This window comes from Mesocricetus auratus, unplaced genomic scaffold (assembly GCF_017639785.1).
Source record: "Mesocricetus auratus isolate SY011 unplaced genomic scaffold, BCM_Maur_2.0 Super-Scaffold_100004, whole genome shotgun sequence".
NCBI lineage: Eukaryota > Metazoa > Chordata > Mammalia > Rodentia > Cricetidae > Mesocricetus > Mesocricetus auratus.
This window is the reverse complement of record NW_024429189.1, coordinates 69,677,480-69,965,837: the sequence shown is the minus strand read 5'-3', so window position 1 is coordinate 69,965,837 and position 288,358 is coordinate 69,677,480. Positions and strand designations below refer to the sequence as shown.

Here is a 288,358-nt window from a genome sequence, read left to right as displayed (position 1 = left end):
ATCTTCTAAAATAGAACTCCTAAGAGAACAAGGCTTCCTCACAGACAGAATATTACATCCTTTTAGACAGTAGTGCGAAGGAGATAGGGTGGGCTTGTTTAAAGTTTAAATAATGTTGAAATCAAACAAAAGAGTCAAACAGCGGTTTGTCCTGCTTTGATTACTTTTGTCCTGTTTAAGTGAATTGGAAGATTTCCAGTGCAGGCAGCATTTGGAGGTACGTCAGAGTTACCCCCTCACACTAGTTACATCTGGGGCATAAACAAGACCAGTCTCAGTTTCTCAGTGGGAGGAAAGGCCAGCTTAGGGATGTACTGATTCCAGTACCTACTCTGGAGCAATAAATCTGAAAGCTATAAAATGAGAGACATCCAAGTCCACATCTTAAGCCGATCCAGGAGTCATCTTACCAGACAGAACATCCTTTGTGATTACAGGTCAGGGCTCTGAAAGGCTTCCTACTGGTCTTAGGGTACAAGTCAATTAATTGGACCAGGGAGGGACGTGTCTCGTTTGCCTTATAAGCCCAAGTAAAAAGTGAGGCTCTGTTCCCATTTGCATGGAGGAAATACCATGTTCCTGGCTTGCTGCCTCAGCTGTTTTAATTACAAGTTGGTGTCCTTTTATTCCTCTTATCCCTTCTCCCCATTTCCTGGGACTGTTTCAAAGCATTTGAAACAGTTTTTTGGTGGCAGGATTCTGAATCATATGTCTCAAAGCACACTTCTGGGATCACTCAGATATATTAATTTTTCCTGTTGTATCCATTTTTTTCCAAAACGTCATCAAGAGGTCTTCCAACAGAGAGACTGGGGAAAATGGTTTGTGAAGCATGGAAACAGTCCCTCTTCTACTGAGCAGGCCTTATGTTTACATCCTCCATATCCACACATACTCAACTAATCCAAACGAGGACTTGAGAACTCCAGTGACTTCCCTTGCTGACAGACGGGACACTCTGGCGTTGCTTTTTGGCTCCCACTTGAGAGGCCCTAGGATGTTGCTAATAACAATGTCCAATACTTGAGATCCTTCCTATGATTAATGGCATGCATTGAAGCCAGAGGTCTGGGGCACATTCCTCTCTGATACCAGCCTCTGTGTCCATCAAGAAGAGCCTGTCAGCCATTCTCAGTTTTGCATGTTTGGTATTGTGGCCCTGTTTGGGGTGGTTTGGAATGTTCAGGAGGTAAGGCTTAAGTGGATATAGGACAGTTGGATGGACCTTGAGGCTTTTAGCCTTCATTCCACTTCTGACCTCATCTCTGCCTTCTGATTGGCACTGTGAGAAGGCAGTCTCACCAGCTCCCTCTGTCATGAACAGACCTGTTCCAGTGTCCATCTTTTCCCCACCACAATAGACTGTGTCTCCTTAAACCCTGAGCCAACACAACCTTTCTTCCTTAGGTGTTTAGTTACAGCAATGTGAAAAGGATATAGCTGGAGTCTTCCTTCAGTACAATGAGGCACAGTAGTATTTAATGGGCAGTTCCTGGACATTGGATTTTTTTCCCCTTGTGTCCATTATGGCAAAAAAAAAAAAAGACTTAATTCTTGGAATGTGAGTCTTGCCCACTGCCTTTTAAGAAAGGGAAACTCCACATGTAGGCAAAAGCCACATTTTAAGTGAAAATTAAAAACGTATTTTTCTCCCTGTAATACAGAATAAGGAGGAAGGAAATGGGTCTAATATTTGAGGCTTTGCTGAGATAACTCAAGCATTTGAATTTGATTTAAATGCCAGCATATACTCCCAATATCTCTTCAGGATTTGTCTTTTCTTTTAAAGTTACTAGGATAATGGGTTTCAAAAGAAAAATAGTAATAATTTTTGAAATAGCTTAATAACAAATTTACAAGAGCATTAGAAAATTTAAAACATTATGTTATAATTAGAGAAATATTTTAGCAAAACTGAATTTCTGAGTAGAATGGTGTATTTACAGCTTTGAATATATGTAAAGAAAAAACTTCCAGTGTCAAACATCATTACTTCTTTTCTTTCTTTCTTTCTTTTTTTTTCTTTTTTTGAGACAGGGTTTCTCTATGTAGCTTTGGAGTCTGTCCTGGCACTTGCTCTGTAGCCCAGGCTGGCCTCGAAATCACAGAGATCCGCCTGCCTCTGCCTCCCCAGTGCTGGGATTAAAGGCATGTACCACCAACACCTGGCCATTATTTCTTCTCAAGACAGATGTCTAGTATGGAGGCTTCTCATCTGTAGCATGTGATGTAAGAGTTAATAATTCGTATGCATAAAGTGAGCTTGAAAACCATCCAGGGAAGGATGAGTACCCACAAAGGAAAATGAGCTGGCTCACACATGCCTCAAGAGGGAAGAGATGGGGAGAAATAAAAAGATGTTTTCTCTCATCTGTAATCAAATACATGCAAATTTGCTGAGTAGTTTCCCCACCAATAAGATCGGCATCCATCAAAGCAACACAGACTCTGGTGAGTGGGTGGGGAAAGACATTGTCTCAAACACATTAAATTCTGGACTTTCTGAAATGTTAACTGGTGATGCATTTCAAAACTACCTGTTTGCACCCCTTGACTCAGCAAGTCCAGGTCTAGAATGCATCCTGAGGGGATCATCGGGGAGCCAGGCAGAGCCCTGTTTAATGGGCAGGCTTTAGATTTGCACCTCTGCACATGCAGTGCAGTACAGTAGGTATATTATTAGTATCTCATTTTTTTAAGTGCTGGAGTGCTTTGTCCACATGGATGTCTGGTACCTAGGGAAGCAAAAGAGGGTTCTGGATCCCCTGGAACTGGAGTTATGGGTGGCTGTGAGCTGCCATTTGGGTGCTGGAAACCAAACCCAGGTGCAAGAGCAGCAAGCACTCTTCACTGCTAAACTACCTTTCCAGCATTTTTTTAATAACCTGTATACTATAATGAAGTTCACAAAAATAGCAGCAAAGATCTATATTAATAGACAAGATTTTCAGGATCTCTTGACCCATGGAAAAAAATAGGTTTCTAGAGCAGCATCTATGCATCATAAGCAAAAATAAGAAAAGGAAGATTTATAAGTATAAAGGTTATTGCATACTGTTATTAGCTGAAGAAATACTTGTCTGGTGAGGTTCTTGGTCTTCCTCAAAATTTTCTTCTCCATCTGAACTTTATCGCTATTGAGACATCCCATATTTATGATCAAATAAAAAAATAAAAGTAAATAAGGTTGGTTTTTATTTAGGGGGAATGGTTTACATTTTCTCTGAAGAGAAGCATTTTCATGGATACAAATATTTATCTACAGGGAATTTAAAGCATAAGGAAGTAAAAGGGAAATTTTGAAGTGTTTCCCTTCATCTCAGGAAAACATGATGCTGAATGTGGTTCCCAGTATTGTGCACATTTCAGCCTTTTCTGTAAGCTCATTCTATTCATAATGAATGCTCCTGGCTTGCAATATGCAAATATAATTTGGCTTCCCAGCCGGCTGTTGGGTCACATGAGGCAACTTTGACAGCCTGAATAGGGCCTGGATCCTCCAGCCATGCTGTGTCGTTGAGTGGGGACCTCACAGCAGGAGCTGGAGGTCACAGGCTCATCAGCTGGACCTGATGGCCTTCCACTCTGGGTTTCCGCATTTGCTGGGCTCTGAGTTGCCTGTTTCATGATCTTGGGCTCAGTTTTGTGGCACAAAGACAGACATTAGAAGTAAAGCATCAAATTCAGTATGGAAAAGTAAAACTTTCAGTCTTTGAAATTCTGCAATTGTAGATATTTTTGTTTTTTTTCTTTTTAGCTTGTTTTGTTCTGTTTTGGTTAACATTGGTCCAAGATTAGATTTAAAAAATTATTTCTTTGTTGCCTATATTTGAGGTCCTTAGTGATTTCCTCGGCACTGGAAATAGATAATGAAGCAGGAGCTGACTTTCTATCATGATCACATTATTTAAGCAGGCTTTGAGGGGGGAAATTTAGGGCAGAATTGTCCCTTAAGAGGTTTATACTAAAGTCAGCGAATTAGCTGGTTTCTGCTCGCTGAAAAATAAAATCACCATTTACCCTTAAGAATTGTTTTTCCTAGTGCTGGCAAGACAGCTCCGCAGTGTACGGAGGTCCTGGGTTCAATTCTCAGCACCCACATCAGGACAGCCAACAACTGCTTGAAACTCCCTCTGCTGGCCTTTGAGGGCACCAGGCACGTATGGAGAGCCCATACACACATGCAGTCACTCACACGCACACATAACATAAATATAGATACATCTTTTTCAAAGTAAGTTGATTCTTCGTCTTTTGAAAAAATATTGGTGAAAACCTCAATAGATTTTTTTTAAATAATAACACTTCCTAAACTATAGGTGGTATGTTAAGTGAACAACATCATGCTACAACCTCTGAGTAATATTGAATACTACATTGCATTAATGCTTCGGGGAGTGTGCTAGGCATGCAAATTCACACCATGCAACCAACTAAACATTTAATATGAGGATGTGTTTCTAGTCCAGTTGCTGATCAGCCACATGGCTAACCAGAAGCTACAGCATTGCCCAGGACAAGCCAAAAGTTCAAAACGTTAACCTTCTAGAAAATATCTTCATATGATGTGAAAGCTGTTCTCACTGACTTTAGGGAAGATTTGGGGAAACAGGAAGTGGCAAACACAACAAGAGAACCAGCATGGAGAAAGGTGGTTTCTCCTGCTCTCTACCTGGAAGCTGTTCCCAGGGCGGTGATCCAGGCTTGGAAAATACCAGCAAAAAAGGAGAATGGGTTTTTTCTGGTCACTACAAAGTAGATCAAGGGGAGAAAGATGCCCCCATGGATGATGAGACCCACGATCACAGTGATCATGTACATCCCCAGTTGCCTAGCAACCACTTCTAAATCCTTGATGGCGATGATCTTCCCACAGATCAGGCAGGCGATACCCAGCGGGGAGTACCTGAAAAAGACAAAAGAAAACAATAGCATTGAACAGATCACTAACCAAGAGATTCAAAACCTAAATCCCACCTGAGAACTGCACCCGTGTTTTGCTGAGAATGAGAACAAGATTCAGTACTTTGAATTGACCGGCTTAACTGTTTTATGGTCATAGTGACGCATGTTCTGACAATTTAAGTTCAAAGGCAAACTTTATTGCTAAGGTGAGTTTTGGGAATAAAGGGGATGGACGTGCCTTGTCATCTTTTAGCTTATCTTTCTGTAAACACTGAGTTAAAGGCTGAGACATGAATTGTGTCTCTGGAATCTTGTTTGACATCTTTGTTCTTCAATTCCTTCCTAGAATTTGGGGACTAACTTGAGGAACCTTCTGGAAATGTATAAACTGGGATTTGTAAATGTCCTTTTTTTGTTGTTTGAATCTTGGATGTTAGGGAATATACTTAAAATGATGGGGAGAACAGAAAAAAGAGCAGGGAAGGAATGAGAGAGGGGCCTGCCAAAATAAAAGCACCTGAGCCAAGGAGAGCACTGAAACTAATGTTGTTTGGTGACTTTTAAGCCTGAAAGGCTTTCTCCCTATATAAGAGCAATGATGCTGGCACAGTTCATTGTGTTTCAAGCACTACAGCAGGGCCTGCATACTCAGAACCTCACTTAACCTGACCACAACCCTAAAAGCTGCCTGTCAGTATTACCACTCAGTAATTAAGGAAACCGTCCTTTGGAAAAGTTCAGTCACTAGTCCAAGCCCACAAAGCCATAAGGAGAACCATCCCCACTTTGGGAAAACCCAGAAGTGGGAGTTTTTCTTACCAAGCGGAACTCCTTCCCTTTAGCACATGGGTCCAGTTCCTTGTAAGTAGGCATACAATCACCATATACCAATTTACCCCACATTGACGTTTTATGCTGCCGTTATCTTATAGAGTGCTTGGAAACTGGTCTTGACTTAGTTTTTGCTAGTCTGGGACCATTCTTTATTATAATTAATTATGACAATTTAGAGGTGTTGTCAGACATGAATTTGTTCACATTCTGATGGTATCTGACTGAAATAAGATATTTGTAGGAAGTTTTATACCTCATTAATAATTACAGACATATTTTTGAGAATACCTAAGAAGAAAATAAAATCCCCAAATAAGACTCCCAACAAGGGGGTGGGGGTGGGAAAGGACTTTCTAAGCAGACTCTTCCTTCTTCTCTCCCCTCTATATCTCTCCCTCCCTCCCTCCCTCCCTCCCTCCCTCCCTCCCTCCTTCCCTCCCTCCTGGCAATGAGTCCTGGCCCCAGTCCTTTCCTAAGTGAAAGAAAGGCAATGGAGAGCAGACACAAGTCCTTAAAGGTAGAAACCTTGGACTCTGTTCAGCCCTTCACTCGGTGACATATTCTCATTTTTCCAGTGTGGGCATTGGGGTTAGAGGGGTTAACTCCAACATCGCCAAGTAGCTGTGAAGCTTAAATGTGAATGAACACTTGTGTGCACTGCTCATACGTGAGTGCACATCTGTGTGCACTGCTCATACGTGAGTGTGCATACATGAGTGCACATCTGTGGGCACTGCTCATACGTGAGTGTGCATCTGTGTGCACTGCTCATACGTGAGTGTGCATACGTGAGTGTGCATCTGTGTGCACTGGTCTTACGTGAGTGCACATCTGTGTGCACTGCTCATACGTGAGTGCACATCTGTGTGCACTGCTCATACGTGAGTGTGCATACATGAGTGCGCATCTGTGTGCACTGCTCATGCATGAGTGTGCATACGTGAGTGCACATCTGTGGGCACTGCTCATACGTGAGTGTGCATCTGTGTGCACTGCTCATACGTGAGTGTGCATACGTGAGTGTGCATCTGTGTGCACTGGTCTTACGTGAGTGCACATCTGTGTGCACTGCTCATACGTGAGTGCACATCTGTGTGCACTGCTCATACGTGAGTGCACATCTGTGTGCACTGCTCATACGTGAGTGTGCATACATGAGTGCACATCTGTGGGCACTGCTCATACGTGAGTGTGCATCTGTGTGCACTGCTCATACGTGAGTGTGCATACGTGAGTGTGCATCTGTGTGCACTGGTCTTACGTGAGTGCACATCTGTGTGCACTGCTCATACGTGAGTGCACATCTGTGTGCACTGCTCATACGTGAGTGTGCATACATGAGTGCGCATCTGTGTGCACTGCTCATGCATGAGTGTGCATACGTGAGTGCACATCTGTGGGCACTGCTCATACGTGAGTGTGCATCTGTGTGCACTGCTCATACGTGAGTGTGCATACGTGAGTGTGCATCTGTGTGCACTGGTCTTACGTGAGTGCACATCTGTGTGCACTGCTCATACGTGAGTGCGCATCTGTGTGCACTGGTCTTACATGAGTGCACATCTGTGTGCACTGCTCATACGTGAGTGTGCATACGTGAGTGTGCATCTGTGTGCACTGGTCTTACGTGAGTGTGCATCTGTGGGCACTGCTCATACGTGAGTGCATATCTATGGGCACTGCTCATACGTGAGTGTGCATCTGTGGGCACTGCTCTTACGTGAGTGTGCATCTGTGTGCACTGGTCTTACGTGAGTGTGCATCTGTGGGCACTGCTCATACGTGAGTGTGCATCTGTGGGCACTGCTCTTACATGAGTGTGCATCTCTCCTCACTTGCTTTTCTCTGGGCTGCAGGCTGGCCATGGTTGAGAACAGCTTCTCTGGACATTAATAGGAGTGTGAAACAAGCCTTCTGTCATGACATTTAACCCTCATGTTTCTTGCCATTTGATATTCTTCTGGTGTGCCCATAATCACAACGTCTCATAAATCAGCTATGGTGCCCCAGGGGTCAGCACTTTGTCGCTGTGACTTAAATAATGTAAAAGAATGCCTTTCTATGAAGCCTTGAAGGGGTTTATCTTCATAAACCAAGAGGTTAATTCTTTTCCAAACACCAATCACCCTTTAAAGTTGTCCAGAGAAACACAGATATGAGCTATTTAGGATACTATTCAATTCTCTGTCATTCTCCATGCCTCTCCACAGGTCAAGTAATTTGTAGAATAGAGGAAACATGTTTTCAAGGCATTTTGCCAAGGAAGACCAGCTACGAAGTTCCCCAGGCCCAGTACAGTTGAGCCAGAGCCCGATGGACTAGAAAGAGGCACCGGTGGGGCTTGGGCAGTGGGGATAGGCACCAACTCCCATTGTAGATAGAGAATGTTAACCAAATGCCACAAGGTGAAGCAGAAGAGTGGGGGAATATGGAATGTAGGAGCCTTTGCTACTCCAAACACTTGGCCGCCCAAACTGAATGAGTATTAATGGGGTATAAAAGAGCCTTTGCCCTTGGTCTTCACTGTTATTTCCCTACACCTGACTTGAGCTGTATTCCTGGGCTTTCATATTACTGAATGAGCTCCTTGGAGATGAGATTCCATGGAAAAGAAAGGGGGAAATGCCCAAAGTCCAAAGCTCAAAACTCATGAGCTGAAACAAACAAGACCATAATTAAGTACAAACAGAGGCTTAAGGCTCCACCCAACAGTTCTGAAACTAAGCAGTTCTTGGATCCATTTCCAGTTCAGGACACAGTCATTGGGATAGAAGGAGAGAATATTTCCATGATGCCCACAGGTGGGTTGTAATTCTCAGCTCTGTATCCTGTTTACAAGGTCACTGCCCGCCCCCCCAGCTTCCGGTCACAAATCCATGAAATCCAACCCATGAGTGACCCACAGAGCCCTGGAGACTCTGAGTGTTGTCTGTCTCTCCGCCTTCGCTCTTCTGACCATCTTAACCCTTCTCACCCCGGTGGCTTCTGATCCTCAGAAGCCTTCCCCTCCCTGCGGCCTCTCTCTGGGACCCTCCTGTAGGTTCCCCTTGCTGTCAGGTGTGTACCATGCCTTGTTCCTACACAGCTCACCTGGCCACTGGACCTACTTCCTTCACTCTCTACTCCACACTCTGCTTTTGTTGTCTGAATCCACATTTGCTTCCTCTGTCTTTCTTCCCTTCCCTTCTTTCACTAGCATGTGAGACCCATGAAGGCCAGAACCCTCCCTCTGAGGCACTCATCATTATACCACATCACTGTCAGTTTAGAAGGCCTTACTTATTGAGCAAAAGAACAAATGGATTGAAAAAACAAATTCTTTGCGTTAACAAACTTCAGTTAGATCCCTCCATCTTTAGGCTCCGTTTTTCTCCTTCCTTTAAAGCACTGCTTCAACAGGGAATTCCATTGAGTCAGTTTAGCAAAGCATCCCCATCCTCTGATAGGGTTCCTCATGGTCCACCATCCCCCAAGCAGTATTCCGGCCAACCTGGCCTAACTTCAACAAGAATTCTGCTAGGTCCTTAGCAGGATTCCTCTGACTCTTGGTGTGCCCCCGCCCCATTGGTTATAAATTCCCACCTTCCGATATTTTGGGCTCTGAGCCTAGCCTCTCTCCATCACTATAAAAGCACATTGCTGAGGTCCCTATCCCCTTTGAGGCAGCCCTGCAGAAAGCCATCCTTCCCAGCTTTAACAAGCTCCATTGAATGCTTCTTCCTTTAATAGTATGGATGGTGGAGGACCAGTAGTCAGGTGGTAGAAACAAAGAGAGGGCATGATCCCTCTTTTTTCTAGTAGAGGGAGACTATGGGAAGTTTTGCTTCCTATTGAGTTTTTCAGGGTTTGGAAAAAATTTGAAGAATTTTCAAAAAATGAGGTTATAGAACTTTTAATAAAATCATGGGGTTTTCAGACTTCTTAAAGACTGATACACACAGAGATGCAGGAATAAGGGTTGGATTGATAGTCATAATGGTCAAACAGAATAACCACAGGCTTATTCACAGAAATGCTATGTTCCTTCTGGGAATAAAATAGTTTCAATGACTGGGGTCACCATTTCACCTAATTCTCGAAGCAACTTCATGATATGGATTTTACAATTATTTTCTCTTACTAATCAGAATATTAGGATTTAAATGGGTCTAACTTGCCTAAGGTCACATGGCTTGCAGCTAGAAGTTCTTAGGTTTCATCTACTTCGAACTCCGAAAGAAACTGAGTTAGGACAATACAGCTTTGCAACCCTGGGCAACTCAACCTTTGTGCTTAGAGTGATCAGCAGAAAACAGGCTTCTGAAAGATCTGTTTTGCTAGGTATTATTAGAATTAAAAAATGTGACCATGGAAAGTTAACAAATTAATACCAAGCATATTTAAAAAATGGTCTTAGTTATGACTTAATGATAATTTCTTTAATAGATGAGTTAATTTAATAATATAATAATTGAAGGTTGAGAACATAACAAGATAAAAATCATTCCAATTTACATTTTAATGATTATAACTTTTAAACCAGACGTGAGGTGCTTACCAATGCTCAGAGGGAGGATCAAGTCAAGGTCTTTCTTGACTAATAGCATATTTCGGCTAGCTGGGGCTACATGAGAGTGTATCTCAAAATAATTTAAAAAAAATGAAACTAACAACACAAATTACATTATCTTCACGATGCTAGATTTTGCTTTTTTTTTTTTCTATCTATTCTCACCTCTACATAAGGAATATGATTGCACTGGCTGGTTGTGTGTGTCAACTTGACACCAGCTAGAGTCATCAGAGGAAGGAGCCTCAGCTGAGGAAATGCCTCCATGAGATCCAGCTGTAAGGAATTTTCTAATTTAGTGATCAATGGGGGAGGGCCCAGCCCATGGTGGGTGGTGCTCTCCCTGAGTAAGTGGTTCTGGGTTCTATAAGAAGTTGGGTTGAACAAGGCATGGGAAGCAAGCCAGTAAAAGAAAGTCCTTTCCATGGCCTCTGTATCAGTTCCTGCTTCTGGGATCCTGCTCTGTTTTGAGTTCCTGTCCTGACAGCAATGCTGAAGTGTAAGCCTAATATAACAAACTCTTTCCTCCCCGAAATGAAACGTGCTCTTTGGTCATAGTGTTTTGTCACAGCAATAGAAGTCCTAAGACAATGGTGATATCTGCTTTGAGTGGTCAGCTAACAGTGCTACCTATTTTACCCTGAACCTTCCCACAGGCTTCGTGTTATCAAATGGTAATGCTGATGAGGCACCCAAAGAATGTTAGGAATGGACCGCTAGTAATAAACACCTGTTTACCTTCCTGGATGGGGTAATAGAAACCTATAAGGAACCTTCTGCAGGCCTGACTCACAGCCCTCTTTAAACCCAGGTACAAGTTGCTAAACCTTTACAGGTGAAGGTTTCACCAAGTGGGAAGTTCCCAATCCACACTCTCCATTCCAAAGCTTTATCAGCTTTCCTCGAAGAACCTAATTCCCTCAAGGACTCTGTGGAAATGACTGGGTGTGAAGGTCATCTGCATCTTTACTGCAAGGATGTGCATACTGCTGGAAACTCTAGGCAACAAGGACAGGAAATACTGTTCAAGCAACAGGCTGGTGCTGCTTTGGGTCATTATCTACCAAGCCAGTAGAAGACTCGGGTGGACCTAAAGGACACAGCATCCCAAGTTAGCTTAAGCTTATACAAAATAAACACTCAAACACGTAGCATCGCCTGAGGAGCTGAAAACCCAGCACCATTACAAAAGGAACACTGCATTTTACCAGCATAACTTTATCCCTTTTTATTTTAAAAGTTCAATGAGATGATGGGGTGAACATGCCAAAACTAATATTTAGTTACCTTATTGAACTGAAACCTCAAAGCCTCCCGTTGGCCTCTCATTCCTAGAGTTTTAATAAGAATCAACCACAAACACATCACCACATTTGGTTCTGTGGAGATAATGTGGATTTCTTCTAATTCTCACATTATGGAATGTTATTATCCTATTGATTTTCTTTTTCCTCATTTTATTGGCCATTTTGATGAACTGAATATAGTGCTTCCACCCTATTTAAAATTTTAAGTTCTAATACTGGGTGTGTAGAAGTGTGGCTTTTGGAGGTGATTAGGTCACACTCAAATGAATGAGACTAGTGTCTACTAAAGTTTAAAGGGTTCTGTCCCCCAAATTCCTATGTGTTGAGTAATAACCTCAGAACAGTGGTTTAGCAGATGGGCCACTTGGAGGTGAGCCCTCTTAAATGAGATTAGTGTTTTAACAGAAGAGCCTTGGTGAAGTCTATTCATTCCTTCCACCACGTGAGGACACACATAAAGATTCATCGGCAAGGATAAGGTCCTCACCAGATACCAAGTCTGCTAATGACTGATTTTGTACTTCCCAGTCTCCCAACCTGTGATTTTCAAAATTCCTCTCTTTTTAATTGTACCTAGCTTGCAGTATGGTGTTACAGCAACAGCAATAGACTAAAACTATGCTCTAGGGAAAGAACCTGCAATGTCCTTTACCTCTTTTTCCCCTGGGTTGTTTCTTCTATAACTCAGATAAATGTGCTAGAGTTGGTCATACAGACACCTTGATTTCGGACTTCCAGCTTTCTGAATTCGGAGAAATATCTGGAGTGAGCAAGTCACTTAGTGTATAGCACTTCCTTATAGAAGCCTGAGCTGGGATGGACATGGGAAATGATAAAATCCATCCTCAAGTCAAAGGACAAACAGAATTAGGTGACACATCAGATCTGGGCGGATAATCCCCATTGTGGGGAAAGGGAAGCCAGAGGGAAAGGAGGAGAATGTCTACCACCTTCTCCACCCCCCCTGGTCCACACACATTCTTTTCATACTGTGGGACTCCACTGTCCTCTGGGGACCCCAAGGCTTTACATGGCACCATTACAATTATGTCAGACAAAGTAAACTTACCACATGATCATGATCACTAGCTTCATGACGATCTCATTCAGGATGTTGAAGAACTCCACCATCAGTTTGGCCTGCTCACCCATCTTCCCCATGGCAATCCCGAAAGCAATGAAGAACCCTATCAGACCTGTGAACAAGAACTTTACTCAGGACAAATGATCAAGTGTGTGCTTCTTTTCCCTCACTCTTCAGCATGACTGATGTATGGGGCCAATTCTGCCTGCCAGTCACCCTTGGATAAATTAGGAATTAGAAGAAAAAAAAAAAAGCATTACATTTCACACTGAAAGCCATCCCCCATCCTATAACTGTTGCTTTTCTTGACATTTTTCACATGTGCAGGCTAAATTCTAAGCAGTTCAGGTGTGAATTCCTTGAAGAAAAGGAAGTCATTTTCATTCCAAAATGAAAGGTGCAGTCTTATCTTCCTCCTCACTTAGCAAATCACGTGTGAACAGCTCCCATTATCACACAGATTAACAGAGAGGAGCCTGTCGGGACTCGGGGATTGTCATGCAAACTTTGGAGCCACTATTGGAACAGCAGAGACTAACTAGTCCATAAAGCTCTTGCTAGAGAAATGTCTAGACCATTTTGGTATTGTTCTGAGATAACACAGGGCAGGTACACTTCACCCTGGGACTACCCTCCAGCTACATAGCAAATGTGGAAGGAAGAAGAAATGACAAAACAGGAAAGAACAAGAAATCCAAACTAGCTAGGAAACCCCTATTAATCACCCTTTCTAAAATTCAACTTGTCATTTTTTTCTTAATCTTTTTCAGGATAACCAAGCCAGAAGGTAGAGTTAATTGTTAGATCTTGCCAATTCCTACCCCCTCAGCCATCTTCTCTCTTTTCTTGACTTCCTAGTTCAATCACACATCAGCCTCCAGGATCCATCCTAATGCAAGGCAGGAAGGATTTGGGGAGCTCACTCCCCACCCTCTCGGTGGCAGCCTAATTTTACTTCATCCTGAAGCAAATCTAACATTCAACCCCAGGTCTTTTGCCTCATCACCTGTCTAAGAACCTGGTGACACTCCCTTGATTTTTAGTTCCTCAAAAACCAAGCCTGGTATCACTTGCCAGAGATTCACTACCCCACCCCACCCGTTCCCCACCTCATGCTCACCTCAACACACCCAGGGACTGGGTACACTCTGTGGCTAACAGTAGTCCCAGTATTGCCTCGGGACTATAAGTCATGGTTTTGCCCTTAACCCATCCCTAGTCTTGGTGACCTAATCCTGACTGCGTACATGGAGTGTAAGTTACGGTTACTCTCCCAGCTACAGAACACTGCTTGTCCATTTGGTTTATCCTCTGATTCTGAAGAACTAGCCATCTTCCAATTCTCTCCCCACCCTCTTCCCTACCCTACCTTGCCTCAGATTAGCAGGCCTCATTTCCAGTCTTCTCCTATTATAGCCAGTTAAGCATCACGGCATTGTAGTTTGATTCTCTTAGACATAAATTCCTTCTCTCTGAGCCTCTGACTTCTTTTTACCCTTTTTTCACATCCCCCAAAGCCACCCTTCTTCTCTATACCAAACATTTATGAACCTAGTTAACTATACTTGGTAGGATCCCATCTCTCTTAAGAGAAATAAGGCAGCCCTTGTATTTAATTGTTAGTATTTGGAATTTAATATCTCTCGTCCTTGGTTCTTGACCTGAGGGATTGATTAGTGACTTCACAATTGAGTTGCTGACCCAAGGAAGACGGGGCTCAGTGAAGACTGGATATGGGGTAGAATGAACTAATTTTCAATTATATGGAAAGTTGGGTCCCAATTCTTCCTCTACCCTTCTTTCAAACTCTGGAGGGCAGTTTGTTGGGTATGATGACAAAGACTTCATCTGTGAAAACTCAAGATGAGAAGTCCAGTTGTTGCTTGGTTAATACTAATTGATGATGTACAAAGTCTTAAGGTCCCAAATAATTAGAATGAAGACTCCCCTCAGAGATGGCAGACACTTGAGTATCTATGAGTTTACAAAAACAAAAAAAAACAAAAAACAAAACAAACAAAAAAAGATTTTTAAAGGAGCAATTGGTTTGGGAGTTCATCTGTTTGGCTGGTTTCTGAGACCAGTCTTGATTTACACTCAAGGTGGTCTTTGACTGGTCCTGCCTCGGCCTTCTAAGTGCTGGAATCTTAGGAGTGCTGCACTACACACTGTAGCTCTCTAGGTTTCCTAGGGGGAAAACATGTCCTTGAAGAAGTGGAAGGCAGAACCTGGGCTGTATCTTCCTGTATTGCAATGCCTAGTCCTTGGGACTTTCCAAAAATCAAAGAACAGAAATACAGAAAAACAAAACAAAAAACAAAGCTACTAACTCTGTCCTTGCAAGACCATGGAAAGAACCTTATTTCAGCTGTGATTGGCAAATGGGAAGTTTCTCAACAATCTAACTTCCCTTGGCTTCACAGTGCCTTGTTGTGTACTTGGATGGAACACCAGATTCAGCCTGCCATTTCCCTGGGTAAACATTGCCTAATTGAAACTGCTCACTGGAACAGGGGTGTTTCATTTGAACAAAGCCCTCTTAGACTGGTCTTTGGGGTTGAGCGAGTTGCCAGTGTTTTGAAACTCCCAGGCACTGCCAAAGGTCATGTGACTTTCTAGAATTCATCAAGACTCTGGAAAAGATTAGGACTGTCTGAATGATTTACTTCAAAGTATTGACCTTCTGAAGAGGAGGGGTTCCAAGGAGGTGGGATCTAAAGTCATGACCCACCAGAAGGGGCCTGGGGAGCTGAGAACTCAAAAGGGCTGTAGATATCTTTGCAGTGAAGAGCGAGGCTGCTGGCCTGGCTGCAAAGCCTCTTTCTCAGGACTCTCACACTTCCTCCTCCTTCCTGCAACCACCTCTGGCCTTTCAGGGATTGTCACCTGTGTTTACTGATCACTTGTTGCCTGGCAATCCACTGGGCTTATCTCCTCCCTCACCTTCCCTTATCTTATCCAACTTGCTTTTTTCCAGTCCAAACAAAAAAGATGGGCTTCAGCCCTATGACTACAGGCCTGCCTGCTCCTCTCCCTCCCTCTCTACAGTATGCCTGTCCATTGAGAAGGACCACATGCACAGAATAACCAATCAAACAGGACTCCCATTCACATTCTGAATTCCAGATACACAGGAACTCTTTTTTTTCCCCTTCGTTTTAGAATAGTCCAGGCACTTGGGACAGACTTATGCTAAATACCTGTTATTTGTTATTGACCTAAAATTCAAGTTTATCCCATAACAGTCCAAGGAGGCAAGGGCACTTGTTCTCTGAGATGACAAAAGGACAGGAGTTCTCACCTGAGTCCTTAGAAACCTTGCTTGGGAGGCCTTGCTTACAAATTCAAATTTTTCCAGTTCTTTCCATCTTATGAACAAATGTCCCATTTTTCTTGACATCATAATACTGGTGAGTGGTGGAATTTGAGGTGTGTAGGCCCACCCTGAAACCCTAAGATGGGAGGGTGGGTGGTAAAACTGGGCAAATTTAGAGCCAATCCCATGAGGGAAACCTCACCCCCTCACTTTGTGAGATGTTTTTGGGTTGAGTTCCTCGTCTACTTTTAATAATAGTCAGAGCTTGTCTGAACAGAACTCGGGGCATGTGCTAGTATGCTTTATATGCACAGCCCCATTTCATAGTTACAACGGTCTGTCTGTGAAACCTATGCCAATCCCATGTCAACTTTCCTGCTGAGACTTGGGGAAGAGAAACAACTTGCCCAGGGGTAGACAACTAGTGAATGCTGAAACCCACATCTGTCCAGCTGACCAGAACTGTTGGATGGAGTGGGGAGAAGGCACCAAGCTTGAGAAGAGAGGTCCCTGAAATCCTAGAAAGTTAAACATAGGCTCTACAGTACCCCTTTGTTCCCCAACTAATGCTGGCCAATACTGGTAGCTCTGTTTTTATTATAGACTGGAAGCTAGGATGGGGCAACCAGCAAGGTGTTCCTGCACAGTGACATCTGAAAAAAAAAATGCTTAACAAATGAAAGATAAGGATATCTTATTTCATAAAATGGTTAGTTAGATAAGGTGACCTGATAACATTAGACAGAGTCAAGTAATGTGCCTGACAAGTGTCAGTCCCTTCCTCTTTTCCCATCCCTGATCTCCAGCTGACATATCCCTTTGGGGTCTCCCTTCTGCCAATCCTTCTACCCCTCTTCCTTCATGGCTCAGCTCTGAATCTCAGTGACCCTCATATTGTTCCCCAGAGAGAGCCTCCTGCGCCACCTAGAGGCCAGTAGAGTTATTGGGTTTTGTTTTGTTTTGTTTTTTGAAGAAAGCTTGGGAAAATCAGAATTGAATGAAGAAGGCAGTTTTTTGAAATGTTGGTCACTGTAGGAACAGAGGTGATGGACACTAACAACCAGTTCGCCTACCTAAGACATTCATCCCGTCTTTGAACTCCAGGCCCTTCTTTATAATGATCTTAGTTTCTTCAGGGGCCTCATTCATGGTCTCATTCAACATGGAGATGACGGCCTTGGTTGTATTGACCTCCTCAGCCTGAGGTTCCACGAGAACTTTCTTTGTCACTGTCTGAATCTAATGGAGCAGGAAAGAAAAAGTATAAATATGAGGCGTGGTCTAAAAGGTCAACAACCCAGCAAACCGCATAGTTTAAGGTTCCCAGGATGTTAACTGCAAAATAACAAAATGGGCTAATTTAAAATGGGAATTAGTTTGTGCTTGTGCTCAACAGCATGTTATCTCATTGTATAAGTAGTAGGGTGCAACTGTCCTACTGACGAGATTATTACAAAACGTATGAAATTCATTCATACCCTAAGCACTCTGAACAGTGCCGTTGCTGAAGCTGGGGACATGTGTGCACTTTTCCTCCCCATGATAACACCCCTGGTTGGGGAATTATGACATATGTCCAACTTTGATGCTCTTCCAAACAGTGATACCTAGCTAGATATTCCTTCTACTACACAGAGTCACCCGAAGCCTGTCCTAAGTCTTGGGTCCTTCCAAAAGCAGGCTCTGTTGGAATCTGGGCACCAGGGGTGACAGCTGCCAATAGGCATCTTTCCAGGATCATCTGATTCTTATGTAAAGTGGGAAAATATCCCTTTCTTTCAGGCAGCGAAGCCAGCTAACCCTTGCCTAACAATCCCCAACTATGTTTCAGGCTATTCCTCGACATCCGTGGAAGTGGTTCTAATTTTAAAAGTGTCAGGCATCCTGCATGCAAAAATTCACATCATAGCCTCAAAAAATACCACTTTCAAGGGCATTAAAATAGAAATCATTCAAAATCCTAGAATGTGGGTGCTGGCACATAGAAGGTGACAGATGGCTGAACCTTGAATAGATACAGACTAGGATGCATGGAGAAGTCAGCTGACTTTTCAGACGTCACACTTACTGGCAGAATTGCCACTTGAACTCAGATGGCCTGACCATCATTGAGTTCTTCCCACCATCGCCTGTACCATAGGCTAAGTTATGCTGCCTTGATCCTTCTGTGGCTGAGTGACAGCAACGCAGAACTGAGATGACAGGAGCAGGAGAGAAGGACGGGCAGGCGTCTCCCATGTTAATCTGGCCACATGCACTTGTGCAGGATAAGAGGAAACCCATGCCTGGCTACAAGGAGAGGATGCCTCAAGCTCTGGGCAACAGCAACATGAAGAGAGAACACGAAAGTGACCGGATGGGACACTTCTGGATGCAGTTGCCAGGCTCTAAGCAGCAAAGGTGATGACTCATCTCGAGAGTGGTAAAGATGCCAAAGCTTGGATTAATCTGAAGAGGTTATCATGGACCTTGGTAAATGGTGACAGACAGGACCAGGTAGGAGGCAGGGAGCCAATGCCTTGCATCTAATGTCCTATAACTAACCCAAGGCCCTGATTGTTAGCTAGTCAGTGAATCCAGATTCAACAAGAATCATAGTTGACTTCAAAAATCTAGCTTCCAAACAGCACAGGAAGGGGTTCCAGTTGAACCTGAGGAGACAAGGACACTGGCACATTGGTCAGGTCTTCTGTCTGAGGTCTCATAGAGCCTGTTGTGGTTGAACCATGTGAATACCCGCTGTAGTACCTGAGTCCAACTTACCAGCACCCCTTACCTGAAAACTGGCAAATGTCTCCTAGTTCACCTCCACACCTTTCTTCCTGCCAGACTCCCACCTTCAGCTACTTGTAGCTTTGTCTATATCTGTAGCTGTCATGCTGGTTATTTTTCAATAGAAAACCAGTCATTCCCCTGACTAAGGAGTTCTGCCTTCCTCCATGTTACAGAAAACATGTGGAAGCTTATGTCCTCTCAGCCAGTCCTAAATCACAGACAGGAGGATGCCTTGCTTTTGCCCGTACAGGGTCTTTCTTGAGCTAGCCAGGATGACTGACAGCTGCCTCCAATCTAGGAATAGTTCTCCTTCTTCTTTACGCATGTTTCTAATTCTGGTCAGGAATGCCCCTTCACTCAAGACAGGCAATTTTAAAACACCCCTGCCAGACCACAGGGACACAGAAAGGACTCTGATGACACCCCTCCTCCTCCATCTCTGCCAATGTTGTGTTACTCTGTAAGAATGGCCCCTCTGGTCAAGGCCCTTGGAACCAGAGTGACCATCTATACCCATTTTCACCTCAAAATAGAGGGCTGTACACTATTATTCCTCATAGGACCCTGGCCTTAGCTGGGGAAACCAAAGCTAAGTGTCCCTAAGAAGAGGTAGGATCATGGCAGGGGAGGACTAGATCCTGATATAGTATTCTATCCCCTAGCGTCCTGACAGTGCTCTTTGCCATCATCTTCCAGGGAAGACCCCAAATGTGAATATGGCCAACACTACAGAAGCTGACTCCGACAAGATCAGAGCAGAAACTCCGAGTCCCAGGGCTTTCTGGTCTTGTTTTCCAGGCTGAACTGAAGGGATCTGAGGTGTGACCAGGCACAGGAAGGAGATCAAATCTCTCATGACTCCCCACCTACTTTTTCTTAGCCAATTTCCCAGGATCCAAAACACACATTTCAAAATGTTCAAAATAGACTCAGCAGCCACTTGTGTCTACCACTCCAAAGCAAGCAACTTCCTCCTCCTAGGCAAGTCTAGCAAGCAGATGAAGAGGGGGACCTCAGTAAGATTCCTTTCTCCAGCTTCCGGTCACTCTACATCCTACTTTCCCTGTATGGAATGGTGTTCTTTAACATGAGCCCACATTGACTTAATTACACATATCTATGGTGTGTAACGGAAGAGTTCCATACATGAATACATGTTTACGGGTTATTTTCATACATGCAGACACTGACGATGATCAAATCGAGGTGATGAGTAGATCTCTCATTTTAAATGTTCATCAGCTCTTTATCAAGTGACATTCAAAGATTAGAGAAACCCATCCCAGTCTGGTGTGATATGGGCTCAGCGGGAGCTGGCACTACACTGAGGACTGGAAATCCAGATCCTTCTTCTAAGCTGCCTGTGTCATTCTTCTGTGGCTCCCTGAGAAGGGCTGAAGCAGACTCACGGGCTCCAGTTTAGTCTTTGCATGAGCTAATGGGGATTGAGAGGTGTACCAACCTAAGCTGGCCCTGCAGAAAGAAAACATGGCGGAGACTGTAGCCTTGGCTGGTGACTCGGTGGTCTCTGAAGAATTATCTATTTTTGAAAGTTGTAAGTGGTGTGTGTGTGTGTGTGTGTGTGTGTTTGACAGTGCATGTGGAGGCCAATGGCTGATATCACAGCCTCCCTTGGTCTTTCTCCCTCTTACATTTTGAGACAGAGTCTCCCAGTGAACCAGGAACTTGCAGATTCAATTACACTGTCTGGTCAGAAACCTCAGGGAGCCTCCTGTCTTTGCCTCACCAGGGTTAGGATTATACATGTATGCTGTTTTCACAACTAAAAAATTATTCTCAATCCCCTGTTTCATCTTGACAATGGATTACAGACTCTCATTTTGTTGGTTGGATTACGTCGGTATATTTTTTACTACATAAAGTTTTGAGACAGTGTTGAGAACCACTAGACAGTTTGGAGGGTTGTGAACAAAAATGTGCTCACAGACAGGAACAAAAAGGAAACAGGAAAAGGTGAGTCTCAGAGTGACAAGGTATTAAGGGGTCAGGCAACAACAATTCTAGAAATCAAGCCTAGAATCCTTCCCCAGAGCACTTTGCCCAACACTTGGGCCTGGACGGGATACATGAATATTAAGAAAATTGCTATTTGGAGTTGAAACTGTCTCTATGCTCTCAAGGATTAGGTGGGAGATTGGACAGAGATGACACGGGGGGGGGAGGGGCTTTGAGTTACCTGTTGGAAACAGGCTTGCACCAGGTTCTCCGGGAAGAGATTTCTAATGAGATCCAGGAAGGCATCCAGGCTAGACACCTCGTCGTTTTTCTTCCCAGGCCCCAGCTGCTTCTTGAGTTTGGGATTGCCTGGGTGGATAGCCAACACCAGGATGACCCCCAGCACAGCGGCAATGATGGTCGTGGACATGTAATACACCATGGCTCTCGTGCCTAGGCGGCCGCTGGCTTTAGCATCCAAGCCTGACAACCCTGGGTTTAAAAGAAATCCAGAAAGATCAGTACTGTTCTTTTCTACCCATGTCCTTATCTCTACATAACTGCAACCCCTGGTTTCCTATCACTCAGACACATTAGTGGCCAGCTAGCACTCTTCCTACTAAATAGGTAACCAATTCTACATGTCACATTTCTGTTTTCTAAAGGTGTGTTTTGAGAAGTTTTCCCCAGGACAGGGTTTCTCTGTGTATCTTTGGCTGTCTTAGAACTTGCTCTATAGACCAGGCTGGCTTTGAACTCACAGAAATACACCTGCCTCTGCCTCCCATGTGCTGGGTTTAAATGTGCCACCACCATCCAGCACTTCCTGAGATTCTTGAGATCTGAGGAAAGTTGGTGACAATTGACCATAGTTTACAGATGACTATATGAGTTACATACCGTCAGTCACTATCACATACGTGAAAATAGCATTGAAGAGTTTTCCCTTTTTAATTCCAAAATAATGTCCTTTCCATTTTTGTGACCTTAAATTATCTTCTCTGAAGTAATGGTCTAGCTGAGGCTAATGTTTCACTTGAATGTTACCATTACTATTTATTGTCCTTATTTAGAAGAATCCAAAGCCAGGGCATGGAGGGCATGCTCAAATGTCTCATTACTAGAGACGTAAGTGGAGAGTCAGCATGGCCCAGCCATCTCTTTGTGTTGAAACATGGCGGTCCTCATGTCTAACCTCTCGTGGCTGTCTGAGAACATGTGTAAGAGGCAGCTGCCAGCAGCGTGTACAGCATCTGCACTGAGGGGGGTGAGAGGAAACTCCAAGTTAAGTCACACAGACCTCAGCCTCCCGTGGGTTTTTTCTCCAGATGTTTTTTTTCAGTGTGCCCACTTCCTGGTTTCAGTTCTACCTTTGCTGAACAGAGGGACTGAAGCCCTTTCTGGGGATCTGCCCTTCTTCACGTGGGGGAGGAAGTTGGTGTGAATTTCTCTGAATCAATCTGACCCATGTATGACCCACTTCTCTCTCCAACCCAAAGTCTAATTCTGGCCCGAGGAAGCCAGGTCTCTCCCAGCTGGCCTGCAGAAGATCTGCTGAGCAGGCCAGGCCAGGAGAACATTTTATCTGGATTGGAGAGAAGCGCAAAGTCACTCAACCCAGGGCTTAATGATGGCAAACTCACTAGGTCCCTGACACTTGAATCTGAAACCCAGTGTTTCTGATGGGAGGCTGTGGGGCAACTGGCCCAGCATCTGCATCAGCTGGAGGTGCTGAGTCCCACATCCACAAGGGGGCCAGTGTCGAGGACAGCACTCAAAGTCACCTGGCTACGAACCAGCTTGGCACCTCCCACCCTTAACTCCAAAGTAGTCACTAAGCAACACATCATACTCTGTTTCAATAATGTTGTCTGGTAAGAAGAAAATTACCAATATGAGGTTAAACATAGGAAAGACTAAAATTAATTAATTCTTTTAGCCAAAAGTATAAGAAAGCATGCTATCACATATTAAGAATATTATTCTTTTAAAAATGCCCTCAGCTTTCATGCCTAGCATTTAATCTCTTTTCAATTCACATCTTCCCATCTGTCTAAGTAAATAATAAAGGCAGTATACATTTTCAGTTCCTATATTGGTTTCTGAATAAAACACATTTTTGAAAATACTAAAAATGAAATAACAAGATACCATCAATTTTAATACATAGCTGCTCCTTTTGACTGTTAAAAGGAAAGGCAGAGTGAATGTTCTTTTTTCTTTTTGTAGGACCAGTGATTGATCTTAGAAACAGGACTAGGCTCAGAAATGCAACAATACAGTCACATCCACGGACTCAGCCAAACAGAAATTCTACTCTGTACCCAACAGCCAGGGCAGGACTCTGCTGCACGTTGGGCCAGCACCATGAAGGAGCTCTCACCTGTGATTAAACTGGAGATGATGAGAGGGAGGATGAGCATCTTTAGCATCCTCATGAGTATGTCCCCTGGGAAGGCTATCAACATGACCACATCAGGATGGATGGGAGAGGCCAAGCGAAGCAGCCCGCCACATACTGCCCCCAGGATGACACCTGTCCAAGAACGGAGAGAGCAAATCTAAAATCAGGTTTTGTCCTAGTCAAATGGATAGCTCCAAGGCCTCCTATCACCAATTACCATCTTTTTCCTGTGTCTGCCTAATGGACTATGAATACCACAAAATAAAGACATTACATACGGGAAACTGATTTTGACAACTAGCAAGATACCTTTCTGTAACAATTCCAACTATTCTAACACTAGAGGAGCCCAGAGAACATTTTTAACACTCCAGGGGGAAAAATAAAGACTTGACTCCAAAATCTTTTGAGATATTGATTGCTCGTAGCACCACAAATTCTCAGAAGAACCAACTCCCAGCAGGCAGTATCTTTTCTTCTCTCAGTCAGATCTGGCATCGGGACCTGCTGTTCAGTGTGTGTGTTCCTTTTTAACTGGAGGTTACAGGCATAGGACAGGGTCTATTGGTGTATAATTTGGGAGGAGGCACATTGAGCGAAGACGCTAGCAGAGAGGCTGTTTGCTTCACAGACTCCTACATTCCACCAGAAAAGCCCTAGACTGTTGAAAATGGGAGGCCAACATAAGCCACAAAAGACTACAATCTAGGCCACAGCCCCCTTGGTGATGGGGAAGGAGCTGCCAGTCACATGGGTCATGGAGTTAAGTCTAGAGATGTACAAGGAGGGACATAGCTGAAAGACAGACCCCTTTCCTGCCTCTACAGGTTAAAAAATTTTTCTATGATGAGAGAGATTTGATTACACAGTGGATAGTTCTTAAAAAGCCCAGGCTCGTCTGTGGTTCCCCGTTTCTAAGCGAACTCAGGCAATCCCCAGTTTTGATTCTAGTCTACTGGCAGCTGAGATGGCACAGGGGATGGGTGAATGGGTGGGTGTGAATGATAGCAAGGCGGTGGGAGGATGAACTGCAGTTGCATCTCTGTGTAGCCTAAGAAGAGCCGAGAGCAAGGAGAGAACTGAGAAGAGAAACTGCGTGGTTGTCATTACAAGAAACTGCCATTTACTCTGTTTTCAATACACCCTGTAGAAAACCCAAGACTGGGGTTGTATTGACAGCTCAGAACAGAGAATCACCCCAGAATGAGGCCTGAAGCAGGAAGGCAGACCTCCAACGTGCCTGGGAACATATCTGAGCATCAGATGGGCCTCTTCCATACTCCCCTCCTCAACTTAATCGCTTAGTCAAAGTCAATGATGTTTCTGGCAAAGGTCTGATCCTGTGGTCCCTTTTAGAGGGGTTTCCTGGCCCTGTTTGTCCTTATCTTGATGCAAGTATTTCTCTAAATGTGATCTACTGCCTGCCTGCTGGGAGTCACTTAGAAGGTTTGCAGCATTGCCGATTCCTTGGCCTCTCTCCCGGCAGCTCAAAACAGTCTTCACAAGTGAGGCTGGGAACCCGCGTGTTCACACTCACGGGACATATATATGCACGTGTTATTGAGAACCACAGATTCCAGAGTAGAGCAGATGGTTAGAGTTGGTTTCGGGGTAGATTTAGTCACTGAGGCAACAGTGCCTGATAGGGCCGTGGCAGGGCTAGCTCCCCGCACAAATCAGGAGATCCCGGAAGAAAGGGATGGGTGACTCGGGAGAAAGGGGAGGAGAGACCCCGGGCACCCACCGAACACCGTCAGGGAGAGCAGGAGGTTCTTCCCCAGCTTGTCGCACATGCGCAGGCCCAGGTTTCGGTGCTTCGGCTCCTCAGAGCTGAGGTGGCTGTCGTGCATGCGAACTTCCACCTGCTTGGGCATATTGTTGGCACTGCAACAGAAAAGAAGCTCTCGATTAGTGATTCCCTGGGCTGAGATAACAGAGGTCTCCTGTAGGCAAAGTAGAGGAACAAAATAGGAGTGATGAAGGCACAACTAAATTCCAGCTAACCTGTAGAACATCCGCATGCTTTTGCCCCCCATTACCCTGGATCCCCATAGTAAGAAAAAGAAGCACCATGAAAAACAGTAAGGTTTCCCAAAAGTGACTCTCATGATGATTCTGACTGGTATAGGCTTTAAAATCTATAGAACATTAAGTTTCAAACCCAGATACATCAAGTTACAAAATTTGAGCTCTTTCATTTCCTTAATGACAGGGGGGGGGCATTTTTCAGGAAGGTCGTGGCCTGAATTACACCAGAATTAGAATGCCCCCGAGTTCAATTCTCCCACATCCCACACAGGTGAAAGTCACACCTGGTAGTAAGCTTCAAGCCTCCCCTCTGCTCTGGAAAAGCCACTCTATACAGCTAAAAGAAAGTTCAGTCGATTGTGGTTTTAAAATGTCACTTGTAAAATCAGAGCTCTGCTGTACTGCCCGTGAGTGAAGGCCACTCCTAGTCAAAGCAGTATGGCAGCATTTTGATCTCTGTCATCTTCAGATGCAACTCGGCCATTTTCCAGATGACCCACCCCAAGTGAACACAAGGTATCTTGAAGGCCTGCTCTGTAGAACCCCTGTTTGGGAAGTAAGAGAACCTTGCGGTCCTCCCATACTCTATCACTTCCTAGGTCAGTAAGATTCTTAGAATGAAGCACGCACGTCTTCCCTTTGATAAGCCGAGGCAGGAGGAACAGACTCATCAAGCCCCTGGCTTAGATGCCAATGAGTGAAAGGACCTATCCGGTTGCCCCAGCATTCCAACAAGACATTGTGAATTTAGCCCAGAGCTAAAACTTTGGGCCTAAGGGCAATGGCTAATTTTTCATAACAAGCTCTCTCCTGTATTTGCTATCAAAATGTGCTAAAAATCAGGAATATTACTTTATAGCCTGGCAGGATACTCAGATGAAAATCAGTATCCAAAACCCCAAAGCTTCTTAGTGGCCCCTATATTCTACTTACTAAATTGCTATTGCAGCAACCTCTGACCTCCTGCCACATGTGGGCACACAGGGTCACTCTGACAACCTACAAAAAGAAGCGGTATGACTGCTCCCCATGTTCACAAGGTCCAGCGAGCAAGCAGGGCCACTTCCTTCACCGCCATGTGAAACAGACAGCAAGGGCTTCATGCAGCAAGCAGGAGAAACTTATCGAATGATCTCCTTAACATGGACAGACCATATTTCTAGGTGTACACTGGGCTCTTTTCCCATTTCTACACAATTCTCCAGACAGGACTGTAGAGTAAAATGAAGCTCAAAACTTAGAGAATGACCAGTGAGGAATAGAGGCGGTATGTGTTCTGAAGTGAGGAATGTGTTCTGAGGTAGTGAGCACACTCCCTCAGCCAGTCCCTCCCCAAACTCTGACACACACCCCCAAGATCATCCACCCCCTTGCCTTCTCCTTAACTTGTACCCTACTGCCATCGAAATTAGAATCAGACTCATTCTCCCTATTACAATGAGGCTAGCAAGCATGGAAAGCAACCATTCTGGCAAGTTCCACATGGCGTCACGAAAACGTTAGGCATCAAAACAGCTACGGCAAAATGGAAACACACAGATATTAGAAGGTGCTGGGTGCCTGTTGTACACATTTCTTTGCTATACAAAACTGCTGCTGCTTGCTTAATAGTTTGCTTTATCGGCTGTGACAAAAACGTCCCGGAAGCCTTAAATCAAAACAGCCACATCAAAGTGGCAGCATCAAGATGTCAAGAATCCACAAGCACTTACTTAGAAGGTCTCTAACTTGTTTTCTTAGAATTAAACAGATGTTCTGGGCACATGGAAAATAAGTCTTAACATATAACTTTATTATTATTTATTACTGTTTATTATTATTATTATGGGAGGGGCATCGGGGCACGAGTGTGGAAGTTGGGGACACCTGTCAGGGATCAGTTCTCGCCTTCCACTATGGGTTCTGGCCTTGAACGACAAGCCTTTTTACTCAGTGAGCCATCTTGCCAACACAGAGAATAATTTCTAAAGTAAATCAGAGCCTCAGTTGCAATCAGGGGTGCAGGGAGCTCCCCAAACTATCTGCAAAAATTCTTCAGTCAATTGTTGCATTTCTCAGACCACCAGGGGAGCCTATAACGAAGAAGATTCTAGAATATTACTATGAAATATTAGTAGCAACAATGATTATATACCATGGTGCAGAGCTGCTTCAGAGCCTACATACTTATAGAACATATGCATATGCTAGTTACTTAGCAAGCAGCATTAATGTCAAGTACCATGCATGGATTCATTGACTATTCTTCATGTTCTGACACTATGACCCATGGCGAGTGCCTTTGCCTAGAAAGGGGAGGAAGTGGGTTGGACCATAATTATCTGCTCTACATCTGTGCTATGATCAAGCCTACATGGGTTGCTACTGGGAATCACAAGAACTATGTTAATCCAGGTTGGAAAGGTATAAGGGGTATTCAGGAAAGGTCTCTTGACCTGAATCTTAAATCCCTACATCCTTTACCAGCCTATGAGCCGTGAGAGAGCAGGCCTGTACACTTGCTAAAACAAATTGGGAAATGAAAGGATGCCCTGCTTTCTCCTAGGAAGGAAGACGCTCTGTAGACATCGGCAACATGTTGTTTCAGAATGCTCTTACTATTCTTGCCTTTAGTCCTTGAATTTCTTCTGGGATCACAGTATAGCCCCCACTCTGTAAGAGCTACTGAAAATGGTATGGTAAAGAAAACAAACCCGGACCAAAATGCTCTTGCTCTTGTGGTGTGGAAATGTAGCCAGAGAGGGGACAAGGGGTGATGGCACTGGGCAGAAGTAAAGACAATAGAAATATATGGCTTTGTATCAAGTGGCCAGGGCAGGCATCATGATTAGGGGGCATGTGAACATCAGTCTGGAGGAAATGAGGAGCCTCTTTGAATTCATTCTGATATTTGTTTACAGCTTAGCAAGTAAGTAGAATAAATACGATATGGCTACCTGTACAGCTACCCTAGAACCTAAAATTCCCACTAGATGTAAACACTTATGTGTAAACGTTAGATTTTACCATGGGCACCAACTCAGATGGATGCCAAATAAGGAATGCTGGGGCCTATTACCATCATGCAAGTGGCAGGGTTTCAGTGACTGTCCCAGCTCCTACTGAGATGTATGACTACTAGAAGGAGAGAAGATGTACAGACAGAAAGCCCAAGATCTCAACAGTATAAGTTTGCTTCCAGGGCAACAAACCGAGAAGGCAAAACCTGATCTATGTAGTTAGCCTGGATCAACACAGTCATTTCAAGCGTGCAGTCTCATCTTTTTGTTAATGTCCACTCACTGTGAAAAGAGAGCAGGACAATAAAGAGTTCAAACACTAAGGCAGGGAATTGGGGCGCACTAACTCCACAGAGACAAATGTTCTTCACCACTCCTACCCCAACCCCTGAGCTGCAGCTACACAGACTTGTTAGTCACCTGTGTTCCTACTTGGGTACATCCTGGATGAAGGAGCCACTCAACAAAGTAAGGCCAATGAGACAAGAAAGCTGGAGGTGGGGGGGGGGGAGAAGTGACTCAACCTTCACAGTGAGCTTACAATTTCTCTCAAACTTAGTTTCTCCGCTGCATTATTTAAACAGCTGCTGCTTTTGCAATTGTTACCCAGCTCCTTCTCACACATATGCACGCAAGTCCTGTTTCAACGGAAAATTCAGCTTATCTTGTAAATTGTGCTCTGTGTCTCAAAGGGAATGCATAATGGAGCCATGTTAAGTTTTCTCTGTACCTGCTTTTCGTTAGCGCTCAATTTTCCTCGTTCTGCCAAGAGCCTCTAATAACAGGCTCATTAGATGTGGTGCTGGATTCCTATTTCCTACTGCACACTCTCCTGTCACCTCATCCGGCATCAATTCTTTTTTCCTTCCTCACCCTCTCAATGAGGTGACAGGGGAGCATTCTCCCCAGAAGCCGGAATCAGCTGGTGTATTTTGCCTGGAGTTTGTGAGGCCTGCGATGCATCCTTCATCTGCCCTCCACTGCCCAAGTTCAATGCTAAGTTTTAATAAGCTCATTTGAATAGAAAGTGATGCTTATGATTTTTTTAACTGTTTCCGCAGTCTTTAACATGGAATGACCAGACAACCTCCGGAGGAACATCAGAAAAAACCATTTGTCCTAGCTTTTGCAGTGATAAATGGTGACCTAAAGGAACACGGGAAGGAAAGGGTTTATTTCATTTACACTTCCAGGTCACAGTCCATCACTGAGGGAAGTCAGAGCAGGAACTCAAGCAGGAAGCCAGAGGCAGGAACTGATGTAGAGACTATGGGAAAATGTGGCTTACTGGTTTGCGGCTTGCTATGGTGCTCAACCTGCTTTGTTATACCATCCAGGACCACCTGCCCCGAGTGGCAACACCATCTGGGCCTCTCACATCAACCATCAAAAGAAACTGCCCTACAGACTTACAAACAGGCCAATCCTATCAACGCGCTTTTCTCAGCTCACAGTCCTTTTCCCCAAACAACCCTATCTTGTGTCAAGTTGGCATAAAACAAGCCAGCACAATAACAAAACCTCTATACTTCTGAGAACTCCTCTCCAGGAGACACACTTAAGGTTTTCTTGACCTCACAAATTTGTCATTTCCATAAAGACTTACTCACCAAGACACAGTTAGTTTCTACTGTGAGGGCTGGGTTGAGTGTGTAACCATTCCAAATTGGGAATCACTTCTAAAAATAAAGATGATGCCATGGCCTGGAAACGTACTGATCAGCCCAGTCCGCAAAAGTACACTTCCAGAGTAATTGCTACCCACCTTTGGTTCATGGTAAATGAGAATATATCTGAAAACTTCACATAGCTCCAACAAAGTAGAGATCAGAGGGCATGTACCAAGCCACAGGGTACTTGGCCCCATTTCCAGAGGAATAAAGGTCACGTGACTTTCAGCAAACCAACGCCTCTTTTCATCACTCCATCCAGCCCAGCCTTCTTAAGCTAACATGCACTTCACTTTCAAAACCCAGGCATGCTTTCATCCAAAGGCATTCACTGAGTCCCAAGTTCGAGTTTTCGATCCTCCCTCTGCAAGTTGCTCCATCACTCATGCTTTCAAGGCCTCTCTCACAGTTTGTGGCTTGTTCTCCCCGCAAGAAGATAAATGCTAGAATAAGATTCTCTTATATATTAGCTCTCTCCCCACATGTAGCATGATTTCTGGAAAAAATGTTTAATAACTGTATGTTGGACAGATTGATGGATGGGTGATTAGATAAAGATTATAATCCAGTCACAAGTTCTGTGTGATACTCGGCTTTGAGAAACAGTGGCCTAGGAGTCTGAGAAAGGGAGACAAATGAGAGAAGAGGGAACAGAAACGGCAAGCAGTAAAGTCCTATCCTACAAGAAGCAAGGACTGTCTGCATTAGAAACACCAGCAGCTAGCACGAAGCGCCAAGTCAGTGCTCACTTGTCTTACTTATCTGCTGGTAGCTTTGGTTCAGCTGTCCAGGAAGCTAATATAGTGTTTCTCCCATATCTTGTTTGCTGTTTTCCAGAAACATTGAGAGTTCCCCTGTCAATACTCACTCATCTGCTTCTTCAAGAATTCTATTCAGAGAGACAGAACGTCCACCAAACTGTGACTTCTCAGCATCCGTACTGAGATGCCAGCAGAAACCTTCTACATCAGTATTTCTTTACTTTCCTCTTTGAGAAATGCCAATCTGGATGAGCACAGACTAAAACAACCCGATTCCTCTTCCTTCCAGGGACTGTTTAAAAGGCTGGGAAACAGGCTGCCTTTAAGTAGCTTTCATTGCCCAAGCAAGCATTGCATTCTTCCCAGAGGATTGGTGCCGTTTCTTACTGTTTCTTATTAGCTATTAAATTGGTGGTTATTGATTGGTTGCTAAATTTTAGTCCTTGCTGATTCCAACTTTTACTGTCTACATACTTAGGTCTCAATTAATTTGGTTTGCTAATGTTTCTGTGAATAAGATGCTACTAAGAGAGTTTCTTCTACAGAGGAAAAAGTTATTTCTCACACCCATAGCTTGAGAGTGCATGTTTATGAGGTGCATGGTTACAATTGTTTGAGAGAGTACTGATTTGGGGTATTAGAGTGGTTCATGTCTATGTGATCTGGGAGACAACTATGGAAGAATGCAAGGGAAGGAATGGACCTTCCATGGTCAACCACTGAGTAAGAGGTTCCTCTTATGACATGGCTTCATAAATACGACACATAAATAAGGCATGAGAAAAGATGTCTGAAGTTCCCCATCCTACAAGCACAACAGGACTCCCAGCTAGCATCGTTTTAGGATGTTGCCAAAGGCAACAAGAGCTTTCAAAGTGTAGCAGAAGGCCACGGTACCAATTTGTAAGCACATCCTAAAGTTATTCTAACATAGCCACACACCAACAGCTTTGAAGTAGTTAAAAACAGAAAGACACCATGCTGGATCAGCAACTTTTGACTCCTAAGCATCCCAGTTAAAAGGCTTTAATTCCAAGTGTCCTGAAAGAAATATTTTCTCCTGGTCAATTTATAAAACCTTCTATAAGGAGTGTGGCACTGTTTCTTCATGTATCAATGGCTTACCTGGTTGGCTCCTAAATTATGATACCCAAACTAAGATCACATCTGTCTTTGTTGAATCTTCTATATTATGGCATGCACAGTGTCAGGCATCTATTGGATGTCGAGTAAAACTGGAAAATTGAATTAAACATTAGGACAGAATATGGTAATGGAGTTAGATGAGGTCTACAGAATTTCTTGGAAGGAGAATTCTGGTCTCAAATACATAGCAGGGCTTTGAGTTAAGACTGAAATGTCAGACTTTTTGTGCCCTGTGCACCCTTTCCTTCTTCCTCCACCCCCACTCTCTCGATCTTTCTGAGGCTACATTTAGCACACACGGAGCCTATTGTACCTTATTTGGGAACAGACCCCAACTCTATTGCCCATTAATAAGAGACTGATATTGTCTTAATGGGGAGAAAGAGAAGAGGTTTAAGTCAGACACTACCCAGAAAACTTATGTGGTAAGTTTTCATTTGGAGCACTTTGGTTCTTTCCTTAGCCCATTGTGCCAACAAATCTTAAGCATTTATCTGGAAGCGGTAAAGGGTGTGCCATGTTGGTCACTGGGTCATCAACATTTGGCTCCTGAGCAACCAGGTTAAAGGCCTTCCATTCTGAGTGTTCTGGAAGAATGTTTTGCTCATGCTCAACTTATAAATCTCCAATTTGAAGTTCGGCAAGGTTTTGCCTTGAATCAATGACTTACCTGTTTGTTCCCAGGCTGTGGCTTTTATATCTGAATTAGCAACATACAAAGGCAGGTTGATTTCATTTCAAAAATACAGATTTTACCTCTCTTAAAATATGAGAAACAGAACCATTCTGTAACACACCCCTGAGTGGCAGCTATCAGTCAGAAGTGAATAAGGGTCCACTACAACAATCCCCTGCCCCAGTCCCCATTGCCTTCTTGATAAAAACACCAAGCATCAATTAACAGTTATCAACAAGCACCCTGTACTGTTTTCCTAAATGAAGATAAGTTGACTCCCACCTGCCTCCTCTGAAGCTAGGGGCTCTTTCCCCCATTGAGTTCTACCATTGTATGGACAAGGCCATCCTCTTCAAGCCGAAACAGAATTCCCACATACAAAGTGACTATGTATTCAGCAGAAGACAAATGCTATAACTGTGAATCATTGTGATTTTTACAAGAATGGCACACAATTTTTAACTCTGAGTAGCTTCCCTGGGGACAAATGTGAAAAATAACAAAGGTGATCTCACCTTCAAGGCAATGCAGAAAGGCCAATATGTGACTGGCAAGTTATAGGGAACAGAGGGGTTTTCATCTTTTTCTCTGCCTGTCTCCTCATTATCAATGGTCCAAAATTAGTTCTCTCTTGAGTAATGACTCAGTGTGTGCTAAGACACCCAGCCATGATGTCAGTCTTTTCTTTACAAGTCTACAGTGGGGGTAGGTACTACAGACTGTGGGCTGGATTCACAGTCTATAAGGGCTGGCTTGACAGTAGGAGTTTCCAAAATCTCTTAAAACAGTGTACTAGGAGGAATGACTGTTAGTCATTTCATTAAAGAGGAAGCAGTGTTGACTAGCTTACTTGTTGTCAAGTAGCTGAGAAAGGATAGAGCTAGAAATGTCTCCACCCAACCCCAATTCTCTTTACTGTAGTAAGGTGGCTACAAGAACCTAGAACTTTAAGGTGAGAATACTATTCAAAGATGTTGCTTTAGTTACTGGATCACAGACCAGAGCTCAATTATCCGTGTGTGTGTGTGTGTGTGTGTGTGTGTGTGTGTGTGTGTGTGTGTGTGTGTGTAAGAACTGCTTTGTTATTTTACTGCTCAAGCAAACTTCTCATTGTCTGGTCTTACTAAGACACCCAGACTCAAGCTCACACCATAAACATCCACAAAGTTTACTTAGGAAAAGCAACATGCCTTCCTCCCAGGATGATTGCCACTTAGGTAGCTCCAGGGCAAGTATTTTAAATGTAGGCACAGCAACTGTGTTTGCACAGCTAGTACAGTTAGATGAGGTCACTGGGACAGACCGAGGGGCCAGGGCTACTCTGAGCTTTAATCACCCCTCATTTTTCATTCTCAGGTGATGCTGAAGAGTTTGCTTTCAAGCATGACATTCAGCTTAATCCTTGCTAAGAGAAATTTTTAGAGGCTGGGTTTGAAAATGCTATTTGCCACTGAATGATCGAGACACCATGTTTGGAGAAAGGATGACAACTCACCATAACTTAGTCCCAGCATTCATTCTATAGCCGTGCAAAGCAAAATCCCATCCATTCCTTTCAGCCCTTTCTGAAAGATGCTGATAACAGATTTCTTGATACTCTCAGCACAGATCTCTCTGAAGGAGACCCAGATAGATCATCTCATTAACATGTGATCTTTTATTTAAATTTATTTCTAACAAGATATATAAATACATAAAAGTATACAAATTGCCATGTAATATTTGACTATGTGAACATATTGTGAAATGTATAGATTGAGTTAAACATGCCTTTCTTCTCAAATATTGGTCATTTCTCTTTGGGGGAAAGTACTTAAAAATCTTTCTTATAGATTTTTAAAACATATTGTACATTATTATTTTTTTCTTGTGAATAGTTTTTCTCACCCAGCAGGTTAAGAGGTACTGATGATGCTATTGACATCTAAGAGCTTTGGGAGACAGTGACTATTTTCTGCTTCATCTTCATAACAGCAGCTCTATGGGCTGGCAGGGCAGGAGTGCGCCTCATTATTATAATCCTCAACTTATAAAGAAGAAACTGATAACATTTAACTTACCTAAAATCATCTACTAAACAGCAGAATCATGGAGAAACCTAGATTTCTCCAATTTCAAATGCTCAGGGTTTAGCCAAGTGGTAATGGCACACGCCTTTGATTCTAGCACTCAGGAGGCAGAGGCAAGCAGATCTCTGTGAGTTTGAGGCCAATGTGGTCTACAGAGCAAGTTCCAGGAAAGGCTCCAAAGCTACAGAGCAATCCTTTCTCAAAAAAACAAAAACCAAAGTTCAGGTTTTGACTATAATGAAATAACCGGGTAGCAGACTCCAATACTCCTCCATCCTCTGGTCCTGTGTTTAAACCTTCTGATTACCTTGGCAGGAGTTGGAAATCAAGGCTCAGCATGGATATGTGTGCTGGAGCCTGGCTTGGAGGAGTGCCAAATCAAATCTCCAATGCTGCCTACTTCTCCATAGTACTCAGAGACCAGAAGATTCTAAAGCTTGTTTTCCTGATTCATGAAGATCACTCTTTGTAATGGATTGTAAGTGGATCTCAGCGATGACAGTAGCAATAAACTTGAAGAGGAGGAGGAAGGAATGAGAGCATAAAAGTTACCCAGTGCCTACAATCACCGCAGAACACCTGGTTAACCAAAATCCAAAGAGCTTTCCAGAGTTGTGGAGAATTTGATGAGTAAATCTTGGGGCACACAAAAGTTCCCACAGGCATCTCTCTGGCCGTGGGGAACTTGAGGGGATCCTCACACCAGGATGCAACCAACCTGAAGACTAGCAGTTTAGGCAGTTCCTGCCTGATAAGCCAATTCAAACAGCAGCAAACCAGGGAAGTCAGCAAGGCAATGATTACACATCCATTCAGTTCTTTGTTTTCAAATGCATTGAGGGGCATCCCATAGTTTTCATGCGAGATCAACATCTGAGTCATGTTAGTAGCAAGGAGTTCCCCTGAGTCATGTAACGCCCACAAGTCCCAGACAAGCTCTCTCCACTAACTAGCTCGAGGACATGCCAAGACTCTTACCAACACTCTCACATTTCCAAGTCTGGATCCAGACATCAAAGACTATCCATCTGTGTTCACTTGTGTCCTGAAATACACTATGCATACCAGATCCTGGAAGGTGGAGTTCTTCAAGCCTGGAAAATGGCTGGAGGAAACACATACCCAAAGCCCCCATGCCCACCAGCTTTTTATGTGATCTTGTGCATGTGACTCTTTGTCTGAGCCTTGGGCTCATCTAGTTCTGGAGGTGGGGTGGGGTGCAGGCCTGTATGTGCTCATGTACAGGCCAGGGAAGGATGTGGAGTATCCTGCTCTATCTCTGTTCACTTGGTTCTCGTGTCTCTCACTGAACCTGAATTTTATCATTTTTGTTCAGCTAAGCTGTTTGGTTAGTGATCGCTAGTGATCTTTCTGTCTCCCCTTTTACCCTGTGCTGTGCTTACAGACTGGCGTGGATATTGGAGATCTGAACGTGGGTCCTCATGTTCGCACAGCAAGCACTCTTACCACACTGAGCCATCCCCCAGCTCTTAGGGCTCAGCTACAAGTACAGTGCTGGTGTAGCCCACCTGGGCACTGACTGTCAGTTCATGAGTTTATGGAGAGGAAACTCAAGCACCAATAAAAGAGCATCCTAGCACACATTACTGACATATGACTCACACTTCATTGTGACTAGCTGTTCAGTTAGTGCCGCTGGAATTTCCACCAAAGTTACTATGGCATAAATAATGTTGATAGCCAGAATCTACTGAATATTCTTTACATGCCAGATGTAATTTGTTGAGGTTTCCATATTATATGGGAGAAAAAGATTCTATGCATTTCATAGACCAAAGATCAGTATATGTATACGTATAGTCATGGGAAAATCGCAGCCCAGTGATTGTTTCCATAAACGAGGTTGTATTAAAACACACTCAAGACCAGTGCTTAGCTATTGCCTGTGGATTTTTTTTAATACCATGAGCATAATTGTGTAGTTGAGACAGCAATGTTAAGGTATGTGTGACCTGTCCCTTTACAGAAAATACTTTGGCTTCCTATTACAAACCTACTGCTTAGACCTGATGATCCTCCTTTATTTCTAGATTCTTTGCCCTCCTTCTTCAACTCCTGTCCTTGTGGCTTGGGAGTTGCTGAGCTTCTATCCATCTCAGTCTGGGTACATCAGGATGTTCCATTCATGACCATGAAGATGCACAGGTAATGCCATACATAGCTAGAGTTACTATTGCCATGATGAAACACCATAACCAAAATCAATTGGCTTATTTAACTCACAACCTTCATATAACAGTTCATAATGAAAAGCAGTGAGAACAGGAACTCACTCAGGGTCAGAACCCAGAGGCAGGAGCTAATGCAAAGGCCATGGAGGGACCAGTGTCCAGAACTCTCCAGAACCTGACAAATGGGGGCAGTGCCCAGAGCTCTCTGGAAAATCTGGCTAGGATCAGGGACAGACAGAACAGGGCATTTTTATGCATTTGCAGAGGGAGCCTTTCAAAAACACAGAATTACTCTCCCCAGCATTCGTACTAGCTTCTCGTGGGGGGCAATTTGGAATAAGCTATAATAAAGAGTATGGTCAGACATCTTTCAGCTCTTCGCTCTTGCCAGTCAACTGGGAAAACATTGCTGGGACAAAGATGACTGCCTTCTGGTAGAGTGTTTGGTTATCCAGCAAGCTATATGTAATCTGGCTATTTCCCTAAGGAGATCAACATTGTAAACTGATACCCTTTTGTGGTAATGAATGAGTTAGGGAAGACTTCCTGAAGCCCAGTTCCGTGGACTTACACCCAGCTGGAACTATCCTTGCCAAAGGGTAGCATCTTATATGTTACTTTGAAGGAGACAGGATCCAGGAGATGACCATTGGAGTTTATGTAAACAAAGCCATCAGAGACATCTTTGGTGTATGGGTCTAGGTTATTACTTCTCCAGCTGAATGACTTTATTATGATGTCTGGGTCCCAAACAGGTATCACAGGAACCCACAAGGCCCTCTGTTAGGAGTGTACTGGTCCTAACACAACCCCCCAAACAAGAGATTAAATTCAAGCATTTTTGTATACTTTCAAACACAAAGAGTTAGGCTTAAGAGGCATGAATAGTAGACTGACAGGCTATTTGTTTGGATGGATTCAAAAGAGATAGATTATGGGTAAACATAAATACATTTACTGTACATAGAAAGATTACAACCAATACTTCTGGGACAATCATAATAGAGTTGATGGTGCCTCCCAGAGAGAATTTGGGGAGGGGCATGTGAGGAGAGGGTTTCACCGATCACTACCTTCAAGTCCTTCTAACATTTTACCATGTAGGTTTATTATTTTGTAATGACATGACTAAAAATTCAGAGGAAATTATCATGAATTTATTTAATGACACACTCTCTTCTCTCAATGTTTCAAAATGTTAAATAACCATAGAAACATTGTCTCAGACTATCTGGGTAGGTTTTTTTTTCTGCTATTGTACACACTCACATTGATGAGAGCTCTCTACTCACGTGTCATTTCCCAAGCAGAGAATAGGTACCACTGGACCAGCTCATGCCAGGCACACGTTACATGTGACCTGCTATTTTGGAAAAGACCCCGGCTCAGTGCCAAGTAACAGCAAATGAAAGAAAAACGACATAAGGGAGTTCAAAAGTCCAGGAACAAAGACCCCCGCTCCCAGTCCATCTGGGCACAGCAGGGCCAGGACAGAGATCCTTGGCACAGAGATCAAAGCACTGGCCACAGTCATGCCTTTAGTGTACCTGTCCTCCTCAGAAAGGCCCAAGTTCCATGCCTGCCTTGCTGAAGACAGTGGGCAAAGGTTAGGCTTCAAGAGAATGGAACAAGAAACTTGCTGGTTATATAGTCTTCAGGAAAATTATTCTAATCCCCAAGAGCCCATTTCCTTATCCACCCTAGGGATGGGGGAGTCTGTCGGGAGAGTGTGTAATTGGGCAAGTGTGTGTGGCAGTAGTCATCAGCACCATCCTTCCTTCTGTCCTCTCCATCGACATCTCTGAGTTAAGGGGATTTTCCTTGAACAGTCACTGACTGAAAGAGACAACATAAAACTCAGTTCAAAGGAATGCTTGGATTCCCTAGAAAATACCACCAACACTGAAGTGGTACTCTGGACTTTTACAAAGCAGGTGACCTAAGGATTATCTCTGTGTCCTTGTGCCTTCTTGAAGTACAGTGTGACACCTAAGGTCAGAAGGAAATTATACAAGCACAGTTCTAGAACATTAGCAAACACAGAAGAGAGCAGTTCGAGCAACCAGTGAAAAAAAGACTACAGTGAATGGCTTAGAAGCCAGGAACCATTAGTGAGATGCACACTGAATATCTGATGGAGAGATGGAGAGGGGATTATGGGAATAATTTTGAATTGAAATGACACCAGATTGCCAAATTTTCTGGACAGAGATTGGGTTCGTTCTAGGACAGGGCCTTGCAGGTCCTCTGAAATGCTGTACATTAGCCCTCGACAGCAGTTCAGAGGAGGTCTGCAAGGCCAGGTCATAGAAGTAGAGACCAGGTTAGAGACACTGAGCCTTGAAGTAGACTAGGAGGGGCAGAGGTGAGCCTTGGGATGGAGATTTCATTGGCAAGTTGACTATTAATTACGAGCCCCAATAAATGAAAGTATGCTGGGACTGCTATCCACATGCCAGCCCTGGAGGAGAGACACTTCTGGGATAGTCCTACTAATGTTTGGAATGACACTGAAAAATCCACCAGTACAGTAGCACAAACAACACACAGAAACTTCCATCACATTAGAACTCAGGGACCAGCAAGTGCAAACACCAACGTTTGCATATTCATTTGACAAAACATTTTCAAAAGCTGATAATGGGAGATGGGGACATGAGAAAAATGGGAGGGGTAAGAGTGTTTGATATGTAAGCATGAGGTCCTGAGTTTGAATCCCTAGCACCCATGCCAAAAGCTTGGCATGGCTGTGGTATCTGTAACTCCCACATTGGTGGGAGCAGGGACAAACAGATCCAGAGTTTAATTAACTCAGTGAACTTCTACTTCTCTGAGAGACTCTGTCTCAAGACAATAATGTAGAGAGAGATAGAAGGAGTAATTTATGCATGGACCCATTTACTCATACAGTCATATTCATGCACCACACATACACACCATAGACACACAAACACCACACACACACACACCCAGAGAGAGAGAGATGGAGCGATGGAGAGAGAGAGGGAGAGAAAGAGGGGGTGATAATGTCAGGGCTGGTGATGTTTCAGCAGATTAAGTGAATGCCATACAAGGCAAGGATTTGGATTCACAGACTGAAAGTCTGAGCGTGGTGGCACACATCTGTAACCAGTGTGGGGAGAGTTGGGCAGATCACTGAAGCTTGTTGGACAGCCAGCCTTGCTGAACTGATGAGCGTCTAGTTCAAGGAGAGATCCTGCCTCAAAAACAAAAAACAAACAAACAACAAACAAAGACAAAGACAAGGGTGGAGGGAAATGGCGGAAAGCTATCTGGCCTACCTCTGGATTTCACACACAGGCACACACATGTACAACCACTCATGCACATACCTATACTAACAAGCGCACGCAACACACAAATACATGAGTGTATACACACAGATGAGAACATCTATTATGAGAAAAAATCTAGATGTTAGTGTGGAAGTCCAAACAGGACAGGGGCTGGAGAGCTTTCAGAGTTTCTGTTGAAACATGAATTATGTGTTTGGTATACAAAAATACTCACCTTACAATTTTAGAGAAATGTGTGTGTTCATAATGTGTCTATTCTTTGAAGAAATATTTCTATGATAAAAACTGGGCAATAAGCTAAAGTTGGACAGTATGGATGGTTGAATACATTCTATATATGTTGATGAGGCAAAGACTAAGGGTCCCTTAAAAAGATCACCAGTGAGCTGTCATGGGAAAGTGTCCAAGATGCACTCTACATGGACATTGAAATCTCTCTGTGTGTGAATAATTGTATACGTGGCAAAGAAATTCTGGAAAGGAAGATTAAAACTCTTGGTAGGGCTGCCTCTGAGAGTGAGAGATGATTCTGGAAGAAGATATGTAAAGAGAATTATGGCACATTTCCCGGGGTTTTAAGTAGACTTGTATTATGTTTCTCTTTGCTTAGTTTTCAGACAGGGCCTTGCTATGTAACACTGGACATTCTGGTCCTCACGATGTGGACCTGTTTGGCTTCAGCCATCCTCCCGCCTCTGCTTTCTGAGGGCTGAGATTTCAGGTGTTCACCACCACACCCAGCTGGGCTTTTTCTTTTGAGACAATGTTGTTTCTGTACTTGTTCAGCATCTTTAAGACTTTGTTAAGGAATCATTTAGAATGGAAGAGGACTTCCGCTTTGAAAAAGATGAGTCTAAGAAGCAGCCTGTACAATGGCAGAGGCTTGTGAACCCTGGCTGATGGATGTCCTCCTCCCTCTGGCTCACTAGGTACAGATTTTGACAACAGATAACCTTCTGCCCCAACAACTCAGAGTTTATTTCTTGAGAGTCAAAGCAAACAATGTGTCTAGGAGAGGCAGAGGATATACAGCATATACAGAAGGTGCCTCTTGGCAGAGTGAGCAACCTCTTGATTCTCTGCTTTCAGCAGGAAACATGACAGGCACTTTTCTTTTATTGACTCCTTTTAAATTAGGAAACTGCAAAATTGTTTCTTTGCCTTAATTCCACTGCTCCTTATTCAATAGCAGAGCTGGCAACAGTCATTTGTACAGGAGTTCCAACATCAAAGGACAATTGCCCCAGGCTGGTCCTGTACATGTATGTCCAACCATGGCACAATTTCTGAACAGAATAATAATGGTTCTAGAGTGTGATTGGAGGTCACAAGTTGAACTCCTATCTGTGTCCTGCTCTGTACTAGTCGTGTAACCTTAGACAAGTCACCCAAACCACCATGTCCATCATGCCCATATATCTGTGTTATCTTCAGGACCTGACCCTCCATTTCTACACACACACACACACACACACACACACACACACACATGGATGGAGCATGGGGGAGAGCATTCCAAGTTATCTTGTGTATTAAGGACTGATGAAATTCACAAACATTGTGAAATCTCTCTTTCACTGTTGCTGTGCACAGAGAAAATGGTTTAGCTGAGGATACCAGGGATTTAGCTGAGAGGTAGTCCTGATGAGAATTCAGACCTTCTCTTTCAATCCATAAAAAAAGAGTCTGAGATCCAAATATGATGAAAATTGTGTGAAACAACGTCATAACAATTTCTTTATTTATGGACCCACTCAACAGATATCACTGGGTATCTGCTATGAGTCTGGCCCGGTTCTGCATGCCAGCAGCAAACACCAGAGACACACATATTAAGGGTAGATAATGAGCAATGAACATCTGTGTGCGTAAATATCACAATGAACAATGAATGGATAGTAAGTAAAGCCAATAGTTATGGGAGTATAAGGAGGCTGGGGTGACATTTAATACATGACATGAAGCAACCAGCTGGCATCATGGAGAGAAAATAACAGGAAATTCAAAGACCTCAAAGTGGGAGCAAGCTTGGAAAGTTCTGTAATGGCCAGGAAGACCTCAAGTCAATGGGAAGACTTCTTGCTAAGTTTCTTGGTCCATCCCTCATGGTGCCAAAGCAAAACAAAAGGAAAATACCAAATTCCTTCTGCAGACAAACTGGGAGAATCCCCCAAACATGAGATCCTTGCTGCTGCCTTGACTAGAGGCTAACCCAGGGTAGTGAAGACCCCAATCCTAGGTCAGCTCACATCTCTCTCTGTAGCAGGAGAAGTGTCTGGAGCTCTGAGCACTGTGACAACAGGAACAGGTTCCACTGCACTGAGATGCAAGTGACCTGGAGTCATTCGTTGTCACTAGGAGGAAATAGGAGAATTGGACCACAACATTATGCTTAGTGGCTCTGCTTCAGAGAGCAAATAAATGACCTATAATTTTACTTTGTCTCTAAGTGCAGTGAATAATGCAAGAGTAATGTTGATGATGAGGATGTCATTTTAAGTATCATGCATAAGCTCCTTTAAGCATCATACTGAATTTAAGGACATGCGCGCGCACGCGCGCGCGCGCGCACACACACACACACACACACACACACACACACACAGGTGACGTACAGCAGTTCTTCATGCCAGTGTCGCACACAAGTCTACTCCAGGATGCTTGGTGGTAAGCCTATCCCACCTCATAACTCTCACTAAATCCCAGGGTTCCAACTACAGTTTCACTGTAAAACACCCCATAAACAGTGCACGCCTTACTATTACTGTTCTTGCACACACTGCCATGTTTCCCTCTCTACTCCTTCTAAGTCAACCACAACATTATTCGGGGGGGTCGGAGCCGCCACTGGCATGACAGAGGCAGGGATGCAGAGGGCCAGGAGTAAAGACTTCCTCCCTAGCTAAGTACACCTGAAACACAACAACGGGCAAAAAAAATACTGAAGCTGGTAGGGTCAAAAATACACCCCTTACCAAGGATACTCTTCAGAACAAGAAAATAATTGTTCACCATTTGGTCTTCCAATTTTACGAACAATGTGCCTTTTTCCCCTACAGAAACTGCACAAGTGGAAGTGAATATCAGTACTCAATCCCTTAGCCAGGAAAATTTAAGCCATGGTCAATGTTTGCACCAAGGAGTTATAATGTTTTGTACTCATTTAAATTCTTTTATGCCTTTAAATCTCACAACCATTGTATAAGGCCAGGGTTATCTTGAGACCCACTTTCCAGATGAGATCACCAAGATGCAGATAATGTAAAGCTCCCAGAAGAGGAGCTGAAGCATAAATCCACACCGTGTACTTAATACACCTTAGCTCCCTGCTTTGTGCTTGAGGTATCCATACCCCACCCCAGCTCTGCTGCCACAGGCCCAGCATTGCAAAGAGAACCTTAGGCTCCTTGGTTGGTCCCTACGGCCAGCCGTCCAGCTTCAGGGAGCCTTTCTAAGAACAAGGTACTATAGAATGAATAGCTGTCCAGACAGGAAGAGCCACTTTCCAGTCAACTTCAGGAATATATACATAGAACCGAGGGCATTGGATGATGTGGATCCAGCCCTGACCACAATGGGTCTGGTGTGGAGGCAAAGACACGCACTTAAACAAGACAGTAACAGAAGATGTGGCCAAACTCTTGCCTCCGCTAGGGCCTTACTGTCTCATTGCCACCAAGGCTCATAGATGCACTTCCTAACCATCGAGTGACGATGAGAGAGTAAGAACCAGGCTTAGTGGCATGTGTCCCCTTCAAAAAGCATAAAGGGGATCGGAGTGGTTTCCTCAGTGAATGGCAATGGGACTCATGGGCTAGTTGTGACTATACCAAATAGAGAAAAGATAGTGACGGGATTACTCCAGTGGCCATTAGCTGTCACCATGCTGCTTGGTGAATGAGGCCATGTGCTTTAAGCAGGCTGAGGACAGAGCTGTGAAGGTAAGTAGGTGATCCAGCCCTAGAGGAAGGAGTTTTGACTTTGGAAACTCGGTTGCCGGATCTGGACAGGGGAGTGAGCGCCACTGGGCCCTCATTAAAAAGATGGAACAGGCTGGGCGGTGGTGGCTCACGCCTTTAATCCCAGCACTCGGGAGGCAGAGGCAGGCGGATCTCTGTGAGTTCGAGGCCGGGCTGGACCGATAGCCTCCAAAACAATACAGAGAAACCCTGTCTCGTAAAAACCAAAAAACAAAACAAAACAAAAGGATGGCAGGTGGGGAAGCATTCAGTTTTCTTTAAGGGGCTGGCTACTGGGAGTTTGAAAATGCTCCAGTGAGTGTACGGGCAACACAAATTGGACTTGCATTCTTTTCCTTCTTTGTGAAGGGAGGAGTCACAGGGTGGGGGTGTAAATGAGGGAGTATTAGGGATCAAGTATGGTTGGGGTACATTATGTGAAATACCCAAATAATCAATAAAAATATTATGTTGGGGAAAAATGCTGAACAAACATTCCTGCTCTCCAATGGGGAGAAGGAAAGGGGGAAAAAAAGACCTTAAGACTGGCAAGGTCTAAATCAAACAGCAATTTCTGAAGGCAAAACCCACAACAGTCAGGCAAAAGGGAACCAAGAAAGCTAAAGCACTGGGGTGTCCCACAGACCAGCCTCCTCTGGCTTTTGAACACACCACTGAGGGATTCTCCTCATCTGCCCTGACCAGACTGAGGAACTTTGCACACAGTCGTTTGGGCAGGCCCACAAACCTATCTCAGTGGCCTTTATATTCCTTATAGACAAAAATGGATTAGAAGCAGATTTTTCCTCAGGGGCAAAGTCCAGTTCATTAATAGTGGCTGCCTTGAGCAGTGCGTTGAGAGGATCCTGAGGAGGGCTTCTGACTCACTGTGAATGGGGCCTGTGATTGATTAGGCATGGTTGCCATACATACAACCTTGAAGCACATCTACAGGTGTGCCCATGTTGGCCACGCTTGCTTTGTGGAGAGGGGCAGACCCTTCTTTTGTTCTTGGCCATTCAGTCTAGCTTTCCTAGTGAGTGCTAGGCTACTGAGAAACTCTATTCCAAAACAAAACGAGGTTCCCGAGGATCAGCACTTGCAGAACTATAGCAGAGGTTTCCTCTGGTCTTCACTTGCATGTACATACATGTGCACACTCAGAAACACACATGTGTACACACAGAGTATCCTCCTTATCAGACATCTGGCCAGATGTTTCTACTCTCAACACGTGTCTCTGTGGTCTATTTGCTGTGGTTTGGGAGGAGACGGAGAAGAGATGACAGTCTTGGGGCTCAGGAAACTTGGAAGTGACCATATAAAAAGGTCAGTCCTGTCCATTTCGTATTTATCTTTTCCAGCCAGTGTCAGAAATCAGACATTGTTTGGAGTGGTTGCAAATATGAACTTCAGAACAGTTATTGTACAAATCCTAGCTCTACCACTGAACAGAACTGTGAGTGAGCTGTCCCGTGTCTCCTTCTCTGTTTTCCATTCTATGGAATGAGAGCACTGGATGGGGTCATCTACACCAAGGACTGAGTTCCAAGCTTCATGCCTCAAGTGCCTCAAAAACAATGTCTAGGATGAACCAGGAAATCCTGACCACTCACTTCCATTTTTCATCACGGCAGACGGATGGTCTAATCACCAGAGAACATGCCCAGACCCTAAAGGCCGAGCAAACCTCTGCATTTAACTCTTAATTTAATTTTTCACAAATGAAGAACCTAAAAGACTCTCCTGCCTGCCTTGCTCTATCTTGTACGAGTGGGAGACAGACAGAGGTGTCACCTTCGTTGACTGTCCCAGCAATGGTGGATGCAATGTGCTTCCCAGCCTTTCTTTAAGTCCTCACAATAACCTCAAGATTCATATTTTAATTGAGGTTAACTGTGAAACTCATTCAAGGTCATATAGCTAATAAATTACAGAACTGAGTTGCAGTCCTAGGACTCTCAGGACTGCTGTCCTGTGCTCTGTCCCAGCTTCTGATTTGAGCGAGACCTGAGCCTCAAGCACCTGGGGATCTTGGCAGAGATACACACTGTGATAAGATTGCACAACTCAAAAAGCTTGGCTTAGGCAGCAAGTCCTTTGATGATTTACTCCAATTGACTTGGATGACTGGTCAAGCCTGATTACAAGATGCCTGGGACTTCTCTTGCACCTGGACCTACCAGCCACTGAAGGCCCCCTCAGCTCTCAGCCAGTAAGTATTAAATAAGGAATGGAAGATTCCATTATTTCAGCCACACTAATCTTAAACCTCACACCCCTCTGAGCATAGACCCAAACCAGCTAACAGGGTTATGTTTTTGTTTCTTTAGGATTCAAAGAATAATTTCAACGTCACTTAATTAATTCTTTAAAAATTTCATACGTGCATTGAATGTATTTTAATTGTATTCGCCCTCCTACTCTTTCCCATAACTCTTACCAGATCTATCCACTCAGTGTGTTCCCATACCCCAATTTCATCTGCCCAATCAATGCTGCCTATATACTCACGGATGTGAAACCATTCACTGGAGCATGGTCCACGTCACCGTAAGTAAAACTGACTTTCCTCCCCTGGAAGCCATCAACTGCCAATAGCTCTTCTTCTAATGGTGGCAGCTCATGAGCCCCTCTCCCTCAGCCAGCTGACATTTTACATCTCTTTAAGTGTGTATCTTAACAGTGGACAGACTTTCCCACTGTTCTAATACAACTAAAAGCAACAGCATGTTAGTGACAGCTAATACTTATGTGGATCTGGCATTACCTCCAATAACTCAATAAAGTAGTTCCTGTCACTAGTGCCATTTCACACTAGACAAGACCACTGAGGCTCAGAAAATGGATCAGGTTACTCATGATCAGTTAACTAGTGAGGGACAGAAACAGAATCATTCCAACTACCCTGTCAGGGGAGCTGGTGCTCCACAGTCTGCAAGGTGTCATCACTAGGGAGGTTGGAGGGTGTTCCCATTCCTTCTCTATGTCCTAGAGTGGTCAGGGTGCTCTTAATGTAGCTTGTGGGACCTCAGTTTCTCCAGAAACTGTGGAGTCTCTTTGGAAGACATGCTGGACCACAGAATTTTGAGAACAGTATGAATTTGTGCTCCCCTGGTCTCTGTAATCTACTCAGCCTTGGTTCCAAGCAAATTTTAAGCTAAAAGTTGTCCGATATGCAAACAATACTTAGTGAGCCCACGAAATAGAGTGCCTTTGGGACGATGTTAACTGTACTTTTAAAAGGCAAGATAGAATATTTTATATGCCCTATGAAAAGAGGCTTAAAGGACTATAGAAACTAGGCCTTGGCAGACATTTGGAATTAGGGCTTGCTGTGTACAGTAACTTGAATTTTAACTGTGTTGTTTTGTTTGTTTGTTTGTTTTATCATCTAACACTTCTGAAACTTTAGTTCATATAGATTCAAACACTATACTCATCTACGATGGCAATTCTCTTTATTACACAAAAATATATTCAATTTCAAGTGCATCGTACACTCTAGGCAGTGAAGCCTACAGTAGGCGCGGCTGCTGAAGAGCCTCTGACCAGCAGGTGAGCAGCCTCCTTGACTTTTTCTTTCCTGTCATCTCGATGATTCAGGTAGCACTGCTACAGATATTCATATAAATGATGGAAAGCAGTGCACCACACTCTCCCTTCTCCAGGCAGGCCCTGTTCATCTTTCTCCCCAGGGGTCCAGAACCACCTCCTCTTAGAAGCCCCCCTGACCTGACTGTAGGTCTGACTCCTCTGTCTCTGTGACTGGCTCCCACTGTCCCTGATAAACTACACTCCCCATGAGGATAAACTTAGATCACCCTCATTGTCACACAGAGCTATAAAACAAGTATTTGATTCCCACCTCGAATGACCAGAAGTTTTTTTTTCAGTAGCCTCAGCAAACATCAAATAGAGGGCCGAGAGACAAATCCATTATTAGATGTTGCACACCTTTAATACAGGCACTAGGGAGGTAGAGGCAGGTGGATCTCAAAGAGTTCAAGGCCAGCCTGATCTACAAAGTGAGTTCCAGGACAACTAGGGCTGTTACATGGAGAAACCCTGTCTCAAACCTTTCCAGAAGTTTCTCTTCTGCCCTGAAGCTGGCTCTCATCAAGGTGCAGTTTTGTAACTAATGTAGGTATTATAGGCTGTCTCAACTAGGGGAAGAGATGCTCTGGTGCTTACCATCCAGGAATACTGCAGCTAATCATCGTTGCCCCACAAATGAGACTATTTGGGCCCACAGGCAAATAATGCCAAGCAGAAGGATCTCACTGGGGCAGAAATGAGGAGAGACAGAAAGCATAATGAGCCCTACAGACTTGCCACCCTCCCCATCTCGCCACTGACTCCCAGTAACACATCTACAACTGTGCACCATCTACTGAGGTACTTGCCATCTCCAACATGCACACAACGTGTGCCATAAGACAGGTCTGGTCCCACTGGAAACACCACACATTCCCAGAGAATGATTTTCTATACATAAGATACATACTTTTCTCTCATTTAAACATTTCTAAAAACAGAATGTGTCTTATAATTTATGTGATCTTCCTAAAAAGAACTGCTGGTATGCAACTTTTGGAAATTCTTATAAATGGTTACACATTAGAATCCAAGAAACATGGTTGTTTAAGACACACTGACGTAGAAATAAACACATGATAGAGTGTGACATAACACTTCCAAGAATCAAACAAACACAAGGCTTGGTTCAAAGAATGGTTCCCTCTGTTGGCTGCTTTGGCCTGTGTGGGTTCACATTCTTATACTCGGTTGGTAGAAAGACTTAAAGGCAAGACTTTGCCTTTGGGATGAGAGACCTATGACCAGGGGTCTGTGAATGACACTGACCACGATAGGCTTGCTTCCAGGACTGCAGCACCATGAAGCCCTGATCTCTCCACTCCTACATCCCCACTCCAGACACCCCAAGCCTCCTTTGTCTGTTTCCTCCCATAACTAGCACAAATCCAGGTGATCCGCCCATGAGGGCATAATAAGAGATGCTGGAAGACACGCACCCATGAGTTCTGTCCGCCAGCTTTTTCCTGCACTGCAAACAGCAGGGGTCCAGACTCAGCTTCAGAGTGAGGTTGGTAACAGGTACAGCTGATTGTTTCCTTGGGCAAGTAGGTCACAGTGGGAAGTCATTGTCTCGGGTAGAAAGTGGAAGCATTGCCCACTATGGGGTGTGTGTTTGTTTGTAACATAGTGTAATTTTCTTTTACTAAAAAATAATAAGCATTACTTAATTTCTTAGCAAACTTAATAAACATTCAAATCCAACTAACTTACTTTCTGGTCCCCAATAAGACAGCAAATCAACGGAAAGTGACATAAACCATTCAAGAGTGTAACATATGATCCTATGGGTAGCAAGTCTAACTGGACTTGCACTCTCTGGAAATTGGCAGGAAATATTTCAAATTGTATTCATGGGCCTAGTAACACAAGGCTTGTTTTGTAAATGTGGTGAATGGAATTATCTCTAAGAAAATAAATGGCATACAAACAAAGACAATCATTTTTCATGCTAGTTATGAATCACGAAGACCAAGCATATCCCAGTTTAATCACTGAGGAAATGTTAAGCAAGTGACATGGCAAGTGTTAAGTACAGAACCATAAAAGACAGAATTTGTTATTCTCGTTCCCATGTGGCAACTCCAGTGTGTTTAAAAATCTAAGTACGGAGCACTACTAGTACACTGTCTACTCCATATAAGAGTGGTCAGAAGAATAATGCCCAAGACTAGAATGCAGTCTAGGATAAGATTATATAGCAAAGTGGTCTAAGTTCATTTTGCTTAAAATAAAAAAAATGAGACAACCTTAAAAGCTTGCATGAGAGCAAAACTGCACAAGATGGTTCCAAATGTTTCCTTGTGTACTATGACTGGAAGGGGATGCATTTGGAGGTTTTGAATTGCATCACCTCCATCCAAAGCAACAAGAAAACCTTGCTCAGAATCCACGTGGTTCTTTTTGGCTTCCTGAGCCACTGCTATCAGTAGTTTCCGTCTCATCAACTCCTTTTTCAAAAACCACCTTCTTGGACTTCTGAAGCTATAAACCAACATGTAAAAAGAATGAAGTGTGGGAACATTGCCCTAATTACAGAGACCCCCTAAAACTGTGCCAAGAACCTCGTAAAGATGTGTGGCAGAACTAGGGAGGCCCAGCTATTTTCTTTCTTCATGTGGAAAAGGAGGGGTAACTTGAAGAGGAAGTTAGCTGAGGGACTAAGGTGGGCAGCTGATCCTTGGAACATCCATCCACACTGTGTTGTAGGCAAGAAAAGCCACACGTTCAACAAGGTTCCAAAGATAACATCAGACCAGATGTCATGGATTTGGCAATGCTAGGAAAATACTTTTCACCATCAAAACCAAGATAGCTGATTTTTGCAAGAACAGGGAGTCCCTTAACCTTGGCAATCATCGTTGGCCTGCATTGTGTTCAGCAAGGTTAACTGACAATAAAATGTCAGTAACATCACTTGTTTTACCCTGTCCTTACAAGCAGAAATAGAGTTATCACAAGACAGACAGACAAGACAGCAGAGCTGGCATGCATAGATTTGCATATGGACCAGTTTTTCAGTAGTTATTGCTGAAGATGCCTACCTTCTAATCTATACAAAGAACCATGGTTCTACTCAGCACACGTCACCGCACTTCTGCAAGCTGAAGTGTTATATGAGAAAGTCATGGGTGGTGGTTTGGTCAAAGATCCACCTTTCCCAACTCATCACTGAGCATCACAGATATTCTTTAGGAGTCATTTAAAGGGGGAACTCCAAGTGGAAAGGTGAGCATTGGCAGACAAGTTTCAGACTCAACAGACACATGTTCATTGAGAAATTATGTCGTGAGACGCCTAGCCCATGATTGCCCACAAAGGTTTGGGGACTTACATATCTGAAACACCATCCAGAAACATTTTGGAAGTACCTCATCTTTTTACTACAGAGCCTCTGCATTTCTAAGAAGGTTTGCGATGCTGGAAAGGCAGATGTTGCCAAATGCCAACACTGGCTCTCACATATGTTTAATAAACTACCCTCCCTCCCATCCATCTTGCTTCCCCTTCCTCCCATCCACATTCCCTTCCAACCTTCCTTCTTGTCATTTCTGCTCCTTTCCGGGTATATTGTCCTTCCTCTCTTCTCACTGCCCCCCACAGCCCACCCACCCCAATGTCCCACCCCAGCTGTCTGACCTGACAGCTGCAGATCGCTGGCTTCCAAGTTCTGGGATGAGCTCAACTGTACATCCCCAATGTGAAGTTGGGTATTTTAAATCTTACCCAGCCAGTGCTTTGATGTCTAAGAAGTCACATCCTGTCCTATTGATGGCTGTCATTTGGCTACAGCCCACAAGGTTGCTAGGTGTTTGTTTGTACATTGCATAACATACAGGGATTGAAGGCCTCATTGGGACCATTTGGGGCCTTTGATGTCCCTCTCCTCTCTGTGAGCTATCTACTTCATAGACCCTGTGAGTTTCCATGGGCTAGCCCACAGTTCAGCAGCCAGCTCCTGAGTCCAGCAAAGTCACCTAAGCCCTAGCCATGTCACCACATGCTTCATTTAACATTCTTCTTCCGAGTGTCATCATGAACTATGTAATCCCCCATTGCTTGCTTAACTTTCACCTCTGACTTGGAATCTCAACTAGTCCTGACTTGGTGCCCAGGACTAGTCCAGCATGTAAGCCTCCCTCTAGGCTTTCATTTTCAATGACCCGTGGCTTCGTTTATTCAGTGGATTTTGCCCGAAGAGCTCTGCTTTGCCTCCTAAGCACCTTCCACGATCTCCTCTAAGAGCATCTTTTCCCAGACTTTCCCACCTAGGACTACCAGCACCTTCAAGTGTCCCTTGATCTAAAGGAGAAGGAGGCTCTGAAAGGCGGGAAAGAGATGTGTACCCTGGGCGATAATGTGAAGCTGAGGACTAAACGTTCCAAAAAGATCCACTGTGAAGAAACTCATCCAGGAGCTGGGGAGGTGGCCCAGTGGTGACCCACTTGCCACACAAGTGCAGGGGTCTGAGATTAGATCTCCTGTACCCATGCAGAGCGTGGTGCAATGGTGCCTGTCTCAGTCACAGTGCTCCTACGGGGAAATGGGGGTGGAGACAGTAGAGTCCCCAGAAGTTCTAGGGCTTGCTAGCTGGTGAAGTCAGTGGCAAACAAGAGACCTTGCCTCAAACAAGGAGAAGGGGCCTCCATATGGTGACAGTGCTGTATTAGTGTATATATTCATACACAAAAATAATAAAGAAAGAGAGGGAAGGGACAAGGAAAAGAATGGAGAGAATGAGGGGGGAAGGGGGAAAAAGGAGAGATAGAAGAAGGGAGGGAAGGACAGAAAGGGGAAGGAGGAAGATGAAAGGGAGAGAGGAAAGAAGAGAGGGAGAGAGACAGAAACAGAGAGAGGGCAGAGAGACTCGTTCAACGTCACTTCATTTGATTGCCAAGGTCATGGAGACCCAGAGTCTGTCTACTTTCTTTATGGAAGCACCACACACATCCTATGCATAGTGGTCCGATGAGCACACTCTCTAACATGGCACATGGCTGGCCTCCTGAACTTCAACAGACACCTCTTGGCATTGCTCCCATATCTCTGGCAAGCACCCCACACTATTCTGGGGCAATGTTCCAGGGTCAGAGAGGAGCAACTGCAGAGAGCTGCATAGCTGGATGTAGTCTTTATAACACAGAAGATACTGGTAGGAGTCCACCTGCCACATGGAACTGTGTGACTTTGATGTGGTGTGGAGAGCAGAGCCTCTATTTTCATCCAGCTACACCCACACTGGAGATATCTGACCCAGAATATGGGCAGCATGAACATTTCATAGATGAGCTGATGTGTCTGCTCCCCAGCCCAGGTTAAGCCTCCACAGGGTCCCCTAAGCCCTCATCTCCCAGCTAGTCCTCACATATGTGTGGCTGTTTCATAGACATGTCTGGCCTCACTGCAGGCCGTTTCAGTCCCAATCCAAAAATTTCACAGTAAACAGTGTGTCTGAGAAAGAAACGTACCTAGTTTGGCTGCTAATCACAGCTATAAATAGACATGGAAGGACAAGCTGAATTAGTGCACATGGTGACGTTTGCTGGAGTGCCACCCAACACTCATTCTACTCTCCCTTCGGCACTTATGACATGAATGACCTTGGCCAAATCATCTTAACAACACCGAATCCCAAACACAAGGAGCAATAATGATACATGGGACCGGGCTGGAGAGATGGCTCAGAGGTTAAGAGCACTGACTATTCTTCCAAAGGTCCTGAGTTCAATTCCCAGCAACTACCTGGTGACTTATAACCACCTTGAATGAGCTCTGATGCCCTCTGCTGGCATGCAGGCAGAAGGTTGTATACATAATAAATGAATAAAATATTTTAAAAAATGATACATGAGACCGTGGTAAAAATATAATCAGCTGGCATACACAGAAATGTCTGGAAGAGAACATGGGGGCACACTGTGACTACTACACCACCACTAGTATGTATCTGATCATTTCATGAATATTTCTTGGGCAAGGATATTGTCATTCTATTCTGAGACTTTAGTTCCCATTAAGCATTTGATTCTGAGGATTGCTGTTGGAATCGCAGCAGAGGCATGGCTGGCTGGGTTTTCTGCTCCAGGCCTCTTGGAAGCTTGACTCCATCCACAGCTAGTCACAACCTCTGCATCCTCTTTGGTGGCATTTATCACTTTGGGTCATTGATGCTAGGTGACCGTTATGAAAGGCTTTCTGTGTGCTAGACACATTGGGAAAACTTTTCAGGTATTTGACTTCTTGAAGTCTTTCCATACCTGCAAGTGGGGACTACTGTATTCCCATTCATAGAAAAGAAGAAAAAGTTCAGAGAGGTTTGTAACTCTCCTCAGTTTGTACCGCAGGCAGATGGTGACTCTGAATCCGACTGTTGAGCTTGTGTTGAGCTGGTATATACCTTCTCTTATTGGGAAGGTGTGCTGCCTCCCCAGGCAAGGGTGCCCATGCAGCATGAGCAAGGATAGAATGTGGAGAGGAGAGAGTGGGATAGGTGAGGGATGGAATAGAAATCCTCTCTGGGAATGTGTAAGGAAGACAGCTGGATTACCCAAACAGAGCCGAACATCACTCAGATTCTGCCATAGAGGACAGAGCCTGCCTGCCTCCCACCATGCAGGTCTGAGTGGGATGTGGCCAGCATCCAGCAGCCTGACTGTGAGGGAAGTGATGGGGACAGGAAACACTGGAACTTGGGGTATCACTAAGAGCAACCCACTCACGACAAAGGGGTCTGTACTGTGCATAGTTCATCAGGGATACTCTTGAGATTGGGAGACAGAGGATGGACCTCTCCACGGGATAAGCTCCTAGGATACAGGTTCCTCAGGGATACTGCTAACCAATCTGGTCATCTGGGAATCATGGACAGGACTGACCCTGAAAGCATGCTTTATAGGAGTTGCTCACAATGCACAGAAAGAAAGGGACTTGCCCCAAACACACGTTGCTCGTTTCAAGTCAAGGGTGCAGCTGAAACATATATGTTGTTGAGCAAATGTCCCCACTTGTCATTTATTCATCCCTGCTCATTTCCAGCTGCGGAAGAAGCAGGGCTGCGAGGCTGCACAAGGCCAGCAAGTCCATGGTGCCTATGAGCTGTTTCTCTCCTTTCAAAGAAGAAATTCTCCAAGACCGAAGCTTAACAAAGGACAGGTCAGCAGGAGGGCATCTTTAGCCAAAGGACCTTGTGCGGCTTGTCTCTGCAATTCTTACAGTCGCTACACTGGTTTTGATACTAACACTTTGACATTCTTTTAGAATGAGTGGAAATTTTGGGCATCTCACAATCCAGGCACAGGAGACAGTCACTGGGTCCTAGTGCCATTCACTAGCCAGGGATTTGGACAAGTGGCCAGATTCATTCATGCCTCCGTTTCTTCTGTGTAAAATGGAGAGCACTGTGAACACCTCTTATACACTTGAATTGGTACACTCGGATCCCAGGACAGCACCTGGCACACTGTTATCTGCCCTCCACACAGGGTCTAGTTCCATGGCTATCATTATTTCTCTTTCTTTCACTGTGAGAGTATCTGTCTGTCTCTGTCTCTGTTTCTCTCTCTCTCCCTTCTTCACGGGGCAAAGACATGCCTGGTCTCTTGTTCTGGGATTTGCTGTATCATTCTGGCAGATCCAAACTCCAAGCACCCCAAAGTCCTGGGCATTGTGCCTAGTGTAGCAAGTTTAAGGATACCCCCATTAAGGCAGCACACCTCACACCAATCGCTGTAGCATCCCAAGTCTCCAGTCACCAAAGATTGCATTCAAATTCCCAGTGTGCTCTCGCTCATCTGGACAATGCCCTTTAACCTTCAAACTCTTGTTCAGGTGTCATTATCTTTAGGATCCACTTGGCCATTCCAGCCCCTAAGAGAACTGAGGGTCCCCACTCTTAAACAGTTTCTATTTCACTGTGAAATTCTGAACATACTGAAGATGGCTGCACTGCTGAGTGGCTGCCACTATAGTTCACACATCTATTGCCTTGTTTCTCCTATTATGCCATGACCTCATCCAGCCAGGCAACTCCTTGAGAACTAGCAGCAGACAGATGGTCTGCACCACTAGTTTGCAAGAGGGTGAATTCCTTGCCCTAGGGAGGCACTTGGCAATATCTGGGCATTTTGGTTGTCAGAGAGAGAAGTATTCAACAGTATTTTCATGGAGGCAAGGGATATCACTAAGAGCCATACATAGCACAGATGAGCCCCATACCTGAGTCGACATGGCCACTAAAGAGCTCTCAGCTCTCAATACCTCAGAGTTCACACTACCGGAAGAAACTGCCTCCATTTCATATGTTTTCTGTATCTCCATGGAAGGATTGCATGTCCCCAAAAAACATGTTTTGCTAATGAAATGTCTGCAATCTCATGCCCTCAGTGTTTCTGCCATATTTTCCCAATGACTTCAGGTCAGCAGCCGCCTGCTGACATCTCTGACTGCCCCTAGGACCTATCCAAATTAGAAGGCCAGTCAGCCTGTGTTCACACAAGCTGATGTACTGGAGAACTGACCTCCCCAAAACAGCCCTCAACACCAATCAGCAAGCCTAGGTTTGTCAACACACTAGCCCTGGACAGTCCAGAGCTCCCTGATCCATCTGACCCAGCTGCTGGTCCTTCCCTGACTCACTTCCCACTTCATTGCTGGGGTTTCCTGCAAATAAACTAAATGAACTCAGATCCCTGCCCTAGAACCTTCTCCTAGGACCTCAAATAAACACAGAGGAGAAGCCACACCTGTCTACTTCCAAGCAGACACATTAAGAATCTTCTCATAGGTCTGTCATCTCTTTTGTCCTCTGCTATAAGAGGCACCCATGAAGGATCTGCTTCTGGGTATGGATCCCATTCCTAGCGTACATAGTCAAAACCTGAAGTTCCCATTTCAGTTGTTGTGAGTCAATGAGGTTGGGGAATGTTTGTTACTGCAGCATAACCCTATGAAAGCTGACCAATGCAGGACGTCTTACTTTTTCAGAACCTTTATAGTTGGCTGTTGTAGACTCAGGCTGCTTATTTTCCAAGTGGCACTCTTTACAGGAAATATCAGATAGCACAATCCTGTTAGAAACTGGAGTTTGGAGACGACTATCTCTCCTTTCCTTGGTGGAGTCTCTCTGTAATTCGTGGAGTTCTATGAAATGGTCAGGAACTGGGGAAATGCCTGCAACCTTTGAGCTGGCAAGTTCTACCATGACTCAGTTTATACTTCATGACTTGGTATGCGGTCCTGTTGCTGCTACGGGAAGAGACTAACAATGCTGGGGCTGGGGTGGACAGGAGCAAAAGAAGCCACACCAAAGCTGCTCTCAGCACAGCCACCACAGGCAAGATCCTACCTCCTCACAGTTACGACGCAGACTCTGACCCATCCCATCTGCATGACTCAGTTTCTATGGTTCAATGAAGACAGAAATGGATGTCCACTTTTCATGTCCCTGCTTAAGCCACCGGCTCTCAGCACAAGCTTGAGTAACACCCACAGTTTCAGGGAAACAATTAGTTTGTCTAACCCACAAATGTCTCACGGTTTTTTGTTTCTTTGTTTGTTTGTTTGGTTTGGCTTGGTTTTGGTTTTGGTTTTCGAGACAGGGTTTCTTTTCATAGCTTTCAACTTTCAAGCCTGTCCTAGAACTAGCTCTTGTAGACAAGGCTGGTCTTAAACTCACAGAGATCTGCCTGCCTCTGCCTCCCGAGTGCTGGGATTCAAAGTACACACCACCACTGCCCAGCTTCAAATGCCTCACTTCTTTTCTTAACAAATGAGAAGTGAGAGTGGCATTCTTCACTCCCCATGGTCTTGACACGGGTTGAGTGTGAACCACAGACTCTACACCAACTGGAAGCCTACCAAAGGCCATGTTCACACAACAGTCACCCTTTCTCAACCTCCATTAGGTCCACAGTGTGGCAGTGCCACCTCAGCTACTATTACCTCTAGAGGGAATAGTACAATTGTATAAACTAGTGCATAGCACAAACTGCATTTGAAGAGAAAGTTTTACATTGCCTCTATCATGAAAAGCCAGTATCTCCTGCTACGACTTCAACCTGAAAATAAAGAGAACAGTGAACATTTGCATTCAGACTGGCTAGGTATTCTTATGTGTTGCAGCCTCTGACACCCTGCCCTGTATCTGAAAAGGGAGGCTGGAAAATAACATGGCGGTGTAAAGACACGGCAGCACGGCAGCAGGGTTTGATCTTTGTCGTAATCAGAAAGATCAAAGGAAACAAAAAGCAAGTTCTCTCAGCACGCTGTATGCCCCTGAGAGTTCCTCCCTGGGGCACCTCAACTTTCGTGTTCTTCTGACATCAGACGTCATTCACCAGGGCAGCCCTTTCACACTCAGGATGCTGGTATCATTTCCTTAGATCCTTACAAAAGGATGGCTGGGTTACCGGCAGCACCATCCTTGTAGCCAGCCTGTCCTCTGCAAACTTCATCCTGTTCTACCTCCCACCTGGGTGACTTTGGCAAAGTCACTAAGCCTCTCTGAGCGCTTTGTTCACCTGCATGCACAACAGGGATAACTGTGGTGCCTAGTGAAGGCCTTCAGAAAATTCTTGGCCAACAGTCACATTCAGTCAGTTATGGCTGTCATTATTTAGTATCACCAAATACGTTTTTTGTGTGTATGTGTCTTCCTGTGTGTGTGTGTGTGTGTGTGTGTGTGTGTGTGTGTGTGTGTGTGTGTTTGCATGTGCCTACTCTGAGCCTACAGATTACTAACTGGCTAGACTAGCTAGCTACTGGGCCCCAGGAATCCTTTTGCCTCTGCCGGATCTGCACTGGGATTACAAGGGTGCATTGCCTTACTAGGACTTTTACATGGGTGCTGGAAATCCAAACTCATGTCCTCACGCTTGTGTGGTAAGAACCTCACCACGGAGCCATCTCATCAGCCCCATGGCAGGTGTTATGACTCCCATCCTATAGCAGACCAATGAAAAGCCCAACTAAGCAATCTGCCCAAATCACATCGACTCACTTCTCCCACTCCACCGTGTTACTTCCTTAAGTGATAGCAAAGGTTGTCACCCACAATGTAAGTTGCGTATTTTCATTCCAGTCCTGCATCTTTCCTGACTCTGTGGGCCTACTTCATTGTGCTACATTATAACACAAAGGATACTGGTGCATGTCTGCAGGCAAGCCACGTGGGCAGGTTCAGCTGCAGTTGGGATGCATGTGCTATGCCTTTCGTCCCATCGTGTGCAGTTTGCCCTGTAAATCGCAGACCCGTGGAGGAAGTGAGAGAGGGCAGTGGTCCCGGAACACTTGGAGGAGGACTGGAGCCCCACTGTGCATCCCATGGTAGAATGGATGCAAACAGTGTCAGTCCTGCATGCTTTTATTTTTAATGGGCCATTTATACTTTTCCCACCTGTGGCTCGTCAGCTGCAACAAACACATTAAAAATAACAGCCCAGCATGTGGCATCTATGACTTACATTCTTTTTAGTGTTCCCTTTCCAAAGTGGGGGAGCAACCTTTGACTTTACACCATGACTCTGCCATTTGCAAAGTTCACACTAAAGAACCACACAGTTGCATTAGAACAAGAAAATAATGGTTAAAAAAAACAAACAAAACCCCATAATGTTTTAAGTCCATTTACCATTTTACGTGGGGCTGCGTTCATAGTTATCCTGGGGTGAGTGTGGTAAACAGGCTACAGGTGGGCCACACCAACAACGGGTGTGCTCTGGGCTGGAAGTTCCTGACCAGAAGTGTCAGTGAGAAGTTTACTGCTTGGTTTTGCTTAGCGGGCAGCCATGGGGTTAGTCCAAGACCTTTCAATGTCCACAGGAGATGATATTGGAAAAAAGCTGGGTCAGGGGTTGGGGAGATGGCTCGGTGTAGGAGAAGGAGATGGATTTGTTACACAGTATAAGGGCATGAGTGGAGAACCACAGGACCCATGTAAAAGCTAACTTCTGCACTAGAGGTCAGTGGTCAGGGATAGGCAGATCCTACAAGCAACCAGACATAACCTAAGTGAGCTTCAGGTTCTGAGAGATTCTCTCTCTCTCTCTCTCTCTCTCTCTCTCTCTCTCTCTCTCTCTCTCTCTCTCTCTCTCTCTCTCTTATACACACACACACAAACACACACACATGGAGCACCACAAAGGGAGACATCCAACATACACGCAGCCAGATTAGGAAAAAAATGGCAGTTCTTCGGTGTGTCTAAAATTATCTCAAAATAAAAATAATTAGGTGTTTAAAAACAGAGATGCCAAATGACAGCAAGAGCCAAACCACTGTTGTTGTCAGTTTATGAACTAACATGTTTATCTTTGAAAATATAATCAAATCATATTGCTTCCACTTACATAAGTGCTCGTCTTGATTTAACTTTGAGTCTGTTTCAATCTGAGAATAATTTTTTGGGAAGCTTGCAACACTTGCACTGAGCCAGCTGGGGCTGCCTCAGCAGGACAGAGTCCTCTCGTGTGCTCCCTACTGTGGTTCTGTGTCTGTCCCTCCTTTGGATCACCCTTTCAGCAATCTATGTAACTGCTGCCGTTTGATTGAGCTGTTAGGAAAGGCAGGAGAAAGGTCGCTTTAAGCAGAAAGAGGCCTCAAGAAACGCAGCATAGTATAAACACTTGAATTAGGTGAACAGAGATGCCAGTGTCCTCATGGGGACCAGGAAAGCTGAGAGGCAGAAGGCTAAGGTAGTGAAGGAGGCATCGGTGTTTACACTGATGGGACTTGAGACAGGCCCCAGGAGGCAGTTAGTTCATTGGCTCATCCATATGACAGCCCTAGGAGAAAGGGGCCATCCTCATCATTCTTACGGCACATAGCAGACCACATAACAAGTCAGCAACAGAGCCCGGATACAGCACAGATATTGTGTCTTTCTTCTTTAACTATCCTTTTTGCTTTTATTCAATCAACATTAGACTCAATACCTCTGTCACTCATCCTCTGAGATGCCTTCAAGGCTGAGAGTGGGTTGGGAGTAAAAGAGACTGGTGCCACAGAGCACACAGTAGGTGTTAGACAGAGCACACAGTGGGTATCAGAGTACACAGTGGGTGTCAGACAGAGAGCATAGTGAGTGTGAGACAGAGCACATAGTGGGTGTCAGACAGAGCACATAGTGGGTGTGAGACAGAAAACATAGTGGGCGTCAGACAGAGCACATAGTGGGTGTCAGACAGAGCACATAGTAGGTGTCAGGTGCTCAGTGTGCACCGGATCATGACAAAGAGGGAGTGAAGCGATGAGCATGAAGTACCTGAGGCTCACAAAGGCCAGGTGCTCCTCTAGTACTGCAGTCACTGAGAAGGAGGCAGAATTTAGCACTCCTGATGACAACTATCTGTGTGCTTCCCCCAGCAGGGGCAGAATCACAAGCTAAGCAGATCATCACACAGAACCTGAACCTCCAACAGCCCTTGGGGAGGAAACCTCCAAGGAAGGCCTTGTGGGCACACAGATGTACGGATTTGACTTTTACCCTGGTCATGATGCCTGCCCAGTTTGTCAAATCCAATCCGTTCAGACCATCAGCAAGCAGAAGACCTTTCTTATTTGGATCTACTTGGACCCTGAGTCACCTATTTGAGATACCTACATGTTCTAACTTCCCTGAAAAAAAAACACTCATTCTAGTGTGAGTTTTCTTTAAGAACTAAGATCTCCAACACGTTTTGGCAGGCGGCCACTGGTAAATTTGAGAACATGCGCATGTGCACGCGGCAGACAAAGAACACTGTACAGAGTGTGGAAGCTCGCTTACAAGTTTTAGACAGATTGAAGTCACACAGAACCAGGCAAGTGCCTGTCAATTCAAATTCAAGCTTTCTACTGATTGCTTATTTGGAGACCAGTAACACCACAGCCTCCCATTCCAGGAGCCCAACATCAACTCAGAACTCCAAATTCTAAAGAGTAACACAATGCACAAAAGCTCTAGGAAAAGGCAGAACCCAGGCCCTATGAGGCAGGCTCGTGCCTCTGGCTGGATGCCTCCACAAGGCTTCCCCTTAGGGACCCATTACTCTGGAACGTTGTTTGGGTGATAGCTTCTGAGCCAACAGGGGACCTTGGCTCCTGGGAAGCTACTCACACTAGAACAGCCCACTGCTGCTCCACCAGAGACAGAGGAGAGACCAGAGAACGTGGCTGCAGGCCTTTCCACCCATCAGCAACCAGGCTTGAGTCACTAAAACCTACACCTGCCAGAGAGCTCTCCCTTTGCGTACACGTCAGCAGTCCGGGTCTATGAGAAATTGAGCAGTCAGCACTCCTCCTTCTCATGAACGCCGAGAACAAGCAACACAAAGCTCAAGCATGTCTAAAACTCACTGACCCAAGGGTGAGAGGGGTAGGACGGGTCTTTAACGTATAACAGAATCTCTCAAATGAGTTCAACCCTCATAGCCATGGCATCACAGAGAAGAGCAAAAGAAGAGGGTGTCTCCAAACATAGAACCCACAACTGTCTTCAATTAAACTATTAAAAGTTCAGTCTGGAAGAACACAGTTGAAGCTGGAAAGGGTACTCAGTCCCCTACCTGATTTTAACTCAGAGAAGAAAGGGAAACAAAATACTGAATCGGAAACCCACTGTCTGTGTATTAAATGCACCCAAATGCACACCACACTGAAAAGTAACTTGGCACACAGAAAGTGCTTTGAAAAGGTTAGACCCTTTCCTTGCTGTTGCTGTCTCTGTTGTGATGAAGTAAAGGCTAGACCCTGCTGTTGCTGTTGCTGTCACTGTTGTGATGAAGTAAAGTCTAGGCTCTGCTGTTGCTGTTGCTGTCACTGTTATGATGCAGTTAACCTAATTCACAAAACTTCTAAATTCTTTATCACATTTAGGCAATTCAGATTAAATAGACAATATACTGCTTTTTTTCCTTTTTCTTTTTCTTTTTTTGAGCAGTCATAAACTCCCAAGAAAGAGAACTCCCACCCACAAAGAGACACGCACCCCTGACTTGTCATACTCCCTGGGAGTGACCACCTCGCAATTTGGAAGTTCAGATGACTTCACTTGAGGCTTGAGAAGATGCCAAAGACTCTCCATGAGAACCAGCCTGGAGAGACAGACATTCAACCGAGTTTTCCAATGAGAAGCATATGTTCAGAGTACACACATATTTCTTCCCCTTACATATGGAAAGAAACAATGTGAAGTATATTTTGTCCCAAGAACTGTCTCATGCTTATCCTTAACTTTTTTCACTTGAATCTCAGGATCCTGCCATAAACAGGCCAATGGAAAGATTGTTCTGAGAACAACTTCTGAGCCATCTATTAATCCAGTGGCAATTACCAATGAAAAACACGCAAGTTTGGCAAAGCCCAGACATCCACAGAATTGGTAAGAAGTCATTGCCTCTGTTTCCCTTTCTATGACCATCTCTGTAGCAACATCAAATCGCTTCCATCCCATCAGCCAAAGCTGTGACCTGATGCTCTCATCAAGTAGGGTTCATTATATTGTTAAACAGACACAAGATGATTCCAGACAGTCTATGAAAGGTCAGATCTGTTATGAGTCACATATTTCCATAACTTGTCTGATCATATCATGTAATCCCTTGGCTAGCTTTTGAAAACCCCAAGAGCTCGCTGGCTTGATAAGGCAACCCACAGCAAGCAGGCTCCCTAACTGTAGCCGTTCAGCATGGGATACCAATACTTGGACCTCTTCAGACACAGAAGAGAGGCACGTGCTTGAATTATGAAGATCCTGGCTCCCTGTGTGGTTCAGCAATACGGGTTCCACAGAAAGGTTCTGGAGTCTTTCTGTCTTTGAGGAATTATAATGACCTTGGGTTGTGGCCCTGGCCGGCATGCACACTAACCTTCTCTGAATGCTGTGGTCCTTGGGCCTCTTCATGAACACATGCAGGAGGGTTAGTCTAGGTGGTTTCTTAGTAAGGAGTTTTAGTTTAAATCCCAGCTAATCTGCGCTGCTGCGGGGACCGCTCTGATCTCTTGACACATCTTAGTTCAAGTCTGCAGAGAGCAGCAAAGTTAGGGCAAACAGTGATCAGTGTCCCTCGTTTGCTATCTTCCACTCAGTTCTCTTTCACCAGCAGCCTCCTTGACTGCTGTATCAACAGAGTCTTAGCAGAATCCAGAAACCAACCTGGGAAGGAGGTGGACAAGTCAGTGGCTGTCCCTGCAGAGCCAGGGCTAAAGCAGCTTAGTGGCTGGGTGTCCGCCCCATGCCGGCACGCCCTGCTTGTTTTCAGTGCTCTGGGTATTTTTAGCATCTGTAGGGAAAAGCTAAGCCACACAAGGTGGCTGTTATGCTACTAATGACACCCTGAGCTCCAAGAAGCAGCAGTCACTGCAAGTGTTGAGGCTTCAGGTGTGAGAAAACAACACTTCGCTGAAGAATCACACCCACGTGGAGGTGGAGGAGGGATTAAGCTGGAACGATATATTACAGAGCTCTGGTGTGAGTTACTTAACTATGAGAATTTTTGAGATTGTCACAGATGCATGTTTCTCCTCTTCTTCTCTTGTTTCTTTCCATCCATCCCTCTCCCTTCCCTTCCCTTTTGACTTCTTAGCACCTCTTTGGAGAATTTCTCATCTCTATGGGCTCCACAAAAGTACATGCAATAACCCATATCAAGCAAATCAAACTTTTCCTCACTGGTCACACCAGGAATGAATGGAACTGGAGTTGACCAATCAGACTCTTCCCTGGGGTCCTTCCCGGAAGCATCAGGCTGTCTTCATTGCTGGGATTAACTGTGAAGACACCATATGCTTTGAGCAGTTAGGACACATCATCGCCTGAAGAAAGATAACTCAGAAGCAAGCCCAGCTAACAGTTAGTAAAGCCTATCAGCCCTTGGTCCTACTGTTTCTAATCCTACAGAATCCCTCCCTGGTCCCCTTGGTCATGTCAGCTGATAAGGTTCCCTCCTCTTTCCATTTAGAGTGTCACCAAGAATACATGAAGGAATCTGTACACACGACTGTCATTAAGTGTCAATTTTTTAAAAAACTTTAGACCAGAGAAACTACAAGTAACCCACAAGCCTGTTCACTGATACCAACTGTGCTGGTTCAGAGGCCCCTAAATTGCTTTATCTCCCACAGGAAGTAGGAGACCCTAAACCCTCCTCCTTTGCACTTCCAGCAAATAACAGGCCCCACAGCACCTGTTCATTACTGTGTTTCCAAGAAAAGCTAAACATCCCCAGTGGCCCTCAGGTTGTACGCACAGTGAGTGAACATAGGACTCTTAGCACACAGTCCCTTCATGGAGGGGAGGCGATTATGATGATGAGCATTACAATGCAACTGATGACGGTGGCCTGCACACATCAGCTAACAAACTCACATTCTCTTAAGGTTGAATCCTCACCTCGACCATATGAAGCATGTATCTTCATGGGCCCATTTGACAGATGGAGACACTGGCACTCAGGACTAATCACCTTGTGCAAAATCACACAGCAGAGCACCACAGAGCAGGTGCTCAGCCACTGCGCTTATTTCTCTACCAAGCCGCCCGCTGATTGTAGATCTTCATTGCAGTCATTTCACACTGCCCACCTGCCCTTGCCACAACAGAGAACCAACTTCTCATGAAAGATGTACTTACTATTTGTGAAAGTGCAAGTCACACATCTTAACATTTATCCTAAAGCACAGATGGCGACTCAGATTGCCTCAAACACTTGAGACACTTGTTTCTGGTGATACAGTAGTGAAAGAACCCTGAAGGGTTTTGTTCAGGGAGTTGGATTCAGAACATCCTAGGGTAAGCACTCACTCTTCCATCCAGCTATACCCCAAGTCCATCAGTGTTCCCTCTGAACCTCAGCCTTCAGTCTGATTCAGCTTTTGATGCCAGGACACCATATAAACTAAAGATCTACAGCTAAGGAAGCCATCAAACACATAGAGGAAAATTGTGTACTAAGAGATTCATCAGTGTTGTGTGTTATGATGAAATCTTAGAAATAATATAAATGCCCAACAATAGGCGACTTGCTAATTCAATTTCATGGTGTAGCTATGATTAAAAGTATATAAATGACTGAGTCGTAGCACTTACATTAAGGGAAAATGTAGTAGGAAAGATATCTGATGTGTTCCTAAACAAAAATAGCACACTTCAAACAGAAAGCATAGGTTTTTGCTGTTTTATTTTGGTTTGGTTTGGTGACACCTCACTGGGATGTTCAAGCTTGCCTAGAGCTTACTATTGCAGTTGCGATGGTTAGTTTTAATTTTTTTTGGTAATATAGCACAAGCTAGAGTCATCTGAAAAAGGGGAAGTACAGTTGAGTAGCATGGCCATATTTTGTGGCAGCCAGCCCCAGTCCACCAGGACAGACAGGAGTCATCCTCCATCCCATGTAGGCATACTGTGAATGCTACCCACTTTGTGTCACTCCGTAGCAACTCAGACAGCAGTAGATTATGGTCATGGAACCCCACAGCTTTTGTTTAAATAATCTGTATTCTACATAATAATGGCCTGAGGTTGAGAGCAGTGAGGCTGGGTAATGTGCTATTATGGTCTATTATTAAATATCATCAGACATTGTTGGTCTCTTACAAGCCAACTTGGTAAAGTATTTTCACAGGAACACATATGTAGGAGGGCACACAGTTTATCTAGGGTTTGGTACTGTCAACCATTTTGGGTATCCACTGGGGGGTGGTGTCTTGGAACACATTCCCTCACAGCCAGGGAAGGGTGAGGGATGGAACAGTACTGCCCAAAGGGTGTTCTGGAGATCACAGGAACCAACATATTTAATGCATTTAAACAATCCCTGGCTCAGACAGAGCTCTGCTTAAATCATGGCTACCACCCTGTTACAAACTACTCAAGATGAGCACAATCAGTTGCTTGACTCTGAATTTCCATCGCCTACCAACAGATTTGACCATCAGTAGGGGTCTAATCAATGTCTGTGGTTTGGTACCCAGTGGACTACATAGGGTAATGCTGATGTTATAAGGAGCAGCCACCATCTCCTCAGCACATGCACTACACACGTCTCCCGCCAGATCCTGTCTGTAGGCTCTCTGGTGCTGAAGGGACAACAATGTCCTCCTGACATATGTGGAGCCTTGACAGTTGAGGAGATGAAAGGGGCCACTGACAAACTCCACAAGACAGCAGAGTTCAGAAGAGGCCTGTCCTTTCCTCCTGTCTTCTCTTCAGTTCTCCGCGCAGCTGCCTGAAGAAGAAGCACACACCACAGAAGAGGAGTGCGGTGTTGCTGAGCATAGCTGTCTCATGGGATCCTAGGACATGAAACAAAATAGGAACAGAAGCTCACTTGTCCAATGTGATTTGCATCCGTGGTTGGGTTATAATCAACAAAGCCAGATAGATCTGAGAATAATTTTTTACATGATACCATAATTTTATAGATATTTGAGCTGCAAAGTAAAAAACAAAAAACAAAAAAAGCAATCATGTGCCAAACTGTGGATGAGCTTGGATGTCACAGGAGACACAAAAAATAAACACCCTCTTGGCTGATCTGAGTTCTGATCTCATCCTAGAGCCCCTTGAATCTCTGTGAAGGAATGTATAGGTAATGAATATGTGTCTCCACCCTCCTGAATAAGAAAGAGTCACTCAGAGGACATCTGCCCAACACATGTCCATAAATCAGAATAGCAAACACACATCGGACTCAAGAGTCCTAAAGGAGTCTCAGAGCGACAGCTTTCTGGCTTGTGGAATAAGAGTATCAGCTTATCAAGCCATAGAAGACTCTTGTTGGCTGACTGGAGAGCCCCCCCCCCCTTGCTCAAGTGGCACCTTCATCACCACCCGCTTTTCCAAGTCTCCAGAAAAGGAAGAAATACCATCATAGAAGTTTGGCCCCTTTTATATTTACTTCCCTTTCAGGCAGTGAATTGGAGAACTTAAGAGAATTTTAGAAATCTGAGTCCGACCCTCCCGCTCCAAAGCCTAGAAGAGAGGAGGAGGAATTTCTTGTTGGCGGTGGTGGCGATGGTGGTGGTGATAGTGGTGATGGTGGTAAGAAGGTGAGATAGAAATCTCCTTGTTACTAAGTTGAAAATTAGAAAGATCAGTCAATCTCCCAATCGAATTGGGGAAACTGGCAGCTTTCCCAAGAGATAGAAGGAATTGGGAAGGTATTGCCAACCTCAGATTCTGTAACATGACAAGTCCATGTCATGTGAGTTCCCATTTCATCCTCCAGACAACCCTGCAAGGAAAGCCTGTATTGTTTACTTCTTCCATTTGGGCAAATGGAGGCTCAGAAAAGTCAAAAGGTTGAGCAGTTTACCCAAGGTTCAGCTCTTGCCTCAACCCCTGCCTCAAAAGACAGATATGTCATAAAAGCTGTCAGGAGCTGACACCAGAGGAATGCTGAAGAATGGTCCAGGGATAAATCATCTTTACGACAGTGACTGGTACATGGGGGAGCTTAAGGGCATTGATCCTTAAAGTTCCTCACCACTGAAACCCATCTTATACATGTGAAAACTGAGGCTTGGAAAGCTTAAGTATATTGTCTTAAAATTCTCTTGTCTGAGAAACTTACCCTTCACTGAACTCCAACTCTTCCTATGGTTAAATAAGGGACAAGAATGTGTGATTCAATCCATTGTAAAAATACAGCTGCTTTCTTCTTCCATTGTGTTTCACAATTAGTTTTTGAACTTGCTTCTGATCTGCTAATTACTGGAGATGATGGCCTTAATCTATGGGAGAGAGTTATCTAAGCAGGGGTGAATCAAGTCTTTCCAAAGGACACAGGAAAGCAGGGGGAAGTGGGGTGGTTTAAACATTCTACTTCTGGAACCATTCGAGGACCAACCTTTTATGCAACTCCCAAATGCTAGGAGACAGAGTCCTTAACCAGTGAAGAGGACCCAAAGAGAATGGCTGGCCCCTGTAGACTTTTCCCCATTAGATGGAACAGTAAGGAACAATGCCCACTTTCCTGAACAGTGACCTCATTTTATCTCATCCTTAAAACACTGAGTGTGCTTATTAATTGTATGCTGGGCACAGCCCATTAATAATTCACTTTAGGATGGTTGACAGGAGAGTGCTTGGCTGCCATGGTAACAACAGCAAGGTCTGTTTGTTTGCTTGCTTGCTTTAAAAGAACTGTGTGGTGTTTCTGGGATGTTTTGCCATTAATGCTGACTTCCTGGAGAAACTTAGTGTGTATGAGTGAGTGTGGTAAGTGCAGAAGAGATATCTCTAAAATGCAGCTTGTGAGCTACTAAATTGCAGGACATTACAAGGAAGACAAAATGTCTTTCTCAGCTTCATACTGCACCCTTCTGGAAGGAAAAGGAAATAACAGAAATGCATCATATTACTGAATTATTATGAAACTTTAACCATATCAAAAATTCTATGTAAACTTAACCTTTTTCTTTAATCACTTAATATTTATTTACTTGTTTTCAATGATATAAATGCGTGTGTGTCTGTGTGTAGGTATGTGTACATAAGCACCGCTGCCCAGAGACACCAGTGGCATCAGATGCCCTGGAGCTGGAGTTACGGGCAGTTGTGAATCTCCTGACAATGGTGCTGGGAAATGAACTGAATGTGTTCTAGGCATTTCTGACTTTACCTTTTATGGACCTACAAGACGACATGCAAAGCTTGTCTTTGCATCACTCTGGGTCCCTCTGACCTCCGTCTATAGAAACACAAATGCCTTCTTCAAGAGAGCTGATAGCGCATGGACCTGTGTCTCCCTGTCTATGCTTCCCAGCGCTCCCAAGCCTGACACTCAGCATGTGTTTCTCCAAAGATGCTCAGAAATGTTTGTGGTAGAGTCAGTGAGATAATCTGGGCAAAGCTGTACCTCTTCAGCCTTCCTCTGTTCAAACACTTCAAGCTTGCTGTGCAAGCATGAGGACCTGACTTTGGGTCCCCAGAATCCACAGAAAAGACAGTAGGTGTAGGGACCATCCTGTATCCCCAGCTCTGGAGGAAGAGATGGGGTACTCCCACAGCAGGAGCAATCACTGGCCAGACTATCCAAAACAGTAGCCCCACATTCAGGAAGAGGAGCACACAAGCCTCTACACGTGGACACTTGCACACATGTTTGCTGAAGCACAAGAGGACACTCATACACATGCATATACTGCATCAAAAAGTAAAACAAGTAAAAAATGAAAACTAAAACATCGTTAATGGTTTTTCATATTTGCTGCATGTTGGAGCAACAGAGGTTTCTGTTCCCTGAGATAAACAAAATACACTTTTAGAATTAAGTTCATCTCTTTCTTTGATCTTTATTACTGTGGTTATAAAAAGTCAATATCCTGTATATGATTCAGTTATATTTCTATTGGACAAGAATAATGTCTTAAATTTTCTTTTTGTATATTTTATGCACATAGTCATGGTTCACATAATGACATTTTCATGCACATATTTATTTTATGTTGAATATATTCCCTCCATAGGCCCTTCTGTCCCTTTCTCATCCCTACCCCTCCTGTTAGTTCCCTGGGTAATTTTATTTCTATTTTCATGTTATACATGCAGACATGGTTTGTGTATCTATAAAAAAAGCTAGGAACCAACCACACTTGAGAGAAAACACTGTATCTGTCCTTCTGAGACTGATTTAGCTTTCTTAGCATGATTATCTCTAGTTGCATCCACAGTATCAGCCTATAATGACCCACTGGTCCAAATATAGCCTGTCGACTATTTATGCAAATAGTTTTACTGAAACACACTACACACATTCCTCTGCATATTGTCCATGGCTGTCCTCCATGCTTCAATGGCAGAGTTGAATGGCAACAGCATGAATGGTACTGCCATTCACAAACCCTAAAATATTCACCAGCTCTTTATGGGGAAAATTTAGCCCCTGAACAGAACACACTGGCTCTGCAGGGCACTGGCTCCAGGATCTCCTGTGGATGCCACAGTCTGCAAATGATCAAATCCCTCGTATGCAATGGTGAGCGCAGCATTTTCACATAACCCGTGCACATATCCCTGTGAGATTTAAACCTGATGCCGATAACACCCACCGTAGTGTGGATGCTGGGCTAGTATGCCATTCATTTATGCTAGTTACTATGTTGTATTGCTTGGAGGATAGTGTAACACTAGTTCTAATAGGTCTTAGTAATAAAAGCCTGGAGTCAGATATAGGAGGAAATGCTGAAAGATCAGAGAGACGAAGGAGCAAACCACAGCCACATCTTACCTACTCATCTTCCCAACTGAAAAGAGACTGAGCTCCCGTCTCCTCCTGCCTTATCATTTCCTCTCTCTGCCCGTGGTTAACTAGTGGCTAGCTCTGCCCCCTGATCTTCAGGCAAGCTTTATTTGTTAGTGCATAAACAAGATATCACACATTTCCCCTTTTTTGTCTAAAAAGAAAAAAAGAAGAAAAACATCCGTACAAGTTCAGGGCACATACAAACAATAGATGTGTTTGGTGGAATCCATGCTCGTGGGAAACCCACAGACTCAGAGGGATGACCGTGCCACTGGCTCAATGCTGACCACCATCCTGCGAAAGAAGTTTTACCAGGACACATCACAAATGATGCATGCGCTCAACTTACCCGAGGTCACCCAGCTGGGTAGCAGGCAACACAACCAGAATCTGAACCTTCATGGATCTTACAGCAAGGCCAGAGCCACCATTTCTACCTCGTGCACACTTTGCCAAACCGCCAGAAGCTCACCCTGTCTAGATCTCGCTGCAAATTGTAAGCTACCACCCACCTGAGCACCAACCACCCCAGAAGGAAAGGGAAACAGGTCTGGGTGGCTCCAGTCATCTTCCAGAGAACTGAAGGGTTTAAATCGCACGTCCATTTCAGGCAAAAGTTCTTACCTTCTCGCCAGCGTGCCAGGAAATGCCGCCATTCATGGCACGCTTACGATGGTCAAAGTGGAAGGTGTCTCCACTTGTTCACACACATACCAGGGATTTTCCTTGAGAGACCGTTTTCCTGTTCAGCCCGCAGGTCTTGGGCTTTGACCTCAGATATCTCAGTTACCCAAGGTCAGTCTGAAAACGGATGGGAAAGGTGTCCTGGGCTCTTTTTAAGGGAAAAAATGTAAATAATGAAACTGTTTGCAGAGTGATATCTCAGTAATCAAATAACAATCACTCATAACCATACTAGTGTGTGTGTGTGTGTGTGTGTGCGTGCGCGTGCGCACGTGTGTACCTACACATGTATGTATTGAACTGCACATGTATGTATTGAGCACAATTCTCAAAGGGAGAATGGGATTCTTTTTGCTTACATCTACTTTAAAATTTGCCTATTGTGAAAAGTCAATTGCTTGTGTAAGTTTCTGTTCCTAGTTGAAAAGAGCCCATTTGTCTGTGCGGGATTTTGAGCACATTGCTAGTCTCCCACTGACTTCTATAGGAAGGACACACAACATGACCTCAGGCTAGTACAGAGGAAAACCCTGGGTGGTTTTAGGGGTCAGATGGAGGGGACCAACAGCCAGCTTTGAGCAAAAGAGAGGCTGCAGCGCCCCCCTGTGTCCAGGCAGTGGAAGTCCCAGGCAGAAGCAGAAGAAGCCTGCTTCTTTGCATCTCAGAAAGCAGGTCCTGTGGGACAATCCTGTGCAGACTGGGATTTCCAGAGCCAAGAAACAGTTGAAGCCTTCTTGAGTTTGCTGTTCATATTTCTTCTTGCCGGATCAGACATCCAAAAGGCCCAAGGCCAGTCCTTAGGCTGCTCAGAGACAGCCCAGCACGCCCACACTTATTTCTTCCAAGGGAAGCAGAGGGTCTTGGGAAAGCCTACTGAGAGGCTGTCCTGGTCCCTTCGGTGTCTGGCCAGCCTTGACATCCTCAAAACATTATTTTTCTGGAAAATTCAGGATCAGTGAGTTCACGAATGCTTGGAGAGGAGGATAATAAATGTGTTGTGTATACATGTTGAAGGATGTTTACTTTAGAGAGCCCAATTTTGTGTGTCCGGGAAAATGGGCTTAAGTGGTAATAGGTGATAAGTTAAATCAGTCACCTTTTCCAAGCACTTGTGTGTTCCAGCGCAAGTCGAAATGACAGGAGACTGTTATTTCATCCCCCAGGGCAACTGTGGTTATACCTAGTCTATAGTAATATTGGAAGAAGTCTATAGTAATATTGGAAGAAGAGCCTAAGTTTCCAAAAAGCCGAACCACATGTCCAGGAAACAGCCTGCACTGGATTCAAGCATCTTGAGGTTCCCCACTGGTGTCAAGTGTCTCATACTAAGATTTGGGCCAGAGTGTCATATCATGGGGCAGAAAACCCAGGACTCATTTTCTGAGCACACAGGCCGCTACGCTCTGTGTGGCTGCCAGATGGTGAGTGGCTGACTGCAGTCCAGAAGGCCTTCCTGGCACCTAGCAGAGGGCCGGCAGATCTACAAGCATCTGTTGAATGACTGGCTGGTGCCACATTTCTTTGCCACCTGAGTGATCTGTATTACAATCCAGGAGGGCTCTCTGTGCTTACAGCCCCCACATTTGAGGCATGGGCAGTTCCCGATCTCCCTCCAATGTTAACAGTGTGGCTCCTTTCCTGGTCACTTCAAAGGCAGATGGCTGAATGTGGCCCAGCATGCACAGCCTATTCAAGGGCTCTGACAGCCTACCACATCCAGTCCTTTCTGATGCCCCAATGTTACAAGTCAGGTTGGTAAATCAACTCCAAAACTTGAGTTCATTACGAAGTCTTGAATTATATTGGGATTTGGCAATAAGCAATAAGCATTTAGACAACACGTGAAGTACAATTTCCTTCACCCACCATTCTCCTCCCAGTTTGTGTCTCTTACAGAAAAAAATAACCAAATGAAATATATAAATAAAATAATAAAGACAATAAAGATGCTCTATGACTTATAGTGGAGCTATTGCCCAATTTACCCTCAGTAAAATAAAAGAAAAAAACTGTCATTTGAATGCTCACTTAATGTATCTGACACCTGCACATTGCAGCTTAGATAAACCTATTGTGAATGTGCTAAGAATTTTACATTGGCCTACAGCTGGAAAAACTCATCTGAAATAAGACCTATTCTAAAATAGTGTTGAATATCTTACACAATTACTGCCTACTGTATTGAAGAGGAATAGCAGAACCCATGTATGAGTGTTATTGCACAATCATGATGTCAAAACTTCCCAGTCAAGGCATCCTAAGTCAGGGACTACCTGTCTGCCTAAGACGGACCACGCACCCTCCCGGTCACTTGAATGTGAACCTGCGGTGAGTGCCCCTCCCTTGGTACCATTCTAACAACTCTCTTTTTAGTACCTCTTCTTGCCCCATGCAACAAGTCTCACACTCCAAGACCAAAATCTTCTCCCTGCTCAGGTCGTTCTGTTGTGCTGGCTTTCTTGGGACATTGCAGCTCACATGCGAGATAGACACCCTGTTCCTGATATGACATCAGCTGGGCATAAAGGGACCAAAGACATTTAGGTCTCCAAAGCCTCCATCTGCTGTGCAGGTACCACAAGGGACAGATTTCTTGTTGTCAGCATCCATAAGCTTTGTCCTATAGATGGTGGATATGCAGATAGGAAAGCTAGAACTTGAACATACTGGGAGTGAAAAAGGTATCTTGCAAAGTCATGAAAATTCAAATAACTAATTGAAGTCTCCAGATTGGGAACAACAGCAACAAGAACTAGCCTCAGTTCAAAGAGTGTGAACTTTGTCCTATTAAAAATGTCTGGATGATCCAGCAATAACTGACCAGATGGGCAGATACCCGCTTATCTCTGGAGGGTTCATTCTGTTGTCTCGCCTTCCCTTAATTCCACAGATGCTGCGAGGTTGCCAATCCATTGGCTGAGAGCAGTATGGAAACCCAAGTAAATTGAAAGCTGGAGATTGTGTCATTCTCTAGGAGTTACCAGAGCCACCTGTTGCCCCTGGGGCTTGGAGAGACCCAGTACTGCCTTTAAGTCCTGTTACACAAGAAGCCATTCGTAAAGGAGGAAAGGGCTTTGACCAAAAGCATGGGTCCTCTTTATGATGCCTGAGTAACTCGGATGCAAGCTACACTCTCTGAGAGAAGTGTTTCTTCCCCTAGTGAGCTTGGAGGATACCCAGCTCCTGAGGACCACGGACTGCCCTGGGCATCATGTGGCAAGTGATGGTTCCAGAGAGCCTGTGAGAGGAAAGCTCTCACAGGAACCAGGGACGGCCTGTGCTTCTGACTGAATCCGTCACAGTGATTAGCTCTGACTTCACAACAGCCTAAACTGAACAAGCATAGGCTGTTCCTGAGCCGTTACGGTGCTGAGGATCATGTCACAGATCATGGCAGCTCCTATCAGAAAAACCAGGAGAGAGGGGTGCCCTGTGAGGGGGACAGAGCTCAAGTGAGTCACCCAGACTGAGTTATCCCTTTCTTGGGAGATTCCCACAGAATGTTTCTAAGGTATTTTTTAAAACATTGAAAACAGTTACTTTTATCATTGCAATCATTTTATTTTATTTGTCTTTAGTAGGATCTGTCCATTGGCACCATCCCTATGTGCCTGAGGCTGGGAAACAAAGGGCCAAGGAAGCAAAGCAAACGTGAACTTTTCCAACTCACTTTTGTCAGTGAGACACTCAGAAGAGCAGGTGTCCAGGCTAGGGAGAGGCCCCAGCCCCACCCTCACAGAGAAGAGGTGGCCCAAGGTGAAGCAAGGACACAAAGCAGTCAGGTAAGGGATCTTCAAAAACGTGTATTCTGGGCAGAAAGAGGGAAGGCGCCAGGCTACCTGAACCATGGTTGGGAGCTTTGGGCACAATACTGTGATCTTGTGTATACGTCCCTCCAGAGGCTACATGTTGAAACTCTAATTGCCAAAGAGATAGTATTAGGTCGTGGGCCATTGACGGGACACCTGCCTCCATCTTGGCCTTGGACTTCCCAGCCTCCAGAAGCACAGAAAAGAAATTTCTATTGTTCATGAGCCACTTGTTTTAGGGGAGTACATGAAAGCAGCCCAAACAAATTAAGATATGCAGGAACCTAATTTTCTTCCTTTCACCAGTTTTTAAAACTCAGAAGGCAGACTGTGAGAAAGATTGGAACTCTTTTGGGTCCAGCATCCAGTGAGATCTAGGATCAAAACACTGGCTTTTCCACTAACATTGACTGTGAGCTTCAGGGTAATGAAGAGGCAGGTCAAATGTTCTGAACCATTCTGAGTGCACGTTGCCAACCTTTAGAAACACTTTATTATCTGTAACAGTGTATAGATAAATTTGGCATCTGCTTCCAACTTTCACATGCACTGAGCACTCTTAGTTTTGAGAAGTTGAAACGAGATGGTACGCTGCTCCAAGGAAACACAACCTAAACTCAAAATGCCATCCACAGCAAGCATTCCATTCCCAAAGGCCTACTGCTAAGTCGGCAGCAGCATTGTTCTGCTGCTAACTACAGGCTGCTCCAGCAACTTGTCAGTTTCTCCAGCTTAACTTGTATTACTGAATCATCCCACTGTCTGACTATACCGGGGAGGGGATGTGAGTTACCTAATCGCTCTGTGTGCATTGTGTGAACATCCACTTTATTTAGTAAGATGTGATCGCTCTCACTGTCCTGGTACTCAGCAGATAGGTTAGCATAGTCCACAAACCTTTGGGATCTACATGACTCTGCCTCTCTGGCTTCAGGGTTACACACATGGACTACCACCCCTGGCTCTTAACAAGGGTGCTAAATCCTTCTGCAAGGCTGGCACTTTTCTAACTGAGTCATCTCCTTACCTCTGTCTCATCTTAGGAGTGCTGGGTTGAGGCAAAGTCTTCCCCTACACAGCAGCAGACTTAGGCCACTTTTCTCATCTCTCATCTCTGTGAGTTTAAGAAGAGGGCTTTCAGAAGAGCCACCCAGCAGCCTCATGGGTGGGAGGGACACCTGCCTAGCCCTGCGGTATCTGTCTGTACCTGAGCCACCTAGTTCTAGGAGACACACCATTTAGGCAAGTGTATTTCCATCAGTCTAGAAGTTGCTTCCAAAATAAAAATGGTTGGCTTGCAATCTGTTCCTACAGTGTGGAAAGGGCAGGCCTACCCACATTTGCCTTTAACGTGTCCTTATGTTTTCTCTTGTCCTCATCTTGCCATCTGACCAGCTTAGTCTCCCATTATCCCTAAGGAAGTCAACAGTTAACATTTAACAAACACAGGCTTCCTACAAATACTTCCTAAATCATAAGGGAAACTAAGTAAGTACTTTTAATTATTCAGTCCAATTACCTTGCTTTTGACCTATCAGACTATTAAACCAAACTGGACTCTTTCCTTTGTTTATTCTGAAGAAATTTTATCAAGCCTTCACCTGACTTTGTTATGTAGATGTCACTACCAAAGACTCTGGTACAAAATCTGGATGGCCATCGCAGGAGGCAGTGGGGTGTCTGTGTAGGGGCTGAACTAGGTCTTAAAACATGATGGCTCTGGTTAGGTGATGGTGACTATACCTTGGAGGGCACAGTTCCTTCAGCAGCATATTACTACTCATAAGGATGAAAGAATGGATGGATGGAAGGAAGGAAGGAAGGATGGATGGATGAATAGATGTGGAGTGGGGAACTTGCTTGAAGAGATTCTGATATTAAAGGGAAACTATATAATAAAAACAAATAAATAGTCGGTCTTTGTCTCAGGTTCCTGGCACTCAGTACCAATCATTAGAATTCCATTGGAGTTCTAAGGGTGTTTCTACTTTAGATCCACTAGGTATCTGCGTATGCTAATGAGATACCTACTGGCTGAGGGGTCCCTAGATAACTTCAGGTAGGACTGTTCACTGGGAAGAGTCAGGATTGGAACTTTCAGTGCCACCCCAAGTTCCCCAGGGGGAGTCTGGAGGTTAGTCACAAAGGGTCAATGATACCTTCAGTCAGTGGTACCTACACAGCTAAACCTCCATAAGAGGGGATGAAAGGGACTTTTATGTTGATGAACACAGTAAGTTGTGGGAGAGTGTACCTGGGAAGGCAGGGGACTCTAAATCCTACTCCAGTGCCCACCGTAGGTATCTTTCTGTGACTGTTCAGAGTTGTATCCTTCACTACAAGCCAATAATGTGAATTCTGTTCATCCTCTGCCCTGTTCTAGTTATGGACCATAAGGCAGGGCCTTGGGGTCCACCTAGATTTACAGCATTTAGTGGTGGACCCTTAACTTTGCATATATGGTGTTAGGAAAGACACTGTGCATTTGAAATAAGATGCATAGTAAGTAAAACAAGTAAAAAGTTAAAAACATAGAGAAGGGGGGAAATCTTCCAGCAGCCTACAAGTGTAAACATGCCACTCACACCATCAAAGACACCTGGGCTACTTTTCTAATCTTATCACCAATGGCTTTATGGGAAAGACTTAGCAAATGCGCTTGTGGGTGCATATCACATGTACCATGCAGTCTGCAAAGTCAGGAGGCTGATGGAAAATGCACACTGAGCTCATTAGGCTGCAGGTAACCAGAGTTACAATTCCAAGAACAATGGCAGTTACCTTTACTGAGAGTCCTCCATATCCCAGGCACTGTGCCCAGGGTACTCCACATATACCTTGTCTGCCAAACCCTGTTGAGTAGGTGGCATTGTCCCTACTTTAAAAAAGATGAGCCTTAAGGAGGCTTATTAACTTTCCTGAAGTCTTAAGCTAATGATGAAGAGATAGATAGGGGGTTTTTCTTGGGTTTAAGCAAGGATTCAAACTTCTTCGTAACTGTGCAACACTGGCTCCTAGAAGCTCTTTTATCCAAACAGTTTCATTGATTACTGTAGCATACAGCAAAATACCAAGTATCCAAGGGGTCTACTCTCTGTCACTATGAGGATCTTTTCATATAAACTTGTTCCTGAATGGCTCTCTGTTACAACAGGCCACATAATTTGTAGGGTACAGTACAACTAACAAGTTGAAGCCACTTGCTACTAAAAAGTTCCACCAAGCACTACACCACATGCTTGGGAAGCTGGCTGTCCCTGCCTCTCTGTTTCTGTTTGTTCCCAAGCAATCCGAGATGCTCTTGATGGAGAATCAGAAGTTCCTGTGATAACGACTGCTCCAATAAGCTCCCCCTCCAGAGACTCTCACTCATTCAGCCATTCAACAAACATCCCATGAGCCAATGGCAGAAGAATCCCAAGACTTCACTTAAAATGCCCTCGGTGAGACATTAAAGCCACAAATGGGCAGAACAATTGTTTTCCTGCTTTCAGAAAATGTAGGCAAATTGTTCCCTCACTGGTTTGCCTCTGTAGCTTAGCCACGGGCAAAGGGGAAGACCTTTAGGGAACATATGGACCTGGGATCAATCTTGAACTCCTAAAGGAGTGTTTCCTTTAACTAAAACAGCTTTTCCATGCCTGCTTTGATTTTGTTGCCAACTGGCTTGAAACACAAGCTAGCCCTCTGGGGTGCCGAGTTAGTCATTTTGAAAAGAATATCGGCTTTCATGCCTCCATTCATGAACTGTTTATTCTGGGATCTCTCCAACTGTCCAAACATTCTCTTTATTTCCTCAGGTAGTTTGTCAATAACCCAGACAGAAACCATTTGCACATACCTGAATGGGAAAACAGGGATCTTTCTCGAACTTCGCTAAGGAGAATCCAGGAGGATGAGGACAGGGTGATAAAGAGGTTTCCAGGGCCAGGGCAGGTAACAAAGACCAAGATTGCCAACTCCCTCACATCCCCAAGGCTATTGGTTGTAGCCCCTAAAGAACTACAGATATCTGGCTGATTGGACAACTCAGGGTGATTTGGAATGTACAAAATCAAAGTACCAGGGCTTCCTTTCTTTAAAATCTGGGCAACAGCTGGTTCTGGCCTTGGAAAGGATGATTTGCCCTCTGGCTTGCTTCAGAGTGGCAGGAAAATCCCCAATGCCCAGGCTGTGGCCAAACAGTTCCACTGCGCCCCCTGCTGGGAGAAATGGCCTGGCCTCTTTGGAGAACAATGGTGCAAGCATTGGGCATTGATATCTGGCGCTGACAAGAAATGTATGAAGAGTCTTCTGACAGGAGTAAGACAGCAAATGGGTAAGAGCCTGGTTCTCAGAACTCACAATGACTTCTGTAGAACAGGAAACAAGAAAATGTAGAATTTATGCTTTGATTCTATTTTCACTTCAAAATCTGCAGCCTTGGATCTGAATCTAGCAGTAGTCACCCTACCAATGACAGAGGATGGCTGCAGCTAAGAACTGCCCTGGGAGGCTCATAGCTAGCTTATTGTCCCGTTAAAGGTTCCTGGAATGGTTTTCAACCTCTTATTCCAACAGAACACAAAGACCACAAAGCACAGAGAATTACCAGAAAACAGAAGCAAAGGATTCCATTCCTGGGTGTGTCGAGGGGATATGTACATATGTATGTATGTATGTATGTATGTATGTATGTATGTATAAACATTCTTGTTCAGGTTAGCAGCAAACACACACGCTAAAGATGTCATTTCTCTACCAGCAGGAAGTCACAATAAGGGAACTTCATTGGGAATGATTAAATGTTCTGAGATGTTCCTTAGCAATCAAAAGCAACAATTTAGCCACAACACTGGCAGCTTCTGGTAACTGTTCTTCTTCTAAATCAGCTTTATAAGCAGTTAAACTGTCAAGCACCAAGTTTTATTCACTGATGTGATTTAAATACCAACTTGGCCTCAGCTCTCTTCCTTGTATCTGAATGCCCACACCATTCCAGCTTCTCATTTCCATTTTCAAAGAACAACAAAAGAGAATAGACAAGATTCTGAAGGGAGGCAGGTGATGTCAGGAACCATGGGGCCTCAAAGATGATCATCTGACTAGTGCTCACTGTGTTCTGAAAGCGGTGCAGAGAGAGGAGACTGTAGTCTTTTCTGGGCAGCAGAGCAGGGACACCATGGTAAATCCATTTTTGGCTTCAGGTGATGAGCTGCTGCCCAAATGGTGGCTTTTGTAACTACTTGAACCCTGCTAAGTCTTAGCAGTCAAAAGGCTGGTTATTGACTACTGTGTAGGGATATTCCATTTACCAGCACCCTATAAAGATGACCACCTCCAGAGGAGCAAAAAGACATCTCTTCAAAACCCTGGTCCTATTGCTGGCTTAAGTCTGTTTCTTTTCTCCTCTCTATGCCCTTGTGAGTTTCTTTCCCAAAGCAGACAATTCAATTACACCAGCACTTACTGGAATGAAGATAGCAAGTGGAGGCAAAAATAAATGAAGATAGTCCCGATGCTCTGAGAGATTTGGGAGACAGTGAGCAGGCAGAACAGAAAAGGCTTGGCACAATCTGGTCTAATGGAGTGCTGAGAAGTCTGGACAAAGCAGAGTGGGACAGCCTCCCTGGAGGAAGCTCAACGCAAATGTCACCCCTTTTAAGATTCTATCCCTATTTTCCCCTTTACTCACGGGATGCATTCACGATGTTAGGATCTAGAATGCTGCAAAAATCAACTGGTCCTCAATATCCTTAACCCTCCATGAGAGCCAAACAAAGAAGGGGATAAATGAGCCTTTGAAAGCTATAATTGCTGCCGTGAAGGAAGAAAACCGAGGACTGAGGTAGTGCTAGGAAGGGATAGTCATTCTTGATGGCGTAGGGAGGGACAGAGAAGGCACCTCTAGGAAATGGCATTAAAGATGATCACCAAAGAATGCTCTAGAAGAAGGCACTAGCCAGCATTGGAATGGTGGGAGAACAATGCAAAGAAATGGTCTAGGAAGGAAAATGGGTATGCAAGATGCAGGTACAGGAAGATACAAATGGCTGGAAGCTATGCAGCTTCCGAGAAAGCAAAGGCAGTTGCCTGCGTTTTTAGCGATACCTGTGGCTATGGAGAGAAAGGGCCAGAATTAAGAAAACTGTTGGAGAGAAGGACATAGGTAAGCGTGCATATTAGAGCCAACAGAAGAGAAGAAGCCAGGGACAAAGCTAGTATTAATGACGTCAGTGCCTAGATGTGTGGCCCCACTGTTGGCTGACGTGGGGGGGACTTGAAAGGGAGTAGGTGTGAGTCTGCAAAGTAAAATGTCAGCAGTTCCATTGTAGTACACTCATCCCCATGCACCCGTGCCTTACACAAACAGGAACATCAAATAGGCCGAGATCTGTCAGTCTTGGGGTAGAAAGAGGCCTGAAATAGTAATGTTCTTCTGAAGGCATCCAGAGGGTAGTGGTACACAAATGTTCCAGAAAGGATTCAAAGAGAATGAAGAGCCCCCCAAAAAATATGACTGAAGTAATATTGAATTCAAGGGGTGTAGAGATAGCTCAGTAGTTAAACTACTCACTACACAAGCATGAGGAACAAAGATCAGAACTCCAGCACCCACATAAACAATCAAGTGTAGCAGCATATCTGTAGCCCTTGACTTAGACGAGCAGGGAAGAAGAGACAGGAGGATCCTGGGACTTGTCAGACAGGCAATCTAGCAAATTGGTGAGCTTTGGGTTCAATGAGAGACTCTGCCTCCGAAAATAAGGTGGAAAGTGGCTGAGAAAGATGTCCAGTGACAATTTCTGGCCTCCACATGCATATATATGGATATGAGCATTCACACATATGCTATGTCTCTCTCTCTCTCCCTCTCTCTCTCTCACACACACACACTACATAGTGACCTGGGTTTTCCTGAGAAAAAGGACAGCTCCAGATAAGGAACATAAGAAGACTTATAAAAGGTGGATGTAGAGAGAGGAAAGTGGCAACCATACCCAGTAATGGTGCCCTACCCCATCCTTCTTCTACAGAGGCAGGATGAACCGGCTGCCCACATCTTCAGACCATTGTGATTGACGATGGGGATGTGCCCATCTGGGCAGGTAGTGTTTTCCTTCTTCTCCACTGTGAGTCATTTTCCCTATGTGTGCTGGCTAGCCTTATGTCAACTTCACACCAACTAGAGTTATCTGAAAGGATTGAATTTCAATAGATAAACCCATTAGATCCAGCAGTGAGTCATTTAGTTATTGATGAGGGAGCAACCCATTGTAGATGGTACCATCCCTGGGCTGCTGGTCCTGGGTTCTATAAGAAAGCAAACTGAGCAAGCCATGGGGAGCAAGCCAGTAAACAGCATCCCTCCATGGCCTCTGCATCAGCTCCTGCCTCCAGGTTTCTGCCCTGTTTGAGCTCCTATTCTGGCAAATTCTTTGTTCTCCAAGTTGCTTTTTGGCAATGGTGCTTTGTGACAGCAATAGAAACCCTAAGACACTTTGCCATTGGTTAAACATGGATTGGTTAAACATGCCGTGGGAAGTCTCAACCAAGAATTCCCAGAGACACCCTACTTTTCCCTACAGGAAGCCCAAAGCAAGCAATGAGCTGATTCCAGCTCTGATTCTTGTCTTTGATACAATCTTCCACAAAGATTAGTCTGAATGCTTTCACAGTAACAGCCAGAATATTCACCCCATGCCCTCATTCTCCCCACTGTCCCTTAACTCCCCTTAACTTGTCCACCCAAATTATCCCCGTTATCTTCTCATTGGTCTCGACGGCCATGCCTCGCGCTTCTGCTCACTCAGCGCCGCCGTTATTATAATAATAAGAGCTCAGCAATAACCCACATGTCTAAAAGAGACTGGTTACATTGATTATTATATAGCCATTCTGTGATCTATTATTAGGTTTTGAAATACATGTTTTATATGTAGTATGTATCAAACATAAGTGCACCTATACATACATACCTCCACAAACTTATACAACCAAAATTATTGGGTGCATAGACAACCAGCTATAATAATTTTTATGGGATGTTCCAATTTGCCTTAATATTAAGATGTTTACATATGCATAGAAAAATGCTTCAAATGTGAAGAAGATTCCTAGGGGACAGGATCGGAATGAGAAATATGTTTTGCCTTTATGCCCTCCTATAATACGTGAAATTTATATGTTTGTATTTAATTTGTCTTATGTGAGGGAATGGTAACATTTTTGTAAAAACATTTTTGACCATGGCTACCAAGTCCTTCAGACCTATATGTTATTTCTATATGCAAAATATACTAAGTGTAGATTGAATCTAATCCATGACCTCTCTACAGAAATACTATAAATATGCACCATATCTATCTTCCATGGCAAATAGAGGGCATTTATTTGAAAGAGGTGTGAAAAAAAGGAAAGTGATTTGCTGTGCCCCATTGAACTGAGTTGTACTGCTGAAAATACAAACATAGTGATCACCAGTGTCCTAGACTCAGCACATAGCTGAGGGACATGAGAAAATGAAGGGATAACCACAGAGACGTCATTCCTATCTCAGGACACAGAGATGTCATTCCTATCTCAGGACACACGTAACTATTCACCAACAGAACAGAGGTAAGAATGCACACACAGCTCTGCAGTTGCTGACGAACTGCCCAGCTTGGTCACTAGAACAGCATAGCAGATATTCCAGAAGGGGCTCCCCCGTTTATTGCTCACTTCCCTCAGGGTGAGGATTCCAGGGAAAATGCTAGTAGGAAGAGAAAAACAGCTGCTGTCAACCCTGTAAGTGTCAACAGCGGTTATAGTCCGGCCTTACAATTTATTGTTGTTTCTGGCCCACCTCATTAAACTCACCATTCCAGACAGGAGTCAGACAAATGGAAATAGAGTTGATTTCTCTCTCCAGGACATTTCAGATAGCATCTTCCCACTGGGACAGGCTTCCTCAGAAGGACTTGAGCTCATGGCTGTGTGGGTCAGAGCTAAAACTAAGGAGGATGACAACTTCTAATATTCCCTATTTTCTCCATAGGGGTTCACTTACCCTTTCATTTTCCGCCCCCACCACCCTGCTTTTAAGGCATAGTTTGATGAATTAATTGAACTACTTTTAATTGTAATTGACAAATAGCTTTATATACTTGTGGCATACAATGATGTTTCATTATTAAATTATTAACTCAATTTAATTAGTGCACTTATTACCTTGCATGGCTTGTTTTTGAAGTAACAACACTTAGACTATAGTCCTAGAAAAATTTAAATATACAACACATTGTTATTAGCTGTTGTACCTGTGTTGTGATTGGGAACTTGGGATAGGGAGATGGCTTGGCAAGTAAAGTGCTTACCACATACTCATGGGGTGTTGGGGAAGTCCTGTGTATTTGTCAATAAAGCACTGTTGGCCAATAGCGAACTAAGATAGGTGGGACTAGGAGTCCAGAAGGACTCTGGGAAGGAGAAACACAGAGAGTCAAGATGTAACGCCATGGGGTAGGAAGCCAGGAAACCTCTCCAGTAAGAGAAATACTTAGTTTAGCAATTATGGGATAAATACTTAAGTCAGAGCTAGCCAGTAAGAAACAAGCAAGGCCAACAGCTTCATAATTAATATAGCCTCCTGTGTGTTTATTTGGGACTGATGCGGCTCTAGAACCAGGCTGGCGGAAGGCTTCTCTCAAGGAAAAGGCTTCCCTTTACAATGGGGTCATGAGTCTGGACCCATAGCACACACAAAAATACAGAGCAGACCAGGTGTGGGAGCTGTTTGTAATTCCAGCCCTTGGTGGGCTGAGACAGGGGATCCTTGCAGTAAACTGGCTATCTAGTCAAATTGGTGAGTTCTGGGTTCAAGTGAGAGACACTGTTTCAGTATATAAGGTGAAAAACAATGAGAAAGACACCCAAATCAACCTTGGGACAGTACACACATGTAAACACTCACATACACATGCACACACACACACACACACACACACACACACACACACCTTTGAATTTGTTTATCCTACCTCTCTTAACTTTTAGAAATTTTATATTCATTAACTGACATACCATATCCTTTTGCTACAGCATTGGGGAGACTGTCATCTACTTCAATAGACAGACTGAGGGAAGATGAAATTGTTGTTTCCCAAACACTTGTATAAGAAGGGAAATGGCGACTGCAGTACACTACCCAGATGCCCAGACCTTTAACTTCAGACATGAAGGATTCATTGACTTAGCTGCTAGGAGGATTAAACTGATAACTGTTGACTGTGGCTCTTTCCAAATCCTTGCATTCTACCCATAAAGCCAAGGCTCCGCCCTATCACGGCTCCACTGAATGACTGGTTAATGCAGGGGCAGAAAACAAGTATCCTTCCTCAATCAGAGAGCACTCACAAGTGCTCCGGACCATCTCATGGCCTGGACCATCTGCCCATCCCTGCTTCGTTTACTCCATCTAGGGGATTTTAGCCAACTCCACAGACTTCCAATAAACTGCACATCATCAGCCTCCATCTCAGACTCTGCTCCCTCCAAACCACCACCACCAATATTCCAAACCCAACATGTCAAGACCTATGAAAAAGAACCCAAACCTAAATAGGTTAGCTGGGATAAACTCCTGCCATAATCAATTTTTCATTTGGAATGTTTCCAATTGATCTATGGCTATAGCACCTGATCTCATCTGAAATGTTTATGGCCATGATCTTAAAACCGATGGTTGGCTCAATGCTATGATTCCATGATAATTTCAAAATTTTGGCTAATGGATGACTTTGAATTCCAGGAAAACACTGGCAATTACATTCTGTCTATAATTCCTTCACTCTCAAATCCATTCTGAGAAGTTAGTACAATTTTTATTCTTGACATTTGTTTTCTAGACCACGTGCCGCATATAAAAATAAACAAGAGCTGAGCTAAAGCCATCTCCAGTGACACCATCCGTCCCTATGGAACATCTGGGATGTATCCTGTCAGTTGATACCCATCCATTTCGGGCCTAAGTAAGTGCTTCACTCAGAATACCTCCCCACACACACACACATTTTCTGTATAATCTGGCCATCAAATCCCAACTGTCCATTTAAGTAAAGACTGAGATAAAAACAAGCAAACACCAAGGTTTGGGAGGCTGACTTCCACTGGTGCTTAATAGGGGTGCTGTCCTTCCTTCCTAGGCCATTTTCCCTTATCTCCCCTCAGCACTGCTACCCCTGTTTGAAATTCCTCTGATTTGATGTCTACAAACTGGGATGTGACAATAGTTCACCATTACCTAAGCTTCCTTTTACGTCGTTTTACAGTGCCATTTTCTCCAAAGCATCCTCATTCAGAGATAAGCTCATTTCTTTCCTTCTTGTGCATAACCTATGACATTTGTCATAATCTTGTTTCTTCAGGGGTCCTTGCTTTCTCCTACCAAAGTGACTGGAGACACATACTCACAAATATGTGGAGAAAAAGAAAAGGAAGGAAGGTTTATTGAAGTTGGAGGAAATGTGGGGTAATTGTGAAATGTTGGAAATGCTCCAATAGATGAAAAGGGGGAAGGGGGCTAGGAACCAGTAACAGCATTTAATCAAGACTTCTCTAAGTTTCAGTATCTCTCTACATAAACCGAGCATAATATTATGAGCTTTTCAAGGATTAAATTAAGTCACAGACATGCAGTCACATGAAGTTGGAATAAAACTAAATTAACGCCCCTGCTTAAATCTGTCTAGGGTGACATCTTCCACCACTTCAATATATGACAACTTTCTCATTACTATCAGATTGTGTGTGTGGTGGAGAAACTCTGTTTAATGGATGGAAGTGGGGTGCTGTGCTGTGGGACCTGGGGTTTCCTAAGGGTTGGGGAGCAAGGGACTAGAGAGATGGCAGAGTGGGTAAGACTACTTGCTGTCCTTCCAGAGTACCAGAGTTCAGATCCTAGCACCCACACTGGGTGGCTCACAACAGCTTAACTCCATCTCCAGGGACTCCAATGTCCTCTTCTGACCTTCTCTGGCAGGGGCACACATGTGACACATACCCAGTCACACACAGATGCAGATAAATAAAAATAAATCTTAAAAACATGTCACATAGATCAAGCCTCTGAATTCTGGCCAAGTCCTGGGGGGCTTCACTATTTGCACTGGGCAAAATGAATGACATCAAGAAACTGAGTAAGTTAAGTCACTGTCTTTAGCAGCCACATTTGATGACTGCTCAGGTACACTTTCCACAAAGAAGCAAAGGCATAGCCTAGCAATTGGCCCACATGATCATCCCAGGGCTGTGTGAAGGCACTGTATAGAGATGAGGCAATGCCATTAGCTTTGTAGAAATCAATAATTATGGAGGAACCCTATTAAGAGCTGCTCAGGGCAAAGTTAAAGGGAATAACAAGATGTGGTTAGGGGAAGGAGTGGCTAGGGGTTTAAAAAAAAGAAAGAAAGAAGTTGGAGGCTGAGGAGATGGCATAGAGGTTTCTGTTGTTGCAGTGAACCCGAGTTCTGTTCCCAGAACCTACATGATGGCTCACACCATCTCTATTTCAAGTTCCAGGGTATCCAATGACCTCTTCTGACTTCTGTGGGCACCAAGCACACATCACACACACACACACACACACACACACACACACACACACATGCTTGCAGGCAGACCTTCATACACATAAAACAACAATAAACAAATCATTTAAAGTGTCTTGAATTACATAGCATTGTGACAGTCTTCCAAGATCAAACTGTAAAAGCACTTAGGCATGGTAAATGTGTATGTATATATATATATATGTATATATATATGTATATATATATGAATATATACAATAGTATATGGTAACAGTGTGGGTTCCAAGCTTGCACTCTCAGTTGCTGCCCCCAGAGAGGTAAGGGATTGTGCATCGAATATGAGTGACAAGGCCTCCCAACAACAGTGTCCAACCCGAATGGCACATGCTCTGTCTTGTCTCATCTTCAGCTAATCACTGCCATGGAGAGGAAGGAATGTGGCCCACTAGGTGAAGGCATGGCTCCATAACCCAGGATCTGAGACTGAATTTAAGGTCTGAGAAATCTGGGGCAACAATGAATTATTTTATGTTATAGTTGCTATTAGTTGAGAAAACAAGATGAATAATAAATGCGGGCTATATCATATTATAAGAATTAAGTAAGCCGGGCGTTGGTGGTGCACGCCTTTAATCCCAGCACTCAGGAAGCAGAGGCAAATGGATCTCTGTGAGTTCGAGGCCAGCCTGGTCTACAGAGTGAGTGCCAGGACAGCCTCCAAAACAATACAGAGAAACTCTGTCTCAAAAAACAGGAAAAAAAAAGAATTAAATAAATCTGTAGATGCAAAGTGTTTTAAAAATTGTTAAAGCTGTGGGGCTTGCTGGATGTCACAGTCCTGGAATCGCAGCTTCTAGAGAAGCTAAGGAGGGCAATTCTAAGACTTTCCTGGGCTTTAAGTGTGTTCAAGACTAGCCTGAAGAACTTAGTGAAAATCTGTCTCAAAATGGGGCGGGGGAACAAGGTGGAAAGAGAATAGAATATAGCTCAAAGGTAGAATGTTTGCCTATCATGTTCAATCTCTAGTGCTAAACACACACGTGTACATGCAGGAATACAAACATATACACCTACAAGCACACACACACGCAGGAATCTGGCATATAATCACACAATACATGTATTAAGACAGAAAAGCAAGTTCTTTGTTAACATATTTCCAATTTTCTAGAGAAATTAAAGTCAGGAATTTGGAACTGGAGACACAGCTCAACATTTAAGAATTCTGGCTCCTCTTCCAAAGGACCCAGGTTCGATTCCAAGCACTCACAGGGCAACTCACAACCACCTGTCACTACAGTTCCAAGGGATCTGACACTCTCTTCTGGTCTCCATGGCCACCAGGCATGCATGTAGCTCACAGACATACCTGCAAGCCAAACACCCAAATACATAAAACAAAAAGAAAAATTCAAAATTAGGAATTATTTTTCAAGCAGACAAATAATGAGAACGTTTTCAAAATCCATCAAGAGCAGAAAAGAGAACACACTTCTGGGCCACACCTGGTCTGTACTGTCCAGTACCTCACATTTAAAGCAACGCAAAAAAGCAAAGCCAAGGCAAATAGAGGTTCTGGGTCTGTTTCCAGTTCTATGATCCTGAGGGAAAGCAGAGGCTGGGGAGGAGTGGAAGCATGTGATTCAAAGTCCAGTGCCAGATTAGGAACAGCAAATGACAGATGGTCGTCCTGACCAATGTAACAAAAGAAAGTCCCACCTGCCGTTTAAATGAATCCTTTAATATACATGACACACAGGGACAATATCTACCTCTTTGTCCTCAAGGACCTCATACAGGATCTTTATCGTCATCCATCCTAGAGGGGACTGGGGTTGACACAGATCAAGTCCAGCTGCCCAAGTGCAGTTCATTCCCTTCATTCTCATTTCAAAGGCCAGCCCTCGCTCAGTGAGTCTATAATCCAAGGCAGCTGGCCACATTGCCAAAAACTCCCGCTGACATTTCATCAGACAGTGAACACATCTGCATGTCTAAGTGAGACATTAAATAAGCAAATGAAAGAAAATACCAGTGCCATTGGGAAACAATCTTGAAAATGCAACAAAACTATGAAAAAAAAGGTATACCCTTTAAAAGGTTAAGACTGCTTTCAGTCACTATCAATATAGCTGGGGCCCATTGTCTTCTCTGGTGTTATTTGAAGCTAATCAGACAGGTTTGTAGTGAGATATCACTTGTTTTCTCCTCTGCTGACAAACATGCAGCCCATCTGCCTCCCATCAATAACAGAGCACGTGGAGATGGAACTATGAGATATTTTTAAACACTCCCCCTAATTAATTCATTCCAAGGACTTGGCGCTGCGGGGTGAGGGAGGGGCAGAGGGAGGGGAGAGCAGTCCCACAGCCCTGATAAAGAAAGAGATTTGCTGTAATCTGGATTCCAAACCCTTTCTACGAAGCATGCCTCCTGCCCCACAACAGGCTGTTAAAGGCAGGGAAGGGGTGAGTGTGGGCAAGCCAGCACTGTGAGGTGTATTGTTCAAACCCTGAGGACAAGTTCTTGAAATGCAAACCTAGCTAAGACTTTTTATCCTGCGATCTATGCTTCTGCCTACTAATGCTAGAGGATTTTAAGTTACCTGTGCTTTGTTACATTAAAATAATGATGGCAGGCAATTGAAATGGAGATTCAGTTCTTTCCAAGAGACAAGGGAATCCAGTGAGGGAGACAATTCACTATAGAAAACAATTTAGCTTGCCTTTAAAGGAAGGAAATTCAGACATCTTTATAACTGAAACAGCCATGGGAGCAGGTGCACAGGGAATTGTCAAGAAATTAACCTGTGTGTGAGCTTCGAACTATGAAGAAGCCAGGCGTATCTGGAATTGGAAGATCTACAGCACACTGACCAGGAGTGCTATGTGAATATGGCTTGTCTCATCTATGAAGGACTTGGCCGGGTCTGGCACATCACTAAGTGCAGAAGTCAAAGGAGAGGATACCTCATCGTACAACAGAAAGGGGAAACAACATGACCGTTGGGTCAGAGGCTCAGACCTACAGTTTGGTTTGTAATAAGCTGCCATTTCTACTTTGCAAGTCTCATTTAGATTTAGAAATTATTTCTGGAGAATTAAGCTTTCAACGGCTCACAAGAGATTGCCTTGGCAAACATGGAATGGCTTTATCATAGCTCCACTCATATCCATTTTACCCAAGGAAGGCATTCTCTATAGTCTTAAAACTGAGAAATGAATTCCAGTGGAGCCTGAGGCATACAATATGCAGCCCTTCTAGACCCCACCTCCCCTTCCCTCCACTCACCCAGTGATAAGCACACTCTGTGAGCTCATCTTCCTGCTCCCTTCAATTTCATTTTCAAGGGTGGGGGGGAGTAAGGCAATTGCTATGTTTAGCATCGTGCACTGGGAATCATAAATTCAGGGGTCTCCCTTGACAGGGCTTTTTTGCTGTCAGCAGTTTTCTGTTTCACTTGCTCTCTGAGTCAGAATGACACCCAAGCCCTACTGATTGGTTCAACCCTGACCCCTTGGCTCCTGGGAGCTGATCACAAGATGGATTGCCAGCAGTCTCTGATATATGTGGAGACCTGGCCATCCCTGGCCCTTAGAACCATATTTCTAAAATGTTGTCTCTTCAGCATCTGGCCACTCCACTCTGACCCAGTCAATAACAGACACCAGCCTGCCTGTCACCAGCGACTTATAATCTCTTTCCAATTTGGGTCAGGAACCTAAAAGCCATCTCAGTAATTCCGGCCATGCCTAGGACTCAGGAACAACAACAACAAAGGACATGCAGCTGCCAAATTGAACCTTGCTTTTATAGCAATACACTTATCAGAACCTGGACTGCTGAATTTTACAAAAGCCATACTGATATTCCCAGGGCAACATAGTCAGAAACTTCACACACCCAAACAGTAGTGGGTATGGTCTGGAAAAAGAAAAGAACCAAATGCATAAAATATAAAAATATTGGCAAGGATGCATACAAAGATTCTAGAGGAAGGTGACAAAAGCACCAGTCCTGCCTCACAAGCTCTTACTGATAACTGACATTTCCTGATAATTCTATAGAAAGTAGTAATTAGCACATGCTATTGATGGCAACTTGATTACCAAATAAGCATTCACCAGATCAATTGGTTTAATATGCTACCCCACTCCCCCAGCAATCTGGAGTACAGTTGAGCTGAGCATGTATAGACTGAAAGCATGTAATTACAGTGCTATTTTGGCATCCTTCTGAGCAATGTATATTTCAGAAAATCAGCTTTAATATTGTTAGAAGACAAAGACTAACAAAAGAGACCAGCTTGGGCACTCTTCCTGAATTTCATTATCAAGGTGCATTACCCAGATATATCCGAAGGGGCAAACGGATCTCACCAACCCACGACAGCAATCTAGTAATGAAAGTCCTCCCCTGAGAAAGCTTTCTGGGAGTCATCTCTGAGGCTATTTGTGTCTCTCCATCTCCACCAGGTGTGTTCTACCCAACAGAGATTCTGCAAAGGCTTCTGGGAGAAAAGGATGGTTTCAAGAATGTCTCCAGCTGACAATTACTGCTCTTAAATAATAAAATAGTTTTCTACATTTCTTTCCCAGTGTTCAAATTTTTCTGAATTCTTTCATCTCTTAAATACATGTTCCTTTGACCATAGGTTCCCTAACCTTGCACAATGTACCAAGATGGTAGTAATTGGACTAGAGCTGGTCTTCAGTCCTGAAAGATCGCATGTGTTTACTTTAAATGTCAAACCATTTGGCAGCCCTCACTTAAGATGGAGGGAAAGCAGCACATTTGAGGGGTTTTGTTGTGGTCTCTCTACCTTCTCCTCTCTGGCCATCGGAATAGAGGGGGAGTTGGATGCAGCGGTTGGAAGACAGTATTTTTCAAAGAGGTTTTCCAACTGAGACTCTGAAGGCTGGAGTAATTCTAGAAGGCCTTTAGGTAGCCAGAAATACCTTTATACCTGCTCTAAGATGAGCACCTTTTAAATCCAACACAGAGGAGTGCTGATGTTAAGCCATGTGGGCTCTTAATATTTAACTCTAGAGACATGTTTGAACACAAGATATCCCTCTTCCTTGCATACAGGTACCAACCTGGAACATCTCTTTGGATAAGTAATTGTTTCAAAGGTCCACACTGGTAAATAGGCCATGTGAAAAAATCTCAGGCTAGACAAGATGCCAGGCACCTCTGGAAGGACTCCGGGGAAGACAGAAATGGATGGATGGATGGGTTCTTTCTCTTGGATACAGTTTTAAAAGTATTTTCCTTGTCTGAGGTTGGAATCTACAAGTCTGGCTTTGAACACCATCCCTCCATTCCTGCTTAGAGATCCACCACCCACCACCTCACTGAAAGTTGGTGATTTCTATTAAAACTGCTCCAAAAAATACAAGAACCAAGATCTCGTTGTTGAGTCCTGGGAAGCACCCATACTTGCTTTGGAAATCACATGTGGGTCCAGTGATCTCTTGTCAACAGCTAGTGTCATTTTGTGAAATAACCTAAAAGTTGGGGTCCCCAATTGTTCTTTTGATTTCCTCCCAGGCTCTGGAAAGCCTGAAAAGTTTGTTTGTTTGATTGATTTTTGAGACAAGACCAGGATGCCTTGGAGTGAGTACTCAAGGAACTCTGTTGTCCTTGCATATCCCCCCCTCCCCACGTCCCCTTGGCTAAATACAGTTGTCCTTCTATATCACAGAAGCGATCACCATGCCAACTGCAGCCTCAAGAGACAAGAGGCAACTCCAAGGCCACAGGCAAAATAAGGAAGCCCATGGTGTTCCCAATAGAGTCTGGAAACTCTTGCCCTGCTTCAAGCTACAGGTTTTCTCCCCTCCTCTCGGGAAGCACCCAAATCTCTTCCACCCTTCCTTGCTGCTGGCCAGGGAGATTCCGACGGACAAGGGGAAAGATCTCTTGGGCCGGGGGCTCGCCCCATCCCCCCACCCGCGCCCGAAGCTAGCGTTCAAGGCCGCGCGCTGCTCCTTGCCCCGCCCGGGCTCTGGTCCTGGCTCATTCATTTCAACCGGTCCCCACCTTACAGCCCAGACAGTGTCTCCTGGCACCACAATCTTTTATTGCCTTTAAATCTCTGAAATAACCTCCAGAGGATTTCTTTTCACACTTTTTCACACCCCCATGGTACTTCGCCCGGTTCATTAGAACCAATCCTCTGTCTCTGGCTTCTCTAAGGACAGCTAATCCACCAAAGAAATCGGTCCCTTTTCCCACCACCTCCAGCCTGGCTGTCGCTCTGCCATGGTTTCAGAGGTAGGTCCGGAGTCACAGTTCTCTGGCCCCATCTGGGATAGGGCAGCACCACCCCGCGCGCGGCTCCCTCTTCCTCGCAGGTACCCAGAAAACCCCTCTCACCCTTCCGTTGATGCCATGGCGCGGGGAACGCCCCCTCCTCCTGGGCACGATCTGGCAACGGTGGCAGCGAGCTGGGTGAGCCCGGAGTGCGGCGGGGAGCGGTATTTAACGGGCAGCCTCTCCCCGCCCTCGCACCCCCCTCCTGGGTAAGCCCTTTAGCGCCTCGGCGCGCGCGGGAGGCTGCTGCGGGCGCTAATCCACGTCCCGGCTATCCACGGCGCGCGGTCCGCGTTCCCGTGCGCGGCTCGCGGCCAGCGCTCCGATGGGGCACTGCGGGGATCCCACACTGGCTCCTGTGAGATCGCTCTGACCGCAGGGCTGCAGGAACGCGCTCCCCACGTCCCAGCCGCCACCTGTGTGTGCTTTAACACGCGGGGCAAACGGGTGCGGCGAGTGGCCCGCAACGAGGGGCACCGGGAAAGACGGGGAGTGCGAGTGCGGGGGAGTGTGTGCGTGCGTGCGCGTGTGCTGGTGTGTGCGCGCCGGGGGAGGTGGTGGAAGCCGATGCGCCCTGGCTCGGCGCCGGCCCGGGAGGGATTGCAAGGTTTAGCCCCGCCGGAGCTGGGGATTTGCAGGCGATCCCTCTCTATTTTTGTCCAGAGCTGACATCACCCGCGCCGCAGCCCCGGGCGACTTCTTTAACCGTCGCCCCTGCCCCCCATCTTCAGACGTTGTCCCTCCTCTGTCGTTCCTCCCCCCCCCCCACCAGCTTCCAGCCATAAATTAGAAAAAAAAAAAAAAAAAAAAAAAAAAAAGGCCCTCCGGTAGTCCGGGAAAGCTTTGGACAGCCGGTGGCAGGAGCCCAGGATCTAAGGAGTCTCTATTGTTTCCTCTCGAGTCTGAGTGGCCCCGGGTCACCCTTCGCTGGGCCAAGCTCTGAGTCCTGGGATGCCCCTCTGTCCCCAATCCTTGGAGAAGCCTTGGCACTCCCCATCACTCCCTGGACACCTGCTCGGGTTCACATCGCGCAGGCGGGCACACCCACCCTTGCGGTACCACTTCTGGGATAGGGAGTACCACAGAATCCTAGCCGCAGGAACCCTCAGGTGGCCGAAAAGAACTGCGACCCAGCTGCGGGTCCTCCTTCGATTATTCATCTAGATTAACATTAATGTGATTCCCCCGGGGCGGGCGGGGTGTAAGAGAGGCAATAATTTCGGGGGAGGGAGCGGTGTTTTTTAATCAGAAAGAGGTCTGCCTGGAGGGCACAGGCTAGGAAGGCTCAGAGAAACTGTCACGGCCAAGCGCTGGGGACGCATCTCCACCCACACGCAGGCCTCTGAGTCTAGGGGGCGGCGCGAAAAGACAGATGGGCTCCTGCAAGGGAGAGTCCAAGCCTTCTGCCCAGCTTTGCATAATAATGACACACTCCGCGCAGCTTTTATTATCTTGGCGACTGAGACACAGAAGACACCTACAGCTCCGCCACATGCTGACCCTGTGACCACCTGGAAGGCAAAGCCTTCCTTTCTTCTGAGGGACAATGGAACTCAAAACAACCTCGTTTGCGGAGCCGTGATAAGAATTAAACACACTGTTTTGAGAGGTTTGCAAAGTGTAAATAAAGATGTCAAAAGGTGTGAGCCCGTCTCTTGGGGCTTGTCAGGCTCTTCTGAGCAGGATCTCAGAACCTCATTTCTTTTTCCTTGGGGTCCCCTCCAGAATCCTAGCCCGGAGGAGCTCTTTTTTCTTCCACCTTCGCTTCTTTCCATCAGAGGCAAACTGGAGGTGTCACCTTCAGTCTCACCGTGCCATGAGAAGTACCTGGGACGAAAGACATTTAAAAAAACGCTCGGCTAAACCAGGCATGGTGATGTGTGGCTGTAATCCCAGACAGCGCTCAGCAGGTTTAGGTGGCAAGTTCTCAGGTTTGACACCAATCTGTGCTACAGAAACCAAAAGAAAGTAAGGTTCGTTTAATTTTAAGGTCTGTAAAAGATTGTTTCTTGGACAAAAGATTCAAGGAAAACTAGGTGGACGAGAGAAATAAGGAAAAAAAGCTCCCCTCTCCTGTTTTGTGCCTGCCAAGTACGTTGACTAGATCTGTGTTCTATTCTGACTCCGGTTTGGAGAGATGGCTCTTGCTAGATTCCTAACACCCACAGCAAGCAGCTCATAACTGTCTGTAACTTCCAATCCTGGCGCTCTGACACCCTCTTCCAGCCTCCACAGGTTCCTACGTGCTCGTAGGGCACATACGCATAACACATAAAAATTAAACTTTTTGATGAATCACAATTATTTTAACTTGTATTTTCTTTAAAGAATAAACTCTTTGATTGTCTCTACAGACTTGGGCTTTTAATTTTAATTTAAAAAACCTAATAAAAACCCGTGTGTGTAAAACTGGCATCTTAAAACTTGGTAGTACGCTTGACATTGCCTTCTCAGAAGCCCTGTGGACTGTGACTTTGCATTTAAGGTTGTCATTTACTATTTAGGGATTTTCCTTGTTTTTCTGCTGGAGAACACATCCACAGGATCTCTCCCAGGCAGGATATTAAGAACTCCCCTACCTCCTATCCAAACACAGCTCTATCACCAGCATCCCCTTTAAGCAGAGCCTTAAATGAACTGCTATACAATGGTTACCGGCAGCATCCACATAGCCCCAGAGGGCTCAGCTGGCCACTCACCAGCACTGCCATCAGCAGGCTTCTGGTGCTCCCAAACACAGAGCAAGTTAAAAGATGGGGAGAGGAAAGCAATCAGATTGTTTCTATTAAACAAAAAAGAAGCTAACCTCATTGAAAACCATTCTTTATTATGTTTTCCATGTTGAGGACCTTAGAGGATTCAGGTGAATGAATGAATCATTCGGCATGCAGGATTAGATAGGCATAGTTATTCTGGTTGGCCACTTTCCCTGTAAATAGCTATGTCTGCGTGCCTCGACATCACCTCCTGAGTTAGAGAAACTTTTGCATTCATCTGCCTAGGGGAAGGTCTATTAATCTTGTGGACTATGCCACAGATGATTCTGCCTCAGAAGAAACTGGTTCCCTGTCAATGCCCCCCCCCAAGGACCTGTTGAACATTCAGTATGATTCCAACACTGGGTGTGAAATCAAATATTCTGGTAGAGATTTAATTTGGTTTGGTTTGGTTTGAACTAGTAATATTCGGGCTGCTTTCTTGAGATTTTGGTTCTGTTAGTCTAGAAATGATTTGATAGTCCCCCAACCCCAGGTAAAAACTGAATATTCACATTGTAAGAGTAAATCTGGATCTCTATCACCACTTCATCCAAACCCACTCAAAATGGACCAGAGACATTTAGTGCAAAACCTGAACGTGTGAAATTGCCTGGGAAAACACTTCAAGATCTCAGCATCTGTACCTTCTCAGAAAAAGACCCCAGCATCTCAGGAAGTAACAGGCCCTGGCAGATAGGACTGCATGAAATCAAAAAGCTTCACAAAGTGGAGAAAAACCTACAGAGTGGAAGGAAATCTTTGCCAACAACACATCTGGCAAGGGAACATCTAGAATCTATAAAGAACTAAAAAATTAAATGCCAAAAATCATTTAAGTAAACTGCATAGTTTTCGAAAGAAGTACAGATAGTCAATAAATATGTGAAAAGATGTTTGACATCTTGCCCAATAGGAAAACTCAAAACTACATTAAACTCCATCCACATCATCCTACTCAGAATGGCTATCACAAAAAAAAAAAGATAATCAATGCTGCTAGAGTTGCAGGAGGAGAGAATAACTTATACACTACTAAAGTGAATGCAAATTAGTATAATCACTATAGAGATCAGTGTGAAAGTTTCTCAAAAAAGTAAAAATAGAAAAACCACATGATTCTATGTCTTGGATACACACACGCACATGAGCACATACATACATGCAAAGAAATTTTAAGACAGCATACCACAGAGATAATACATGCCCATGTGTAATGATACACCATTCAAAATAGCCAATGTATGGAGGCCGCATAGATGTCCATCAACAGATGAATGGATAAAAAATGTGGCATATATTAACAATAGAATTTTATTCAGTCATAAAAAGAATGAAATTGCATAGTTTTCAGAAAATGATATAACTGGAGATCATCATGCAAAGCAAAATAAGCCAGACTCAGAAAGATAAATATTGGATGATTTCTTTCATATACAAAATGAAGAATACATATGTGAATTAAGCATGGGTATAATCTTCTCAGACTCTACTGTGTGACGGCTCCATGGTCTCCACGGCAAGGGACTTTGTATTGAAAAACATAAACCCATGAGAAACATTTAGATTCAAACCACAGCAGCAACAATGGCCATCTCAGGGTTGTCATGAGGGTTAGATAGAATAACACATAGGATGTCCTCAGCCTCGTCCACAAAGTCTCCCAGACACACTCACACAGGTGCACATACTAAATTGTATTTACTATTTTTAGCTCACCTGTGAAGTCAGCTTACCTAATCCAAAGTATAGCCTGCTGTCTACTTTAACCCTCACAGCAATCCCTGAGTCCCCAGGGAGCAGTAGGTAGATGGAACCTTGGTTCGGAGAACAGAACAAGGTCACCCCTAGAGATACTGGGGACATTTTTTAGTGTTGCTTCATCTGTCTCCTCGGGGGTCCAACTACAGAGGTGGTAGAATGCTCTGACATTTGCACATAGATTTCTCTTCTTACGTCAAGCTCATGTAGTCTCCGATATCAATGTAAAAACTATTCTCAGAACAGAATAAAAAATCAACTGTATGCTCTCTGATAGGTGACTTGATGGATTTTTAAGGGATTTTTTTTGCTTCTTGTTTTATTGATTTGTGACTTAAAACTTAACCCAAGCTGAAGGAAGTGACTTAGAGTTGCATTAAGGTAGTGTTTGAACATCTCCCTGCTAGTCATAGCAATTACCATAGCATTTACTGAGGGCTTACAATGCTCAGAAAGGGCCTTATATTCAAAGCTTTGCTTTATTCTCAAGATAACCTTCTACAGAAGACATTAAAGCTGTGCCCAGTTCACAGAACAAAAAACTGAGGCCAAGAAGATCAAGGGAGTTGCTTAAGGTTACAAAATTGTTGGTTGTCTCAGTATGAATCCTAGCTAAAGAATGATAATATATTCAAATTACATAAACAAGGTAGAGATTAGCCAAGAGAGCATTTTGAAGAGTGCACAGAAGAGTGTGGAGAAACTCTCCAGCTGAAGACAGATCTGTGCTAGCAACAGTGTGGCACCATTATTCATTCAGAGCCTGAAAGGAGGTTACCTGTAGCAAGCTTTCTTGTCAAACTTTCTTGGACTGCCAGCCTGCAAATAATGACCTTGACACTTTTTATTAATTATGAAACCTTGGCCCTTATCTTAGACTTTCCCCCAACTAGCTCTGATAACTTTATTGACCCATAGTTTTTAATCTACATTCTGCCACATGGCTTGGTTTCCACTTCTTAGGACTACACATTCAAAAACCACATGCCAAATTCCTCCTGCTTGTTTTTCTCTCTCTGCCTCAAAATCCTACCTATTCTCTCTTCTTGCCTAGCTACTGGCCATGTAGCTCTTTATTAAACCAATCAGAAGGTGCCTTAGGCCAGGACATATCTTTACAGTGTAAACAAATACTCTGCAACAGTCACCTACCAGTTACTAAGACCCCAAAGAACATCCAGTGTGGAGAAGGCCACCTGACAGAGGCCTTGTGGCTGTGGCAACCCACTGGAAGGGACACAGGGCTGAACATTCCCAACAAACTTCCTTTCCATCCTTCAATCCCCACAGGGCTCCTTCGTGACCGGTATTTGGAGGGTGAGGTCTGGAAACAAATCCTTGTATTTCGTCTTCACAGAAAACGAGGGAGGAAGAGACCAATGCAGTGGGATCTCCATGGCAACAGAAGAGGCTGGAGTTTGAGTGCCAGGTATCTTCTTGCAGAGCCCTGTTTTGTCTCCTCTCTGCTGTGATGTTCATTATGGGCAACAATGTCATTCATGGTGGGGCAGGCTGTCCCTATAAACATGCAAGGACACTCCAGATTTCTGGCAGAAAAACTGGTTTGGTCAGATCAGTTTTAGAGATCAGAACAAAACGTATGTATGCCTGCATCATAGGAGTCACCAAACAGCCCCGAGGGCCCAAGCCTAAGTTTCATAGTTCTCTGAGGTCTTCTCTTGTGATTACAGGAGTTTAGTTGAGTCGATGAAGAGACAGACTCATCTCCCTATTCTATCTTCTGAAGAGTCTATTCCTCTCTTGCTTTACTCCTAAGCATTTGAGACTAGTTTTTACATCTCCAAGTAGGGTCAAGAGAGGTGGCTCTCCTAATATAAGAAAGGAAAAGGTCTTAGGCAACTTTCCCATAAAGACTGATGATTTAGACCATTCTCCGTCGTGGTACCAGTAGAGAAGAAATGTTTTAAACTTCAGATTTCATCAGGAGAAAGCGACCTAAAGAAAGAAGTATAAGCCAGCGATCCCAAGTTTACCCATTATAGAAAGAATGCAGACGCTTCCCCCACACTCACATTTACATACTGACTTGGTCTCTGGCTACTGGTGCTCTCAGGGAAGGTTGTAGAACCTTCACAGGGGGAGAGGCAGAACTAGAAGAAGTAGGTAGTGGGGTGGCCTTTGAGGGTTATAGCTTTTTCTGCTTAGCTTCTCTGCTTCCTGAACAGTACCACCTTGTGCCAGGCAGTTACACCTCTCACAGGCAGTTACAGAGCCTCTCACATCATTCCCCTTCTAATGGATTCTACTCACCTGAACTGAGATTTCAAACATATCCCTCCTTTCTTAATACCTGCTTCTGCCAAGCATTTAGCCACAGCAATGAGAAATGTAACCAATACACCCTCTCACATGCCATTGTCATTTTTAATGTCTGAGGAAATAAGCATTCAATTCTTCCCCCAATGTAATTATTGTTGTATCTGCCCTGTTCTTTCTGATGACTGACACTCTCCAGAACTTAGTAATGAGAAAACCGCCCACCATTAGGAAAAACAACTGTGTTTGTGGTTCTTTGAAAAGTCAGAACTACCAGAGATCAAATTTATTCTTTCCAAGTGTCTAGGCAGGTGTTATGTTATTGAAAAGAAAGACTGTGTTGTGGAGGGAAGCCATCCTGTTTTTGAATCCCAACACCTTCACAGATAACACCAAACATGACATAGAATGTATCATCCAATCCCTTTGACTCTAAGTTCCTCTTCCACTTTTGTAAAATAGAAATAATTCTTATAGCTTTAAGTTTTTATGCATAAAACAGCTACCATAGGATCTGGCATATATTGTAAACCCAACACATGTCTGTGCTCTGACCTTTATGCATACTTGAGGAATTGTAAGCTATGTGTCAGTATTCTCTTTAAAACGTTGATCCAAGGAGATGGTGCTGGAGGCTTTGGCTGCCTTAAGATCATGCTCCAGGCTCTTAGCAGGTGCTGTGGTGGCTGTAGCCTCTGTCAGGGACTTGATCGCTCCCTAGAGTGAGTGCTTTCCTGCCTCTCCTCCCACCTGGTGAGAAAGGTCCATGAACCACTAACCCTGGTGCTGAGGATACAGGAGAACTGGTGAGCTGACCAACTCAGCTACCACCCAGGTCCAGATCCAGGGCTATGTCCATATCCCAACATCTACCTCATCAATGAATTGCTGGAGCATGTGAAGGGGCTGGTCTTTAGATTCAAAGATGCAGGATCTTCATGACAGAGGACAACAATAGGATAATCAAGAGGAGCCCCAGTAAGGATCCAGTATTGATAGTGTAGCAGAATCCAGAGGCCTGGAATAAGAATAATGACTCATTGTAGTGAACATTTGTCAGTGAAGGTGTATGAACCACAGGGTATATGGTGTGACTCACAGTGACACCCTTCAGCTCCCACAAGAAGACTTTATTTTATTTTACTTTGGAGGAGAGGTTGCAAGGGCAGATATGAAGGGATGAAGAGATGAATGGGATTGGGGTGTATGATGTGAAACCCACAAAGAATCAATAAAGAGTTAAAAAAAACTTGATCCAAGATAAGTAGGGTGGCACACCCATGTAATCTCAGCACTCAGGAGGCTGAGGCAGGAGGGTTGCTAGAATGAGTCATGTAGCGAGATTCTCATATCAAAGCAGCCAAAAACTGAAAACTAATCTACCAATCACTAAATCTGTAAGTCTAAACATTTGAAGGTTTTCAAAAATTAATAAAACGTAAGTTACTTTCATAAATGAATAGAAGTATAAAGATCAGCGTAGAGTTTCTATTTTTGAGGCAGGATATGTTAAAAAAAAAAACTGTTCTCCAAATCATCTCAGAAGCCAAGAGCACTAAGACAGGAACTAGAGATGGCTGAAACTAAAAGGTCTTAGGAAGAGAAGGGAGGTTGGAGTAATAAAAATCAAGAGGGGGTTTCCACTGGGGTGCCCACTCACTCCAAGAATGAGCATGAAAAGAATGGCACTGAAGCTATGAAATCATCTTCAGAATTCAAGCAGCTGGGGAACCATCCATCCCAAGCTTGTTTGGAGCCCTGAAAGATTCAAGTTGATTTCATCATCTTCTCTTTCCATTTTAAATGACTGTAAGTCACTTAATCCTTTGGCCATCCGTGAGTGTAGTCATGAATGGGATCTGTCACACAAAGCCCTTGGCACAGCTCCAGGCACATGGCAGTAACAATTATCACCTTTTATTATGCCAGCTTCCTGGCTGTCACTTGTTTGTCACTGGGAAAGTCAGTAGTATAGCTTTGAATTGAGCCACACAGTACCACTAGCAATGAGCCCTCCTGCAGTCTTGTCTTTCCTCTGTGGCTATCGAATAGAAAAGCAGTTATCCTGTCATGGATGTGTGGGAACTTCAAGACACAATTTGCGTTCATTCTCTTTTTCCTGTGAGCACACATTAGCAAACGACAAATGAAGAAGTTCTATTTTTGTCTCACTCTCTAAGCTAATGAGAAAAGAGATGTTTCTTCACCGTAGCTTCAATTCAGACTGATAGCTTGGTCTAAATATAATCTCTGCAGGCATAAACCCTCTCATTAAGTACCCAGAAGGTTGAAACATTCCACAGTTATGCCTATTGTCTAATGAATTCTAATAGAAAGAGTGAATTCATTCTTTCTTAGTATAGATGAGGTTGTGAGAAGACAATGCAAAAGGGGGGAATTGTGAGGTCTCTGCCTACCGTGCCCAAATCAATATGTCTAGCACAAGATCCCTTGGGCACAGTGTCAAGGTTAGCTCAGATTCATTTGAATGTGCCATAAAAACCACAGTGCTTTAAATTAGAGCGACTGTCTCCTTGGTTGGTTGATAGGGTGTAAAGTGGGGAGACTTTGAGAGTGATACTGGAGTTTCTATACCCAGATTCTCTCCAATCTTGGCAAAAGTGGCCTCTTTCTTTTTCTGGGACGCTATAATCTTCAATAGCGATGTCCTCCCAAACAGCAAAAGGAGAAAGAGTAATTTATTGTCTTCCATGGAATTTCTGTGCTTTATAGCAGTTCATTATAGTTAAATGCTATGTCAACCAAGAGAAGGACAAGACCAAGCGTCTTGGCCTGGTTCTGGTGCTCCCAGAAAACCCAAAGATGTTCTGCTTTCTCTACTTAATTCTTAGAAAATTGCTTAATAATGAGAGATGCTGTGTAACAAATCCTAAAACATGTTTTCTTAAAAAATGGCCTCCACTAAAGAGGGAACTAGGTTTCCAGTATGAGTCTAGATTCACAGATGATGCTTTCTCACTAAAGACCTACATTACGCCTTGGCACACTCCAGAGAGCCGGGGCTTCCCCCAGCTCACTTCAAAACTCCATCCTTCCCACCTGGAGACTGTTTTGTTTGTGACACCATTTCCCCTCAACTGCAAATACACTTCCTGAGCCCAATTAATAGTATTCTTCTCCCTTGCCTGTGTTAAAGCTCATTCCTAGAAACCTTAAGTAAAAGAACATAACTGGGTGTTTGTTTTCCTCAAAGATTGAAATCTGGAATTTTATTCCTCATCTGAGAACATTGTTCCCCAATGTGATGTACTGGTTTTGTTTGCTTGGTTGACAAAGGTCGCTCTCCCAAGCCTAGACCAAGCCTCTGGATAAACACTGAGTGAATGGGGTTACAAATGTGAAGTGAGCTCTTAAAAATGCAACCATTGAGACTATCTTCTTAAAATGCTGGGCCTCAACTGCACATCCGGGCTGAGCCCTGCCAGGGAAAGCAAGGACCGCTGCCAACAAAAGCAGAGAGAGACCGCAATTTGCTACCAAACCACTCCCAAATGTTCCCCTCTCTCCAACAGTGCAGAAAACAGAAGCTTCCCCCAAGCCCCATGAATACAAAGTATTTCAATCAGAATTATGACAGGATTCCAAAGGAGAGTCAGGCGAGAGTGACAGTGCCTTGCTCTTCTCACCTATCTCGGCTGTCTGCTTTCCCTTTGAACTCGTCTGTCTCGTGAAAGATAATTCTGTTAGGACCATGCAGAGTTGTGGCAGTGCTAAGTCGTAAGGTCTTCATTTGCACCCAGGCTAAACAATAGAAAAATGCAAAGTCAAAGCCAAGGGATATACGTGATCTAAGGCCTCTTGACTAACTCCCAGTGACATCCTAGGAATTCATAGGCATCGATGGATGGGTACAGTGCAGCCTGGCAGCACACTCCCTCTGATATCCCTAGCTTCCAGCACTGCTCCATGCAATGTGACTCTACCTCCAGCCTTACTTACACCCATCACTCTACTTGCCATACTTTCTTATGAAGCCTTACTGGTTTTTTGCCCTACAAGTATGCCGGGAGCCCACCTCAGGATCTCTGCAGGCTTTCCCTCCTTCTGAATCTCTTCCTCACTTCCCTTCTTCGTTCTAGTACTTACATCCTCAACTCAGCTTCAACAAGGTAAGGCTTCCTCAGCCCTTCTAGATTAAATAAGGATCCCCTCAACCACAAACTACACACCCTTCAAACATGCTGCCTCCCCCAGTACTGACCATGCTCGTTCATTCTCTCTCTCTCTCTCTCTCTCTCTCTCTCTCTCTCTCTCTCTCTCTCTCTCTCTCATATTTGTTGACTTAAAATTTTTCAGACAATATATTTTCATCCTGCTCTTTCTCTTCTCCCAGCTTCTACAAGATCATCCCCACCTCTCTAGATACTCAATTTCATGTTTTTTCTCTTTGAAAATAAAAAAAAAACAAGCACCCCCCCAAAAAGCACATTAAATAAAAAGAAAGCAAGAAATAGAAAAGCACACAAAGGTAAGGAGTCCTCTTTTTATTGGCCAAATACCTATGTGCATTTGGCTGCCCTGGAGTGTGGTTGGTATACCCAGTGTCACTACATTGGAGAAAACGGATTTTCCCTCTCCCAACAGGTATAAATTGTAAATAGCTTCTTTGTTAGGTGTGGGACTTTATGCCCACTTTCCCTTCTCTGTGCTGGGATTTCTGTCTGGCTTGAACTTCTGTAGGCCTTGTGCATGTTGCCACAGTCTCTGTGAGTTCATATATGACACACTTTCTATTTCTACATGTGCATGTCAGTTGATATGCATTTTGTTCCACCGTAAGTGCTGCACCAGTTCATGCCATGTAGAAAGCATGCAATAGATTTTGGTTGAGGAATGAATTGCAGACAGGGAGAAAATAAATTGACTCATAATCGTTGGTTGAATTCAAGATGGAAGAGATTATATGGAGTAAAATCTTGATATGAACAGTAAATGTACAAAGTCCATTGAGTTTTAGCAGGTGATTTGATAACATGAAAATTCTTAAATTCCCAAACTGTGAAGATTCATATTAAAGGCCTGTTTTCAAGACTCCAGGGGATATTGAGTATTGTATTGCAATGAAGAGGGTTTGGTGACAGTGAGCCTAGTCCCTTTTCACAAGTCCAGCATACCCCACTCTTCTCCTACCCCACATCTGCACAGAGAGGAATGTATTTTAAAAGTCCATTCAAGCCCTGGCTCCTTGCCTCAGAAATTTGTCCAGATGACTTTTACCTGCTAAGGTCTTTTGGCCCTTGACCTCATAGGTTTCTACTCATCCTTTATCATGATGAACCCCACTCCAAACTTACTTCCATATGCTCAGGCATCAACCACATTCTAAAACTTCCTTTTCTCTGCACCCCTCTCCCACCACCTTTTTTACATTTCTCATAAATGGTTTCTTGAACTCTACTCTTTTCCTCTTGGGAAACAGAAACAAAAAAACCACCACTTTAACAGCAGAGAATTTTTCAGAGTGCAATAGGACAGGTACTGCTCATATCCTTAGCCCTTAGATGCATCATCTCTCTGAGTTAATGTTTCTTGCATTTACAGAGGAGATACTGCTGTGTGCTAAATAGAGATTGTACCCTACTCAAGGTCACATTATGTCAATGACAGAGCTGAGCCTTGAGCTCTGGCTGGGTCTTCTAACCTCCATCTACTAACACCTTTTCAGGGTATTGCTTCCATCTTTTTACTTCCCTGACAATATGAAATGACTGTACACTAGGAATATGAAGCACATTGTTGGGGGAGACGGACCAGTGAATAAAGTATCCACCTCGGAAGTAGAGAGACCCAAGTTCACATCATCCTAGAGTCCACCTCAAAAGCTGAGCAGAATGTTATGTGCTGGGGAGGTAGAGTAAGGAGAATACCTAGAGCTCACTAGCCAGCTAGTTTTTCTGCCCTGTGAGCTCTAGACTAAGTCAGAAACCTTGTATGTATCAAAACACAAGATGGATGGGGAAGCTGGAAGGGGTGGCACATGGCTTTAATTCCAGGTGGGTCTCTATGAGTTTGAGGCCAACCTACTCTATCTCCCCAAGATATCCTCAGTTGAGAGCTACCTGCTCAACAGTAGCATTCCATGACTTGTCATGGCTTTATACCATGTCAGCCTAAGGAAAGTGGAACTATGTTGCAGAGTTCCTTGCCCTGTATGGGTCTGGGTTAGAGTGGGCTTAAGAGAAACACGAGCTCTAAAAAGAAAAAAGTGAGGGCAATCTTTGCACTCTGAAAGTTGAAACAGTCAAAGGACACTGTGGCAGTTCACGCCCCTTGTCATTTTAAGTTCACCTTGCAGCCATCTATGGGAAAGTACCCAGGCCCCAGATCCTCCAGACCCTATGGTAAACCTTGCAGGTTCTGTGAATTCTGAACCATGTGAGAAGGCCTGGATTCTCCAGCAGAACACACTCTAGAGGCCAGGGTCAGCAGAATACAAGCAGGGTTTTCATTTGTCTCCGTAAAATCCAGTATATCTTTATTCTGCCAACTTCATTTTCCATATGGCCATCACGATCCCTCATGTTAGACGATGCTCAAGAGTTTTGGTTCTTAGAAAAGCCTCTGATGGGTGAAAACTCCAAATTTCCACCATACAGAAAACCTCTAATCCTTGGAGTTCTATTGGAGAATTCCACACCAGAGATGGAGAACATTCCAAAGCTGTCAGATATGGCCAAGAAACAGGCTTGTATCTGAGTCTCACTTCCTGACTTGGGTCTTAGTGTTATGGACACAGAGACATAGTTGGTACCTCAAAGAGTGTAAGAGATTGTTTATTCTTAAGTCAAATATGAGTGAATGTTGCTGTTCTACATCTTCTTTTATGAAAGTTATTATGAGGTATTTTATTACTTATAGAACAAGAAAGTTATAAGTCAAGGCGCTTCCCAAGTACATTGATGGGGTTCACCAATGGGTGGGTCAGAGCAAAGCAGGGAAACTCTGCTACAGGTTTCAGATGCCATCTAATGACATTCTTAGTTTTTGGATTGGTAGAAGATAGTTGTTTGCTAAGAATACATTCTAAAGGTTATGCTAGTCACAATAATGTCAGGTCAAACACAGAGGTGGACAATAAATGGCTTTTGAAGGGACTAAAAATAGCCCCAAATCATTGACTCTTTGGCCTGAAACAGTTTAACTCTATAATTGTGGTTTTCACTCATTTGGCCTTGTAGAATATTTAATTATATTTTTTTCTGGAAACTTCAGTTTACAATGTGAATGACTACTTAAGCCTCCTCAGTGCTAGGTACAGAGATTTATGAGCAAGCAGTGCTGGAAAAAGCCTGTGGCCATGAAACTATGAATCAAGCACCTTGGAGTAGAATTGTGTGACTTCATAGAAAGATATGAACTAGAGTCTAGTCACCTCAGATAAGAATACTGATAACAAACAAAAGAAACTGTTCCACCAAGTCTAGCCTAGTGAACCACTGAGTTTACTGGGTCTACTTACAGGAGCATGGGTAAGGGGCGTAGGTGACTGTCGGGGTCTAAATATGATATAGGTATAGGTATAGGCCTCGGCTCAATTCCTGGGGCTGGAATCTCTTATTGTCTTTTATATGTCAGCTAAGACTTCCCTGATCCACACTCCCCGACACAGGCTTGGACCCAGGGCTGTTTGGCTGGTTCTGAACACAGCCCCAAAGACATCAGTCCAGGATAGATGGCTCTTGCAGTGTAGGACTGATACTGGCCGGACCCCGGTAGATGACTAACAGGAACATAGTTAGTTCATGGCAGCTGCATTTACAGAAACCCCACCCTAATGCTGGTGGTGATTCAGGGAAGCTGTGTCTCTGGAACTCTAAGGACAACTTATAGGAGGTTCTGTGGGTCACAGATTTCCCCTCCCTAGCAATTGCTGCTGCTTTTACAACCTGAGGTGGTGGGAGAGAGGGGTGCATTCCACATCTTGTAAATTTCAGGAGCTTTCTGGGCCTTGTAAGTTTCATTTACTTCCTAAACCCTGTAAAAGACACTATGCAGTAAAGAGGGGACAGAGAAAGTGTGGAAAATGATGGTCTAAGGTTGGTTGGAGTAGGGGAGGTCAGGTCAGGAATCAACAGAGATATGGAATAGACATGTTAGAGTGGGTACTCATGTGAAATTCCAGGTGAGGCAGACTTGGAAGCCTTGTGAAGCTGCATACAGAAGAACAACTGGCCCTGCCCAGTATTGGGTACCAAACAATATGACATCTGTTTAGTCAGCTTTCCTCTGCTGTGTCAACATACCTGAGATGCATAACTTGGAATAATTACTTATTTTACCTCATGGTTCCAGAGGGTTCAATTCATGGTCATTTGGTCCTGTTGCTTTGAGCCTGTAGTGGTACAGTACATCATAGAAGGAGCACATGTTGGGGAATAAAATGCCCCATCATGATGGAGGCTGGAGATAGAAGGGGGAGGGTGATGGAGAGGGAGAGGGAGAGGAGGGAGAGAGAGAGAGAGACATTCATATAGCTCCTTCAGTGTAAATCCTTCAACAACCTAATTTGTATTAGACTCTATGAGCTAAAGGTTGTACCACCTGTCACTAGCACCACAGGCTAACTAACAAGCTTTTAACACTTACACTATAGGGAGAACAATTAAGAACCAAACCATGCGTGATTTCAGTGCTTTATACAACTCAGTTGTCACAGATCACAAAAGCATCTCATGGTCTTATGACCACTTAACACATGCCAAGCTGATGCAGAAAAGACAAGTGATTTGCTCAGTACCAATCAAAAAGAAATGGAAAGACAGGAACTTGAGTCCAGAGCTCCTTGACCTAACTCCCACCATACTTTTTGAGGTCCTAGCTTTCTTAAAACACTACTTTTTCATAACTTCATAACTATTTGAAGAATTGATTCTCCAGTCTAAACAAGGCTAGTGGAAACTCCTACCTCAGATTGAACCACTCTCCAGTTGCCAACCTACCCGAATTGTATAAGAATAAATAAAATGGGTCTTCTTTTAAATTACCAAATGTTGGGCAACTTGCAGTAATTAATTCATTGCCCCTTGATTAAGCCCTGAGGACAGGAAGAAGGGCTGCGTGAAAAGAGGAGGAAACGACTCATGGAACGCCCCAGGAATGTATGATAAAAAGAAAATAGATACAATTCTCTTCCGGCTCAGAGAATTGTATAAAGGTACACAGGTAAGAAAGAAAACTGGATGACAAACATATTACCTCCCGTCTTATGGCTGAAGTCATCATGGTAAAGTTCTCTGACACATGAAGCAGGAGAATATAGTTCCTGTTTGCATGGATAAGAAGCTAATGTCTTTCAGGACGGTCTGTAACAGACTTGGGTTCTCCTCTTACATGGGACAGAAAAGACTTAGCATTCCCCATGAGCTTAGAAAGTAAGAAGAGGGTATCACTGGGAACGTGACTTGGCAGACTCTAGAGAAGCTGTCACTGTGGCCAGTAAGTTGAGTGACCCAGACCAGGGTCAAATAATAGTCATCACTAGATATAAGAATGCCAGTCTCCACAAGAGCTGAGGAGAAGCCTGGTCAACAGGAAGGACCATAGAGCCACGTGGAAACCAGACAGACCCTACACTAAACATTAGGAAAACACCGAGGTATTGGAAAGACCCATTACACACACCCAAGAAACAGCATGAACTCAGGAGTTCCTCCCATTGTTTTATTGCCCATAAGGCACTAGCTTAAGGGCAAGAAAACGTGTAATAAGAAAAGAGGGGAAAATATTAGAGGTGTTTGTCAAGCCCAAGAGATAATGTACTAGAAAGATCATGGAAGGCATTTACCAGATTGAATTTGATTTTTCCTCCATTCTACTGGGAAGTGAGAAGGGGCATCCAAGGACACTCACATACACGGTAAGAAACCTCAAAGCCTTGGGTTCTTTGGCAGATCAAGTCTGGTGTAAGCAAACATGTGACTGTAATTCAGCTGAGTTGGAAACATAGACCTGTGGAGGTACAGACGGGTCACATGGCTCAGTAAGTACCCGAACTTGCCACTGTGCCTGATGATTTGAATTTGATTCCTGGGTCCACATGGTGAGAGGAAGAAACTAACCCTGAAAACTGTCTCTGACCTCCGTACCTACATGATGGCACAAGCACTCTTTACACACACCCACACACACCCACACCCACACCCACACACACACACACCCACACACACCCACCCACACACACACACACACACACACCCACACACACACACACACACCATACATAGCTGTAATTTTTAAAAGATTTGTGGGAGCTCAAGGCAGTTTTACACCGAGACTGGAACATAGAATCAGGGAGACACTTGGAATCAGTTACCCCACATGGTGGAGGGGAACGGCTTCAGTCATGGCAGCCAGGAAGGAGAGAGAAAATACCTGCATTGGATGGCTTTCTCCTTCTTCCCCTTTATTTCACCCGAGCCCCCAGCTAACAGGATGGAATGTGGAAAGCTTCTCTTCTTGAGTAGTGCTCCCTGGAAACAGCCCTGCAGATACCTAAACCGTGCTTTACTCTCCTGGGCACCTCTGCACCCAACCAAGCATGCTGTCAAGATCAACCAGCACATGGCTCATACTGTCTTCTCTGTCTTGTTTGACTTGCCTGCCTGCCCCTTCCTCCAAACTCCAACGACTGGTATAGAAAAGACAGACTTTGACAGACACTTTAGAAAATTATATCGCTTGCCTCTATGTTAAAGAGCCCTCACCAAATTATTGGCCCAAATCCTTGTAACTTATAAAAGCAGCATGCAAAAACGAGAGCAGCACTTTTATTTTGAAGGTCAGAAGCCAACCCTTGTTTTATTGAATTGTGTACAGAAGATGGGACAGGAAAAGAATCAGAAAATCTTGTGACGATGTACACTGGATCGGGCGCCTCACCCAAGCTCCTTTGCCCTGGGATGTCATGCAGGCCGTTCTTTGGGACTTTTACTGACGCTTGGTGCAGCCCAGAGTTTCAACCCTTTCAACCAGAACTGACTATGCCACTCACATCACTGTGAGACGGACAAAGTCTGGAAGTTCTTCTTTTCTACTCACATGGTTTTCTCTGGTGAAATCCAGTTCTTGCAAGTCCTGGCATCTTTTAGATGCTTTCCAAGCAGGCAGGAAGACAGTTCCCTGCCAGAGAGCAAACACTATTCACCCTCTACTGAGGTATATCCCTGAAACCAGAAACCTTTCTATAGCTAAGGTAGGTCATGGGCAAAATCATGCTTCAGGTCCACACTGAGCCATATACCATATGTACAGATGGATGTTGGGAAAGGCATCTCAGTGGCCTTGCAGCTGGTTCATTTCATGTTTCTCTCAATCCAGTCTTTGAAAGGCAACACTTTGGTGAAGGCTGTGGATAGGCCATTGTTGCATGTCTTATCATAGCTCCAGCTGACCAATCCCACCAGATGCCAGCGTGGCTCAGGGGATGCTCGGCCTGGGAAGGACAAAGTAGCGATGCCCCCTGTCTCTGCAGTGCAGATGTCAGGAGTGCTGGGGTCTTGGCTGGCACAAAACATGTTGTCAGTGACACTAACTGGAATGCCATGGTCTTCATGTTGTTCTTCACAGAGCAGTGAATCTACCACTCTGACCATTCCAGAATGGAGTGTGTCATTCTTAAAACCAGGACTCCTCACATCTGCCAGGATGTTCCATCCAGCCACAGTGATGTGGGACTCCTGAAAGGAGGTGCTGAGGTCCCGAGTGGTAGCCAAGCAGATAGGTTGGACACGGGTACTGATGCGGGCCTTGTCTAGGAGCTTCAGAATGGCGATGTCAGCGTCAAGCAGGATAGGGTCGTAGTTGGGATGAGGAATGATAGCAGAAATCTACAAATGCAAGGAAGAGATAACAGAGGTAAATAGCCAGCTCCAGTATAGACAAGAAGAGGCCAGTTAGGGGTCAAAGTATTGAAAGAAATTGTCTTAAGTGACAGCTACAATTATTTGAAGATATTTTGATCAAGGAATCATAAAAAATAATCATTGTATTTTCAGAGTTGTCAACTCAAATGCCCACTGGGACTTGGAATGTGGTATTAAATAAGTGAAGTCTACAGATAAAGCCATAGAATTGGGTGTTTATGTCCCATCTAAAGTGGGCAGATGATGTTTTGTTCTGGATAATCACTGCTGTACAAAAAGATGTGATAAGCATTCTGAATTTTACCAGAGAATGGACCCCAAGTCCTTCTTTGAAACACCTCAATCACTTAATGGTCAATCAACTGATTAAGAGCATGTATGCTAGCACCATCCATGTATAAGCCCTACATGTTAGCACTATCCATGTATAAGCCCTACATGTTCGCATTATCCATGTATAAGCTCTACTTGTTAGCACTATCCATGTATAAGCCCTACATGTTAGCATTATCCATGTATAAGCCCTACATGTTAGCACTATCCATGTATAAGCCCTACATGTTCGCATTATCCATGTATAAGCTCTACTTGTTAGCACTATCCATGTATAAGCCCTACATGTTAGCATTATCCATGTATAAGTCCTACATGTTAGCACTATCCATGTATAAGACCTACATGTTAGCATTATCCATGTATAAGTCCTACATGTTAGCACTATCTATGAGTATGCCCTATGTGTTATCACTATCTATGTATAAGCTCTACATGTTAGCACTAGCCATGTATAAGCCCTACAAGTTACTGGTTTACAATCTCTGACCCACTGTAAGCATTTCATGTACCTTCAAGCTAGTAAGATAGAGTTATGTTTCCTAAGAGCAGTCCCTAAGACTGTCCATAAGAATGCTCTCAGAATACTCTATAAAACCTTTCCATAGCATACACATTTCCTAAGTATTTTATACCTTGCTAGTCAGTGTTTTTGATAGGAGTGTCTAAAAACTCATATTCCTATTTTTTATTTTAAATTTATAATGCCATTACTTGATCCTGTTTCCCTGGGGACTTCTCTTATGAAATACTGCTCATGACGTACTGGTCTGTCCCTTCCATTAGACTAGGGAAAATAGTCATGTTTGATTCTTCTCTCTCTATTTTCCATGGATAGTAGGGGCTCAATAATGAACAGATAGATGGACAAACTGAGACACAGTTAGAATGATGGGTAGGAGAATGTATGGACAGGTGAAAAGGATAGACTAGGACAGATGAACAGATGGATGAACGGAAGGAAGGTACAGAACAAGTGAGACGTATTGCAGTTAAGAGCATCCTGGATAAAACCTGTGTCCTCAAGGCCTGTTTGTGATAATTCTCAAATCCAAATATGATAGAAAATTAGTTCTCTTGTTTTATTCAAGAAATAACCATTGATCTATATTGATCTGTATAGTTGAGACACAGCAACAAGTCACAACATCCTGGAACAAATCATTTTAAACAAAGATATGCATAAAACAAATAGCTTCATCAATGTTTCATATATTCTGATTTATACAGTAAAAGCTACTAGATTAAAGTCCATGTATATTTTACTGTAATGTGAATGACTTTCGAGGACAACAGTAATAGGTGATACCTGGTTCTACCTTGTTTTCAAAGCAAGCAAAGATGCGGAGAACAACTGAATGGTTTGCTAGCTTTCCCTGTCTAGAGTCTGTCAATATGAAACTCTGAGTCCCTGTTGCATGCTAGGCTTTGGGACAGGTACTGGCAAGCTGAAGTGATGGGGCTGACACAGGTCCTGCTCTCCTGTGCTCACAGCTGGTTAAGCCAAAGCTCCAAGAAGGCCCTCTCTCACCCGTAAGTTCTGGATGGTCTTCTCATCCCGCTCATCATCCCTGTAGAATTTTCCCAAGACAACCTTGAGGTCTGCTGTCTTGATGATGGTGACCTTGCCCAGGTCAGTCACACAGTGGGCAGCCACAACCACGGTACGCTCATTCACCAGGGCACCGCTACAGACCAGGAACCACGCCCCTTTGTGCAGCCCACCATCATGCACACCACTGGTCCTCCGGTAGATGGCTGCCTGCCATGGCCAGCGGGTTCCTTGGGTCTTTGGAGAAGCAGCACTCTCGATTTTTCCACAGACTGTGGAGAAAGCATCAGTTTAACAGGATTAACTCGGACCAGTCTCATCTGAAGGCAAATACTCAAACATGACCGCATAAATCTGAAAGGGGAGACCCGATGCAGGTGAGAACCACTAAGTAAACTAACCTGATTTTCTCTTCCTATTCATTTAATTTAATGTATTTCTATATTTGTACATATGGATTTATGTGTGTGTATATATATATGTGTGTGTGTGTGTGTGTGTGTGTTAGCACACAGACACATGGGTGCATATATATGTGAAGATCAGTTGTGAATGCCAAGTATTAATGCCTTCTTGATTTCCTTCCACATTATTCTTTGAGACAAGAGCTCTCCCTGAACCTGAACCTCAGCAATTTGGCCCAGCTGGCTAGCCAGAAAACCCCAGGGATCCTTTTGTCTTTGTTACTCAGAACTGAGATCACAGGTACATGACACTGTGCCCAGCCAAACTCATGTCCCTAATTCTTTTACAGATATTGCTTACCTATCTCCCCAGCACCCCTCTCTTTGGTATTGATTAACTATCTGACATGTAGTTGGTTATAAAAATCTAGAGTTAAAAGTGGAACCTTTGTAGTTCAATGAAACAATAGGACTTTGAACAAATTCTTAGCCCCTTAGATCCTTGGTTTCTTTGCCTAGAAAATATGCAGAGAAATAACCATGACTTTAGGGGCTTTTTGAGAAGACTGAAAGGGATGATGTAACAGAAAAAAATCCCTTGACTGTCTCCATAAGCATGACCACAACAAACTCAGTCATACTATTCTCTTTCCACAAAGAGGATGAAGGTGGTAGGTGAGAATGTGTAAGCCTCTAATCTAGAACTTCCATATGTTATCTCCCTTATTTACTATCGCCTCATCATTTGATTAATGGCAATTCCTTACAATCATTGGATAATGAGTGTAAAAGTGGAGCCTTAGCAAGATAGCCATGATGACATAGGCAGAGGCCTTCTCACAGCTTTAACTCTACCCCCACTTGGTATTTAATGGTGGCTCTTTCCTTTTTCTAGATATGATAAACTCTCTACAAGAAAATATTCCTCTAAGGGTTAATAAGTCAATTTCTCCTGGATAGCAAATTCAGGTCAAAAAGAGTGAGCTCTTGTTGTGAAACTCTGGAGGTCCCCAAAGGAGGGAAAGCAATAGAAGACCATGCCCTGTTAAACTTTCCATAAAAGCCTTTAACAATTTTTCACAAGTGGTGTTTGAAAGGAAAGAGGCTAAAACTCAGATGAGCCTGACTCACTTGGGATACAGGATGGGGCACGCCCACTCCACTTCCCAGTTCTCAGACATGTCCTCCTGCTGCTTCCCAGGCGTCGGTAGAAGGGTGAGATGCACTCATACTGGAGCTGGGTATGCAAATGTTGGTACCCAGGGGGCAGGTCTCCAAACGGAAGGACTGGCTTCTTGGTAGAGGCGTCCTGCAGTTTCTGCTTGCTGAAGGCTGAGGAGTAAAGCTGGTGTAATGGTGTCTCCCTGGACCAAGGCACACAGGACCAGGGAAAGAAAAGCAAAACTTTAGCATCCAGTCCTATGCTGCTATGGGTTAGAAGAGGAAAAAACCCCTCCCATTTCCCATTTTCTGCCTCTGTCCTTTTCCCCCATTTTTGTCTACCCACTCTTCCCTCCTGTTCTTCTCCCACTCTCCTTCTCTCCCTTCTTCCCTTCCTTCCTCACTCTCCTTTTGCTACTGAATACACTCTCTTATGTCACTAGACACTATATTCCTTTGTTTCTGGCATGCTTCCAAGTACCTAGGGTTTTAATCAGAATAAAGCCTGACATAATATTGCTATCCAAAGGCACACTGTGTGTGTGTGTGTTTGTGTGTGTGTGTGTGTGTGTGTGTGTGTGTAGAGAAATAGAGAGGGAGAGAGAGAACACATTTAATTGCAAAATTAAATAGGAAAAGGAGTTAATTTGAATGAGGGAAAGCCAGGCACATTCTTTTCTCTAAACATTATCATAATGGGGCAATTTTAGGAATTGACTTGAACTAAACTGTGTTGATACAGTAGCTTGATTTGGCAATTAGCAAATGTAATTAGTTCACCTCAGAGACTTGAACTTTCTCTCAGGCAACACTGCTTGGGAGAAATATAAAAACTTGCATGTAAATGTAAAAGGGGGCATTAAATGAGCCCTAAAGTTGAATCCCTTAGAGATGTTCTTTGGGGAGATATGCACATGTCCTGCAGCTTGGGATTTTTTTACACTGGTGCATAATGGCTGTCAGTCTGCAAACTGAGATTCCTTCAAACTGATGTCTTCATCCCTGTGTAATAATGAATAGGAAATGAAGCTCAGAGAGCTACTTGGGGGAAGGGGTGCTTTTGGGTTGCAGTAAAGGAATATGACACCCAAGATAGTATTTAGCAGTCACCATTTCCACCTTTAAGTCTCTACCATAGTAATCTGATGTTTAAAATGAAATTTATTTCTTGTATCTCTATGGTGTATGGCTCAGGAAACATTCAGTCCACACTGACTTCATTCAGCAAATATCCATGCTATGTTTACAGCCAGGTCTGGGAGCTTCTGAATGTGAAGTGTGTCTACCTTCTGGTAGTGAAGCTACTATTTGTTTCAGGAGGCCTCTGAACATAAGAATACCCCCACTTCAGCAGCTATCTTCCAAAAAGACACTTAACTACATTTCAGGCTTGCTTTCTCAATTACAGGAGTCACCTAGCACCTTGCTACCTAATCTCCCATGAAAACTGCTGTAACATTAGGAAGCCTTATTGTCTCTTTCTGTAGCTCAGGATCCCAGTACGCATCATCACCTAAGCAGGGTGCCTTCTTGGGGGCCAGTGGATTGCACTTAGCAGAGAGCCCACCCAAGGGAAACCAGGGAAAGGTGAGAAATAAGGCAGTCTGTATTCTACTGCCTTTGTTCCCAAGGGAATGCCTTGCCTGGAGGAAGACAAATATGGATGCAAGCCTGAGCGCGGTGAGCTGTGAATGGTGATCTTCACAGGAGGACAATCCAAGTAGTTTTGCTTGGAAGAGGCTTCTTGTTCAAGCCTTGGAGGTAGTTACTTAGCTTCTTGGAACCTCAGTTCCCACATATGCAAGGACATGTTAAAAATGTGCAAGTAATAATAAAAAGTGCCCAGCTTTAGAGGTTATCATGAGGACTAAAAAAACTAACCTATGGAAAGTGATAGGAGTAACATCTGGCACACAGCAAATGTACCGTCAGTGTCATCTGTCAGTGTTGTTTTAACCCTTAGAGAAATCCTCCAGGACCATTATTAATAACTCTTGCTTTCAAATGAGAAAATGAAGGCCTAGTAACTTCAGGGAGTTGCTTAAACATAACTAGGGTTAAAGAGAGGCAGAGGTAGATTTTGAACCTTTGACTGTCAATCACATTTATCTTTTAAAGAACTATATCCTGAATGGTTTCTATTTGGCAGAGGTAGAATCAAGCAAGCAAGCTTTAGCATGAACAAAGCAAGCAATATTCCTTTACTTGAAAGTTGTACATTTGAGTTGGAAGCAGGGAAAGGAGATGGGGGGGAGGGAGGGAGAGAGACAGATGGGGACAGAGAGATAGAGAGATAGACAGAGAGAGAGAGAGAGAGAGAGAGAGAGAGAGAGAGAGAGAGAGCTGCCAAAATGAAATCAAAATAATTGTGAAGGCCAGAGAATACCAGGTAATGGAAGAAGCAGCCTGAGGTGGTATCAGGACACATATGTCATTGTTAGTTTTGTTTGAATGACAGCTGGGTGTTGGGGATGCAGAAGTAAAGTGTTTATCTAGCATGTATTAGGCACTGGGTTAATTCCTCAATACCATAGAATATTTTTTTTAAATAATCATGAACAAGCAGTCAGAGATGATCTCTTTTCTGGGTGAGAAAAAGAGCAGAAAATTGAAAAGGGGGTGCTAAGACTCCATGAGATCAACAGAAGCAGTTTCCAGACTGAACAAGCCATAATTCTGAAACAGAATTATGCTTGGACTGGTAGAAGAAAACCAAAGATGTCTTTGCAACTTCAGGAGAGAGAGAGAGTAAGGAAGAGGATGCAGAACGAGAGTAGAAATGGTCTTTCTCACCACAAGGTGAGCTTCATCTGTCTTCCCGAGAGAAGCATTGGGTATGCACAAGAGTTTGTGTCCTTCATCAGGATTGGTCATTTATCTCTAGTTCCTGGACTCCACCAGTATGTCTCGTTTGGTTGGTCACCATCAAGACAGTCTTCCTAAACCCTAGCTGGCTACCGTGTTTGGCAGGATTGCCAGCTCCTAGAAGCTGCCATAATAAAGAAGCAGTCATTTCCAGAAGACTAAAGTACTAAGCTCCAACTCTTCAAAGATCATCAGGGAAGCCTCGCTTCTTCTCATCGGCCATCTGCTTTCCCACGATCCAGTAAAACTTGTACCTCTTCCAGTAGTAGCTACCTCTTGGCCAAAAGCAGCTGGCTAATGAGACTCCATCTAACAAGCCCCATTCTTTCATGACCCGCTAGCACTAAATGTCCCTAAGAAATGCCAGGCTGTCTTTGGCCTAATGCAAGTGGAGAAGGGAGATATTATCCCTGAAAGGGGCTTGCTCTCACCTTGACTGAACCTGCATCGAGAGGACTTTCCGTCTCACCAGGTCTGAGATCTTTGGTTCCCGGCAGGCTAGAAACACATAAATCATGCTGTATGATCCTTTCCCAACTTCACTGTTCACAAGGCACCACACTGGTCCCCACCCTTCCAGATACTGTGCATTCATTGCCTAGTCTCAGAGGCTGAGTGCTCTGAGTGAACTTAGCAAGATGTCAGGTGCTTTTCACCCAACCTGGCAGCTCCTGGCAGCTGCCTCTGGAGAATCCAGTAGTTCCTTCTGGGAAAGAAAGAAAGAAAGAAAGAAAGAAAGAGAGAGAGAGAGAGAGAGAGAGAGAGAGAGAGAGAGAGAGAGAGAGAGAAGGAAGAGAGAGAAAGAAAGGAAGAGAGAGAAAGAAAAACTGTTCTGCCAAGGTGAATTGGGAGAGTAGCACTTCATAGATTAGGGCCATCTGTTCATGGGAATGGTGTTAGCAAACTAGATCATAATGGGATAAAACTCAAAGTGAAGGTTCCAAAATATAGCCTACAGAGGGAATTAAGAAGTCCTTGTTTAAAACCAGACCACAGGGCCAATTATAAATAAGTCCCAAGTAACCAACCATTCCTTGTCCTGTCTCTGCAATGAAGGTCCCTTGCAGTCACCAAAGGACAACTCGGAGCCCAGTTTCAATTCACTGAAATCTTTCTTTTTTTTCTTCCAGGGAAAACGAATCCTTCCCATCTCGCTTTCCCAATCTAGCAGCCAACATTTGTCTAATTAGCAACTTAGAGTACTTTGGTTGTATTAATTTGTAAGAGAAAAGTTGACAAAAAAACCTCCAAGGACATATGCAACACCATTCCCATACTTAATGAAATAAGCATCAGGCCCTGTGATGGGAGGATGAAAGTCGCTTCTGGCGACAGTCTAAAGTGATTTAGCCCTTTCACATTTCTCCCTTTTCCTCTTCTACTCCCTTCCCCATGATTCGGGTTGTTGACAAACACCCAGCAGAGAGAGTGGAGGGTGGGGCAATGATCTTAACAATTTAGGACACCAACACGCTTTTCTTTTCAGTTAAGGCTGTGTCAGCCCCAAACAAACTGGTAAAGTCAGGGAGAAACTGCATCTCCACTGGGGTGGGGGGCTCCAGCCTTGCTTCACAACAGTCCAGGGTTCTCTGTTCCCAACCTATATTTTAGACGATGCTTTCTAGACTGGCTTGCTTTGAGCTTGCCATAAGATAGATGCTTACACTGCCGTTTCCACACCACTTCTCTTGTTCTTCCTCAGGGAATACCATCCCAGCTCCTCCTAGCATCCTAAACCCCTCCTGACCGCTAGGGATCCTAAACCTCACACCATTTCCTCTATTTCAGGAATACCGCTCTCTCTCTCTCTCTCTCTCTCTCTCTCTCTCTCTCTCTCTCTCTCTCTCTCTCTCTCTCTCTCTCTCTCTCTCTCATCTGTCTGTCTGTCTCACCCATTAGATGCTTTTTTCAACCCTCTACATCTGCTGCCTCTCCTTAGAGGTGGCCGGGAACATGTGCTTATTGACTCTTTTATTAGAGGCTTGACAAAAGCAGCGAGGCAAGGGCCTGCAAACTCTATCTTTGGATTTACTTATCTAAAACCCAAACTGTTCTCCATCACCTGAGAGAAGATGAGAGTGGGATCTTCTTGGGGTCCAGAAAAAAAGAAGCGAAAGTTTTAAAAGATACCCTCCAAGACAAGAGTCACAAATGGTTTAAGGGTGAGCCTACAAGAAAACATTATTCCAGGGACTTAAAAGCAGGCATGGGAGCAGTCAAAGAATTACGACAACTCTATGCACATCTACGGACTCTAGTAACATCCCTGGGTTACCTTTTACACAGATGGGCTGCTTCCCTGACCACTCGCCATCCTGCTGGCAAGTTCTCTTCTCATTGCCACTGAGAACGTATGAGCCATTACAAAAGAATGACACAACTGTGCCAAGTTTTACATGGTGATCATTGAGAAGCCCTGGACCTCCTGTGATTTTCTTGTACCCATTGACTGGGTTACCAAGGCCTGAGCAGTTTCTTTCTTCAAGTACTAGAAGTGGAAGAAGAAGAAAGAACTGTTAAAAGTCTGAGTCATCCAATTTCAGAATAGCCTCTTCTCACATTTCATTGAATTAAAAATACAGCGACAGAAGGCTAACAGCAGTGCTTAGAAGAAAGCCTGAGAGGAACTTCATCATATAGGAGCATGTGGTAAGTGTGTCTTCACCTTGCTTTATGACTTAAATCGAGAAATCATCCATTCTAAACATATATCAGTTGGACACTAAATCTGAGCCTTAATGATACTGTTCATTTCTTTCTCAAACTACAGAAACTGGGAAAGCCTGAACAATGGAAATAATTCACTTAAAATTTTCAACTAATACATCGCAGTTTTATTTTTTGTGACATTGTTTGTTTCATTTTCTACCAGGCAATTAAACCAAATGCTACTGATTTCCTACTTATGTTGTGAACTCAGAAAGTAGAATTGAGTTCAAACAAGAGTGCATTTCTAAAATGGACTTAGACTTCAGTTTTCATCCCCAGGAAGAAAACAGTATGCTGAAACTTTTAGTTAAAAAAAATAAAGTGGTGTTAGGGGAGCAACTGGGAGCACCAACTGTTCTTCCAGAAGACTGGGGTTCAATTCCCAGCATCCACATAGTAGCTCACAACTATCTATAACCCCATTTCCAGGAGGGTCTAACTCCCTCTTCTGGGCCTCAGGCATCAGTGTAAGTGATTCACATATGTAGGCAAGACACCCATACACACAATAAAACAAAAATAGAACTATATACTATAATTGTAGATCTAGCAGACTTCCCTGATCTCCAAATAGAACTTTCCATCTGCACAGTTAACATTCATTACAAAAAAGTCTATTCTTTCATTTCTGTAGGACACAGACTTAAAGTCAAAATGGCATCAACAGCTACTCTGGGCATTTCAGTCATGGCCTGGAAATACTCTATCGGGTACATAGCATTATTGTCTGAAACTAGAGAAAGACAGTGAGTCTCCTGAAGAGTTCCACCTTTAATAATTGAATATGGGACCAATGGCTTCTCTTGGTTCTTTTTTTAATAATTATTTTATTTTATATGTATATGTGTTTGCATGCATTTGTGTGTGTGTGTGTGTGTGTGTGTGTGTACTATGTGTGTGCCTGATGCCTACAGAGATCAGAAGAAGGGGAGGAGGATAAGATTCCTTGAACTGGATTGTTGGGACCACCATGTGGGTGCTGGGAATGGAACCTGGGGTCTCCATAAGAGCAGCAAGTGAGCCATCTCTCCAGTGCCTATCCCTGATTTCTTTTCAGTCATTTCTTCCAAAGCATACACTCGTTCCTCTGGAACAGTGCCCAAGTTACACAATTGTACATTCTACAGGCCTTTCTTCCTATAAATGGTCCAATTACTTTCTCAGCAATTTATTTACTTGCCTCCAGGCAAGAAGAGAATTTCCATTCAGATAATATCTCTAAAATACTCAAAAATTAAAAATAAATGAACATTGTTTTTAATGTGCCACTTGGGAAGATTGCTAGAACCAGCCAAATGAGTGGTTTGCTTCTACGTGGCGACTGTCCAGGCCATATGGCAATAGATCAATCATAATCTGTGTGCCTTGGGGTTATGTAATATAAACAGCTCCTCTTGTGAGTGAATCCTAAGCTCCGATTTTAACTGTAAGAAAAGAGACCTCACTGAGCAAGCTGTTCAAAAATACTCAGATGGCATAACAAGGCACTCCACCTCAAATGGACTCAGAAAACCTCAGTGCTGCTTTCAGGAATGACTCTGGTGTGGGAGAAACAGGCAGAGGAAACAGCCAGGGCTATCGCCTTTATCTAGTACAGACACATTCAATTCTGAACACACAGTCAAAAGGCCACTGCTGGAAGCCGGAGACTATAATAACAAGCAATGTATCCCACCTGCATGTTTAAAACTGTGGAATTAGTCACGATACAGTAATTGGGAGATTTTAAGTCAAGTTATCAGCCTTTCATGAGATTCAGGACTGAAATACCTGGGTCTATGCTCCCATATAGTAACAATCAACTGGAATTTGAGGTTAGATAAGTAGCACTTTACCTACATTGGGCAGAGTTATTCACTTGGCCATAGCACTTTACCTACATGGGGCAGAGTTATTCACTTGGCCATGACCCCCAACTTGACTACCTAGCTCTGGCTTTTACTTAACTCTGTGGCCAATTAGTCAATCTGAGAGCTGAAGTTTGTATAATACAAGTGTTGTTCTTCAGCCATGTTGCGCTTTGCTCATGGCTGTGAGAGACTGGGTGGTATGGAAGGCCAATCTGAAACAGGGAGAACTAAAGAGCTAAGCTGCGGCCACATCCGCTTCAGCAGAAGGGAAAGAAATCCTTTCTCCCACGGGTTTGGACAGGTGAACCTGAGAGCTGGGTTTTCTTTCCTTAGAAGGAGGCACTCTCATAGTATGATAGACTCCCACACTAAGACTTAGCTAGACCTTCAGGGATCATACATCTACTACATATACTGTGGGTTTGAACACTGAGCTCTTGACCCTTCAAGCCATTCATTTCTTTCGCTGGGAAGGCTTTAAAATAAGAAGGAAAGAGAAGCTAATTTGGAATATATCAACATCTCTACCCAAGCTGTAAGGATATGATTCAATTTTCATGATTCTTCAATGTGTACATTTTACAACATGACGTTTGTCAAATCAGGTCATATGTAAACTTTTCATAATAACACATTTTACTTCTGAGCTATGAAAAGTCAGTTAAATCAACAGAGCAGCTGAAACTTGGTGAGAACTCGGGACAGAGAGTTCTGAGAACACTTAGTAGTTTTAATTTATTGCATATATAATGTCATCAGGATAGGTACAAGCATACTTCCAAGAAAGGATCCAATGGAATATTCAGTGGAGTGTTACTGTGTCTCCCTCACATGCCCTGTGTTGAAATCCTAGCTACTTCCAATAGTGTGGCATTCAAAGGTAGAATATTTGTGAAATAATTAAATCATGAAGATAGAGCCCTCATGAACGATATTACTGTAGTTTTGTGATACCACTATAAAAAGTAGCTATGCTGAATATACTCAAGAAACCAAAGACAAGATTGATAACTTTAGCAGGAAACTGTAAGCCTTGAAATATAACCATAGGAAAAATCTAAAATGGAAAAGTACGACCATAAAATAAAAAATTCAGTGGATAATTTAATAGGAAATCTAACGAGGCTGAAGAGCATGAATTAGCTGAAAGAACACTTACAAGAAAAGAATCATAACTAAGCCTAAATGACCAAAGGTGAAAATGTATAAGATAAATACATATAGAAAAATGGACAAATATGTATGTAAACTGGTGCTCCTGGATGAGAGAGAGGGAGAATGGAAGAGAAGCAATGTGCTCAGGAGAGTAGCATATAAATGTACATATGTTTACAATGCAGTGAGGGGGTGTCGAATGAGGAAAATATACTTTAAAATAGTCATTATCTATGGTATGTAACACTGAGAATAGCTTTTGCCCCTTTATATATTTTTTTCAAATTTTGCAGTCATAAAATGTCAACAGACAAAGGTTTCTTGTTTAGCATTTTTTTAGGCTTTCCTATTGTTAGGCTCTCAAGGACCAGGCCAGACAGCCTGGATCTTCTCTGTTAAGTATCTAATGTCAACATCTGCTGTTCTGTGCCTTTTGTTAAATGTTCCACAGGCTATACATGCCAGGAAAAATCTCTTCAACATCTTGCATAGTCATTGATCTGTACAAGTTTTACTGTGAAATCTCTTCAGCCACTGGGCACTGGTAGAAAATGGTGACCTTCTAGCATGAGAGTTCAAATAATCACAATTCACCAAAGAGGTGAATTGATTCTGCTAAATGAAAAACAATTGGAAATTAATGTCTCCAAACCTTATTTTTCTTGTGTGTAAACAGGACTATGGAGTGTATGTGCTTGGGCTGAAAATGTAAAAAAATAAAAATAAGTAAAAAGTTTTATTTTCCCATGTTTGCATTTGTTTACAAAGTAGTCATCTACTTTTAAAAACCAGTTTCCCAAAGTTAGAACACATTATAGAACATCCCAAAGAGAAGCCTTAAAGGGCCATTATCAGAACTATTAGAGCAATGCTCTCCACCTGTGGGTTGTGGCCCCTCAGTCTCTAAAATTATTTGCATTACAGTTCACAACAGTAACAAAATCACAGTTATTAACTAGTAAGGAAAATAATTTTATAGCCACAACATGAGAAACTGCATTAAAGCGTCGCAGCATTAGGAAGGTTAGAACCACTGCTCTAGAGCATAATGTAGTATTCCTCTCCATATTCTGAACTTCGGGTAGTTTGCCAATGATGAGCTTCCAAATTCAAGTTCACTCAGACTTTTGGGTACCGAGTGCAGTGTCTGTACTTTGGCATTTTTAGTCCTACATAGGAAAACCTTAAAACCTTACTCATATAGCTAATAGTCCCTGGGCATTATTGTCTCTTCTCTCCTATTCCCTGTATCTTCTGAAGCTTCATCCTGACTTACAATGATGTTGACAGGAAGCCTAAGTCTTGGTCTACCCACCATTGCTTCTCCTCGCTTAGACATCTCCCTGGTAGATGTACAGACCATCCTCATCTCATCAGAGGTCCTACCCACAGGCTTCAAAGCAATCCCCAGCCCTCCATGTGTTCTCTTTTTAGAAACCTTTATATCTCAACATTGGACAGATTCATGATTCTTTTCTGTTTGATTTTTTTCAGGGCTTTATGTCTCATTTCACCTCAGTGGGATGGATATTTCAGACACAGCCAATAGAGAATTTAAAATATCTCTATATCTGGCTTAAAGGAGCTAGAGCCTCTGCTTCACTAAGTAGAACATCCCATGATTAATAATAAATAGTCTTGTTCCTTTTGATACTCAGCCTGGGGACACAAGCACATTAAATTCAGCATGCCTTTATATGCTAGTGCATGAACAAAATAGTCACCAGAAAGGTATTTTTCTGGAATATTGTTTCAGGTGAACAGTTAAAGGCCTTCTATATCCTTAGTCCCTCCCTCCCTGAAGGGCACTACATGAGGTGGTTCATTATGATTCCATTTTATAGGCACACATATGATGACTTTAGCTGTTCTTATCCTGAATTCTACAGGAGCCCCATATCCCTATACCAACAAAAGAGCTGTCCTCTACTTCTCGAGGCGTGTCTTGCTGCTCAGAGCTGGGACCTCCATCTTTCAGAGGACTGTCTGAGGTTATGAAAACTAGCTTGTCCTACCTTCGTTTTGTCTCACTCTTTCTCCAGCCAAGGGTTGCCAATGCAGTGGGCATGTTGTATGAGCTGTAATTTATACTCCAGAACTCTGTGGAATCAGGCTGCATTTAGGAATTCAGAAGAAAACACTCTTAACTGATTTCCTCCTCTTTCTTGTCTTCTCCAGTTCCTTTACTGTCTGATCCTAGGAGTGCTTGCTTTAACAAAAACCTGATCCCAAATGTTTGATACAGGAGAAACTAACCTAAGATAGCTCTATTGTTTTCTTAGCCCGAGGCTCCAGAACCTCTCATACCTTCCCTTCTTGATTCTGCAGACAATGTTGGGAACCTAGTGAGATAAGTATCACAGAGCCATCAGCATGGCTGGGTGATGAGCTCTTGGAGGAAGGTGAACAGGAAATCAGAGGATAAGCCCTCCAGAAGGGCTCCCAGCTTCCATACACACTCTCATGCTCCAAGGCAGATCAATTCTAGCCAAGCTATTGTACCCAATGTGGTCAGGGAGTGTAGACAATGGGACTTCTCAAGATGAAAACAAAGACTTGCTCAGGATTCTCCTTGATGATGCTGTCTACTTAGTATGACTCTATACAGCCTGTGGCATGAAGAAGGCCCCTACAATGACCAATACTGAATTCCTAATTATAGATATGAGAGCTGGATCTTAGTTGATTTAGAGCAAATAAAGTTATATTGTTTTTCTTCTGATTGATACAATAAAAATCACTAGTGATAGCTGAGATGACCAAGGTCATAGATCTATAAGAAATTGTCATGAATGGCAGCACTGTACAATATGTCAGGACCTTGTGACATTGTCTTCAAGAAGAGTGGTTTATTGGTGCACACTAATAACATAACTTTCTGGCATCAAAATAATTAACATTGACTATCCCAGAAGGAAGTTCATACTGGAGCTGCCTCACCATTCCTAATCGTTAGCAGGTCCTGGGGCAGAGCCCAGCCATGGAAAAATAACCTGCTCCCTCTTCCCTATCTCCCTACCACTACCTTATATCATTTCCATATAATATTCCTGTCCACAAAAGAAATATATGTTATGAATGAATTTACAATTTTAATGATATACAAATCATCTATGAATATTTATCTTTTTTTTTTTTTTGCTTAGATCTCCAGGCTCTAAATTCAGATTTGTAGACAAGACTGGTTAAAAAGCTTTCTGTGAACAAAGAACCAATTTACTTTGTCTTTCCAAAATCTATCAGGTTACTTGTTGGAGGACTGAGGAGATACTGATCGATCACTACATATTTAACAAGTGACCCTCACCCATGCCAAGCAGAAAAAGGCATTGACAGATATTTTTCTGTATCTTTTAAAAACAATTTTGTTGTTTGAGGAATACATACATGAATATAATGCATTTTGATCCAGTCTACTCCCTAACCCTTCCCTATCTCCTTACCACTACCTTCTAACTTTATGCTCTCTCTCTCTCTCTCTCTCTCTCTCTCTCTCTCTCTCTCTCTCTCTCTCTCTCTCTCTCTCTCTCTCTCTCTCTCTCTCTCTCTCTCTCTCTCTCTCTCTCTCTCTCTCTCTCTCTCAGAGCTGGTTAGTGCCACCTGTATGTGCATGGGTATGGACCATCTTCAGAGACTGCATCCCTGAAGAAAACTTATTCTCCTTCCTCCTAGCAGCCATCAATTGCCAATTGGTTTTCAGTTAGGGGTGGAACTTCATGAACCCCTCCCTTATCTATGCTGGAACTGGCTGGCTTGGTTTTATGCAAGTCTTGTGCAGCTGCTGTAAGTTCATATATGCAGACAGAGTGGTTTTTCTATATCAAAACCAGAATCACAAGTGATGTTAGTTCTGGCTTATTCTACTAAGACGCTTGTGTGCCCAGCCTCTCCTCAGCCTCACTTAAGCACTTACAAATGAAAAGGACTCATGTCATTCCATCAAGTTATTTATTCTTTGGCTCTGATTTTTACCAAGCAAAATCTTTCTCAATGAAGAAAACTTTAACCAGGCCTGGTATCACAGACCTGTTATCCCAGGGACTCAGGAAGCTGAGTAGGCAACTGCTACAAGTTCAAGGCCAGCTTAGACGACAGAGTGGGTTCAATGTCAGCCCAACTTAGTCAGACCCTGTCCCAAAATAAAATGGGGGAAGAGGTCTGGGGATATGGCTTAGTAGCAGGGTGCTTCCCAAGCACGTGTGACATCCTACGTTCAGCCTCCAGCCCTACAAAAATGAAGAAAAAGAAATTCTTAGTTCAACTAGATTTTTTTTCAAGGGCTGTCACTGTAAGAAACTTGGTTTAATGTCTTTTTTTTGTTGTTGTTGTTTTTACGAGACAGGGTTTCTCTGTATTGTTTTGGAGGCTATTGGTCTAGCCTGGCCTCGAACTCAGAGATCCGCCTGCCTCTGCCTCCCGAGTGCTGGGATTAAAGGCGTGCGACACCAAAGCCCGGCTTGGTTTAATGTCTTTAGACTGACACAATTCATTCTGATAGAGAAAAAGAAGACACAACAAGTAAGGGTGTGGGGATAAATATACACATTTCTTCCATTAGCATCAGCTTGCCTGTGACCAATGCCTTTATTCTAAAATCACATCAAAAGATAACATGCTGTCTGTCTATCTTTCTATTTATCCATTTATCTACCTACCTATCTTATCTGTGTGTGCACACATATGCACATGTGTATGTACACTCACACAAAACATAACTTCTCAAGCTTAACAGTTTATAAATCAACAATACAAATGTTTCATATTTTGACTACCCTTCAAATAATGAAACCCTAAAATGCATGCCACTTGACATTGATTGAAACCTTATCCAATATTTTAAAGGTGGATGATGATCTAATTGACTAGTCATCATAAGCCCATCCCTTGTCAACTTGATACCCAAACACACCACTTTTAAAACATACCATGCCAATCCTGCGACCTACAATGTTCTTGTCCATCTCATAATGCAAAATGAATTCAGTTCAGTCCTTAAGTCCCAGTAATCTTCATATTCTCACTATTGCTCAAACACTCAAAGGATTTTCTTTTTGAGACTCAAGACAAACTCTGAGACGTATGAGCCACTGTGAAATAATTTTTTAAAAAGCCTCCATACTTCCAGTATTGGCACAGAGTAAATATTCCCATAAAAAGAGAGATGAGACCAAAGCAAGCCCAAAATGCAGCACAGAAAAAGTCAAACACTTGTAGTTTCACGCCCAGCATCTGGAGAAAATGCTGTCTTTCAGATCTCCAAGAAGTTTGGGAAGCCCTGGCCTGTAGCCTTCTGTCTCACAGCTCACATGGCTACATCACTGGCTCTCTGACCTTCAGACTCTATCACTGTATTTTCTGGGTCAATATTTTACAGACAGCAGATGGTGGAGCTTCTTAGGCTCATAGTCATATAATTGTTTGTGTGCCTGTATGTATATGCATGTATATATACACACAAACACATACACATGCACACACACAAGCACACACATACATACATAGGATATAGAGAAGAAAGTAAGCCGGGTCAGAATTAAATAAATGCTTATAACCCTAGATAAACTGGTGGTGACCTTTGTCTAATCTCCTCAACACCTTCTGTTTTTTATTGTTCGTATTCATCTTTTTATTACTTTAAATTAATTATTGTTATTTATATCCTTCTTGATTTCACAAAATGGTCTATAGTGAATCACAAAATGATGAATGAAGAAGCATATTTGCTTTTTGGCAAATTTTAGTCATGAAATATTTGTGAAAGCTGAATTACCCACTGAGTGAAAGTTGGGGTTGGCATTCTCTCTCTATGAGAGTTTCTGAGCATTATAACGAAGGACACAGGCCTGATGTCAATACAAGTCATCATCCTATGCTGTAGCTGTGGAGTGGAGCCTGTTAGTTTCAATTCCTAGCTACTCTTCACATCCACCCACCCTCACTCATCACCAAAATCCAGGAAAGGGCTGTGTTTGGACAAGGCACTAGCCTCCTCGCTGAGGTTTTGTGATTCTAAAACCTGACTCAGCTCAAAGCCAATGCTAAGAGACAAGAGGATGGTGGCCTCTTTCTCTTCCATGCTTTTTCGTGTTGGGTTCATGCTTGAATTTGGGGCTTCTGGACTAATGAAGCCCACTAATGAAATAATGACACCAGCTAATGATATAACCTTCACCAAAATCTCTTTTTATCTCTTTCCAGCCAGTAGAATTCTGCTTCCCTGATGTTTTCCAGCCCTCTGTGGGTGTGAATGAGGTGCTACCCATGTGAAGTTGGCTTGGATGGCACACACTGCTATTTATTCATTCAGCAGCAATTTGGAGATTGGGCCTTAATTGGCTATTTGATCTTAATCAGTATTGTCTTGGGCCTCTAGTACACTGTGTCTTTCAAACACCACTTTCCGGTGCTTGGATGGCCTATTTAAAACTGCCTGTGTCCAAGAGACAGTCAACGTGGACAATTTTTTTCAGAAAGTCTTAGTTGTTTAATTTTTTTGTTCAAAGTCAACCTGGCGTATTACTGTGGTAGGGTTAAGTGGGTCATTTACGTGATATAAGAAGCTAGATGGGTATAATAGTCTCCTTTGATTTTCTCCAAATTTCGGGAGTTTTTTGAGTAATCATCAAGATGGATATATGACTGGAGAGACAGTTCAGGAAGTAGTGTTTGCCATTCAAGCCAGAGGACCTGAGGTCAAGCCCCAGCACCCACATGGAAAAAATATATGGCACATGCTTCTAATTGCAGCACTGGAGAAGAAGGGACAGGAGGAACTCTGAGGCTTTCTAACTAGTCAGGCTAGCTGAATGGGGAAACTCCAGGTCAGGGAGAGACACTTTCTGAATAATTAGATGGCCCCCAAGAAAGATGCCTAACGTTGGCTCTGGCTTCCACGTGCACGTCTGGACATGTGTATATGTGCACAGACACACAAATGCACACACACACACACACACACACAGGATAGGAACTGGACACAGCAGTGGATGCCTGGAATCTCAGGACTTGGAAATTGAGGCAGGAGGATTGCACACTTGAGGTCAGCCTACATGACATAGTGAGACCCTGTCTCAAGAAAAAAAATAAAAACAAAAACTTGTTGTTTAGCACATGGATGCCAACAAGAATGCCTTGGAATTTACAAAAAGGACATTTTCACCTTTTGAAGCTGGTATAGACCAGGTAAAGAATGGTCTCCAAGGCAAGTCTTTAAGAAAAACAGGAGTTTTGTGGCCTATGTCTGGGGCTAGAGTCCCTCTGGGGCTGTGGCCACAGGAATGCTTGTTTCCATTTCAGGTTAGTTCTTGCTTCTTTGTTCATTTGTTTGCTTTTTCTCTGTGTAACAGTCCTGGCTTACCTTGGGACTTGCTTTGTAGACCAGACTGGCCTTGAACTCACTGAGATCCACCTGCCTCTGGTTCTTGATTAAAGTCTTATGCCACCACCACATGGCCCATTTCAGGTTAACTCTTTGGTGCCCCCAGTCTCCGTGAGCACACATACCATTCCAACTCTAATGGATTACCTCTTAACCCAGGACCTACATAAAATCTGCCCCTGTGTTAAGCCCTGACTCAGTGACCTCATCTGCCAAAACAAAAGCCAAGAGGACCAGGACAAGGAGAAAGCATACAGACACAGAGCCTGAGCAGCCCTACAGCAGGTGACCCTTACCACATGGTCAGCTCCATCACATGTTTGTGGGAGCAGTTCAGCTAGGGGGTAATTTCTAGTTCTTCACCTATTTCCCCATTATTTGGGGGAACTCACTATTTGTTAATCTCTGAGAAAAACTCTTTCCCCCATTATATACCCTACATGAAACAAAAAACAGAGGGAGGAGGAAAAGAGGTGAAGAGTAGATGAGCATGATCAATGAATGCTATATGCATGTATAGAAATATCACATAAAGGTCCATTAATTGTATATTAAGAGGGAGGAGTGAAGGGAGGGGAAACTGTGGTTGGGATGTTTTGCATGAGTGAAGGATCTATTTTCAATAAAAAATTTTTTAAAATCTTTATGTCAGAAGAAAAATGGATTTAAAACTTAGATTATTTTAAGAATGAAGTTAGATTATTATAAAATGAAATGAAAAAAGAAATAAAAATATAGTAAATTTTTCTTTCATATACCACATCTTAGTGAGATTCTATCCTAATCCATCATTTACATCATGTCAGTAGTCATTATTATAAATAATATGGAATATTTAGTGATTTATTCACTAAAACTTTATAATAAATTTTAAATGGCATTTTATTTAAAAGGGGACATTTATAATCATAAAACAATAGCTCCTAATACTCAACTCTGTCTCACATGTATCACAAAACTTCATCCCCACCATGAGAACTACCTAGTATTATTTTTCTGAAATTTCTAACAAGGAAAATGGAGGCCCATACATGCTAAATCACTCATTCAAAGCTGACTGGCTGGGAAATGCAGACTCACAGGCAACCCAAAGTCATCCAGCCTTGAATTCTAGGACCTTCACCCTGGTTTGCATCTCCTCCCACGAGACATAGACGTAACCCATCTCCCATATGTTCAGGATGAGAGACGCCTTTGGAAGTGAGAAAAACAGCAGTGAGTCCACTTTTAAAAATGCCTCACCTGCGGGATCTCAGGACAACCTACATCAACCCCACTACATTTCATTCACCTATCTATGATGAGACATGGCTGCTGCCCACTAGGGATCTCCTGCATTCTCTTCGCATCAGCATTCATGTTTCCATGGGCTCTCCCAAAGTTCCCAATGGCTCACTGGGATGAGAAACTCGGGCTGCTACTTTGAAGCTCAAGAATAAAGTGTACCTCTCATCCTGCTCTTTCTCCTGGTCCTTGGGACAGACCAGTGGGAAACCTTTGGGGACTCCAAAACCCCAGTGTGTCCAGAGTCACCGTGTTACTTTAATTGGTGAGGACTGATTTGTTTTGTTCCAAGGAGCGTCAGAGCCTGCAGTGTGAACATTGTGGCTGAAGATTTAGCCCGTTTCATCGGCCTTCATTAGGATGCAGAGGGAAAGCCCAGCTTTGTCAACTGGGCCAGAGGAACAAAGGCAACATGGAAATTGGAGCAGGCGATGAATCTCTCACTCTCCACTCTTTGAAAACAAGATTCGGACCATTTACTAGAAGACTTGCTTTGTCTTTGTGTTCTGTGCAATGAAACAGGAACCCTCAGAGGAAAGAAAGGGCCCCGTTTTCTCACATGGTGGCCCGGGGATCCTGGAGGTCGCTGAGGGTGTTGGCAGAAGCCAAGCTGAGTCTAAGGACTAAGGAGGGGCCATTTCCCTGAGTTAGGGTTCTGAGAAGGTCACTCAAGAGCAGAGAAAAGATTTCCACCTTGGGAAAGGACTCAGGGAAGGTAGGCTGAGAGCTAACATCTACATGCCATTCTGTCAGGGGCCCTGACATCCTCCTGACCACTGGAAGGAAGGCAAACACTCTAACCAGGAACTCTCCACTCAGACTGATGAGTTCCTTTGAGTAGAAATCCATTTCCAGTTTGATGAGAATAGGCCCTAGTTTCTGAAATACAGGCCCCAGTTCTTATTTTGAAGAAGGTGGTTATATTGGATCATCCTGTAGATTCGGCACAACCGTGGTAAAGGCTCATTAAAGGAAAACCGGTGCCATACGGTCAAGGCAACGAAATCTCAGGCCAGGTGGAGCCCTACCATTCCAAGCCACCCCAAGCATAAAGGAATTAATCCAGATGGACCAGCAGCTCAATCACCTGGCCAAGGGACCATCCTTCTGTAAGATAGGAGCACTCCTAGAGGCAGGAACTTTAAACCATGCTGAAGGCACAGGCAGAACAATTACCCCTTCAGTGAGCATTAATGCTTTCCCTCCCAGAATTCCTGCCCAGCACACTCTGTTAAGGAGCGAAGTTTATCTACTTTCCTGAATCACACAGAAAAGTCCAACTTTTTCTTTTCTTCTATGCTTTCTCCAACCATGCTTTCCCCAAGGCGCAGAACTTCATTCTTTCTCTAAAAGCCACGCCCCCAACATGTGTCTGCCTCTACAAGACTGCCCTCCACGATGGCCTAATTCAATGGTATGGTTTCCCCGCCCCCCCATACATCCTCCTCTGCACAGCTGCTGAGATTTACAGCTTGCCTGACCCAGAATTTTTTCTTTTAAACTCTAATAAAATCGTCCTCTTTGAATAAACATTGACTTTAATGACTTTCAAACCCTTCTTGCCTTTTTAACCCTTTAATCAACAGAGAAAACAAACCCAATCCTGCAAACCGTAGATGGTACTAGATAGGTTAAAAATATATCTTCCAGCACCCTTTCTGCAATGGCTCTCAAAAATATAATCATGTATGCCCCCCTGAACAATCAATACAGCATCTGGGAATTCAGTTGACATGTGAACAACAAAATAATGTAAGGATACTGATTACAGCCCTCTTCATAATAGCAAAAAATTTAAAGCAACAAGTCTGTCTTAAGGAATTAAGTGAGTACATATTTTCACATTCACCATAGATTTTTCAGCAATCATTTTATCTGGGAGAAAAAGTTTGTGCCATGGACGTTGACCATACATTGAAAATTTGTAAGTGTGCTTTAGTCTACTTTTTACAAAGTCTCCCACCTTGTTACTGCTTACACTAGGGCTGGATAGCAGCAGGGGAGCCTGTGTCTTAAAGGATGTTCAGCAGCATCCCTCAGTCCACAGGATGCACCATCACTCAATTTCCATCCAAATCATCTTCCAGTGCTGCCAAATGCCTTCTACATGGGGGGTTGGAGGGCAAAGCCACCTCAGTTGAGAATCACTGGTTTAGAGGATTATTTAGATAATTAACTTTACTTATCTTAGAAAAAGTCTGGACCTAGAGTTCCTCAAAGTGGTTCCTCTGAGAACAAAGACGGGACAGAAAAAAATAATAATTTTACTTTTATTTGATACATCTGATACCGCTCGACTTCTAAAAATAATCATGTGTGATGTATGTATGTGTATGAACATTTGTGTATGTTAATGTTGGCATGCACAGGTCATGGCACATGTGGAAAACAGAGGACAACCTCCAGTATTGGTTCTTGCCTTCCATCTTTGAAGCAGGGATTTTCCAGCCCTGCTCACACACACACACACACACACACACACACACACACACACACACACACACACACACTGCATACACCAGCACCACCAGCTTCCAGGCATTCTTCTGTCTCTACCTCCCATTTTCCCTTAGATCATGGAGATTACAGATGTGCACAGTGATGCACCTGGCTTTATGCAAGTTCTGTGGGTTTGACCTAAAGTCTTCATACTTGTGTGGCAAACATTTTACCCATGGGGTGACCTTCCAAACCCCTACTTGACTCCTTGTTTAAGTATATGTTTCTTTAGGAATTAAGTGAAAAAAACCCTAATCCTATTCCACTCCCATTCATGGGTATGAGAAATGAGGAGAACATCTAATGTCAAGGTCTATGTTTAGAACAGAGGGGCAGATGAACCTTACTTGGGGGAACAGACTCAAACACAGAGTTGATTGAGGTCACCAATTGACTGGACTCTCACCACACTGCATGATAAGATCTGCATCTGAGATACCACAAACTATGTGATAAATGCATGACTCCTGGCTTTGAATTTGTTGCAGACCAGGTTTAAAGGCACCTCAATAAAGGACAGGGCTCTCAGTCATGCTGGCCTTGAAGTTGCTTTTAAGAACAAGTGCCAGGTCCAATTTGGGTATTTTGGAGTTTGGAGATTCTCCAAATGCTCCTTTGCATTTCTTGCTAATTTTGAGAGAATTCCCTGGGGATATTGCTCCAGCCCATTGATATCCTCAGAAGGAAAACATGAGTGCACACACACACACACATACACACACACACACACACACACACACACACACACCTGCTCAATTTTACTCTCCTCATGAACAGTGGCTAGGATCTCTTGAGAAATAACAAGGTAAACTATAGCTAAATTTTTGAGATGTCTTGCCAACTAAGTGAGTTAGAATTCACCCTGAATTTAAGACATGGATTAGGGGAGTGCAGCCTACAATCCCATTGCCAGTGAGTCTGGGAAACAAGGAGGTTCCCAAGAGAGATATGCATGATACCCCAGAGAAGGGGAATAAGGCAAGATCTCCAGAGCAGATTGGGAGCATGGGGGGAAGGGGAGAGGGAACTGGGGCAGGGAGGGGGAGAAGAGGAGGGGAAAGGAAGACATGGGGGAGCAGGAAGGTTGAGTCAGGGGAAGAATAGAGGAGAGCAGGATGAGAGACACCATAATAAAGGGAGTCATTATAGGTTTGAGGAGAGATCTGACCCTAGTGGGATTTCCAGAGATCTACAAGGATGGTACCATCTGGATAACTAAGCAATAGTAGAGAGACTACCTTAATTGCCCCTCCCTGATAATGAGATTGATGACTACCTTATATGCCATCCTAGAACCTTCATCCAGTCACTGATGGAAGTAGAGGCAGATATCCGCAGTTAAACACTGAACTGAACTCTTAGAACCCAGTGACAGAGGAGGAGTGATGAGCAAAGGGGTCAAGACCATGCTGGTAAAACCCACAGAGACAGCTGACTGACCTGACAAATGGGAGCTCTTGGACCCCAGACTGATGGCTGGGACTAATCCATACCCCCTGAATGTAGTGTCAGTGAGGAGGCCTCGGCAATCTCTGGGGCTTTGGGGAGTAGACCAGTGTTTACCATGGCATACAAATGAATTTTGGGAGGTCATTCCACATGGAGAGATACTCTCTCAGCCTGGACACATGGGGGAGGGCCTAGGCAGACTCTGGAGATACCCCACGGAGGGCTTCACCCTCCCTGAGGAATGGTGTGGTGATTGGGTCGGGGCCTGGAGGGACTAGTGGAGGGGCAAGGGAGGAGGGGTGGGAGAGGGAGCTGGGATTGACATGTGAAGCAAGCATGTTTCTAATTTAAATAAAACATTCACCCTGAACTTCCTACCAAGAAAAATAGACCTGGATCTTATAAAAAATAATAAAAAATTAATTTCCCAGACTGGTGTTAGCAAATGACAGATGAGATGTTCATATTCAACTCTTCACCCAGCTGCAACCACACAGTACTGGGGATTGCACTTTCTGAACTGTAGTTTGAAAGCTGGAAATGGAAAATTACTCCCTTGACCAACTCCCTAGGATATCATGGTGGTCCTTTGGCTGCTTGTTTTTGTTTGTGACTTTTTTGTTGTTTTCAGTACTAGGAATCCATGCCCAGGCCTTGCATGTGCTGTGCAAACACTCCATCACAAAATCACATCCCAACCTCGCCTGGTATTAAAAATGATTTGAGGCCATTTATCAATCAAGAAACAATGCACATACTACATTCCTTTTTCACGATGCTTGTTTTCCTTCTGACAGAATACCTTTACAGAATAACCCTCTTGACTTACAACCCATCCATGCATGGTTTAGTTATTGTGTCTGGAGCAATTTACTTTCCTCTCCTGATTTGAAAAAGTTCTTAAAGGTGTCTGGCTTTATATGGTCATGGTTTACATTTTTCTAGTGTCACCTCTGTTTATCAAAACTGTAGCTGGTCATTCAGAAATGCATTTTCCCACCTGGAACTCAGAGTCTGCCATTGTTGTTACTCTAGATCATTTACACAGAGCCTTGAAACAAGGAAGAAACAACACTGTTCTCATCTGCCTTACACATAACACAGAAGCCTCAACTAAGGGAGGGTCCATGAATCCCTGCATCATCTTCTAAACCTGTTACACAGTGACACTCAGTCCAGCTTTGTCAAACCAGGGATGTTAGCAGAACCCAGTGGCATAGTCAGGGTCCCATTGTTGAAACTACTCTGCTTGTAAAAAATGCTAGTAAACATTCTCCTGAAAAAGCAGTCAACTTCCCGGAGGGCTTTCAGACAGCAGAGGATCACAGAACATGTGTCTGCTGGTCAGGAGCACCTGGAGAAGACACAGCTGGTGCTCTGCCCCTGAAGCCCATCCTCTTCCTGCTCCTATGCTCTCCTTCTCGTCCCCCATTGAACTGTGTGACCTGTATGAATTCAGGAAATTGATCCTCACTCAGTTCCTGGAACCACAGTGAGCATCTGCTCAGGAAGCTAGGCATATGCTCTCCTTTCCTTTCTGTTGCTGAGATAAAAACACTCTGACCCAAAATAACTTGGGGAGGAAAGGGTTTATCTTTCTTCCACTTCCGGGTCACAGTGCATCATTGAGGAGAGTCAAGAACAGGACTCAAGTCAGGAACCTGACAGCAGGGCCACTTGCTGTCCCACACAGCGTTACCACCAAGCAGGGAACTCACTCCTAGCCAAGAAAGTGCATCAGAGTCCATGGAAGACGGTTACTCGCTGGCCCATTTTCAGGCTCATGCTTAGCTTAGCCAGCTTTCTTATACAGCCCAGGAGCACAAGCCCAGAGAATGGTGCCAAGCTGGGCTCTGCTATTATCAATTAACAAAGAAGACAGTGTCCCACAGCCATGCCCATAGGCCTGTCTACTCTGGGCAACTCCTCAACTGAGACGCCCTTCTCAGGTGATTCTAGGTGGTATCAGGTTGATAGTTAAGCTAACTAACACAGCATGACTGAGTTCACATTTCCCTTCTCCCCTAGGGCATCCCATCCTTGGCTAGCGACTAACTGTTCTGTGGTTAGCGGAACCCGGTACCCTTGCCTGCACTTCAATGGCATTTCACATTTCACTACTGCCAAGCAGGGGGCCTGGGATTTTTCTTGAAATTGCTTTTTGTTTGACCTTTTTCCATTTCTAGGTCCGTTCTCCCAAGCCATGGGAGCGCCTCTGGGGAGACTGTCCTTACTTACAGCCTTACTTATACACACCCCATGTCTGGATCTATTTTGAGGAACCCTGCTCAGGACATTGTCTTCCTCCACCATTCCTCAAACTTTATTCTTGCTCTGCACATCTTGTTCTGCACATTTCATTGTAGAGCGATAGCTGTAGACAGTGGCACTAATTTTAGGTCTCCAGTTTCTGCTAGGACACACATTGTACATAGGATCCTGGTTACCAGACACCATAATAAATGATTTCTGGTCCTAACAGTGAAGTTCCTCTTTGCCAGTGGCAAGGTCCTTCCAGCAGAGCTGGAAGTTGTGGTGCCATGGCACACATACTTCCCAAGGCCAAAGAATATGCTCTGCTGCCGGGCGGTAGTGGCGCACGCCTTTAATCCCAGCACTCGGGAGGCAGAGACAGGCGGATCTCTGTGAGTTCGAGGCCGGGCTGGACCGATAGCCTCCGAAACAATACAGAGAAACCCTGTCTCGTAAAAACCAAAAAAAAAAAAAAAAAAAAAAGAATATGCTCTATTATATGCAAGCTTAGATTTGGTGGGTTCAAATCCCCCCGCCCCCACAAAAGCTGGAATCTAGAATCAAAAGAGAATCACATACTGCCTTTTTTTCAAGGACCTAATTTAGAAAGACCTGCTGCTTTGGTGTGGATCGTTTGTTTGACTTGGTTTCTCCTGGTTTCCAGTTTTTCGAGGGCCCCAGAGGGCTGTTACTGCTTTGTTTCTGACTGTCCACAAGAGCTGGCGATTTAATGGTATCGTCAATCCATGACACCAGGACTAAAGCTGTAGCTCAGTGGAAATGCATGTGTTTAGTATAAATGAATACGGTTTAGGGGGCTGGGGAGACACTCCAGTGAGTAAACTGCTTGTTGTAAAGGCAAGATGGCCTAAGATTAGATTCCTAGCATCCACTTATTTAAAATCCATTATGACAGTGCACATCTGTTGTCTCAGCATGGTGAGAAGCAAACAGGAAAGTAGCCTTGCTGTCCCGACAGACTAGCCAGCCAATGAGGAGAAAACTAAGGAGGAGGGAGATGGAGGCAAACACCCAACACCTGACTCTGGCCTCCATAAGCACACGCAGATGTGCACGTATGTGGATGAGTGTGAGCTCATGCACGTGCATACCACGATGACAACAATGATGGCAACAAGTATGACTCAGGTGCCCGTATGATGTGCCATCTCAGACCACTGAAGATGCCAGGAAACCAGAGTGCTGTGAGCCCCCAAACCCCTTTGCATACCCCACTAACACCTTAAACCCCACCAGGAGGCATACTCACGGTTTTCACAGCGATGCCCAGTGTAGCCAGCCAGGCAGGCACACTTGTAAGACCCCGCTGAGTCAAGGAGGCATGTGCCATCATGGAAACAAGGGGATGAGGAACACGCTGAAAGAGACAGGCATCTGTCAGTGTCACCACCAATACTGAATCCACCTCCCCAAGCCTGTAATCTGAACCAATGTGTTTTCCCCAACTTCTTACAATGCTATTGTTCATTTTACTGAATTCATGATGCTGTGATTCGAGAATGCAGAAAACACATCGATATTAACTGTCAAATGGTGTGGATGCTGTTTAACATGTTTGAAGCACCTAAAAGTATGCTCAAGGTACCCACACACAGAAGGCAAACACACAGAGATATTATACTAATTAAAACAGCATCGTGCAGTATCTATAAGGACCCAGCAGGTTCTTCCTCCAGATTATATAGCCAGAAAAGGAGAACCTTTAGTGGGGTAGCTGCCTGCAAATTGCACAGGCAACTCCAGTGACGCAGCATATAACCATGCTGGGAAATGCTTCCTGTGTGGCACAGATCCTGTAAGGAACCCCTCACCCACGTTTCTGCAAGAAACCCTACATAAATGCACTGCTTCCTTAAGCCAGCATTGGATGGGTTGGTTTTAGACCCCACAAGAAGTGACACTCAGCGGGAAATGGATCAGATCTCTTTAATGCAGAACTTCTTAGTTCAGTGGCCTGATATGCATGCGAAGTTCCAAGAACACACAGAACATTCAGTCTTTTCAAATCTTACTGACACTCAGAACCTGTGGCTTACTGAGCATCTTTATTTTTCCTGCAAAGGCCAATGGGAAACATTAGTGTATGTGTTCGCCCTCATTCCTAGATTCACATATGCTTATGTAGAAGAACTATATCCCCTCCTTGGCTCAGTTCAGTGAAACAGTCGTGCGGGCCTTGGAGAGACGCAGACACACAGGACTTCCTATTTACTAGATCCAGGCTATGTAAGAGAGCATACAACTACAGCCTGAAGCATAATGTAGTTAGTTTACAGTGGACAAAAGAAGTGCTACAGCGTGGTTAACAAAAGGGCAAAGTCACAGCTCAGTGGGGAAAGGAAAAGGTAGCAAAGCGGGAAGAGCTGACCATGGGGCCTGCGGGACAGATTTCCAAGCACAGGCTTGGGGCATGTGGCCTTGGCCAGAGAGAATAGCTCAAGGGTAAGCTGACAGTTGGAGTGCTTGAGCGACAAGGGGCTGTTGGCCGGTGCTCCTCGGAGGGGAAGGATGCTTCTTCCGTCACAGGTCTACCAGCTAATGATCTGCCACTGTCCACCATGGCTACCTTGATAGCCAGCTCTGGCTGCATGTTCCAAAAATCTGCCAGAGCTTCTCAATACATCTCCTCGGTCTATTCTGCAGGGTGTCGTTATGGAATGAGGAGCTGGCTCCTTCCCGGAGACTCTCATACTACACCTTCCTCCCACAGCCTTCTGATAACCAGATCACCTTTGCTCTTTTCTTCATTATACCTCCCTGCTTTTGTGTCTTTCTTGGTTTTGATTGTTTGTTTTTGTGACCCACTGAGTTTAATTAGCATTGCTTGCCTGAACACAGTGGGAGTTACGTCTGGAGCATGAGCTCATACTTAAGACTTGCAGTACATATTTACAGACGCCTGGCTTAGGCAGTGCTGAGGACTTGGATGGCGCCAGCTTCTTCTTTAAGGATCAGCCCATCTTTTCTTCCTTTTATCATTTCTTAGAAAACAGAGGCTCAGAAAGGCAGAAGAATTTTTCTGAAGTCAAACAGCTTGGTCTCAAAGCTAGTACTCTTAACCATGAGCAGCCTCTTCCCATGACAGCTGAGTCAAAATCTTGGATAGAAATCCTGCCCTCAGACCTGTGTGACCCTCAACACATAACACAGCCCCTGTGGGCGCCAGCCACCTCCTCTGGATGAGGGAGACACAATTAATTCCTTGCTCCAATTTTGGGTGAGCTCTGCTGAAAGGAAAAAAAGAAAAACAAATGTCCTCATCTCTCCTTTTTTCTCCTCTCATTATGTAGGCTGCTTCTGAGAGCTGGGCAACCTAACGTTGACTAAAGATGAACAAGGAGGCCTAAAAAGGTGCTTTTATGGAGCATGCCAGTCTCTGCTACATTTGCCATTGTGCTTTTTACCTGTGATCTCCTCAAAGACAGCATGGAATCCATCGAAGTTCTTGGAGCCATCAGAGCGGAAAAGCACATGGAGTGAAGAACCTGTACTCCTGATAGGAGCTGGCCGCTCGTTGCCACAGAAACGCTTGATGATGGGGCTGTCACTGTTGTCCCCATCACGAACCTCAACATAGTCATACTGGCACATGTAGTCAAACTCCAGGCTCAACATGCCAAACCTGTGTGGGGAGAGGGCGACAGAAGAAGCCATGGGCCCAGGTCTAGCTTGAGATCCTAGGGGTGAACTCAAGGTCAAATGATGACTTCATGAAGATAAACTCTAATATAGAAAATAGATTTAAAAATGAGACTCATACAGGTGCGAATAACCATGCGGAAGTAGAAATGAACTCAAATGAGTAAAAACATGACTACTGTCAAGTAGGACCTCTCTGAGAGCCTAATGTCTAAGCCAAGATTTAAGTGATGCAATGGAGTCAGGCTTGTGAATGTGAAAGTCGTGGGTAACAGCGGTCTAGGGAGGAGAATCTGCAAGGGCAGAAGTCCTGGTGGCAGTAATGAGTGTGGCATGTATGAGGACCTGAAAGGAAGTCAAAGCTACTGCAAGGCTGTAAGTGAAGGAGGGGCAGAGCAGTGAGAGCCAGGCTGTGAGGAACAGTGAGAGCTAGGCTGTGAGGAACAGTGAGAGCTAGGCTGTGAGGAACAGGAACAGTGAGAGCTAGGCTGTGAGGAACAGTGAGAGCTAGACTGTGAGGAACAGTGAGAGCTAGGCTGTGAGGAACAGTGAGAGCTAGGCTGTGAGGAACAGTGAGAGCTAGGCTGTGAGGAACAGTGAGAGCTAGGCTGTGAGGAACAGGAACAGTGACAGCTAGGCTGTGAGGAAAAGTGAGAGCTAGACTGTGAGGAACAGTGAGAGCTATGCTGTGAGGAACAGTGAGAGCTAGGCTGTGAGGAACAGTGAGAGCTAGGCTGTGAGGAACAGTGAGAGCTAGGCTGTGAGGAACAGTGAGAGCTAGGCTGTGAGGAACAGTGAGAGCCAAACTGTGAGGAACAGTGAGAGCTAGGCTGTGAGGAACAGGAACAGTGAGAGCTAGGCTGTGAGGAACAGGAACAGTGAGAGCTAGGCTGTGAGGAACAGTGAGAGTCATGCTGTGAGGAACAGTGAGAGCTAGGCTGTGAGGTAAAGTGAGAGCCAGGCTGTGAGGAACAGTGAGGCTGAGTAAAGGGAGGAACATGAGAACTAAGGCCAACAAGGAGAGCCAGAGTTTTATCCTGGACTCTAAGGAGTTCAGAATTCACTTTAAATCCAGTAGATGGCCAGTGGCAGGTTTCAACAAGGGGGTGATGGTTACAAAGTCACTGTAGTCACTCTAAGGGAGGTCACAGTGGAGGGAGGATCCAACACCCGTCTCTGGGGGAATGGGTGATACTTGTAGTAAAATCTGACAGTGGGTAAAAGGGGATGTGGATGGCCTTGGGATTATTTATTTTACAGGCAGAGAGAAAGATTTGCACAGCAGCGTGCGTGTGGTAAGTGCTGCAAATGAAGCTGTAAATGGGGAACACTACTGAACTTTGTGCGAAACATTCTGCATATGCCTTCAAACGTCCCCACCATTTCCGTTGTCCCTGGCCGGGAGGCCCATATTTAAACAAGTAGAACGAAATCCTATGTTTCTGTTCTTCTCTGGGACTCTTAAATAGCTGACGTGTTTCTCCCATTTTATTTTAGGAGAGGTTTATTTTTGTGCCCCGAATCTTGCAGACACTCTCAGAGGCTCTGAAGTAACCATTTGTCTTGGTCCCTGCACTACTGAAATATTAACTTGTAACATTTAACACCTGCTTTCTCATCCCCACAGACCCAGCTCAGAGTCCATTAAGCGAAAGACTGGATGGCCCCTCACCGGCTCCTTGGATCAGCTCTCCTCTGGGAAAGCCAAACACTGTGTCTAGGTCCCAAGCCCAGGGCTCGGGTTGTGGGCACAGCAGATATCAAAACCAGTTTGGATAAGGAGTACTTAGAAAGGGGTCTGGTTTGCTTCTCCCTGTCAGTTTTGGTGCCATGTTGCTCCTTTTGAAGGACAGGAAGCCATTTATGAAGCCAGATGGCATGTGGCAACGTTGGCATGAATTGGTTCACCCAGAAAATACCAGGGGTTTTAATATCCTCCCTGTCACCACTAGTTAGAGAAGACCGCTATGACCAGAAATCCTATGACTGATGGAAAAGGAGAAGTGCTTCGAGGAGGTGAAACCACTGGAGGGAAGAACGGTGTGAATGTTTCATCCCTGGTCGCCAAGACACAGGACCTTCAGCCCATCTCAGTTTCTTTACAGCCTCTGACTCCTTATTTCTGGACCCAGCCCCTTACCTCAGCTGGATGATAAACCCAGGTGTGGCGTGAATGGTCCATTCACAGTGAGCATTTAAGGGATAGCTCTCCAACAGAATCTGACCCTTTGAAGCTCGAAGAACCTGGCCACAGCCTGGAAAGAGAAGAAAAGTTCAAGACACAGACAATGGGGTCGGCAGAAGAGACACAGAGAAATTCTGACAGGGCCTTTGGGCTTTAGCCACACCCCCAAGACCAAAATGAAAGCGGAAAAGGAAGAATGATTCAAGGGAATTTTCGTAATTTAATTCTTTTATTCCACCCAGTCACATGGGACAGAGTGGTGCCGTCCCAGTTTTCCTGTCTTGTCTCTAAAAGGGTAAGGCTGACCGGTGCCTGACGTAATGTCCATGACACCCATCATCTGCCTCTCTATGACTTCATTTATCCTCCTGCAGAAGGCTCAGACTCTCTGGCATCGCTTCTCCCACCCGTTTAGACAGTGTATGTGTTACTCTGTTCTGCGATCAGTTGCGGGATTTGCTCTGTTACAAACTATGTAATAAATGCTTTCCTAAGGTACGATACTAGAAAAGACAAATGATCTTCCATGGGGTGAGCTGGATTAATGGTTTGTTCTTTTTGTCCTATCCCCAAGCTCTCTTATTCAAGTTCTCATTAGGTCTGTCAACTAAAAATGCAAAACATGGGTAAAAGACAAGTTCCTGGCTGAAGCAGAAGCAAGAGCCGGAAGCATTCCAATCCCTAATTCGCTGGTCTCATAAACTGTCTCCAGTGATAACCCCAAGACTTGGAAGTCTTTGAATTGTATATTCACTCATGGTAATGTACACCCTATTTTTGTAAAAAGGTTTGTGGTGAAACATTTTCAGGTGATTTTATAGAAAGAAATTCATTTGAATAATGTAAATAAATGTTTTTCTTTACATGATCTTGGCAAATTGGAGCCTATTCCCTGTTGTTATAAATGAAGCTTCACTGGGCTGGATGTGGTGATGCACCCAGCACCCAGGAAGGCTGAGGGAGGAGGAGTATAAGGTTAGGGATAGCCCAGGTTACAGAGCCAGACATTATTAAACAAGAACAACAACAAAGTTTCCTTGCCCACAGCTGTACCTATCCACTAGGACACTGTCTTTGGCTCTTCAGCACAAGGTAGCAGAACTGAGAAGTCACAGAGACAGTTTGATCTCAGCAAATGAAGAGATTTACTATCTAGAGCATCATAGTGGAAACTGATCTACTCTGGTTCTATACAGAAATAAATATATCATAAATTTCAGATATATAGTAGCTCCATCCCAGAGCCAGCCCTCAGAAAGGATAATCCCAAAGCTAAGAAGAAAAATAGTAGTATCAGTAAGTGTTCATCCATGACAATAGAAACATGGATATGGTCTTAGGAAAACAATCTAAACCCTGCTTTTGCCAAGGCGAGACCCAAGGCTTTTGTGTCTGATTAAGACATCTACTTTGTCTCTTCACTGAGATGTGTGGCTGCTGCCCTAGTCCCCCATGAGAAGTGTCATCTGCTGCTGTTCACCGTGGACCCGTGTGATGGCCCAGCCTCCTCCAAGCTGTTCTGCATACATCCTTAACACCAATATCCTCTTCTCCACGCAGATCCCAGACCTGGCCTTATTTATCTTAAATGAATAAATAAATCAGATAGTTCCACTCTCGTTTTAAGCCCACCAAATGTCACCCCTGTGTGAGCATCTTCCCATGTGTGGTATAGTTATTTCCTCTGCATTAAAACACTCCTTACAGAAAGCAGAGGAAACTAATAAAGTAAAGGAAGCTTGTAATATGAAAGAAGTTAATGAAACCCACAAGACTGAGGATGATCCACAATCTTACAAGGCTCATGAGGTCCCTGATGTTTTAAAAGTAGTACCAAATAGAGACTCTCTGGTGGGTTAAGTGGCCTGTAATGCAATGCATGGTCACCTATTCTAGGAAATGTATTTGTTTGTTTATTGTGATGCAGCTGTCTCTGAAACATTTACACCCCTATAAATAACCCTACACATGTGCTCCTCCTGCAAATAACCCAGGTAAAATGAAAAACAACAACAACAACAAAAATAACCCAGGTAAACTCAGTGACTCACCAAGCTAGACATCAATGTCCCATCTGGAGTGGACAGACACCCATTCACATCTCCCCAGGGGAAGTCACACAACACAGTGACATTCACAGCCTTGCCCTGTTGATCATGTGACATCATCTCTTAATCTCCTTCTTGATCCCACCATCTGCCTGCCCACTCTGCTCCAGCCACACTTATCTTCCTAACACCAGACTTTGAACTTGCTCCTCCTTCAACCTTGGAAACTCATCATCTTCCTTCCTCTGCTGCCACTTATTCAAAGACCCTTCCTCAAGCGTCTGTGGAAATGCCTGTCCCCATTTCTCAAGCATCCACGGAAGTCCACCCTCCCCCCACTCTACAGTCTAACTTCATCATGTTTCGTCTTCTTTATAACACGCACGAGCGCGTACACACACACACAAAATTAAAATCATTTGACTTTACTTCCTTACCTATTTGGTAGAGCTGGGACCTTAGCTAACTTGTACAGCTAGAACAGCACCTGGAATGTTTGTTGAATGAAGGAAGTAAGGAAAGAAAGAATGATAAGTAGTCAGGCTCTGGCTAGAGGCTGTACCAGGCTTATGTCATGATAAACCTGGGGGAGATAATGCTCATCTTCCCATTGCCTGGATGCTGAACACTAAGAATGGCCAACAGAAGACCCCCACAAGACTCTGAGCATCATTGCATTAGGACAGGAATATCAACGTCTAACTGTCCTCAGAAGCCCAGCTTCAGGCTCTCTAGCTGTAAACCTCCATCAACCTCAGTCACATGTGAATAAAGCAGCCCCTAGTTAACATGGTTTCAGAAGCTGCAAACAGATTGCGTTTGGAAGTGGTAACAGAAAAATCAGTGAGAATCAGCTGTTGCTTCAGGAATATGCATGTGGATCTGTCCAGTCAGGCGGGGGTCTTGGGTGATACCTTACACTGCCTCAGTGACTTTCTGATCTAACCCTCTCCCACTGAATTGGGAAGCAGCCGGAGTTCTCTTTCAGCACACCTTCCCACCGGAAGCACACATTCTTTCTTCCTGCACACACCACTCTTCTCCTCGCCCACATCTGCTGCAAGGCTAAGGAAGTGCTACGTGCTACACTGGGTGTGAGAGACAGAAAAAGAAGCCTCCCTGCAAGCCTCAGCTCTCCAGAGCCTGGCATCTTCCCAGCCTGCAAGGTGTTAAATCCCAGCTCCCCCCACAAAGCTCCTGCTGGGAGCCCCAAGTTAGAAGCAGCTTGAAGGTTGCCAGCCTACTTCCGGTTCCTTCCTGTCTCTCCCTGTGAACGCTGGAATCAGACAGCCTGTGTCTGTTGGCACCTCCTCATTCCAGTCTCCCTGGTGAAGCTAGGACAGCTCCTGGGTTTCATGCAGCCTTTAGAGGGCTTGGAGCTCCCAGCCGCACACAGGGTAGGCTGGGCCATTTATCCTGCCTTAGAGCTATCCCCAGAGGTAGCCAGACTTGCAAGACATATATGCAGGAGCTGGGCTCTCCATCATGTTGTTCCCTCTCACTTTGAAGGGGAGGGAATATTTGGCTCCAAGAGGAGGAACAGCTTCCAGCCAACCAAAGACAAAGAGGCCACTTTCTGAAAATGGCTTGTAGAGGGGGCACTGGGTAGGAAGGAAGATCAGGGACTCTACTCCCTCCCACATCAGGGGCTCCCTCAGCTCCCTTCCCACTCTCCTCTGGAGTGGGCTGATCTGGGTGCAGAAACTAGCTAATACACCTCCCTGTCCAGGACAGAACAGTGAATACAGCCAGATTTCCTGCCAAGGAAGTACCACTGGCCAACCAGGCAGGTGGTCCTGAGTTAAAAAACCAGAGCAGGCCGGTGCCCAGAAGACATGATCGGGTTCCCTAATGATGTCTTACTATGCACAAACGTGCGTGCTGCGTGCGTGCATGCGTGCGTGCGTGAGTGAGTGTGTGTGTGTGTGTGTGTGTGTGTGTGTGTGTCTGTCCAGACCATCCACAAGGCTTCCAAACCTATTCTTACCCACTGCTACAGCTCAACATGGATGGGCTAGGTGGACAGAACTGCTTCTATTTTACAGAACTGAAAAGAAGTCTTCCTTAATTTCCAAAGTAGCAAGAGAACTGGAAGGTTGCCCACAGGAAGGAACACCTCCAACATTCACAAAAGTCTCATCCTCTCCAGCATTAGGTGTAGGGAGCAAGTGGCAGGAGAGACACACAGCATACTTCCGAAAAGTAGTTTTCTTTTGTTTTCCTTTAATCTTCCCTCTTAAGGAAAAAAAGGACTTGAAGAAACCATCCAGTCAGTGAGGAACTGGTATTATCTCTTCCAAGATAACTCAGTCCATGAAAACAACTAGGGTTTGAACCCTAGGTAAGTTCACTATTGTCTGAGGTGAGAATAATAGTAGTATCTGTCATCATAACTTTTCTTATTGCCTTGTTGGATTAAATCTGATGTTTTTTCTTGAGACATCATTTCATGTAGTCCATGCTGGTGTTGAACTTGTCATCTGAGGTTGAGGCAGGCCTTGAACTTATGATCCTTCTCTTTCCACCTGCCAAGTGAGAGCATTCCACAGGTACACCCCAATGCCTATTTTATGTCCAGCTGGGGATCAAACCTAGGTCTACTTGTGCTGGACTGGTACTCTACCAACTGAGCTCCAACTCCCAGCCCTGGTTTTCAACACTGTAGCTGATTCCTAAAAACGTTCTGTAAATGGCATTTTATTCTTTCTATTGAGTCCTGTCTGGACCGGAGATACTCTCTTAGCATAAGATTCCCAGAGAGAACTCAGGTTATGCCCTGTACTCTAGATTTCATGAGAGCCACATGGTGACACTGGCTAGAACCCAGCAGAAACACAGCTGGCAGAGCTGAGGCCTAATGGTGGCCTGTTAACCTGCCGGTGAACCAGGGTCAGAAAGGAAGCTTGAACCTCATGTGTAACTCCAGTCATTCCACCGCCATCTCAGCTGCCCTGGTCCTACACCAGTGGTTCAGTGGGAACCTACTGGAAACATCTGCCCCAGTTCTTCAGGAGTGGTTCAGTGGAAAAGAGGGGGCAGGCACTGGTGCCAAGTTTCCAGGTTCATATCTTGGCCCAGGCACTTACAGCTATTGACAATAGGCCCCCTACTCGCTGCCTTCCCTGATAGAGTGCATTAGTGTCCTTATCTATAAAATAGCTCTGATGAGGGCTGCAGTGGAGGCTAAAGGAATCTGTGCATGAGAGTGTTTAGAACAATGCCTAGCTCACAGTAAGTGCTAGGCAAAGGCTTTGCTTTGATAGGGACTCTTGTCTTCATCAGGAACACTAGGGGGCCCAAAGAGACTTTCCAAGCTGTGATTTGGCCTAAGACCCCACTCAGCCTGGCACTTTATGAAGACTGCTGATTGAATTATTTTTTGTACTTAATAGCACAGTTGTGCGAGAGCAGGGACATTGTCTTGTTCACCTCTTTGTAAGTATCAAGCTGGTGCCCAAAGAATTGTTAATCAAATGGCTGACCATACCAAATAATTCAACAGCTCCCTACCTAATCAAAGCATTTCAAAGCCTCTTCTCCCTGGACTGCATGTGTTACGCCTTCTGTTGAAATGACTGTTTAGCATCAAAAATATGTACCACCCTGAGGCAGGAGAGATTTCCTCCCCAAGCTGCCTGGATCTTTTCACAAAAACGCATGTTTAATCACCTTGCCAATCCAGCAAAAAAGATAGGAACTGGAGGAGGGTGGGAAAGAAACTGGATCGATTGTATTCTGACCCCCATTACTCTCCTTTGTGCTCCAACCAGTCCTTCCCCCAACCCACTTCTTGCATGTACAAAATATCACAATGAAAACCAGGGTTTTATACAACTACTATACACTAATAAAAATAATAACATTGAGGACTTTGTGTGTCTCCCTCTGAGAAGCAGTTTGATTGATTTTTGTTTTCCTATCTTTGATTCTTCCTCCTCCTTGGTTCCCTCCAACTGATGTTTTCGTTGTTGTTTATTTCAAATACTCTATCTATAATTTTTGGATGCTCACTTTGTTCTTTATTTTTCTAGATCTCACCTGACATTTCTCATATGTTAGTCCATAAGAGACGTATTTTCCTACACATCCTTTAATTTAGTTTATTTTAAAGTTAATCAAGGTTCTTGTCTGAAAGGTCCACTATTTTGATCATCTAAATACTTTTATTTTTTATTTTTGCTAATTGCTCTCTTTACTGCAGTTACATCTTCCTTTCTTTCTTTCTCCCTTTCTTTCTTCCTTTCTTTCTTTCTCTCTTCCTGACAGGGAATGGCACATTACTTCTTATGACTAGGAATGTGCCCTCCTCTCCTAGGCATGTGAGACAAAGACTGGTCAGTTTGACTCAATGAAATCAGGAGTTAGTAAATGGGACATCGCCTTAGTTTTTCAAGTCCTCTTCCTTCCAACTTCTACTACTTTTCAGGCTACAAGGCTAAGACCCTCTGAGCCCATGAGGCCCTGAGACCACATGTTTATGAATCTGTAATGATACCCCTGCAAGGATCTGCTGTCTAACCTTGCCCTGATCATTAACAAAACTTGGTCTCAGAAAATTCTAGGTGGAGATTGTCTTTGCTTTAGGTTTCTGCTCAAACAGGCTGGCTCATAGGACCACCAAAAACCTGGCTTCTGCTTTTCCTCGACAGGCACAGCCTTCATCTGAACCCACCTTCTACCTGCTTCAGCAACCAGTCCCAGGGACCAGCATCCTAGATTCTTGTTTGTCTGGGAAAGAAACCCTTCCTCTGGATGTTGAAGTCATTCAGGTTCTATATTCACAGATACCTGATGGTCATAAAGAAAATTCTGGTTGCATTTTTTCTAACCTAGTTATTTCTTACTGTTTGAGAAGAAGAGGTCTTTCCAGCCTTCTCCTCTCCTAACACTGAGTTACAGCTGATGGCTCTTTGACAGCTGTCTGCAGCAGTCCAAACATTAACTACCTGGTGTCCAGAAACTTCTCAGACAGGAAGCATGCAATGCTATTTACCAAATAACACTTACCCTGCCTGGCATGACTACTTCCTCCTTCTTTTCCTCTCAGGAATTTTTCTATTATACTTCTTTTATATTAATTTCTGTCCATGTCCTTCCTCCTTCACTTTGACTACACTCCAGGAGCTTGGCTCAGTGATTAGCTATGAATCTCTGTATCTGCTTCCATCAGTTACTGCACTATGATGACAATTAGGGTGGTCATCAATCTGATTACGGGGAAGGCCAGATCAGGCACCCTCTCCTCTATTGCTATGAGTGTTAGCTGGGATCATCCTTGTGGATTCCTGGGAGTTTCTCTAGTACCAGATTTCTCCTTAACCCCATGATGGCTCCCTCTATCAGGATTTCTCTTTCATTGTTCTCCCTCACTGTCCCTCTCCCAACTTCCATTCCCTCGTTTCTCTTCTCCTCCTCCCTTCACCCCCCCAATGTTCCCATCTTACTCAGGAGATCATATCTATTTCCCCTTCCCAGGGACATCCAGGAATGTTTCTCTTAGGAGCTCCCTTTTTGCCTAGCTTCTCTGGGGTTGAGGATTTTAGCCTGGTCATCCTTTGCTTTACATCTAATATTCACTTATGAGCGAATACATACTGCGTTTGTCTTTCTGGGTCTGGGTTACCTCACTCAGGATTTTTTTTCTAGTTCCATCCATTTGCCTGCAAATTTCAAGATGTCATTTTTTTTTGTATTGCTAAGCAGTTCTCCATCGTGTAAATGTACCACATTTTCTTTATTCATTCTTCAGATTAGGACATCTAGGTTGTTTCTAGGTTTTGGCTACTAGGAATAATGCTCTATAAACATAGTTGCAAATGTCCTTGTGGTATGAATGTGAATTCTTTGGGTATGTGCCCAAGAGTGGGTCTTTGCTGGGTCTTGAAGTATATTGATTCCCAGTTTTATGAGAAACTGCCACACTGATTTCCAAAGTGGCTGTACAAGTACCAGCAGTGGAAGAGTGTTCCCTTAATTCCACATTCTCTCCAGCATAGGCTGTCATCGGTGTTTTTGATCTTAGGCATTCTGACAAGTGCAAGATGGTATCTCAGAGTATTTTTGATTTGCTTTCCCTCATGGCTAAGGATGCTGAGAAATTCCTTAAATGTCTTTCATCCATTTGAATTTCTCATGTTGAGAATTCTGTTTAGAACTGTATCCCATTTTTTAAATTGGATTATTTGGTATTTTTATGCCTAGTGTCCTGAGTTCTTTATATATATTGGAGATCAACCCTCTGTCAGATGTGGAGTTGGTGAAGATCTTTTCCCATTATATAGACTGCTGTTTTGTCTTGTTGATTGTGTCCTTAGCCTTGCAGAAGCTTCTCAGTTTCAGGAGGTCCCATTTATTAATTGTCAATCTTAGTGTCTGTGCTACTGGTGTTATATTCAGGAAGAAGTCTCCTGTGCCAATGTGTTCAAAGCTATTTCATACTTTCTCTTCTATCAGGTTCCATGTAACTAGATTTATGTTGAGGTCTTTGATCCATTTGGATTTGAGTTTTGTGCATGGGGATAGATGTATATGGATCTATTTGCAATCTTCTGCATGTTACATCCAGTTATGCAGCCATTTGTTGAAGATGCTTTGTTTTTTCCATTGTAAGGTTTTGGTTTCTTTGTCAAAAATCAGGTGTTAACAGGTGTGTGGTTTAATGTCAAGGTCTTTGGTTGATCCACATGTCTGTTTTTATGCAAATACCAAGCTGTTTGCAGGACTATAGCTCTATAGTAGAACTTGAAGTCAGGGATGGTAATGTCTCTAGAGGTTCCTTTATTGTTCAGGATTGCTTTAGTTATCCTGGGTTTTTTGTTTTTTCCTTATGAAGTTGATATTTATTCTTTCAAAGTCTGTGAAGAATTATGCTGGGATTTTGGTGAGGATTACACTGAATCTGTAGATTGCTTTTGGCAAGATTGCCATTTTTATTATGTTGCTCCTACCTACCCAAGAGAATGGAGATCTTTCCATTTTCTGATATCTTCTTCAATTCCTTTCTTCAGAGACTTAAATTTTTTTATCATACTGGTCTTTCACTTGTTTGGCTAGAGTTATATTTTATATTGTAAAGAGTGATGTTTCCCTGATTTCTTTCTTAGTCCATTTATCATTTATGTAAAAGAGGAATACTCATTTGTCTGTTTGTTTGTTTAGTAATCTTATATCCTGCCACTTTGCTGAAGGTGTTTATCAGCTTTAGGAGTTCCTTGGTAGAATTTTTGGGGTCATTTATGTATAATATCATATTATCTACAAATGGCAAAAGTTTGGCTTCTTCCTTTCCAATCACATACCCTTGATCTCCTTGTGTTGTCTTATTGCTCTAGCTAGAACTTCAAGTACTATATTGAATAGATATGGAGAGAGAGGACAACCTTGTGTTGTTCCTGATTTAAGTGGAATCACTTTGAGTGTCTCTCCATTTAATTTTATGTTGCTGTCAGCTTGATGTTTATTGCCTTTATTATGTCTAGGTATGTTTCTTGTATTCCTAACCTCTCCAGGACCTTTAGATGATCTGGTTTTCAATGACTGATCTCAGTTTTCCCCTCTCTGTCCCTGTTCTTCACCCCACCCCTCCTTCTTCCTCTAATCTTTCCCCTCTCAAATTTTCTCTTAATCAGTTCTGGGTATAGTCTGCACAAATCATCTCACATTTCCTTGGAGGCATGGCTCACACCAGTTCCTCTGCTCCTCTGCCTCTGCCCAAAACATAAACAAGAAGATAAATGTATTAGGGGGCTGAAATCCCTCCCCATAAATCCTCTCACCTGGGTTGCTTTTCTAACCTTCTTATTTCTCCGATATCCTTCAGGGATTGAATTATTGGAGTCACTAGATATTAGCTACAAGTGTAACCAGGGGGAATCCAGGTCCCCTTGCTGCTCAAAGGTGGGTGAACAAGAAGCAGCCAGAGGGTCAAGTTACATAAACACCATTCTAAAATAAAACTAGATACCTAGCTCTCATCCTGTGTAAAAATCAACTCCAAGTGGATCTAAGATAATAATATAAGGCCTGAAACTCTGAACAAATTAATGAAAGTAGGGAAATGATAAGAGATAAGGAATAAGAGATAAGAAACAGGCAAAAGACTTTCTGAGTAAGCATTAAGGCACTCAGGAAATAATGACAACAATTGGCAAACAGGATCTTGTGAAATTAAAAGTTTCTGCACAGCAAATGAAATAGTTATTCAAGTGGGGAAAAGTTACAAAAATGGTAGGAAAGTCTTAACTAGCTATATGTCTGAGATAGGATTAATATCTAGAATATACAAAGAACTCAAAAAACTAAACAGTAAGAAATCAAACAACCCAATCAATAAATGGGCTAATAAGATTAACAATTTTCAGAAGATAAATCACAAACAACCAATAAACACATGAAAAATTCAAGCTTATTGATCATCAGAGAAATATAAATTAAAACTATGTTAGGATTCTATCACACTCCAGTTAGAATGGCAGCCACTAAGAAAATGAATCACAATAAATACTGACAAGGATATGGACAAAAGGGATGGAAATAGGCCCATTTACTATGAAGTTTTCTCAAGAAAACTAAAGTAGAATGCATGGCCAAGCTCTGTCACTCCTGGGGATTCACCTGAAGGACTCCAAGCCAACACAACATTCCGGACACCCACGTACACTGACACTTATTGCCACATTATTCACACTGTCTGATTATGGAACCAACCTAAGTGTCCAACAACATGGCAATGGATAAAGAAACAAGGCCTATATATACATGGAACTTTTCAGCCATAAAGAATAACAAAGTTGTCATTTGCAAGAAAATGGATACAACTAGAGATGCTCATATTAAGCAAATTAGGCCCGTCTAGGAAATACAAATATCATATACTTTCTCCAAAACGTGGTTCCTACATTTTATTAAAAAAATATGTAGTTCGAGGCCGGGCTGGACCGATAGCCTCCAAAACAATACAGAGAAACCCTGTCTCATAAAAACAAAAAAAATGTAAAAATCATGCGTGTATACATGAAATGGAAGTAGAAGTGAAAGGGGTGGGGCTACAAAGGGGGTGGAGCTATGGAAACGATATGTTCAGTGTACAATACACATTGTACAAAATTGTCCTTAGGTAACATAGTACCATGTACAATGAATATATGCAATGAAAACTAAATTTAAAAAAGAACAAAACATCCCATCTTCCTCCCCAAACACACAAATAAATAAATCCCATTTTAGAATCCATCCCTGGAGGTCAGCAGGTGGTTCCACTCAAGAAGCCAACTTTCCAGCCTAAGGATCCCTGAAGACAGCCTTACTCTTAACTTTCGATACTAGCACCTCAACTAGTCAGCACTTAGTGACAACTGCTCCCCACTGAAACGAACCAGAGTCACAGAAAAATGGCAGGTCTCAGGGCCCAGGAGAGACATACCAGTGAACTTGAAATGCTTCTGAGGACTGAAAAGGGGAGGGGTGCTCAAAAACCAACACGTGGGATGATCGAAAAGGTCTTCACTGGCCAGAGTGAGGCTCAGGAGGAAGAATTAGTTAGGCATCGTGAAATACAGCTGTCACTCCAGCACATGGAAGGATGGCACGGGAAGACAGAGACTTCCAGGCCATCCTGTGCTACCTCCTCAGACCCTGTCTCCAAAAGAAAAAGAAGGAAAGGAAGGTTATGCCAGCATAAGACACAGAATGGTAAAGTTTATAGTATGGAAGAAGGGAAATAATGTAGACTTATTTATTTTAAATTATTCTAATTTAAAAGATGGGAGAAAGAGCAAAGAAGTAGATCTTTCCTTTAGTTTTACAGCACCCTGGCTCCTAGCATGGATGGTTGGAGATCACCCAAATCTTTCTTACACAGGAAGGTGAAATGAGTAAGCTCTGGGCCCTGGACTCAAGCACTCTTCCTGGAGGCTAGAATATGACTGTAGCAATGGATGAAATAATCACATTCTAAGTTCTAAGACCGTTAGGAGGTGGGCTAATAGGATGTGTCATCAGTATGGACAGTTAACAAATCAAGGTGCTATTTCGTCTCTCCAGGATCGAGTGCGCTAAAGCTTTATTATAACCCGATACCTTTCAGTGTCGACCGGCTTCCCCCTTTCCTGCTAAGGCTGTGCATGGTACTCAGGGAGGGAGGCTGCTGGAGCCCTCCAGGTGCCCTCCTCCTTCAAGTTAAAAACCGATGGAAAGGATTGTTTGGGCGCCATCTACTGGGAAGATTCTGGTACTGACTTGTAGCTCCTGTATCGTGCCCCAGACATGACAGGGACACCCAAGTATCCAGTCCCCTCATCACAGAAGGCGGCTTAATGCCCAGCTCCAGACAGGCATTCAGCAGACAGCCATATGAATCACTTCTTCCCCTGGATTTGCTTCAAATTTATGCAGTGACACAATGAAGAATCTAATAACATAAAACTGATGTCTTCTTGGGGTTGACCTTTTTTCACAGATGGAATTCACCTTCCTTGAGGGCTCACTGTATTCTAAGATGACCACCCAGATTTCCGTAATAAATGCTCCATTTGCTCTTGCAGCTGTGATGACATACCCTGTGTGTAGAACGAGACTCAGAACAGGCAGAATGCAATCATGCCATCCCATGTGTCCAAGACAGAATCAGATGCAGAGAGGAATCTGGCCCTTATTCTGTGTGTTTACTCCACAGAGTAAACTTCTTTCCATGTTTGTTTTTATTCCTTGTTGTTGTCTTTACTTCCCTTTGCTGATTGGTGGCTCTACCACAACAGAAGAAATCGTGTCTGTTTGCTTGTCGTCCTGTGTCCAGCACCCGGGGTACATTCTTTTGAATGAATCTGCAAACTGATGAATAACATCACAAGTTCCCTGCTTGATCTGTCTAGGAGGATCACGTCCTGCCCTAAGCTGGCTCTGCTGTCTTTCAGAGAGCCTGGCTCCTAGAATGTTACCATCAGTAGCCCAACCAATCAGGCTTCACAGGCTCAACTGACAGAGACTTTAGGAAGGGCCATGTGCGGGAGATATCTCTGGATACCTGCTAATCTGTACCCGTGCCTTATTGATTTCCCGAGTGCAAATATTCTTTCCCTCCCCACTACCCCAAACGTACTCACTCACATGACGTAAGTGGAGTGCATTTCCCCTTGGCACAAAGTACTGATTTGTAACTTTGCTGTGTGGCTTATTTTTGGCTGGTGGGATGTTAGTGAATCAATGTGAGCAGGAAGCTTAAATGTGTCTCTGTGCCTGAATGAGGCGGAAAAAGAGCAGGGAGGGTGTATGTGAGGGTTTGGAGGGAGAACGTAACTAAATCATGATTTTAAAAAAGTGCCCTTTAGGACTCTGTGTGTCTGTAACAATCGTTCACTTAACTGTGTTCTCAGAGCACTTAGTGCAACCTGAGTTCATATCTCATCCTTAGCTTCCCACCACACCTGAAGAGCATGTAAACTCTTTACCTAACTTACCCACAGGGCCACATGTGGTTGACTCTATTTGGCATTTCACCCCTCACGCAGACCCAGTGTAACCTAAAGTGAAAACCCTAAAGTTATCTTATTTACAAAAAGTTCCGACAAGAAATCTAAAGTCATGCATTATAATAATGTTTCTTTCTTTTTGTGGGTGTCCATGCTCTCTCTCTCTCTCTCTCTCTCTCTCTCTCTCTCTCTCTCTCTCTCTCTCTCTCTCTCTCTCTGTGTGTGGGGGGGTTGTGTGTGTGTGGTGTGTGTGTATGTGTGTGTGTGTTTGCATGTGTGTGTGTGTGTGTGTATGTGTGTGTGTGTTTGCATGTGTGTGGAGACCAGAGGATCTCAGGTGTCATTTCTTTTTTTTTTCTTTTTTATCTCTGGCTGACCTGACACTCACCAAGTTGATTAAGCTTGGGCTTGGCCATCTTTAATCTCCAATGATCCACTTGTCTCCACCTCCCCAATTCCACCTGCCAGATTTTTATATAGGTGCTAGAGATCAAACTTCAGTTTTCGTACTTACAAGGCAAGCACTTCATTGACTGAGCTTTCTTTCCAGGACTTGGTGTCTTTCCTACTCTGTTACTGAAAGTAGTTTAGTGTTTGGACTTCTTCTGGTCTTATTGATTAGAGGCATATGGAAAACATCCAATACATCATACATTTAACTGGCATTGGGCTTTCACTATCTCTAAAAAACTAAATGCTTCACATGTATTTATCTTATTTAATCAGCTCCACAAGGTAGACAGCATTTTCCCCTATTTTATTTTTGTTTTATTTTGTTTTTTGTTTGTTTTTGGTTTTTGAGACAGGATATTTTTTATGTAACAGCCCTGGCTGTCCAGAAACTCACTTTGTAGGCCAGGCTGGCCTCAAACTCACAGAGATATGCCTGCCTCTGCCTCTCGAGTGCTGGCATTAAAGGCATGTACCACCACTGCCTGGCTCTTCCCTATTTTAAAGAGAAGACAGCAACTATCATCAAGGCTTAATGACTTGCTCAAAGTCATATGTAGTTCCAGGCAATCATTACTTCAGCCTGGGTCTGTGTATCCTGATCTTTGTCCTACCACACTATCTCATAGGATAGCTGCTAAGGTGAAGAGTGGGTTGTATCCCACAGCTGGCCTATCTGGAAAAAAATCTACAAACCCCAAATTGAATTTCCTAGAACCCAATTAAAGTGGCATGGAATCTCTAGCAGAGACCAGCACTTCAAATTTTGCCCACCTTCTAGAACTGTTAGATTCACCGTGAAATACAGACAAGCCCCTCTCCTGCCCTGGCTGTAGTGGAGCCTCAAAACTACAAGGGTGTGGCTCTACTGGGTCCAATGATTGGGTCAACATCACTCCAAAGCATCTTTGTAGCCTGTGAATGTTGTTTATAGAAGTGAAGGTGGTCGTCCTGACTGCTTTCGTTTCCACTACAGAGCAAATAAAGCAGAGTAGCTGAAATCGCAGTGTGGGCATTGCTTCGGATGCAGGCTCACACAGGACATCCAAGGCCCGTGGTGAGGCATGGCCTGGCCTGAGAGAGGTGCTGGATTTCTATTCTACTTTCAAAGAACTTTGAAGCTCAGAGAAGAATAACAAAGACTGATCCTCCCAGATCAAGGGCTTTGCAGAAGAATTCCCTTCCTGGGTAAAGTGGTGTGCTGGCAGTTTGCTGTGGTTTCAAGAATGTAATCCAGGAGTTAAAAAAATTATCAAAGAAATTCCATGCATTGACAGCACACTCCTTTAATCCCAACACTCAGGAGGCAGAAGCAGGCAGATCTCTGTGAGTTGGAAACCAGCCTGGTCTGCAGAGCGAGTTCCAGGACAGGCTCCAAAGCAATACAGAAAAACCCTGTCTCGAAAAACCAAAAGGAAGGAAGGAAGGAAGGAAGACGATTTTAAAATGCACTACAGACAACAGTGAAACCTACTTCACTGCCTACTGACCAAAGCCACCTCTCAAGTTCTCCTGGCATGGACACCGGAGTGTCATGTGTGGAACAGTTCAGCTTCACTTGAGCAAAAGGCAAACTTGAAGACCAGATAAAAAAGCTCCTAAAAGCAACAATCCCAAATGTATGTCTCCATAGATGAAAACACATCTTTTTTTTTTGACAGCCCTACCTACAAAGCTCACTAGCTACACGCTTTCCAGAACTCAGACTCTAACAAGATAAACTTGAGTTGTGTTGTAAGCTGAGCCAGATGAGGATGGAGCTTCTGCGAGCGTGCAGGGCATCTACTTACGCATACAGTCTCCTCCATACCAGCCTGCTCTGCACTCTGCGCAGTAGAATCCCTTCACGTAGAAGTCATCCAGGGTTCCGCCCCAAGAGCCGTTCCGGCAGCTCTTGCAGTTTTCAAAGATGGTACAACCTGAAACATCCCAAATTGTTAGTTTGCTGGTAAATACCTTTCTATGAAATATCTACCATCTATGTCATGCACTTTTATAACAAAAGTACAGCATGAAATAAGTCCCAATGACTAGCCACAGTCTTGCCCTGGAAAGGTCAGAGAGGCAGCAAAGCACATCAGAGAGAGCCGAGTGTTGTTCAGGTGTGGTTTGCTTCAAAAGCAAGGTCTCTTGAAGGGTTGAGAGAGGATGAGAAAAGGAAGAAATAATTTCTTCTCATTTATCAAAACACAGACTTAAGCCTTGCCCTAATGCCGTGGCCTCTCAAAATGTGATTAAATTGTATCTACTTCTCAGAATTGTTTAAAAGTGCATTAACATATGTAAAGTGTTTGACACATAGTAGTAAGTGCTCTCAGATTTTGAACTATTATAAAGCTGCTTTCCCATAATTCCACCTGGCTCATCCTTACCATTGTATACTCCATACCTGATGTTACCTGCTCATTGCCATTCTCCTATAACAGAATCAATCAAAGGGATGTATCTCAATCTTCACTAAATCCCCCGAACCCAGTTCAGTGATAAATAAAAATTATCTCAGAGAAAGAATGACTAATGAACTCCTGAAGATGGCCCCTGTTGGATTGACAACATGGTTCTTTGCCGAGAGAGAGAGAGACAGAGAGAGAGAGAGAGAGAGACAGACAGACAGACAGAGACAGAGAGAGAGACAGAGAGAGAGATAGAGAGAGAGACAGACAGACAGAGAGAGAGAGAGAGAGAGAGAGAGAGAGAGAGAGTATGTATGTGTTGGGGGGTGTTCTGTAGCCGTGGGACTCACAGTCCTCTTCCCATTTCCTCCTGACTTTCCTTTCCCTCCTACAAGAGAAGCTGAGTTGCTGATATGATTAATGTGGTTGGCCCATTCTGTGGATGCCAGTAGGATGCCTTCCAAAGACCAACCTCACTCATATCACTGAGGAGGCAAATGGACTCACAACCTGTCCTCAACAGCCCTGCTAACTCTGTTCCTTGGCACAGCCACACATTAGGGTCCTTAGGTTCCAGTCACAAAACCCATCTTAGAAATGAAGGTGAGCCAGGCTCTGTAGAAAACACTGGGATGCTCACAGGTTGCCAAAGCAGCTATTGCAGAGCTGGAAGCCTAAAATCAAAGGAATCCACACTGGCACATCCAGAATCCAGGTTCAACTGGATGCCACTGAAGGCTATCATGGACATCTTTGACAATGATGTCCCCAGATCTGACCTATACCTCTTACAACAGCAAAGAGATGATTGTTTAAAAGGAAAAAAAGGTGCAGGCTGACCTCAAACTTCCTATGTAGCTTAAGATGACCCTGAACTTCTAATCCCATTTGCTTTTACTTCCAAAGTTGAATAATAGGGCACCGCACCAAGTTTATGTAGTACTGGCGGTCAAATCCAGGGTCTGCACTCAACCAATTTAGCTATATCCACAGGCCCTCAAAACTAAGACCATCACTTTCTTTCATGACAGAAATGTAATCTGAAGCCATAATGGGATTGATATAATTCAGATGACATACCCTCATATACCCTCAGCATGAATGCTAAATACATAGCAAACAAAATAGGCAAAAGCTAGAAAACAGCACATTGCCTTCCTTTGACCCATAATCTCTCTTCTAGGAATCTACCTCAAAGATAAACTGCAATTATACTAATTAATGTATGTTTAAGAGTATTCACTATAGTGTGTTGGAACAGGTTGGACATCCATAATCTGAGATTTTTTAAATTCAAAATATGATTTGTGTGAGTGTACAAGCATGTCACCTCAAGTAAAAAGTTCCATAGGCAGATAATATACAAAACAAATGGTATATTAAAAATACTGTATTAAATTACCTCAAATTATGGATACAAGTTGTATAAGAAATAAGGGAATTAAATATTCAACTTATAATAGCTAAGGGCTGGCAGCAGCCCAATGCCAACAAGCAATAGTAATTCACACAATGCAGTCATATGCAACCTTAAAAAGAAATGAAGAACATGCATCTATCTGATATGAAACATCTCCAGCACATATTGGTACAGAAAAAATAGTGAGTAATGTTTATGGTGTGCTTTCTTTTTGTGGCATATGGAAAGAGAAATGAATGCATGTGTCTATTCCCTTGAATTTTCAAACACAGAAAACAATTAACCTATCTAGATAGTAGACAGGTGGCATAACACCAAAAAGAAGCCACATCCATTGGTTTTACAGTATAGCATTTTTATTATACACATCTACCAACATGTATTCTAAAGTCAAAAGTAACCATAAAGAATCATAACTACATGCAGTGGGATTATTGGTGGTACAGATAATGCTATTCTTATTTTTGCACTTTTATAGTATGCTACAAGATGGGGCAAATAAGGAATTACATTAGCATTATAGGAAATGGTTTTTCATCATGAGAGAAAAATCAAAGAAATGAATAATTGTGTACTGTTATACATGGACTTGAGTGTTTGCATGCATTCTTTTTTCTCTAAAAGAGTAGGTGTAGATGAAATAATAAAAGAATGAGAGATGATAGGTAGATAGATAGATAGATAGATAGATAGATAAAAACAGCCCGAGTTACATAGAGTGATCCTGTCAACTGTCTTAAAAGTATCAGGGTCTGGCCATGTAGCACAATGGTAACATGCCAGACACCCTGAGCTTGAGTCCCATCACTACAAGCGTGTGTGTGTGTGTGTGTGTGTGTGTGTGTGTGTGTATGTGTTTGTGTGTGTGTGTGTGTATGTGTGTGCTTTAACAAGTACCACACAAAGAAAGAAACTAAAATATTATTATCAATTGTTTTAGTTAGGCAGATCCTGGGCGATGCCTGTCTGTAGGCTATACCTTTCTTGACTGTCACATGACTGACTGATCCCCACTTTACTTTACGATAGCCGTGGTTACCCAACAGTAAACACAGGTCTTCCCCAAACTACTCAAAATCATACAGACCACAGTGTCCCAATAATAAGGCATTGTTAAGTCATTACAGACGCCTCTTGCGAGATAGGGAATTGGGGTGCCAAGTTTCCTTTCTGAAATCAAATATGCAGTTTTACTGAAGCTAGTCCGGTTTTTGTTTCCAAAGCTACTCTGTTTTTAAAAGAAAGGGAAACACAAAAATGAAAGAAATTCCACCAGCACAGGTTTGAGCTTTCATTCTTCAGCCTTTAGAAAGCTCACTGGGCAATCTCAGTGTCCCCTATCTGACCTGTCCTAGAGGGACAAGATGAGCCTCCTAAGGGGTGGGAGACAGAGTGGAAGGCAGCAAGATTCCTTTGCTTTTCACGCTGGAAAATGTTCAGTGCCAGCCACAACGGAAACACGGTGAGAGGCTCAGCGTCCATTGTCCTTGATTTCTGCTATTCTTGACCAATTCCAAACCATGGCCAATTCCACTTTCTGATGACTCTCAGCCCTTTACCTACCTCTATCTACCAGACTCTGACCTTCATTTCAGTCCCCATTAATTCCCTCCTGCCCCACATCCTGCCCTACTCCAGGTCCTTTCCCCTCTATAGCTAAAGAGAAATTGCTTTTAACCTTACCAATAGCCTGAATCCTATAGCAGGGCTTTGGAAAAGGCTCTTTCCAATTTGGCTCCTGCTCCTTCTTTCAGATTGCTCTCCCTTATTATCTTCTTTCTGTATTCCTTTCCTCAAGTCTTACAGCACAAACTTGCTTTTATTTTTTGTCAAAGTGAGCTCCTTGGTATTCTCAAAACCTCATGCTTCCTCTTGACATGGGTCCCTTGTACATTCTGTCAACAGCTGAATCCCTCTGATCCCCCAGATCCTCTCAAGTCGGCTGCTTCCATCTTCAGCATACACATCGCATCACCTTACTTAATAAGTCTTCATGGATCTTCCCTCTGCCTTACCCCATTCCCATCCCCGTTACCATGGTACCCTGTGCATCTCTACCACAGTACTTACATAGCACCAGTCATAGCTCCCTGTTCCTCACCTTCCCTACCAGACTATAAGCTCTGGAAATGTTGGCAATGTGTCTTTAAACAAAATGGCCCGAGAGATGTTTTAGTGGTTAATAATGTGTTATGCTCTTCTGAGTTCAGTTTTAGCATCCATGTCAATGGAAACACGGTGAGAGGCTCTGATGGATACGACACCCTCTTCTGACCTCTGTGCAAACATGCATGAACACATGCACAGGTGCACACACACACACACACATAAATAAATAAATAAAATTTAAAATCTAAAAAACAAAAACAACAACAAAACCGTCACACTGTCCTCTCCCTAACTGCCTAAGTGCTACTCGGTCTGCTTGCTAAGTGAATGGATGAGTGGACAAAGTCTCAGATTTACAACTTGATCACTGAAAAGAATACTAATTCTTCTGATTCCTTTTCCTGCAGTCAGACTTAACTGAGTGTGTCATTCTTAATAACCATGACACCACAGCCCTGGATGAATGGCTGCCTGCTAGAATCCAGACATTCACTCTGTGCCTGTTCATTACCCCAGATAATGTGAAGACAACTTGGGGTACCCCATTGCCCACTCACCCGGGTGAATCAAGCAGGAGTCGCATTCATTGTCCTCATTCCTGCAACATGGGATGGTATAACCCACAACTTCCTTTTTTCCCGGGCAGATGCACTCAATTTGATCATATTCACAACACTCCCTACACATGATGTTCCACTCAGCTCCAGGACAGGCTTCATTAATGACTGTGTATTCTGCAATGGAAAACAAGCAGGTGAGGTTAGGACCTAGCAGGCATGGGAAAACCCACAAACATTCCACCATTAGGAAACAACCTTACCCTACCAGAGTGTCATCTTGTCTAAATGAGAGGCCAGTGTCTCCAAGTGAGGTGACCTACCCCAAGGGGTATTCAAAGCCCCTCATTGGTGTACAGATGAAATCTGTTCTGTTTTTCATCCTATATTTTTAATATTTAAAGAATCATGCATCAGGGGCCATGGATGTAACTCACTTGGTAGACTACTTTGCCTATCTAGTATTCCTGAAGCCATGATTTTGATCCCCAGCACCACAAAACATGGGCGTGGTGGTACATGCATGTAATCTCCAGTGTTTGGGATGTGGAGGCAGGAGGGCTATGAATTCAGGGCCAGCCTGAACACCAGGGACTTTTTCTCAAATAAATAAATAAATAAATTTTAAAAGCTTGCTACAGCAAATGCAAGCAGACAAGCCACAGGATGTCTTTATAACCAATACATCAACACAAATCCCCTAGGTTCTGAATTTGCTTATTTTAGCTGTATTGGAGATTGAAGCCAAAGCACTCATTGCCAAGCTGCAGCCCCTCCTCAGTTCTTATTTCTATTTTTCTTGAGATATGTCTGGCCACTGTTTGTAGCTGATGTGCTGTTCACTGCACAACACCAAGAGAGACCATTCAACCACAGGGTGACATAGGACAGCCTGGCCATGGGGCTCATCAGAAAAGCCCAGAGACCACTTTCCAGATGGAACCATTCAAATGTAAGGTTGGTAGCCAAGTGGGGACTGTGTCATGACTTCCAAACCTAGTTCTTCAATGTTGCAGTTATAGTATCTTCAAATATAAAACCAACAGAGAAGACAACAAGTACCTTCATTAGAATGTTTGGGGAAATGTCAAGGGTGAACTCATTAACCCAACTCAGTACAATCGAGCATTCTTTCCCAGCAGAAAAAGTATTTGTTTGTGGGTGGGATATTTTCTTTTCTTTTTTTATATGCAAAAATATACCTTAAGTAAAAAAAAAAAGAAAACCATCTGGCCAGATCTATAAGAGGGATCAGCGGGAAGCCACAGAGAGAAACTCAGGCTGAAAAAGAGGCCTGCTAGCTCCCATTTAGTCTTCTTGTTTTTCTTTTTCCCCAATTTCCATTTCCAAAAATGTTTCATAAGATGACGAAAGCAGAAGTGGGTCAAGTATTTCAGGAAGAAAGTGTGTCTGTCTGGGCAAGGTCCCATGAAGTCTTCCCTAGAAACTCTCTGCAGGGATCCCCAGCATGCATTGAGCCTAGCATCTTCGATGGCCTCAAGAAACCTGAGTCTCATAGTTTAGCTTTCTGGTTTTCTCCCCCATGTTTGAAAACTCCACCACAAGACTGACCACTGTGAATTTACCAAATAGAGCCATAAAGAAAAAAAATCACCAGCTACTCTCAGGCTCAAGTTCATGGAGCATTAAAAAATTTTGCTTGCACATTTATGGGCTACTTCATTAAACTGAGTAAGTTTAGTGTTATGAAAGACTGGCTTTCTTTCATCCTTTTGTGCTAATAGCTATGGATCGGCAATGGCCCTCGCCTTGGCATTAGAGTGACATGAGGTTTTGTTTCGGGAGCTCTGTGCTCTGCTCAGCTGTGCGGCCATGCTTTGACCCTAACTTCTAACATCTAGGTGGGAAGGAAAGAATGAATACAGAACAATACATGGGGCAAATCACGTGACTCTGAATCACCAATGAACTTTTATTTTTTATCATTAGTTTTTATTCTTTAAGGATTGCATACTATATATTTTATCATGTTCTTTCCTGTCCCTCATCTACTCCCAGGTCCCCCCATCTATACACATCCAGCTTCACATCCTTTATCCTCTTAAAAAAGAAAAGAGCCACTAAAAAAAGAACATGGATCCTGATTTATGCTGGCTTGTACTGAAGTGTGGTTGATTTACCCACTGTCACTCCCCGGGAGAAAACTGACTTTCACTTTCCCAACAGGTACTTGCAAGTAGCTTCTTGGCTGGGGTGGGACTCTGTACCTACATCCCCTCCCTTCCTGCTGGGATTGTGTCCGGCTTAAACGTGTGCAGGTCTTCTGCACAATGCCAGTCTCTGTACACTCGTGTACACCTGCCCTGTTGTGCCCAGGAAATGTTATTTTCGTAACACCATCTACCACCTCTGGTTCTTACAGTCATTCTGACCTCTGTTTCAATGGATCCCTGAGCACGGAGTGGAGGGGAATGATAAAGACACCACATTCAGGGGTGAGCCCTCCAAAGTCTCTCGCTGTCCGTACATTGTCCATCTGTGGGTCTCTGTGTTAATTTACCATCTGCTGCAAGGAAAAAAACCTCTCTGGTGAGGGTTGAAGAATGCACTGATCTATAAGTTGGGTAATATGTCATTGGGAGTTTTTTTTAATAAAATAACTATTATTTACACAAATTTTATATACAGAATATAACTGCTTTCTTTAGAATAAGACAATGTACAGATGATGTATATTGCTATTATTTTGTCAAAAACTTTAAGCAAGAAGTTAGTCACTTGCATTTATTAGAATAATATGGTGGTAAATAGTAGATATTAATATTTTTATCTGTGCCTTAATAGTTTATCAACAATTACCCTTTTGAACCATGATTGTCCACCTTCTAAGATGTAAGTGATCAGGATGTAAAAATTAAGAAAAAGAAAGACCTATAATCACATCTTCTTGAAGATTTATAAAATAGGTTATTTGCAACATAAAATACATCTTTCCACCTTCTAAGCTAAGTACACCAATTATGTTTCTTTCTTCCCAATATCAGTTTTGAAACTATAATGGTAGGACAATTTGCTGACTAATTTGATTCTCTGTACAATGAATGCCCCTGTATTCTTTATACAATAAATTATATCATCCATAAAATTACTTTATTACAGAAGAATAAGAGACATAGATGAAAGAAATAAATACTATACAGTAATGTAACCCAAGTAACATTAAGGAAAAAAACTTTTAGAACACATTTTTTTAAATTTATTTAAAGAAAGGCATTGAAGTTGCAATTTAAATTACTCCCATGATTTTGTGACATTACTCAATGAAATAGATGCATACTTTTGAGAATTTCCATATAATTTATGGGTCTTCTTTCATAACAAAGGCACTAAACCATAAATTTTACTCTAAGCCACAGAATAAAAAATGCACTCATAGCAAATCTCAGTGAATTAACATCACTCTTAGACTCACTGAGTCCTACCCTCCTTTTCTTAGGAACTTGAAAACTGGCCACCACTTTATCAATGTACGAAGATGAAAATTGCCTAGATGTAAAAATATTTTTCCAACTGAAATACATTCAAAGTGGTAAGATGAAAGTTCATACCACTAAGCACCTACATTAAAGAGAGGGAGAGGGACAGGGACAGGGAGAGAGAGAGAGAGAGAGAGAGAGAGAGAGAGAGAGAGAGAGAGAGAGAGAGAGAGAGAGAGACAGAGAGACAGAGAGAGACAGAGAGAGAGAGAGACAGAGAGAGAGAGAGACAGAGAGAGAGAGACAGAGAGAGCTCACTAGCAACTTAACAGAACACCTGAAATCTCCATAACAAAAAGAAGCAAGCACACCAAAGAGGAGTAAACTGCAGGAAATAATCAAACTGAGAACTGAAATAAATAAAATAGTAACAAAGAGAATAATACAAAGAATCAATCAAACAAAGAGTTGGTTCTTTGACAAAATTAACAAGATAGACAAACTCTTTTTTTTTTTTTTTTTTTTTTTTTTTGGTTTTTCGAGACAGGGTTTCTCTATGGCTTTGGAGGCTGTCCTGGAACTAGCTCTTAGACCAGGCTGGCCTCGAACTCCCTAGTGCTGGGATTAAAGGCGTGTGCCACCAACGCCCGGCTGATAGACAAACTCTTATTCAAACTAAAAGACAGACAGACAGAAAGACTCCAAAATAACACAATCAGAATGGAATGGGGAACATAACATCAGGCATTAAAGAAACCCACAGAATCAGGACACACTTAAAAAAAAACTGTACTCTACAAAATTGGAATATCTAAAAGAAATGGACAATTTTCTTTATAGTAATCCTTACCAAAGTTAAATCAAGATCAGAGAAGCAATTTTAATAGACCTATAACTCCTAGTGAAATAGAAGCAGTCATTAAAAATATCCTAACCAGAAAACAAAAAACAAAACAGAAAAAAAAAATCCAGGGTCGGTTTTAGCACAGAATTCTACAAGACTTCCAAAGAAGAGTTAACAACAATACTCCTCAAATTATTCCACAAAATAGAAAAGAAGGAACATTGCCAAATTCATTTTATGAGGCAACAGTTACCCTGATAGCCAAACCACATAAACACCCAACAAAGAAAGATTATTACAGATCAATTTCTCTTACGAGCATAGATACAAAAATATTCAATAAAATGCTTGCAAACTGAATCTAAGAACACATGAAGAAGATCTCAACCATGATCAAGTAGGCTTCATCCCAGAGATGTAGGAATGGTTTAAAATTTGAAAATCAGTAAATGTAATTCACCATATAAACAAACAAAGAAAAAAACATGATTATCTCATTAGAAGTGAAAGGGCCTTTGACAAAATCCAACATCCCTTCATGATAGATGTCATGGAAAGTTTAAGGATATAAGAGACATAGTAAGGTGGTTTACAGCAAGCCTATAGCCAACATCAAATTAAAGAGAGAGAAACTCGAAGCAATTCCACTAAAATCAGAAACAAGACAAGGCTATCCATTCTTTCCAAACCTATCCAATATAGTAGTTGAAATTCTAGCTAGAACAATAAGACAACTAAAGGAGATCAAGGAAATACAAATTGGAAAGGAAGAAGTCAAAGTATCTTAATTTTCATATGATAGTATACATAAGTGACCTTAATATTTTAACCAGGGAAGTCCTATAGCTAATAAACCCTCTCAGCAAAGTAGCTGGATACAAGATTAACTAAGAAAAAAATCAGTAGCCCTCCTATATACAAATGACAAATGAATTGAGAAAGAAATAAGGGAAAAACAACACCTTTCACAATAGCCTCAAATACTATAAAATATCTTGGGGTAACTCCAACCAAATGAAAGACTTGAATGATAAAGACTTCAACTCTTTGAAGAAAGTAATTGAAGAAGATATCAGAAGAAAGAAAGATTCCCCCAGGCTCATGAATCAGTAGGATTAACATAGTAAACATGGCAATCTTACCAAAAGCAATCTACAGATTTCATGCAATCCCTATCAAAAAATTCCAAAACCATTCTTTACAAACCTTAAAAGGACAATTTTCAACTTCACATTGAAAAACAAAAATCCAGGATAGCTAAAACAATCCTGAACAATAAAAGGACTGCTGGAGGTATCACCATCCCTGATACAGAGCTATAGTAATAAAACCCACATTGGCATAAAAACAGACATATTGCTCAATTAAATCAACTTGAAGACCCAGACATAAATCCAAACACATATGGACATACGATTTTTTATAAAGAAGCCAGAAATGCACACTGGGAAACAGCATCATCAACAAATGCTGCTGGTCAAACGAGATGACTGCATGTAGAAGAATGTAAATACATCCATATTTATCACCCTGCACAAAACTCAAGTCCAAGTGGAACAATAACCTCAAAATAAAACCAAATACACCGAACCTAATAGAAGAGAAAGTGTGAATAGCCTTGAACAAATTGGCATAGGAGACAACTTCCTGAACAGAACACTGATAGAACAGGCACTAAAATTGACAATTAACAAATGGAACCTCGTGAAACTGAAACACTTCTGTACAGCAAAGGACACCATCATTCAGACAAAGCAATAGCCTTCAGAATAGGAAGAGATTTTTACCAGCTCCACATCCAATAGAGGACTATTAATCAAAATATATAAAGAACTCAAGAAAGAAGATATCAAAATATCAAAAAACCCAATTACAAATGGTATACAGACCTAAACATAGAATTTGCAATAAAGGAATATCAAATAGCTGAGAAGCACTTAAAGAAATGCTCATCATGGAAACTGCAAATCAAAAGTACTTTAAGATTTCATCTTACATCTGTCAGAATGACTAAAATCAGTTGCAGAAGTAAGTGACAGCTCATGCTGGCAAGGATGTGGAGTGAGATAAATAAATCATCCATTCCTGGTGGGAGTACAAACTTGTACAGCCACTATGGAAATCAATATGGCAGTTCCTCAGAATATTGGAAATTGATCTCCCTCAAGACTCACTTGACCACTCTTGGGCATATACCTAAAGGATATTTCATCCTACCACCAGGATACTTGCTCAACCATTGCTGTTCATTGCTGCTCTATTCATAATAGTCAGAAGTTGGGAACAAGCTAGTTGCTCCTCAACAAAAGAATGGATAAAAAAATATGGTACAATTTGCAATGTAGTATCACTCTGTTTTTTTAATTACATCATGAAAATTTCAGGTAAATGAATGGAACTAGAAAAAACATTCTGGGTGAGGTAACCCAGACCCAGAAAGATAAATATGGTATTATTCACTTACATGTGGATATTGGCTGTAAAGTAAATGATAACCAACATACAATCTGTAGACCCAGAGATGTTAGGTATAGAAGAAGGGATTGAGGTGGGGGAACACATGGATCTCCTTGGGAGGGGGAAATAAATTAGATATTGAAGGTGAAGTGGGAACAGGCAGGGCGAGAACAGGAAACTAAGGTGAGTGGGGAGGGAAGGTAGGGTTGAGAGAGGGAATTTGGGGGGAGTCAGTCAGAACTGAGGGTCATTTGAAGGATGATGTGGAAACCTAGTGCCTAAACAATACGAAGGGGATCCCAGTGAGTTATTCTAATAATGGGGGATGTGGAGTCCCAACTGACCAGCTCTTGTCACCAAATGAGGCTTCTAGCACCACGACTGGGTTGCATTCAGTTTAGTTGTCAGCCAAGGTAGTGCCACGGAAATCTCCTAATAACTGAGGCAAAAACAGTGGAAAACTGAAGCAGGGCTGCTTTTCCAAGGACAACACTCACATGATTCATTGAACATGGACAGGTAGAATTGGTGCCTACATGGAGACTTCACCCCCACACTCTAATGTCTTAGGTGTGGGAAGGCACTCTGCAGGCTACCAAAAGAGAAACATAAACATGAACCCAGTCACAAAACCTTTGACCTGCAGTCCATCCTGCCTGAAAGATATGCTAGGACAGTGGTGGTGCGGAGCTTGTGGGAGTAGACAACCAATGTCCCATTAATCCTACTTGAGGCCTACTCCACAAGATGCAACCCGTACCCAACACTGCTTGGGTGGCCAAGAACTAGAGACAAGATAGCCCAAAGACCTAATGTAAAATCAAATACTACCAGTCTTTTTAAAAGTATCAATAAAATTACTACTAATGATATTCTGCTGTACTAGATCAGAGCCTTATTCACTTATCATTAGAGCATCTTCCTCCGGCTGCAGATGGGAACAGGCAAAGAGACCCACAGCCACACAGAGAGAGTGAGTCCACAGAACACACAGATCTAAGTAGAATGTCTCCATCTAATCACTCTCTTCAGAACTCAGAGAACCCTGCTGACGATGAGGCAGAAAGAGGGCAAGAGCCAGAGGGGATGGAAGACACCGGGAGAACAAGAACCTCTTGTATTATTTGTGCAAAGTGCATACAAACTCTCAGAAACTAAAGCAGTGAACACAGGACCCACACCGGTCTGCATCACGTCCTCTGCATATATATTGTAGCTTTCAGCCTAGTATCTTCACGGGATTCCTGAGTGCAAGTGGATCTCTGACTCTTTTGCCAGCTCTTGGGACTCTTTTATTCATGTTGATTTTCCTTTTCCAGCTTTAATATGATGGCTTTTTTAAATGTTATTTTATTTTGTCAGGTTTGGTTGTTATCTCTTAGAAGCCTGTTACTTTCTAATGAGAGACAGAAAGGGAGTGGATCTGCAAGGGACGGGAAGTGGGAAGAGGGAGGGGAAACTGTAGTCAGCATATATTGTATGAGAAAATAATCTATTTTCATAAAAAGGAAAAATAAAAAGAAATACAAATAATGGTCAAGAAGGCAACACAACTGTGATTCACAGAACTGTGAAGAGCCTGGTTCCTCCTCCACCCCCTTCCCCTCACCCTCCCCGACTCTCTGTTTACCTTGCTTTCTGTCCTTGGCCACTGTTTCTCATCTTCTCTCAGTTTTTCTGAACCTTCCTCCCCAGGCTCTTGTCCACTCTTCCTCTGTATTTTCCTATGGCCTCCATCCCAGCTCTGTATCACACCTGGTCAGGGAGGGCCTCTCTGGCCTTCTCCTCAGAGGCCATTCCATACACTTCCCGCTAAGGTGCCTGCACCACACACTTCCTGCTAAGGTGCCTGCACATACACTTCCTGCTAAGGTGCCTGCATACACACTTCCCGCTAAGGTGCCTGCACACACACTTCCCGCTAAGGTGCCAGCACATACACTTCCCGATAAGGTGCCTGCACCACACACTTCCCGCTAAGGTGTCTCCACCACACACTTCCCGCTAAGGTGCCTGCACACACACTTCCCGCTAAGGTGCCTGCACACACACTTCCCGCTAAGGTGCCTCCACCACACACTTCCCGCTAAGGTGCCTCCACACACACTTCCCACTAAGGTGCCTCCGCCACTCACCATCACTGCATCCTACTGGTTGTCTTACTCAGAGCTGCCTTTACTCTTCCTGGTTTGATTTCAGACAGCCCTCCTTATCTATGGGCTTGTCACCTTCAGATTCAAACAGCTTCTAGTCAAATTTTATAAACCAAATTTCCCTACATGAAACATGTATAGACTTTTTTAAATTGGGTTTTGCTGTGCTCCATTGAGGGTGCCATTTTAATTTTTCTTCATTCCTTTCTTGATAAATGAATTCTGTAATGTGGATCCGGAATGTTAGAGTTTGATGAAGCCATAGCAGTCAGGCTGCCAAGCAGGGTTAGTCTTTTGTCTTTTCAAATGATTTTCCTGTTAAAAACAAATGGGGGAAATCTCATAAAAAGGGATAAAATCGTTATCTAAACAACATGTCAACTATTTATGGGATGTTATACCGTAAGTCGGATAAGCTAGAAATGTTCTAAAGTATACAGGAAAATGTGCTGGGTGCTACACAGAGACTGATTCTACATGAGAGACTGGAGTATACATGGACTTTGCATAACCACAGGGGTGCTGATGGATATCTCGGTGGGGCCACTGTCCTTGCTTATTTCCTGTCTCCTTTATATGACCCAACTGCAGCTAACTCAGTCACAGCTGCCAGGAAGGTTGGACCCGGAAGTGCAGAGTAAGTAAGCATTGATTGACTCTCATCAAACTCTTAGAGAAAGCTTCCCCTCGCCCTTCAATTTCACAGAATCCATCCTGCATCTCTGAGCCAGGAGAGTCAGCTTTGCCCCGCTGAGTGGTATCAAAACTGGAACATGCTCTTCCCCTTGAGGGAGTGCCTAGAGCACCTGGCTCACGTTACTTGCACTATGGGTCTGTCTTCCTCCAACATAGCTCCTGCCTTGTCAGACTGCATGTTTTTTGCCCCCTGAACAGGAAATGCTCACTTTCTGAACAGCAAGGTATGACGTGAATAATAAAAAGCCACTGCTTCAAGCTGAAGATCAGGAAAGCAAAGCAGCCGATCGACCACTAGCTCTTACCTCTACCTGAGACTTAAATGGCAATCCTGGCTCCACGAATCCTCAGAGCGCAGTGCATACGGCACTACTCTCCACCAAGCCTTAGACTGCAATTCTCATAGATCCTGTCTCCTCCTGTCTTATATTCCTCTCTCTGCCCAGCCGTATCACTCCTGTCTCCATCTCCCTAGTGCTGGGATTAAAGGCTTGTGATCCCAAGTGCTGAGACCACCTTTGTGTGAGCTCTGTTTCTCTTTTAGACAGGATCAAGTTCATGTACCTTAGTGTGGCCTTGAACTAACAGAAATCCATCCACCTCTGTCTCCAAAGTTCTGAGATTAAAGGTATGTACCACCACTGCCTAGCATCTATGGCTAACTTGTATGGCTGCTGGAATTTAAGGTGTGTACCACCACTGCCTGGCTCTATGGCTTGGCTAGATTTGCATTCTGATCTCCAGTGGCTTTAAAAAATCACAAACAATATATATAATCACAACAAGGTGTGGCGTCATGTCTTAACACCCTCCATCTCTCCCCCCTAGGTCATCATCCCCTCCCGGGTTTCCTAAAATTTCTAGATCCTGGTAACTTCTTGAAGCAGGCCACTACACAGATGACATTCATTTGCGATTTTTAAACATTACTTCTAAGACTCCTTATTTTGACATGGAAGGCCAAATGAGGTTTGTTCTACTTTGGTAGCTGCCACACTCTGTTCACCAAGCAGCAGATTGGTTCACGTTCAGCCTGGGTGCCTTCATTTTATCCAAGAATTAATTCCCTGAAGTAATTCCACTAGCAAGTCTCCACTTCAGTGAGCAAGCCCAGCTCTGCCCTGCTAGCCTGTTCTATTAATAGAGCCATCTCAGTCCCAGATAATGACCTCAGGGGAATTTGGCAGAAGGAATTTTGCAGATGCAACTTATTAAAGAATCTGGGAAGGGAAAAGGATGCTGGATTATCCTGATGTGACCAGTGGAACCACAAGGAGGGTATAAGAAGAAAGTAGGAGGGTGACAGCAAAGGAGTAGAGTTTGGAGGAGCAATGAAAATGGAGGAGGGGTCAGGTGGTGAGTGAGAGAAAGGATGTCTAGAAACTAGAATGGAGAACTCAGTGGGTCTAAAATTCTGATTTTGCCTGTAAGATTCATTTCAGATTTGGCTGTCTTCCAAAGTAGAAGATGATCAATGTGGGTTATTTGAAGTCATTACATTTTTAGTACTAGACTAGAAAATCAATAACAGATTAACACACTGGGTCCACTCAGAGACAGGCTAACCCACAGTAAGTCACATGATCATCTTATGCCTTGTTTCCTCTCTAGGTTGAGTATCAAGAGCATGAGTGAATTGATGAATTAAGTCTCTCATTCCACAAGCAATTGTTGAGTATCGGATATGTCCTAGGAAGGAGGCTGACTGCTGAACAAAGAGCAACATGTACTATTCCTGACTTCAAGGAGATCACAGTTTGGTAGAGGAATAGATGTGGGTCACTTGACCCCATGGGATCATAAACTGTAATAGGAGAAACTTATGAAAATAAGTAGTCTTTATGCAATGCCTTCTCCAAAGTGATCCAGAGAGGCTCATAGTGTACTTTCTTTGAAGTCATTGACTCTAGCCTTCACTTTACCAGGGAGGAAAGGCAAGGGGAAACCTTAGACACCTTATTAACGGGAGCACGGAGAAACAGCCTGTGGTGGTTTGAATAAGTGAGCAGCACCACTCCGTGGCCTTTGCATCAGCTCCTGCCTCCAGGTTCCTGCCCTGCTTGAGTTCCTGTCCTGAATTCCTTTGGTAGTGAACGGCAATGTGGAAGTGTCCCTAAATAAACCATACCCTCCCCAACTTGCTTTTTGGTAGTGGTGTTTCTTCAAAGCAATAGAAACCCTGACTAAGAAAAGTTGCTGTGATTGGCTAGATCATCATTTTGCCTGGAGGAATACGGAGCACTTTGGGGCTTTGGATTAAAAAAATGATTAGGCTTAATGAGCCATACAATCAAAAGCATGGAAGACAGTTGTGCTGAGGGTGATTTGAACTGTGGGAGCCTGGCTCGCGAGGTTTCAGAGGAGAAGTATATTAACATTAAATGTGACCTAGAAATCATTCTTGTGATATTTTGGCAAAGAATGTGGCTATTTTTGCCCTTGTTTAAAAAGTCTGTCTGAGGCTACACTGAAGAGTTTTGGATTAATTTCTTTGGCAGAGGAAATCTCAAAATATTGACACTGTATTGTGGTTATTAGTGTTTCCTCTTATGCAGATATATAATGAAAAGAATCAAGCCAAGCAAGGAAAAATACAAAATGTACAGCTTGAGGAGAAACAGGGCACCAGGAACTAGAATGGAGCTAAATCCTGTGTTCAAGTAGATAAACAGATTAAAGAAAAACCTGAGCCGGGTGATGGTTGCGCACACCTTTAATCCCAGCACTCGGGAGGCAGAGGCAGACGGATCTCTGTGAGTTCGAGGCCAACATGGTGTACAGAGCTAGTTCCAGGACAGCCTCCAAAACAATACAGAGAAAGCCTGTCTCGAAAAAACCAAAAACAAACAAACAAACAAACAAACAAAAAACAAAACCCTGACAGCAAATGGAATAAAGGAAGTGGTAACCTCAGGGTAAGATCCTACCCAGCTAAGCTTCCAACTTGTAAAAAGGAATTAAAGAAAATTTTAGGACTAGATGCATGCCTCAGCACTCAGGGGACAGAAGCAGGCAGATTTCAGAGTTCAAGGCCAGCCTGGCCTACAGAGCGAGTTCCAGGACAGCCAAGCTTAGGCAGTGAGGGAAATCATCGAAAACAGAAAGCTGGTGTAAATGTACTTGAACGAAGGGGTTGTGCTCCAGTCTCAGCAAGAGTCAGAACTTGGCAGCTTCAGCCACACAGTCCTGGCTTTAGAGTCAAGGATAGAAGAAAGGGCTTATGGGATTCTCCCTCCACAGCTAAGGAAAGCTGCTGAGGCCTGGTATATGTCAGGGATGTCCGTGCCATTGAGTGAAGCTGTGAAAGTGAAGCCTGGATTGTTTTGGAAACTCCAAGATGTTGAAGATGCCAGAGTCATAGGATACTTGCCAAGGAAAGCCGCTAACAGGGAGTGAAAATGGTAGGATCTTGCTTTGAGGTCTCAGAAACATAAGCCCAGGCTAGTGACTAACTGTCTCTTCCTGCTGTCTGTGGATCAAGGAGTAAAACTCTCAGCTCCTTCTCTAACACCACGTCTGCCTGTACACACCATGCTTCTGGCCATAATGATAATGAACTAAACTTCTAGAACTGTAAGCCAGCCCTAGTTAAATATTTTCCTTTATAAGAGTTGGGAGAGAGAGAGAGAGAGAGAGAGAGAGAGAGAGAGAGAGAGAGAGAGAGAGAGAGAGAGAGGGAGGGAGAGGGGAGAGAGAGTGCGAGAGTGCCATGGTCATTAATATCTCTTCTCAGCAATAGAAATCCTAAGTAAGACTCACCTTTTTTAGGGAATTCATTCTAAAACTATTCCAGGGCTGGAAGAAGGTTCAAAAGCTCACTACTTAGGGGAAACAAGCTCCTGTGGGAAGGTCAGCTTTACTTTCTCTGTGTGCCATGGCTAAAACTAATCTTCTAATCTCAAATCTCTGGTGTGTTTATGTAGGGGGGAAAAGTATGGATGTGTGGTGTATATACATAAGTGTGTGGTATGAGGGTCCATAGGCGTATGAGGATACAGAAACCAGAGGAAACCATCAGGTACCTTGATCTATCTCTGACCACCTTATTGCCTTGAGACAGGGGCTGTCACTAAACCAGAAGCTCACCACTGTGTCTAGGCTAACAGGCCAGAGATCTCTTGAGCGGCCCTTGTCTCTGCCCTCCAGTGTTGGGGTTGCAGGCATGCCTAGGCATGCCTGGCTTTTTACATGTATGTTGAGGATTCAAACCAAGTCCTTATGCTTGCCAAACAAGCACTCCTCCATAGTAAATCATCTCCCTTGCTCCTGGGCTCTCTATATGTACATCCACTGCTTGCTTCTTCATTGTATAAAATATTTTTTCAAGCCCAAATACTTTTTAAGATGCCATTTTAGGGTCATAATAATGTTCAAGGGAAGGTCATAGAGACCGACCATCCATGCCTGCATGGTGTCCCCTTTCAGCGTGATAATTGGTGACAATCCACTAATTATCCCCGGTCCATTTTTATATCTGGTTCACTTCTTCTAATGTACATCTTTTCTCTTCCTCCTCCATCCCCAAAATTTCTGCTTCAGTACAAAAGAAAGAGGAAGGAGATATCCTTGTTAACACTTTGAGGAGATGAGAAAATCATCAGTAAAACATAATAAATATTTAGAAACAGCCTCGACATTTTGGTCACCATCTTTTGCATCATGCTTTCAATACATGTATATATCCACACACTGGTATTGGTTGTGTGTAACCGTAGAGTCTTCAGACCTCTCAAAATTGGCATACTTTGATTTAGAAACTTCCTTCTAAGTTTTTTCTCCTGAGTTTTTTCTTTTGACATGGAAAAGTCAATGGTAATTTGAAATTGCTGCATAATTATCCTATATGCACAAGGGTTAACCAATATCAGGAGTTGTGTAACATCTTAGTTCTGACTTACACAGAAAATTCAAAGCAATCTACTACACAAGGCTTCTCAATCAGCACAATTTCCATGCATTTGGTGAAACAATGAGTAAGACAGCTGGCTGCTGTCATCATTGTCATCATCTTTATTTTGCACCCAATTTTGCTGTCCTGGAATGTGCTGGCAGTTTCTTTAGGGTTATCTGGCCCTGTTTTCTTTCTGTTGCTGGTGAGCTAGAGAATCAATTCCTTCAGTAGTTTGTACTTACAGAGGCAGTGGGATGGGAGGGAATCACGTCCCCTTAGCAGAGCCTTAAAGTGCAAAGTTTTCAACGTTATTAAAGGTATAAGTGAGCATGATAGCCATTAAGATTGGTCTGAAGACTGGGGATCTATATGAAAACGGGAATCCATCTGTTTCAAACCCTGTGGAAGTACCACATACTAGTTATAATAGATCTTAATTATTAAAGTTCAGAGTCAGACATAGGGGGAAATGCTAAGAGATATGAAAGGTGAAGAAACAAACCACTGCCTCCTTTGCCTACTTAACTTCTTAGTTGAAAAGAGACTGACTTCCTGTCTCCTCCCATTATCACTTCCCCTCTCCACCCAGTTATCATTTTCTGTCTGTCTGTACAGCTCTCCAGACCTCCATGGTTAACTAGTGGCTAGCTCTGCCTTCTGATCTTCAGGCAAGCTTTATTTGTTAGAGTAGAAACAAGATATTACTATACTAGATCATTCGTTACAACAAAAGTCCTAGCCTGGACCACCCCAGAAGGTGTTAAGAAAAGGTATTTTTGAAGAGTGTTGGTGGCGCATGCCTTTAATCCCAGCACTCAGGAGGCAGAGGCAGGAGGATCTCTGTGAGTTCAAGGCCAGCCTGGTCTACAGGGCAAGTTCCAGGACAGCCTCCAAAACAATACGGAGAAACCCTGTATCGAAACCAAAAGAAAAAAGAAAAAGCATATTTACCATATGATGACACCTCCTTCTAGATGTCGGAACCTGCCTTTGAGTTCACCAAAACCTCCAGAGCCATCCCACCTAGCCTCATTTAACTAAAATTTCCGAAGTTTCTTTCTTAAACCATATTTCACTTTATAAATCTTCTAGGACACAAAGGAGGGAAGTAAATACAAGAGTCCATGAGCTACAAAATTAGTCAGCTTGAGCTCTTCACTCACCCCTGCTCACATCACCTCTCCACTCTGGCTCTCCCAATCCCCATATTGCTACCTCACACTACACAACCTCTTCCCTGCTGGAAGGTCTAGTCAGCTGAGACTCAGACTGCCAGAAGATTTTGACTCAAATTTTACTCTTTAGCTCCATCTGTTAGCATGCCTCTTTGGATGGCTCATGAACTTTCCTGTGCCTCAGTTCTCTCGTCTGAGAAATGGAGGTATTGACAGTACTTCATGGTTATGAGAAGGAACACAAGAAATGTAAAACTAAAGTGCCAGACAGAGGACTCAGGAAAAACTCTGATCTTACCTGCAGGATGAAGATCAGCTGCCATGCTCTAGGTCATATCATCCAAAAGAGAGTTTTGCTTCACATAGAGACAAAGGTAAGCCTGAGGAAGATACTGTTACACTCCTAGAACTCTATAAATGATGGGGGAGTGCCCTGTTTGAGATGATAGTAACATTTAGACCTGATCCAGTGTTAAATCACTCACCTATATTTGTTCATTTAGACCTCAAAACAATCCATGCATATTGATGTCACTGCAGCTGGAAATGACAGCCACCATGAAGGATTTTAGAAGAAAGACCCCATTTCATAGCCTGGAGTTAAGACATTCAAGGTCACGTAAGTGGTAAATATCAGAGATAGAGTTCAAATACAGGTAGCTATTTCTAGAGTCAGAGCACTTAACCAACATGCTGGTCTGGCTCATGGACATTATCCCTGATTCTGAATGGCAGCCAACAGCCTTAATATATATTGGAGTTTGTTCTAATCAGGGCACAGGGTAGACTATTCCCTTGTGTTTCCATGTGTTAATTCATTCTCGATGGCATGATGGTCTCACATTTTATAGTTGAAGAAATTGAGGCAACAAAAGGTTAAGTACCTTGACCAAAGATACATAGTACTTGGCAGAGCTGAGACTGTCTGTATGTATCAAACAGTGGCATTCTCATCTGCACTAGCACCTATGCTGGATATACCAGGATGTCTGGGCCCTGTTCAGATCCATTCTGTTACCATCACCAGAGATAGAATCTAGATTTCTGCCTTTCAAACAAAATAAACACTCCTTTGAGAATTGCATCTTTATTATGCTGCTTCAGCTAGCCTCCTTCCTATCCATGAAAAGTTAGACTTATATGGCTTCTCCCTCCCACTTGTCTAAAGAGCCAGGATGATGTCCCTGACTCCTCGGTGAAGAAAACCTTGAAGGGAACTCCAGGCTCTGGACCCACATCCATAGAACCCACTCCTCTTTTGTACTGACAGACAGTCATAGACAGGATGTCTTGCTACAGGCTTTCCCCAGAGCCACAAAGGAACAGGGTTGACGATGTCATTGCACTCAAAGATGACAAGGACCATGAAGGACTCTGGATGATCAATTGTGCAACTTTCAGACTTTACCATTATTCACTGTATAGTTTTCCTTTTTTAGAATAATATCTTTGTTTAAATCACAGAGAATGAAGAGGGTGAGAAACTTTCAGACTTTACCATTATTCACTGTATAGTTTTCCTTTTTTAGAATAATATCTTTGTTTAAATCACAGAGAATGAAGAGGGTGAGAAACTTTCAGACTTTACCATTATTCACTGTATAGTTTTCCTTTTTTAGAATAATATCTTTGTTTAAATCACAGAGAATGAAGAGGGTGAGAAACAGTGTATCCTCCAAAAGGTTCACACATACACAGCATTTCCAGCAATTTCTTTGTGTTTCTTTAAACCACTCTTGGTTCCTCCCACCTGCCTTTAGATGGAATTTTCTTTCCTCTAACACCTCTTGCCCAAGTCTGTTTTTGTTGTTGTTGCTGTAACAAAACACACACGACTGGAAAATTTATAACCAATATAGCTTTATTTAGCTCATGGTGCTGGATACTGGGAAATCTGAAACCATATTAATGGAACTTTCTCAGTTTCTGGTGAGGGTCTTCTTTCTGCATAATATCATGTGGAGGACTTCGTCAGGTTAAGACAGTGAAAACAAGCTAGAGGAATTTCACTTTTATATAACAAAGCCACTTTCTCCAAAATCCAAATGCTAATTCATTTGTGAATAAAGCTAATCATCTTCCAAGGTCTCACCTTTACTGGGGAAATATTTAAACCATAGTGCCTCTCATTCAGGTAGCATACATACATCATGTCCTGCTGCCTTTCTTTAGAAATGGAAATTCCACATCCACAGCCAAAGAGAATCCTACAGTCTTAGAAAAACTCCCCAGTTGCCTTTATCCTCAACAACTGTGGTGCAGAAGTCCTTCAAGGACAGCTGTTTCTGGGCTATTTTTAATTTGAGCATATAAGATGGGCAGATTTTCTTCTTCCTTTTTATTAACATTGGTCACTGGGGGGAAAATATCGTGGACTAGAGAGATGGCTCAGTGGTTAAGAGCACTTGCTGTTCTTCCAAAGGACAGTTTCCAGCACCCAATCAAAGGCCTGTAACCCCAGCTCTAGGGAATCAGATACCTAAACCTCTATGGGCATTTTCACTCAATGCACAGACCCACACGCAGACACACACACACCTACATATAATTAAAAGTAATAAAAAGAAATTGTAAAAACCAGCTAAATGATGCATCTAATTAGCACACTTGGCAGTAGAATCCTGTAATGATTTTATCAATTGAACAATTCCAATGGCTGTGTTAAAAATTATGAAATTTAAGGAGTGCCTTTAACATTCAATCTGTATTTCCCTAGATCCAGGCATTCTGTGAACCATTTCCTGTTCCTAATCTCCCACACTTCAAAGTCTTCTGAATGAGGGTATTATCAAGGTTACCACGGGTGTTGTGACCTTCCACCAAGTACAATTGGGTATGTTCAATCCACAGTCCATCCAAAGATAGCTATGAATGTAGGCCAATACAAATACTTAAAGCATTATGTTTTGGCTATTTTTTAGCTACTGCTCTCTATTGAACCTCAGGTGAGCTTTGTATATTACAACAATGTGTTACATATCAAAAGATTGAACATAACTGGACCCACTATGCCATTGCCTAAAGTTCATAAAGTTAGTGTCTTCATTACCATGTTCACCAATGCCAGTGGAAGCCAGATTCTCTTTCTACTAAAGACAGTTGACTAATAATAGATATCAAATGCAGAAAGACAAGAAAGGGAGATGATTTACAATTGCAATGGTGAGTCCCATCAGTCTTTGACCCCTGGTTTGCGGTAACGTGGGCAGTCTAGCCATTGCTATAGTAATCTCTTCCAGCTCTGCAAGCTAGAACAAGATGAAGGAAACTTCTCACTGAGGTTGTCTGGCTACTCTATAGAAGACAGTCACTGGCAACATCTAATCTTCATACTATTAAGGGAACCTCAGTACTTGTGCTGCAATGTAACTGTCCAGAATCACTTCTTCTGCTAAACATTGTCTCCTGAGTAAATTGTCTCTTGTAAATTCCTGCCATTGGCCCCATTTCAAATAAAGAGACGTTGGGGTACAAAATATGAAAGCATTTTCCCTAAGGCTAGAGAATGCATGGGTGACAAAACCAAAGGAAGAGAGCATGTTTCATGATATAAAGATATGTTGAGTGTCTGGGGATTTTCTTTTCGGACAAGATCACAGATGAATAGAATGGGACTAAGGACAGATAAAGTGAACCTCAAGAGGACCATGTAAGTCCTTACAACTATAGGTGGAGGAGCCTGTTATTGCTGCTTCTCCTCCACTGTAAATGTTATGCTACTGAGACAAGCATATTCTCAGACTCAGCACAAACATTGTAACCATTAACTCACACAACTGTAGTTACTGACTCTGGGTCCTCACAAAACCTGCCAACGATCAATTAAAGAAGGAAGGGGCCTCACAGGGCTACTGGCTGTCAAAAGAATCTGGGAGAGGGGAAATCACTGTCTTTTGTATACCCTCTGCTAAATCTACCAGGCCCTAATGCATAGTTCAAACCTGTGGTCACACAGATGACTTTGGCTAATCTTAGTGAGTCACAAAACAGAACAAATGGACATGAACATGAGAGGAAGACCTGTGGAAGGCAGATGAGGTGTTTGGGAGAAAGGGAGTGAGAATGGTCAATATGCATGGCATACATGAATATTTTTAAAAGAAAGGAACTGTAGACTTTAATCTCCTGAATATTCCCTATTTTCCAGGGAATGTGCTAACTGCATTAAATTGTTTCATTTAAAACTTTCAATAGACCTAGACCATGGCCACTATTATACTTACTCTGTAGCCTAGAAGCTGGTGTGATCTCCCAAGAGAGGGAAAATCGTAGTAAATGAGGGATCTGAGATTTGATCCCAGCTTGTGTCTTAAATCATAACACACTATATCCCATATGTACATATATCACATCTATACATAAATATATAAGCATTCAAATCTAACCTTTTATTCTTCTGTGTACATGTACAAATAAATGTGAGAGCCACTGAGACATTTACATCAAAGATGAACCTCATATGCATGGTGAGTGGGAGCTGAATCTCCGAGAAGATCATGTGTTCCCAAGTCCACTTAGACAAGATGCCGTTTATAGGAACAGCTGCTTTTGTTCCTCACCCACGGCCACTGTTGTCATTGCATCTGAAACAAGTTTGGGCAGAAAGAGGAGACAGGCAGTGTGAGGGCCAACACAGAAAGCAAGTTGCATGACAACAAGAACAATATTTTGTAGAGCAAGAAAAGGTCGCAGAAATAGCAAAGGCTCAATGAACAACAGAAATGTATGTGCTATCTCCAAGGAATATGTTCCAGCTGCAAACAGCCACACTGCTTCTGGGCTGCACAGATCAGTTATTGTGTGTGAGCTATTCCAGAAGTAGTGAGGATATAATATGAGACTAGACTGAGGACAAGGAGAACAGGGGTGGATCTTGTCAGGGGTGGTGTGTGTGTGTGTGTGTGTGTGTGTGTGTGTGTGTGTGTGTGCGTGCATGCGTGTGTGTTTGTGTGTGTGTTTGTGTGTGTGTGTGTGTGTGTGTGTGTGTGTGTAGGCACTGGAACCAGTGCTCCCAAGAATTCAAAGGATGCTCAATTATTCCTGTTGTTCTTGAAGGGGATGCATCCAGTTGGGAAGTCAAGTCACAAGTCTCATCACTCCTCCAGATTATCACACCACTCTGAGTGTTCATCAGTCAGAGTCACACCCCAGAACGCCCAGTGATCCCAGGCCAATCACATTGCTTACAGCAACTTGAATGCAGGAAATGAATTTTCTCAGTGAGTCATGCAGCTGAATGCTATTCAGAATTGTTTTTACAGTACGATGGATGCATCATCCTCTGTAGGATCCTTTCACTATCTTAGCAAGAACTAGTAGCAACAACATTGGATTCTGCCCACAGTTTAAAAAAAAGTCTGAAGAGAAGCCCATACTTTTTTGGACTTTAAAGTGCCCTTTTTAGCCTTTCTTCTTTAGTGGTAAAATATTCTTCAATGTTTTACTCATTGTGAGAGACTAGAACTTTCACAACTGTATCCCATGAAGCACTAATTCTTCCCAGTAGAATAAGATAGTATGCCAAGGAAGGCTCTATGGCAAACCAACTTTGTGATATACTAGTGATGGCTTTCTTTGTCACTGAACTCTTAAAATATATATTTCATATATTATCAAACTCTACATGCATGGGTTTATTTCTTCATAGCCTCCTGGATTCTCTGTTTTGTTATTAAACATCTGTCTCAATTTGCAATTTGTGAAACTCACATTGGGAGGGCATTGCTATGATGAACCCAAAATTCTCTTAACAGACTGTAAATAACTTTATGAAAAGGCCTTTCGTATTTATCATGATATCCCAGCACCTAAAAATATTCTTGGTGGCTGATAGCTACTCGCTAAACATTGCTGAATAGACACATAACTATGGGCATATGAGGCAGGAGTTAATTTCTGAAGTGAAGGCTATTTGTGACAAAGACAGATGGATGTTAGTCTCTTGTTAAGATATTCCTATCTTTATTGATGAGTCTGGAGGTCTGTCACATCCATCAAGCTGCCCAGTTTTGTCTATTAAAGTTTATGTCACATTTCTATAAAGCTTCAGACACTTACTATTCTGTTGACAGCTAAGCCAAGGAAGCCAAGTTTACCTAGAGGAGCTGCTGGGCACCATTTGGAAGAAGGCAGTACACCCTCTAGAGGCAGAAAGTCAGGTCAAGAAGTCCTGAACAAAGATACTTTGCCTCCAGCCACATCTTCCCTTGTGCTTGAATTCAGATAAGACAGGGGTTATGTTGGAAATCTGAGAGTAGAAGTTCCCAGCCATAACCTAAGCTCAGGTGCAATATCCTAGGATGTCTAAGACATTCCCCATCTTTATTGTTAATGCTGGAAGAGGGATCATGTGATCAAGGGGGTTCACTGGTTACCTTTAGTGAAATCTTTTGAAGTAATTGAAAGAGAAAGTGGGTTTGAAAATACCAGTATTTGTTCCTCATAGTCCTCAAACAATTGAATCAATTGAAGTAGATTGGCCTGAGATCTCCTCTCCATTCAAGGGTTTTGTATTAAAGTGGCTGGGATTTTTTTTAAACCAAAGTTCAGGGTATGAAGACAATTGTTGACTCTCCCTGTGAGCTATAGTTGGATGAATGTGTTTCTTGCTCCATTTTGGCAACAGCAGTAGCTATGGTTTTCCAATCACAAAACCAACTGACCAGACGTCTACTTATGTAGACACATGCTGCCAAACCACTAACTCAGCCCTCTGAGACAGCCAAAACCTCTGTGAAGTCAGTGATGAAAGCACCAAGTATGCAAGAGTAAAGTATTTATCCAACTGTGGGGCCTGAAGGATGACAGAAATAGGGTCCTTCCTCAGTGTGGCACAAAACCCATGATCATAGTGTCTGGCAGGCACTGGATTCTCTGGGTTGAAATGACTTGGCTAAAAGGCATCCTGGTATTTATGGGGGACCAAGTCTCCATCTCCTGCAATATCCATCAACAATGTTATGCCAAAAAAGAAAGGAAAAGAAGATTACAGGCCAGCTCCCCTTATCCCATGCCTTACAAGTATTCAAGTGATGAACCTGACAGAACAAACGAAGAGAGAAGGAATACATAGTGTCGGGGTCAAACTTGAAATCTGCCTCATGTTCAGCTCTCTTCCCTGAAAACATACACATGATTCAGATTACTAAAACTGACCACGGGACAATTCCAGTTCACACTTCCCAAGCCCAATCAGAATGGGATGTGCAATGCTGTAGCCTTGAAAATGCTTGGGTTTTGAGTCTGCTTAGCAGCCGTTCTCTCGGTGGAATAGCTCTTCTCAAAATCCACGTGATTCCACTGGAGCTGATTTTTCTGGTGTTTCTCCTCATCCCTATCCACAGAGGTGAGCAGATGCATTCATTTGGGCCAGGCTGAGCACTTGTAGCATCCAAGGGATAGTCAGACATCAGGGTCTTCCATCACCTAGTCCGGTTGGACCTCCTGCTTACTGTGGTACTGTTGTGTTCCCTTACAATCCGTGCAGTATGCAGTCTGCACTCAGGACAGGCTCTCCACATTCAACCTGGGCAAGTACTGAAACTGCCTAAGTTCTTCCACATGTGAACTTAGGCTCACAATCCTGTTTTTTCCTGTTTCTTATCTGGAATATATATATATATATATATATATATATGACATGTATTCATAATAAACAGTCAATTGGGTAACCAAATTTGTAATTAAATCCCTCAGGTACAGTACTATATGATGGAAGCCCCTTCAAAGTTGCCTCCACTGTTGGTATTGAAAGAATTTGATGTGTAGCCCCTATTTACTCCATTCTCAACTTACAGGAGCTGAGTCCATCTCACAGGTCATTGCAGGAAAATGATAGGGGTGGAGTAGGGTGTGGTAAACAGAATGTCACATTGTTCAGAGCCTGAAACATTCCAGCAAGCTTGAAGACTGCTGTTTACAGATATGAGGCTTAGCTTGTCATAATTTTAAAGAATACTTCTTTTTCTCCATTATAAACCTATAGCTTTGGCTCAGATCTTACGGTGACTGACAAATTTCTTCGATGGGTACCAGGCTTGGAATCTGGTGGGCTTTCCACTGCTGATGTGGTAGCTAGGGTGCTCTGGCTGGCCTCTGAGTCCTTTACTCTGGAATTTGCAAACTGGAACACATAAACACGGTGTTTCACTTCCATTGAACACGTAGGAGGAGAGAAGGCTGAGTGCTTATAACTCTAAAATAGCCATGGAGTGAGGCCTGACAGTCCCTTCCCCACATGGAGCAAGAAATCTCACCCTTCCTCATTTATCATGGAAATGGCACTTTTTCCAGTATACACACACCTCAAATCAGTGTCTAGCATTGGCCTTGGGGGAGGCAGGTAGAGTTTTCCTTTACATCAGAATTTTCTGGTCCCTAATTGAACAGATGGAAATAATTTTGTAACTTGAGGCCAGTCGTAGGTCCCTTAGACACCATGGTCTCCACCAGTTCTGTCTCTCCAGTGTAACTCAGATGTAGGCAAGATTGAGTCAAACGTACATTCTATGCCAGTGGCATTAAAATGAGTCCCAAGACTCTGAGTATTCACAAGGGCCTTACATGCTCTGTGACACTTCCTCTTCTGAAATTCTATGCTCCTAAGTATTTCATTCAGTTTATGACCAGGCACAGACCCTGTCTCATCCTCAGTTTCCACCACAAGTTCACGCTCAAGGGTATTCGTGGGATGGGAGTTAATGCTGTACCAATGGACAAGGAGGTCACAGAGAAAAGAAAGACTAGGCCCTATGAAACAGGTGGCTTGGAACATAGCTGAGGCTTATACAGCTACAGAGCAGGAGCTTTGTGAAAGTCCTGTTAGCCAACCAATCAGTCGATAGAAGTTTTATACACTTGTACTTCTCCCAATCCAGTGTCCAGCCTCCCATGTTCTTTCTTCCCCTTGCTCTTCCTTCTGTTCCTGTCTCTTGAAGAATGTAGATCGGAAACCCAAGTGCTGGTAGCCAGTATCAAACATGAGAAGGTGGGATGTGCCAACCATGAGAGGAGCCAGCCTCTCTCAACACAGTCAGGTTCAAACGTTTCTAGTCCTTGTGTCCCACGAGATACTTCAGGTCATGTGGTCTCTGGGTGATCAGTGAGTAGTTATTGGATCTGTGACCTCTCTCAGCACCCAAATGCCCAAGACAGAGCAATAGTACCCTTTGAGCAAGAATGGCAGGACTCTCTCCTCTGTTTTGTATACCTTAAACTTTATCAAGGTTAGATATGCTAGAAAAAAGTTACAGGGTAATGTGATCTTGAAAATTATGCAGCCGAAGTTTACCTAAGGCTCCACTAATTTGCATATTTAGATATTTTTATTTGTTTGTTTGTTTTTGAATAAAGGCGTCTCATAGTATAGCCTAAGCTAGCCTCAAACTTGCAGTTCTCCTGCCAAGTTTCAGGATTGTAGGCATGAACTACTTGCCATGCCCTGAAAGTATTTTATTGTATGAATATATATATACATACATACAATAAAATACTTTCATACATGGTTCATTGTCATCAGCATCACATTGTTGATGTCACATGGCCACCAACATCCATTGCCAAAACCTTTTCATCATATCAAGGCATAGCTCATTATTCATTTAACACTAACTTCCAGTTACTTCCTGCAGGCCTTGGCAACTGACATCTTAATTTTCTTCTAAATGAATCTCACTGTACCTCATTGTGGAGGTTTGAATGAGAGTGGCCCCCTGAGGCTCATACTTTTGAATACTTAGTCCCCAGTTGATTTTAGAGAACAGGAGAAGGTATGTCTCTAGGAGAAAGCTTTCAGGTGACAAAAGACTAGCACCATTCCTGGGGTATCTTTTTGTTGTTGTTGTTGTTGTTGTTTTTGTTTTTTTTCTCTGCTTGCTGCTTGTCGTTCAAGATGTAAGCTTTCTGCTAGTGCTCCAGCTACCTACTTCCTTCCTCTGTCATCATAAACTCTAAACCTCTGGAACTGTAATTTCTTCTATTAGTTGCGTGCTGATGGTGTTTTATCACAGCAATAGAAAAGTAACTATGATATTCATAAATGTTTTCCCTCTTGTTGAACAGGTCTTAAGTACAATTAGAGAGCTGTTGGTTACCACTGATGCGTATGCACCGCTACTGCACAGTTAGGATTATTGTGCCATGCTGGTTATTGCGGTTCATAGGCATCATGGTTGGGTAGGACTACTGGTTGTTTCCCTCCTTTGGAAGCTTGCATAGTACCTTATGGTACCATGAGAGCTAGTCCTCAGGGAGGAAGCTTTCAGATCAGATTCAGCTCAGGGGCCTCCAGGTCTTGTGACTGGAGTATATCCTCCATGAAATTATTTTCCCCTTGGCATTCTCAGAGTAGATGTTAAGGTGACACCCTCTTCATGCTCCTCACACAACTCCACCTCTGCTGAGAAGACTGATTTCCATGGCTCTCCTTGGAATGTGTTAATGTAACCATTATAAAGAAGCTCTAAGTTTTTTGGGCCACTCCTTCCTTATTTACTCTCCACATTCCCTTCCTCAGCTGGCTGCGTCTGCTCACAGAATATCTGTGCTTCCAATTTTCTTCTCCACTTGCATTTGTGTTCATTCCCTACAAGTTAACGTCTGTTGGAAGCGACACTTGTGAACTGATCCATATTAAGATTTCATTTCCCCCAGAGCCCCATATTTTCAATGAGGTTTTCCTCTTAGGCAGATTCCCGCTGGCAGCGCTGCTGCTGTCTGGTGGAGTCAGTGGAGTTGGGTTTCCCCCTGACATGCTGTTTATGTTAGGTTTATCACTTGGCCCCGTGTTTAGATTCTCCTCCTCCAATGTGAATCACATGTTCGTGAACAACAACAACTTCCCGGACCAACCCACAGGGTGTTTACATACCAGATACTCTTTTTAGAAAAGCAATTAGAGGAAATGCCCTTCCAAGCTTTTCTTGACAGGCCCAGGGAGTAGACTCATTCCCTGCAGGAAGAAATAGTTTCCTTCTCCACTCTGCCTTCTTCCTTGAGCTCAACAATGGATAATCATGCTAAACACATAAAGCTGCTGTTTGGTTCAGCCAGTAGCTTGGCTGACAGCTCACCTCACACTCTCCTCAGAGCTTTTCCATAGCAAGAGGTAAAGGAGATTCTTAGGTCAACAGTAAATGAGTTTTTCAGTCCCTGGGCAAGTTGAACTGTGTTTCCTAACTGGTGTGGTGATGCTGTCTCACTTGCTACAGCACGGGAACTAAGTAGGAGAGCTTTAGTGACACCTGGGAATCTGGTGCACTGAGCCCTGGAACCTAGAGGAAGCAGAACCCTCTAGAGTGGATCTAGACCACCCAGAACACTCTATAGAGATTTGTATCCAAAAGCAGTTTCCTCAAGTGTTAGGCATTTGGATTACGAACCCTCGTCAAAGGGCTCCTCTCTTCCTTCAGCACTGTATCTAGTCTACACAAGATGTCAGGGAGGTGAAATTTGGATGAGACAAGCTAACCATCTTCAGCAAGCTTCACCGTGATGCTGAGATTACATACCCAGCCCAAACACTCCCACCATTGGAGCAGTAAATCATCAAGGAAGACTTAGCCGAACGCAGACAGGCTTCTGTACATGGAAATTATTAACCAAACACGGGAAGGGGAGTCTTATGTTTCTAGGCTTGTGCTGACACAAAGGGACGCTTCTGAAGGCTGTGTTCTCGTCTTCTGCAGCAAGCCACCGCATTCATCAGTGCTGCTCCATTCTGTGTCTTTCTCAGGCACTTGGCAGCCACCTGCTAGAGCCTCCTCCTTTTGTGTGGAACACAGGGAACTCAGAACGGCTACAGGAGGGGCTCACAGGTACCCTTCCCCCAAGCGAAGCTTCCCCCCCTAGGCAAATCTCAACTGTGTGTCTGGTGAGTTCTCACCTTCTCTCCTCATACCTCACCCCTCCAGCTCCACACTTCATCCCTCCAAGCTTCACCCCTACCCCTCTAGGCTCCTGCCTGACATCTCAGCCCTTCTCACACGTCACCCTTCATCCAGCCCTCCATCTTCCCCTCCTCACACCTCACCCTTCCAGCCACCCAAGACAGATGTAGACAGAAGCCCCTGATTCCTACCTCCTAGGGACTTCTTCTGAGACCTGCCATTCCCTGGCTTCTGCTCCATGATCTGCCAAGAGGTTGTCATAAACCCTGTCATGCCCCAGCCTCTTGTACAGTTAGGAACCCATATGACATATGAGAAACAAAGGAGCCAGGGCTCTTTCAAACCAAACACTGCAGCCCCAGAAACAGCTTGCCCATTTTCTCCAAGCTTCTGCTTCATACTTCCCGGGGTGTGAGGTATTTTCTGCTGAGCACAGCTCCTATGCTGGAGATCTGCTAAGGAGAGTTCCTACCTTGCGACTTTACCAAGTAAGGTTCCTTAGAAAAATGCCCACCCAAACCCTGCTCTTCAAGCCTGTGGGAGCGCTTTCCCCGGAAACTTGGATTTTGCAAATCAGAACCAGTAACTCACAGGGAACGGAGTTCCCGGGGCAAAGTGGTGCTTTAAGAAAATAGAGAGACAGACAGACAGACAGCATAGGTGCTTCCTTCTTTCCAGACATAGTCCATTCCCACAATTAGGGGATGCAATATTATCCAGTTCTTAGGGAAGACAACAAGGGCATCAGAGCCACCAGCAGGCACCCCAGATTATCACTGCAACAACCCCAGCCTGGTCCGGCTCCCCATTAGTCCCCAGGAGGGCTCTCAGTCACTAACAGTACCTCTTGGCAAGGATGAGATGAGAAGGAACTGCAGGAAAGCGAGTCCCAACTGCGCCCAGCGGTCCAGCTCCATCGTTCAAGCTGCTGCGCTGGAATGATGCCTGGGTGAGAGTGAGAGCAGGGCAGCAGGCTCTGCCTTTGCCGGGACCTCCCCAAGTCCCAGCTGAGCCAGAGCTCGGGTTTCAGCCAGCCGGGCTCTCCCACCCTCAGCGAGGGGAACCACCTTCAGCCACAGCAAAACGTCAGCCCAAAGCTCTCCTCTTAACCCTTGAGAAACCCGGGGAAACGTGGCCACGCCTGGAGGCTGCCGGACACCAAGCTCCGTCCCTCTGAACTTTCCCTTGGTCAGCCTCTGGTGAGAGTGAGGGTAGAGATGTGTGGTGGCAGCACCGGGCTGGGTACAGAAGTAGGAATGGCTGTGGGAGGTTATGGGGTTAGGAACGATGCTCGCTCAAACATTCCACACCACCACAATCCCTGAGCTGGAAAGTTGAGCTGCGAAGCTAGGATTGAAGGCTGGGATGGGAAGCTAGGATGGGGCTGGGATAGGAGGCTAGGACGGGCTGGGATGGCAGGCTGAGAAGGAAGGGTGGGATTGGAGCCTGGGTTGGAAAGCTGACTGAAGAGACTGAGAAAGATGGAAGACTAGAATGGGAGGCTTGGGCAAGTGTTGGTTGTACATTCACTGGACCGGCCAGGCAGAACCAGATTAGAAGAGTGTCCTGAGGACCAGCATGACAGAACTGTTTACTGTTCAAGCGCTAGAACCTGAGTTTAATCCCTGAAAGCCATGTATGGAGAAACTCTCTCTTCAGCCTCCATGTGAAGCTGTGTAGTCCCCTTCCCCGATAGGTGATGGGCAAATAGAAGAAACCCACCTGTACGCCCCCAACACTCGGACTCTACCTCCAAGTGCTCTTTCCCCTTTTCTGCTCTGAGCAATTGCAGTTTAGAAACCCGACCCTTTGCGTTCGAAAGCTCTGGGGAAATCTTGATCTTCCCACCAAGCCCATGACAGTGAGTTCAGCCGCAGGAAGTACTTCCTGGTGCATACAGGAAGAACTCTGGTGCCTCTTGCCCACAAATAGGGAAATAAGCCCTTGAGAGTTAACTCATCTAAGGTCACACAAGGAAGGGGGACAGCTGGGTTGAGCCTTTGGCCCTAACCACTGTGCTATATGGCTTCAAAAGTAAAGTCACAGAAAAGTAGATTTAACCATTATAGTTAAGATGTACAATCAGTAGCATTTTCTACAGATTCTGGAAACAGAAAGATAGACTCAGATTTTAACACTGGACTACAAATGGCAAAGCAAGATATTCTCAAGTCTAATAGAGAACTGGAGTTCCCGGCTACGCCAGCACTAGTTTGTGATGGTAGACTAAACACAAAGTTATGAGACATGGGTGATTATTCCAGGCCAGAACTAGTGAGAAAAGCAGACTCTCCATCCATGGAAGAGAGTAGTGAGAATTTTCTAGAAGGAAGATTGAAGCTGACCAGTGTCGCTAGGAAACAATGCATATTTATGAGTTAATCTCAAAACTTGTATCTATTCACTGTGGTGGTTTGAATGAAAATGACCCCCATAGGCTCATAGGGGTTAGCACTATTAGGAGGTATGGCCTTCCTCAAGTAGGCATGACTTTGTTGGAGAAAGTATATCACTAAGAGTGGGCTTTGAGGTCTCAGATGCTCAATCCAGGCCCAGTCTGTCTGTCTGTCTGTCTGTCTGTCTGTCTGTCTCTCTCTCTCTCTCTCTCTCTCTCTCTCTCTGTCTCTCTCTCTCTCTCTCTGTCTCTCTCTCCCTACTGGTCTGGATGTAGAACTTTTGGCTCCTTCTCCAACACCATGTCTGCCTGAGTGCCACCATGCCTCCTGTCATGATAATAATGGTATTAACATCTGAACAGCCCCAGTTAAATGTTTTTATTTATAAGAGTTGTGATGGTCATGGTGTCTCTTCACAACAATAGAAACACTAAAACATTCATATCCTCTGATGTATCTATGTCAAAGTTAGACAATAAAATGCACTTTAAATGGCTTAGGTAGATGACGGATGGATGGATGGATAAACAGATAAGTAACAGATGATAGATACATAGTAGATGGATGAATAAGTGATAGATGATATAGATAGATAGGTGCATACATACATACATATATAAATGGACAAATGGAAGATATATATAGAGAGAGGGAGGCTAAATAACAGCCCACTGAAGAGGCTGTGTGTGGGGTTTGGATGTGGTAATGAGCAAGAACATGGTGTGAGTGTGGCAGGGTGTCTAAATGCTATCCTCTAGCTGTTGGGTGGCCTTGATGATTTAGATACTGGGCCCAAAGCAAAGTCCCAAGAAGACAGTCACCCCGGACTACCCATGAAGGCCTGTAACAAGGAGCAAACCATAGAATTGGATGGAGAATGATGACAGAGACAGCTTGAGGGAGGGTGAACACCAGAATTCAGGACAGCTTGGAAAGACAAGAACCGTGACACAGGGCTCCACTTTCTCAACTTAGGAAAATATGGTTCTCTTTGTATAGCTCTGGATGTCCTGGAACTAATTCTCTGCAGACCAGGCTGACTTCAAACTCAGAGATCTGCCTGCCTCTGCCTCCTGAGTGCTGGGATTTAAGGTGTGCATCATCACCACCTGGCTTGCTTCACTTTCTAACTACATAATGTGGAGTGATTTAACCAACTCTCTCAACTTGTCTTTAATATACAGTGAATGTAATGATCAAACCTTTCTTAGAGACTCTTGGGAAAATGGAATGAGATTATGCATGCAAGGACACTGCCCTACCTAGCACACACTGACTGTTACAAATAAATGTTAGGCATCATCATTGTCTAGCCTGAGACTGACTTTGAAGAAACACATGGTATGGGCTCTCTTCCCCATTGTCAACTTCTCTGTCAGGAGATATTTGTATAAGTGAGCATCAAGAATGGCATTAAAGAGAAGAAAAAATGACAAAAAGTAGGATATCTGAAAGAGTATATGGAGATTAGAGAAAGGAAGTCTGCTCTGTTGCTGTCCAACTATTCCTGGCCCTTCGGTAATGGCAATGGGATAGAGGTGGCTCCATTTCTAAATACCTGTGGATATTAAGGTCTCTCAAGGTTGCAAACAGTTGAATGGACCATTTCACCATCACCTACGCCTCTCTGCACCAATACCCAGTAGCCTCCTCCCTATGGCAGCTGTACCCCAGACAGGTGGGGTTCTGGGTGATGAACCTGAAGAACACTAGAACATGCACCCAAGCATGCCACTCTGACAAAAGGACTGAGCTGAAACTGAGAAGAAACCAATGTAAGAAGAACTCTGTGTTCCTCCCATTCGGAAAAGCCCATTTATAAAGGAGTCCCCATTTCCTGTCTATATGTGGAAAGGCACAAGTTATATAACCCTTATGAGTCATTATAACCCTTCTGAGCTTGGAGGAACTAATATACAAACCCTACTATCTAGTGCTTGTCTCCCAATAGGTCCTTTGTATATTTATGCTTCTCACAGTTGTACCCCTGGAAACTCATCATCCTTACGCTTGACACTTCACAAATGCATTGCTCTTCTAAGGTGCTCTGTGAACACTAGGCATAGTGGTGCATTTTTCTAATACAGCCCCAGGAAGACTTCCCTGGCTTGTTTGTCAGCCAGTCTAGCCTAATGGGTGAGCTCCTAGCCAATGAGAAGTCCTATCTCAAAGGAGGTGGACAGCATTTATGAGGATGTCCCAAGGCTGTCCTCTATATACAGGCATACATACTTGTATACGTACTTACACACATGCGAGAACATACACATGTATACTCCCAGGTTGATGGGTTGTGCGTATATTTGATTTTCTTTTTATTAATATGTCTTCTACTAATTGACAGGACCCAGACAGTGATCACAAGATGATTAGAGAAAGAATAAAGATAGCCCCCCTCCTTTATAAACCTGGTTGGCTGTATCCTAAGGAAGGCGTGGGTTGCAGCTCTTTGCTTGAGGAAGCTAAGAACTGAAAACAAGCCCCTTTCTGTTTCTGGAATCCCCACAGGAGTTTGCATGCTAGTTTAAGCCGCTAATTTGAGTTTGCAGGTTTCCTTGGGCAAGGGAACTTAGAAATCATTGTGGAAAAAACCCTACCATACAAAGCAGTGTGAACATTTATGTGGATACTGGAAAGCAGCGATCATCAGATAATGCTCTGTTAAACTTCACAGGAGCTGCTGGACTGGGTGAGGACCAGAAAAGCTATGACAATAATACAGGAAAGTCAGTAGTTTATCTGAGGCTCAACAGCTCTACTGAAATCTAAGTTTTCCTATGCGAGTGTAGAGTCCTGTGCTCCCATTAATATCAGCAACCTTCTTAGCATAGTTTACTGTTGTTCTAAATCAGGTCTTCCAAACAGAGAGTCTCATGGAGAAAATAGACTTAAGTGGGGCCTTGAAAGTCTCAAAACGCAAGTATTTTGTTCCACAATTCTTGGAGGAAAAAGAATCCATGGCCTTTTTTGAGCTATGAACATTAATCTTGATGGAATTTTCTAAAAACTTGAATAAATATTATTTTTTTTTAGATTTAGGAAAAGTAGTTCTATACATCTAAGCAATTGTTGTGTCCAGGCCCTAAACAACAAGATGTTTGCAAGGCCTGTACCCAACCTTTAAAAGAGAGTAATTCTAGAGATGTAGACATGGGTCAGGCATTAAGACAATTTGCTGCTATTACAAAAGATCTGAGTTCTGATACCAGCACTAGTGTAAGGGGTCTCACAACTACTGTCACCCCAGGTCCTGGGTATCCAACACACTCTCCTGAATGGGCTCTTCAACACACACAAACACACACACACACACACACACACACACACACACACACAGAGTGAGTACACAGACATACACATACACACAGAGATAAAAATAAAATCTTAAAGAAAATAATATTCTTGATTTAACACTCACACTGGATCATGATCCCTAATGTTGAATCCTGACAGACCCCTTATGATCTATGGACTTATGTGGTTTTACCTCCCCTATTTGTTAAGTGGGAAAATAATGGTTCCATCTCCCATAGGATTGGAGCAAAGCATTCACATCAGTACCTATAATCTAATACATATTTGGTATATGGTAGTGACATTCATGAGTCTTTTTAAAAATTCACTTAGTTATTTATCTATTTGTGTGGGCAGGGGAGGGCGCATGTTAGGTCAGAGGACAACTTCTTTGAGTTGGTTCTTTCCTTCTACCTTGTGGATTCTGACAATAAAAGTGAAATTCATTCAGTGTTTTCCTTTGTAAGAGTTACTGTGGCCATGGTGTCTCTTCATAGCAGTAGAAACCCTATAGCCTTGGCAGCAAGTGCCTTTACCCACCAAGCCATCTTGCCCACCAGACATCCATGCTTCTTAGCCAGTACATCAAGAAGTAAGTAATAAATCCCAAGTAAGAAGTTATGTATGAAAAAGGCAGAATAGCATGCTAGGAAGTAGGAATGACAGACAGGGTGAAGAATTATCTCCTGCCCAGATGAGGTAACATAGACCTTTAACCCCAGCACTCAGCAGGCACATGCAGGAGAATCTCTGTAAATTCAAAGCCTGCTTGGTCTACATAATGAGTTCCTGGACAGTCAGAGCTACATAGTGAAGGTCTGTCTCAAAAAGTGGGGTTGGTGGTGAGGAAAGAAAAAACACAAAAGTATTAATTATATCCTTATAACCAGTACTCAGAATTTAACAACGGGTTGTAGTAGACGGAATCAAGCCATTCATAATATTCACTAACTTTCACATGAAAGGATGAGATGCTCCAACAAAACCTGCCCCCCACCCTTTTTGGCACCTCCAGGTCGCGCATACATTACACACAGGGAACACTAACATATAAAGACAGTTGACTGTCTTTGCAAATACCAGCAGTTCCCTCTCTTATCCTGTAAGTCTCTGCAGACCACCTACACATTGGAGAAGTCAGAAGAAAGAGGACAGGGAGTAAGGTCTGTGAAGGGAGTGGGGTAATAAAGATTGGTTTTCATCAGCATCACAAAACACCGTGTTCAAGTTGACCGGGATAGGAGAAGAAAGGGGGAATCCCTGTGGAAAGGAATAGGCCTTTGCTGGAGCCTGCTGTGACTGACCCCACCATGGAAGCCTCCAGACTTAATGAGTCCCTGCTGTTCTCCTAAACAGCAAACAGTCTTGTTTCTGCCTCTAGTGCTGGCTCCGCTCCACCCCTTCCTGTTGGGAGTCAGGCTAGGAGAAGGTGCCTCTGTGGTTCTTCTCTGGCCACATTCTTCTGGCTCTATGTCATTCATAAGAATTGCTGAAAGTCAGCAAGCCTCTCTGCTTCATAGTCCATGTGCTCCTGCAACAGCTGGGGAGACATGGTCTTGACTTCCATGTGTGTATTTATGAACTTCAACTGAAAATAATAGCTGGCTGCAACATACAGCTTTACAAAAACACTGGCCAATGTCTGGCCATGATCCAAGTGGCTAGTGGATGAGTTAAAAGGAGTTAAGCCATTCGAGGTGAGAACACAAAGACAAGTCATTTCATCAGAAGGCAGCAGAGGGTGGGAATGAGTATGGCCTCAGCACAAAACGGACATTGTGTGCAGCAGACCCCGTACACACCACTGATGTACTGCTGACTGGGTGTATAGACTTAGAAAAGGTCACTGACCCTCTGGGTCTTAGTTTCTACATCTTTAAAACACAACAGGGGACTGGGTTAGACAGCTCAATGGATAAATAGACACTTACAGCAAGGCCTGGTAACCTGATTTTGATCCCTGGGACCCTCATGTTAGAAGGAAAACTGACTTCCCACAAGTTGTCCTCTGAACTTCATGCACACACACACACACACACACTCACACACACACACACACTAAACTTATAAATAACAAATTTAAAGGGAAATAGTAGCAACCTTATAAATTTGTTAAGTTTCAAATGACCCTGGTAATACACATAAGAACTAGTATTTACCATTACTGCACTTATCTATAAAATCCCACTGTAGCTCTTTCAAAAACAGTAGTCCATTTAAACTGTTAGCTGGAATTAAAAAGTAGGTACAATTTTCCTCAGATCTGTGATTTAAGCTACATTATATTACAATTGGTTCAAGACAAAAAGCACATTTTAAAACTGATTTCTTATACAATTACATTTTTAATTGGAGATCTAGAGGTAGAATATGCATCTGGTGGAAGACAAAAAACGAGGCTTATTCTAATTGGATCTTGCGTAGGTCCCAGAAGCCCCCCCTGCCAGGAGCCTGGCTTTGAATATCTCATTCAATTTCATCACAATGCTTACTAGGTTTAGAAGGTTTAATATAAAAATGAGGCTGTTTGTCTCTATGGAAGGAAATAAATACAAGTCAAAACATAAAACCACAGTTAGTGCGTGTTGTCCTCATCATCACAGGTCCTAGCAGTTTGGCTGTGAGGGAAGCCTGTGTCAGTCCCCACTTTCAATATATACAGAACATACAGGGGGAAAGCACTGGATAAATGTGGTGAATCCAACAACAAGCAAAGACAGAATATCCCTGATGCCAATAACAAGGAGCTCAATCCTCTCTTTGGGTCAGAGACCTTCCTGAGGAAGGGACATTGAGCTTCAGACCTAGAAAAAGAGCAGAGGATAGAGAATCGGAAAGTACCATTTAATAAAGAGACGAGACCTTGAAAAGAATGAACTTTACTCCAAGGACAATGAGAAACAATTTGAAAACCAGACAGTTACTGGGTCATATTGAACCTATGAACAGCTCTTTGCACCCTGCATTTCAATCGGGTGGAGGGAAGTGACTTGATGGAAGAGGCAATAAGGAGGTCAGAAAAGTGGGACCCGTGATTGATGGCATGTGGAGGATTGAGAGAGGAGCCTCGGACACTTGCATGCCTGAGGGCTGTGTGGATATTACCTTGTGCATAATAGAATCTGGAAGGAACCCCTATATTCAAAGAGAGAGGGAGAGGAAAAGGAGGGGGAAGAGGAGGAAGAGGAGGAAGAGGCAACCACCATCCGTTTCCCTGTTGTGTGACTCAACCTCCTAGCCATAGTCAATAAAGGGGGGTGGTTATTGCTGCCTTATTCAGGAGTGGACTCATAAGAGAGAAAGTCTTCACTGTGGGCAAGGGCTTGAGGACCACTACTAGTTACCTGTGGTGTGAAAGGAAAAACAGTCTCATGTGAACATACTCATACAGACTTAGGGTCCTGCTGGCTGATTGGGAGTCTGAATGGTTGGAAAGGTCTATGATAGAGGCATGTAGACAGGTATATGGTAGTGGACACCAGGTAGGACTGTAAAGTGTGTCAATAGTGGGTGAGAACGCAGTCACCGAGAATAAGCACTGGACAGCCAAGGGTAGACAGTCCGAGTCACAATGGATCAACTTAAGGTCCTTTTACTTTGTCAGGCGTTGGCCTAATCCCAGCACTCGGGAGGCAGAGGCAGGAGGATCTCTGTGAGTTTGTGACAAGCCTGGTCTACAGAGCGAGTTCCAGGACAAACTCCAAAGCAATACAGAGAAACCCTGTCTCAAAAAAACCTGAAAGAAAAAAGATTGTTTTACTTTATGATGACGTCAAAGCGATGCTGAAGAGGGATCTTACATGAGATGCTGGAAGAATCAGTGAGCTACAGCTCCTAAGTGGCCACAGGGTCACAAGGGGTAGCAATGGACACTGCACCCTGTGCTGTGTTGCTAAACTACGTTGTTGGGGAGGTTGCCTGCACAAACACATTTTCCATTATCAGCATTTGATGGGGCTATCAGCAGCTTTCCAATAGTAAAGTCAAGGAAGATCTACAAACGCAAACTGTTCAACCAGTTAACAATAGCCAGAGATGGTTATCGGCCAATGACATGCAAGCATGACTAGATGGCCCTGGTGGCTGAGATGGAGATTTAACCGAGGCATAGAACCCTGGGCTATAACTCACAGAAACCTAGAACTTCTGTGTGTGCCACAGAATCCAGTGCTGAGTTTCCATGAGGCACTGCTCAGATCTAGTAAGGCTGGGACAGAGACTGGAGATGTCACATTTCTAACAAGATCCCAAATGATTCCAACGTAATGTAGGTCCATGGGCTGCCATTTGCATAGTGAGGACTGAGGTGGACAGACGTTGCTTACCTAAGGTCACAGAGGAAAGCTCTTCTCATGGGCTCTAAAGGAGACACGATCAGCTTATAGGGGGAATACTTTCTTCTCTGAGTAAAAGAGAAAACCTGGAGAGCCTGACCCTAGGGAGATGGCATCACAGGCTGGGTCTAGATGGATGGTTTCCAAGCATGCTTTTGGGAATGAAGCCAGGCAGCTTACCAAGAACAGTCATGAACTGTGTTTCCTCTTAAAAGAGTTAGGACTGGCATTCTCTCTCCCTCTCTGTGGTGTGTGTGTGTTCATGTGTGTGTGTACACATGTGCACAGGTGCATACATGTGAATACAGGCTAGAAGACAGCACTTCACTGGTTCTCCATTTTGGTTTGACAGGCTCTCTTACTCACCTGGAATTCCCCCCAAATAAGTTAAGCTGCCTGACCAGCAATCCCCAGGTTCTTCCTGACTCCTGCATGCCTCTCAAGTGGGATTCCAAACTTATAACACCATGCCTGGCTTTTCAGGCTCTCCTTAACATACATACGTTCTGGGAATTGAACTTAGGTCTGAGCCACCTCTCCGGCCCAAGATTCAAACAGTCTCTTTACCTCTACCCTGCTGGCTTGACCATGTGACCTGCAAGAGAATTCCCATCAGGGGAAGGATGTTGCCCTCCAAAAGAGTCAGAGGTCAGGAGGCATCTGGCAGGGACCCTGATAATTCCCAGTCTGTCCATACCAGCCTTGGTCTCGCAAATCTTCTCCCTGCTTTTGCTTCCCAGTGGGCCTCTCACAGCTTCAACATAGTCATCAGTCAGGCTGGACCAGGGCCATGTCAACACCAGGCTCTGCTTGAATGTCCCTCTGGTAGACTAGGTCCATTTACCTGTGATTTGGCTCTGGACACTTTCCCTTATCATATTTCATTGGAAAATCTGATCTCACTTGAGGTTAGTTTCCAGCTTTGTTTCTGGACCGGTAACCAGTGGAAGGCAGCCAGAGAAATGTAAACAGGTAATGAAATGTAACAGGGTCCACACTTCCAGGGCTATTTCATGCCTCCAACAAGTCTAACTTTCTCCACTGTACAGCCTGGGTCTGTTCTCCCTCACCATGGCAAGTGCTTCAGAGAAACATAGGTATCCACAGTCTCTAGAAAATCAAGTGCACCTGCTGGACCAAGTTCAGGAAGGAGGGCAAGTCAGGGTCAGCCTGTAGGGAGTGGATGGGGCAGCAGTCTGGCCAGAAGCCCAGAGGGGTCCATAAATCACACAGGTTTCTAAAGGCAAGACACACTCCTGGGAGTCAGGTGGGAGCTCCATCTGCAGCTGGACAACTGGATGCTATTAAACTGTGGCCCCATGGGGCTTCTACAAGTGTGTTGGGTTCCTTGTACCCTGGAAACAATTTACTGCCCTTGTCTGCTCTTTCTCATTATGAATCTCTGCAAAGCCTCTCTGTTTTCCATACATGCTTTTGTTTCTCATTTTCTAGTGCACATGTCTTTCTGCCCTTTCTCTATCCTATTTCCCTTTTTTCTTTTCTTCTTTTATTTAGTTTCCTCTCAACGTTCCCCCCCCTTCTCCTTCCTACAGGAAGGCAAGGCCAAGAGTCTAAATATGAGGTCATACTCGAACATACTTGACTAGGGGAGAGGTTTTGTAAACAGGATTGATGCCTGCAGAGCATTTAGAACCAATGGGTTCTGCCGAAAGGAGGCATAGAAAATGTCATTGTCCTCCACTTCTATCATTTCCCATTTTAGCTTCTGCTTACCTTTCCTGGCAACCCCAGAGACCAGTCCTACAAGCCTTACCCAGTCCTGCTGTAGCTCAGGTTTGGAGGCGTCTCTGCCTGTGCTACAGCCGTTAACTCGAACCTCATGGGTTCTCACAGGCTCAAACAAGACAATCCTCGAGGACTGTCTATCATTACTGGGATAACTGCTCCATTGAAAGCACCATTGCTGGAGCTGGGGAGATGACTCAGTGGGGAACACACTTGCTAGGCAAGCATGATACTGGGTTTGGACCCCTAGGCCCCACATGAATTCTAGACAGTCTCTGTAATCCTAGCACTCCAGAGGACAGGAGACCCCCGTAGCAATCTGGCTAGCTGGAATAGTCAAATGAATGAGCTCTGGGTTCGCTATTTGCACTGTGGAAAGTAGACTGTAGAATTCAGCATCCTCCCTATAAGGTGAGGGTTGGGTGGCTCACCTGCAAAGTCCTGCAAGCCTCTCCCATCAGTGACTGTGCTCTGTGTATAAATCTGTGCTTCGAGGTTTGCTGTGATCTGTGGATAGGAAACTGTTGCTCCCCACAGCCATTCCACATCGACTCTTTTATAGGATCCCATAGAATACCATTACCTTGTAAATTCTCCATCTCCTGGCATCCAGGAGGGATCTCCCAGGTACTTGCCACCTAGTCAGTCACCACAGACACAAAGCAGCTACTTATGTTCTCCTACTCCACTTTTGCTGTCCATGTTTAAAGTCCCCAAGCATTCTCAAAGTGTGCTCCCAGCTTCTGTGGCAGTAAATGTGCTACCCAATCATCCCCCACAACTGCTGGGTCTCCAGATGCCAATGAGATGCTCTGATCTGTTCAGAAGGGAGAAAATTGTCTCTCTCCACAACATAGGCTCATACAGACCTAAAAACGGTCCTGCTGTGCCTGCAAGTGTTAAGGAGTCTACTGTCTAATACAGACACTTTCTCAGCTATTGTTTTTATGTACCTCCTCTCTAAGTGCCCAAAATGCAAGGTATGGGCTGCAAAAATGGGCTCCTCCCCATCCCTCATTCCTTCCAGCTTTGGGTGGAAGACCCTGTCTACAAATCACCTCCTGAGGCCCCACCACCCCCTCTTTTACAGATGTGAATTTCATTGTAAGCTCAAGTTAAGACTTACACACACACCTGCACTTTACATCATTGCAGCAAATAAAGTAATGAGTTGAGTGAATGGTGTGTGCATGAGTGTGTGTGTGTGTGTGTTTGTGTGTTTGTGTCTGTATCTGTATGTTCATCCACTGGAAGAAAGGAGGGCTGGAGAGCTTAGGGACTTGGAATAGTTGGACTTATAGCTCGTTTAGAGACTCTGACATTGTCACTGCAGATTCCATCCCAGCTACTGCATAAAACTGGTATGTCAATACCTATAACCCTGACATTTCAGTGGTAGAGGCAGGAAGATAAGAAATTCAAGGTCATCCATGGCTACACAGAAAGTTGGAGGACAGCCTGGGATACATGAGACCCTGTCTCAAAAGTTGAAGGAGGGAGCATGAGCTGGGAGTTGGGTGGGGAGGAGGGGAAAGAAACAAATAAAGGGGGGTTGGTGTGAAAACACACTCTAAGCAGCTCACTCAATATGCCAAACCATAAAGTCAAACTAAACTAAGAAGTCTTTCTTCCAGTTCTTTCACCCATGCATTCTTGAAGCAGGTCTTCATCTCCATACAAAACCCGGGACAGGTAGGGATGCTGGTGGTTTTTAAAACCCTGTGTTCGCTGACAAAAAAAGTCAAGTTGATAAGGAAACACAATCATGTGCTGTAAAGAAAGTGCTTTCTTCCTGATGGTCACTGTAGAGGACTTGAAAGCAAAACTACAGGCCACATGCTCAGTCTGGAACATGCACCTGATTCTATTTTTAGGACTAATGAAAAGAACCTTATATAAGAACAAGGCACAATAAAAGCTATTTTTCTCCCTCTAGGAATGAGGAGTAAAACGTGGTTACCAGTCTGCAGCCAGAACTCACCTGGAACCTGCTCTGTGCTGGGGATCTGGAAAGAGTAAGCCACACTATAGATGCCTGGAAGGGAAATGTACACGTGATAGTTGACCTGATATTATTAATACCACACATGGAACTATGAAACGAGACTTAACTTTCAGGAACGAGGAAGGCTTCCTGGAGGAAATGCTGGCAGAGCCAGTTTCATAGGAAGAATTGACAAGAAAATAGAGTGATACATGAATGTCTTCGGCCAGGAGTGAGGAAGGAGGGGAAGGAGGGAGGCTTGGAAGGTAACTGCAGAAGAGCATGGCATATGCAAGAAACTGGGAACAGAGCAGTGTGAGCGGAAGCTCGGGATCTATGAGAGTCACTGATGGGGACAGCCTCACTGATGGGGACATGCTGAGGTGGTAAGCAGGCTCTGGACATGCTAGGAGTTTGTGTCTACATAAGAGGTGTAAGAGGTGTAGCCACTGACCTCCTAGGTGGTATCCTGTGATTTCTACACCCTGCAGTCATGAAGTTGCACGGTTCCCTCTCACAGCGTAGGAGAGTGGGTCTGTGTAACTCTACCAGCCATCTTTGCTTCTATGACGAAATGCCTGCCATGAAGGACTTAGAAGGACGAACGGTCTATGGTTCTCATTCCATGATGGAGAAGGCTTGGTGGAGCAATGCCTATCGTGGTGGGCAGGAAGCAGAGTGGAGTGACATCAGGAAGGGACTGGAGAAGAAATAGTCAGACTGGAATGTTCTGTACCCTTCAGAGCCATCTTGGAAATGGATCCACTGGTACCACTCAAGTCTTCAGAAACCACAGCCTCAGGCAACCTTGACTAAACATTCAAGAGGTACTCTGAACAAGAAGTTTACATGTAAGCCACCCCCACCCCTGATCCCTGAACCCTAACTTTTGAAATAAAAGATTGTTATTTATATATATATATATTTGGATGTGAGCCTAGCCTTTAACAGCTAAGCCATCTCTCCAGCCCAGATTGTTATTTTTAATATGCTATACATTCCAGTGTGACTTGTCATGCAGCAATAGATAGCTAATATATAAAATCGTCAAAGGATTAAACTTAGCTATGTGAGTTCAAACAAGCCACGTAACGTCTCTGAGCATCAGTTTTCTGAAGCAGGAGGAATGGGCTTGGGTAACTAGCATTAAATCCAGAGAGGAATTTAATGGAGGTGAAACAAGAAGCTGCCATTATTGTTTACATCCCTGTGGCAGACACCATGTATATACACTAGATTGTATCCATGTATATACTAGTATATGGGATTCTTCCCTCTAAACTGACTTAGACACTAGATTGTATCCATGTATATACTAGTATATGGGATTCTTCCCTCTGAACTGACTTAGACACTAGATTGTATCCATTTCACAGAAGTGATGATGTGGCCCAGAGACATTAAGTTCGGGACTATTCTGCCCCATCAGGCTTCTGAAAGGTAGTTTAGGCCCAGAAATACGACAGAAAACAAGGTAGGAATTCCTTGCTTTTTTTATCTTGTCGTTTCCACCACTCCTCACACTGCCTCCACTCACCAACATCTAAACCCCCACTTCCCGCAAATCCACATGCACACAAAATGGTTCCAGGTACCAATTTGGGTGCAAATCCTAAGTTTGCAATCCCACTAAACCTAGGAGTTTGGAGGTAGAGACCAGAAATACCAGTGGGATTTGGTAATGTGGCAGAAGAGGCCCAACAGCGGTCTGCAAAGTGCCTTCCAAGCACGCACTTCCAGACAAAACCCTAGCCACGTGGCCACTGAATGTTCCTCTGGTCTCAGAGGAAAACAGCATCTTCTTTCTTGTGTCTGGAAGCTCACTGGCCGCTTATTTTAGGACAGGCTGTGACGACACCTGTAGCCTTAGTCTTTTATTTTTTTTGGCACAAGCACAGCTAAGTGCGTCTTCATTTTTCAGTCTTTCGGCCTCAGTTTTCAGGGATGCTAAATCAACTGTAAAAGTATGCTATGAAAACCAACTTGGCAAGCCAGGTCTCCTGGAGAGGAGCAGAGGTGGCTTTATTTTCCATTATCTCAGGGTAAAACAAATAGATTTAGCCTCAGATGGTGTTCTTGTAAGGTCACCAGGAGCACAGTCATTTAAAACACAGCCCTGGGCTGGCTCAAGGACAGAGCATGACCTAATCAGGCCTCACATTATCAAAGAAGAAACAGAGTAAGAAGAAAGAGTGGGGAAACTGGCCTAGATCTGAGGATTCCAAAGTTATCTCAGCGCAGGGAAGTTTTCCTTCTCTGCTGAAGCCTCCTGGGGAGCTTCCAAAGGAAGTCATCCTGTGCATTCTCCAAAACTTCTGTTGTTCTGGAAAACAGGCATGCCCTTTTCTTTTCTTCATCCTTCTCGTGACAAGCTCAGACCTTTCTGGGGCTGGATGGCTTGCCCAGAGTAGGGGGCTGGAAGGGGGCTGGTGGAGGGATAAGGGAGGAAGAGTGGGAGAGGGAGCTGGGAATAACATGTGAAGCATTCATGTTTCTAATTTAAATAAAAACATATATTGAGGAAAAAACATAATTATAGGGCTGATCAGGAAAGTACCTACCACACAAGCATAAAGACCCAATTTCAATCCACAGAATCCATGAATAGCACCGCTAATTTGTAATCCCAGCACTGGGGAGGTGGGGGCAGGCTGATAGCAGAGCTAGCTAGCCAGCCAGCCAACTGCATCAGTGAGCTCTGGGTCAACCTATGAGAGACTCTGTCTCAAAATCCAGGGTGGACAGCAACTGAGAAATGATATCCAAGGTTGACCTCTGGCCTCTACAAGCATGTGCACACATGTGTAGGGGCGAAGGGGCGTGGACAATATTGTGGGCTCACCCCTCCACACAAGTGCATGTTCGCCCATAGGAACACACTCACATACACCATTCACATCACATAAAATAGAAGTAAAAGTAATAGCTGCTAGCAATGATATTATTGTTCATCCAAGGAAGGACAAAACCAACCAAAAGTGGCAATCAGCAGATGTGGTAGCACACACTTGGAATCACGGCATTTATAGAGACAGAGGCAGGAAGAAGGAAGAACAGTCTGGGCTATATAGAACCCTCAAGACCAGTCCGGGTTGTATATGGAGGCCAAACAAGCAAACAAAATCTTGGTGTCAGTCAGAGTCAAAATTCGAACTTTGTAGCTATTGGCATAACCAGAAGAATGGTCATCAGGCTAACCCCATGATTATCCTCCCCTCGGAAAATTTCTGTTTTTTTTTCAAAAATCTTTGTCTTTGGGGAGAATTAAAACGTCATTGTTATAGGACAAAGGCCATCATTTCTCCCCTGCACTCTCAGTATCTGACGCTGGGGCAAGAACTTGACATCTTTTGTCTTACTCACTGTGGTATTGCCAGGTTGGGTCGGGAGAAATGATTAGCCACCGTTAAATAAAGTTTAATGGAAACAATAAAATTAATGTTGGAGTCATAATATTTTTATAATTGTTAATAATTAATACCAAGCTATTAGGCTTTTTTTTTCATTTGGCAATAAAGCTTCTTTATATAGTGAATTGCTCATTCGGTTCACCAGGACACACCATTAAATCCGTGCAGCTCCTTTCCCCCAGTTGATTCATGCTACATAAAGTTGCCTGTGTGCGAAGCATTCAATCCCCAATCAATGCCTACGCCTGTAGGGTCTTCCCTGTAACATATTAGTGGCGGGGAAGGATAAATAGATGCTGATTAGGACCACTGATGTGTGCTGAGCTGGGTGACTCGATGCATAGAATTTCCAGGTGCTCGCACAGCATGTTAAAGTCTGGGGATAATCGTACCTCGTCTTAAAGTGGCATTCATGTGGAGAAACTGAACTGCCGCCAAGCTCCCTGCCACACTGCATTCATTGCTCATCTTTGACGTGGTTGTTTGTGTTTCATCTTAGTTGGAACTCCTAACATTTGGGTTGGAACTGCATCATCTCTGAGGTGAGAGCTCAGGCTTCTCCCACCATGACTGGATTCCTGGGGCCTGTTTGTGGACTGTGTTTCAGCCTGTTTCTTGAACTCCTTTGAGAGAGACTTGTCATTCTTTTCATTATGAGGAATGTTTGGTGAGCTATTTTTCCCCGTTGTGGGAATGAGTTTGTACCAGTTTTTCTATCCTCTGATGATGTCTCCTCTGTACCCTGAATACCAGCTTTGTAATATCAGGAACAGGGAGCAGAGTTCCCAATAGAGATCACTGTGACTAGGAGGACTCAAGGCCCGGCCATGCTAGATGTCATCATCTCATTCACAAGAGGCGAGATGAGTGGTGGTGACAGGGAGCTTTTGCAGGCGGAGACCACACAGGCCTCCAGGAACATCGTGCTGCCAGACAGCAAAGAACATACCACAGAGGGGGGTTATGGAAAGTCTTACTGCATAATGGTATTGAAGATACTTAAGAAAGGAAAATTTCCCGAAACAATTCTCCCTCCATCTTCCTAGACCACCTGCTTGGTCCTAAAGCACTTTGGCTGGCCTCAAATCCTACCTATAAAAAAAAATCTAGCTTGGGGATAGAAAATCTAGGTGGGGCCCCTGGACACAAACTTATTCTATTTAATCATCTTGTTAAATGTTTAGCCCAGTGCTTTCTCCTCATTCCATGTCTCTTCAGATTGTCTAATTCATACTAAACTAAGCTGCATCTCAAAGGTGGAGGCAGAGGGCAGCACCATCTTTTTTTTTCCAGTTTAAATTTAGATAAGAGACAAGGTTGCTTCACAAGTCAGTTCCAGGTCCCTCTCCCTTTCCCTCCCCTCCTCCCGTGCTCTCCCCCCAACCCCCCCCTTATCCCCTCATTCCCCCAGGGAGGGTGAGGCCCTCCATGGGGGTGTCCATAAACTGTCATTTCATATAGGGCAGGGCCTAGACCCTTCCCCATGAGTTCAGGGTGAAAGTGCACCTCACATTGTTCTGTGGGAGTCCAAAGTCCGTGTGTATGCTTGGGATGGGTACTGATCTGCTGCCCAAGGCTCAATAGATTACCTAGGCCTCCTCACTGACACCCAGATTCAGGGGGTCTTGATCAGTCCCATGCTGGATTCCCAGGCATCAGCCTGGGATTCAAGAGTTAACCTTTGTCTGGTCAGCTGTTTCTGGGGGTTAAACCAGCCCAGTCTTAATCCCTTTGATCATCAGTCCTCCCTCTCTGTTACTGGCTTTCTTGAGTTCAGTTCAGTACTTAACCAAGGGAGTCTGCCTCTTCTTCGATCAGCCACTAAATAAAGTTTCTGTTTCCCAGACTCTCTGGCCATAGGATTGTAGGCTGGCACTCCCCAGATCTATGTCTAAAATCCATATATGAGAGAGTACATGCCATGTTTCTCTTTTTGTGACTGGGTTACCTCACTCAGGATGGTTTCTTCTAGTGTCATCCATTTGCCTGCGAATCTCATGATTCCGTTATTTTTTTTCTGCTGAATAGTACTCCATTGTGTAGATGTACCAAGAAGAAAAATAGCAGTTGGTGTTCTTAGCTGGACTCTCTGTTACTCAGCTTTCTGTTACTGCCATGCACACCCAAGATAATCAGCTTATAAAGGGGCAAGGTGCATTTTGGTTTGTGGCCTCAAAGGTTCCAGTGTATGTGTCTTAGTTTCTTGTCTGTTGCTATGATGAAAAAGACCCCATAAGAACAACTTAAGGGAGAAAAGGTGTGTTTCCACTCACAGTTTAAGGTAACAGCTCACCGTGAGCAAGAAGGCAAAGGCAAGGGAGGTTGAAGTACTTACTGGTCGCATCCCATCATCAAGGAAGCAGATAGCAAGGAACATGTGGGTGTTGCAGTCCAGACCCCTTTATTCATTAGTCCAGGATTCCAGTCAGGAAATGGTTAGGTGGATCTTCCCATCTCACCCAATCAAGACAATCCCTTGCAGCCCTGACTAGAGGCCCTTCTAATGACTCTAGATTGTGTGGAGTTGACAATTGTCACACCATGGTCACTTAACCCCACTGCACCTCTGCAAGTGGTGGGAGGAACCCATCCACCTCTTATCCAGGGACAAAGGAGAGGGCTAGAGTCTAGGGGAGGTTCCACTATAGCCTCAAAGGACCTAAACCTCCCAGTAGGCCATTCTTGAAGGTTTCACAGCTTCTCATTAGGACAGAGTTGGGGACCAAGCTTTTAACACATGAGGGATGTTACGGACCCAACCACATCAAGTGTCATGCACCTGGCCCATCAGCCACCCTCAGGCATGGTGCTTTTAACAAGAAGGAAATAAGTGAAACTCAAAGAAGATCTGATTGTCCAAATAATCCTGAAAAAGCCTGCCAGAACCCAGTTCCTTTGTCAGCCTCGCTCAGGGGCCTGATGTTAACAGAATTGTGGTGGTAAGTTCAACCACCAGGGCAACTTTTAAAACTATGGAGGCCTAGATTTTCCCTGTGTCAATTAAATAAAAAAGCTGTTGGTGGTAGGAGCAAGCATTAAAAAATCCTCCTCCTCATCATGATCCTCCTCCTCCTCCTCCTCCTCCTCATCATCATCATCACAATACCAGCAGTAACGAGATGACTCAGTGGTTAAAGACATCTGCCACCAAGCCGGAAGACTTGAGTTTAATCCTCAAGACCCTCACAGTGGAAGGAGAAACTCTGCAAGTTGTCTGGTAACTCCAATAAGTGCCATGGTGCATGCATGTCTACACACACACACACACACACACACACACACACACACACACACACTTTTTAAAATAATAGAACACAATAATATGCTGCCAAGGTCAAATGAGAACAGGGAAAACTCCAGAAGGACGGGTAAGATTCACTACACTTCTCTTTCTTGCCTTAGGTTCCATATCTTTCCACGACCCAAGCACGTCAACCCTGTTCCAGGCCGTGGTGAAGCTGCCACCTCTGCCCTGCTGGGCTCAGGGTTTGTGTCAGCGTTGGGCCACAGCCAGACAGAAGTCTTGGCTCACCAGCCAAGAAGTCACGGAATCATCTCTGCAGCTCCCAGGAGGCGGAGGTCAAGAGCAGGTCAGAGGTGAGCCATGGTGAAACTGAAGGGCACAGGCTGAAACTTGTGGTAATGAGTTTGGAAGCCATTGGGATGTTGAGTGTTAAGAGTAACTGGAAGGTGGAGGGGCCACAGTGGATGCTCAGTATCCATGAGTTCTATGCAATCTTATTCAACCAACTTGATTGAATACATCTGGACATGTGTAGGTTTTTATCATTGGATCCTAAGCAATACACTATAACAGCGATTTACTTACATCTTACAAATACTCTAAGAATGAGTGGAAATACAGGGGAGGATATGCCTGGGTTACATTCAAATGTAGTTTGAGCATGAGGCATTTTGGATCTTGGGGAGGGGGATCCAGGTACCAATAACCTGTGGAATATGAGGAAGAAGCAAGCTAGAAGAGGCAGGGTAGCTCTGAACAGAGCGTTGATCTGAGAGTCAGCATGACTGGGCTGTTTCAACATGTACACCTGACAATGTAGGAGCAGACAAGTTTGACCCAGCTGCTCAAGAAACTGCTTTGAATGGGCTCAGCCAGGCTTTGGCTTCAGGTTTGTGTCACTAACCCCATCTGAACTGTGACAACTGGTTTCCCTGCCAGCTGTCTGTGTCTTACCTTTTTTCCCTCTTTCTAGCCTCTCTAGCCTTGTTCTCTTTCTTGGCAACAGCTTGATCTTCCCATCAAAATCCATCCTTCCAGGACACCTACTGTCCCTGAATTATATCCTAGTTTATTATCGTGGCCAAAATATACAGTGGGACTTCCTCTAGCCTTTCTGATCTCCACACAGACTGGCTTTGACTTGCTCTGAGTCCCTGCACAGACTGCTCCTTCCTTCTGAAACTGTTTCCCCACTCCATTCTCAAAGCAGAATAATGGAAATTGCACTTGTTCTGGGAAACTGGGCTCAGCATTCTGCTCAATGTATCTAGACCACTTCTAAACCTATAGAACCCCCGATCAGTACAGCCTAGATTTTGCAATGATGATCACATCTCTCTTAATTTCTCCTACAGCTTCTATAAAAACCAAGCCAGGCAGTGACTCTCTTCCAGCTTTCTTTGAATCCCAGAAACTCATCACAGTCCCCAACAGTAAGTCAACCATCTCTGCTCAACGTCCAGCAAGATTTCCTGGCTCTCTATAGATCAAGTGTTCCCATCTCCATCTCCCCATACTTGCAGGTGTTCCTACAAGAACCAACACAGTTTACTCACCAAATTTGTTCCCTGCCCATCCTGGGAGCTTCCCACATCCTAAGCACCCACTTCACAGTCTCAAGTCACTAGTACTTTCTCATCACCTGCCTCGAATTTTCTCTCCTGCAAACAGCCAAGGAAGAACTAAACACATCCCTTACCAAAGAAATAGCTATGTCAAAACAAAAGGTTCCTATGGGCTTATAGAGGTCTTAGTCATCCAATGTGGCAGGTTCTAACCAGTGACTCTTAAATTTTGAGTCAGATTCTTTCAATGTGACCCCACTCAAATCAAGCCATTTTATATTTAAACACTTTTGAGTCAGGAGACTCCAACTTAGAAACACTGAACAATGTGTTACCAGACCCACATAACACAACACTGGACATGTCACAACACTGAACCTCAGTCTCATGCTTCATGGAACTGAACTTCCCCATAGGATTGTTGTGGAAAGATGCATTCCATGATACAAAAAGCTCCAATGGTAGCCGGGTGTTGATGGTGCATGCCTTTAATCCCAGCATGAGTTAGAGGCCAGCCTAATCTACAAAGCGGGATTCAGGACAGCCTCCAAAACAATATAGAGAAACCCTGTCTCCAAAAACAAAAACAAAAAAATCAAACAAACAAAAAGCTCCAATGGTGCTCAATATACCTGGTCAGTTTACACACTGTATTCAGGTTGCCTAGATTAGGGGACAAACAGAGGCTAGTAGTCAGCATAACTTCTACTGACCTATCTATATCTCCACAGACATATTTATCTAAAAGAGGCTTTAAAAATGTACCCTACAATTCACAAATGTATTCTAAAAATAGTCTTGGCAAAGCTTAATACATGTTAGGTCTTAGAAATCATTACTTAGTAATCATTATCTACCCAAATAGAACAATCATAACTATTGTTGCTGAAGTAGCAAAATTTGAATACATTTCCCCAGGCTGACAATATTGCAGGATAGTTAAAAATAAAAAGCTTTGACTTTAGGCTGAAGTTTGAGCCCCAATTCTGCCAGTAAATATGCTGAATGATCTTAAATAAGATGTGTAATCTCTATGAGTTTCAGTTTCGCCATCTGTGAAAGGGGAATAATTTGGAAGGATTAATGGTGACTTGGTAATTACTGTCCTCTGCATACCTCATGTTTCAAGTGTTCCGAGACCTAGCTTTATGGAGAAGTAGACCCCAGATCACCAGAGGTAATCAAACACTCATTACTATAATTGGTATTTATTAAAGTTCTAATGTGTTCTAGGCTCTGGAGAGCTTATTCCATCTATTGAGAATTTCCTGTTTGCGGGATAATGTGCTAAGCACTTCATATACAAGATTTCATTTATACTGGCAAACACCTCACAAGGTAGCCTCTATTAGTATCTGCTTGAGGGAAACTTACTATTAAGAAAGCAATGAGCGAATAATTTAGAACACTTAAGAAAGCACTAAACATGTAAGGACAAACTGCATTTTGGAGTAAGACAACTGGAAGGATGTACTTTGAGTGATGTACTAACTAGAAGTTGAAGTTCATTGTCGGAGGCAATCTCATTGCCTGTCTCTAGAGGGTTTGGCCATAAGAGGTATTGGAATAGTATGCAGCAGTCAGATGCAATAATTTGCTTCTAGGAATTGCAATGGCCTCAAAATTTGTATTAAATGACAAAAATTAAGCAACAAGTTCAAATTTATAGCATCAGAAAATTAGAATGGAATGTGTCAAGTTGCAGGTGGGCATTGTGGGTCTTCAGTCTCTAGGAGGGCATCTTAGTACTATGAACAGACATCATGAGTGTCATAGGAAAATCTCAGAACAATGCATGTATTCTATATCTATCTACCTGTTTGTAAGAAAACCATTCATCCAAGTTGTCAGAGCCCAGAGTATGTCACAGGACTGAAACAGTTCTGCTAGGAAATTCCCTTTGCCTCATGTGAGTTCCACACCCACACATTTCCCTTGAGGTTTGTAGATTATTTTATCTCACCCATATGTGCCCTTAAAAAGGGGAAGAGGACAAGGCCTGGTCAATGTTGGAATGATTATCTGCTTAGGGCTTGTTAGCTAATTAAACAAATAACACTGTCTTTTATAACTACTGTTCTGTCCTGCTTGGTGGATTAAATGGGAGAATGAACAGGGTAAAAACACAATAAGCTTAACATAAAGCATCTAGACCACTTATAGCCCAATATATCCCCAAACAATGAAGCCTGAGTTTTTGGAAATGGTAACCTGTGCCAGCAAATGGAGATCAAAACCTCCTCAGGTATCTGTCTATTTCTAAAGACCTGTCACTACTGAAAATGCACACTCAATTCTCACACTCCCCATCTCTTAGCTTACTTGAGACACATGTGTTCTCCACGGTAGTCCTATGTATATAGTCTACCTCCATTAAGTATTCATCCAGTTTGAAAAGGCCACTATTTCCATCATCTTTCACAGAACTGATTATTATCAGCCCCTTTGAGCTAAATGTCACTTAATGGCTTTTTGTTACTCTTCAAAGTTTGTAACACAGGAAAGCAAAGACATGCGCTTAGATGTATAGCAACTGCCCAATGCTATCTCTGTGGGAATACTTGGGGCTCTAAGAGCAGATGTGGCTGGGTTTGGAATATGAACAATGTTAGGTGAAGCCAGCAGAATAAAGCAAGAGGCAGAATTGGCCCTTGGACATCCTGGCCTTCCATTGTGAGTGAAGAGGAGGTCACTATGGTGTTTGAGCAGCCACAAGGAATATAAAAAGCACTGGATTATATGGAAATGGGGGGTCTGCATCATGGCAGAGCTCACATTCTCCCACACAGTCATGTTTCACACACTGTCTTTAGATTTCTAGAAAATCAAAGATAAAAGGACAAATCACCCTATCAACTGCACGGCAGCTTTTCAGATGATAACACAGTCCCAGGGAGAGACAATGACTTGTTCAAGATCATGTACATCAAGAGAACCTGAAGCTCTCAGAGAAGCTGTCATCTTCCTTTACTTGGTTATTACTGTTAGTAAAGAAAAAAGGTCAGGACTCTTGCTGACTTCATCTTCCTATCACGCACACTGTGTATATTGGTGGAGACTTCCAAAGGCATTCCTATCAGTGTCCAGGTTTAACAAACTGGGAAACAGAGACTATACAATTCACTATCACTCTGCTTGTGAACATCCACTGACCAGGCCTCCAGCTAACCAAATACTTTTGGAGGTTCCACTACCAATGTCAAATCTCAGTAAACCACCAGATGATAATGCACTGCCTCCCAATGACATAGAGACTTGAGTTCACAATCTCACTTCCAAAGGTGCAGAGACATCAAGGCTACTGAAGGTAGCCAGATCAAATCGCTTGGTGTGTGTGGAAACCCACACTCCACCCTGGAGGGTAACTGTGAGTGCTCTTTCTGTCACTGACCTAGGCCTTTGCCTCACTCTTCATTGTTGCACAAGGTCAGAAGCCCCCCCCCGCTACAGTCTATCCTGGTTTCTCCTTCCTTGTTTCCTAATGTATTTCCTAGAAGTCATTCTTTACACGAATTACATTTCAAAGGCTCACACAAGTTCCCTACAGTGGCTTCCAAGCCCTGACAGATATTGATTGATTTGAGCTCTACTCTGGCTCTAGTTTGACCTGTACACTCTCCGCCAACCATATCCACATCTTAATATCCCTAGCCCCAAGTCTTACAGAGGCTGTTTGATCTCAGCCCTTCTGTTTAATCACGGTTTTTCACACGTTTCTAAATAATTCTGAGAAAGGCAGGTAGACTTCCAGACTATTTTCAGAACTGAGAGTTTGCCTTTTACCCCTGTAACATAACTACAGAAGAAGGCTTGTCTTTTGAGGAAGACCTTAAATATTTTTTGTTATATGAGACTTCTTCATAGGCAGGAATGAGGGGATAATGATTTTTTTTGGCATTCAAATGGACCTCTGTGTTCTGATTTCTTGAGGATCATCCTGTGTTCTCCTGAAGGACCACTTGGTGTTCTCCAGAAACTCGAGGCAACTATGAAAAATTAAGTATAGCCACTTAGTTGTCAGTCTGTTCGCTTAAGTTGCATGGTTGGCTGTGTTCATCTGCACCTGCAGGTTCATAGATAGACTTCACAGCTAGTTTCTCTTGCCATGTAATTGTGTTTTAGCCAAAAAATATAAGGGAAGTAATGTGTCCTTCCAAGCCTAGCCAGAAAAACATCTAGAGAAAGTCTTTGTTGCTGTCTCTCTGTTTCTCTGTCTCTCTTCCCCTCCCTTCCTCTCCACTTTATCTTCCTTCTTCCCTTCTCCCATCCATGTCCAGCTGAATGAGGACTTAGAAGAGAACAGGGTCACAGAACGAAAAGATCCCAAACTCAAGAGTTACTTCTAGAAAACTGCTTACCAAAAGTACCCCCCAGACTATTTTATAGTTAAGGAACGGAGGGAGGGAGGGAAAGGGAGAGAGAGGGAGAGAGGGAAGGAGGGAAGGAGGGAAGGAGGGAGGGAGGGAGGGAGGGAGGGAGGGAGAGAGGGAGGGAGGGAGGGAGGGAGGAAGGGAGGGAGGGAGGGAGGAAGGGAGGGAGGAAGGGAGGGAGGGAGGGAAGGTGGGAGGGAGAGAGGAGAAACCTCTACTGATTGAAACAATAGATGTGGGGATAATTTGTTGTTTCCAGAGACAACAACCTGAAGTAATCCTGGGGCCAAAGAGCCAACTCAGTCCTAAGTTCCTGCTGCACAAGTGTGAGGACCCCAGAACCCACATAGAAAATCCAGGCATGGAGGCGCATGTTTATAATCACAGAACCCACATAGAAAATCCAGGCATGGAGGCACATGTCTATAATCACAGAACCAAGAAGCAGAGACAGGTGCATCACTGGGACTCTGTGCACCAGACTAGTGCACTTGTCAAGCTCAAACTGTGGAGCAGTGAGAGAACATATCTCAAAAAACAAAGGGAAGAATGGGACAGCACCTGATGTTGGTCTACACATGTGCACACTCACACACAACCACACGTGCTTGCTTGTGTTTGCAACTGAAGAACAAGAAGTTGAGGCAGGAAAAGCATTACAAATTCAAGGACAGGTTGAGTTACATAATAAGTTCCAGCCAGCCTTGGCTGTATAACAAGACACTGTAAAAAAAATAAAAAGAAAGAAAAATTAAGAGAATAATCTTTTGGCTTCAGTTGTCTGGCTGTTTATCATGAAAGCATCTTGAGATTCACAGATGGCAGGAAAATATTTGTCATATATCTTACAGTCAAGGCTTTATGACTAAAGAACACAAGTTCTAAACATAAAACAAGAAAAATTATCAGAGGATATAAACAATTCACAAGTTGCAAATGACTAGTAAACCCATGAAATAATGTTCAACTTCATTAGCAATCTCAGAAATGCAAATTAAAACAGGAATGGGATCATTTTTCATCAATTAGATTGGAATAGACCCAATTAGCTTAGCTTGACAATATGCAGGCCTGGCAAGTGTTTGGAGGTATTTAGAACCAGTGTAAATTGCCACAATTTTAATGTCAATTTGGTTCTATCTATCAAAACACAAAATATTTCTTCTACCAAAATATAAAATATATGTGCCCTTTGCTCACCAGTCACATTTCTTGGGATATTTGTATGATGACCAGAGGCTATTCATTAAAGGGTTAGCCACTGAAAAACTGATAATATTAAAAAGTGGCCTTAGTCATTGATATCAATAGGACAACAGTTTACCCAATTAAGGTCCATCTACACACACTATGGGAAAGACTATACAGCTGTTGAAGAAGTAAAAATAAAATAAAAAAAAGGTAGAACTAGAAAAAACCATGCTGAATGAGGTAACTCAGACCCAGAAAACAAACATAGTATGTACTCCCTCATAAGTGGATATTAGATGTAAAGCATAGGACAACCAGCCTACAGGCCACAGCCCCAGACCTAGGTATCAAATAGGACCCTGAGAGAGACATACATAGATCTGCCTAGGAAGGGGGAAAAGGACAAGATCCCCTGAGTAAATTGGGAGCATGGGGTGCAGGGGAGAGGATGGTAGGGGAGAGGGAAGGAGGTAAAGGGTTCGTATGGCTCAATTTAAAAAATCGCAAAAAAGAGAGAAGGAAGCTTAGCATTCTAGGCCAGTGTGTGTGAGTGTATGACCGAAAAGGACTTCCTCTGTTGTCTTTGAAATCTGATCCTAATGTCAAGTCCTGAACTTACCAATCAAGGCCTGAAGATGAAGTTACTGTGCTGTCTGGTCCCATAGCCCTTTAGTTCTCAATAAACATGCAGAGGCATATAATAATTATAAACTGTTTGGTCAATGTCTTAGGCTTCTTACTGGCTAGCTCTCATATCTATTATTAACCCATATCTATTAAACAATTTATTGCCATGAGGCTATGGGCTTACCGGTAATGCTCTAGGATGTTACTCCTTCAGTGGCTACATGACATCTCTCTCCTTCCTCTACCAGCCTTCACCTAGTTTGGTAGCCCCTCCTATACTTCCTGCCTGGCTATTGACCAATCAGCATTTATTCATCAACCAATAAGAGAAACATATATTCACAACATACAGAAAGACATCTCCCATCAAAGGCCTTTCCTGATCTCTCTCTTTCTCTCTCTCTCCCCATGGGTTAAACTTGTCTTGGTTGAAATCCCCCACAGAAGATTCTTTGGAAAGCAATTCACAGTCATGCTTGTCTTCCCTGATTGCCCAAGAGGTGTGGATATGGAGCCAGAAGTGCCTAGCTGTAGCTCAGAGAGGAATAAAGGGTGGGGGCTGGCTGGAGCCACCTGTGGTAGAGGAAAGGAGGACAGTGGTAGAACCCTCTTTTCTTGCAAGGCTAGGCTGGCAAAGGAGGCATGAACTTTCCTACAGTGCACATGTTCATCCCTACTATTTTTTTTTCATCCCTACTATTTTCAAGACACACAGAAAGAATACACATGGAGACCCATGGATCTCTTATCTAAATATGTTAAAAGTATAAGACAATTTAAATAAACCATTTTCTATTTTCCCACATTGACCTAGAAAGTTGTCTTCAATCAACAGACTCTTAGAATAAATAGAGCTCACTTCTGAATAGAGAAGCAAAATGACAACTGGCCTTGATCCAAGCCGCATACACGGCAGCTCCATCTACATCTCCAGCAACATCCCATGAACCAGGAATGTACATACCTGCAATAAGGCTTATGTGAACCAAGAAACCTATAATAGCCTTGAAGCTTATTTGAGGCCATTTAAGGAATTCTGGAGTCCAGATATCACCCAAAGAGTTCTACAAGAGCTGTTAAGTTCCAGGTAGCAGCAGTCTTATGAATGACCAAGTTCAAGAGAGAGCCACAGATGAGTGAAGATGGACAGGAGTAAAGTCCCTGTGTATAGAGATTCAAGGATGGTACCTATCTTGGTCAAATGAAAGATGGATCAAATGGGCTCTGTGAAAGGTGAATGGAGCCTGGAGGCAGGTAGACCCTAAATATGCCCCCAAGGCCCGGACTTAGGTTTGGGGATTGGGAAATTTATCAGATGATGTTGAGAGGATTTTCCCAAAGAACCAGCAAGTGGGTCTCTGCCACAAATTACAACACAGCACTACAACAAGACTTTAGAGCTTTCTAATTTCTTCTTTTCCACTCAGAGTGAACCAGTACCCACAAGGACATCAGGTGCAAAAATTTGAAAGAATGGATCACATCACTTTGAGACAGGACTGAGCTGCAGTCAGAGGTGTTGGTGGAGAAGTACAGAAAGAAACTGAATTCAATGAGTGATTGAAAATGAAACTCTGTTGGGATGGATTTTTAAAGATGTGACAGTAATCGAAAATCTGAGCTCATCTAAGATGCCTTTGAGAAACTATAAGAGAAAAATCACTACAGCACATGTAAGTGAGAAAGAGAAGAGTTACTAGTTGTTGATTAGATCCCATTAAGCCCTATCCACTCAAAGCAAGAAAACAGAAAGCCCAGCTGAAAATGTGTGTGTGAATGTGTGAGATTGTATTTGTTTGCATGTGTATGAACAGCGGGGGTTGCTCTAGAAGAGTGAGGATGAGGAGCCTGAGGTGTAGTTCTGAGTTCTCAATCCACATGTTCAGAACTATTGCTGTCTTAAAATGTCTAGTAAGGTGACCTAGGTATTGGATGATGTGTAATTGTCTCTATTTGCCCAGTGAGGCACTTGGTAAATTTCTTTAACACAAGAGAAAAAAGGAATAGAACCTAACCCAAACACAAGATCTAACTGTTGTATTACACATTTCTCTTCCTAATGTTGCCACAAGGCCAAACTCCATGGTTTTGCTAGGGGGACAGAGGTTGTTTATTATTCCAGCTGTTGTCATAGCAGCCACGGTTTTCATGCTATCGCCCTTTTCTCCCCAGACATTACTCCACTAATACATGTTCCAGACCTACAACCCAGGCATTTGAGCCAAAAGGAAATATCGATGTGCTGCTGTAAAAGCCTCCCAGAAGGTCGCCAGCCCTGTGGTCAGAGCTGACTCCCACATTCTCAATGCCTGCAGAAACCAGGATGAAAAAGTGGAGTCCTGTCTGTACCCAGCAAAACTGAATAGTGAAGAATTGTATACACTTCCAGGAATGTCCATCCTCTGTCACACTGGGGACACAATTGGTCCCAACCATCAGAACTGAGATGGATTTCATAAGAATAAGAGAAAGACGATGAAGAGCTAGGTTTGGCAACTTGCATCTGTAGTTGCAGCACTTAAGATGATGAGGTAGGAAGATTACTACAAGTTTGAAGCCAGCCTGGGCTACCTAGTGAGTTCTAGGTTATAGTGTACAACCTTGAAGAGATGAAGGGAGGGAGAGAGGGAGGGAGAGGGAGCAAGGAGAGAGGAGAGAGAATCAAGTTGTTTGGTAGCCTGCCCTGGTTAAGTTTACATCATCCCAATAAAGAGTCAGAGCCATTTAACATTTTCTTGAATTATTTTCCTGTTCTATGACCCATGACTTACTTTGATTCTGGCCTCTGTTCTTTCCCACTTACTACATGGAAACAACAACCATTCCTTCAGCTCTTCAAAGTTGCAGATGTTAACTGACGGTTTTTAACAATGGAGTTCCAGCCTAGCAAAATTCAAACCTGAGAAAGTCAAGCCCCTTGGTAACCAGCATTCTGCTTTAGACAAGATACTCTCACTGGCCACACAAATCCCCAAGATTCCAGCTGCCACTGCAAAGCAAGATGCCAAAGTGAACCATGCAAAACTGTCTTTAGTTACAAAGGGTTGTCATGTTAGGGCTGCAATGTTGTCCTTCCCCTCAGAGCCTCCCATCCTGTCTCTAGGCTCATTACCTTCCATTGAAGTACAGTATCCTTGTAAAATTCCCACCCTCAAACCTGGTTTCAGGACAGCTTCAGACTCTGACTACAAATGACCCCAGTGAAGATTGAAGGAAGGTAATTTCCCATCACAGAAATGGACCCAGCACTGTCTGAGGAAACACCATCCCTAACCCTGCTCCCTGTCTCAAATCCTCCTGTTTTTCCTGTCACCATCCAAAGGACATTACTGGCTCTGAGGAGCTGATTTGTGAGTGTGTGTCCTGCTTCTCTCTAGCCAAGAGTAAATTGTTCTTCACCTTTCAGTAGGTGCTTAGTTTTCCCACAGGTTCACAATTCTTGGAGGGGGAAAAACCCTATTCCCAGAGACTCCAACCCTACAGTGTGGGTCTGGGTCCAAAAGCTTACCTGCCCTAGGAGAGAATGACTAGTGTGTGTGTGTGTGTGTGTCTGTGTGTCAGATGCTCAGTGATCTGAGTTCGATCCTGGGACCCACTTGGTAGAGACAGAGAGAACAGACTCTCATCAGTTATCCTATGACCTTCATGAGCATATGCTTGTGCATACAAATAAATGAAACAACTTATACTCTTTCAAAAAAAAGAACAAAAAGAAAGGCTGTGTGGCCAAACATTAGGCAGAGAGAGAGAGAGAGCCCAAATTGGAGGTCTCACTTGGGTCCCTCCCATTGGAGCTCAGGGAACCCCATGGAATAGGGGTAGGAAGAATCGTAAGAGCCAGAATGGTTGTGGAAACCAAGAGAACACTGCCCACAGACTCAACTAAGCAGGACTCACAGGGGCCCAAGAGACTGAAGTGACGATAACAGAGCCTACATGGGTCTGAACTAGGTTCTCTACATATAGGTTATTGCAGTTAGCTTGGTGTTTTTGTGGGACTCCTAACAGTGTGAGTGGAGTTGTCTCTGACTCTTTCACTCTTGGGACCCTTTGCCTCCTCCTGGTTTGCCTCACCTAGTCCTGATATGAGGGTTTGTGCCTAGTCTTATTGTATCTTGTTTGGTTGATATCCCTGGGAGTCCTGCTCATTTCTGAAGGGAAACATAAAAGGATCTGGTGGAGAGGGGACGTCAGGTGGGATGGAAAGAGGGGAGGGAGGGGAAACTGCAGTAGGGATGTATTATTGTATGAAAGAAGAATTAATAATAATAACAAAATATAATGTAAGAAAGGCTCTGTGTAAACTAGTTTGGGGGTGTCTTAGTTAAGATTTCTATTACTGTAAAGAGATACCGTGATCACAACAACTCTTATAAAGAAAAACATTTAATTGTCACGGCAGCTTACAGTTTCATAGATTTAGTCCATTATCGTCATGGTGGGGAACATGGTGGCAGGCAGGCAAACATGATGCTTCCTACATCTTGATCAGAAGGCAACAGGACGTGAACTAAATGTCACACTGAGCGAAGCTTGAGCAAAAAAGACTTCAAAGCCCACCCCACAATGACACACTTCCTCCAACAAGGCCACACCTACTTCAACAAGGCCACACTTCCTAAGTGTCACTCTCTTAAGGGGCCATTTTCTTTCAAACCACCACAGGCACTATTTCAAAAGATGACACTTGCAACTGTTAATCTGGGGATATGTTAGACACAGTGTAGATATCAACTAAGTAAGAGATTTTCATAGGGTCCACAGTCCACAGGAGATGTTTTCTGGAGTCTTAGCATCAGGAGTCACTGTTATATAAGTGAAAATAAACTATATTAGATGAGGTCATAATGGGTATAGACAGCTCCTTGTCTGATGTGCTAGATCAGATGTATCACCAAATGGTTTCGAAAGAACATAAACTGCTTATCAAGGACTTCCTAGACTCATGGGTCAGGAAAGTGGCTTTTAAAAGTATCTAAGAAGACAGAAGACAAGTAACAGAAAAAGAGACCTTGAGAATGCCAGTTAGAGAGAGAATATGAGGAACAGAGTTGGAGACAGTTTTAGTTTGCTGAATTCTGTTGTGGAGAGAATCAAAGAAATAGAGCATAGATGGGGGTAAAGTTAAAAGAAACTTTTCTACAGTGTTCCTTTGCAATGTAAACCTAGTGCTTATGAAGTGCTGTTGTGGGGCAAATACTGCTCTTAAGTCTTTACACCAGCTCAGTCACTGTCCTCAGCCACGCTACAAGGCAGGGAACACTAAACATTGTAGCTATGAAATCAAAACCCAGAGAGTTAAGGAACTTGCCTGCTCATGATGGAACAGCCATAAATATTAAACCTAAGCCTGAAACAAAAGTTCCTAACCAGCATGTAAATTAACCTTACATTCTGTTTCTTAGATCAAGGTTTTATAGTATTTCTAATATCTATCTCTAATATCTCTCTATATATAATATATTCCTAACCTATTCCATGGGGTCCCCTGAGCTCCAGTGGTAGGGATCCAATTGAGACCTCCAATTTGGGCAAGAGAAACAATCATACATTTCTGAAACCTCAGATTTGACATCTCCTCCCTAAAATTCATTGGTCATTCTTTGTTACACGAAATTCTTCAAAAGCTATCTGGCTCTTTTTGTCTTTGTGTCTCCTCTCTGTTCCAACTGATTGCCATGTTCCAACCCTCAAACTGATTTCTATGACTTTAAATCTAGATCACTTTATACTTGCTCATCCAGATTTATCCAGAGTTCTTAGCTTTCTCAATCCTCAGGGTTTGTGGAGGGGAGAGGATGGGGGTGGGGCATGTCTGTGTGTGGGTACACATGTATGTGCGAGAGCACATGTATGTTGGGATCGGAGGACAATCTAAGGTGTCATTTCTCAGGTGCCTTCCATGTTTTTTTTTTTGATTTTTGAGACAAGGTCTCACATAGCCCGGGCTAGCCTTAAATGACCTTGAATTTACAATCCCGGAGCTACCTCCTGAATGCTGGGATTATAGCACCACACATAGGTAGTGTGGACAGAACTCAGGACTTCATGCAAACTCAGCAGGCACTCAAACAACCAAACTGCACCACCAGCACTTCATGCAAGTTTTATCAAGGCTGATCAAGGTGACTTCCTCCGTTGAAAAGACACCTACCTCTAGCTCTAAATTAAATATAAATATGGTGAAATTAATATTGAATTAACTCTTCCCATAATATGTGGAAAAACAGCCAGCAGCCATTTCATTTATTCAATTATGATCTTCCCTACCCCCAAATAAATCTCTACACCAAGTCCTGACAAAATTAAGAGCCCTCACAAGCTGCAGACCTGGGCCATGAGCTCAGGTGATATAACCCAGAAGGAATTTGAAGAAAATTCAAGCAAGAAAATTTGTTGCCTTAATTAGATTAATTTCTCAGGGAAAACTATATTGGAAGGCTAAATTATTTGTGTAATTGTCTTAATTCTCTCCTTAATTTAACAGCTTTATACTAAGGCAGAGGCAAAACTGTTTAATTTCAGTAGATGAGCCTTAAATAGCAGTTAAGAGGCTCTTGTCCTGATATTTTAAACAGGGTCCAATTTGGGAGCAGGGACATTTTTTCCTGATATACTAGAGGCACATGTAAAACATTCATAAGAGGGCTAATATTTAGGGTGGGTCCCTGGGAAAATACTTTGGGGTGTATCCACAATTCTATCTCACCTTCCACTTTGCATGTCAGTGGCCATAGAAAAAGCACTCCCTGCTAACCACTTCTCTATATTCTCTACAAATCTATGGAGCAACCCTACCCTAGTCCAAGAAATAGGGCTTGCTCATCTTACATCCTTCCCCAAGAGTCAGTAACTAGAAGACAAACTCATTTAGACTGACCGGGGTCTGGAGGAAGTGATAGCTAGACTCAGCCCTACCCTCTGGCAATCAACAGCCTATGGATTTTCTCAGACTATTCTGCCATGCTTTTGAAAAATTTTTCTGCAAGTAAAAATTAGAGGGAAAAACTCTCCCTGTTGGTTAGTGCATAACTGTTGAAATCAAATACATCCATTCATATTTCCAAAGATAGGCATGAATTTCAAGACAAAAATCATCTCATAATAAAAAATGTTTGTCCCTATAATTTTTGACTTAGAAGGCTGTCTCTCCCTAGGCAATCTATGGGGCTTTGGGTAGTAGATCAGTATTTATCCCTGGCATACAAATGGACTTTGGGTGCCCATCCCACAATGAGGGATGTTCTCTCAAACTGGACACTTGGGGAAGGGCCTGGGCCTTCCCCCCAAACGAAATGACATACCCTAGAGATCCTCCATGGAGGGCCTTACCCTCCCTGGGGAATGGAGTGGGGACTGGGTGGGGGTTGGGGGGAGGGAGCAGGAGTGGAGGGGAGGGAGAGGAAGCTGGGACTGACATGGAAAGCAAACTTATTTCTATTTTAAATATATAATAAAAAATGTTTCAAAAAAAAGAAGGCTGTCTCTCACATAGAGACGTCAGTTCTTTCATCTACTCTACAGAAATTGTCATTTCCTCTCAACCCTCATCCTTCCAATGTACATTCATTTCAGTTAGTCCTGTGTAGCTATGACTGAAATACTTGAGATGGTGTTAAGGGAGGAAGGAATCATTTTTAACTCACATTTTTAGAGGATTCAATCCAGGATTGCTTGGCCTCATATTTTTGGGTAGAACACCATGTTGGTTGAAGCATGTGGAGGAAAAGGCTGTTTACTTCATGGTGTCAAGAAGCAGTCAGTACATAGAAGCTTCAAAACCTTTCAGAATACCACAGTCAAGCTTTTAACTCATGAGTCTATTTCAGTGTGTTGATTAGCTTTAATTGTGAATTTAACATGACTTAGAATCACTGTGGAAGAAAGTTATTTTATTTTTAATTTAAATTTAAATAAGAAACAAGGTTGCTTCACATGTCAATCCCAGGTCCCTCTCCCTTTCCCTCCTTTCCTCCCACGTCCTGCCACCCCCCCAGTACTCCCTCATTTCCCACAGAGGGTGAGGCCTTCAATGGGGGTGTCCATAGTCTGTCATTTCATCCAGGGCAAGGCCTAGACCCTTCCCCAAGAGTCCAGGATGAGAGTGCATCTCTCATTGTAGGATGGGCACCCAAAGTCCATTTGTATGCCAGGGAAATACTGATCTACTACCCAAGGCCCAATAGATTGCCTAGGCCTCCTCACTGACACCCACATTCAGGGGGTCTTGATCAGTCCCATGCTGGATTCCTAGGCATCAGTCTGGGATTCGAGAGCTAACCCTTGTCAGGTTAGATGTTTCTGGGGGTTAAACCAGCACAGTCTTAACCCCTTTGCTCATCAGTCCACCCTCTCTGTCACTGGGTTCCTTGAGTTCAGCTCAGTGTTTAGTTGTAGGAGTCTGCCTCTGCTTCTACCAGCCATTGAATGAAGATTTTGTTTCCCAGACTCTCTGGCAGTAGGATTACAGGCTGGCACTCCCCAGATCTATAAATGAGAGAGTACATATCATGTCTTTTTGTGACTGGGTTACCTCACTCGGGATGGCTTCTTCTAGTGCCATCCATTTGTCTGCAAATTTTAGGATTCCATTGTTTTTTTCCACTGGATACTGCTCCATTGTGTAAATGTTCCACATTTTCTCTATGCACTCTTCAGTTGAGGGGCATCTAGGTTGCTTCCAAGTTCTGGCTATTGCAAATAATGCTGCTATGAACATAGTGGAACAGGCATCCTTGTTGTATGAATATGCATCTTTTGGACATTTGCCTAAGAGTGGAATTGTTGGGTCTTGTGGTAGGCTTATTCCCATTTTTCTGATGAATCTCCATATTGATTTCCAAAGTGGCTGTACGAGTTGGCACTCCCACCAGCAGTGGAGGAGTACTCCCCTTTCTCCACAACCTCTCCAGCATAAACTGTCATTGGTGTTTTTTATTTTAGCTATTCTGACAGGAGTAAGATGGTATCTCAGAGTTGTTTTGATTTGCATTTCCCTGATGGCTAGGGATGTTGAGCACTTTCTTAAGTACCTCTCAGCCATTTTAAACTCTTCTATTGAGAATTCTCTATGTAGTTCTGTAGCCCACTTTTTAATTGGATCCTTTGGTGTTTTAGAGACTTGCTTCTTGAGTTATTTGTAAATTTTGGGGATCAGCCCTCTGTCAGATGTGGGGTTAGTGAATAGCTTTTCCCATTCTGTGGGCTGCCTTTTTGTCTTGTTGACTGTGTCCTTTGCCTTACAGAAGCTTCTCAGTTTCAAGAGGTCCCATATATTAGTTGTTGACCTCAGTGTCTGTGCTACTGGTGTTATGTCCAGGAAGTAGTCTCCTGTACCAACTCGTTCAAGGGTACCACCCACTTTCTCTTCTAAGAGGTTCAGTGTGGCTGGATTTATGTTGAGGTCTTTGATCCATTTGGAGTTAAGTTTTGTGCATGGCGATAGACATGGATCTATCTGCATTCTTCTATATGTCAGCATCCAGTTATGCCAGCATCATTTGTTGAAGATGATTTCTTTTTTCCATTGTATATTTTTAGCTTCTTTGTCGAAGATCAGATGTTCATACATGTATGGGTTAATATCAGGGTGTTCAATTCTATTCCATTGGTCTACCTGTCTGTTTTTGTACCAATACCAAGCTGTTTTCAGGACTACAGCTCTATAATAGAGCTTGAAGTCAGGGATGGTGATGCCTCCAGATGTTGCTTTGGTGAGTAAGGTTGTTTTGGCTATCCAGGGTCTTTTGTTTTTCCATACAAAATTGATTGTTGTTCTTTCAAGGTCTGTGAAGAATTTTGCTGATGTTTTAATGAGGATTACATTGAATCTGTAGATTGCTTTTGGTAGGATTGCCATTTTACTACATTGATCCTATCTATCCAAGAGCATGGGAGATCTTTCCATTTTCTGGTGTCTTCTTTAATTTCCTTCTTTAAAGATTCAAAGTTCTTGCGATACAGGTCTTTCACTTATTTAGTTACCATTAGCCCCAAGGTATTTTATGTTGTTTGTGGCAATTGTAAAGGGTGATGTTTCTCTGATTTCTTTTTCAACCCTTTTATTTTCTGTATATAGTAGGGCTACTGATTTTCTTGAGTTGATCTTGTATCCTGCCACTTTGCTGAAAGTATTTATCAGGTGTAGGAGTTTCCTGGTAGAGTTTTTTGGATCACTTAAGTAAGCTATCATATCATCTGCAAATAGTGAAAGTTTTACTTCTTCTTTTCCAGTTTGTATCCCCTTGATCTCCTTTTGTTTTATTGCTCTAGCTAGAACTTTAAGTTCAATATTGAAAGGGTATGGAGAGAGCGGAGAACCTTGTCTTGTTCCTGATTTTAGAGGAATTGCGTTGAGTATCTGTCCATTTAGTTTGATGTTGGCTGTTGGTTTGCTGTATATAGCTTTTATTATGTTTAGGTATGTTCCTGTTATCCCAGATCTCTTCAAGACCTTTATCATCAAGGGGTGCTGGATTTTGTCAAAGGCTTTTTCTGCATCTAGTGAGATGATCATGTGATTTTTTTTTGTTCAGATTAGATTGGCTTGTGGGTATATATGTAGAAGATTGACTTGGTTATTAGTTGATAGAGGGAGACTCTGCCCATCATGGGTAGCACCATTCCCTAGGTAGTGGGTCCTGAACTGTATAAGAGAGGAGAGAACTGGCAAGCAAGCAAGTATGCATGCAAGCATCACTTTCTCTGGCTTTGTGTGTGGATGTGAATAGCTGCTTCTAGCTCCCACCACTGTGACTTTCCTGATATGATGGACTGTAACCTGGGGCTATAAACAAAACACACTTTTCTCCCTTACATAGCTTTTTGACAAGGCAATTAATCACAGTAATAGAAATGAAACTACAGCAGAAATACATCATGACAGCATCCCTCATGTAGCTGGTTTTATGACACATGTCTAAATTATTTCCCATTAGAGGACCAAGACATTATTCGTCCTAAAGAATGTCAAAGATGCTTCCTTTCATATAGATTATGTAATTTCTTAGTCTCTAGTTATACTTTTTCCCATTTGTCTCATCAAAGAAGAAAATGTGGCAGTGATATGACACCGTAGATAATCCCAAATCCACTCTATGAAGTCAACTAAATAATTAGCTCCTATCAGTCAATTTTGAAACCAGTGGCAAGTTCTTATGCTATATCTGGTAACTGATTTGGGATACATTATAATTATTTGTTTGAGAACTACTCAAACAGGGTAGAATGGGGTGTAATGGATAGTTAATCTTGATTGTCAACTTAATGGGAATTAAACTCATCACAGAAACAGAAATCTGGTAATGTCTCTGAGGAAGGCCTAGACTGAGTTAATTGAGGTGCAAAGATCCACTCTAAATGCTGATGGTACTGTTCTGTTGTATGGAGTCCTAAACTTAATAAAAATGAGAATGTGAACAGGGCACCAGCATCTCTCTCTGCTTCCTGTCTACAGATGCAGTGTAACCAGCTGCCTTTTGCTCCTGCTGCCATCCCTTCCCTATCATGATGAACTGCATCTTCAAATTTGAGCCAAAATAAACCCTTCCCTCCTTAAGTCATTTTTGTCAGATGTGTTATCACATTAACAGAAGTAGTGACTGATACAGGGAGGGTGTCTAGACAGATTCCTTAAGTTAGGAATACTGAGCATGGGGTAACAGGAACTAAGGCTAACAACTTGAGATATAGAGCCAAAAAGAATACTTAGGCCTGCTCTGCCCTTAAATAGCTTTGATAAGACTGCAGACAAACAGCTTCTGGGGCCTGCATGTTTGTCTGTTTTAAGGGATAGTTCAGTATATTTCTCAGAGACTTGTCATGGGATACAACAACAGTACAAATGAACTAGGATCAACTACCAAGGACTGTTTACAGTCAATGATGCTGTCAGCACAGTTACAATCCTGTGGGAGAAAGAGGATGTTGGAATAAAAGTTCTGCAAAATAGTTTCCTTATTATTGATAAAGAAAACATTTCAATCCATTTGCACACTGCACAGATGTTTTAATTTTAAAAATATGTAGCCAATTCTGCAATAATGTGATGCTATTGCCTAGACCCATATTCATCTGCTGGAAAAAACAATGTTTTGAGAAAATAAAATGGTCCATCTATCTTTGTATGCTAGCTAGATGAGCCATTTTGAAAGTATACAGCTTTGAAATCTGTCTGGGATCCAAGCTATTCTGACTAATTACTTTGAAGTTAAATAAAGTGAAACATATCCAGAAATATTAGTGATCATGGGATTCTAAACTGTTTGCATTAAAAATTCTTTCATTTTTAAATAGTAGGAAAAGTTTTAAAAGTATTTTGCCTAAGAAATCTGGTTTCCAAAAAGAGTGAGAAGAGTTTGAAACCAAGTAGACTTACACTATGTTAAAGAGAAAAAAAAAGAAAACAAAACATGAACATGTTATAGAAACCACATGAAATAGAACCCAAATCAAATAATTGAAGGAAATCTGTCCAAAACCAGTATTTTGAAACAGCTTGTAAGTTTAACCATTAATGGCAATGACTCAAAATTCCAAAAAAGTTAATGACTACTTCCCAGTGCCCCATGTTTAACTTTAATAAAAGACCATATTAGTTTTAGCCTTCAGGCTAGATTACCTAGATTACCTAGCAAATGGGCATACATTTTAGTGACTAATAAGCTTCTGAGAAAGAAAGGTTTGACAGCATAGAAGGCATGCATCTGCTGAAGCCTGGTCTTGAACCCCTTTTCCATCACAAATTCCCTCTGGCATTCTGGCACTGCTGCTGCTTTCTCAGCCTGAAGTTTCTGACTTAGATTGAGTTCTCCCTAAATGCTAAGAGTGATCAAGACCTTCCATGCAGGGAGCTTGGGGATGGCCTGAGAAATGATAAGAATCACAGGATGTGAGCATGATAAAGATAAGAAGATTATACAAGAAGACATCTGGGAGATGGCCACCACCTCTGTTGGTCAATTGAGCAGGAATCTCCTGCAGCCCACCTTGAATTCCCGAAGTGTCCATGGGGTCCCATGGGTTCTTGAAGACTTTCGATGTTGTGTAGTCCTGACACAGAAAGGGAGAGAAGCAAGTGGATATAGGTCTAAAAACTTATGGGAGAAACGACGGTACAGCAAAGATGGGACAAATGGTAAGGGAGAGGGCATGAGGCAGAAGACAAGAAGTGCCTGCCATAGTTTTCTAAGCATGACAGTAAATCATTATTTTGAACTATGATCCTGCACTGGACCCCAAAACACTAGACTGAAAATCAAGAGGCTGGAGAGATGGTTAAAGGTATGAAGTCTATAATGCTCTTCAGAGGACCACAGTTCAGAGGATGCAGGTTAGGAAGCTCACAACCACTTCTAACTCCAGCTCCAGGGTCTCTGATGCCCTCTTTAGACCTCTGCAGGCATTGTACTTATTTGCACAAACCCACATACAGATATATGATTAAAATAAATAAATAAAATCCTCTTATTTTAGAAAAAAGAATATCAAATAAAATCATCCATGCTAAACTTTCATATCATAAAACTGAAAGTCAGCTATCTGACCTTTACAGAAACCAAGAGAATGAGAGAGAATCAGGGTTCTCAAATCAAGCCAGCTTAAATGGCATGATAATGGCGCTTCTTCTGCCCAAATTCTGATGCTAAAAGGGCAGTGTGATATTCACCAGGCAGCTGCCTTTCTGCTCTGCCTCGCTGTCCCCACCTCACAAGAAAGGTAACTCTGAAATGACTGCTGGCTTCTGCCCTTTGCTCCTTCACCATTCTCTGTACAGCCACTCCCTCTGCTCAGCTCACTTGAACACGTACTCTGTCTATGAAATGAAGTAATGCCCAGCTCTAGAATTAAAAATAAATAAATAAACCAATTAAATATTTAAACTTTAAGCTTATCCTTTAATGTGGTCAAATAGTAACATAACCAGGATTTTCTACGCATAATCTATGCTTTGGTGTGTACTCCTCCTCAGGCTGAAACCCATCCTTCTGTTTGACCAGTGGACAGTTCCTCACCTAACTCTTCCTTCTCTGAATGTTTTCCTGATCTAAATGAAGTAGAGGCTCCCGCTCCTGGCTCTGAGACAGAAACACTCTCCTTCCTTCTTGGCCTCTCAACGCACTATGACCACTTCTCTTGGTCAGGAGTGGTTTATTTACACTGTGAAGTTAAGAAAAGTCACACATGAGTCAGGGCCCAGGACCTGCTTTCTAATTGGTCTGAGTAGGATGGGATAAAGATACTCAACCTTCCCTGCAGATGGTCAGAAGGGAGAGAAGAAGTCCTTACAGCACCAGCCAAACCACATTCTCCAATCCCGTTTCACCAGCTAACAAATCTGACATGGAGATCCATGTCTGCTGCACGTTCACAGAGAGCAGCGATCTTTCTTTAGTTCATCCCTGCAACCCACATGTCTGGTTCAGAACTTGGCCCATGGGGCATGCTCAGTAGTTATAAGTTTATAAAATTAACAAACCCACAGTGGTGAGAACAGGATTAACGCTTCGGAAAACTCTCCATTGCCTCTTCCCTCTTTACACTCTTTTAGCACCCCCATTACAGCACTGAAGCTCATCCTAGTTGCCTAATGAAATCTGGAGCTCACAGTTGACTTCCCAAGGACCAGGCATTTTGTCTGTCCCGTTCCTTTCCTCCCAAATGCCAAGCAACATGGGGATTCAGCCCTAGAAAGTGTTCCAAGTGGACGGCTGTGAATGTGAAAAAAAAGGAATGCAATAACATCACATGCTGGCTGTCTTCTTTTTATTGCTCATGCTAGAGATTCCTTTGTTTTCAAGTTGTAGCACAGGGCTAATGAATCACCCTCAAGCTTTTTTCCAGAACCCTGAAGACGGAGAATGGAAAAACAAGATAAACCAAGAGGCAAAGCCCAGCGGGCAGTTGCTGACAGAGACTCTCGGTTCTTCAGCATCTTCTGAACTTGAAGGAGATATGTGACTCAAGAGGAGTCGTGCAAAGCTCTTTACCCTCTCAGCTTTGGTGCTGAGAAGCCTGTAAATTAGGTGGGGACATAGCTCAGTGGGTATAGCACTACTTGGCATGTATAGAGTCCTGGCTTTAGTCCCGGTACCAGAAATAAAAGAAAACAAAGTATAAACTAAGCTGATGACAGTAGGTTAGCAAAAGAAAAGACAAACTTAATTACAGTTCCTAAAGTTCACAATGAAATGCAACTCAAGGAGGGGACTTGAATTTGACATCTGCAATCTTAATAAGAGATGGGAGAGAAAGGATTCTTGAAGCAAAAGCAAAAGACTTGGGCAGAGGGTGATAGTCGAGTGCTTAGCAGAACAGATAGAGATACAGTAGATCTTTGACAGAGTCTATCAAGTGTTTGGGTGTGGCTCTTATCTCTGGTCACCGTGAGGAGCTGGCATCCCTGGGCTGCTCCGAAGTAGAGGACCTATGACTGTCAAGTTCTTTGGTGAGGCTCTGCTCCTAGGCAGAAGAAAGATTTCAAGAAACAAATGTCGACTCAGAAGAACTTTTATTTTACAATTGTGTATTCTGTAACCCTTCACATATTTTGTCCCTGGCACTGCATCTTAGGCAGGTGCACCGTGACAATAAAAAGCAAAGCAGATTTCCATCAGTTTTATTATTGTTCTTAAGTGCTCTGTAGACAGCATGGCCTTTCGCTGCTGGAAAAAGAAAAAGGGATGAATGCTATTGTGTAAGTAAGAAAGGAACCTCGGTTACACAGACCCAGCTTCATGTGCTCCTACATACCGTTTCAAGACTTCTGTGATTACTCTTCCATCTGTATAGACTGGAAGCTTCAAGGAATCAGAGGCATTCCACTGTCCCCTTGGCAAAGACTGGCACAGGATGGTAGACTTTTAACATCTGTCCCATGAAAAATAAGGAGGACCCAGCTCAGGGATGGGCACAATAGTCACAAATGCCCTTATGTATACAATACTAGCCAACCCAACTGTGTTCAAATCCCACACACCTGTTTGAGAACTGACCTGGTCCTCAAATCCAATCATAATAAAGAGAATGATGAAGGAAAGGTGATTCATTTTCTACACATACACGCTTCTTTGTTTTAAAATTTCAGAGATGATGACATGTGTATGCAGGTGCCACAGCCCTCGCTCTTACACTAATAGTACAGAACAGCACATGAGGCTTCTGAGCACTTCCAGTGAGGGTGGCACAAACAGGGATGTGCTGTAAACATAAAATGCACACCAGATTTCAAAGACTGAACATTAAAGAAAAGGGGTAGACTCTGCCTCTTGGTGTGGACCCAGAGTTCCCCTAACTCTTCAGACTTTCTCTTTGCCTACTGAAGCCTGCCAGCAGGAGCCCCTCCGCCCAACCTACCACCTCCCCCTGGGGACTCACCTCTTTGTGTAGACCCAGCTTAGCTCTTTACTGTGACCCTCTCAGCCTTCCCTTCTAGCCCATCTCCATTCCTTTGTGCCAGCCCCCATCCACAGAAACACTTTCTAGAAGGGACCACCAATGGCCATACTAGGCTGGGGTGCAGGTAGGCAATTTTCATTATCCTTCTTGTCCCCCATTCTCATGTCTACAGACTTAGTCGCATAGCAGCCTGCCTGCAGGATGCCCTCCTCCCACCCTACCTCCATTCCCTGGGAAGATTCAGAAATAAACCCACACATCTAGAGACACCTGATTTTTAAAAAAGAAGCCAAAACATACACACCAGAAAAATACATCATCTTCACCAAATGGTGTTGATCAAACTGCATGTCTACATATAGAAGAATGCAGATAGATACAATTTATCTCCCTCCATGAAACTCAATTCCAAATAGATCTAGGACCTCAATAAAAGACCACAGACCATGGATCTGGTAGAAAAGGAAGTGGGTTACAGGACTGATCTCATTGGCACAGGAAAGAACTTTCTGAACCAATAGCAGAGGCACTAGAAATAACAATTAATAAATAGGACTTGATGAAGCATAAAAGCTTTTGTACATTGAAAGATGCCATCATTATGACAAAGCAGCAGCCTACAAAATGGGAAAATATCTTTTCCAATTACATATCTTATAGAGGGTTAATACTTAAAATATATAAAAATTTTAAACTGGGTATCAGGAAAAAAATAGTCTAATTAAAAAATGAAATCCTGCACTTAGCAGAGAGTTCTCAAAAGATGTAACACAGATGGCCAAGGAACACTTAATGAAATGTGCAACATCCTTAGCCATCAGGGAAATGAAAAATATAAATACATTGAGATTTTGTCTTTCCCCAGTCAGAATTGCCAAGATCAGTAAAACAGTTGACAGCCCATGCTGGTGAGCATGTGGGAGCAAGTGGAACATTCATTCATTCCATGTACAAGTGCAAACATGCACATCCATATTGAAATCAGTGTGGTGGTTCCTTGGGAAGGTGGGAATAGATCTGCCCCATGATCCACTTATACCATTCTTAAGCATATACCCAAAGGACTCTACATCTTACTACAGAGATACTTGTTCATACATGCTCATTTTTGCTCTATTCATAATAACCAGAAAATTAGAAGCAGCTTAGAAGTCCATCAACTGGTGAATGGATAGTGTAAATGTGACACATTTTCACAATGGAATAGTATCCAGTGGTTAAGAGAAATGAAATTCACAGGTAAGGGGGTGTAGCTAGAAAAATAATCAACCTTGTGAGGTAACCCATACCCCCCAAGGCAAACGTGTATCTTTTCTCTTATATGTGGACGTTAACTTTTAAGCATTTGGCAGGTGTGTTAGAATCCAAATCACCACAGATACTAGATACCTTATAAAGGACTAGTGGGGAGGAGAGAATCTCCCAAGGAAGAGGAAATAGAGTGTATTATTATAAAGAGACCAAGGAGAAACTAGAATAGGAGGATAAATAGGGAGGGGTTGGGGGAGACAGGTAAAGGAAGGAATATGGGGAGGGATAACGAATAATAAAAGACCATTTAAAAACTGTAGAAACATCTAAAATATGTGCATATACGAAAGGAATCTAAATTCAGTCACTAAATAATAGGGGAGACAATGTCCCAACTAGACATCTTGTGCCATCAGAAAAACCTCCAGTGCCAAGAATGGATTACATCTTGAGTCACTGACCGAAGGAGGGCCCATGGAAATCTCAGAGCATCACAGGCTGTTTCCAAGTCTATTGGTTACTCTCCACTGCCTGAATGTAAGGCCCTATCTGAAGGCAAAACATACGTATGTCATCGAACACAGAAAAGTTGCGGTGCTGCCTAGCTAGAAGCTTCACTCCTACTGACTAGCATTCGTGGTACTGGAAGATACTCTTCACACTACCAGCAGAGAAAGGTGATCATCAATATGACACAGGTATAAACCTTGTGACCCAAAACCAATGGTGGCACACAAGTTATAGGAGGGACCAGTCACTTTTTTATTAGACTAAAGCCCATTATATGAGATGGAACCCACACCTGACACTGCTAAGGTGGCCAAGAACCTGAGATGAAATAGGTCATGGGTCTAGGAAAAAACCAATACTGTTATTCTACTAAACAGACATAGCAATAAGATAACCCCTAATGACATAGTGCTTTATCCGTTGATCAGTCTCTCTCTCTCTCTCTCTCTCTCTCTCTCTCTCTCTCTCTCTCTCTCTCTCTCTCTCTCTCTCTCTCAATCCACATCAAAACTTCTTCTTGTACTACATGGGAATTAACACAGGGACCCACAACTGGACAATGTACAAAGAGAAAGAGACTTGTGAGCAGTCAGTCCTAAATAGGATGCTTTGATCTGGCCAACCACCCTCCACAAGGCTCAGGATGTTATTTGAAAGAAGAAGCAGAAGGACTGTAAGAGTCAGAGATGGATAACTCCAATGAAACAATGTCTTCCAGACACGACAAGACTCATGCACATACAAATTCACAGAGACAATGGCAATATGTTCTCAATCTGCACAGGTTCAAGCCAGATGGGGTCCCAGGACTGAGAGGAAGAAGTAGACACAGGTTGCATCTCTAGCCAAGAAGCTACCTGCAATTGATACCCACTGACAAAGGGAAAATCAGATTTCTCCAGGGGAGTGTCACTGGTATATCAACCACACGTCAGGGCTGGCCACACGCCCAGGAGTAGTCGTGTTTTTGTGGATTTCTTATTTTGTTTTGCTTTGTTTGGGCTTTTTGTTTTTCTTTTTCTAAATGGTCTTTTATTTATTTGTTTGTTATTTATTTATTTATTTGTAAATTTAAATTAGAAACAAGGTTGCTTCACAAGTCAGTTCCAGGTCCCTTTCCGTTTCCCTCCCCTCCTCCCGTGTCCTCCCCCCAACCCCCCCATTATCCCCTCATTTCCCCAGGGAGGGTGAGGCCCTCCATAGGGGTGTCCACAGTCTGTCATTTCATCCAGAGCAGGGCCTAGACCCTTCCCCCAAGAGTTCGGGGTGAGAGCGCATCTCACATTGTTGGATGGGAGTTCAAAGTCCATTTGTATACCCGGGATAAACACTGATCTACTGCCCAAAGCTCAATAGATTACCTAGGCCTCCTCACTGACACCCACATTCAGGGGGTCTTGATCAGTCCCATGCTGGATTCCCAGGCATCAGTCTGGGATTCAAGAGCTAACCTTTGTCAGGTCAGCTGTTTCTGGGGGTTAAACCAGCCCAGTCTTAATCCCTTTGGTCATCAGTCCTCCCTCTCTGTTACTGGCTTTCTTGAGTTCAGCTCAGTGCTTAGCCATGGGAGTCTGCTTCTTCTTCCATCAGCCATTGAATGAAGGTTCTGTTTCCCAGACTCTCTGGCCATGGGATTGTAGGCTGGCACTCCCCAGATCTATGTCTAAAATCCATATATGAGAGAGTACATGCCATGTTTCTCTTTTTGTGACTGGGTTACCTCGCTCAGGATGGTTTCTTCTAGTGCTGTTTATTATTTTGATTTTTGTCTTGTGGGGTTTTTTGTGTTTCTTGATTCTTTTGTTTTCTTTTTGGTTTTTTTTTTGTTAACTTCTTTTTGTTGCTTTGTTTTAAAAGAGAGAAAAAAGAACATAAAATTGGGTAAGTAGAGAGGTGGGGAGGATCTGGGAGGAATTGATGGAGAAGAATACATACATTATCAAAACATACTATGTGAAAATTTTCATTTTCAATAAAAAAGAAAAGGAGTAAAATATAACAGTATTTTGTAATTTTCAATATGTTGTGTTAATTAAAATACATTATTTTAGCCAGGCAGTAGTGGTGCATGCCTTTAATCCCAGCACTCAAGGCCAGCCTGGTCTACAAAGTGAGTTCCAGGACAGCCAGGGTTGTTACACAGAGAAACTCTATCTCTAAAAACAAAACCATTATTTTAAAATGTAAGACTTTGGGGGCTGAAAAAAGTTTCAAAAGTTAAGAGCTGTCTGATGGATGCTCTTCCAGAGGTCCTGAGTTTATTCCCAGCAATCACGTGGCAGCTCACAACCATCTATAATGAGATCTAGTGCCCTCTTCTGGCCCACAGGCAAAATACTGTATACATTAAAAAAGAAAGAAAGAAAGAAAGAAAGAAAGAAAGAAAGAAAGAAAGAAAAGAAAAAAGTATTTGAGTAAGGTTAAAATTTTTTTCTTTTCCTTTTTTTTAATTTAAGTTAGAAACAACCTTGTTTCACCTGTGAATCCCAGCTCCCTCTCCCTCCCCTCCCCCCCCAAAGGGAAAAGGGACCAGTCAAAGAAACACACCCTGAGCAGAGCCAAAGAAACACACTTTGGCCCTGCAACCAGAACCAAAGAAATGTACCCTGACCCTGAAACCAGCGCTAAAGGAACACACTTTGTCCCTGGAATCAGAGTCAGTGAAACAAATGCACCCTGGCCCTAAAATTGGAGCCAAAAGGCTAAAAAGGACCAGAGAAAGAAACACACTTTGGCCCTGAAACCAGAGCCAAATCTGACCCTAATCGCGCAGAAAACTAACCAATCCTTGGGTAGGAGCTCTAGCCAATCTGAGCTCAACATTGAAATCAAACCAATCCCTACCCTGGAAAAACTTTCCCGGCCCCCCAAGAATTCCTATATAAACCCCATGTATGTTCAGCTTGGCCAGTCCAGCTGCTTCCTTCCAATAAACCACTTCTTTTATGGCAGGGCAGGGCAGGGCAGGGCAGGGCATCGGTGGAGCAGAGGGGACCCTGGGCAGAGGAAACAGCCTGAAACGCTTTTGATGGGGAAACCTTCCCTTGGCAGAGCAGAGTTGTTACACTCGGCTCCCTGCTCCACTCTCCACTCTCTGGGAACAGAGCTGAACTGTAGCAACTTTGCCCGAGAAATCTCCTGCAGAGCAAAACTGCTATTCTGGGTGAACATCCCCAGCTGGAAGACCCTGTCCGGCCAGGGCAGAGCAGATACCCTGGAGAAGCCTTTCCCTGAGGCAAGGCTGTAAGCTGCTAAGCTTACTACAACCTGTGGTAGTCCTTGGCTCCTGAGCTCCAGGATAATTTTCCATCTGAGCTATGTAACACTCAGTATTCTGTGGCTCCCAAGCTCCAGGATACCTATCTGACCTGTGTAACACTCAGTATTCTGTGACTCCAGAGTGCCAGAATACCCAACCCATCCCGAAACGCTTACACTTCCCACCAGGCCCCCCAGTCCCCCACCCAATCTCCACTCTAAGCCCCAGGGAGGGTGAGGCCCTCCATGGTGGATCTCCAGAGTCTGTCATTTCATCCAGAGCAGGGCCTAGACCCTCCCCCAAGAGTCCAGGCTGAGACTCATTGTAGGATGGGCAGTCAATGTCTGCTTGTACACCAGGGATAAATACTACCCAAGGCCCCATAGATTACCTAGGCCTCCTCACTGACACCCACATTCAGGGGGTCTGGGTCAGTCCCATACTTTCCACACAGCCATCAATCTGGGGTCCAAGAGCTTCCCCTTGTTCAGGTCAACTGTTTCTGTGGGTTAAACCAGCCAAGTCTTAACTCCTTTGCTCATCAGTTCTCCCTTTCTGTCACTGGATTCCAGGAGTTCAGTTCAGTGTTTAGCTGTGGGTGTCTGCCTCTGCTTCCATCAGTCGCTGGATAAAGGTTTCCAAGACTCTCTGGCAGTGGGATTGTATGCTGGCACTCCCCTGATTCATGTCTAAAATCCATATATGAGAGAGTACCTACATTGTTTGTTTGTTTTTTTGACTGTGTTACCTCACTCAGGATGGTTTCTTCTAGTGCCATCCATTTGCCTGCAAATTTCAAGATTCCATTGTTTTTATTTTCCACTGAATAGTAAGTACTCCATAGTGTAAATGCACCACCTTTTATGCTACAAATGACCAGGGAAGTCTGGCTACAACTACAATGGAATACTCAGTAGAGGCTGAATTAAGGGGGAAATCACAAATACAATTTGGCATTCTATACCAAGAAAGCCTAGATTGCCACACAGAATTTCATAAGAAACATTTATCTGCATTTTGTCAACCCAATTGTGTTGACCTACAATCAATCACAAATGCTGTGTTACTAAAAGTAATAGTTAATCTTGAATGTGTATTTCCTTTTAATATAAATAAAGCATAGTCAAGAATACCAGTGAAGCTGGGTGTTGGTGATGCACACCTTTGATTCCAGCACTGGGGAAGCAGAGGTAGGCATATCTCTGTGAGATCAAGGCCAGCCTGGTCTACAGAGTCAGTTCCAGGACAGGCTCCAAAGCAATACAAAGAAACCTTGTCTGGAAAAAACAAAAACAAAAAACAAACAAACAAAATAAGAATACCAGTGAACATTCTCATACTTGTCTTGTTCTTTCTATCCTTGACGGTTGAAAGAAATACTGACCAAATATAGATATTTTGTAGATTAGTCATTAATTTGTTGCTTTAGTCATGGTTAGACAGGTACAGTGTGTGTGTGTGTGTGTGTGTGTGTGTGTGTGTGTGTGTGTGTGTGTGTGTATCTCATGTATAATTCCTAACTCAAAACATGATGGCAACAGAGGGCAGTAAGTCTATAGAGGTAATATGACCATGGAGGCAGACCCTTGTGAAAAGTTAACTACCATTATAAAAAAGATAAGAAGGCCCCTCACCCTTCCACATTTGAGGGCACATCGAGGAAGGGGCAATCTGTGAACAGATAGGAGGTTCTTTGTAAACACTGATACTGCTGAGGCCCAGAGTATAGCTTCCAGAAGTGTGAGCACAGAATTCCTCTTGTTTATAAGTCACATACTTACAGTGTTAGATTAGACTTTTAAAGACAACTTCAGGGTCTCTCTGCCCCTCCCTGGTCTCTCTCTTAATCCTCTCTCTTCCCTGAAGCTCAAGAAGGGACTTTCTCTGAGCTCAGTCATCTACCTAAAGATGAACTCATCAGAGAGAAGCACGTTTTTTTCTCCAGTCTATTTACTGAGTTTTCATTAACCAAAACCCACATTCCACAAGAAGGCACAGAAAAACCAAACACTAGGCTTGGGGTGTAGCTCCGTTCATAGAGTACTTGCTTAGCATACACAGAGTCCTGACTTTGATCCCCAGCAACACATAAACCAGACATGGTGGAGCAACCCTGTAATCCCCGTACTTGGTAGAAGCATGAAGATCAAGTTCAAATTCAATCTCAGCTACATAGTAAATTTGAGGCCAACCTGAGATACATGAGGTCAGGACTTGTGTATGTGGCTGGGAACATATGAATCAAATATCACATCTACAGCCCAGAGGATCTTGGTCCCAGGCCTTAGTTGTTTTAGCCCTGTCATGTCCCTTAAAAATCATTTACTCCCTAGTCTTCCCCAGGAAAGAATACACCCATTAATTATCCAATACCAAATGTTCAGTTTGTCTTTATGTACTTAGGAATGTATGTATGTATGCATGTAATAACAATTAATGGAAAAGTGGTCATATATTTGAAAGAAAACAAGAGGGACATATGGGAGGGTTTGGAGGGGAGAACAGGAAGGCAGAAATAACATAATTATATTAATCTCAGAGAAATAAGTTTTAAAAATTATTCATTCCCCTCCTACACTCTACCCCCTCCACTATAAAGAGACTATTTCAGCTTCTAGCACCGGGTCCTTTCTTGAATCTCATGTTTAGTATGACTGCTGTACATGTGTGCATGCTAGTAAACATGCATGCCTTTTCTCCTGTTAAGCTATCTGTTGTGTTTCAGCAGACTCAATTTTCAAACCTTCAGAGGAAAATTAGAATTCCTTGAAAACTTTTTCTGTATGGCAGCCCAGGAAAACAAGGACGTGGGTGTTTTGCGTTTGGGGGGAGGGTGCAGACCACAGAAGAAACTGCGAGTGTCCACACAACATAGCCAGCAATGCACCAGTAACTTAGCACTGACAGTGATAACCTTCATCACCGGCTGAGATGGAGAGTTGCCATGTTCTCCACTCTCCATGCTGCAGCCTGAAAGCAAGGCGGTAGGTGCCATGCACACTTGGGAAATAGCACGTTGGTTGAGAACCAGCAGTCCTATCTTTAGAAGAAAGTGAGAAAACAGGTGAAATAATTTCCTCTGGTTGCTTTAAGTTAGTAATTCGCAAAGATGGAACTGAACAACCCCAGATTGATCAACACCCTTTTTCTCATGTTCTTTTGGCAAATCATTTATAATACAATGCACAATGGAAACTCTCATTATACACTTTGAAATGTGAAATCTCATCATCTTGGAAATGAGCACAGATTGTGGGGTTAACAGATTTGAATCTACTCAGTTGCTCTGAAATGACCATGAGTCTTAAACCCTTGAGTTTACTTCTCAGGGATCCAAAAGGATAAACAATTTGAGAACTGGTTCTAATGTTTGAATTGTAGCCAAGCCACTAACTGTTTAACCTTGGAGCAAGTGTTTTGTTGACTCTCAAGTTTAGCTTCCCTGTCTGTTAATGACCATGGCAAGGACAGCCTAGAAATCAATGTGAGAAATAAAATTTTAAGCCAGGACTGCAATCCCAGGACTTCAGAGGTAGAGGCATGAGGATCAGAGGACATTGCCAGCTATACGGTCAGTTCAAGGCCAGCCTGGGATATATGAGACCCCAGTTTAGTTATTTTAGAAAAACATAAAAATATACATTATAGTTCAGCTTAATTTCTACTATGGATTCCATTTGCACTTCAGTGTCGATTCACTGATCTGGAACGTTCTGCCCTTTCTCCTTGTGGTTGTTCTAAGATGTATAAGTTCTAAGAAGTTGTATAAAGTTCTAAGAAGATGTATAAAGATCCTACTAGGAGAATGCTCATCTTGTGCCCATGTCATCTGTCAATATTAATGTCTAAATGTTCAATTCTTTGATCATTTTTCTTCTGATTTTCTTATAAAGGAAAACATTGAACTGAGGTCCAGCTTACAGTTTCAGAGGTTTAGTCCATTATCATCATGGTGGGGTATGGCTTCTGGGAGTGTGGCAGTGAGCTACAGACATGTTGCTGGAGAAGGAGTCCAGGTTTCTACATCTTATTTCAAAGGCAACAGAAAGTGAACTGAGATACTGGGTATGGCTTATGCTTATAAGAGATCTCAAAGCCTACCTCCAGGGTGACAGGCTTCCTCCAATAAAGCCATACCTACCAACAAAGCCAAACCTACTCCAACAAAGCCATACCTGCTAACAGTGCCACTCCCTTTGTGGGTCATTTTCTTTCAAACCACCACATTCTACTCCCTGACCCCCAAAGGCTTGTAGCCCTATCATAATGCAAAAATGCATTCAGTCCAACTTCAAAAGTCCTCATAGTCTATAACGTCCTTAAATTTATGTAAAGTCTAAAGTTCAAAGTCTCTTCTGAGATTCATGTAATCTCTTAACTGCAATCGCTTTAAATCAAAATCAAAAAGCAGATCACATACTTGCAACATATAATGGCACAAGATGTACATTAACTTTCCAAAACAAATGTGGAAGGGAGCAGGGTGAGAAAATCCTGGACCAAAGCAAGACCAAAACCCAGCTGGGCAAACCCAAACTCTGCATCTGATGTCAAAGTGATCTTCAGATCTCCAGTTCCTTTCAGCTTTGTTGACTACAACACACTTCTCTCTCTTTGGCTGATTCCACTCCCTGTTAGTAGCTTTTCTTGGCTTGTATTTCATAGCTCTAGCATCTCCAACATCTTGGGTTCTCCATGGCAATCTAGGCTTCAACTTCATAGCTTCACTCAGTGGCCTCACTAGGCCTCTCCCTGACACATGCCTGGCTTCAGTGGCTTTCATTAGTCATGAAGGGAGGTTCCAGAATGCCTTTTTTCTATCCTTGATTCTAAAGCCAGAACCATATTGCAGAGGCTGCCAAGTTCTGCTGCTTACTGGGGCTGGAACATGGCCCCCTTGTTCAATTACATCTTCTTCAGATTTCTGTTTTCTTTTTTATTATTATTTTAAATTCTTTATTCATTTGACATACCAACCACAGTTACCCCTCTTTCCTCTCCTCCCACTCTCCCCACCTACCCCCAACCCCCACACCCTATGCACTCCTCAGAAAGGGTAAGACCTCCCATGGGGAGTCAACAAAGCCTAACACATTAAGTCAAGACAGGATCAAGCCCTTCCCCCTGCATCAAGACTGAGCAAGGCATCCCACAATAGGGAATGGGCACGGAACAGCTCATGCACAGGGGTAGATCCTGGTCCCACTGCCAGGAGTTCCTCAAACAGACCAAGCTACGCAACTGTTGCCCACATGCAGAGGGTCTAGTTCAGTCCCATGCAGGCTCCCCAGCTGTAGTCTGGACTCCATGAGCTCCCATGAACTCAGGTCAGCTTTTCTCTGTGGGTTTCCCTCTCATGATCTTGAGCCCTGCCACTTGCTCATATAATCCCTCCTCCCTCTCTTCAACTGGAATCCAGAACTCAGCCTGGTGCTTGGCTGTGGACCTCTGCATCTTTGATCCTTTTTCATCACCCCTGCTTGGAAGTAATAGCTGACTTCCCTGGACATCTCTCAAATATAATTCTTCTCATCTAGATCTCCTTACACGTTCTTGACACATTTGGGTGTGTGAAATCCTCTCCTACTTCCAAGCCACTCTGGAGCTTAGAAAACTGTAAAGCCACTAGTGGCGCCTGCAACCAATCACACACAGGCCCTGTCCCCTTGCTCACACAGTTGGGAGATCTCTCTGAGACTGTGTCTGTGCTGTGATGACGGATCATTTCAGCATGCACCAATTTCTCTATGGCTTTTCTTGTCCCTTGTCCCTTGGCTGTGCGTCTTTCCAAGAGCTCGCCAGTATAACAATCTTCCCATTTCCTTAACACTTGGACCTCTAACCCCAGCAATCTTTCTGGGGAGAAGAGCTGCTGGAGAACTTATGTGTTTGTTCTTGGGGCATTTCTTCCCAAATCTCTTACCTCTGTCCTGAGAATGTTAGCTTCCTCTGGAGTCTTGGGCTTCTGAATGCAGAGCAAGGAAAATACTTTTTCTCTATCATCTGCAATGTCATTCCTTTCCCAAGGTCACTGAATGGAACAGAAACTCACACAGGCAGTGAACACAGAGGAAAACACACAAGAAAGTGGCAGGTTTATTTGTCTTAGCAGGCAAATGTATGTGCACATATGAGGATACACACAGAGCAGATATGTCCCTGAAGTTAAGATCATGCCATCACTTCTCTGAGACCTTCCCTGACTCCCTGAGCTGATGGATCAAGAAAAGAGAGAAATCACTGAGAGAGACAGGACAGAAAATAACAGCCCCACCAAGACGATGATATATACATCAAGCAAGAAACAGCTATTGTGTTCGAAGAGCGGGTATTAGTTAAACACATTTAGTGTGGAGACCTCATGGGAATAGTGGGTGGAGAGCCTAAACTCTTTTAAAAACATGAAAACTTGGGCGAGAGATACCCAGTGGTAAAGTACATATTAAAGATGAACAAGACCTTTGTGTTTGATCTCCAGTGTCTCTCTCTCTCTCTCTCTCTCTCTCTCTCTCTCTCTCTCTCTCTCTCTCTCTCTCTCTCTCTCTCTCTCTCTCTCTCACACACACACACACACACACACACACACACACACAGGAAAAGGAAAATCACACAGAAAACAAGTAGATTTTGCAAGATCTTTCTTTGTTTTTGTTTTTCTGGTTAGCAGATGATAGTCATTAGCTTCTGCATGTGACAGAGGAAATACACTGCTGTGACTCAGCAGAGCTGAGTCATGGAAAGGGGCTGACCCTCTGAAACCTTAGTCAACCTCCTTAAACTAAGACTACATGGAGCCCAGCCTCAGAACTCAGCTTTCTCCATAAGTCATTTTTATAGTTTGTATTAAACAAGTGCACATATTATGACCTAGACTGCAAAGTTTATATGAACTTTTGAGATAATGGAAAACACAGATGTTTTCATGTGCAGACCTCCAGATGCACTGATACTTTTCACAAGTTGGGTGGAAAAGCTTGTCAGGCTTATCTCAAAACTTAACCAGTCATGTAAATCCCTGGAAAGGCTGATCCCTTTGGAAAAGCAGTTTTATTTTCTCATTCCAAGTCATTCTTCCTTCCACTTTTGACTATTACACAATCATTTGTGATTGTGGACTTTGCTGTTTTTCTTTTGGTTTGTATAGTAACCGCCTCTGAAAGGATGCCCAGAGGCCTTTTCCTCTTGGCACTCACATTTTGTGTGATTCCCCTCGCTGTGAGTGTGGACTGTGCCTTGGAACACAGCAGAAGGTGGGATGTTGGGTTCATGGGTAAGCTGCTATGACAGGATGCTTGTGCCCCTTACACTCATATGTTGAAAATTTCACCCAAAAGGTGATAAAGGCGGTAGTGTTAAAATGTGAATTTTTGAGAGGTGATGGAGTCAGGCAAGCAGTGTCTTTATTAATGGATAAAGCATGAAGAACTGTCTATGAACCTGGAGAGAAGGCCTCAGTAGACAAGGAATCTTCCACTGTCTTGATCTTGGGCTCTGTACTGGTTTCAATGAGAATGGTCTTCCTGGGCTCATATGTTTGAATATGTGGTCCCTAGTGTGTGAAACTGTTTGGAAAAGGATTAGGAAGTATGGTCTTGTTAGAGAAGGTGTAACACTGGAGGACGAGCTTCGAGATTTCAAAAGCACACCGCATGCCCAGTCTGTCACTCTCTGAAACCGTAAGCAATTCCCCAACTAAATGCTTTCCTTTATAAGTTGCCTTGGTCAAGATGCCCCTTCATAGCTATAGAACAGTAATTAAGACAGACTCTACAGCCTCCATAAATTCTGTCATGTATAAGCCATTGTCTTAATTGCATTTCTGATGCTGTGCTAAAATACTCTGGCAAAAGCAACTTAAGGAAGAAAAGGTTGGTTTAGCCTGCATCTTCTCTCCTGGCTTTCTCGTTTGCTCCCTCTGGTGAACTCCAGTGCCACCTACTGTGAATGACCCCAGGCCAGATGGAGTACAGACTCCTGGGAAAGACATCAAGTAACTGAAGCCATGCGTGCGCGTGTGTGCGTGTGTGCGTGTGTGTGTGTGTGTGTGTGTGTGTGTGTGTGTGTGTGTGTATGTTTTATGTATGCGTGTTCATGTTTATGTATGTATGAGTACACATGTATATTTGGGTATGCATGCATATCTATGGAGGCAGAGGATGACCTCTGGTGTCATTCCTCAGGCACCATCTACTTCTTCTTTGAGACAAACTCTTTCACTGGCCTGGCCTAGAACTTGCCAAGTAGCCTAGGCTGCCTGGGCAGCAAGCCCCAGAGATCTATCTCTGCCTCTTCATCAATGGGATAGTAAGTGGTGTCCCAGCATGCTTGGCTTTTTTTTTTTTCTTTTTTAACATAAGTGCTAGGATTCTAGCTCAAAGTCCCTTGTTTGCAAGGCAAGCAGTTTACTAACTAAGCCATTGCCTGGCAGAGTCTTGAGATGATAGAACCCTATATGACACCTGGATAACAGTCTGTAAAAGACCCTGACTCTGAAGACAGGTAAATCTGTTGTTCCTAACCCACAGAAACCAAGATAAAAAACAAATAAACGATGCTTTAAGCCACTGGTTAGTAGCAAGGCATAGCTAATATATTTTCAGTTTCTGCATTACCAATAATTAAATCATGCCATGTTAATCAATGAGAGAGTTAATCTGTGTCCTGCCAGGCTCTGAGTACTCCAGAGGACACAGCAGGCCAGAACTGTGGGAATCCATTGCTCAGGAACAAACCTTCATATCTGCTGTCTTTCTCCAAGGCATACATACAGTGACATCTAGTTTGTGACACGCTCAGTCCAATTACCTCCCACTCTGTAATTATACGGAACAACAAAACCATGTGCTGAAGTGACTGCATTCCAAGGGTGCTGCCATCTGCTTGAATTTGCCCATCTCTGTCTTCTGCTATCAAAACCCCAGCAAAGAGTGCTCCGGATTGCGTGTGGAAGCTGGTGTCTTTCCTTGTGGCCAGGAAGGCCCTGAATTCAAAAGATTCTTTTTTTATACTTGCATTTTCCTCTTCAGCATCCTGCCTTGTTGCGGTTTACTTCTCTTAGCGCCAGTTACCAACAATAAGGAATAATAAATAGCATCTGCCTTTTTCTCTCACTTTGTGGTTTGCATTTTCAACTTCAGTCTAGACCTAGGAACAGATGGTCAGTGTGCTGGGGCGCTACTAGAACAAGCACTAGATTGGAAAGGAGTCGTGAGTGAGTGGCCTCAGCCAGGCCTTCCACCCAAAGTCCTCTGGGGATCAGATGCCAACATGAGGTTAAGTACACAATGACTTGAGAAGGGAAAAACACCTCTCAGAGAACGAAAGGAAGGCACCTGGTGACTGGGAGAGCCACCAGACTGCCACCACCATTCTGCTTCCAGTGACAGAGTGGAGAAAGAGAGGCTCAAAGAACCAGAGATCAGCACACAACCTGGGCAGGCTCTTCAAAGCTCTCCAGGCAAAACTGTCTGTCAGAGGCGTCCCACCGACTCCTAGGAAAGGTCTGCCTAAGTATCCCCGCTATCATCGTGTTGGCAGCGAGGGCCTCTGGGGAGACTGGATGCAACACAGAGCGCAGCCCCGCTTTACAGAGAAAGGCATGGTCAATTGCACCCTGCCGCGGAGGTCTGCAAGGAGCAGCCTTTGGGTGCTGTTTGTTCCTTTACCTCTAGAAGCTCAAGAGTCAGGAGCTCGGCCCATGGAATGGCTGTGTTGTGGGGTGTGGCGTATTTAAGAGTGAGGCCTAGTGGGTGGTGGTCGATCACCAGGGTGCTACCTTTGGAAGGGAACACTGCACTCTTGAGTGAGTTCTCCAGAAAGAAGGAACCAGACCCTGAGTCTGAGATGTGACCCTTCCTCCAACAGCACTAAGCATCTGCCATGGGCCCCACAACAGGGCCACACTACACTACCCTTCACATGTAGCCAGCTTCAGGTACTCTATTACAATCTCACAAAATGACTAATGCAGCATCTAGTGCATGTGACAATGGGTGGCAGCGGGAGGGGAGGGGTATCTGGACTGATAACATCTTTCCAGGGGGAACCAGCGATACTTCTTTGTTTTACTGGAAACACAGTTTTTACTCTGACAAAGCAGCTCTGGGCTATGATTCATGGTTTCATGATTTATGTGTCTCTTTTTCCGTTTTATCACTTGTCCTCTTCTGACTTTCATTAATCTCTTTTACTCACTGAGCAATGCCTTTGAGCAACTCACCCTTCTGGTCGCTAGAATCAGTGATGGATAAAAAAGGCATGGGAAGGTCTTCTCTTTGAAGGAATGGGCAATAAAAGTATACACAAGAAGAAAGAAACACAAAGAAAGAAACCAAGGGGCGTTGGTGGTGCACGCCTTTAATCCCAGCACTCAGGAGGCAGAGGCAGGCAGATCTCTGTGAGTTGGAGACCAGCCTGGTCTACAAGAGCTAGTTCCGGGACAGCCTCCAAAGCTACAGAGAAACCCTGTCTCGAAAAACAAAAAACAAAAATCAAAAAACAAAAAAAAAAGGAAGACAGAAAGAAAGAAACCAAGAAAGATACAACAAAGAAACAAAGAGAATCTCAATCCTTGCAGTAGCTTAAAAAGTAAGAGATGAAGCAGTAAAGAATGGCTTGGGGTAGGAGAAGGGAACCTGCTAAGTTCAGTCTCGCTCCCTTCTGTGTTTCTCATCCCGCAGGCTGTTTTAGAACATCAAAGTGGACCAACCTAACACAACTCCAATTTGTCTTCTTCCACAGCACAGAGCTGGCTTCAACTAGACACCCCCCCCCCTCTGCCTCCCTCTACCGCAGTCCTGCTGGCTGATGGAGTGCTGAGATGCTGTGAGGTTCACTGTACATCTCTGTAAACACAGAGGACAGTGCCGTCCTTGTGGTACTGAGTAAACATTGTTTGGGGGTTCACAACCCTATAATTTGGTTTCAATTATCATTATTTTTCCCTTCAGGAAAAAGAAAAAAGCCCAAGCAAGGGTCAGCCAAGCCATGTGAGAATAAAGCACTCCCATTCCAGGAATACTTAGAACTGTCTGACACCTAACCTACCACTAACCAAAGTGCGTTCTCAAGTGAATCCTTTCTTTTCGGGTACCTGGCATTCAGTAAGCCCAAAATATTTTTTGAGTAAATAAAACTGGACTTTCTGTATCAGCTAGAGTATAATTAAGAGGCTGTGCTTTAACAGAAACCCAAAGCACTATAGTTTGACCAGTAGAAAGCAGAGTGGTGGTAACCAAGGAAGATTGACAGCTCTGGTCTATAAGGTGACCACGTATTCCAGGTCTCTTCTGTTTTCTCCCTCTAGGCCTGTTTGGGTGCTGCTTTGTGACTATGGTTGGCCTATCAGTACCTGCCCAAGGAAGGAGAGGAGGGTGGACAGTAGACAATCTTTTCAGCAAGGTGTGGAAGATGAACACGTCTGCTCCTATTGACTAAGCACGAACCTCATCTCTCAGGGCCACAGGCTGCAAGGAAAGCTAGGAAATGTGATTCCCTGCTGATCAGCTGATTAGCCACACTTCTAAAATCACATGTGGAGCCCTCTTCCTAATCAAAAAGAAAAGGAAGGCCTGGGGAGATGACTCCCTGGGTCTGAGTGCTTGTCACAACAGCGTGAGAACTTGTGTTTAAATCGGGAACCCAGTCTGTATCCCAGTGCTGTGTGGAGACAGGGTGGTCTCTGGGGCTTGCTGATTACCATGGTTCAGTGAGAAATTCTGTCTCAAGAGAACAAGGCAAAGGCTGATAGAGCAGTTATTCTCTGCCTCTGCCTGTGCACTGGTATGCGCACATATACACACATACACCATGCACACAAACACTACACAATGTACACACAAAACACACACGCATGGGGAAAAGAGTAAACAGGTACACTTAGACTTGGCTGTCTCTAACATGCCTATAAGATTCTACACTCGGCTATTAAGGAATGAATTTTATTCTTGTGTTGTTTTTAAATCCTTTTCTTTTCTTTTGATTTTGTTAAGACAGCGTTTCTCTGTAAAAGCCCTGGCTGTCCTGGAACTTGCTCTGTAGATCAGATGGGCCTCGAACTCAGCGATCCACCTTCTGAGTACTGGGATTAAAGGCATGCATCACCACCACCCATCTTATTTTGCTGTGTGTGTGTGTTTTTTTTTAATTCAGACATTTCCATTGATTCCATTTTTAAAGTCTATTAGCCTAAACCCAGTTACCTCCCTCGTGTGTTTCAATATGGGGCCTGTAGTTCCAGAGACTCCCAGGAGTGTGTTAAGATTTTATGATGCTGCCTTAATTAAGGGTTTTCCTTTTGACCATAGTTTTGAAATTGAATTTCGTCATCTTCTGCATCATTCCATGGCTCTTCATGATCAAATAGTACCTCAGCATCCCAGGGGCCTTACTTACTCCAGTGGTGGAGATATGGGCTTTGCACAAAAATACTAGGTTTTCCAAAATTAAGGCCCAGTAAGTTAATAGCATGGCTCACAAAGGGACTTTTCCCACAGTGATTCAAATTGAAAGAAATTGTGAGAAGCCATCACATGGCACCTGGTAGCATAGGCTTACCAAGCCAGGGAATCAGGCAGCAATCTGCATCATGCACTCATCTGAGGGTAATTTGGTTTCTGCAAAACAACATCTTTCTTCCCACTAAATTAATGTTAAAGTGAATCACACTGGCTTTGTTGTTTTGCTCGAACTGAACTTGCATTGAATTCAATTTAATTTAACATCTTGGGGTTTTATAAATATATCAGAGCTATGAAGATGAGTCTGATTTGAGGTTAGGAACTCAAACTGTCATTGTTTTCCCCCTCAAAAAAGAAAGGAAGGAAGGAAGAAAGGAAGCCCCAAGCAGAAGAGTCAACTGAGATATGTGAAAGTAAAACCCCAAGACCAACCTCAGTAATTAAGTGGGAGGATACTCACCTTCCCCCACCCATAATCACTTGGTACGATTAGAACATCAGCCACACAACTAATAAACAAGAGAAATAGACACTAGCTATAAATAGAAATTGCTTCTTACTGTCTTTCAGATAAATCCACATGCTACTGAAGCTTGGGGGCAGGGCTACCGTGAACAGTGCCAAGGCTTTCTGTGCAGATGTTCGCTGCTGCTTTCTCTCCTAGAACATCAATCTCACAGACCCTGGAACCTTCAATCACGACACAGTTCACACTCTGCCTCCAAGCCTGCTTGCCAGCTGCAAACTACAGAATATTTAAACCAGAACACTCAAGGATGTCCAGTATTTCAGGAGCCTAAGGAATTTTACTCTGGAGGGTGACTGGGTTACTCCGCTATTGCTACTGGCTTTCTGCTTGATGGCTGATTATCCACAGAAGTGGAGGGTTTCTTTCTTTACTTCCCATCTGGTCTGTGACTGCAGTTTGGAGGGTAACAACATGACAAGACAGTAAACATTACACATACACACCTGGGCATTGATGTAGGAAATGGCATGTATAGGAGCTGGGTACCAGCACATACATCAGTCTATCTGGTGTTGGAGATCTTTGGGATGAGAGGTGCTATGTAACTATAAGTTATAGGGGTGCTTAATCAACTATTCTCCCATGGACTTGTGTTCTGTCTGTGATTTACAGGCACCTCTGTTTACCTACAGGATAATGGTCCTGGTGGACCAGAGTAAGCGGAAATAAATGACTTGGTGGTTGATTAATTGTCCTGGAGCAGCACAGGGTCCAGTACCAAGATCATTATTTCTATTGTATGACAAGAAAGGAAGAAAGAGTGGTGAAGCTGTGTGCATAAATAACAGGAGAAAGATTTCTCACCACAGGAACCATCCGCCGGCCTCTTCTTTTCAGACTGCCCAAAGGGACCATAGACTGAGTTCCTGTCTCTCCTGACACATCAGAACTGCCCTTCAGTCACCCATGTGGTGTAAGGACCAGGATGTGTTAGGGAGAGTTCCCATCCCATTCACCAGACAAGGGAGGTATGCCAGGGCCAGCTTGTGTTTTTGTGAAGCTGTTCACAGAGCCCCTCCAGAGGGCAGTTGGTTCTGGGCTCCAGGAAGCACAGGCAGCCTCGATGATCTAAATGTTCTATTGAGTGCAAACCATGAGAAATACAGAAATATGGAGAAAAGTCCAGGACACAGGAACCTCAGCTCTCAGCGTTTATTTCCATTAACTAAACCATTTAGCCCAGCTGTTCTCAATCCCGCTACATATTTGAAACACTCCCCTTAGAAACCTTTTTAAAAAATACCACTGCCCAGGTCTTGCTGGTGAGGATAAGATCAGGAGCTCTGGGAAGAGGCCATTACCTTTTCAATCCGTTGGCAAATTGGAACGGGAAAGCCTGAGCCTTGGAGGTAACTCCTTGGAAGACTAGGGAAGTTAACATCATCAGGGAATTTGTCATCAGTCTAAGGAATACTGCATCAAAACATGAGGTACAAGAGCTGGTGGGATGTTCCAACTCCAACATTCCTGCTTCCAGCAGAGGGAGGTAAATCACTGAAGAGCTGTGTCTGATTTTTAACTAGCCTGGGCTTTAATAGCCCATCAGCTTTGGTTTAAATGCTTTTTGATAGCACTGAGCATTTGACCTTAAGCAAAGCACTTGGACTCAACCTTGACATTTCCCATAATTAAACAAAGAAGATTTTTGCTCATTAAATATTATTTTTGTTTCTTGGACCATGAACTGAATTGTGAATGAGTTCTTGTCTCAGGCAATGCAATGGTGTGACCCTCACTTCCACAGCTGTTAACAGCTACAGGACCTGGTCTGCCCTCCCCTGAAGGGAGGGGTAGGCTGGCATTCTCCATTCTCTTTGCTACTGTCACCTACTGTGAAATGTCACAGAGGCTGGTCTCCTGCCAAGGGAGGGGATGCAGGGTTCAGAGGAGGCAGGCAGTTCCATTCCAATTCCCGTGGATATGAACTTGAGCTCCCTGCAGTGCTCGCTCCCTGGGATGGAGGAGCGGCTCCTCTTGGCATTATCTGCCCAGTCTCTGCAGAAACCTTTAACCCCTCCTCCCCACCCTCTGCCAGTAATTCTCTGAGGTCTAACCTCAGTCTTCTGTCATAATTGGCTGTATCAAAAGTAAGCTATTCACCTGGCCTGAGATAGGCAAAGATTTTCCAGGAAGTGGAAACGGACTCAGGAAACAAGAGAGTGTGGCTTTGCTTAAATGAGAAGATTTGCAGTGGATAACCCCCAGTCACTTGAGAAGAAGCCGCCTCCAGCAAATAACAGCAGAGGAGGGCAGAGGCCAGCATTCACGTTTTCCAGTTCTGCGCCTGAGCCTAGTCCTTTTCCAAACCCTAGTGTGCTCCTGTCCATGACTTCCTAGATCCTCTGTGCCTTTATAAAGAACGACCCCTTCAGGCGAAGTAAGCGTTAGCTGCTTCATTTCTTTCTCTCTTTCTTTTTTATGCGCATTGGTGTGAGGGTGTCAGATCCCCTGGAGTTACAGACAGTGGTGAGCTGCCATGTGGGTGCTGGAAATTGAACCTGGGTCCTCTGCAACAGCAGCCAGTGCTCTTAACCACTGAGCCATTGTTTCTTTATGAAGCATTTATGTTGTTGAAGAGCAGTAGGTTCAAGCTCACTGAAAATGGTAAAGAAGGTGTAGACAATTATCCCATGAACCTAGCTGCCCCTACAGCTCCCCCTTTATCGACACCACCCAGAGTAGCACACGTGCTGCAACTGACACCCTTACTTGGCCAGACACAGTGACTCACATCCCTGGAGACCCAGCACTCAAGAGGTAGAAGCAGGAGTCCAAGGCTATCCTCAACTACATAACATGTTCAAAGCCGGCCTAAACTACTTAAGGCCATGCCTCCATAAAGAAAACAAATGACCTCTGGGGAGGTAGCTTAGTTGGTGGAGTGCTTTCACAGCAGCACACACCTGTAATAGTAGTACTCAACAAGCAAAGGCAGGAAGATTAGGAGCCCATTGTCATCCTTGCCTATATTGGGAATTTGAGAGCAGAACTTATCTGGGGGAAAAAAAGATACACCTAGCTAGATTCACGAATACTACCTAGACATCAAGGTCTGGGTTCTTCTCTTGAAGTTTACATTCTGTAAGTTTTGACAAATGTATAAGTACATGTTCCCACCAATACAGAGCCATATAGAATATTTTCACTGCCCCATGAGTCCTCTGCCTGACAGCCACCATCTCATCGCTGTCTTCATAGCTTTACCTCTTCCAGAAAGCCATGCAAGTGGAATCATACAATATGAAGCTTTGCAGATGGCTGTCCTTCAGAAATGTGTATTTAACTTTCCTCAGTATTGTGCATGGTCTAAGCAAAGCAGGTGGAAAACATCTACTCCTTGTTCCTTACCTAGTTCTCTACTCCCTTCTCATTATTTGGTGCATTATTCTGAAAGTTTCTGTGAAGAGTTTTGTTTTGTTTTGTTTTGTTTTTGAGACAGTATCTCTCTATGTAGCCCTGGCTGTCCTGGAACTACATATGCAGACCAGGCTGGCCTCAAACTCACAAGATCTACCTGCCTTTGTGCTTCTGAGTGGTGGAATTAAAGGTGTGTGCTACCATGCCCTGCCCTATGAACATGTTTTTAGATGGCTGGAGGGGGTGAGGAAGAGATGGAGGAGAGAGATTTGAATTAGATAGATTTTGAGTAACTCAGATTGCCTTCCATAATGTTGAAGGTTCTTTTCTCTAAGTGGGAAGGAATTGTGCTAGGAGGCTAACCATGGGCTTAAATTGCAGCTCTACCCCCAGATCTCTAGTTTGCTCAACTCCTATGTTAGATTTTGGACTTGACAAATCTTTATATAATCATGTATCTTTAGTTTTTGAAATACTAAAAGACGGGCAGAAACAGAGTATTTGGATGGATGGATGGATAGATAGATAGATAGATAGATAGATAGATAGATAGACAGATAGATAGATAGATGTGTATGCATGTAGAGTACCTATATGCAGAGAGATAGTTGATGTAGTTGATGCTATTTCCTTGGAACAACTCAACTGAAGAGTTGTCAAAATGTATTCTTCTTCATCCATCGCCCTGGCCTCAGGCTGTTTCTGTTTCAGTTCATTCCTTGTACTTTTTTATGTGCTTTAGGATTTATATTAACTGGAAATAGGTAGGTAGAGTGGTAGCAAAGTGAGCTCCCAGTCCCCTCCTACTAATTAGTAGTGTAACTACTTGAGGAAGTCACTTCTCATCTCTGAGACTTATTCTAGATATAGTAGAAGATTCCTGGTGGTCTTCTTGGTTTCCAAATCCACAAAAGGCATCATAACCTCTCAATTCACGGTAAGTCACTACATGATTGAGTGCACTGTGCCAATGTTGGTATACACAGCTGTCGGTGGCTTTCCCATCTTCTTTATTTCTCTGTAGTTCTGTGGGACAGCCCTGTCAGAGGACAGAGAGTGCTTCCAGGGGAGTGAGGAGCTACAAGAGGATGAACAAATGAGACAGCACATCCCGACTCCACACCCCGTCCACATCAAATCCTCAGTGCGGGGCGTGAGTAAACACAGGGACGTTGTGAAATGTAAGAAAAGATACGCTAGCCTTTAATCCCAGTACCTGAGAGGCAGAGGCAGGTGCATCTCTGTGAGACCAAAGCCAGTCTGGTCTGCAGAGAATGTTCCAGGACAGCCAGGGACATTATATAGAAAAAAACCTGCCTTGAAAAAGGGAAGGAAGGAAAGAGAGTTCCAAGCCTGTGGGGAAAACATGTATGTTCAAGGGATGCTATGAGCATCAGGTGTGAGTATCGCCAGGCAGAGCAGGGAGAAGTTGCTGTGTCGATGAGGCCTGGGATAGCTTCATACCACTCAGATCCATGTCTCTCCTGGGCTTCTGCTGAGCACAGAGATCCAGAAAGTGCTGAGGATCTAGTGAAAGAGATGGTGACGGCTGCTAAGAATGAAGATGTTAGAAGCCTGCCTGTAGGGTTCACAAAGCATGAGATGGAGAAACTTCATGGCAGACCACAGTGAGCTCTATCCATGCAGTGGGAGCTGTTTCTACATATGGCCACATCTGGATGAACCAACGTCACCAGCAAAATGCCAGGATGGCCAGAATCAACAGGGGATGATTACCTTCCACGAGCTGAGAGAAGACTCACCATATACCCAGGCCTCTCACTGATGCAGAGAAGGCTGTGTGGCTGAGACAAGCCCCAGAGAACAGGGGACCAAAGGACCACAGAGACACAAAGGACTCCTCTTTCTTTCAAAGATGCCTATAGCGCCACCATCCTCCACCTGAGATACCACCTCCCAAAAGAAAGGAGAACAAGCCCTTATAAGAGGAAACATACCTGACAGCACACAGACCGTTAGCATATTTACCCATGGGGACAGTTTTGAACTGGGAGAGAGTGTGCTCTCTTTTAATGGCATCTGTCTTGCTTATGTTTTTTACTCTCCTTGGAGTGGGAATGGTGGCACTTCAAAGAGAATGACATGATTATTTAAATGAAGAGAATTCCTTTCAGGTTTTTTGCACATCTAAGCTGCAACGTACAAAGCTTGGTCCTGCTATCTGACACAGACAGGATCAAGACAAAGAGGCTATTCTTGACTCCGTGCTGGCAAGTAGATTTGTTCTTCCATGACCCTGCTGGGACAGAGGAAGTCAAGATAGCTCCAAGGATTCCAGTTAGTTACTCTCGGCATGTGGCTCACTGTCCCTAGGGAGACATCACTATAATAATGAGGGAGCCAGAAATATGAGGATTAGTTTTTAGAAAGACAGTTTGAATTTCTTCTCACCCTAATGCTACAGAGATCTAGAAAGGGAGCTGGAGAAACAGTGAGGACCTTGGCTGGTAGAGGGCAAAGCTCAGCTGAGATACAGTTTCTCCCAACTATTCAGTGACTGACCGAAGAGCTCAACCAGAATGTGCCTTGCTCTTGCTTTTATTATTTGACTTACCTGCTATGCTGGAACACTCTTAAGAACTCTCAGAGCTGATGTTTTCAGAAGAAACAAGCTTGTAAAGTTAATGAGAAAGACCAGAGGGGAGACAATAGGAATAAACACTGGGCCTTTGCCATGGCCATGGCCCGGCTCAAACCCATTGTAGATCACTGTCTATACAGTATGGCCATCACTGCTGGTCTATATGCTCATCTTACTCTGCTCCCACCTTCCATCAGCATATCCTGTCACCATGAGCCATGGCTTTGACACCAGATCTAATTTTTTCTTAACACTTATCTAAAGGGGTTGGAGAGAGAGCTCAGTAGTTAAGATCACTTTTTGTTCTTGCAGAAGACCCTCATTCACTTCCCAGCACCAATGTAATGGTTTACAACGACCCGTAATCCCAGTTCCAGGGGATCCAACACTTTTTTTTACCTCTGTGGGAACCAAGCACTTGTGTGTTGTACATACATATGTGCAGGCAAAACATCAGTCACATAAATAAATAAATCTAAAAAATATTAAGAGATATCTAAAAGCCCTACTCATTAGCCTAATAATCTCTCTTACTATTGTAGTTATGAAAAACACATCCTTCAAAACACAGAGCTTTCTTTAATCACATCTCTTCTGGTCTTGTCATTTTTGGTTTTGCTAGCTATTACACAAATCTGTGTAAGGGCTTAAGTCTAAGATCCCCTCCATGAGTCCTATGAACTTGATGTCATATGGCCATCACAATGTGCACCTGCAATGTGATAGGTACAGACATTAAAAGTGTATCTGATACAATACTCTGAAGTGTCACATATTGAGTACTAACCATTCATTTTACAGAAGAAATGGAAGTGAAGAAAAGTGAGGGAAAAATCTTCTCAAAGTTTCAAAGTGAGGAATTTGCAAATCCTGAAGACGAAAGTCTGGCATTTACTTCAGTCTACACAGCATAATGCTTTCTGATGGCTGAGGGAACCCCAAAGCTTCCAGTGGCCACACCCCAAATATGTTCTCTATGCTGCTATAAAATAAGAGCTGCTATGATTCTCCAATTTTCCTCTACGGTTGTCATGGAAAGAGGTGTGTGTTTCTGGATTAAATGCTGACTGAATTGGTCTGGACATCCACAGCGGCCTTCCATTCTGGGGCCCACTACTGACTGTATCAGCAATACTGAAAGTATGTCTATGCATGTGTGTGTGTGCTCCCTACATCCTCCTTTGGTTGCCTATAGAAAAGATGGTCTAGAGGGAGCTGAAATCTGAATGCTCAGATGCCAGCTTATGCCACATTCCATCACCATCTCCAAAGAAGTGTCCAAGAATTAGCAATAGTGGAGGGAGACAGAAACACAATGTCAATGCAAAACCATTAAATCCATCAGAATCTTTCAAGAATTCTCATAGCTGGGCCTTTTAGATGTGGTCCACAAAGGCAGTCAAAGCTTTCCCATTGTGCGTCTAGCTCCTCCTCTTATGGTAGATATTGTGACTTCACTTTTAGAATAATCTCCTGTCCTGGTGTTGTCCCTTATTTCTCTACTTCTTTCAAGTAGTTATTGCCAAATTTATGAGGTCTTCATTATTAAGCCTTTCTCTCCTCTAAGTTTTAAAGCAAAGGGGACACCCAGAAATGAAACCAAGGCCCTGAAAAGCATCCTTCTCTAAGCTACATCTGTGAGTGGGAATTAATCTGTAGGCTCAGCTAGTTTCTCAGTTCTTCCTCTCTAAATTGCACTCAGCCACCTTTCCATAGTCCCAGCAGCTGGCCACAATAAAGGTTCCCCCCTCCAGAATGAAGCTTTGCCCTAGTGATGTCACCAGAGGTGAGGGACAGAACAGAAGGAAGAGCATACACCAGCTTCAGGTCATTCAGTCAAAGAAAAGAGACACAGAGGGTAGAGCTTAGAACATTAGCTGTGAATTCTTCCCATCCCTATTGTGGGGAGTTGCTCATGATCATATAAAGGTGTGAATTTCCCAACTCTTTCCCATGGTTGCCCTGTGACTTGCCTTGACCATTGGGAAGCCTCAAATGGTGTTATTCAACTTCTGTGGCAAGGCTGTGATCCACTGCGTCTTCCCTCTAGAGCTCATTTACTAAGTGAGGAAGTCTATACTGGCTATGTCAGTGGAAAGGGCACATGGATAAATACCACAGTGCCCCAGCTGAAATACTGGCTGCTGCTGGGCTTGTGAGTGGCATCATGCAGAATCAACCAACATGCAGAATCAACCAACACCCAATTAACAAGCCACTAACCACAAACATATGGGTGAACTGAACTAAGACCACATGGGACAGAGACAAATGATCTCAACTGAGTCCTGACCAAATCATCAACCCACAAAATCTTCAGCAAATGGAACAAGTCCATAACAGAACATGCTTGACAATGTTTTCCAGCCTCACCAGCCAGATGACTCTTTCAGTCAGAAAAAATAGATTTAAAATGGTTTTCTATGGACTAGGAGGAGCAGGGTAAAATCCCCATTCTGGAGCTTGTGTGTGTGAGATATAATATATAGATATTAATAATAACATTTTATATATACTTTATTATAAAGACACACAGTGAAATTAGCCAGACCCAAACTGTCTATGTCTTAATGAACTGATATATATAATGGTTAGAATAACCATCCTGAATCTGTGGAACATCACATTGAATTTTGCACTTTTACTATCAATTACATTTTTATGTATTTAGCACTACAAAAAAAAGAAAAATCAATAACGGTTAGAAAAACAATTAGCTTTATATCCTCTTTCACGGTTCATTTGCCCATTACCTGAATTCCATTGTTCCCCATCACCTAACATGTATCCTTTCTTGTTCTCATTTTTACATGTTAGACTATGCCCATACAAATATCTGTTTACACATATACATTATGTACATATATATTATAGGCTAGGATCTACATATGGGGAAGTACATGCTGTTTTTTTCTTTCTGAGATTATGAGACTTCACTTAATATTCTATGTCCATCCATTTTCCAGAAAATTTTGTGATTTCTCATTTGCATCATCCATTCATCTATAGATGGACAACTAGATTGATCTCACTTCCTCAGTATCATAAACAAAACAACAATAAACCCCGGAGTTTTTAATGTTAACACTATTTTGTGTTCTGAGGCCTTCCATAAATGAAGACACTTAAGACATTGACTTTTTAAGGGGTCATAAACCTAACAAATTGCAATTTTTGTTTGACATCATTAGTATAGCACAATGATACAGACTTGTGGCTTAAAATAAAACAAACTGATGATGCCATCCTTTTACAAGCCATAGGTATGGGTGGCAGAAATCCTCCTGTCTCTGCCTCCCCAGAACTGCGATTACCAGTATACCACTACACCCGGCCTTTTACATGAGTTCTGAGAATGGAACCCAGGTCTCCATGCTTGCGTGATAAAGCACTTTATTCCTAAGCTATCTCCCCAGACCCACTTTTCCATTTTTTTTTATTTTCTGGGGCTGAGCTGTGAAGGCTCTAACCATTAATCTATATCCGTTATGTTTTCATCCGCTAGAGGATGCACACATTTCTAGGCTTCTGAGCCCCTCCTTATCTTCAAGCCATCAATGACAAAAAATTTCCTAGGAAGTCCACCTTTACAATCTTCCCACTTCTGCATTTAAGACCCCAGTAGGTCCATTTGGTCCACCTGAATAAGCTGGGATGGTCTCCATACTTGATTTACTTTTTTGTGTTTATTATTTAATTGTTTGTTTTTTATTACTTATTTATCTATTTGATTATGGGAATGTGGTATGTGTTATATGGATGTAAATGTGGGTGCCAGTGTGGACACCTATATATAACATGTGTGTAGGCCAAAGGTCAATCTCCATGTCAGAAGCTCCCCACATTGCTTTTTGAGACAGGGTCTCTCAATGGACTGGTACTCACCCAAGTAAACTGGACTAACTGGCTACCAAGCCCCAGGGATCTCCCTTTCTCTGTCTCCTCTGTACTGAGATTAGCATCATGCCACTAAGTCCATTTTGAGGGGAGGGTTGTTGTTATTATTTTTGTTGCTGTTGCTGCTGATGAGGAGGAGGAGGAAGAGGAAGAGGAGAAGGAGGAGGATGCTGTTCTGAAACAGGTTACGCCTGGCTAACCTAGAACTTTCTTTGTAGACCAAGCTGTCCTAAACTCCACCTGCCTCAGCCTACCAAGTGCTGGAATTAAAGTCATAATCCACCATTCCATCTTCACTCTCCCTATTTTAAAAGCCACTGGTTGGACTCCTTGAATCCACCTGCAACCTGACTTTTCCTTTTCTGTGGGACATGATGTATTCATGAGATTTATTGTGTGCATCTTAGGGAGGAGGCATTGTCTACTGCAAGCATCAGCCTCAGCAAAAGCAAAAGCAAGCTCCTCGGTGAAGATCAATGCTCAGTTCCTCACTCACATCTCCCCTAACAATTCCTAAGTGTCCAAAGAGTAGAGACAGGAGGCCATTTTTTATCGTATGTTTTGGAGTTGATCATGTAGGACAGAAAAGGAACCTTGTTGAAAACAAAATCCATTTTCTCACTTGCTTCACTCTAATAGTCTCATGAAGGCCAAGTTGACAGACCGCCTGGCATCCCTCTCAATCATGTTGCCAATAACAACATTGAAACAGAGCTTAGGGCCTCTAGCTGGACCCTGTCCGCAATGCAGGCTTCGCTGAGTGAGAAGTAATCTGTCTCGGTCTGTCAGATGCTACAAGATTTCTGATGGCAATGAAGGGGAGAACGCTTGACTTCCCATCTCCATCCATCTCCTGATTGGTGATAGGAGCAGCCCAGCAGCCTCCCCAATGAGAAATCATACAAGAAGATGGATGGATGGGAGAATACAGAACTTTTCTGCTTGCTTAGCCATTTTCTTCTTGTACTTGAATGTTAAAAAGATGACCATAAAGAGAATAATTTATACTGGGCACAGGTGGAGTGTTACCACATCCACCGAATAACACAGCATTGATGGGCCATCCATACACATATGATGACTTTCTATTCACTAAGACCCTACAATTAAAGGACGTGAAAGTGGGAGGTACCATGTGATATCTTTAGGATAATGAACATTAGCAACCATTCTCTTTGCTATGACAGAATAACCCCCAACCTAAAGGTAAAAGGATTTTCTCTAGCACATGTGAAGAGGCACAGCCCATCATGGCAGGAAAGGCAATGTAGTGGTCATGCTCCTAGCTGTGTGTTGTGGAACAATCTTTTCGTACACTGTGAAGATGTGTTACCCTCACTGGTTTATTAAAGAGCTGAATGTCCAATAGCTAAACAGAAGGTATAGTCAAGGAGAGCCAGACAGAGAGAACTCTGGGAATAAAAAGGACAGTCACCAGGAGATGCACGTAGAAGCAAGATGAACATGCAGTGTTGGAAAAGGTACCAAGCCATGTGATAGAACTTAGATAAGAAATATGGACTAATTTAAATTATGAGAGCTAGTTAATATCAAGCCAAAGCTGTGGTGTTTATTTTGTTTATGATCTAACAAATAAAGCTTGCTTGAATATTAGAGTGTGAAGCTAGCCACACTAGTCAACCACAGAGGCCAGGTAGTGGTGGCACACGCCTTTAATCCAAGCAGCCACTCTAGTTAGCCATAAAAGCTGGGCGGTGGTGGTGCATGCCTTTAATTCCAGCACTAGAGAGGAATATAAGGTGGGTGGAGACAGGAGTGCAGTGTATTCAGTCTGCAGTCATGCTGAGGACAGCATCATCCCTTTTTTGGTCCGAGCCTTGGTAGAGGTAAGAACTCTCTAATAGTTGACTGCTTTGTTTTTCTGATCTTCAGCTTGAACCCCAATATCTGTCTCTGGGGTTTTATTATTCCTGTTACACTAAGCTGTCTGCCAAGCATTATAATTAATAATAAGTCTCTGTGTGGTTATTTGGGAGCTGGCTGGCAAGACAGAATATTCCACTGACAGCTGGGAGCATGAGATGCTAGTTACATGCTATCAGAAAGCTGAGACCTCAGGACCAGAAACAGAGACAGTCATAACTCTTTCACCCTACTCCTCAACCCTACTTTTGCCAGCTAGATTCCATGACAAAAAAGGTTTGACGACATCCCCAAAATAGTGCCACAAGCTAAGGCCAAACTGTTCAAACAAGTGAAACTGTGGGGGCCATTTCACTTTCAAATCATAACAGGATTTCCCTCCTCAGCACCATGGAGCATATTATCCAGTCCTACCCGACATCTATGAATCTTGGTTCCTTTTTCTGAAAGCAGTATTCCCCAAGGGCATACTTAGTGCAGATCTCACGACAGTCCACTCTCAGGGACCCCTACATGCTTCTCTATCCCTTCCTCCCTTCCTCTTTACTGCCTCCTTTTCCCTATACTCACCTTCACTAACCTCGCTTCTCACCCCCAAACCTGAAGCACTCGTTCCTATTTCAGGCCCTTGCTTTTGACCCTTCAGTGTGGAAAACATACTCCCCCCCCCAAATCTACACATGAGTGTCTGCTCCTCTTCTTCTTTAAGACCTTAACGACCTGCCCCCTGCCAACCCCATGGAAGCTTTCCGTAATACTCTGGCTAAAACAGACTTTTACTGAATAGCATTGCACCTAGCATACTAATAGCACTCAGGCTCATCGGAAGTCATCGTCATTGTACTCATACTTGTATGAATGATGTACTCTTGTTGAAAGGCGCCCCTGGAGCACAGGGACCACTATTTGCCCCCTGCTAATCTCCTAGTCCTGACACACAATGGGCACTTGGAAAGTAGGTACACCGTCTAGAAGGCAGGCACTCAGAAGAAGGTTGCAACTGTCCCACTGGACTGAAAGGTTTCCAGACATAGGATTTTCCAGTGCTCACACTAGGACTTCCTGGGGACTCTAGGGGTGCTTCTTCCTGTCCTGGCCCTGGGCTCCCAAGACATTTAATGTGACATCACAGACACTGTGCTTTACAGCATCACTGGGCCTAAGGAGCCAAACAAGAGCATGTAATGAATGGTACCAAGGGCTGCTTGGCTTTTGAACACCCTCTGCTATATCCACTAGTTGCTTTGAATATTGTCCTGTTCATGCCTTTGGGTTTCTCCACTGGCTACTGGGTCTCAGCTAAGTCAAAGGTCTGCAATTGAGGACATGAGATAGGCTCACAAGAGTCTGAAGAAATGACTCAGTGGTTAAAAGCACTGGATGCTCCTTTAGAGGACCTGGGTTAAATTCCCAGCATCCTCATGGCAGCTCACAACTGTCCGTGAAGCCCCAGTGCCAGGGAATCTGTGGTACCAGGCACGCACACAGTGCACATATATGTGCAGGCAGGCAAAATACTCATACACATTAACTAAAATAAGTAAGTCTTCTAGATAGGCTCATAAAGCAAAGCAGAACACAGGACAGGACTTATTTTTCTCCTTGGGAATTTGTTCTTTTTAATTGGAGTGTGATGCTAAGCCTCCTGCAGGGTACACAGAGAGATACAGGGAGTCACGGTGAATTCACAGACATGGGGTGGGATGGTTCTCCTCAGCAGCCCTGGGGAGCTGCACATAAGGAGAAGTAAGGTGGAGCAAGCCCAGGGCTCAACAGGGGAGTAAAACAAACTGTTCTAGTTGTCAGCCTGTAAGTCAGGAAGGCAAGGACAGAGTCTTCCTGTGTCCCCAAACTCCCATGTTCAAGGCTTCAGGGTCTCGGCAGATGGAGAGAGGATAGCTTTAGTGCTCAATGTCCCAAATTTGAATCCCAGCTCTGCCAATTACCATATATCCATGACCTTGGGCATATTATTTGACCCCTCTGGGCCAGTTTCTCCATCTGTAAACCAGAGCTGGAGATTACACATTCAAAGCACCTGTCACACCATAAGCACAAACAACAGTGGCTGTCACTGAAATTGAGGCTATACGTTCATGTCCAGTGGGAAGGTACTTGAAGCAAAGATGATAACTGGCTCTGTGCGTGGATGATGAACTATTGTAAATCTGGCCAAGTGTCCTGAGCCAGCACTGGCATCCTGGCAGGTGGGAGTGCCTAAAGGAGTCTCCCTCAGTATTGACTGATCCAACCCTCCCCATGTGCCCACACTCATTCTTTGCTTCCATTTACATTTAACTGGCTCTGGTTTAGCAAGATAGTTACTCAAGCTAAATACCGCCTGGCCAGAAATACAATGCTTACTGCACATTAAGAACAAGAGGCGGACTTAGTTACACCTCTGGTATATCTCAAGCACAGTCCTTAGCAATCAATTTGCCATTTTGATGATGCACAATAACTGGCCTATTAAGCTAAGAGTCTGCATTTGTTAAATGCAAGCAAACAAAGCCTGAGTCAACAGTTGCTCCTCTGGTTATTAAAAGCTCCTCTCCCTGAGGACTGTGTGGGAGGTGGACTTCCTTGTTGGGGCAGTGGAACTTCTGAGCAGACAGGGAGGGGAAAGAAACCAATGTTGCTAAAATCCCACACCCCACTCAGGGATCACTGTGGGAGCCTGAGGTGGGCGTCAAAGAAATTAACTAACTTTCCCTCCAGGGCTGCACACCCAAATAGCAAGTGTCAATAACATTTAATTTGATGTTGTTGTTGGAGCTTTTCAGAAGCTTGGAAACGGAAAAGATATATGACAAAGTGGTGATCCCAGTGTTTGACTCTTTCAAGAATAATGGAAGTTTGAAGGTGAGTATGCTGTGATTACAGGCATAATATAGACATCAACTATCTGGGGTTTGGAGAAGAACTGATGAGCTTGTTACTAGAGTTGTGAGAAACTTGGTTCTGGCACCTCTAATAAACTAGGCCAGTTAAGCAGATAGGTAATAGTGAAAAGTAGAGAAAGATTTATTCAACGTGGCCACACTAGTAAGAGGATCAGAGGCCTGGGGACCCCCTGCTTGACCCAGGCTCATCTTCAGGGCTCTAACCTGAAGTTTAGGTTTAAATGGAGAATAAGAGGTAGCATAACTAACTGAGCAGCCCTAACCAAGGCATGGCTCCACCCATCACTGTTCTCTCTGCTTCATCCTCTTCTTCAAGGTGGTCTGACACGATGTCAGAACTGTGTGAAGTTCTTTTCCAGAGACAAGTTCCCACTCTGAGTAGTAAAAGACTTCAGCCTTTTCCTTCTCCCATCATGAAATTCCTGGGGAAATTCCAATCCCTGGGACTACGGTTTTGGTAGTCTGTCTTAGTTACGGTTTCCATTGCTGTGAAAAGCCACCATGATCACAGAAACTCTGATAAAAGAAAACATTTAACTGGGGTGGATCACTTACAGTTTAGAGGTTCAGTCCATTATCATCATGGTGAGAGGCAAGGAAGCATTCAGGCAGACACAGTGCTGGAGCTGAGAGTCCCTATTTCTTGATCCAAAGCCAACAGGAAGTGAACTGAAACACTGGGTGTGGCTTGAACATATGAGACCTCAAAGCCCACCTCCACAATGACACACTTCCTCCAACAAAATCACATCTACCTCAACAAGGCTACACCTCCTAATAGTATCACTCCCTTTGAGGGTCATTTTCTTTCAAACCACCACATAGTCTAAATAGCCTAATCCCTGGGTTCTATGGGTCCCTTTACTGTTCAGCATCAGGCACTGGACTACTCTCAGGCCATACCAGCAATTACTAAGTTCATTCAGATGATACATGGAGTCAAGTCTTACACTTATGCTCACACCCTCTTCTTTCATTTCTCATCTCTGTGGCTGTTACCTAGACTCACATCCTCCACTGGAGCAGCTTCTCAATACTTTTTGTGAGGGGTAGTAGGAGCAGGAATTCTTACAGGAGCTCATGTTTCTCAGGCTGACCTTGAACTCACTGTGTAGCCAGGGATGACCATGAACTTCTGATCCTTCTGTTTCTACCTCAAGAATGCTAAGATTCTAGATGTGAGCTTTGTGCAGAGCTGGGGATTGGCTGAGGGGTTTCAGTGCACTAGGCAAGCACTCTACCAATTGAGCTACATCCACCATCCAGGTATAGCTTCTTAAAGGTCACGGTCTCCTCCCCTCTGATACTCTAGCGCTATGAAGCATGAACCGTAATCTCTTGATTGGTCCAATCTGCTCAAAAAGAAGTGGTGTCAAAATCCACCCAAGAGCAGGCTAATAAGCATGTGGAAGAGGGAGAGGCTCATAGGACCTGCCCCTATCTAGGGATCTATATAATTAAAGTCTGATGGGGACATGAGACATTTTCTTCAGTGGTGTAACCACTGGTAAGGTGTTAATGTCCCTGTAAATAAACTCTCATCCACACTGTGATGGCACTCATCTGGGATACGTACACGCACACACACACTTACACATGAGCCCACACACATGTAGAAGGAGGGCTGTTTGGCAAGAGGAAAAAGATCAGTAGGAATAAGAGAGGAGCATGAGGGGGTACCAGGGTTGTGGGTATGATTGAAATACAATATGTTAGTGTATGAAAATGCCACAATAAAATCCATCATTATGTATGAGAAATATATGCTAATAAAAATTTTTAAAAAATTACTACATATAAAAAACGTAATGACTCTAGAAATGCTTTTCAAAAAATTTTAAAGGGAAAAAACTGTCATTTCTTTTCAAGTGTCTGCCCCCTGGTAATCTGCTATTAGCACTTAGGTGTGTATCTGCCTGAACTTTTTTTTTTTGGAATGCATGTATTTGGTACTTTTCTTTTCCAATAATGCACAGCAGAGCTTCATAAAAAGCTTCTGTACTACAATAGGGACTTTCCTGAAATCACATAAAATACCATCCCAATATGATTCCTCAGAGCCCCATTCACTCAAAATAATGGAAATTTAAATTCAACTGTCCTGCCAGGGGAGTATACTGAGGCCCAGGACTCTAATTTTTGTTGCTGTTATATTTCTGTTGTCCCTGCTTCTGCTGGTTTAATTAGTGCATGGTATCATCTGAAGCAATGTCATTTTTATTCCTGTTATGGCCAGAGGCAGTTAACAGACAATCACACTATTTTTAATTCTATAAAACCAGGCAGCTTCTTGTTCTGCTTTAGCATCTCCAGCAAAGAGGACTCCCTGAGTCTGAGGCTGCAAGAAAGAAAACACTTTACGACTAAGGATGTCACTCAATGGAGTGCTCCTCTACTAACATGGATGAAGCCATGGGTTCAGTCCTCAGCACTGCCTATACAGGACGTGGTGACACAGTCCTGTAATCCCAGCCCTTGGGAGGTGTAGGCCAGAGATTGGGAGTTCAAGGACATCCTTGGCTACTTAGCAAGTTCAAAATCTAAAAGATGGACAGAAAGAGAGGGAGAGAGAAGGACCAGAAGGGGAGGGAGGAGGGAAGATGTTTTCCATATAGGTCTTGAAAAGAGCTCTCCTCTCCTTTCTGAGCTGGTAGTTATGGACTCTAGGCTGTTCACAGTGCTTTGATCTCCTGATCACATGCTAATAATAGATTTAAATATGAAATTCTCTAAGAATTAACTAAAATTTTATATTTATTAATGAAAATAGACTTAAAATTTTGCTTGTTAACCATCTTTCTGTCACTGTGACAAAATGTCTAAGAAAAACAATTTAAAGGAGAAAAGATTTCCTTTTGCTCATAGTTTCAAAGGTTTCAGTCCATCGTCATTTGGTTCCAAGTTCCTGGGTCCTAGAGAGGCAGAATACCATGCTGGGAGCAGGTGTCGAAGAAAGTTGCCCACCTCCTGGTAGGCAAGAGATGGAGGGGAGAGATAGTACAAGAATCGCCACAAGGTCATACCTCTGACACTAGTTCCTCAAACGGAATCCTTTGTTCAACAGTGTCCAGCTCCTCCCAGGACCTCATTCAGTTGTGAATACACCATCAGACTAACCCAGGAGACCCAACCACCCCTCAAAAGCCCACAGCTTGCTGACAAGCCCTTGGCACATGGTCTTGGGAGGAAGGGACATTTCAGAGCCAAATCACAGCATTACTGTCACAGTACTATCACAGGAAATGTGATGGATGGCCTAATTCTCAATCTTTAAGATTTTAATACTGCAGTTCTGTGATAGGTCCCAGAGACATGTCACAGAGATGCAAAGCCCGGTCATCATCCGCGGGCTTTCCAAAATGGAGAGGTTAGTATGGATGATCTGGTAATGTCCTACCCCAGGTTGGCACCTGGTTACTCCACTGTAGAGTTGTGACAATTTGAGGCATTCATGTAAGTTCTCTGAATGCTATTTGCTCTTCTGTACTTAGGGGGTCGCAACATTGCCTAGGAGTCCTTGTAAGGAGACGCCAGCTGCTTTACATGTAGTGCCCTGCACATGTGATTGACAGTCAGTGTCTGTTGTCAGAAATTACCATGCCTCTGTCCCCACACAGTTTCTGACCATTTCCCAGCAACACAACTTCATCCCTCCCCCCAACCAAAACAAGTCACAAGGAATGGCTTGGACAGACAGAGGGAGGATTTACTGACCTTGGAAAGGACTCTATGGCTGAGGAGGGGAGGACACCAGGCAAGCCCTCTGTGGGCAGACGTTGCCAGGAAGCATTGATCAGGGTGGAAAGTATTCCCAGTTCCTCCCAGATGGCCAGGCTCCCACTTTTCAGCTTCTTGCTCCTTCTTCAACCTCTCCAGCCCTGGCTGGGCTTCTCTTTCCTGGGAAACACAAACAGGCAGCAGAGAAAATGCAGGCTGCCTTTGAGCTTGTTCCAGGCAAACCCTAAATCATCCTGCCCTGGGGTGAGGGGATGTTTGCTCTCCTTGGCCTGCCCTTGTCCCCCACCCACAATCTTCTACATACTTTCTGTGTGCTTTATCAATATGAAACAACAGCAGTAGAACACTTGGGCAGCTCCCTGTTTTCTGCCCTTTACCCAAATCAAGGTCTCAAATGGTGGCCTTCATTAATCTGTCAGTCACAACTAAGCAAATGTATGGAAACGCTGGGTCTGCTAACTGTGGGAACTACAAAGACAAGTCTTGTTGTTGCAAGGCAGAGGGAGCGCCATCACCATTTACTCAGACCCAAGGCGATGTGTCACTCTGTCATGTAGTACACAGCAAATAAATGATGGATCGTGCTGCTTGGTTTTGATTTTTATTGGCTCCCATAGAAGACACACAGAATGCTTTGTGTTGAGTTCTTACAGGCTAGCTCTGCCTGCTTTATTCCCTGTCAGAGAGATTTCATTACTATTTAAAAAGGAATACAAGATTATACTTTTTTGAAAATCAAACAACACAAAAATGTTGGGAGAGACGGTGGGGAATGATGGTCTCATACAGAGCTTCCCCTTAATAGAACCTGCTCTGTCACTTAGCAAAGGTTGGAGTCTTTGTCTCCAACAGGACCAATCAGATGTCTCCTTCCTGGAACATAAAAGCACAAATGAAAGGTGAACTGGGGCATTATGTGGCCCCCCTCTCCCATGATAGAAGCCTCCTGTTAACATGGTGGTGGCAACATCTGTAACCTCAGCATTCAGAAGGCCAAGAAAGGGGGATCTCTGAGTTGAAGGCTAGCCTGAGCTACATAGTGAAAGCCTGTCTCAAAAACAAAAACAAACACAAGAACAGCAATTCCTGCTTACAGATGTCTACACAACACAGCATTTGTCTGCCCCTGTTGGCTTCGGTTCTTTCACAATGCAATAGCGGCTATTGATCCCAGTGTGATGCCTGCACATTATATAGTCATACACAAGCAGATGTTCAAAGTGCCAAATGCTTTATTATTCACTGTGTGACCTTATTATGTGCCACAACACACACACATACACACAGAGGGGCTCCATGAAAATGTATACAGTTAAAATACAGTTGTCTGTGTAGCCGGGTGTGGGGTTTTTAATATTGATTAAAACAACTATATTCTGGAGCCAGTATTTCACCTGCTATGCTGCTATTAATCCCATACTCTCATTTGAGTCAGAATACTCCTGTGAACAAGCAAGAGAGTCTTGTTTTGGAAAGGAGAAAACCAAGATGGAAAAACTCCTGCATAGTCCAGGCAAGCTTGTAGATTCTAAACAGCCATGAGGAGCCACCGTTGCTCCCAGCTCTGTAGACCTCTAAAGGGAAAACGCCAAGGTGCATAGCGTGCTCTGATCTGTGGGTTTGGTTACCTAATGGGAGTAAGGATATCCAGCAGGGAGGCATGAAGGCAGGAGACGCACTTTGTTTCTTACTGTTCCCTCTTGAGCATTCCAGGGTCATTTTATGGTTTGTCTTCTTTTCTCTCTTTTACTTCCTTCCTTCATTTCTTTCTCCTTTATTTCACTCAGAAAATATTTTGTCTTTGTCTCTCTGGATCCCTTTGATTAGTTCTTTTGGTAACCAACAGAAACAGCCAGACAGAGAAAACGATTTCATAATGGCCTTGCAATGCTACTCGCCCCAATACACACTTATTTTCCTGAAGAGCAAGATAGGAAGTACATCAAATAGGAGTGGGGTTTGGAATGTTCCAGCCCTTTAGTAACTTTCAGGTTTCTTTTTCTATCCTCATGACTGGCATTTTGTGGACGTTATAACATGCATGAAACACACACAGGTAGGGTCAATAGTAAGGTTTGGGGGCCATGGGTGACAGAGGGTGTAGATGTGAGCAGCACTGAGTAAAGACCCCTGGAGCTGGGCTGGGGATGGCGGTCATCATGTGAACCACTGAGGTAGGAGTCAGGTAAAATGCAGTCCTGTTGCAGGACAATTGGGAAGCAGCCATGAACCCAGGACGTGTCTCGTATTTCTCTGAAGGCTGTTTTTCTCTTCGTCAAAAGCAGTCATTCACCTTGCCTTGTTACGCTACCTTGACAGGTTGAAACTCCGGCCAGATTAGCAAAACTGCTGAGAACTATATAATATCATAATTCCCCAGTCATTCTTCTGCAAATCCTTATGCTAGGTGTCCCTAGACCCATAGCCAGTCTTTAATCTCAGCAGGAAACAGCCTCCAAGGTTTCTTTCTTCCTTTTTCCTTTGGGGAGATGAAAGGCAGCTGGAGATACTCCAAAGCCATTCTCGGTGTCATAGCAAACGCCCAGCCCCACTGGGACACCTATTCTGTGACAACTCAAGAGTTGGTTCCTGGGGAGAGGAGGTCAAAACCACAGGGGAACAGGCAGCCAGTTTTCTACTCCATCCTTGCTGAGATAAATCCGGGTCCACAGAGATGGGGCTATCCTCATGGCTATCAGTCCACCCCCTTTCTTTGTCAACCATTTTGAACCCTGCAATAAATTATTAATCCTAGGAGCCCACTCTCCTTGAACCTCACCTCCCTGTTTGTTGTCCTGGACTTACAGCACAGGGGAGGAGAGATTCGGGGTGCAAGGCACCAACTTCAAGCAAGCTTGGTCTGGACAACACACCAGGATCAAGAGGAGAGTCGCCTTTGCTGACTATCCAGGGAGCTTCTGAGGCCCAGGATCCAGTGACATACAGGCTCTGTACTATACCCCTTATCCAAAATTCACAGTCCTAGAAGTGTTGCAGATGTTGATATATTGTGGATTTTGGAACACATGAGGTATCATGGGAATTCTCTGCCCGCCCCCACCCTCACACCCCAGCCTAAACACAAAAATCATTTATGCATGTCCATATATGCTTTATGTGCTTAGCCCAAAGATAACTTTATGCAATGTCCTTAACGCACCTGTGTTTTGACTGCAACCCACCACATGAGGTCAGGTGTGGAATTTTTCATTCGTGATGTCATGTCTGCACTCAAAATGTTTTGGGCTTTGTAACATTTTGAACTTGGGATTTTTGGATTCGGGATGCTCATCCTATGTTGTGATTAACATAACTTGAAGCGTCCAGCAGACTGTAGTTGGTGCTCCTCCTTTGTTCCATAGTGGCAGTCTGGGGGGCCAAGCCTAGCATCCCCGTTTTCCCATCAATTAAATGGGGATGAGAAGCAGGTGTTAAAGATGAAGCGAATAGAAAGGCTCTCGGCATCCTCCTGGAAGGCAGTGGACATGCTGGAAATACTAAATTTCGTTCACCAGACCATCTCCCGTGAGCTTCCCAATCTTGCACCTGGGGAAGCCTGGATTAGAAGCTGAGATGGAGGGGCCGGCAATGTGAATGTGTTCTACATGATGTGTCAGGGAAATCGCTCCCATTTCTCTACAAAGAAGAAAGGAGGGAAGAGGGGAGGGTGAAGTGAGGTGACAAGCCCTTCAGAGCTCCAGAAAACTCATTGAGCACCTGATACATGACGGAAAAGGCCTGATTATAGAACTTCGTATCTGGACCCGTGAGGTGGCTGAGCTCGTAAAGACACCTGCCAACAAGCCTGACGACCCAAGTTCGATTCCTATCACCCACATAGTGGAAGGAGAGATCTGACTCCTGAAAGTTGTCCCCTGACCTCCATTTATGGCACACATAAGGGCACCCATGCATGTGCATATGCACACGTGCACACTTGCTCGCGCATGCACACACAGATGGTTCAGCTGTTAAGAGTACTGGTTGTTCTTCCAGAGGACACTGGTTCAATTCTCAGCACCCACATGGCAGCTCACAACTGTCTGTCACACTAGTTCTACAGGGATTCAACCTCCTCACACATATGGGCAGACGCACATGTGAGCAAAACACCAATGCACACAAATAGATCATTAAAAATAAAAGAAAGAAAAAGAGACCTGTATTAGAAGCGGAAAGGAAACCCACAGAGTCAAGCTTGAGTGACAAAGCTCCAGGGACGCTACAACCTAGGAGAAAGTCTTTGCATCTTTCCAGCCGGGATAGGACTTCGGATACAGAGAGGCCATCATACCATTGTCACCACCACTGCTATCACCACAGGAGGCACAAAATGGTTTTCGGCCAAAGTCTGGAGATGAGGAAGCTGGTGCATTTTAAACGAGGGTTGCACCACAGAGGAAACTGGACCCACCTCTTTGTAGAAGCAGGAAGCCTCTGTGTTCACTGTTCCCCCAGACCAGCATCCTCAAGCTCCCCTGTGCCCTTCCGTCTCCCTGCCAGCTGCTTTGCAGTCCAGGGGCACTGTCCTTCCCTGGGTCCAGAGTCACTTCGTCTCCCACCAGAGCTGCTCGGGATTCTGAGGACAGTCTCCTGCACTGCGGTGAGCCCCCAGTTATAAATTACTTACCTGCTGGCCATCATTTTAACATAAATGGATTTTAAAAAGCAGCGAAGGAATATATTTTCATTTGGAGTTAAAGCATCCATTTTTTATTTGAGCCAAGCCTGATGTAGGAGAGATGGCAGAAGAATAGCTCCGAGGCTAATAGAGTTAATGATTATGATGGAGATCCCAGGAGCCGCGATATTTCACTCGCGGTTGCCTCCATCCCAGCTCTACTGCCTCAGCTCTACTGCCTGCAGTACTTCTTTTCCCCTTCACGTCCACTTCCATTAACACCCACCGCAGATGACGGGACCATTATGATAATATCTCTGCTCTCCGCAGCCTCGATTGGTCTTGACACATTATCACCCTAAGAGCTCAGCCACATCGCACTAAGTCCTATTTATAATAACACTTGGCAGGAGCCACCAAAATAAAACCTGGTACTCATGGGCCACCTTTCATCGGAGGAAATCAGAAAGCTTTACAAGCTTAATTAAGCTTCAGCGTCTATGTGACTGATGAGACTCGGGCCTGGGGAAGCTGGAGAGGCGCAGAATCACTAATTGCACACTAGGTAAAGCCCTAAGCAGCCAGGAAGATCAAAATCAACAAAGCTGGGTAGAGTCACTGCTTCTGGCACAGAATGCTTGTTGAGTGAATTTCTCCAAGGTGGGCTGTGACAATCCAAGAGCCTAGCATTTGCTTCATTCATGCAAATGTCTTCAAGCATGAAGAAATGGAGTGCCCGAAAGGCATGGTGACACACCCTTGGGTACTTGGCCACAGTACTCACTTACTGATCCCTTGCCCCTCAAACTGGGACTTGAGAGTCCTAATGTGCCCGCCAATATCATCTTAGCATCTGCCTCCTCGGGTAAGCTTTCCTGGACTTCCCAGGCAGGGTCAGTTACTCCCTGTTCTGAGCTCCAATGTTCTTTCTTAAAATAAAGCTCCAAGATTGTGATAGCAGGCAATAAAATTTTATTGAGCAATTACTAAATGTGGGAGATACATCTCATCTACACAGCAATGAAACACGGAACTGTTATCTTCTCTTCACAGATGAGTTAACAGACCCAGAGAGGTGAGGTGATTTTCTTTAGGTACAAGACAGCCTGGCTGTAGTGCACATGTTCCCAAAGACCAAAAGCACAGGCACCCCAGTCCGGCTCTGATTAAGGAGATGTTTACATGTCTGCCCCTCTCTCTAATCTCCTGTAAGGGTGCATAGCATATAGAAACAATGTGCAAACAACTCCAGCTCAAAGTGAATTCAAGCACAAGGGAAACCCGGGGAAAAGTACCATTTGTCCATGAACTCAGGAAACAGAAACCAAGAACTCTGGCTCCTTCCACCCTTCTCCTCTGCAACCTTCCTGTCTCCATGCCACACCCTAGGTCTTCAGGAACATACCACCACACCCTGTGACTTTCATGGACTGAAATAGCTCTCCAGCCACAGTTAAGCAATTCTTGGAAGATACGCATCATGATCATATAGTATTTTAGTTAGGGTTTATACTGCTGTGAAGAGATACCATGACCTGGACAACTCGTTTAAAGGAAAACATTTCATTGGTGTTGACTTATAGTTCAGAGGTTTAGTCTGTTATCTTCATGGTGAGAAGGATGGCAGCATGCAGGTAGACATGTTGCTGGAGGAGCTGAGTGGTCTATGTCTTGATCCACAGGCATCAGAGAGTACCACACTGGGCATAGCTTGAGCATATGAGACCTCAGAGCCTGCCTTCACACCTCCTCCAACAAGGTCACACTTTCTCCAACAAGACCACGCCTCCTAATAATGCCACTCTCTGTGGGCCAAGCATTCAAACACATGAGTCTATGGGGGCATACCTATTTAATCACCACATATAACAAGACCAAGAAAAGGAGAACATTCCTCAGACAGAAAGGTACTATGCCTTCCTGGGAGAGAAAACGGAGAAGAAGGACTGCCTTAATTTGAACTGTTACAACAGAGCATCATAGCCTAGGTAGCTCAAAAAGCAAATAGGTTTTACCATGCTTCTGAAGACCGAGGTCCAAGAGCAAAGTCTGTAAGATTTATTGTCTTTTGTAGGCAGTCCTACAGGTTCATACCCAGACTGGGTCTTCATATTACCCAAAGAGCACCAGATATGGGGTCTTTTTTACAAGGACGTTAATCCCATTCATGAGAGAATCATGACTTTTATTATCCAATCACATTCCAGAAGCCCCTACAGCTAACACAGTGACAATGGGGTTAGTAATTCAATACGTAAGCCTGGAAGAGACACAAAATGTCTATCCCGTAATAAACACAAACAATAGAATTGTAGCTCAGTTAGAAAGCTGTTCAAGTATTGGCAAACATTGGAGTCATGGAACCACTTTGGAATGGGAGCAAATTTCAAGGATCCTCTTTCCCCTCTCTTCCATTTGGACTGTTTATGGGGGCAGTGTATTGCTTACTGGGACAGGGTCTCACCAAGTAGCCCAGGCTGGCCTGCAACTTACAGTCCCGCTTCTACCTCCAGGAAAAGGGGATCCACTGGTGTGTACCACCGCATTCTGTTTCCTGACTTACTTTTGTAGAAGCATCCAAAAGGGTGCAGTTGGGCATCTCTGTCTTTGAGAAGGGTCTGTAACTCAGAAGAAAATCCAGCAAAAGCTAGAATGAAGGAGGCCAGGTAGAAAGGCAGCAATGCGTGGGTCGCCTACAGCTACCTGGAGGCTCCTGGCTTTTAACATGTGTCCGCTGGAGCCAGGCACATGACGAATGCCTGCCATCCTAGCTGCCAACGAAGCCAAAGGCACTGAGAAAGAAAGACCTTATGTTACACATTGAGGTCAGGACCACAGCCAGCACACAAGACCTTTCACCATTTCACTCAGTAGCAACTCCAAAGAATGTCTCAAGGCAAACTTTAGTTTGAGTTGAATCTTTGACTTAATGTAATCATTTTTATCCTTGACATTGCCTCCACTATTTATAATATATAAAAGGTTCTGAAACCTCAGCTATGTCACTTGGCAGCCATGTGACACCAGGCCAGTAACGTCTGGCTGTGCTTCTGTTTTGCCATCTGTACAGTGAGGACAAGGCTGATATTTGCTGGGAGGGCTACATGGATGAATAAAGCCCATGCTGGGCTGAGTCCCACACCACACCCATAAGTGAGGACTCGGTAAGTGCCTGCTAATGCTGTTGTTATGGTTACTGTTAATATTTCACTTGAGCTGCATAACAACCTGTAAGTTAGATGCGATTTATTGTCCTCATCTCTCAAGCTGAGGAACTGAAAAGCGTAGAAGACAAAAACTAGCCTAAGGAACAAGTCAGGAGATGGAAATGCCTGACTCAGAAGGTATGCCAACTTCAAGCCTCAGTCTCTGCTCCCAGCGCTAACCCTACTTCTGTAGTCCAGGAAGTACAGTCCTATGAGCCTGATCATTGTTCACATAGGACTGCAGGCAGTTTTGAATATATTGGAGGTCTAAGCTCAAGGAGTATTGAGAAAGTATTAAAAGAGCAAATAGGCTATTTGGGGACATGTGAGTGGCACCTCACCACTAAGCAACTGCCATAAGTTAAAAAGAGATGGCATCTCCCTGAAGCAGAGCCTCCAGGAAAGCAGGTGTGACGTCTTCAGGCTTCAAAGCGAAGGTGCTAGAAGGGTTATCAGCTAACAGGGAAGCAGAGGCAGGTCTGTAAACGCATCCAACAATCAAGCATCCCTGTAAATCCAACTGCATCCCACTCTTTAGGGCATGCTTGTGTGTGCTTCCTTTCACTCCTTAATCCTCTGGCTTCTGGAGTTGAACTGCTAGAGTTTTTATACATTCATCCTGCCCTGGTAGAGAGTATGCTCATCCTGGAGCTATGACAAGGCTGCTCAATGGTAAAGTCAGCCATCATCTGAAGTATGAGATCCCAGCCTGCTTCTTCATCTTCCGTTTCTTCAGGGCCCTTAAAATGATCACGAGGATCTGGAATTGGAGGTGGCTGGTTCTGAAGTCAGCTTTCCCAGACTAATAATCACATGCTTACTTCCCTCACATTCCTCATGCAGAGGCCTCATCAGTATTTTTTTTAAGAACTTTGAAGAAAAGTTACTTTGCGTCCTGTAGCAGTGGGATATTTAAAGACACAAATGTATAGTGCTACTTGCAGAGTTTCATCTCATTCCAGATTAATCAGCAAATTGTTAATGAATGCCCACTAAGTGCCAGCCTTTGTGCCCTGACCACTATTAAACAATGGGCAACAGAGACTCCCATGCAGTTTATAATGATCCATCAGTGGGAACTGCACATTCACAGCTTATGCTAACAGCCAAAAACACAAAGCCACCAAGCACTTTGAATTGCCCCATTGCCCTCAAGACATAACTTGGCCCACGGTGGCATTTAGTATTCTGAGTTTAACTTAATCATGCACTGTAAAGCGTAGTTCTCTAATTAGATGATGTTCTGATTATTCCCACAAGGTGGAGCTCTTGCTTACAGTTTGCCCACACCAAACCCAATGCAGAGAAGGAAACAAAACAAAAAAACTACCACCCAGAAAGTTACACCAAAAGATAAAAATGAAATTCAATGAATTCAGTACTTATTTCATGTAATATATACCTCATTATCTAGTAAATGTAATAAAAATTTGATAAGAGCTGTCCCTGCTCTCTAGGGAAAGAGGAGATGGGAACTTGAACAAGGCAAGAAAAAAACAGTTTTTAATGAATTAATATATTGTGCTGGATCTATATGGGAAGCATTGCAACCCTTTTATCAGATAAGAGATATAAAAAGCCCCAGATCAGGAACACATTCAACAAAGACCCCCACACTTCAGCCAGTACACACGGGTTTTTCTACCCATGATGGTGTACGCCTTGGGTCAGTGCAGGGTCAGCGATGTTTTGGGAGGTCGATGTCTCTACTCTGCCACAAGCACTACATAGTCTACCCTATAACTCCAGACTAAATACACACCGTGCAGCAGATGCGGCACAGCTGAAACCCCTCATGTGCACTGAGGAGTGTAAAAGGAGAGGAAAGAACCACAACGTGAAATGAACCGATTTTAAACTCTGGTGTAAGGCTGGGAGAGAAGTTCAGGGACAGAGAACCTTAGCGCGCACAGGTCCTAGGGCGGTTCCCCGGCACTACCAGCTCTGGCTCTCAGAAGGACTGCGCCCTCGCCCTCACAGCCCCAGTCTTTGGACTGCGAATCTCCAGTCTGGAATCTGAGATACAAAAGGGGAGGGAAAGAGCCAGTTTGTTTCCAAGGGATTTTCTGGCAGGTTGAACCCAAGTAGATCTGGATGAAGATGCATTGGCTTTTGTGGTGGGTTTTTGTTTGTTGTGGTTTTCCTCCACCGCCCCCCTTCCCACTGTTCCTCTTTCCTTTCCACTAAACTAGTAAGCCAAATGTTATTTGTTTTCCTTTCTTTGGGTGAGATTTATAATTGGGAATAAAGTGACCGACTAAATGACAACTTAAAAATAAATCGAGAATGTTGGCAATGAATGCGTGTATCTGTCTACATATCGCTATTTCTACATATTGAGCTTCCTTTAAAAAGAGAAAACCAAGTGGCATGTGACCAGGAGACCTGACTTGGATGTTCAGCTTGCACAGGAAGGTTTAATTCCCAGCATCCCTGGAAAAAGTCAGAGGCCAATCTCATTGCTCTTAAACCTGCAGTGACCCATACTGGGGAGCTTGCTCTGAAGAGGGGTTGTAGGTTCAAAGTCATTGGCTACAGATGGTTCCTCTCCAGGCTGGAGTCATATCCTCTAGGGCTACAGACATTCCCGGGAATTTACATAAGGCATCGTGAATCATGGCAAGTGAGGTTGCAAAAAGACCCGCCCTGATCCTTGCCCTGCAGTGCCTGGACCACGGTGGGGATCTGTCTCAAGTTTCCAGGAGAGCGGACACAGTCCAATACAGCGGACTAGGCGATCACCCAACTCCCACGAGAGCCCTGGACGCACAGCAACTTCCAGGCCCTGGATTTGGTCTCTTCCCCCTCCCGCTCCGACGCCCTCGCACGGACGCCGCCAGCCCAGCTTCCTCCCGGCCCAAAGTCCTGGACCTAGCGTGGGGCCACCTCTCGCTCTTGGAAGGATCGGTTGCCGCTTTAAGGGGAAGAGGAGGGGAAGGGGCGGGGGAGTGGGGGGCGGGGAGAGGCAGCAGAGGAGGGGGAGGGGGATCCCCCCTCGCTCCCACGTGGTCCGGGCGCCTGTGAATCGCGCCGGCCTGAGGGTCTCACAGCGAAATACAAAAGCAGCTGGGAAGCCACGGCGAGGCGAGTTCCCAGCGCCCGAGCAGAGCGCTGGCCAGAGCCCCGCAGAGCTCCGCGGCCGCGATGGGGCTCCGGCATCCGAAGTCCCGGAGCCAGCCAGAAGCCGGGCCCGCCTCACCGCCCGCACCCGGGAGTCCGGGCTTGGCTTGAAGCGGCGGCGGTGGCACCGGCGCGCCGACAGGAGCATGGGGCGAAGGATGCGGAGCGCCGCCGCCGCCGCCGCGGGTCTCTGGCTGCTGGCGCTGGGCTCGCTGCTGACGCTATGGAGAGGGCTTCTGCCACCACGGACCGAGCTGCCAGCCTCCTGGCCGCCCGAAGATCGACTCCCCCGGCTTCCGACCCAGAGTGGCGGCCCCGCGCCCGAGCCGCGCTTCCCTCTGCCCCCGCCCCTAGCGTGGGACGCCCGCGGCGGCTCCCTGAAAACTTTCCGGGCGCTGCTCACCCTGGCGGCCGGCGCAGATAACCCGCCTGGGAGGCACCCGGACGATCGCGGGCGGCACGTGCCAGCCGGGCTGTCCGAGCCCGCGGAGCGCTCAGCGGTTCACGGGGGCGTCTTCTGGAGCCGCGGCCTGGAGGAGCAGGTGCCCCGGGGCTTTTCTGAAGCCCAGGCGGCAGCGTGGCTCGAAGTGGTACGGGGTGCTCGGGTAGTGGCCCTGGATCGCGGAGGCTGCGGACGCAGTTCCAACCGCCTCGCCCGCTTTGCCGACGGCACCCGTGCCTGTGTACGCTATGGCATCAACCCGGAGCAGATCCAGGGCGAGGCCCTGTCCTACTATCTTGCGCGCCTGCTGGGCCTCCAGCGCCACGTGCCGCCGCTGGCACTGGCTCGGGTGGAGGCTCGGGGCGCTCAGTGGGTGCAGGTGCAGGAGGAGCTGCGCGCCGCGCACTGGACCGAGGGCAGTGTGGTGAGCCTGACGCGCTGGCTGCCCAACCTCACCGACGTGGTGGTACCCGAGCCCTGGCGATCAGAAGACGGCCGTCTGCGCCCCCTGCGCGACGCTGGGGGCGAGCTGACCAACCTCAGCCAGGCAGAGCTAGTGGACCTGGTACAATGGACCGATCTGATCCTCTTCGATTACCTGACGGCCAACTTCGACCGACTCGTAAGCAACCTCTTCAGCTTGCAGTGGGACCCACGCGTTATGCACCGCGCTACGAGCAACCTGCACCGAGGACCGGGAGGGGCGTTGGTCTTTCTGGACAATGAGGCGGGCTTGGTGCACGGCTACCGGGTGGCCGGCATGTGGGACAAGTATAACGAGCCGTTGTTAAAGTCAGTGTGTGTGTTCCGAGAGCGGACTGCAAGGCGAGTCTTGGAGCTGCACCGGGGTCAAGACGCGGCTGCCCGGCTGCTGCGCCTCTACACTCGCCACGAACCACGTTTCCCAGAGCTGGCCGAGCTCGCAGACCCCCATGCTCAGCTGCTACAGCGCCGCCTTGACTTCCTCGCCAAGCACATTTTGCACTGCAAGGCCAAATACGGCCACCGGCCGGGGGACTTAATAGCACTCCGAGGAAGAGAGGGACTGGGGTATGAATGATGAAGGTTAGGGCTGTTTTCTCTATGACAGGCTAGGACCAACCGGCCAACGCCCACCCGGTGACCTGATCGCGGAGGTGTCTGAAAACTTGTGTTTTACCCACTTGCCCCTTTCTTTTCCTGCCAGACCGTTTCCCTTCCAAGTTCTGGAAGGGCAAACTCACCGAGGCAAGAAGTGTAACACTCCCTCCACCCAGCTTATAAAAAAAAGATTCTTTTCTGTGCTTGCGTGGAGATTGGATCCGAAGAAACTGGCTGCTGGGGTTTGGCCCCCAAATGGCAGTCTCTATGGGAGATGCAGTCCATTCTTGTCGCCCCACCCCTCCCACCCCTTCCCAAAAAGGAAAACTTCCGTTTGAGCCCTTGAGCTAATTCTATTTCCTATTACTGTGCGGGTGGAACCAGAGCAGACTGTGACACGGGCTGGTGGAGTCCCCTTCCTCTGTTCTCCCTTTGTTCCAGCGCCACGATGGAGCGATAACTGTTCCAAGCTGGGGTACAGCTCTGGATAGGACAAAGGACAAGACTTCCCCGCCCCTGGGAGCCCTACAGACCCTGGCAATTTGTCTGACTCATTCCCCAACTCCTGTCATGTTGGCCTCAAGGCTATGAATTCAGGACTAGTTGTATGCAGAGTCAGTAATGAATTTCTTCCTGCTTCTCCCAGCTGACCAAAAATATGACAATGATGATGTTCACCAGAAAGAAAAAAAAATCAATTCCATGCACTTTACTTTGTTTTTAATTTTTTAGTAAGAGAAACTTTTTTATTTGACAGATTTTGCCTTCTGTGTATATATGTGCATAAATTGTGGTGTAAATAGACTAAACAAACTTATATTTCAATAAAAGGGAGTTTAAAGTTTAGAATTTAATCCCCGTGGTTTGATCTGATTGAGGTTCCTGATCTCATCTACTTTTGGAATAGGGTTCAGTTTTCTCTGGCTAGTGGGTGTGCTTTGTAAAACAAAGGATGCGGATCCGCCCCCTTTGTGGCTGTGGTTGGGGGAATCAAACAAAGGCGAGAGTGGCGCTCTGTCTTCACTCCAGTAAACCCTAGGACTAGAAAATTGAGCTCAGCCAAGAAAGGGAGGAAGGGACTAGGGACAGATAAAAGAAAAGTGCTCCATTTCCTAGCAAATAAAACTGATATGAAAGGATTCCACTGTAATGTATTCCTATATTCATCATTTGGTACATATGACAGAACCAGATGTGCAGACTAAAACGTGACAAATGCCCCTGTTAAACTTCACCGCAGTGGTCACGTGCTGCAGGTCATTTTCAACGTTGTAATTACCGTGCAACTCAATGTGTGCAGATAAGCTGAGCACATACTGCAGACAGGTAGAGAGTGGTATAAATTAATTCTGCCTCTTAATCTCTGGCACACGTTCCACTGCATTTAAGAGATAATCTCCAACATCTGGATTCCTCTGGTGCTCTGT

The 288,358-nt window shown here is 43.8% G+C and overlaps 3 protein-coding genes and 1 long non-coding RNA gene across 6 annotated transcripts in view; 2 read left to right on the top strand and 2 right to left on the bottom strand.

The window, feature by feature from the left end:
* Positions 1 to 94,801, bottom strand: part of Slc1a2 (solute carrier family 1 member 2) — a 125,122-nt gene extending 30,321 nt beyond the window's left edge. Inside the window, exons 1-7 of one of the 2 annotated variants that reach the window (XM_040745930.1) lie at positions 94,189 to 94,801; positions 24,875 to 25,014; positions 23,110 to 23,262; positions 20,968 to 21,218; positions 17,069 to 17,234; positions 12,665 to 12,791; positions 4,673 to 4,906 (exon numbers count right to left, since the gene is read on the bottom strand). In XM_040745930.1, coding sequence (XP_040601864.1) covers positions 4,673 to 4,906; positions 12,665 to 12,791; positions 17,069 to 17,234; positions 20,968 to 21,218; positions 23,110 to 23,262; positions 24,875 to 25,014; positions 94,189 to 94,205 — 1,088 coding nt within the window. In that variant the 5' untranslated portion in view covers positions 94,206 to 94,801. The remainder of the gene's footprint in view (positions 1 to 4,672; positions 4,907 to 12,664; positions 12,792 to 17,068; positions 17,235 to 20,967; positions 21,219 to 23,109; positions 23,263 to 24,874; positions 25,015 to 94,188) is intronic. The other variant, XM_005064867.4, reaches the window with a different exon arrangement.
* Positions 94,802 to 111,704: 16,903 nt separating this feature from the next.
* Pamr1 (peptidase domain containing associated with muscle regeneration 1) lies at positions 111,705 to 274,551 on the bottom strand. Of its 2 annotated transcripts, none has more exons than XM_040745929.1 (11): positions 274,439 to 274,551; positions 165,981 to 166,157; positions 161,292 to 161,420; positions 145,494 to 145,608; positions 143,119 to 143,336; positions 140,964 to 141,071; positions 121,392 to 121,604; positions 119,548 to 119,614; positions 116,222 to 116,454; positions 114,666 to 114,958; positions 111,705 to 112,765 (listed from the first exon to the last, which is right to left on the bottom strand). In XM_040745929.1, exons 2-11 carry the CDS (start codon positions 166,108 to 166,110, stop codon positions 112,232 to 112,234), a joined length of 2,040 nt encoding a protein of 679 aa, XP_040601863.1. In that variant the 5' UTR covers positions 166,111 to 166,157; positions 274,439 to 274,551; the 3' UTR covers positions 111,705 to 112,231. The 2 variants fall into 2 exon arrangements, with proteins under 2 accessions (XP_040601863.1, XP_005064926.1); XM_005064869.4 differs by lacking the exon at positions 274,439 to 274,551 and adding an exon at positions 194,363 to 194,627.
* On the top strand, positions 121,600 to 146,406 carry LOC121140451. Its single transcript, XR_005877290.1, has 3 exons — positions 121,600 to 121,765; positions 143,005 to 143,065; positions 144,981 to 146,406. It is a non-coding gene; the product is annotated as an uncharacterized LOC121140451 (long non-coding RNA).
* A 10,724-nt stretch (positions 274,552 to 285,275) lies between the features above and the next one.
* On the top strand, positions 285,276 to 288,070 carry Fjx1 (four-jointed box kinase 1). The gene has a single exon (XM_005064871.4). The coding sequence runs from the start codon at positions 285,556 to 285,558 to the stop codon at positions 286,909 to 286,911; it is 1,356 nt and encodes a 451-aa protein (XP_005064928.1). The 5' UTR covers positions 285,276 to 285,555; the 3' UTR covers positions 286,912 to 288,070.
* Positions 288,071 to 288,358: the final 288 nt, after the last annotated feature.

Bases quoted from the DNA above. Each gene is read 5' to 3' on its own strand.
- Pamr1 (XM_005064869.4), bottom strand. From the start codon at position 194,435: ATGGAGCTGGACCGCTGGGCGCAGTTGGGACTCGCTTTCCTGCAGTTC. The intron at 166,158-194,362 runs GTACTGTTAGTG...TTTCCATTGCAG, and splicing joins CATCTCATCCTTGCCAAGAG to AATACACAGTCATTAATGAA. The intron at 112,766-114,665 runs GTGAGAGAGGGC...TTGCATTTGTAG, and splicing joins AGACCATCCAGAACTTACGG to ATTTCTGCTATCATTCCTCA.
- Fjx1 (XM_005064871.4), top strand. From the start codon at position 285,556: ATGGGGCGAAGGATGCGGAGCGCCGCCGCCGCCGCCGCGGGTCTCTGG.